Source organism: Asterias amurensis, chromosome 10 (genome assembly GCF_032118995.1).
Source record: "Asterias amurensis chromosome 10, ASM3211899v1".
In the NCBI taxonomy this organism is placed as follows: Eukaryota; Metazoa; Echinodermata; class Asteroidea; order Forcipulatida; family Asteriidae; genus Asterias; species Asterias amurensis.
The window spans coordinates 4,192,772-4,458,821 of NC_092657.1; the positions used below are offsets into that span (position 1 = coordinate 4,192,772).

The 266,050-nt window shown below is 39.8% G+C and overlaps 8 protein-coding genes, 1 non-coding gene and 5 pseudogenes across 13 annotated transcripts; 4 read left to right on the forward strand and 10 right to left on the reverse strand.

Moving 5' to 3' along the window:
* Positions 1-595: 595 nt before the first annotated feature.
* On the reverse strand, positions 596-7,144 carry LOC139943222 (uncharacterized). Of its 3 annotated transcripts, none has more exons than XM_071940033.1 (4): positions 6,936-7,144; positions 5,343-5,489; positions 3,500-3,806; positions 596-2,950 (listed from the first exon to the last, which is right to left on the reverse strand). In XM_071940033.1, exons 1-4 carry the CDS (start codon positions 7,023-7,025, stop codon positions 2,880-2,882), a joined length of 615 nt encoding a protein of 204 aa, XP_071796134.1. In that variant the 5' UTR covers positions 7,026-7,144; the 3' UTR covers positions 596-2,879. The 3 variants fall into 3 exon arrangements, with proteins under 3 accessions (XP_071796134.1, XP_071796133.1, XP_071796132.1); XM_071940032.1 differs by having other exon boundaries at positions 3,500-3,809; positions 5,343-5,486; positions 6,936-7,143; XM_071940031.1 differs by having other exon boundaries at positions 3,500-3,809; positions 6,936-7,141.
* A 4,265-nt stretch (positions 7,145-11,409) lies between these two features.
* On the reverse strand, positions 11,410-20,017 carry LOC139943306 (uncharacterized). The gene is made up of 4 exons (XM_071940127.1): positions 19,700-20,017; positions 15,946-16,143; positions 15,096-15,315; positions 11,410-12,542 (listed from the first exon to the last, which is right to left on the reverse strand). The coding sequence occupies exons 1-4, from the start codon at positions 19,784-19,786 to the stop codon at positions 12,490-12,492; spliced, it is 558 nt and encodes a 185-aa protein (XP_071796228.1). The 5' UTR covers positions 19,787-20,017; the 3' UTR covers positions 11,410-12,489.
* Positions 20,018-23,563: 3,546 nt separating this feature from the next.
* LOC139942815 (uncharacterized) lies at positions 23,564-28,961 on the reverse strand. Its single transcript, XM_071939590.1, has 4 exons — positions 28,698-28,961; positions 26,608-26,772; positions 25,497-25,734; positions 23,564-24,545 (listed from the first exon to the last, which is right to left on the reverse strand). Exons 1-4 carry the CDS (start codon positions 28,803-28,805, stop codon positions 24,502-24,504), a joined length of 555 nt encoding a protein of 184 aa, XP_071795691.1. The 5' UTR covers positions 28,806-28,961; the 3' UTR covers positions 23,564-24,501.
* A 4,522-nt stretch (positions 28,962-33,483) lies between these two features.
* LOC139942814 (MAM and LDL-receptor class A domain-containing protein 2-like) lies at positions 33,484-69,914 on the reverse strand (annotated as a pseudogene).
* A 107-nt stretch (positions 69,915-70,021) lies between these two features.
* Positions 70,022-93,551, reverse strand: LOC139942816 (uncharacterized). 2 transcript variants are annotated; one of them, XM_071939591.1, is made up of 16 exons: positions 93,454-93,551; positions 89,000-89,269; positions 88,491-88,594; positions 87,641-88,104; positions 86,800-86,987; positions 85,520-85,699; positions 84,486-84,611; positions 82,709-82,830; positions 81,961-82,220; positions 80,216-80,640; positions 79,225-79,536; positions 78,320-78,518; positions 76,524-76,851; positions 75,367-75,565; positions 73,472-73,599; positions 70,022-72,601 (listed from the first exon to the last, which is right to left on the reverse strand). In XM_071939591.1, exons 2-16 carry the CDS (start codon positions 89,253-89,255, stop codon positions 72,470-72,472), a joined length of 3,423 nt encoding a protein of 1,140 aa, XP_071795692.1. In that variant the 5' UTR covers positions 89,256-89,269; positions 93,454-93,551; the 3' UTR covers positions 70,022-72,469. The 2 variants fall into 2 exon arrangements, with proteins under 2 accessions (XP_071795692.1, XP_071795693.1); XM_071939592.1 differs by lacking the exon at positions 93,454-93,551 and adding an exon at positions 91,682-91,693.
* Trnas-aga (transfer RNA serine (anticodon AGA)) lies at positions 76,340-76,412 on the forward strand. Its single transcript has one exon. It is a non-coding gene; the product is annotated as a tRNA-Ser (tRNA).
* Positions 93,552-93,673: 122 nt separating the features above from the next.
* On the forward strand, positions 93,674-121,280 carry LOC139943116 (integrator complex subunit 11-like). 2 transcript variants are annotated; one of them, XM_071939934.1, is made up of 23 exons: positions 93,674-93,788; positions 94,997-95,008; positions 95,949-96,034; positions 98,496-98,569; positions 99,599-99,710; positions 101,242-101,301; positions 102,509-102,565; positions 103,122-103,220; positions 103,873-103,907; positions 104,962-105,042; positions 106,391-106,513; positions 107,274-107,328; positions 107,946-108,041; positions 110,011-110,041; positions 110,174-110,355; positions 111,313-111,350; positions 111,831-111,955; positions 113,693-113,803; positions 114,457-114,521; positions 114,769-114,896; positions 115,822-115,891; positions 117,142-117,195; positions 119,544-121,280. In XM_071939934.1, exons 1-23 carry the CDS (start codon positions 93,761-93,763, stop codon positions 119,610-119,612), a joined length of 1,791 nt encoding a protein of 596 aa, XP_071796035.1. In that variant the 5' UTR covers positions 93,674-93,760; the 3' UTR covers positions 119,613-121,280. The 2 variants fall into 2 exon arrangements, with proteins under 2 accessions (XP_071796035.1, XP_071796034.1); XM_071939933.1 differs by lacking the exon at positions 110,011-110,041 and having other exon boundaries at positions 110,143-110,355.
* A 1,753-nt stretch (positions 121,281-123,033) lies between these two features.
* LOC139943001 (uncharacterized) lies at positions 123,034-149,079 on the forward strand. Its single transcript, XM_071939814.1, has 15 exons — positions 123,034-123,141; positions 124,264-124,527; positions 127,317-127,451; positions 135,631-135,741; positions 136,923-137,105; positions 138,247-138,639; positions 139,694-139,807; positions 140,740-140,799; positions 140,993-141,029; positions 142,695-142,869; positions 143,241-143,290; positions 144,386-144,523; positions 145,019-145,130; positions 146,456-146,522; positions 147,759-149,079. The coding sequence occupies exons 2-15, from the start codon at positions 124,314-124,316 to the stop codon at positions 147,848-147,850; spliced, it is 1,881 nt and encodes a 626-aa protein (XP_071795915.1). The 5' UTR covers positions 123,034-123,141; positions 124,264-124,313; the 3' UTR covers positions 147,851-149,079.
* A 177-nt stretch (positions 149,080-149,256) lies between these two features.
* On the reverse strand, positions 149,257-155,531 carry LOC139943000 (uncharacterized). The gene is made up of 4 exons (XM_071939813.1): positions 153,515-155,531; positions 152,108-152,320; positions 150,817-151,029; positions 149,257-150,497 (listed from the first exon to the last, which is right to left on the reverse strand). The coding sequence occupies exons 1-4, from the start codon at positions 155,384-155,386 to the stop codon at positions 150,444-150,446; spliced, it is 2,352 nt and encodes a 783-aa protein (XP_071795914.1). The 5' UTR covers positions 155,387-155,531; the 3' UTR covers positions 149,257-150,443.
* A 3,347-nt stretch (positions 155,532-158,878) lies between these two features.
* LOC139942508 (lipoxygenase homology domain-containing protein 1-like) lies at positions 158,879-259,267 on the forward strand. The gene is made up of 48 exons (XM_071939322.1): positions 158,879-159,086; positions 167,242-167,444; positions 169,177-169,329; positions 170,329-170,501; positions 170,875-171,003; positions 171,845-172,015; positions 172,619-172,793; positions 173,721-173,919; positions 174,769-174,956; positions 175,699-175,846; positions 176,066-176,168; positions 177,568-177,703; positions 178,366-178,619; positions 179,229-179,364; positions 179,965-180,212; positions 181,216-181,351; positions 182,701-182,855; positions 184,007-184,164; positions 184,345-184,421; positions 185,316-185,509; positions 186,482-186,674; positions 188,701-188,864; positions 189,807-189,893; positions 191,099-191,414; positions 192,490-192,644; positions 193,017-193,150; positions 193,946-194,103; positions 195,037-195,141; positions 195,576-195,684; positions 197,118-197,302; positions 198,731-198,909; positions 199,429-199,545; positions 200,100-200,259; positions 201,056-201,210; positions 204,465-204,671; positions 210,412-210,553; positions 211,682-211,890; positions 212,984-213,167; positions 219,522-219,682; positions 221,974-222,060; positions 223,291-223,423; positions 223,549-223,776; positions 224,832-225,005; positions 225,486-225,624; positions 226,786-226,953; positions 229,697-229,803; positions 256,959-257,111; positions 258,026-259,267. The coding sequence occupies exons 2-48, from the start codon at positions 167,327-167,329 to the stop codon at positions 258,247-258,249; spliced, it is 7,584 nt and encodes a 2,527-aa protein (XP_071795423.1). The 5' UTR covers positions 158,879-159,086; positions 167,242-167,326; the 3' UTR covers positions 258,250-259,267.
* Positions 234,440-235,414, reverse strand: LOC139942510 (microfibril-associated glycoprotein 4 pseudogene; annotated as a pseudogene).
* LOC139943360 (microfibril-associated glycoprotein 4 pseudogene) lies at positions 237,633-238,508 on the reverse strand (annotated as a pseudogene).
* On the reverse strand, positions 248,247-249,230 carry LOC139942509 (microfibril-associated glycoprotein 4 pseudogene; annotated as a pseudogene).
* Positions 252,984-253,958, reverse strand: LOC139942511 (microfibril-associated glycoprotein 4 pseudogene; annotated as a pseudogene).
* Positions 259,268-266,050: the final 6,783 nt, after the last annotated feature.

Consider the following 266,050-nt stretch of genomic DNA (forward strand, 5'->3'; position numbering starts at 1 on the left):
TGAACAGCGCCCTCAAACAGTACACCCACTGATGTGTAAATAAGAAGTTAGTAAAATAATGGTCTGTAATGAGTATCCATGCTTGTTGCTATCAATACTAACACCCTGCACGCAAACTGGTTTTGCTTAGTCTTGTGACAACAACAGATGACTTGCGCACATTATGTTTACAAACAAGGTTACCCAACATCGAAATGCTTTAATAAAAAACATTGGAATATTTTTTCAAATTTTAAGAATTTTGTGTAAACTGTATTTAAGCATTGAAGTCACGAGGCAAAATACATCCAAAAGTGATGAGAACAGATACTTATTTAACAACTGTACTTAATATTTGTTCATAAACACCAAAACATATGTTATTGATCAAACAACAAAATAAGGCAATCAATGTGTGGTGAAGAGGTTTTCAAAGTGGTTTAATCCCAAAGAGGCCTGGTTCTTGATAATTTTACCGAGACGATGTCGAGGTAAATTACCAAGAACCAGGCCTCGGCGGGTGTAAACCACTAATTGAAAACCGATTCAACACACTTTGATTCCCATTCATAAATACTTTTTCGGGCAAAAAACATCAACACTTCTGGTCAAAAAGTAAAATAAATGCAATTTTTTTAATTTTTCAATGATTTCTTTCAACACAACACCCCTCCGGCTATGAAATGGTAAGGCCCAGTCAAGGCCCTCGGGTAAACAACTCCTTATAAGGGAATGATGTGCGCGTCGCGCGTATCGTGTGATGTGGCACAACTGTTTCAGCCGTTGCTCTCAGGGATGAAGAAACTGTCTTATAAGCACAGGGTGCAAACACGCGTGTCACGCCCATGTTCCAACACTTCTTACTGGTCATAAACAAAGGTTTATACACACCCACGTGACGCGCTCTCCACCAGTAGGAATAGCGAAACTGTCTCAGGTATTTATGAATAATATATAATAGTAGAACAGTATAATATAATAGTATAACAGTAGAATAAAATGTTGTTTAATAAACAGCAAAATATTTTATTAAAAATAAACGACAAGATAAATGTTAAAGGTTTGTTTACTTCTGGAAACGCAATAATTGCACGCGCTAACAAACTGTCCTGGTTTAGCGGCGCCAGGCGGCATTTTAGATATAAAACAACGACAGCAAAAAGGGATTTTAGAGCAAACATTTTTATTATCTAAGTTTTTTCAGAATAATAAGCAATGTTGGAGCGTGCACAATTTCTAATGAACCTATATTGCTACGTTCTAACTTCTGGATGAGTTGACCAATCAGGGCCTTGATTATTTGCACGTGAACACGTGTGAGTTTAGTAGGCGGGACTTGAATGTCTAAGAGTTCTGAAGTTTCGTGTGTTCTAACGTCTTTAAGAAATTGACCAATCACAGACGTGATTTACGTGCAAGTTATACGTGTGAGTGTATTGGGCGGGGCTTGCACTTACTTCTGGATGAAACTGACCAATCACAGCCATGGTGACGTGCACGTTAGCACACGTGATTGGAGAGGGCGGGGCTTGCATGAATAGTATTTGATTATCAAGAGCTTTATATTTCGTGCATTCTACCTGCCCAAAATAGTCCGTGTACACAGAAGCACACGATACACGTTTGATGGAACAATAATCTCAAAGCAAATTCTTTTCTTCAAAAGGTTATTCCAACATGCGGATAGGACAAGTTAAAACATTTACAAAAAGCAAAGATTTTAATACAAGCAATGTGTTGCATCCGAATAGAAACAATGAAGTCAGTTTTCAGGCACTTTATTTGTTTGCTGACTGCTTTTCAAATTTGTTTATTTGGCAATAAAATATGATTACTTTTTCGTCTAAAATTTAATTGAATACCTTTGTGGTCAATGTAATTGATTTGATCTCGTATAAATTATAATATCTATTATTTCTTGCAACAATAAGGCTATTTACAACAGTAAAAACATATCCCCGAACAACTGGAGAGCACATGTCATGAGTTTCCAATACCGGCCTCGGTCGAATCCAATGCATTTTGTTGTTCTAAATCCCCTTTCACACGAGAGCAATTTAGCTAAGGTCCCTTGCTAAATGGTAGGATGATTGTAAAAAAAAAATCCAAAATGTACACCGTGTGAAAAGACAACAAATTACTGTTTCCACTGTCCAAGTTCTCTTGCAAAAGCTTGTGAAACATTGCTAAAACCATTGCTGAGACCAATTCCGAACTGACTCCGCGGCAGTACAGTTATTACGATCCTATAAGCTAAAGTAGTAGTCCAGTCAAATTTCTATACCATCCGCCCTGGTAATAGTTATAAAGCAGGACAGTTCTTTTCAGAACTGAGAAGTCTCCCGAACCTCCGATTATCTACTCCTCGGCAGTAGAATAAAGCAAGACAGTTCCCTAAGAACAACTCTACCTGGCAAGTAGATACACACATGGTGTTACCGCAAACCAAACATACATTGCTAAAACCATGCTAAAACCATGCAAGGAACCCCAGTTAAAGGAACACGTTGCCCTGGATCGGACGAGTTGGTCTATAAAAAGCGTTTGTTACCGTTTTTAATAAAAATGCATATGGTTGGAAAGATATTTTAAAAGTAGAATACAATGATCCACACAAGTTTGCCTCGAAATTGCCAGGTTTTCCTTTTACTGTGCGAACTAACGCGGTCGGCCATTTATGGGAGTCCAAAATTTGACTCCCATAAAATGGCCGACCGTCTTAGTCTACGAGGTAAAAGGAAAACCGTGCAATTTCGAGGCATGTTTGTGTGGATCATTGTATTCTACTTATACAACATCTTTCTACCCATATGCATTTTATAAAAACCGGTTACAAACGCTTTTCAAAGACCAACTCGACCGATCCATGTGAAGAGCACTTTATCCGACAGGTTGCCACTTCAATGAACCATCCGTGGCTGAACTCTAGAAGGCGCTCTAATATGCTGGTGGAGCGGGGGAGGTGGACCTCCTAAATTACAAAAAGACACACAAAAAAAAGCCAATAATTATTAGGAGATAAATACAACTATTATTATCTTCAGTATGGGTAACTACCAGTGCTCATAGCGCTGCTTGATGGTAAGCAAAAACTGTGTGCTTACTGTAGCAGACAAATTTGCTAAGGGGCAAGCGTATTAGACAGGTTAGCAGAACAACTTGAAGACCATTGCACATTCACCGTGTTTTTGTTTGTTACGTTATTTATTTTAGCGCAGTAAGCTCCGGAAGGTCATGTTCAGCAGCGAAATGGAAATCGCACAGTAGTAAGTACAAAATCGGCCGCTAAGCAGCTCTATGAAATAAGCCACCGACTTTACTGTTAAGCAAAGATACTTGCTAAATGACTTGAAAAAAAAAAATGACAAAACAAAATGATTTCTGAAAGTTTGTATATTCTCAGCGCCTTGAGTACCTTGTTTGGTAGATACGTGCGCTATATACAAGACTTTGATATTATTATTATTATTATTATTATTATTATTATTATCATCTGGTTACAACACTGGCAACTACTCACCGTCGTGATGACCACCGTCGTGGTCACCGCCTCGTCGACCACCATCATGGTCGCCATCATGGCCGCCACTATGGCCGCCACTATGGCCGCCATCATGGCCGCCACTATGGCCGCCACTATGGCCGCCACTATGGCCGCCACTATGGCCGCCATCTTGGCCGTGGCCATCCCGATCCATATCGCCGTCTGGGTGGTGCCGACCGTCACGCTGGTCGTCGGGGCTCATGCCGAAATCGTGGTCTCCGTCAAAGCCGTCAGCCCAGTCGCTACCGTGCAACTTGTCAATTAACCCACCATCATCAATACGCTGCTGTGAAGCAAAATAATGGTAAGTTCTGTTAGTTGAGACCAACAGACCTGTTAGTTGAGACTAACAGAACTGAACTAAAAAAAATTCAAACTCTGTTCTGAAAAGGTTGCGGGTTCCAATCATAGAGCTATATGCTCTATAGTTCGAGTCAATTTGACTCCCATAAATGGCCGACCGTGTTTGTCGAAGAGGTAAAAAGAAAACCACGCAATTTCGAGTGATACTTGTGTGGATCATTATGTTCTATTTTTAAAATATCTTTCTAATCATTTGCATTTTATAACAAACGGTTACAGACGCTTTTCAAAGACCAACTCGACCGATCCAAGGCAACGTGTTTCTTTAACGACTCAACGATTCAATCAGTAGGCCCAATTTCATAAAGCTGCTTAAGCACAAAATTTTGCTTAAGCGAAAAAATCCTTGCTTTTTAATAGTAAAATCAGATTCCCTGCCAAGACTCCACTCAATTCTTAAGCTTATAGTAAACAACAGCTAAATATCAGTCACAAGCAATGTATATGCCATGAAATGTTGGCCAGTAACATGTGTAAAATAAGCAAGCTATTTTCGTGCTTAAGCAAAAATTTTCTTAAGCAGCTCTATGAAATTGGCCCCTGGTCGTCTTCAGGAGAATTCTGGACTCTTTTGCTGGATGCTGCTTATAAGTATTTGACTCAATGTTCGTCTAGTTCCTTAAAGACACTGGACACTATTGGTAATTGTCAAAGACCAGTCTCATCACTTGGTGTATCTAAACATATGCATAACATAACAAACCTGTGAAAATTTGAGCTCAATTGGTCGTCAAAGTTGCGAGATATGAATGAAATAAAAAACACCCTTGTCACACGAAGTTGTGTGCTTTCAGATGCTTGATTTCGAGACCTCAAATTCTAAATCTGAGGTCTCGAAATCAAATTCCTGGAAAATTACTTCTTTCTCGAAATCTACTTCACTTCAGAGGGAGACGTTTCTCACAATGTTTTATACTATAAACCTCTCCCCATTACTCGTTACCACGGGGGTTTCATGATGCTAGCTATTTTGAGTAATTACCAATAGTGTCCACTGCCTTTAATCACAATTCTTGATTTGTGCAATTCATTATCATAGACGTTAATGGCACTGGACACCTTTGATTGTCAAAGACCATGCAGTCTTCTCACTTGGTGTATCTCAACATTATTGTCTGCATAAAAATAACAAACCTGTGAAATTTACGAGCTCAATATTGGTCGTCGAAGTTGTGAGAGAATAATGGAGGAAAAAACAACATTGTCGCACAAGTTGTGTGCTTTCAGCTGAGGTCTCTAATTCAACTCAAGTATTTTTGTGGAAAATGACTTCGTTTCTTTCTCAAAAACTACGTTACTTCAGAGGGAGCTGTTTCTCACAATGTTTTACACTATCAACAGCTCTCCGTTGCTCGTCACCAAGTAAGTATTTACGCTAACAATAATCTTGAGTTACTACCAGTAGTGTTCCCAAAAAATATACATCTGAAATGTGATCAATGCTTCAATTACTTACCCTGGTGCCACAACCGTAACGGCGATACAAGCGAAAACCCACAAGGCAACCAAGGATTGCCAGAGTACCAACGAAACACAAGACAACCACTGAGATCTTGACTCGCCTAGTGCAGCATGATGACTTGGCTCTGGGTGGTGCCGTCTGCTGTGAAAAAAAAGACGGTGCAGTATTTTACTAAAACTGTTGGATAATAACCGTTTTCATGCAAAAATTAGCTAATGGCTTGACGTTTCGACCCTAGCAGAGTCTTTTTAGAAGTGTGTTAAATACCAAATTATAAACCAAACAGAAACACTTTTGTTCACCAGAAATTGTTTTTTTAAATATCATTTTCCTCGTTCACGGTATTGAATACGTCATACAGAAAACGGGTTCCTAGAACATTTTTAAAAATTAACAATAGGCCTAAAGATATATAAAAAATAATACAAATAAATTATTAAAAACTTTAAGGTCTATAGATAGATTTCGTTGATATCACAGAAAACCCAAACATTTGGCCATGGACACGACTCAAATTAATTTCTATATTTATTTAGTAGGTCTAGTTGAAGATTTTTAGGAATGATATTTCGGCCAGTGGAAAGAAGCAAGAAAAACATCCCACTTCAAAGCGTCCCACTTCAACTCAGAAAAGCAGATACTTGTTCCAAATTCAAAAATCATCTCAAAACATATCTATTTCGGAAACAATAGCCTCCAAACTTTTGGTTGTCTTGTGTCATTGTGTATTAGCAGAGTTCTTGTTTTTTGCACCAGGAGTGTCATCATTGACAGACGTGGCGCACTAGATTAATGTTCAACATTATTATTATTATTATTACTTATTATATTGGGAACAGGGGCTGAACTATTCATGACAGTTTTTTTCTGTGGGCAGAAAACAATCAGACTAAAGTAGGAAAAATATGGAAAAATTAAATTTAAAACAAGAAATTGTTTATAATTATACTCAAATGAGATAAACCTTTTGGTAAAAATCTGAGAAAACTGGCTGTGTAACGAAAATCCAGACTATTTGTTGTCATGGATGACCAATACACGTAGGCCTTATATATTTTATAAGGATTTATATGTACACTATTTTACTGTGGGCAGAAACCAAAATCAGAAATCAGACTAAAACAGAACAAATATCTTGCCTGTATATTAACATGTTAGTAACTTGTGTTAAAAATGGAGTAAGAAGAACAACTCGGGAGAAAATGTCCGTATCCTGTCACTTTTTATAAAAATATAAATTAGTTTCTAATTTACTCAAGAATGACGAGATATTCCTATCGGTAAAATGAGTGATGGCGGTTGCATTTGATATATATATTAGGCCTGTATACATGGTTAAGGCTTTAGGACATAATTAAACGCTGATCAAGCTATTTAATAACAATTTTCCACATAATTTCTGAGGACAGAACCAAACAAAATCAGAAACTAAAGTAGGGTGAATATTACAGCATTTTAAAAATTGCTTTAAAAATGACTTTGCAATTAAAATGGACTCGGTAAGAAATAACACCTAGCTATCTTCATAATAAAAAAAACAATAATAATATACATTATAAATCCACACTTTCACTGCTTCACACTTACCGGTAGAACAACAACAGTGCTCGGAGCTTCTGCGACCGGTTTCTGGTCTAGATGGTCCTTAGGATTATCTGATACTTTTAACTGCACCATCTTGCTTAGCTCTGATAGTCAGAGTTAGACTATTTAAACACAAGCAAGCAAGCAAGCAAAACAGAGAAGAACTGAACGATTTGAGCAGCGGTGAAGTAAAGAGACTGTATAGCGATAATATAACTGCGTGATCAGTTTATATAATATGGCATCGGCAGATCAGGGTGAATTCAATTATGGTAAATTATTATAATAATAATAGCGTGACGTCATGTACTCATTTGCATATTTCCTTTTTTAATGACAATACGTGCCGAGTGCGGCCAGGTACGTTTTCACGTGATGAGAGATGCTGTACGGATCGCTGGTTTCGTACAATAGTGTCTCACTCTTTTATAATGTAAAAAATGCATAGACTCGCTCAGTCAGTTCAGTTTAGTTAAAATAACAATAACAACACTGACGATGACTATACCGAGCAAGCTAGTCGAAACGTTGAGACCGATTCAAGAACTGACTCCGCGGCAGTGCAGTTAATTACGATCCTAAGCTAAAGTAGTAGTCCCAGCCAATTTTCTATGCTTCCCGCCCGGGTAGAAGTTAAAAAGCACAGTTCTTTTCAGAAGTCTCCCTAAGATCCGATAAATCTATTCTGCGGTAGTAGAATAAATAAAGACAGACATTTCTCTAACAACAAACTCTACCTGGCAAGTATAGATACACACATTATGTATAAGGACAAGTTTTTTGTTCAACACACACTATGCAAGTTATACAAGTGCTTTTCTATTTTTCCCCACACACTATATGCAAGTTGTAAACACATACTTCCATCAGTCACCTTATAATGTATAAAGTTTAGCTATCAATACAGGTATAGCCGATTACATGCGTGTGGATGGAGGCCCTCAAAAAGTCATTGCTTGTTTGGTAAGGACCCCGGGACAAAAACTTTAGCGAACAATGGAGTGTTTGTTAACAGGTGGGACAGAAACAACAGATGACATCATGAGAAATGTCATTCAAAGTCAGTTAACTCGGCAGTCTCCTGACGATGACTAGAGCAAGCTAGTCGAAACGTTGAGACCAATTTAAGAAATGACTCCGCGGTAGTACGGTTAATCACGATCCTATAAGCTAAAGTAGTAGTCCCAGCCTATTTCTATACCATCAACCCGGGTAATAGTTAATAAAAGCAGGACAGTTCTTTTTAGAACTGAGAAGTATCCCGAACCCCCGAACATCTATACTCCGCGGTATCAGAATAAAGCAAGACAGTTCTCTATAAGAACAAACTCTACCCCAACAAGGGGTCCTTAAATTTACGTTTGAAAGATATTACGGTTGGAGCAGTTTTACAATAAATGAATACACCATAACATAGGACTTTCTGCTTGACAGTTCTTGATAAGAAAATTTGAAAACGTTGTAGTCTTCTGTTTTTTTCCTTCTTTTAGGTGCAGTGGGCGGAGTAGTGACTTTTAAAGCCATTTATACACTTTTGGTACAAAAAAAAAAAAGTTCACAGATTTACAAATAATTTACAGGGTTTACAGATGGTAATGGTGAAAGACTTCTATTGAAAAAATATTATTCCATGAAATGCTTTACTTTTTGAGAAAACATTAAAACGTATCAATTCTCGATATCGAGAATTACAGATTTATTTTAATAAACACATGTCATGACACGGCGAAACGTGCGAAAACAAGGGTGGGTTTTCCCGTTATTTTCTCCTGACTCCGATGACCGATTGAGCCTAAATTTTCACAGGTTTGTTATTTTATATATAAGTTGTGATACACAAAGTGTTGGCCTTGGACAATACTGTTTACCGAAAGTGTCCCATGGCTTTAAAGTGAATCTGTCTTTATAATTAAGTTGGCAATAAAAAAAGTTTCACGTTATACTAGGATTCGAAACTTTGTGAGGTGGAAATATGACAATAGAGGTTTGCGGTTATATGTGAATAATAATATTCACATGGTGTTACTTAACAAACAATTCTTGTTCGAGTGTTGATTCTGGAAAGAACCAGTGGTTAAAGGCACTATTGGTAATTGTCAAACTTCACAGTTGGTGTTTCTCAACATATGCATAAAATAACAAACCTGTGAAAATTTGAGCTCAATCGGTCATCGAAGTTGCGAGATAATAATGAAAGAAAAATAACCCTTCTCACACGAAGTTGTGTGCGTTTAGATGGTTGATTTCGAGACCTCAAGTTCTAAACTTGAGGTCTCGAAATCAAATTCGTGGAAAATTACTTCTTTCTCGAAAACTATGGCACTTCAGAGGGAGCCGTTTCTCATAATGTTTTATACTATCAACCTCTCCCCATTACTTGTAATCAAGAAAGGTTTTATGATAATAATTATTTTCAGAAATTACCAATAGTGTCCACTGCCTTTAACGACTCAACGTTTTGATCAGTATGCTCTGATCGTCTTCGGGAGCATGTTGACACAAACTAATATGACCCTACCTTCCAACTAAAACTTTCATTACATGAAAATAACCTATTATTCGCCGTGCCGGTCGGTAGCAGCATAGAGTAAGGACGTCCTTACTCTATGGTAGCAGCTACCAATATAAGCGCCAACAATAACATTGTCAAAAACTAAATAGAGAATAGACAACCACAGCATAACAACATCAACAATGAAAGATTTACACAACTTGATTTGTTGCGTGCCCCAAGGTTTAGTGATTGGTCCACTCACTTTTAATGACGGAGACGGTGTTTACACAAAATCCCAGACTCTCACTGCAAGGCAAACAGTCATTGAAAATTTTCTGGTCAAATGACTTCAATTATTCCCGCTTATGAAACCTGTGTTGACAAGGGTATAAAGATAAAAATATCTTTATATAATTTGTTTACTGATTTTGAAGGTCATCTCTCTTAATATAAAAAAAAAGTGAAGAAAAAAACCCACTCGTTTTGCTCGCCATATCACTCTTGCAAAGAGCCATTGGCATAAATAAAACTCGTTTTAAAAGACGGGCACTTTCAACTCGATTTAGAGTGAAGTTCATTCCAACTTCACTCAAACAAATGGACAAAGATTTACTTTCAATCTCAAACTGACCACACCTGGACAAGAGAGTGAAATATTCAGCTTTTTACAGAATCAATTATGCTACGAAATATTCCCTTCTGAAATGAAGTCATAATTCGAGAAAATTGTGTGGAATTAAATGAACGCCAGAAATTATGTCACAAGATTTTATAAAATAAAACACAGGAAAACAGCACATTGTCTTCTAAAAATCATTTATTTATAAATCATATAATTATTTTATACACTAATTTTAGAAATTGACCTGGTTTAAACTCTTTGTAAAAAATTTCATGGCACCATTTTTGCGCTGAATATTTTTAATCAGTGGCATTGCTTTTGAACCGAGAAAGTGACGCTCATCAAGGCGCTTTAAAGATACTGGACACTATTGGTAACTGTCAAAGACTAGTCTTCTCACTTAGTGTTTCTCAGTATATACATTAAAAAAAAACTGTGAAAATTTCAGCTCAATTGGTCGTCCAGGTTGCGAGATAACTATGGAAGCAAAGAACACCCTTGTCACACGAAGTTGTGTGCTTTCAGATGCTTGATTTCGAGACCTTAAATTCTAAATCTGAGGTCTCGAAACCAAATTCGTGGAAAATTACTTCTTTCTCTCGAAAATACTCCACTTCAGAGGGAGCCGTTTCTCACAATGTTTTATAATATCATCCTCTCCCCATTACTCGTTACAAAGTAATTAAGGTTTTATGCTATTAAATATTTTGAGTAATTACCAATAGTGTCCACTGCCTTTAACATTCGGTATTTTCCGCAAGGTATGTGGGACTACGTTTGCATTATGAGACCTGATCCTTTTACGTAGCACCATGTCATGGTTTACAAGTAGCCCTATATAGGACTCTTCCTCTGTACACATTAAGAAAGTGTAAGGCCGCCATGGCTAGGTTAACAAGGTGCTTTGGCGCAATTTACAGCCAATCAAACCAGGAACACCAGGGCAAACCCCTTCTCTTTTCGACAAGTGAACCGGGTTATTTTACGTGCGTTAGACAACACACGGGACCAACGGCTTGACGTCCCCTTCGAAGGGCGAATCATTATGGTTAAGTGTCTTGCTTATAGGGATAAATGCACTGGTTTTGTTTTTACGTGTGTTACAATTCAGAAGAATTGACCAGGATTCAATACAAAATATTATTCTTGACTATATACTTTGCACTCGTTGTGCGCACCATTTCTGGTCTATTTGCTATTTATACACTTCGAAAGACATAATTAATATTACTAAGTTAATTGTCCGAATGGAGAAAAAAATACAATCTCGAGTGGACAATCTTTGCAAAGTTTAGCTCGGTTTGTCTTGTATTTTGTTTTCCCATTTGTATTAATAACACAGCTTATGTCTATTTTTCTTAGTTCAACCCAAATTAGATTAAGTCAGATTCCCTTGTGGTTTATTACTTGGTATCTTACATTTAAAACTATTAAAATGTATTTATTTATTATAGAGCATTTTTTATACATAAAATTATACGCCATTAGGCTTAGCATCGTTTAAAAAAATCTAAGAAAAGGCAGAACAAACTTTAAAAAAGAAATATTCGCTGTGCACAGACGTTGATGTGCACGACTGTTGTTTTTGGCCATTAAACAAACATTTTATTTCAGTTAAAGTCACCTGGAAATATAATTTCTTTTTTCTTCAAACATCAGATAATATGTTCCTGAACTAAAAATTTTGAGTTATTGTTTTTAACGATTTATATGTTAAAAAAAAATAAATAAGGTTGTGTGGGGGTGACTCCGTCTACCCCTTTTGTGACGTCAATCGAAGAAGACTTTTCCTCGATCGAACATCGAACACACGTACGTGCAAGTACATTCAAGTCCTAGCCGTGAGTTTGTACGTTTTGAAAAAAAGAATACACTACACATTTTGACATGAAGAGAACAGTTCTTTTCTAAAACATGACGCCATCCCAATAATTTTCCCAGGTAGTGGGGAAGTCGAATAAGGTACCTGAAAGACGTATGCAGCACTTGCCTAACGTGAAAAAAAATCAGGTATTGTTTCACTTTGAGGGCATGTGTTGAGCTTGCGCCAAGCGTCACCGTCTTGTGTTGGCGCTGCATGCGGTTCATCGCGCCTCGGTTGACGTCACGAACAGCGCCCTCTCGGGTCGGGATTTTTTTCAAATTTGTGAATAACATGGAAACTATTTTTTTTTTAACCTTAGTTAATTGTTTATTCATATTCCACTCATCAAAACACATAGTTTAGTGTCAAAAGCTTTGTTTGGACAAAATACCACTTCCAGGTGACTTTAAGATAATCCTACACGAAGAAACATACAACACTAAACAGCCGTTCGTGATTAAGTAACAAATCTTTCTTTTTTAACAGTTATCAAATCTCATATAAAAATAACATGCTACATGAAACAGCCGTTTGTGATGACGTTAATAACAAAGTACATGTAACAGTCGTTGGTATTTTATTCTACATAGTCGACTATCTGGGTTATCTCTGGCGGAACAACGATGATTCCTGGAAAAAGAAAAAAAACAAAAAACAATCAATAAATTAATTTGCTTTTTGTTGAATGATGTATTCATAAATTATTCATACGTCATAGCTAATGACCCTTGACCTGTTAAGTTTATGAAAATACATGTCCCAACATAGTGACGTCCAGTTAAAGCCATTGGACCCTTTCGGTACAGACAAAAACAAATAAAAGTTCACAGATTTACAAATAATTTACAGGGTTTACAGAAGGTAATGGTGAAAGACTTCTCTTGAAATATTACCATGAAATGCTTTAATTTTGAGAAAACAGTAAAACAGTAAAACAGAACTACGGATAGATATTAAAAAACACATGTCATGACACGGCGAAACGCGCGGAAACAAGAGTAGGTTTTCCCGTTATTTTCTCCCGACTCCGATGACCGATTGAGCCTAAATTTTCACAGGTTTGTTGTTTTATATGTAAGTTGTGATACACGAAGTGTGGGCCTTGGGCAATACTGTTTATCGGAAGTGTATAATGGCTTTAAAGCCATTATTCGGAACAGACATTTTTGTTTTATTCACACAGATTTACAAATAACTTACAGGGTTTACAGAAGGTAATGGTGAAAGACTTCTCTTGAAATATTATTCCATGAAATGCTTTACTTTTTGAGAAAACATTAAAACAATATCAATTCGCGATATCGAGAATTACAGATTTTGTTTAAACACATGTCATGACACGGCGAAACGTGCGGAAACAAATGTGGGTTTTCCCGTTATTTTCTCCCGACTCCGATGACTGGTTGAGCCTAATTTTTCACAGGTTTGTTATTTTATATTATAAGTTGTGATAGACGAAGTGTGGGCCTTGGGCAATACTGTTTACCGAAAGTGTCCAATGGCTTTAGGTGTTTTTTCCCCAATTCAATTAGGTGTATTATTTACATCTCAAACAATATGCCTAAACAACAGAAGTTGACAAGACTTAAATTTACGTGTTTACATTGTTAACAGGTTCAACGTGTGTCTTTGTCTTTGTCCAGACATGCTTCATCAAACGGAGTAAAAGTCAAACCAATTATTACTAAAGTTTTCTCGTTTATTCTGATCAAAAATTATTTTGTTATGGAAAAAATATCTTTGTTAAAAACAACAACTTAGATAAGTTCAATTACCAAATGGGAACCGTTTGTATTGCTTTGTACTATAGATGCCATGCTTTTCATAAAATTTCCTGTTTTTGTCATTTGCCAATTCTTATTTCGTATCGTTCTAAAAGATGTTGGTTTTACCAGTAGTTTGTGTAGCTTTGTACATTAAAAGTAACTTGAAAAAAAATTCCTCCGCCAATGGAAAAAAACAAATGGGGGAAAAAATATAAAAAAATGTTATGTTACTACAGATTTCGGGGCACACTGCGCAAATGACAATCCTACTGGTAATGATGAAAATCATGCCGGCAGTGGACACGTTTGATAATATTGTCAAAGACCAAGGGGCCAAATCACAAAAGCAATACAACTCATCACAAGACAAAATTGTCAGTATCGCCATAGTAATTTGTATTGTGACATCACACTTTACTTAGCAACTAAGATTGATTTGCAGTTACAATCGATCTTAGATCAGCCCCTGGACACATTAGGTGCATGTGTCAAAGACCATGCAGTCTTCTCACTTGGTGTATCTCAACATATGAATAAAATAACAAACCTGTAAAAAATTTGAGCCCAATTGGTCGTCGAAGTTGCAAGGGACTAATGAATGAAAGTTTTGAGTTCGATTTTTGTTTGTTTGGTTTTGTATTTCCAAATATCACAAATTAATAATCATAATAACAATCAAGCATTACGTTACTTCAGAGGGAGCTGTTTCTCACAATGTTTTGTTCGTTTAGCTTCCCTGGTCGACCGTGGGTGCTCACTTGGGTGAGCCCCTGACAAGAGCTAATCGAACAATCACACTCGCCCTCTCGTGGTGACGTCATGCACCTCGGGTCACCCCCAAGTGACCCACTCCACAAGCAGGGCACTGGGAGCTGACTCGGGTGAGCCCCTGGAAGGCTGTCAAAGCTATTTGAACGCATCGGGGCAGACCGGGAATGACCCAGGGAAGCTAAACGAACGCACCCAATGTGCGCTCTCAATTGCTCGTTACTAATAATTTTGTATGCTAACAATAATTTCACATGGCTTTCTTGTTTAGGAGATTCCCAGTTAAATTCGACGTACATTTGTATACGTATAAAGCCAACTTGCGGATAAGGACAGTGAACCAGTTTAACATTAAGTAGGATTTGAAACTTTGCATGGTCGAAATACGAAATGGAAAGGTTTGCGGAAAAGCTTTCTCCAGAAGAGGAAGAGAGCATAGACCTATACTGATCGAAACGTCGAGTTGAAACCAACGGTTCTCAGTGAACGATTTCCCTTGTATAGCAGTTGCTATTAAAAAAAGATGCACTTGCTACTCTATTACCATTCAGTGCCTACAAATTTGTTCACCGTCAAAATATTTTGCTATGCAAAAATGTCGTTTCATGGTGTTACCATTTCATTTCTATACAGTCTACCATTTACACACCTAAAGGTTGTCCGGGTACGTGCTCGCCGCTGGGGTCAACTTGTTGACCTCCCGCTTCATCAAGGGGGACGCCATCTTGCCATTCCCCTTCATACTCATGTCCGCCATCTTGCCACTCCCCGTTCATGATGTTTTCAATAATAGTCACGCTTGATCCAGACGAACTATAATCAGATGATTGAATGACGACGTCATCATGATTCCACACTGAGAAATCACTCTGTCAGATCAAACGAAAAAAATATAAATTAGTAATCACAGAATCACACTTTTTATACACTGAAGAATAAGTAGCCGACATCTTGGATTGAATTTCGTAAGCTTCAAAGGACCTCTCAAAAATGGGAGACTTTGGAACGCTAGGTGGCAGCAGACTTACCAGGTAAATTTCCATTGTTTACGTAGTTCTGAGCATGCGCACTTAACCGAGAACGATGGATTTTACCTGGTAAGTCTGCTGCCACCAAGCGTCCCAAAAGTCTCTCATTGGAAGGCTATTTCCTGCGCAACCTAAATGCCACACCCTTCACAAAGTGAGCTCATCCAAGCATGAATTATTTACAGACTTCTTGGTGTCATATGAAAGTCGAGTCCATAAGCTATCCATACATCTAAAACTTCCCCCAGAATCCTATACTTTTTATTCGGGGCAGCCATTTCAAAAGTGTATTTTTTGAGACACCCTGTAGTGTCCAGTGCTTGTATATATTACTCTAGTCTTGGTGCAAGACCTTTCTCGTTTCCCTTTCACGTACACCGGTGAGTCGGTGCGGGCGCTGTCGGTGAATTGGCTGCGGTGTGCGTGAAAGGGAAACGAGAAACCTCTTGCACCAAGACTAGTATTACTCACGTCATAAACGATGTCGTCAGATAAGTCGATGTAGTAAGGTTCGCACGGTCCCCAGTACGTGAGACATGAATCACGGCGGACGTAGAGGGCCAGCAGGACACAAGCGATCGTTATGGCCAACAGGACACACGTCACAGATATGCAAATGATGACACGCCTCGTGCAACATGACTTTTTGGCCGTTGGTGGCGCTGTTGACTGCGGAGATATAAAGATAAAGGGTATGATACCTTTAAGATGAATTTTATTTTAGCCATGATATGAATTCCTACTCATGAAGATGCATGGAAAATAAGCCTATAGAAGTTTCATCTTCATTAGTCGTCAAGTTTTTAAGGAAAAGAAAGGTGAAAATCACAGCGAAATTGTTTACAGGAGTCGCATAAATCCGTTGTACATGCTGAAATATAAATTTTCGTTTCACACGTAAAACTTTTGTGAAATTGTACATTTCTCAAAAACTGCAACACCTCAGCAAGTAATATTTTAAGGTAAGCTGTTTACTTTCATGATCTTCAAATGGTGTAAGTTTAATGTAAATCTGGGGACATTGTGTGTTGTGTTACAAAAAGTAGGCCTACCCAAATCATTTAGAGGTAAAAAATACGGTTTACTTGTTAAAGGAACACGTTGCCTTGGATCGGACGAGTTGGTCTATAAAAAGCGTTTGAAACCGTTTGTTATGAAATGCATATGGTTAGAAAGATGTTTTAAAAGTAGAATATAATGATCCACGCAAGTATCACTCAAAATTGCACGGTTTACTTTTTACGTCGGGAACTATCACCGTCGGCCATTTATGGGAGTCAAAATTTTGACTCCCATAAATGGCCGACCGTGTTATTGGACGAGGTAAAAAGAAAACCACGCAATTTCGAGGCATATTTGTGTAGATCATTGTAATCTACTTTTACAACATCTTTCGAACCATATGCATTTTATAACAAACGGTTACAAAACGTTTTTCAAAGACCAACTCGACCGATCCAAGGCAACGTGTTCCTTTAAACTAATGCCGATAACGTAGAGAATAATTGGATACAAACATTAGGCAGACCAACTGTCGATAAAAACTCTTCAAAACCCGAAATTTCTTCATTGTCTTCTTTAACAAAAGTTGTCTTTGACATTACCTAAAGTATACAATGCTTTTAAATATATATTTGTTTGAATAACCCCCATTTCACACGACAGTGAATTTAGAAACCACTGAGTCAACCGACTACCTTTTAGCTTTCAAGGGAGGAAAGGAAGTCAGGTTGACTCAGCGGTTTCTGTCCCTGCCGTTCACCTCCGGGACCCTAAACTTGACCCAAGTCCCAATCTCGTAAGAGTCCTTTTATTTCCAGTCACATTGCCTAACGTCGGGAAACTTGGCCGATGTGGCAGGAGATTCGGTGTCCCCCTCCCCCCCCCGTCCACTCCCATGGCGAACTATGTACAAACTTCTTCTGATAGCGCCCTCTTTTGACCCACGTTAATTTCCCATTATGGGGGACCGAATCTCCGGTGTCGCATGCAATTATGTCCTCTATGCAATACTATCCGGAGGACATTATTGCATATGCAATAATGTCCGCCGGACGGTTTTGCATACGCAATCGTGTCCGCCCGGACGCTGCTGCATAATGCAATTGTGTCCGCCCGGACATAATTTGCAAATGCAGTTGTGTCCGCCCCCGTGCAAATCCGTCCTTGCAGTAAATTATTAAACGCCCTCGGTCGACGGAACAAGTTCGCCTTTGCTTTTACAAGTGCATGTCATGAATGACATTGGAAATGTTCGGCCGTTGTGTATTCGCTGCAATCATAAAATACGTGAATATTCATGCTGCATATGCGTAGGTTCAGTGCATGCACGCTCTCTTACGCGCGCACATTGGGGGGGGGGGGGTGATACAGTCATGCACATGTCCGCCGGACGGTTTTTGCATAGCCCCGGACACAATTGCATGTGCGAAAGTGTCCGCATGCCGCAGGTTCTCGGGACCACTATAGGCTAGCTACATTTTTGTTTTCCTATTTGGCGCCGAAACCTCCCGAACGAGAACGGGACTTGAATCAAGTCTATGTGGACGACCGAAGCCTTTTGCGGCTGGACTTGTTTTTTCAGGTACCAACTGCGTGGGTTCTTTTCCCTATTATTGGGTATTTCCTGTGTGACACAAATTGTGCTTATATGCTCTATGCATATATGCAAAACTTTTTCTTGAAAATGGAGTGGAAATCTACCCTTCTTCTTGAAATAGCTCTGGGCTTGGATGCAGAGCATCCCCATGAAATCATGGTGAAACTCACGGAGGAAACGTTAAATTGCCTGTCTCCGACACCCCAAACTCTTCCTAACTTAAAGGCAGTGGACACTATTGGTAAATGTCAAAGACTAGCCTTCACAGTTGGTGTATCTCAACATATGCATAAAATAACAAACCTGTGAAAATCTGAGCTCAATCGGTCATCGAACTTGCGAGATAATAATGAAAGAAAAAAGCAACCTTGTCACACGAAGTTGTGTGCGTTTAGATGGTTGATTTCGAGACCTCAAGTTCTAAATCTGAGGTCTCGAAATCAAATTCGTGGAAAATTACTTCTTTCTCGTAAAACTATGGCACTTCAGAGGGAGCCGTTTCTCACAATGTTTTATACCGTCAACCTCTCCCCATTACTCGTCACCAAGAAAGGTTGTATGCTAATAAATATTTTGAGTAATTACCAATAGTGTCCACTGCCTTTAAATAGCTCTGGGCTTGGATGCAGAGCATCCCCATGAGATCATGGTGAAACTCACGGAGGAAACGTTAAATTGCCTGTCTTCGACACCCCAAACTCTTCCTAACTTTAGGATTATTTTAGGACTTATGACGAGTTAATTTCCGTATGTTAGGACGCATTGAACCCATCCTAACTCGAGATAGGGTTAGTCCAAACGTTTCGTGAAAACCGGCTGCTGGGTACTCTTTGGTGAAGAAGTTAATGAAGTTGCAATTCCCTTTACGGTATGGTGAAAGAGAAATTACAATTCCCGTAATGCATGGTGAAAGAAAAGTAGCTCCTCAAAATTCGGCAAAATCTTGCACTGAAATTTCAGGGTTTCACAGCAAAGATAAAAAACCAATACCTAAGTTAAGTCTAGAATATTTGTGAACACCATGCAGGAACATTTTCTAGGCCTAAATGCTAAATTAGAAACATCCATGGGCTTAGTCATATGTTTTGTATAGTTGCACCCCTCTGTGACGTCACTCACATAGAGTCTAATGCTGTCTTAGTTAAATATTGTACCTTTACTATCTCACTGTTCTTGTTAAAGGGAAGGTACACCTTTGGTAATTACTCAAAATCAATATTAACTTAAAAACTTACAAGGGTGTTTTCTCGCAACTTCGATGTCCAATTTAGCTCAAAAATGTCCAAAGGCTTGTTATTTTATGCTTATGATGGGATACATCAAGTGAGAAGACTGGTCATTGACAATTACCAAACGTGTACCTTTCCTTTAATGTTTATGTAATAGTCCAGTTTGTGTTGTTTTTCTAGGCATATCTACCACAAGCTGGGCTTAAAAGTTGTGGCTTTTCTGGTTATGTCCCCATTTCAAAGTCTCAATCAGTCTTTACCGATTTTTTTAAAACATTTTTTAGCATCCAAACAGTGTAGGCGCATATAATTATAAAACAATGTTATTTTTATTCCTCTTGGAATGGAAATAAACGTCTATAAAATAAAATGAAATACTGAGAAAAGGTGAACTCACCTGCAAGACGACAACTGTGCTATCAACGGGAGGAGGCAGTTTCAACGCCTTCTCTTTCGGATTATCTGTCACCCCTAATTGAACCATATTTCTCCCCCTAAATTTCTGTCTCTCTGCCGACGATATTTCCGGACAAATTACAAATTGGCCTCAAAATCTAACTCGATCAGCCTGGTTGCAATCGTAGTCAAGAGAAGAAACGCAACATGCAAAGGCTTTGATAAGTAGCCCAGATGTAGATGTAAACAGACAACACTGATGTTTTATACTGGTTGCAATCGACAGGCCTATGTCAAGGCTATGTGATGTACGCATTAATGAGGAGTGTGTGTTATCATAGAGATGCGACAGGAAGAAAAAATGTACGTGCGGTACGACGTTAGCCTTTTGTCAAGGCTGTGTTTGCTAGGACAGCTTCACAGAGCTGCTATGATATATCCTATGAAGCGGCTCTACGGAGTTGTAGAACCCATGAAGGCCTTGACATAAGCCTACGACGTCGACCGTGCCAGGTACGATCACATTTTTATTATTATTCATACACGGATGAGGGGTCGCGGGGTTGAGGAATAATAGACTCGCAAACGAGTCGCTTCACATCACAGTTACCCTCCGCTTCTAATTCTTCATCAAGCGTTTTAGATGCTTAAAGATATTTCTTGCAAAGTCACAGCCCAAGTTTTTGTCAGCCGAGGTTGGAAAACTAGAAAGCCATATACAAAAAAAAAAACCCAAAAAACAGAGAGCTACTGTTTCAATAAAGGCCATGGACACTATAGGTAACTACTAAAAACAATTATTAGCATAAAAGCTTACTTGAAAATGAGTAATAGGGAGAGGTGGATAGTATAAAACATTGTGAGTAAGGGCTCCATCTGAAGTAATTTTGTTTTCGAGAAAGAAGTAATTCAGTTTCCACGAATTTGATTTAGAGACCTCAAAATTAGATTTTGAGGTCTAGAAATCAAGCATCTGTGAAGCACACAATTTTGTGTGACAATAATTTTTTTCTGTCATTATTATCTCGCAATCGACGACTAATTGAGCTCAAACTTTCACAGGTTTGTTATTTTATGTATATTTTGAGATACAGCAAGTGAGAAGACTGGTGTTTGACAATTACCAATAGTGTCCACTGCCTTTAAACATAGCGTTGAATTTGTTGGAAGAAGCAAACAATCATGTGAGGTATTTTAATTAGTTGAGAGTTTGTAGAAAATGTTTAATTTTTCTTAAAAACATCTGTTAAAGCCAGTGGACACTATTGGTAATTGTCAAAGACCAGTCTCCTCACTTGCTGTATCTCAACATATGCATAAAATAACAAACCTGTGAAAATTTGAGCTCGATTGGTCGTTGGAGTTGCGAGATAACTAAGAAAGAAAAAACACCCTTGTCACATAAAGACGGTGCTTTCAGATGCTTGATTTCGAGACCTCAAATTCTAAACTTGAGGTCTCGAAATCAAATTCGTGGAAAATTACTTCTTTCTCGAAAACTACTCCACTTCAGAGGGAGCCGTTTCTCACACAATGTTTTATACTACCAATCTCTCCCCATTACTCACTACCAAGCAAGGTTTTATGCTAATAATTATTTTGAGTAATCACCAATAGTGTCCACTGCCTTTAACACCGTTGAGTATTTTACCAAAATAAGAACCTATAGTATTTATCCTAACCAGCGCGGTTTGTTTACCAACAATAGAAAGATATAAGGCCAGGTATTCAAATTAATACCAAATAAATAAACAAAGTAGATTCGCACGAACTTTGAACTTCTGCAGAAGATGCGTGCAGATTCGGAACAAACAAAAGTGAATTGTTCAAAGTGGACAAGGTCGATCTAACTATGGAAATAAAACAACAATATCATGGGTTGAACAACACACCTGCTATTCGTATCAAAAACATGTTGTTCAACCACGAGGTAGCACTGAACAGAGTTGGTAATACTGTCAAAGACCAGTGTTCTCACTTGATGTATCCAAACATATGCATAAAACAACAAACCTGTGAAAATTTGAAAAAAAAAAAAATCGAAGTTGCAAGAGAACGTTATGTGTGCTTTCAGATGCATAAAAAAAGCTTCAGCTGAAGTCTTTTAATATTTAAGAGAGATAGAAATTACCTCTCTCTCCTTCATATTATGAGCAGCTCCCCATTGCTCGTTACCAAGTAAGGTTTGTGCTAACAATTACCGTATCAAAACATCAGGCTCGATTATGCAAACAATAGACCTAAAGTATAGGCAAGCACAATTGCAAAGAAAGTTTAGTTGGCAAGACACTGCTCTAGAATTGCAAAGGTCGTGGGTTCGAATTCTACCCGAGTGATATTTTTTCGCAGAACTCGAGAAAGTATATTGATACAGTGCTAACACACATCGGTTTGGGTAAAAACCAAAATAAATATTCTTTATATCCCCGATGCAAATTTAACATCCATTAAAACGTTTATATTGTCACCAAACATCGTTTCACACAAAAGAAAAATAAATATATACACTTATACTAATAATGCAAATACATTGTATTTGACTGTTTAAAATGTCCCTTGAATACCCAATTTAATAGGCTTTAACATGAAAAATGCAGAGCCGCCAAATTTGAACTAAATAATAATGGCTTCTTCACAAGCAAAGACGTGCGGGTAATATGCTTAAAAACTCCCGTGTCAGATTTGACCCGGATTTGGGTCCCGCGGTGCCAGACCCATTTCTGGGTCTGTTTGACCCGGAATCCATGTCATTGTGACCAGAAATTTGGTTTAAAGCGGGGATTTTGACTCGGACTCTTGGACACATTGACCCGGATTCCGGGCCAAACTAACCCAGAAATGGGTCTGGCCCCCTGGGACTCAAATCCGGGTCAATTTTGACCCGGGAGTTTATTAGAGTGCAAATATTATTTTTCTGCAAACCGCAAAAGCAAAGTATAACCTTTGCTTCTGTTGAGCCGTTGATTGTTGTAATTGTATAAATATGTAGATGTATAAAATAATATGTGAATTTCTTTTTTCAAAAGGTGGTCGCGTTTTTAAGATATCGTCGAAAATCCGAATATTATATCCACGCAGGAAGACTAATCCCTGGAAGACACAATCTCAGAAACGTTCGACGATGGAATATTATTGCCATTTTTTCGTGGAACCCAGACATCACAGCCCGAAATAGTTGCACGAGACCGTGGCGTGGTGACATCATCACCCCAAAATAGATGAAGAGCCTGAACAACACTGGACATGCTTGGCTGGACGCCATATTGGGTCGCACCACCCATATAACAGAGAAATGACGTCACTGCGAATTCCACAGGTTGTGTGTGCGTGTGTGTGAAGTGTTGTTCTGGTTTTGCAGCGTCATTGCACTATATTCTATGGAGAAAAAGAAAGTTGTTTTGTTTGGGTTTTGCTGATGGCATAAAAGTTCCAGATACAAACGTGATCGACTCGCTATAAACACTACCGCTCGACTGGGAACAATGAAGGGCAACTTAAAAGTACATGTGTTGCTATAATAAAATTTAAAAAATGGTTTGTACAGTATACGTTTGGTAACTCGAACCCACTGTTTGTTTTAAGGGAGGATCGAGACCAAAATTGAAGGGGTTCCAAATCTTTCATCGATGGAGCATGCGAGTGCAAGTTTACTATTTGTTTATAGTCAATTCTTGTTATCACATCATACAAAGGTTCAAACAACACTTAACATAAAAATGAAATGACATTTGCGTGATGCTTCAATTCAACTACATGTACATTAGAACAGTTATTGATAAAAACGGACAACTGTTCAAACAGAGGGAAACTTCAAAAGTCACAACGTGGTTTGTAAATTTGTTTATTTATTAACGGCTGGTGATCTAAGATGAAAAGATAGAAAATGTACCATTATCTTTAACTGTTAAAAACAAATTGCAAAAACATTTGTTAAAGGAAAGGTACACATTACAATCGTTCTGTGGGAAATATCACATACACACGTAGGCTATGAAAATTAATATAACTAACAATTATTTTGCTTATTTATTAACAAAGCCTTCGAGAAAGACTCTGCTATGAGTCGAAATCAGGCCATTAAATTTTGTTGAATTTTTCCCTTTTTAATTGGTAAGCAATCTGCAACAGCTAATTCTACCTTCTCAATTATTTTGCTTGCAACTTTGGCACATGACCAGAACGTCTCACTGTTTGCATAATTTAATTTCAATAAGATAAAACAAACAACAATCATTTGTGAATCAGAATGCAATAATTTGTGTTGTATAAAGTGCACAAATAACTTTAAAGCCATTGGACACTTTCGGAACAGAAAAAAAAAAAAGTTCACAGATTTACAAATAACTTACAGAGTTTACAGAAGGTAATGGTGAAAGACTTCCCTCGAAATATTTAATTCCATTAAGTGCTTTACTTTTTGAGAAAACGATAAAACAATATCAATTCTCGATATCGATAATTCCGGAAACACATGTCATGACACGGCGAAACGTGCGGAAACAAGGGTGGGTTTTTCCCGTTATTTTCTCCCGACTCCGATGACCGATTGAACCTAAATTTTCACAGGTTTGTAATTTTATATATAAGTTGTGATACACGAAGTGTGGGCCTTTGGACGATACTGTTTACCGAAAGTGTCCAATGGCTTTAATTGCATCAATGCAATCTACACATTGGAACAGTATAAGAAAACAAGAGATACATCAGTCATGCAACTGCCTCAATGATATGAAAGTTTCAACAGAGGGCTCCCTTGATGTAAATAACACAGTCAGCGTCGTCGTCTTGGGTTGAATCTCGGTTTTATTGTGGGTTTTCGTGGTGTGGGAAGGGCCTGTGTGGTCCACCTGTGAAAAAAGCAAGACAAATACTTGTATAGGTAAAAGAGTTTTGAGCACTCTTGTGTAAGTAAATGGCATAGAGATATTTGAACATAAATTATAGGTTTTCCTGCCTAATTACAACAATTCATTCATTTGAACTTCCGCCAGCTCATTCAATTTCGCTTGAAAACGAATGCTCCGTTTCACCAAATAAACCGAAGTGTATAGTATCGAATGCCTAAGAAAGAAATTACAATGTCTGAAACGAATCTGAATAAGAAAACGAAATCATGTGAGTGTGCACGAAAACGATTAGGTACACACATTCAAAACGGGCTCCTATAACAAAAGAGGACAATAGAGCCCACGGTTCGGGAAAGGTCCACAGTTGGAAAACATGTACAAAACCAATGGGAGCTGTTGCACAAAGGTAGGGTATAAACAGAAGAAGGACAATCACGGATGCAGGTGTCCCAGGGAATTCTGTCCGCCGGAGATTCGGTCCCCCAATGGGAAATTAACATAGGCCGAGGAGGATGATTCAAAGGAGGGCGCTATCAGAAGAAGTTTCGTTTAGCTTCCCTGGGTCGACCCCGGTCTGCCCCAATACGTTCGAATAGCTTTGACGGGGCTCACCTGGGTTAGCCCCCAGTGCCCTGCTTGTGGTGTGGGTCACTTGGGGGTGACCTGAGGTGAATGCCGTCACCACGAGAGGGCGAGTGTGATCGTTCGGTTAGCTCTTGTCAGGGGCTCACCCGGGTGAGCACCGCGGGGTCGACCCAGGGAAGCTAAACGAACGCACCCCCAGTTTGTCATAAGTATGGGGGACCGAATCTCTCCGGGGGACGGATCTCCTGCCACACAGGCGTACTATACAAGCTTGTGTGAGTTGATAGGGTAAAATGCATGAATTTTAATGCGTATTTTGAAAGTGACATTTTGAGGGGTGAAATTGGCGGGAAAACCTATACGTACCGATTGGCCAACCGTCATGGTGATCATCTCCGCCCTCTGGCCCGCTGTGGTGGCCGCCGTGATGGCCACCATCATGGTGACCTCCATGGGGGCCGCCATGTTGGCCGCCATGTTGGCCTCCATGATGTCCGCCACTATGGCCGCCAGGGTGGTGCCCTTGCTGGTCGTCATTGTCGTAGTCGGGGAACTCTGGCGCAGACGATTCATCTGGGTACACAACATCGCCCTCTTGTGGTTTCTGGTTATAACAAAAATGGTTTTGTGTGAATTTTAGTCAGCCTTGTACAGAACGTCATAAGCTGAAATAGCGGAATCTCTGTGATTAAAGGAAGCGCAACTAGTTGCTGAAAGTTGTGAATGGGCGCATATTTCCAATGTTTGACCTTAGCGCTCGCAGCCTACACAAGGGGTCTATTGGCAATACTTTGTTTCAAGTTTTGTAAAGCATGACGCATAAACATAAGATGTAACTATAAATAGATAACAACTTGCGGGTACAACATGCTTATCTTTGACCATGTTTGCAAAGCAAAAAGCAAAGTGTTGTAAAAGCAAAAATTAATAGTAAATTTATAATTTTCAAAGTTAGTCTTTAATCACGTTAGGTCAAATTGTTGCTTTACTATTGTTTATTTTAATCAGTTTATATTATGTGTACATGTACGGGTGCATTGACTGCGAATCTCCGTACAAAATCAATGTGAGATCAAAGGTTCCTCGGGAACATCCGGTCAGGCAGGTATCTGGAATTCATTATTAACGAGCCTCAAGAGTGTGACGTCAGGTTTTCAGGCTTGGATGTGCAGTCTAACAGTGAACTGCCACAACATATAAATTTCATCTTAGAAAAAGTAATCAATGGGATACTTTGGAATGCTAGGTGGCAGCAGACTTACCAGGTAAAATGTCCATTGTTTACACAGTTCCGATCATGCGCACATTAGGTCATTGGTCAGGTCATAAAACTCTGATGAGATGCGGGTATCCGTTGTTATCGGTGTAATATATCCAGACTCAGTATTACCGAGAACAATGGATTTACCTGGTAAGTCTGCTGCCACCTAGCGTCCCAAACGTATCACATTTATATAGTGCTGCTCTAACAACTTACTGGTCCATAGAGGCAAGCGGGTTGAGCCATGAGCACCCACAGGGCAACCCCACTGACGGCCAGCGCGAGCAACACCCCCAATACGGTCAGGATGACGGCACACTTGCGACTGCAGCACCCGGTACGTTTCACCTCGACCACGGTGATTGTTGTTTCGTCTTCCAGCTGTAAAACAGAAAAGAATGAATACAACCATCAAACTCGAAATGATTCTGCTTTGAAGTAGTGTGGTAGTTGACATCGAGGCCTTTAATGTGAGACTTTGGAACGCTAGGTGGCAGCAGACTTACCAGATTAATTTCCATTGTTTACGTAGTTCTGAGCATGCGCTCATTACCGAGAACGATGGATTTTACCTGGTAAGTCTGCTGCCACCAAGCGTCCCAAAAGTCTCCCATTCAGTTTGTTTAGATGATCTTCCCGTCAAGGGAACTCGGCAAACTCCCAGAAGGGGGATATAAACACCAAGCTGGCAACAGCCATAGAGCAACAGCCAATCTCTCTATATACAAACATTGTAAAATCAAGAAATTGTGATTCAGTAGTAACTAGACGACAATACCGATACTCTAGTCATTCAGGTTTAAAGACACTGGACACTATTGGTAATTGTCAACATCCAGTCTTCTCACTTGGTGTATATCAACATATGCATAAAATAACAAACCAGTGAAAATTCGAGCTCGATTGGTCGTCGGAGTTGCAAGATAATAATGAAAGAAAAAACACCCTTGTCACACGAAGTTGTGTGCTTTTAGATGGTTGATTTCGAGACCTCAAATTCTGAATCGGAGGTCTCGAAATCAAATTCGTGGAAAATTACTTCTTTCTCGAAAACTACGTCACTTCAGAGGGAGCCGTTTCTCATAATGTTTTATACGATCAACCTCTCCCCATTACTCTTTACCAAGTAAGGTTTTATGGTAATAATTATTTTGAGTAATTACCAATTATGTGTACACTGCCTTTAATTAACGGTTAGTATTGAATGGATTCTAACCCATGGACAACCTTGTGATTACAAGTGTGATGTGCATTATAACCATTTGACCACGGTGTAACCAACACTTAGGCTAGGCCTACTCTTTAACCCATATCATACAAAAATCGAGATTCTATTTAGAATTACATGCATCAAGAAATGCATGGTTTCCCCAATCAGGGATATTTAAATGGTGTTCGTCAGAACATGGACAGATTGGTTTATCTTCAGGGATCTTTCTGCAGAATCAAGGGGAGTTGAAATGTCTACCTTTAAGTCAAGAGTGGCTTTTACATTAGCTTTGTTTTGGGCCAAACTTGGCAGTTCTGCATGGGACTACACGTCGACTACCGAAGCCATCGACTGCCTCTCGACGCATATAGTTGGTATTGTTTGTATTTATTGATTTATGATCAATAATCAATGAAACACCTTTGTACACAACAATGCCATGACTATTTCTGATACTACATCCAAATGGACTTTGAGCATACATTTGCTTTCCATACATTGTGGGTGATTTTTAGGTAGGGACTGAAGTGCCATGGGTGCACCCACAATGTTTTCAACAGGAAAGATAAAGAAGAAAATGGATCATGGGCAACACCTGGGGAAGCCCACAATGTCGCACTACTTAACAGTGTTGCTGCGTTTATGTATCTATAGACTACTGTTAAACGTTCATGTAAAGGCACCTGGACACCTTTGGCAATTGTCGAAGACCAGTCTTCTCACTTGGCGTCTGTCAACACAATAACGAATCTGTGAATATTTTGACTGAATTGCATGGTCATCGAACTTGCAAGAGATTATAAATAAAAGAAAAAAAGAAAAACAACCTCGTTGCACAATGTGTGTGCTTATGCATGATAAAAAGCTTCATGCCTGAATTGTCTTTTAACATTTGAGTGAGAAATTACCTCTTTCTCAAAAACCACGTTACTTTAGAGGAAGCCGTTTCTCACAAATGTTTTCAACCTCCCCATTGCTCGTTACTATACCAAGCAAGTTCTTATGCTAACAATGATTGTGAGTTATTATACCAATAGTGTCCAGTGACTTCAATGCTACAAATGGGCGTTAGAAACAAGTACAAAATGGCACTTACTGGTAACTCCACCATTGTGCTCTCGTCCAGCGGCCATGTCTTCTTCTGGTCTTTTAGGCCGTGTTTTTGACCGTCTGGGTCGGCGGCATATACTGCTAGCTGGACCATCGTGTCTCGGTCTAGTCTTCGTAGTACTTTCTGCTTAAAACTTCCAAACGATTTTTGAGTCTAGTACAACTCAAGTCCGGAATGTACGTGGAAATGTTTACCTGTACTGTTGTTCGACCGGCTTACAAAATAAACACATCGTATACGCGCAGTCACTGCTGCTCCTGCCTATGTTATGTAACTCGGAGCAGAGTTAAAGAGGATGTTTTTTGTTGTCCGCGGTAAAAATCAATTTATTGGAACGTCGGTTGTCGAGCTGTGTGCAGGGAGTTAAAAATGCACTCCTTTTTATTTTATGTGGCGTGTTGGCATTTAGCTTTCGAGATAGACTCTGCTTGGGTCGAAACGTCAGGCCACCAGTATATTTTTTTCATACCATTTCCTCTTGGTTGGTAAGCACTTTCCAAAAGCTTATTCTATTCCCCAATTAAGCGAGAACATGGGTTGATTTCACGAGGAGTTAGGGCTCGTCTTATCTCGAGTTAGGACGAGTAACTCGTCTTAACTTGGGACTAATGCTACAGTGCAGGATTGGGACTCGTCCTAAGTCCTAAAATTAGTCTTAAGTTAGGAAGAGTGTTGTGAAATCGACGGCTGGTAATTAAATGTATTATCTGAAAAACTTAACCGAGTTAGTGTCTGGAACAACTTCATACTCTCTGGAAAAAGACGAACTGTTAATGTTAAACTTGAAGTTTACTTTTGAAAAGTAAACGTGGGTTTTTAATGTAAAGCCACAAAGGAAACTGAATCAATTCATAGTTAAATTGAATTTCCTGTAAACTTAAAACTATTAAACATCACGGAGATTGGTGGACAAAGCCCTCAAAATAAAACACAAACTCTGCACACATATTTGTTTCAGAGTTGATCAAGAAATGGTTTCATTAAAATTAGAAAGCAGAATCAAATAAGACACAAAGAAAACAAACAATAAAGTATTATATTTTTAAGCGTCACCCTAATCATGCTATGCCCCAATACACCGATGTGTGTTAGCACTAACTCGGCACTTTCCCGAGTTCTGTGAAAAAAAAATCACAGGCATATTTCTTTAGTAGAATAAAGTTAGTATTAAAACATTGCAGTCCTGCGCTTTAACTGTCCGTCCTCAAACAAAAAGACAGCAACGCATTACAATGGTTATTTACTTTCCACAATTTGGACCAAAGGTTTGTAAACCTTTGATTGACAGAGTCGATGACGTACGCATCTTATTTGCATAATTTATAATCATATTGATCAATAAAAATCCGTGTCATGCTGTGTCCGTCGCCGGCCCTCTTGCGACAACAACGGGCGGGCCTTTAAAAACACTCAGGGGTGCACTCAGCCAAAAACATAAAGGCCCACAGCATCTAAACATTACAAAATACATGAAAAATATTGACCCAATTCACCTGACGTCATCATCAGAATAATCTTGGATGCGTCACTTTGGTGGGCAATGTCACTGTAGGCCTACGTTATTCAGTGAAGTGCGCATTTTGGAGATTCAGTGTTTACACGTTAACCTATTGACCACCAAAATGGTGAGCGTGGCAAAGTGACGTGCGTGCAAGGGGTCAATACTTAGAACTTTATAGAAGTCTCACAGCCTTATACAGTAAATGGTAATATTAATTGATTCTTGAACTTTTACCCCCCGCTCAATTTGGTACGGGAGTCCCAGACCCAGGGCCAGGGCGTGGGCCCGAGCTGTTCTCTCACCAAACTGGTGTAATTTTTCCAAAACGTCCGAGCATCAATCTTGAAAAAATGTCTCTGTACATGAAAGAAAATGTTCCAGGGCCTATGTCATCAAAAATACCTCAAGTTGGAGTCAACAGCCCCGGGTCCAAATTTGAACTTTTGTCTTGAAGACGGTGTCCATTTTCAAATGGAAACTTGGCCGCCCTAATACGTAACACTATAGTCTACGGCTGCTAGGGTAGCGCGCCTCTTCACAAACACCAATAAAACTCAAAAGTTAATCACACATTTATGTTTCAGGGCCAACAAACAATAAAACCACCCCAGGGACTAAACGTTTTATTTTCTGGCTCGAACGAAGATTACTGTGCGCAATTTTACAAACCATCCCTATAAGCACACAGACACATTTTGCTTGGCTAAAACAAGAACATTTGCGTAGAAGTAATTTTCTGCTTAGCGACTTTGACTGGGCCGTGATGTGTCAACAAACTTTGCTAAAAACGGCAATAAAATGATGTCATTGTATTTAACGGTAACCTCTCCGACTCACGTCAATATTTGCGTTTATGATCATGATACGATTATTGTAATCGGTCGTTTGATAATCCGTTTCTCAGTTGAGTGTTTATTCTGAACACCATTTGAATTTCACAAAAGGTAATCTTGTTAAAGCCATTGGACACTTTCGGAACAGAATTTCTTTTTAAAGCCATTGGACACTTTCGGAACAGAAAAAAATTAAAGTTCACAGATATAAAAATAACTTACAGTGTAGTGTTTACATAAGGTAATGGTGAAAGACTTCTTTTGAAATATTTTTCCATAAAATGCTTTACTTTTTGAGAAAACATTAAAACAATGTCGCTTCTCCATATCGAGAATTACGGATTTATTTCAAACACATGTCATGACACGGCGAAACGCGCGGAAACAAGGGTGGGTTTTCCCGTTATTTTCTCCCACCTCCGATGACCGATTGAGCCTAAATTTTTACTAGATTGTTGATTTATATATACGTTGTGATACACGAAGTGTGGGCCTTGGACAATACTGTTTACCGAAAGTGTCCAATGGCTTTAAATGTATCACTAAATCATTTAGAACCCGCAGGAACCCGCGGGACAGTGGTAGCACAGGGGTCGATTTCACAAAGGTAGTCCTAACTTAGGACTAGTCCTAAGCAATGCTAAGAGATAGGCCTGGTCCTAAGTTAGGACCAGTAACTCATCCTAACTTAAGACTGGTCCTATCTCTTAGCATTGCCTAGGACTAGTCCTAAGTTAGGACTACCTTTGTGAAATCCACCCCAGGAACTTTAAAAGGTTGGTAAGGACAAACATTTCCCAAGACCACAGATTTACATAAAACTTAAACGGTTTAATGATCAAGATAGTAGAAAACATCCCTTGATATAATTTTTATCTGAAATGTCATATTTGATGAGAAATAAATAAATAAAACTATTCCCCGTTTGGAGTTAATCGCTCAGTGAGCGTTTTATTATTTCACTCCAGAAATGTTAGTAATGTTTTACAGTGTACGGTACTTAACCATTTAAAAGTGCAAAATATAAACCTATTATAATTATTTATTATTGTATTATAATTGTTGTCGTTTCAAAATAAGCCTGTACTTAACTTTTTAAAGAAGGAAAAGTTAAAAGTCAAGTTTAGAGCTATGGTAGTTTGGTGCTTTGAACGAAGCATATCAAAGCATATTTTTATTATTATTTATAAGCATAGGCCCTGTGCGTAACTTTTGAAGAAATCACAAAATCTTTAGACGGTAAACTTAATTAAGGGAAGGTACACTATTGGTAATTGTCAAAGACCAGTGTTCTCACTTGGTGTATCTCAACATATACATAAAAAAACAAACCTGTGAAAATTTGAGCTCAATTGGTCATCGGAGTTGGGAGAAAATGATGAAAGAAAAAACTACCTTGTTGAACGAATTTGTGTGCTTTCAGTAGGAATCAAAGACTTCTAGCTAGAAGTGTTTTATTATTTTAGTGAGAAATAACCTCTATTTCATAATCTATGCTACTTCAGGCGGAGCCGTTTCGCACAATGTTTTATACTATCAACAGCTCTCCACTACTCGTTACCAAGTCAGGTTTTTAAGTTAATATTTGTTTTGAGTAAATACAAAGCGTGTACCTTCCCTTTAAGCTAACATGTACCATCCTGGTTACTGACAAAATACTGTAAAGAGGCAGAAATAAACAGATAAAAAAAAAATCCAACAAAGGTCTTGACCAAACATAACATTGCCCCCAAAACTACCAGCAAACATTAACACAAAAAGCAACACAGAAGAAGTAAAAAGCGCTGTGGTACCTCGTGTAAGAGCGTTATACAAATGTCTCTTAATATAAGTATTATCATTATTATTTATTATAAAAACAAAATACCTTCAGAAGTAAAGTTTAGCTATCTCCAGCCCCCGATGTCACGAAGCGCTGCGACACGTCGCAAGTGCAAGTTGCGACCAGTTAAACATCGTAAGTTGCGAACTCGTCGCAGCCGCGACGTGTCTTATAGGACTGCGACGCATCGCAAACCTTACGATGCGTCGCTAACCTTACGATGCGTCGCTACTTGCGATGAGTTTCGTGAAATCGGGGGCAGAGCAGTAAAGTTACATTCAAGAATAACTTAAAATAAAGTTTCCTTTTTCAAATGATATTACTTATGGTTTCCATGTTCATGGCCTGATATTCGGTGCTTAGGGGGAAAAGTAGCAACATTTTATCTAGGAAAAGCCTGACCAACATGGTGTAGGCTTTAATGTAGGCTTTAAGGCTTAAATTTTGCATTTATGCGCATTTTTCTAAAGCACTGCGCATTATAAATCCGTGTTATTATTATTGAATATTAGCAACTTATAAACAAAACCCAAACCAAAAACTTGGCCAAAACCAAGAAGCAAACATAGAAAACTAAAAAAACAAAAAACACTTCAAAGTGTTATTTTTTTTAGGGTTAGTGCTTGATGAGTAGATTTTTACCTCAGGCTGTCTCTTCTTTAAGATTGCTGAATCCCACCCCCTCGGGTGTGTACTGGATCTCACTGGGTGTGTCACCCTGTCCGTCACCCTGTATGACCAAAATAACAAAGACAGTCAACTAGGGTCAAATGCAGCATGAGCAAATACTTTGTACTTTATTATTTTTTTCCCACAGGAAATTCTATTCAAACTGAAAAGGAACGTTTTACAGAATTGGTATGAAACAAAAATTGTGAAAATCACAGATTTACATAAAACTTACACGGTCTATTGATGATGATAGTAGAAAACATCCCTTGAAATATTTCTGTCTGAAATGTCATATTTGATGAGAAATAAACAATCTTGTTTCGCGTTTGGAGTGAATCACTCAGTGAGCGTTTGATTCATTTTTGTTTTGGCATCGATGCAATGCAAAATTTGTAATCGGTTTTCCACTATTTTCTCATGACCCAGATGGTCGATCGATCTCAAATTTCTACAGGTTTGTCAGTTTATGCATATGGTGGATTACATAAAGTGCTTACACTGCCAGCAACTTATTTGCTAGCAAAACCAATTCTGTAATGTTCCTTTAACACAACTCCTCACTTTTCAGACATGCTAAAAAAGCGTCACTTTTTGTAGACTATTAAGTTAACTTGAACAAAACAATCAACAAGCAAAATGAATTCAGTAAATATTTCAAATTGAAACTGCACTTACTGGTAGGCCAGTGGATGGTCGCCCGCCGTAGATTGGGTTGTCAAGTCCTGTTGAGACCACTGGAGAATCCAAGCTATTACAACAAAACAACCAGTGGAATAAATTAATTTAGAAAATGCCAAGTCAGTGTTAGTTAAAGATGCTGGCCGATTTGACCCCAAAATTTTGATTTAAAATTCAATTGGTATTTTGATGGGGGTTGAGAAAGTTACAGGCGTTCATGTCAGCCATTGCTCGAAAAAGTCCGCCAATTATTAGTAGCAGTGAAATAAAGTGCTCAAAATTAGTTTTTTGTCGGGATCCCGACAATATATCACGTGACCAATTCTTATGTGTTTTATAAGAAACGTTTTCAATTTTTTAATGTTTGGGGCCAATAATCTGACATAGCATCTTTAACATACTTACAAACTTCAAGATAAATGAAGGCAAGTAAAGCTGCAGCAGTCAACAAATTCAGGAACACTTACTCTTTATTCGGTTGTCTGAATTTGATGAAGTACACTGCCACCGTGATGAGACCAATGGCGATGACGAGAATCAGGACAGTCAGACCAACAATCAAACCGATGCTGTTTCCTACATCTAGAAAGCGCAAATAAGGAAGAAAAAATAAAGAAATTTACATAATAATTATTTTTTAGAATAAGGGCATTGGCACACGAGGCAACTTTTGCAGGCAACTTGGAGGCAACCAACTGCAGTGCATGCTACAAGACCACTTTGGTTGCACATAGGTAATTTTTCAAACAATATCTTACGATCCACAGGAAAAATATGTGAACATTCAAATGTGAATGGATTCTGTTCTTGGAGATGCCTGGAACTGGTTGCCTGTAAATTTCCTCACCCTGATTCTCATGTCACTAAGTGACATGAGAATCAGGGTAGACAAGTCGTTAAATGCCTGTCACGGTAAGAGCGTTCCGACTCTATCCCCAATCTCCCCGCGATTTTCTCGCAAGACCGCTTGCCCAGCAGTTCGCGCAAGAGCAGTGATCTCGTGAGACTATCTCACCGTGGCAGACCATTAACAACTTGTCCACAAGTCTAGCCTCACGGAGGCATGGGTGGCTAGACCATAAAGCGCTTGCTTTTCACCCATGTTATAATACACTGGTTCGATACCCGATTTAAGCTTTCTGTGTTGTGTGTTGGTTCTCTACAATGCCACAAGGGTATGTATTTAATCCATCAATTGAAAAATCAAAATATTATTTTTTTTAAGGTTTTTTTTAAAGCCATTATACACTTTCGGTAAACAGTATTGTCCAAGTCCCACACTAAGTGTATCACAACTTATATATAAAATAACAAACCTGTGAAAATTTAGGCTCAATCGATCATCGGAGTCGGGAGAAAATAACGGGAAAACCCACTCTTGTTTCCGCGCGTTTCGCCGTGTCATGACATGTGTTTAAAATAAATCCGTAATTCTCGCTATCGAGAATTGATATTGTTTTACTGTTTTCTCAAAAAGTAAAGCATTTCATGGAACAACATTTCAAGAGAAGTCTTTCACCATTACCTTCTGTAAACCCTGTAAATTATTTGTAAATCTGTGAACTTTTTGTTGTTGTTCTGTACGGAAAGTGTATAATGGCTTTAATGACTCTATTTCAGAAAACCGGTTTGGAACATCGACGACAATGTGGGGATGATTTTACGAAGTAATCAGGTGAAGATGCAAAAAAGATAAAGTTGACTTACTTGGCTCAAAGTTTTCCTCATCAGGATTTGTGGAATTTATAGCTGTAAAAACAAATTGTAAAAAGATGTTTAAATTATGTTTACAAAAGAAGCAAAGCTTAGTTTTACAGTAATTGTTGCTACCACTTTTAATATATTAGAAAGATACAATTTCCTCAATACATGTTGACAAATCTGGGCTACTACAACTTCCTTGAAATAAAGTAAAATGCACATCTTACTAGCCCGGTGGGTACTTTATAGAAAGCTTAATCACTAGGCCTGCATATTCGTAAAATATTTTATAGTTAGCAGCCATAAAAGTGCCTGAATCTCCCTGAAATAGTGTTGTTTATAATTGAATAAAAATTACTCAGAAATTATACAAGGAGCAAATTATAACAGAAACAAAAATAATCAAAACCAGATTTAAATAGTCATGACATGAAGAAAGAGGGACTCTGTTTAAATTACAATTCATACATGTCATATAAAATTAACACAGCAGAGTGACAAAGAAAGACAAGAATAGGTAAAAGAAAGTGGCATCAAGTGAAATTAAAGAAGAAATGAAACAATCAATTAATTATCCAATCAATCAAGCAATTCATAAATGAATCAATAAATTAATAAATCAATCAATCAATAGATCAATCAATGAATAAATGATTCAACAAATGAATCAATCAATCAATCAATCAATCAAGCATACAGTAAACGAATCAATAAATTATTCAATAAATCACTCAATAAATCAATCAAACAGTCAATCAAGCAATGAAAAAACAACCAATAAACGAATCATTTAATTAATCGATCAATCAATCAATCAATCAACGCCATTTATAAAGCCGCAAACTGAAAGTTTGTTCGTGGGCGCAAGGCAGAAAAGGATCAGTTGGGCAAAGTCACGCTTCTAGGGGGTTATGATCAGGCAATGCATTCTGGAAAAGAAACAAATTATCGCTGCAAGATTGAACACTGCTGGGAACCAGGTTGAGCAAGTACCTATGATGTTTCCCTTTCAAAGACACTGGACACCTTTGGTAATTATCAAAGACCAGTTTTCTCACTTGGTGTATCTCAACATATGCATAAAATAACAAACCTAGTTGTGAAAATTTGAACTCAATTGGTCGTAGAAGTTGCGAGATAACTATGAAAGAAAAAACACCTTTTCCACACAAATTCTGAGGTTTTGAAATCAAATTCGTCGAAAATTTTGTCTTTGTCGCAAACTATGTCAATTTAGAGGGAGCCGTTTCTCACAATGTTTTTTACTTACAACCTCTCCCCATTACCTGTTACCCAGTGAGGTTTTATGCTAATAATTATTTTGAGTAATAACCAATAGTGTCCACTGCCTTTAATTGAGATGATTCACAATGAGTTTTAAATCCCTCCACAAATAAAAGAACTCTCATGAAAACTTACAGCACACAAATCCGTCTTGTCGTTCATCGTAGACGTCTGTTGGGCAATCCACGACACCATCACAAAGCCACGTCTTGGGGATGCAGATCTTATCGGCCGGGCAGAGAACTTCATCGTACCCACAGGAACCACCGACGTCAACTGGCGGGCCAGCCTCTGCAAAAACATCAATGTTCAAAGGATAACATACAAAGAAATTCGCCAGAAGAAGATCAAAGTACACTAACAGAAACATCGAGCAGACCAAGCCGGCTCTTCTCAAAGCCACCACTACTAAGAAAAGAGATTTTAGGGTGGTATGCCACTTGTCGGGGTAGCGTTAGCTGGTCACGGGTGGCTACAAGGCGATAGGAGTAGTGGGATTTTTCCCCAGCCTGTTCTTGTCTTGATGTCCTATTGTGACCCGTTGGCGTTGTTTTGGCTGGTGCATTTTTTAGTGTGCGGGTCTTTTGTATTTTGTTGCTTTGTATATCTAGTTTAACTTATTTTGTAACCTTATATAGTTTTTATATTGATTGTATATACTTGTAATTTGGCCAGTGGATGTCAAGTTTCTATGTGGACAATAAAATTATTCTATTCTATTCTATTCTATTTACCTTTCTATAACAAACAAACAATAACGTTAATTTGGTTTAAGCCTATATTTAATAAAACAAATTTAATATCAATTTGTTACCTGGATTTCCACAACCTTCCATAAATGAAACATCATCGATAGCGATATCTGCGTTTGCCGACGTGTCGACGATCGCTTGGAACACCACAGAGAAGTTCTGGTTATTAGAGACAAAGAGGCTGCCGTAGTTCCAGCTGCTTCCCTGGTTCCCTGTCGCTGTCCACATCAGGGTCATGTGACCATCGGAGGAGGAAGATTTGGTGTAGACCTGTTGGGGGGAGGGGGGGGGGTGGCAAAACAGACGGTTGATTATGTTGAAATCAACTTGAAATCAACTGCGATTGAAAACTAGGGCTCAATTTCATGGCTCTGCTTACCGTAAGCAAAGAACCAATACTTACGGAAGCAGGGAATTCTGCACTTACGTCAAGGAGTCTCCTGACGATGACTAGAGCAAGCTAGTGGAAACGTTGAGACCAATTCAAGAACTGACTCCGCGGTAGTGCACTTCATTACGATCCTATCAGCTAAAGTAGTAGTGCGGGCTTATTTCTATACCATCCGCCCAGGTAATAGTTAAAAGCTGGACAGTTATTGTCAGAACTGAGAAGTTTCCCGAACACCCGAACAATCTACTCCGCGGTAGTAGAATAAAGCAAGACAGTTCTCTAAGAACAAACTCTACCTGGCAAGTAGATACACACATGGTGTTACCGCAAACCAGCTCACCATGCAATGCCTCATATCCTATTTACGTCAAGCCTATTTCACGGGTAAGCATGGTTGTTTTTGCTTTTGCGCGTTTGACTCCACGTCACCAGGCCTTCTTTGCTCACACAGCTAGCGCAGAAATTCAGAGCTTGCCCTGCAAGCGGAGAATGGGGATCGTAAGCACAGAATTTGGTAGTAAATAGAGCCTTGACAATTTGGTCGCAATATCTCAAAACACTACATCCTTTTGGAAATGAAACTTTCACTGGTTAGTTTTATGGTGTAAACCTACATTCATAAATACACCAGACAGTTTCTCTTCTCATAAACTTTTTGTTAATGACCGGTAAAAAGTGTTAGTTCATGAGCGTGACACGCGACCTTGCACCTGTTCTTATAAGACAGTTTCTTCATTCCTATTGGTCGAGAGCAACGACTGAAACAGTTGTACTACATCACGCGATACACGCAAAGCCCTTTATAATTTACCTCGACTACGTCTCACTAAAGTATCAAGAACCAGGCCTCGTTGGGATTAAACCACTAGTTGAAAACCTCTTCACCACACATTGATTCCCTTATTTATATAGGACTAAAACAATCTAATGGTATGAAAAAACTCTTGTACCTGTAATGTGCCGACATTTGAGCCCTCCATATGGTACCAGAATCGCATCAAGCATACGTTGCTACTGGCCGGGAAGATGGGCGTGGCAACTCGGGCGAGGTCGCCTTGCCTCCGCCCTGATGCTTCGATGTATAGGAAACTCCCTGACAGGAAAACACGATTAAATTGTTGTAATAATAGCATCAGAGAAAATAATTAAACTTTGTTTCGCCATCTTATTGGGTACAGAGCCGAGTAGTTTAGAGCATCAAATTCAAGTTCTGGTGTTTAGGTTATCAGGGTGTGGTTTTGAATCCCGGTCGTTATAGTTACCTCTTGCACTGTGGTCGGTACTCGGCCCAGTGCCGATAGTTGGTGTGCTCTCTCCCTGGGACCAGTCAAAATTGTCGCTGTCGAGCTGTCTCCAGCCGCAGGAAGTTGCGAATGGGTAATCGTCGAAACGGCAGTCGGCTGGCTGGCGCTCTGCATGTAAGGGGAACCAGGGAGATAAATAGAGCTGGGTTAAATAAGTACCAGTACTAAGGCTGAAATATTAATGCACTTAAAAAGTTTAATCAATCGTACATACAATTCATAATTTACATCTTATCACAAGATGGCGTCACTCCAGAAATATTTTTGACATCAAGGCAACACAGATCAGCGAGATACATTTTGTTTGGTGAGGAAGATTTGTTTTTTCCTATGTAGAATTTAAAAAGAACTCAAATAACTGGGAATCAATAGGTTCGAAACGGAAAATATGAGGCCTACTTCACCAAAAATATTTTCAAAGGGGAAAAAAGAAAAGCTGTTGCTATCACAATATTCTTTATATCCGCCGTTCGTGCAGGCGAAACCGAAATTATAAAAAGTTTGGGCGTTTTAAATTCAAAACGCAAACAAAAAAGCAAGCAGTGAAAGAGTTAAAGGTACATATTATAGATTTGGTAAAGAAAAAACTTGTCTAAAGATCACAGATTTACATAAAACCTAACCGGTCTAATGATCATGATAGTAGAAAACATCCCTTGAAGTATTTCTGTCTGAAATGTCATGATTTTTAACTGATTAATCGTTCTCACTGTTTTCTCGTGACCCAGATGGCCGATCAATCTCAAACTTCTACAGGTTTGTCAGTTTATGTATATTGCGATTACATAAAGTGCTTACACTGCCAGCAACTGTTTTGTTAGCAAAACCAATTTGGTAATGTTCCTTTAAGTAGAAAAAAATCAGGCCAATGGGGAAAACAAAAATCTGTCGTTACCACAATTTTCTTCATCTCCACCATCCGTGCAGTCGAAACCGAAATCGCAGACCCGAGTGAGGGCGATACACTGACCGTTGCCGCATGTGAACTCAGCGTCTGAGCAAGGCCTGTCGAAATCATCTGCAAAGAAGACAAACATGTGATAAAAGTAATATAGTTGCTTCTTATGTAGCACTCATATCTGCCTCTTAGTGGTGCTCAATTAAGTATTTTCCTGAAAGGTATTGTGGAACTTAAAGGCACTGGACACTATTGGTAATTACTCAAAATAATTGTTGGCATAAAAACTTACTTGGTAACGAGCAATGGAGAGCTATTGATGGTGTAAAACCTTGTGAGAAACGGCTCCCTCTGAAGTGAAGTAGTTTTTGAGAAAGAAGTAATTTCTCACTAAAATATTTGAATTGATTTTGACACCTACATTTAAGCTCATCTGAGGTCTCGAAATCAAGCATCTGAAAGCACACAACTTGTATGACAAGGGTGTTTTTTCTTCCGTTATTCTCTCGCAGCTTCGACGACCAAGGTTTGTTATTTTATGCATATGTTGAGATACACCAAGTGAGAAGGCTAGTCTATGACAATTACCTAGAGCGTCCAGTGTTCCGGACACAAGTGTTTCGACCAAGACTTGAACCCACACTCTGATAAACAGAAATACCATTTGGACATGACAACCTATCCCTATATTAACCCCTATATTTAAATTTCCCAAAAGCCAAAATCAATTTTTCCTCACCATCTCTGCAGTTTTCTAGAGTGATGTCGTCAATGGCGATATTCCCGCTGATAACGCTACCTCTGACGGCCTCGATGACGATAGCAAAGTTATCTTGTCGACCGATGAGAAGGTCGCCGGTAAACTGCCACGCTGACCCCTGGTTGTCTGCTATGGCAAAGAGTTGTGTGACCTAGGGTTTAACAGATGTACAAATAAAAATAATGTAATAATTGAATGATCCATGAGAGCCACGGGTATGTCCAATGTTAGAAATTTGTTTGTGCCATCCAGGCCGATCCTGGGCAGCACAAACAGCCAGGGCCCAATTTCATGGCTCTGCTTACCGTAAGCACAGAATCGGCGCTTACAGAAGCAGGGAATTCTGTGCTTACGGCAAGCGTATTTCACGGGTTAGCGGCGAATTTGGGCTTCTGCGCATGCGTACTCCGCGTTACTAGGCATTCTACGCTTACAAGGCTAGCGCAGAAATTCGGCGCTTGCACAAAAGCGGGGAATCGCGATCGTAAGCGCAGAATTCTGCGGTTAGCAGATCCATGAAATTGGGCCCAGATCACTTTGTAGGCCGATGGCGTTGAAGTTGACTATAACCTATGATATGTAGGTGCAGCGCAGGCTTCCACCCTGTTTAAAGGGTTCAGATGGCTGGTTTTGTGGATTTAAGAAGTCAGCGAGAGGCACCTCAGGTCTTTGTAGAGTATGGCCAGTTAAACGAAGCAACTTCTCAGCAGGGTTGTTGTGGCAGTTGCTACAAGCGTACAAGTCTGTGTTGGACAGTCGTACTGGAAAGTGGGCACCAAGGCCTTTTTACACTACTCTATTCCCCGGGGATGGAACTCCTTGCCTGGTGCGGAAGTGTCGTGGCCGAGCGGTTAAGATCACCGAATTCAAACTCTGGTGTTTCTGATCAGAAGAGTGTGGGTTCGAATCCCCAGCCGTGACACTTGTGTCCTTAAGCAAGACACTTAACCATTGCTTCGTCCTTCGGATGGGACGTAAAGTCGTTGGTCCCATGTGTTGTGTAACGCATGTAAAAGAACCCTGTACACTTATCGAAAAGTGAAGGGGTTCGCCCCGGTGTTCCTGGCTGTGGCTGCTGTATGCGCCGTAGTACCTTGTAAACCCTTATAAGGTGCTAACTAATTGGGTCTCAAAATTCTTCACTGCAATAACCTATCGTTCTGAAAGTTTGTATATACTCAGTGCCTTGAGTACCTTGTTTGGTAGATACGTGCGCTATATAAGACTTCGATATTATTATATACTGATTATTATTATTATTATTATGTTTCCCTCCATCCTACAATATAGACTGTTTTCGAAAGGAGTATCAATTCCTACATTCAGCTCCCATGAGTTATTTTTTGTACTAAATAGGTTTTCTTTTTGTAACCCCTTACCAAGAGTGGCTTTTATTGGCCTTGTTTGGGGCAAACTTGCATACAAAAAATTTGGAGAAAAAATGCCAACCTTTCCATCCGTCCTGATGAACACCCCTAAAGAGCCAATGGTATTGCCCTCCATGTGGTACCATAACGACAGTGTGCAGGTGCCCCCAGAATGCTGGTAGGCCAACGACTGGAGGTGAGCTTTCTCCTGAGCGTCCCCGATGATATCAGATGAGCGGCTGGTATCCACATACAGGTAGTAACCTAGACAATGATAAAGCATGTGGTAACACCAAGTCAACGATGTACTCCAACAATTTCTTTTATTAGGGTCTATGTAACTTTTGTAGAACAAAAAACACAATGTCCACAGAATTACACTTAACTTACACAGTTTGAAGATAATGATAGTAGAAAGCTTCCCTGAAAATACTACGTGCTGATGTGCTGTAGTTTTTGGGAAATGAGTCAAACAATGTCATGAAAATAATTTTCGTCTCATCAGACGATTATTATTTTAATCATTTACAAATAGATTTTCATGACATTGTTTTACTCATTTCTCAAAAACTACAGCACCTTAGTAAGTAAGATTTGAAGGGAAGCTTTCCACTACCATTATCTTCAAACCCTGTAAGTTTAATGTTAATCTATTGACAATTTGAAAAAGTACCCAAATCCTTTAAATTATTGTAATATTCAGGATAAAAACGCTTGCGAACATTTTTTTAAATGACCCACAAATTTGTGAATGGAAGAAGAAACATAGTTTGAGCAGCACCAGGTGTGTTTCTTTACACACACAAATTACTTCCCCAAACTGCCACACACAACACAATGCTGACTGGGGTGCAATCCACCATTTTGTAATATTTAATATTATTTTTTCCCTGTCACTTTGTTTATTCGCTATTGCAAAAGCTATTGTTTTGTTCCGTTTTTTTGTGGGCTGTTCCTTGACAAGCCCAGCTTTTTGGAACGTGCCTCCACATTCATTCATGACTAGCAAGGTTGACTAGATGAAGACCATACAACCTTTGTTTACAAAAAGAGCGACCTTGAGCATTCTATAGGGCCTTTCTGACAGGCAAGCTACGACACTGGTCCAATGAGAAGTTCTACATTTTACATCGTAATTTCCCAAAAACTCAAGAGTTATAAGCTGAACAAGTTAATTTCCACTCAATCAGTTAGCTTCCAAAATGATAAACATTATGGAACTTCACAATGTAGTGATTAAGTGGTGGGAGTCTCATAACAGCAAGCTTGTTTGGCGGAGTTACTGGGTTAAAGCCATTATACACTTTCGGAACAGAAACAAAAATAAAAGTTCACAGATTTACAAATAACTTACAGGGTTTACAGAAGGTAATGGTAGTAGACTTCTCTTGAAATATTATTCCATGAAATGCTTTACTTTTTGAGAAAACATTAAAACAATTATCAATTCTCGACAACGAGAATTACGGATTATAGTAAACACATGTCATGACACGGCAAAACGTGCGGAAACAAAGGTGGGTTTTCCCGTTATTTTCTCCCGACTCCGATGACCGATTGAGCCTAAACTTTCACAGGTTTGTTATTTTATATATACACGTAAGTTGTGATACACGAAGTGTGGGCCTTTGGACAATACTGTTTTCCGAAAGTGTCCAGTGGCTTTAAGTGGTGGGAGTCTCGTAACAGCAAGCTTGTTTGGCGGAGACCCCCAATATTAATGTGACTGGGTTAAGAAAGACTGAGTAAGGAACAAGTATAGTTATTATTAAACAGTGTTTGAAGCTTTGCATGGTGTGGAAAATAAGAAGTAACTGTACACGGGTACAACCATGTATAAGATCTCTGTTGAGGGAGTGTCTTTATTCTCCTGAAGACAAGCAGAGTATACTGTTCAAAAAGTCCAGACCACACAGGCTCTTTTCAGAGCCAACACTCCCTCAAAAGAGATTTACACATGGTTGTAGCCTTGAACACCAAGCAGGGTGGATACGTGCGCATTACAAGTCTTTTTATTATTATTATTATTATTATTATTATTATTATTATTATTATTAAGTTTACCATTTAGTATTTATAACTACTTTGTATAGTTAGTATTATTATTATGCATTATGTATAATGTAACAATGATTGCATGAAATATTAATAATAATAATAATAATAATAATAATAATACTAATACCTAGATCTGTCTGGAGGGTGTGGTCGGTCGTGGGTCCGGTGTTCAGGTTCTCTGTCTGGTCTCCGCTGCCTCTCATCCAGTCCAGACTTTCCTTGTAGGAGTCTTTCCATCCGCAGGTATCCGTTTCAAAATCACAGCTGTTTCCTGAAGGAAGGAAATCACAAGTAAAATGTTGAATATTAATTTTGTTTTTTTTACCCATTATTTTTATTGGTTTATAAAAAGCATTCAAACATCGCAGCCAAAGGCTGAATTGTGTTTAAAACACAGAGATTAATAAAAAATAGATTATTAAAAAATTACATAAAAACATTAAAACCGATGTGTGTTAGCACTGTATACTTGGTGGTGCTTTCCCAAGCCCTGTGAAAAAAAAAAATCACAGGCATTTGACTCGGGTGGGATTCGAACCCACGACCTTTGCAATTCAAGATCAGTATTATCAAGGCCCCATTTCATGACCCTGCCTACTGTAAGCAAAGAATCGGAGCTTATAGTAGCAGGGAATTACGCGCTTATATCAAGAGTATTTCATGTGTTAGCGGGGATTTTTTGTATATGTGTCCACTTGCTGATACTACGCATTCTTCCCTTACACAGCTAGTGCAGAATTCGAAGAATGGTGATTGAATTCGCCGGTAAGCGCGAGCCATTAAGTTGAGACCACGTTACAAACAAAAGTAAATAAATAAACTGAAATATCAGTAAAATATTTACCACAGATTTCGTCGGACCTGTCCGCGCAGTCGACGACAAAGTCGCATCGGCTCAGCTCTTCATAGCACTGGTCTGTGGTGGCGCACTTCAGCCGTCCGTCCGTGCAGTACTGCCGCGTAGAGTTGTTGAAGGGGGAGTCTGCCATGACTCCGCCCCCAATGCATGAGCCGGAGAAGGAGAAATCGTCCAGTGCAATCTCGCTCTGGATGCCGTCTCCAATGACGCCCTTCACAACAATCTGAGGTGCGGAAGATCACAAAAATTATATCAAACTTTTTAATGTATCAAATAATAAACCACAAGGGAAACTGTGACTGGGTACATTTTTAACTGATTTTGGGTTGAACAAAGAAAAATTGACTAAAGAGGGATTTGAACCAACGACCTCCGGTTTAACGTGCCGGCGCTCTACCAACTAAGCTATCTAGCCCTATGTTGGTGGTCTCCCAATTTTGTCAATATCTTTGTTCGGGGGGTGCCTGTCAGAAGCCATAAACATCTACATTTTGAAACTGGTTTCACAGCCAGGGGTATATAAAATTCAAATTTACATTAAACCTATAGGACGAGATGAGCTGTGAATTTCACGGACCATGAGAAGGACAAATGAGAGTGTGATGACTGAAGAAGAAGTATAACACTCAGGCAGGCGCTCCAGAGATGTGCAAAACCAAATTTTGAATTTAGTACATGAAAAGTCAGACGTCTGAAACAGTTAGGAGTTACTGGATGCGCTAGAAGTAAAGTAAAATTTTGACTCTTGCAATCGTTCGGAACAACTCTGGAGCGCCTTTGTTTCAGACGTTGATCTTGTCATGAGCCAAACTTAATGTGTATGTTATGTTAAGTTGGTATGTCTGAAATCAAAATTTATTTGGGTGTACCTAGAGTCGCTCCTAATCTATTTGGTTCAGCGCGACTCTGGAGCGCCTGTCTGAAATCGGTGTAAGACGATAAAATGAATTACTTTCTCTCTGATGAGAAACTTACATCAAAGTCTTTTCCACGGTTCGGTATGGGTACTTCCCTGAGCTGCCAGTAGTCTCCTTGCTCGCCGGTGATTAAATCGATCAAGTTGACCTCTTCCGGTATTCGGTAAGAGGTCACCTGAATGACCTCTAGGCTCCCGATCTCTTTGCCTTTCATGTTGTACCAGAAACGGAACTAAAGAAAAAGAACAAAGTAGAATTGTTGGGATTTGAAACTTTGCATTGAAACTTTGCATTGGGGAAGTATAATCAGGTGAGGTTTGCAGTAACACCATGTAAGTGTCGTGGCCGAGCGGTTAAGAGCACCGAATTCAACCTCTGGTGTTTCTGACCCATCAGAGGGTGGGTTCGAATCCCCAGCTGTGACACTTGTGTCCTTAAGCAAGACACTTAACCATTGCTTCGTCCTTCGGATGGCACGTAAAGCCAGTGGTCCCACGTGTTGTGTAACGCATGTAAAAGAACCCAGTGCACTTATCGAAAAGAGAAGGGGTTCGTCCCGGTGTTCCTGGCTGTGGCTGCTGTATGCGCCGTAGCACCTTGTAAACCCTTATAAGGTGCTAAATAATTGGGTCTCAAAATTCATCACTGCAATAACCTGTCTTTGTGAAAGTTTGTATATACTCAGCGCCTTGAGTACCTTGTTTGGTAGATACGTGCGCTATATAAGACTTTTATGTTATTATTATGTGTAAATATCTTTGTGTTAATCATCTCCTGAAGAATGGTGGTTGATGACAACTCACTGTTTCGATTAATCTACTCTGATCGTCTTCATTTTGCTCTGATCATCTTCCATGTCTTCTCCTGAAGATGATTAGAGCAGCTCTAATCATCTTCCATGTCTTCTCCTGAAAATGATTAGAGCAGCTCTAATCATCTTCCATGTCTTCTCCTGAAAATGATTAGAGCAGCTCTAATCATCTTCCATGTCTTCTCCTGAAGATGATTAGAGCAGCTCTGATCATCTTCCATGTCTTCTCCTGAAGATGGATAGAGCAGCTCTAATCATCTTCCATGTCTTCTCCTGAAGATGATTAGAGCCGCTCTAATCATCTTCCATGTCTTCTCCGGAAGATGATTAGAGCAGCTCTAATCATCTTCCATGTCTTCTCCTGAAGATGGATAGAGCAGCTCTAATCATCTTCCATGTCTTCTCTTGAAGATGATTAGAGCAGCTCTGATCATCTTCCATGTCTTCTCCTGAAGATGGATAGAGCAGCTCTAATCATCTTCCATGTCTTCTCCTGAAGATGATTAGAGCCGCTCTAATCATCTTCCATGTCTTCTCCGGAAGATGATTAGAGCAGCTCTAATCATCTTCCATGTCTTCTCCTGAAGATGGATAGAGCAGCTCTAATCATCTTCCATGTCTTCTCCTGAAGATGATTAGAGCAGCTCTAAAGATAGCATCTTTAAGCCAAAGCCTCACCTTGCAATCTTCAGTGCTCTTTCTGCTCATGGTAGGACTGTGGATTCGAGCTCTGTCTCCAGGCTGTCTCGGACTCAATGCCTCGGTGTAGATATAGTAACCTACGTACACAGTGGGAATAGAAAAATGATAATAAATGTATTCCCCATATTCCATATGAAATTGTTCAAATGCACAGAGAAGGTATCCTATATACAATAATAATAATAATAATCATTATAATAATAATAATAATATCGAAGTCTTATATAGCGCACGTATCTACCAAAAAAGGTACTCAAGGTGCTGAGTATATACAAACTTTCAGAAAGATCGGTACATTTAGCACCTTCTACGGTGCTACGGCGCATACAGCAGCCACAGCCAGGAACACCGGGGCGATCCCCTTCTCTTTTCGAAAAGTGCACTGGGTTCTTTTACATGCGTTACACAACACATGGGACCAACGGCTTTACGTCCCATCCGAAGGACGAAACAATGGTTAAGTGTCTTGCTTAGGACACAAGTGTCACGGCTGTGGATTCGAACCCACACCAGAGTTTGAATTTGGTGTACCAGGGACCAATTTCATAGAGCTGCTTAAGCAAAACATTTGCTTAAGCACGAAAAAAGCTCGCTTATTTTTCACATGTTACTGGCAAAAATTTCATGCCATATTCATTGCTTGTGACTGGTATTTAGCTGTCGTTTTACTTAGCATAAAAATTGAGTGGAGTGTTGGCCGGTAATCTGATTTTACTAAGCAACAATTTGAGCTTAAGCAGCTCTATGAAATGTGGCCCAGATACCAGCCTTGGGTGCCTGGCAGGATCCTGCAAAATATACCTTTGACCTCTCATCCATTTGAACCTGCGACCTCCAGATTAACTTTTTTCTGGTAAGCATATTTTTGTTGTGCTTAGCTACTTTTTTTCATAGAGTTTCTAAATTGAACCAGGGCCCAATTGTTATGCTAAGTAAACAACAGCTAAATACCAAAATACCAGTCTCAAGCAATGTACATGGCATGACATTTTGGCCAGTAACATGTGTAAAATAAGCAAGCTATTTTCGCGCTTAAGCAAATTTTTTGCTTAAGCAGCTCTATGAAATTGGCCCCAAGTTTTAGACACGCAAAACCAATTTACTGTTTATATTTTACATGTGACAATAAAACATTAATAAATTTCGCGTTGACAAACAAACTCTATGGCTGCGAAACTTGGCACTTAAAATCAAGTCAAGAAAAGAAACTTGATGCATTTGACTCAAGATGCCTAAGGAAGATCTTGGGCATTAAGTGGGATGACTTCGTCCGCAACGAGGAGGTCAAAGAACGATCACAACAAACTCCAGTGTCCAATACAATCTGTGGGCGGCGCATGAACTGGCTGGGCCATTGTTCGCGGCTCCCCCCTTCGAGACTCGCCAATCAAGTCCTGCGGTGGAACCCGCCGGGAAGGAGGAGGAGAGGCCGACCTAAAATGAACTGGCACCAGACCATCCAGCAGGACCTTCATAGGGTCAATAGAGGCTGGAGTGATGTCAGGTCACTGACTGCTGACCGATCTGCCTGGAGAGTGTTGACTGCCTCATGCGTCGGACGACGCAGGAGCCCCTAAGTCTAAGGACGTAAGTAAACAAAACTTACCGTTTGCGTAATTCAGCGTTGTGTGGTCATGCAGGGGTCCCGTGCCTGGATTGATCGAGTTGCCACCTCTCAGCGTCCAATCAAAATCATCCTCGTCATCTTGGAACCAATCACAAGTGTCCAAGGAGAAGTCACAGCGAGCTGGGTAACCCTCTGGTTTCAGAAGATGAAACAACAGTTAGTTTTTAGTTCAGTTCTATTACACTTTACACTGACAAATCAATCAATCAATCAATCAATCAATCATTAAATTTATAAGGCGCTAATCCGACAGTCGTTGCTCATAGCGTCGTACAGTAGGCTTTTGAAAAAAAGATGAAACTTTAAGCAAAGTTTTGAAATAAATATATACAAATCGATAAATTAAGATACAAAGAAGCAAAGTAGATCAAAATACCAAGCCAGTGAGTGGCAAGGAGGAATAGGTGACAAGTATCACAACAAAGCTGTCTGGCCACAAAAAATATCCCCTAACACAAACCCCTCAGTACAAAACCACACACCTGTCTGTTTAAAGACACCTTACACTATTGGTAAATTGTCAAAGACCAGTCTTCTCACTTGGTGTATCCCATCATAAACATAAAATAACAAACCTGTGAAAATTTGGGCTCAATTGGTCATCGAAGTTGCAAGAAAATTATGAAAGAAAAAAAACACCCTTGTTGGACGAATTTGTGTGCTTTCAGATAGGAATAAAAGCTAGAAGTCTTTTATAATTTCAGTGAGAAATTACCTCTTTTTCAAAAACTCAGTTACTTCAGAGGGAGTCGTTTCCCACAATGTTATATACTGTCAACAGCTCTCCAATGCTCGTTACCAAGTTAGTTTTTAAGTTAATGTTTGTTTTCAGTAATTACCAAACGTGTACCTTCCCTTTAAAAACCACCCATCCCTCATAGAGAGTAAAAAAGCGAATGGGGGGGGGGGGGGGTTGAAGGCGGGCCTGACAAAATATTGTTTACTACATTGTTTTATACTGTCAACAGCTCTCCAATGCTCGTTACCGAGTCAGATTTTAAGTTAATATTTGTCTTGAGTAATTACCAAGCGTGTACCTTCCCTTTAAAAACCACCCATCCCTCACAGAGAGTAAAAAAGCAAATGGGGGGGGGGGGGGGGGGGGTTGAAGGCGGGCCTGACAAAATATTGGTTACTACAGATATTTTTTTTGGGGGGGGGGGGTGTCGGGTTTAATAAAAACCCAGAGAAATCACATCCCTCTGGTAAAGCATGCTTGACAAGCAAAAGATGTAAGTCGTAGTGGGGAAAAACCCTGCAACTTACCGCAGTGAAGTTCATCAGAGTAGTCCAAGCAATCGTTGCCATAGTCACAGACCCTGGCCGCATCGATGCAGTATGAGTTACTACATCTAAACTGGTTCTCAGTGCACGGTGGTACCGTCAAACACTGTAGAGTAAAGAATACAAATACATGATTGCTGGTGACGACCATGTTAAAGTGTTGGAGTCATGTTTGCACCGGTGTCCAATTAATAAAGGCCGAGACACACTGCAGCGATAACAACAATGATAACGATCACGACGCAAAAAGAACGCATTCTATTAAGGAAGAAAGCAGCTGAAAAGAGAAAGTCTCACATGCCTGAATATTTCACACAAAGCTTGATTGCTAATGAATATGCATGAGGCATGATGACTGTGATTTGAATACTGCATTTACACACAGCATAAATACTTATGAATATGCATGAGGTGTGATTTGAATACTCACATGGCGGTTCACAGTCGATGAAAGTGACATCATCAATTGTCATATCACCGACAAAACTGGCACCTCGCCGAGCTTGGATTATAACCTAAAAAACAAAAGTGATTTCTAATCAACGAGGATTTGACGTCAAATGGTCAGGCTAGGTATTACGAATGTTATGGGAAAAAATGGCACAGCGAGATCGTACACAACGAGGTTGGCGTATCCAGACTGGATTGCTGAATGTGGTAGTGCCGGATGGCTCACCTTAAAATTACTGACGCCACCGATGTAAACCTGTTCCTTCTTCCATTTGTTCTCGTTGGTGCCCCCGACCCGGTACCACAGCATCCTCCGATAACCGTTGGCCTCCGTGTAGACGGTCAGGACATCCAGGTCCGTCCCGAACATGTGATAGTAGAACTTCATCTGGCAGTTGCCACCGGATTGCTTGATGATCGGTGTGTTGAGCTCGGTGGTGTCAAAGATGGTGCCGGGCGAGCTGTCAACGAACATGTACCACCCTAGAAAAGATTTCAGACACACACAAGGTGAAATCTGGACTGTTTCATTTCACAAATGAAGCAAAATTTAAATTTCCCAAGGGAATATATAAACCCACAAGACCACAGGGCATTTTTCCTGGCACAGAATTCGTTTTAAAGGCAGTGGACACTATTCATTCTATTGGTAATTACTCAAAATAATTTTAGCATAAAACCTTGCTTGGTAACGAGTAATGAGGAGAGGTTGATAGTATAAAACATTGTGAGAAACGGCTCCCTCTGGTGACATAGTTTTCGAGAAAGAAGTAATTTTCCACGAATTTGATTTCGAGACCTCAGGTTTAGAATTTGAGGTCTCAAAATCAACCATCTAAAAGCACACAACTTGTGTGACAAGAGTGTTTTTTTCTTTCATTATTATCTCGCAACTTGGACGACCAATTGAGTTCAAAGAGAGAAGACTGGTCTTTGACAATTACCAATAGTGTCCAGTGTCTTTAAATTTATTACACAGTGAAGTATTATATTCAACTGTAAAACACAAAACTGCCAATTTACTGGCCTGACACTGAAGCCCTGCCACCAAATTTGATGACATCTTACAAAGGGTGCGTTCGGTTTGCTTCCCTGGGTCTACCCCGCGGTGCTCACACTTGGGTGAGCCCCTGACAAGAGCTAATTGAACAATCATGCACCTTGGGCCAGCCCCAAGTGACCCACTCCATAAGCAGGGCACTTGGGGCTGACCCGCGTGAGCCCCTGGAATGACGTCAAAGCTATTCAAACGCACCGGGGGCAGACCGGGGTCGACCCAGGGAAGCTAATCGAACGCATCTATAGATTAGTTGTCTGTAAAAACTAGGAGATCAAAATGTTGCAACTCTTACAAAAGCTGATGATGTTTAATTTTCACAACAGTTCAATTTTTGTATTGAATCCAAAACTTTACTCACCATTTGCTGTTCCAGTGCTGTGGTCTGCGTCCGGTCTCGACTCGCCCCCTTCCTGGGAGTTGGGTTGACCCCTGACCCACTCAAAAGCTGGGAGACCTCGCTTGTTATTTGAAATTTGACCTCCTCGGGATCTCGGCTCTACAAGTTGCCATCCACAGAGACCAGTTTCAAAATCACAGTCGGTGACTGAAAACAAGGAGAAATTGTTCTTTACTTTTCAAAAGACCTATACATCCATCTTGTTGGTAAGTCTCTGATAAAGAACTGTCTAAAATTTGACGAGTTCAGAACGTTGCTGTTCGCCTCATCTTGAGTGCATGTGCACCTTGTTCTCAACATATTACAGCTACCTATCGTACAAGAACTTTTTTTTATGCAAGTTGCCAGACACACAAGGCCTGAAGGCCACTTCAAGGTGTGGGCTACAATTATTTTTTTATCCAGAGGTCGTTGCCACCTACTCCTAGGGCTGAAACAGGGTTACCCCGTTTACAGTCCATACGGATGTAGGCTTGGGTATCATCAATCCGAAGCCTGGCCGGTAGAGCAGAAAGCACTACCTCACCAATTTTACGTAGCAAGTGTCACGACCGGGATTCGAACCCACACTCTGCTGATCAAACACCAGAGCTTGAATCCGGTGCCCTTAACCACTCGGCCATGACATGCCACGGCCATGACACTCCCGATCAAATTGCGTATCACATACTAAGTTAAACCCATAGAAATATATCCCGGAGAACGCTGAGCTCAGCTGCCCTCTGTGTCGTCTGTGGACGCGGCGTATCGATACCACGCGATATGTGTGTATGGCAAATGATCATTGCGTTACATGCGTGTAGGGCAAAATACTTCATGTCATTGTTTTAAAGACACTGGACACTGTTGGTAATTGTCACAGATCAGTCTTCAAAGTTGGTGTATCTCAACATATGCATGAAATAACAAACCTGTGAAAATTTGAGCTCAATCGGTCGTGGAAGTTGCAAGATAATAATGAAAGAGGTCTCAAAATCAAATTCGTGGAAAATTACTTCTTTCTCGAAAACTACATTCCTTCAGAGGGAGCCATTTCTCACATTGTTTTATACTATCAACAGCTCCCCATTACTCATTACCAAGTAGGTTTTATGCTAATAATTTTTTTTAGTAATTACCAATAGTGTCCACTGCCTTTAAAAGCTTAAAACTCGGTTTAAAAAAACAAGGTACACCAAAGGCATTCTATATAGTTTTATCTTCATATTTTCATGAATTTGATCCAATTCAAAAACAAAAAAATTCATGGGGGGGGCAGGGTTGTTGCTTTCAAACTTCACTATTAAATTTGCTGGTAAAATCTAGGTTTGGAATGTGAAAGTGTAAACTTGAGTCTAGCTTTGAAACTTGCCTTTGAAAACTTGAAACTTGGTTTGAAAAAAAAACCCAATACTCAAAAGATTCACTTACCACAACCGGCTTCGTCGGACCCGTCGGAACAATCCTTCCTGAAGTCACACACGTGCCGTCTTGAAATACACGTGTTCTCCGGAGAGCAGTAGACCTGCTGTATTGAGCAGTCTCCGGTCGTGTCAGAGGTCATAGGTTGTGCGATTGTCGTTGTCACATCATCAGCAGGACTGTTAGGAAGTTGACCTGTAAAATAAATTGTCCATGATCGTTTTTGTTTTGTTTTCCTTAAGCTATGGTATTCAGAGGGGATTGCAGTTTTTTCACTTCAATATTAAAGCTCAAACAAATCTGTCAAAATGTTGCAATATTCCTGCTGAAAATTTATATTTATGCTATACTTAAAGTATGCACTGCTAGAAATGGTTTTCTAACAACTTAAACAATCTAAATCACACTCCCTGGAGATTTTTTAAATAAAATTTCCAGGTTTGAGAAAGAAACGTTTTCTTGACTTAAGATTTGTTTTTATTTCAAGAACACCATTTTTGGCAATGTACCGGTACAACACTGTAATGTAAACAACACTGTAATGTAACTTTCCCCAAAATGTCCTCTTTTTTTTTAATGAGGAGGCAGGGCTGTTTTCATTGGAAATTTACGAGCACACCGTGGTAACAATTTAGTATAGAATAATTCAAATAGTATTTGTGTGTACCTGTGTAGACAATGCAGCCAGGGGTAAAAGAGACATCATCAATAGCAATGTCACCATTCAAACCATCCCCAATGGTGGCTTCTATAACAACCTGTAGAACAAAGCCATATTTTATTATTTTTTTAAATGTATTTTTTAAGTTAATGCTTGGTGTCCCTTTTGGGCTTTCTGGGTTTCTATTGTACTCTGCATTATGCACTTTTTCCATGTGACCCGGGCCCCCAGTGAGAACAGTTCTTTAATAACTGACGAGGCTACAACCTGGATAGCCCCGTCAGTTATCAAAGAACTGGGGCCAATTTCATAGAGCTGCTAAGCACCAAAATTTGCTTAGCATGAAATTTTTGCCTTGATAAAAACAGGATTACCAACCAATTTTCCATGTGGTTTTCAGGATAAGCAAACAACAGTGGAAAATCAGGAACAAGCAATATGCAACAAATGAATATTTGGTTAGTAATCCTGTTTTCATGAAGGAAGAAATTTCATGCTAAGCAAATTTTTGTGCTTAGCAGCTCAATGAAATTGGGCCCTGTTCTCACCAGGGGCCCTGGAGTCACATGGAAAAAGTGCATATTCAGAGTACAATAGACGATGTGACCTATGTTTACATTCAATAATTTAATAATTTATTTAATTATAATTTGTGGGAGGGGCTAATCATCCTTGCTCGCAGCTAAGAGCTGAATTGCGAAGGACGCGGCAACAACGTGTTCGAGAAGCAGGCATGCAAGGGCGCCTCTGGCTGCCAGCCACATCAACCCCTAATGACCATGCAGCACAGCCAAGATCGAAAGTGTTTGGTTTTTCTCGAGGGAGGAAAACCGGATGTTCTGGAAAACCCTCGTGGCACATCAAAGAACCAACACACAACTCAACTCACATGTGGCCCTGTCCGGGAATCAAACCGGGGTCACCTTGGTGAGAGGCGAGCGCTTTACCCACACGCCAACCGTGCCACCCACTGTTGACAAAACACTGTATATGTCAAGTTTCGACGGGCAAAAAGATGCGTAGTCATAATAAGATTGCATACACTTTTGAGCTGGCTGCCAAAACACAAACGGTTATCCATAGTGGCAGCTTGAATCATTTTTCAACTGTACTCAGTTTCCAAAATACAAATTTGGCTGTGGCATTAGTAAGGGAATAAATGAGTAGCGACGAGTTCTTAAACGGCCGCTTAAAACCGGCAGGGTCGTTGCCGTGTTGCCACGACCCTGCAAGGTTTTAAACGGCAGTTTAAGAACGAGTCATCACTACTCTTTTATTCCTATTCATAAATGCCTTTGTGGTTAAAAGGCCTAATAAACAAGACCTCTGTACAACTTATCCGTTTTCGGACATCCTTGAGCTCTGTAAGTATGTGTGTTGCACGTTTTCGGACATGCATTATCAACCGTTTAAACACCCCCACGTGACATGCTCTCCACCAATAGAAATAGCGAAAAAAATGTTTGGAGGAACTCTGAGTATGATGCGGTATAGTTAAGATTGCACTTGTGCAAATTCAATTTTCCAATAATAACCATTCTCGCAGTTTGCCTTTGCAAGTATGTTTGTCTCACCTGAAAGTTGAACGAGGTCGCCAGCGTGATCTCAGCCCTCTGCCAATAGTTTCCCTGCTCGGTGAATCGGAACCAGACTGGATTGCTGAATGTGGTGGTCCCAGCGTAGCGATTGGCATAGACGTTAAGGTAGTCCACATCCTCTCCGTACATGTGATAGAATAATCGGATCTACGCAAATAACAATAATAATAATGATAACTTGACATGTAGTGTTTGTGAAGCCAAACACTACATGTAGGTGCTTTCTCCAGAAGACGATCAGAAAATACGGATCGAAAAGTCGAGTTCAAACCAACGATTCTTTTCAGAACCACCCCAACTCATTAGAGATAGTCATTCTATTGCCTATTCTTTGTTTGTATTGTTTGCCTGGAAATAAATAAATAAATAAATAAAATAAAATAAAACGAATCAAGAACCAAACAAAATTGACAACTACTGTACCTTACATGAACCGTCCAACGCAGCCTGGAAGTTTGGACTGAGAAGTTGAGCTCTTGCTTTGAAAGTATGTGAAAACCTCCCATCCAAGAACAGAAAATGACCTACAGAAATATTTGAAAAATATTTGTAAATTGTTAATACTGTTCCAATGACGAGCACTGTAGGTGTTTCCTAAGTCTCAGACACAAGTCCCCAACAAAACAAAATAAAACAACTTCTTGTGTTCTTTGTTTCAATGCATTATGAAACTTTCATAAATTTCAAAGGCCTTGAGTACCTTGTTGGTAGATACGTGCGCTAAACAAAAAAGACTTCAATATTATATTAATATTATTATTTTGTTTGAAGATTCAGGTGGCTCTTCTCTGAGGCAGTGCGTTGGGGAATGTTTGACTCACCGAGGCTTGTGCCGTATGTGTGATCCCTAGAAGGGCCACTGTTGATGTCCTCGGTGGCACCACTCCACCGTGTCCAGTCCAGCTCATCTGTAGTTGACTCCATCCAACCGCAAAGATCGGTCTCAAAATCACAACGCTTGAAACCAGTCGCATCTGTGGAGTTGAACGATTAATATATAACTGTCACGTTGGTACATGTATGTGGAGATCGCAAAATGAGTCAAACTTATGATTTGGGGTTTGCATCAAGCGTGGCTCATGGCGTGCTGTGGCCGGGCGGTGAAAAGAACAAGTTGCCTTGGATTAGACGAGTTGGTCTATAAAAAGCGCTTGTAACAGTTTGTTATAAAATGCATATGGTTGGAAAGATGTTTTAAAAGATACTTTGAGACAAGTGACTTCTTAAAAGAATGGTCTGTTGAGCGCCCTCATTAGGGTCAAAGGAGGCAAATGATTGGACAATAGCTGTCTCTTCTTTTTTTTCTGGATGGTCAACCCATCCCATTATTTCCACACTCACCGCAGAAAAACTCCAGCTCATCTGACCTATCACCACAATCATCAGCCAAGTCACACGCATCGGTGCTAGGAATACAAGCGTCATTATCGCATAAGAGCTTTGAAGGGGGGCAGGCAATCTCGGGCAGCGGCAGCTCACAGTCAATGAAGTCCATGTCATCAATAGCGATCATTCCCTGGTACTGTTCAGACCGAGACTTGGAAAAACGAAGCTGTTGACGGGTGGGGAAAAAAAATATGTATTTATTGTGCTAAATATTTTCAAGGCATGAAACCTTTCTCAGGCATCTGAAAGCAAACAACTCTATGCAACAAGAGTGGTTTTTTTTTCTCATTATTTGTTTGCAACTTTGATGACCAATTGAGCTCAACATTTTAAAGGTTTGTTATTTTAAGCATGTTGTTGGGATACACCAAGTGAGAATATTGGTCTTTGAAAATCGGCAAACGTGTAATAATAATAATATCGAAGTCTTATATACATGTAGCGCACGTATCTACCAAACAAGGTACTCAAGGCGCTGAGTATATACAAACTTTCAGAAGAATAGGTTATTGCAGTGATGAACTTTGAGAACCAATTAGTTAGCACCTTATAGGGGTTTACAAGGTGCTACGGCTCATTAAGCAGCCACAACCAGGAACACCGGGGTTCTTTTACATGCGTTACACAACAGATGGGACCAACGGCTTTACGTCCCATCCGAAGGATGAAGCAATGGTCAAGTGTCTTGCTTAAGGACACAAGTGTCACGGCTGGGGATTCAAACCCACACTCTGCTGATCAGAAACACCTCAGTTTGAATTCGGTGATCTTAACCGCTCTGCCACGACACTTCCACAAGGGCCTGAAACAAATTTACATCACAAGGTCGAACTGCCACACTAAGGTGAGTGCTAAACTTAACTGAATTAAGTTATCATCTTTGTGCTTAATTACTTTTTGGGCTGGTAACCTTAATCTGGTAAGCAAAATTTTGTTGTGCTTAGCTACTTTTTGTGCTCAAGCAGCTCTATGAAATTGGGCCAAGAGCTCCAGTCCTAAACCACTCGCCACAACACGCATTAAGTACCGTGAATGCCTCCTACATGTTATTTCCCATCCCAATTACAGCCTGCTGCCACCATCCTCCCTCCGACAGTCTCTTTTAGTTGTGCTTAGCTACTTTTTGTGCTTAATCAGTTCTATAAAATTGGGCCCAGAGCTTGAGTCCTAAATACCTTGAATGCTTCCTGTCTTCGGCCGACCCCAACTACAGCCTGCTGCCACCATCCTCCCTACGACAGTCTCTTTTAGTTGTGCTTAGCTACTTTTTGTGCTTAATCAGCTCTATGAAATTGGGCACAGAGCTTGAGTCCTAAACCACTCGCCACAACACGCATTAAGTACCTTGAATGCCTCCTGTCTTCGGCCGATCCCAATTACAGCCTGCTGCCACCGTTCTCCCTGCAACAGGCTCTATTGTGCTTAGCGAATTTTTGTGCTTAATCAGTTCTATAAAATTGGGCCCAGAGCTTGAGTCCTAAACACCTTGAATGCTTCCTGTCTTCGGCTGATCCCAACTACAACCTGCTTCCACCATCCTCCCTACGACAGTCTCTTTTAGTTGTGCTTAGCTACTTTTTGTGCTTAATCAGCTCTATGAAATTGGGCCAAGAGCTCCAGTCCTAAACCACTCGCCACAACACGCATTAAGTACCTTGAATGCCTCCTGTCTTCGGCCGATCCCAATTACAGCCTGCTGCCACCGTTCTCCCTGCAACAGGCTCTATTGTGCTTAGTGACTTTTTGTGCTTAATGAGTTCTATGAAATTAGGCCCAGAGCTTGAGTCTTAAATACCTTGAATGCCTCCTGTCTTCGGCCGATCCCAACTACAGCCTGCTGCCACCATCCTCCCTACGACAGTCTCTTTTAGTTGTGCTTAGCTACTTTTTGTGCTTAATCAGCTCTATGAAATTGGGCCCAGAGCTTGAGTCCTAAACCACTCACCACAACATGCATTAAGTACCTTGAATGCCTCCTGTCTTCGGCCGATCCCAATTACAGCCTGCTGCCACCGTTCTCCCTGAAACAGGCTCTATTGTGCTTAGCAACTTTTTGTGCTTAATGAGTTCTATGAAATTGGGCTCAGAGCTTGAGTCCTAAATACCTTGAATGCCTCCTGTCTTCGGCCGATCCCAACTACAGCCTGCTGCCACCGTTCTCCCTGCGACAGTCTCTTCTGCCACAGCAACACCTCATCCTTCGTCACCTGGTCGTCTAGGAACAGGCTCAGCTCTCCTGGCAATGTCCCCGCCATGTAGTAGAAGAACCTGATCTTGCAGTTTGTGTCGGCACTGTAGAATATCGGCCCTGTTATTTCGGCAATCTGGGATTCGGTGATAGCCCCGTACGCTGCAATGTACATGTACTTCCCTGAAATATAAAAGGAGTAAATATAAAGTAAAAGAACAGATTTACGAACACACTCCACCAATCTCAGTTACTTTTGCGCAACGCAGAGCACGCTTAGCAAGCGGATTTTGCACCTACTGTACACTTCATTTCACAATGAGAACAACAGGTTCTGGAACACATACCTTGTAAAATCCCTTTCCGGTGTGGCGGTTTAAAACTTTCCGCCGTGTTCAGTTTTTCGAATGACAAAATACGGTAACATTACGTCATGCGATGCCTGCGCACAGCAAACGAAAGTAGTCCATTTTTAGAGCCGTACTGAGTCATCCGTGTTACTCTCCGGTAGCTGTCATGGCGGCGTCCACGAGTACAACGAGTGGCGAACGCGTGGATCGTATGAGAGATTTTGGTGTGAAGACCAAGCAAATTAAGCAGTGTGACCTGCTTAAAGTTGTACGCATGAATACGAGTAAAGATGGGGCAAGAGAATGTGACTAAACAGAAAAGAATCGTAATAGAAACAATTTGGGGTCACTGAGAGAACTACAGTAGTCGCCAGGGTACTCGCGGCGGTATTTTTGTCTGACTAAGTCACCCGGAAAGCTAAAACCAATCAAACAACGTGCTGAAATGTCCGGCTTCCCGGAAAACTGAACACGGTGGAAGACCGAAACCGCCACACCGGGAGTTACTGTGTAACCGCTTATTACAGACATTTGTCCTGCTGTTGTACAAATGGAACTACTTACGTGAATCTTTGCTGTCTTTCGTTTGTCAAGTCAGGGTTTCATTGCGGCTATATTATGTAATTTTGTTTGGGGGGGGGGGGGGGAGAAGGAGAAGAATTTACCCTGATCTGTCCCCAAAGTATGATCCTCCCTAGGTGCGGCATTGGGCGTGGCTATAGTGTCGCTCCCTGATGCTCTATGCCAATCAAAATTATCCACAATCGTCTCGGCGAAGAAACACGTGTCAGTCTCAAAGTCACAGGAGGATGCTGCAAGATGTCACAAAACAAGTAGTTATTTAAAAGCACTGGATACTATTGGTAATTGCTCAAAATAATTGTTAGCATAAAAACTTACTTGTAAGCAATCAATGTTGATAGTAAAAAACATTGTGAGAAATGGCTCCCTCTGAAGCATTAAACAAAATTTTTGAGAAAGAAGTTATTTCTCAATAAAATATTTGAATTGATTTCGAGACCTCAGAATTAGATTTTGAGGTGCCGGAATCAAGGATCTAAAAGCACATAACTTTGTGTAACAAGGGTGTTTTTTTTTCAGTTATTATCTCACAACTTCGACGACCGATTGAGTTCAAATTTGCACAGGTTTGTTATTTTATGCAAATGTTGAGCACAAAGTGAGAACAATGGTCTTTGACAATTACAGTGTCTTTAAATGAAATTAGTCATTGCAAATATTTCTTTTGTACTGTACTTACGACAAGTTTTCTCGTCCGAGGCATCAGGACAGTTGGCTGTGAAGTCGCAGATGTTATCGTTGCTGACGCAGCTCACGCCGTCGTAGCATGAGAACTGATTCCTGCGACAGTGTGACGGAATGGTCGTCCCTATAACTGATACATTTTCCATACAAAAATTAAGTGCAAAGTGTGTCTTTGGTTTTTGAAAAATTCACATTAAAAACTTGCACGAACAAGCAATACAATAATTTAAAGAAGAATACACTTAGCTGAGAAACCCGGCCTGGCCGCGGGCAGATACATGTACTGTAGGAAACAACCTCCAGTGGGGTGGTAAACAAAAACGTTAAGAGGCAAAACAAAAGACAAGAACTCTGGCAGGGAAAGCAAATAGCGACAGAAAGTGGCTGACCTTTTGGTTCTTGACAACAACAAGACCAGACACACCCTCCCCAGTAAGGATATGTATTACATTTGAATGTGGGAAACCTTCTCAATTACACACATTTTTGACACTTTCTACAAGATTACCTGGTGCTGTGGTTGTAATGACAGGGAGTGGAGTGGACGTCTTCCTGCATGCCGACGTAAACGAGACATCATCAATGGCAATGCCGCCCTCTACTGTCAGACTCATCACACCTTCAATGATGACCTGCGTGAATAAAGGAATCCATTGAACCAGACATGTTAAAGAGGTGCTCTAAGGTGGAATCAGCAGATTTCAAGTCGGCAATGGGGGGCAGAAAGGCATAGGAAACCATCGTGATTCGAGGACATTACTAGACTTACATGTAAGCAAGTAAAGCATGCAGAAACTGCATGTGAAGGGCAAAACCAAAATGAATCAGGGTAAACACCAAAATTAATATTCTTTATCCCCGATGCAAATTTAACATATCTTATAATCGTTGCGGTACCAGCTGCCAAAACATAGGATTTGAACTGCCTCTAGCTACCGGGCAACCTCGGTAGTCTAGTTGGTAAGACACTGCTCTAGAATTGCAAGGGTCGTGGGTTCCAATCCCACCTGAGTAACATGCCCGTGTTATTTTGTTCACAGGACTCGGGAAAGTACTGAGTATACAGTGCTAACACACATCGGTGTATGGGTAAACACCAAAATTAATATTCTTTATCCCCGATGCAAATTTAACATATCTTATAATCGTTGCGGTACCAGCTGCCAAAACATAGGATTTGAACTGCCTCTAGCTACCGGGCAACCTCGGTAGTCTAGTTGGTAAGACACTGCTCTAGAATTGCAAGGGTCGTGGGTTCGGATCCCACCTGAGTAACATGCCCGTGTTATTTTGTTCACAGGACTTGGGAAAGTACTGAGTATACAGTGCTAACACACATCGGTGTATGGGTAAAAACCAACATTAATATTCTTTATCCCCGATGCAAATTTGAACATCTCTTACAAAATGAATAGCTTACCATGAAGTCAACAAGGCTTGAGAGTTCTATTTCTTGGCGACTCCAGTAGTCCTGTTTTCCTTCCCTGCTCCAGATCAATGTCATGGGGCCATTGATTTCCGTCATTGTGTAAACGTTCAGAGTGCCGACAAGTTCACTACGCATATGGTAGAAAAAGCGCAACTGGAGAGAAAACAATTAAATAAAAATAGGGTGGTATAAATTGCAGTACTGTTTTTTTTACGGTAAATTTTGGTTTGTTAGAAAAGAAAATAGAGAGAAGAAATGCCGACAAATTCACCACCGGGTGGTAAAAAAATCGCAACTGGAGTGAAAAAATAAAATAAAAATAGGATGGTATAACTTGTAGAACTGTGTGAAAATAGTTTTTTAGAAGAGTCAGTTTGATAAAACCAGGAACACTGGGGCGACCCCCATGAACGAAGCAGCAATGTTGTACGAGTTTGAAAAACTTAAAAAACCATGCTACGATCCCACGGTATCAAGAACTGTTTATCAGGTACGCAGTACGGTGCCAGTACATGTAGCTATGCAGTTCGTCGTCCAACAGAGCGGGCCGGTGCTTACGTATGTAAAGTTTTTGGAACAGGCTACAATTGTTCCCGTCTTAGGATTTAGTACTGAGTGCATACTTGGTTGTGATTCAGGGGTTAAACTTACCATGCACCCATCAACTAGAAAAGCAGCTCATATTGTGAAGGAGACAAACTTGCATTACATTTTAAGTTGAAACTTTGCATACAGGCATGACAGGTAGACACTACCCAGTAGATGATACATTTTGGGGAGTGGGTCCCATTCACCCTGTTTTTGGATTGGGGTAATACTGAGAGCATACTTGATTGTGGTTCGGTGGTAAAACTTACCAAGCACCCATCTACTGCAAGAACATCTCTTAAGGTGAAAGAGGCAAGCTGGGCTTTATCTCTCGGCAGGCTGGACGAACTTGTCTTTGTGTAGAGGTAGTAACCTAGATGGCGATAAAAACCAACAAAATTAAAACTTTATTAAAAAACTATTAGCATAAAACCTTATTTGGTGACGAGTAATGGGGAGAGGTTGATGGTATAAAACAATGTGAGAAACGGCTCCCTCTAAAAAAACAGAGAAAGAAGTAATTTTCCACGAACTTGATTTCAAGACCTCAAAATTAGGTCCCGAAATCAAGCATTTGAAAGCACACAACTTCGTTTGACAAGGGTGCTTTTTCTTCCATTATTCTCTCACAACTTCGACGACCAATTGAGTTCTAATTTTCACAGGTTTGTTATTTTATGCATATGCTGAGATACAGCAAGTGAGAAGACTGGTCTTTGACAATTACCAATAGTGTCCAGTGTTTTTAACAACATCTTACCGTTGGATGAGAGAGTGGTGTGATCGGTACTTGGCCTGTCTGATCCTGTCGCCCCCTGGCCTCGAGTCCAGTCAAAATCATCATCAAGGGTCACTTGTGTCCAAATAGTGGGGCACAGATCAGATTCAAAATCACACATGGAATAGCCCCCTAAAATGAGAAAAAAAAACATTATCATTATTTCATTTGTCTCCACAAGTTTGATTAAATAACACACAAGGGAGATTTTTTTATTTTATATTTTATGCAAGTCACCAGACACACAAGGCCTGAAGGCCACTTCAAGGTGTGGGCTACAATTATCGGTTGAAAGCAGAGAAATCCGGGAACAAACCAACTTACTTGAAGTACATGTAGAAACACCCTCGTCGCTGGAATCGCAGCAGTGTTTCTGAAAGTCGTACTCTCTAGACAGTGGGATGCACTGCCCCGTGGAGCACTGCGACTCCATTGGCCCACAGACAAACTCCGGCTCATTGGGGGCCCAATCTTTCAATCGGATCACAGATGTACGATGGAGATTTGTGAGTGCAAAGCCAGTGCTTACATATATTAATCTTTGGTTCTTAAAGCCCTCCTTTAAATTGTTTTATTTTCATGATTTTAGAAATTGTATCTCAATTATTGTGTTTAGTCATTTATTTTAATTTCATTTTTTTTTGGGGGGGGGGGTGGGGGTGGGGGTTAAAAAAACTGAATTATCGGTTAAAAACAGAGATATCCGAGAACAAACCAACTTACTTGAAGTACACATAGAAACACCCTCGTCGCTGGAATCGCAGCAATCTTTTTGAAAGTCGCACTCTCTAGACAGTGGGATACACTGCCCCGTGGAGCACTGCGACTCCATTGGCCCACAGATGAATTCAGGCTCAGAAGGGGCACAATCTGCGAACCGGACATCGTCGATAGCAAAGCCCCCGTCGGACGGGTTGCTCTGCGTGTCTTGGGCAGCGATGATTATCTGTGGATGAATAATTCATAAGGATGTTTTGAATAATTCACATATTTGGATTTACCTACTTGAAATCCTTTTTCACAAAGCTTCCATAGTCAGGAAGATTGCTAATTTGATTCATCACAACATGAAAAGATGGGTTTATTTTCAGGGAAGTTTCTACATAATCAGAGATATTTGGCATGCAGCTCTGGCAAATCCGCTTTTTTTAATGAAAGTTTAAATATTGGTTTGTTTCAGGGAACTCTGGTAGATGTGTACACGATAACTTGTACGCTTATATCAGGGGGGTATTTAGAACTTCATTCAACATCATAGGGGGGAAGTTTCCACGATCAGGGAGATTTTCAGATTGGGTCATCAGAACATGGAACGATTGGTTTATTTTCAGGGAATATTTCTGCAGAATCGGGGAGAGTTGGTTGCTCTAAAATCTTTAACTGAAACTTCCTTCCTTGTCTTCTATGCAAACGAAGTGTCGTGGCCGACCGGTTAAGATCACCGAATTCAAACTCTGGTGTTTCTGATCATCAGAGTGTGGGTTTGAATCCCCAGCCGTAACATTTGTGTCCTTAAGCAAGACACTTAACCATTGCTTCGTCCTTCGGATGGGACGTAAAGCCGTTGGTCCCATGTGTTGTGTAACGCATGTAAAAAAAAACAGTGCACTTATCGAAAAGAGAAGGGGTTCACCCCGGTGTTCCTAGCTGTGGCTGCTTAATGCGCCATAGCACCTTGTAAACCCTTATAAGATGCTACATATTTGGGTCTCAAAATTCATCACTGCAATAATCTTTCTGAAAAGTTTGTATAATTATACTCAGCGCCTATGATTACTTTGTTTAGTAGATACATGTACGTGCGCTATATAAGACTTTGATATTATTACTATTAATGGGTTCTTTGCTAGTACAGTAAATAAATTTGCTTTTCTGAAGCCTTTTTGAGGTATGGTGGACACAATGCTAAGACACTATTAGGTTTGCGTAAATCTGTCTGTATACACCCAAACCACACAGTGCACTCACGTAGTGGCCGCCATACATGCCATACCTCAAAAAGGCTAATGGCTTCACCACAGGGCTGTATACACATACTTCAATTTTGAAAGGGCAAGGGCACCAAGGCATTTTCTCTTTGGTTAAGGGCACCCTGTGAAGAAACTATCAATTTCTACTGGAGCATTTCGAGTACACGAAGGCAATGACACGGAGGCATTGACCAGGGGGCATGGAAGCAATCACCTCCGTTGCCTCCTTTAAAAGGTAAAAGGTAATGAAATAAAACAAAATAAAATAATATCTTACATGTCTTATAGAAAGGTTTACGGTAACACAATGTAATGAGTATCTCTAATGAGTTGGGGTGGTTCTGAAAAGAACCGTTAGTTTCAACTCGACGCTTCGCTTAGTATGCTCTGATCGTCTTCTGGAGATCGTCTTGAGAACGTCTTCTGCTTTCTCCAGAAGACGATCAGAGCATACTGATCTAAACGTCGAGTTGAAACCAACGGTTCTTTTCATAACCACCCCAACTCATTAGAGACGGTCATTACATGGTGTTACCGCTAACCTTTCTATATCGTGTTCCCACCATGCAAAGTTTCAAATCCTACTTAAAGCAATATCTATAAAACACTATTTCCCCTCCTCACCTGGAAGTCAGTGGCACATGCGTCCACCACAAAATCCTCAAATATCCATTCATTCCTGTTGTCGATATCATCGCCGATCTTAAAAAGTTTCCGTTCTGATCCTCCAGACCGGAGAATCAGCTCGAGGTCGCCAAACTCCAGTCCGAAGATGTGATACCAGAGACTGATTGTACACGTGCGGCCACAGAGGGCAAAGGTCGGACTGATGACGCGGGCTCGTGAGTTCCGGCCGGGTGAGATGATGCCGTCCACGTATATGTAATGACCTTTCGAGAGAGAAGAGAGATTGCATTGGGTTTTGAGGTGCCATGAAGTATCAATACAATTTGTGGTAACACCATGTATAATAATGTATAAACTAACATTTTGCTTGGCAAAAATGAGGGAACGCTGCACTGTTTTTTACACGGCTGTTTTGTAAACTCTATGGCGTTTGCCAACCAACAGGGTCTGTACGCATGCGTGAATGTTGCATGTTTCATGAAAAGGGTCCATTAAGGCGTGTGGTGGCCAAGCAGGTAAAAGCACCGAACTCAAGCTCTGGTGTTTCTGATCGTCAGAGTGTGGGTTCGAGTCCCGGTCATGACACTTGTGTCCTTGACAAAGGGGTACACATGTAAATGGGTAACTGCAAAAGTAGAGGTTGATATTTTGTATGAACAAGTACAGTTACCCATTACAGGTTTTATAAAAAAATAAAAATACTTTAGCCGTAAATTACCGTACTAATAATTCGTGTTTTTATTCTTGAAAGACTCACCAGTGAAGCTATCTAGAGTGTGGTCTTCTCTTGGACCATCAAAGCCGTCTGGTTCCTGACCTCCAACGCGTAAACTCCAATCAAAATCATCTGTTGTGTCTTGGATCCAGTAGCACAGACCATTCTCAAAATTGCAAGTTTTGGCTGAAAAAAGGGCGGGAAATTTAAGATATTTATACAATGTCTGAAAATACTACCGTTGTGGTTATTTGTTTGATATTTTAATAAAAAGTTAAGGTGATCCCCTCTCAATGGCGCTTCCCCATGTGTCTCGAAAACTGGCTGTACATAGAGTTATACATAAGAACTAGCGAGCGCACTATGCATTTATATATGTTAAGATGTTGAAAACAAGTAACTGTTGGTCCTTACTAAAAATTTTGGGACAGAACTAAAAATTTTGGAACAGAATTTTTACTCACGACAATTGAACTCGTCCGAGGCATCTGGACAATCTTCGCGGAAATCGCAGAATTTTCCAGTTGCGAGGCAAGACATATCGTTGCATCTCCTTTCAGTTGGTGCACAGTCAGGAATTGGAGTAGTCACACCTTTCAAAATAAACAAAAACATTTTTTCACTTCTACAATAAAAAGTAAGCACAAACATGAAAATTACAAACTTGGAGCTACAATGTAATAGAATTTGAGGCACTGCAAGGTATGTTTAGTTTGCGGTAACACCATGTGTGTATCTACTTGTTCTAAAGAGAACTGCCGTCGATTTCACAAAACTCTTCCTAACTTAGGATTAATCTTATGACCTGCAATGTAGCATGCAGACCTTAAGATTAATCCTAAGTTAGGACAAGTTACTCGTACTAACTCGAGATAAGACGAGTCGTACTCTTTGTGAAATCGACGGCTGTCTTTCTATATTCTACTACCGCGGAGTAGACTAATCAGATGTTCGAGAGACTTCTCAGTTCTGAAATGTACTGTCCTGCTCGATGGTATAGAAAATAGACTGGACTACTACTTTAGCTTATAGGATCATAATTAACTGCACTACCGCGAAGTCACTCCTTAGGGTTACAACCAGTATCACATCTGTCAAACGATGACACTCCAAAAAACAAGACCGCCGCTAATACACAAGACAACCAAAAGTTAAAGCTAATGGTTTCCCAAACAGGTTTGTTTTGAGATGAGTTTTCAAGTAGGAATGTACATAACGTATCTGCTTTTCTGAGTTGAAGTGGGACGCTGTTCCAAGAGATGGCCGGCATGTGAAACACAGCGATCACCTCAGGAGTGCCAGGATAGTGGAACGTTCAGGAGCACAATCAGAGGCATACTGATCGAAAACTATCAGAGCATACTCACCAAAACATCGAGTTAAACCACGGTTCTTTTCAGAACCACCCCAACACATTTAGAGATAGTCATTACATGGTGTTACCACAAATTTTTCCATAGTGTATTCCCACCATGCAAAGTTTAAAATCCTACAGGAGCACATTGTTTGAGGAGCGCAGCTGTCTGGGAGGTTTGTATAAATGAATTAAGTTGCCGATGTATTCTGATGACAATGTGCATTGACCTAAATTTAATCATGGATAAAACTTTTAGCTTTCAGCTTGAAATATTTTTCAAAAAACTTACCGTCAGTTCCAGCAATGTGGAGAACCATCCAAAACAAAGTTATCCTGAAATCCATCATTCTCTCTTTTGAATATTAAACCGAGGAAAAACTCAAATCATTTTCGTGAAAACTCCGACTGCCTACACAAAAACCCAAGTTTTGCAAACGGGTTGTTGGAGCTTAGGGTGATCGTTGGGGTTGATCAAGTCGGGTACAAGGATTCTAAATCTGTCCCTGTGTGTGTGTTTTTGTTTAAGGTTATACAAGCAGTCAACGATGATTTAGCAGGGGAGGGGGATTATTCAAACTGATAGCAGTTGATAGGGGTGTAACAGCCACACTAAAATAAAATTACGTTTCTTGTGTGTAATTTGATGATTATGAAACTTTCATCTGTGTGCGTATTTTTAAAGATATGCAAACAGTCAAAAATAATCTTACAGTCATTTGCGCACATTTAAGAATATGCAAAACAGTCAAAGATGATCTTGCATGGGAGGGGGATTGCTCAATCTTGTATCATTTGAAAGGGGTGTGACAGCAACAGTAAAAAATGATTGTGTTTACTATAAATGAAAACTTATTGTATATGCTTCTCTTTATTGATAAAATAGAATTTGTAATAATTGCTGTGATTAATTTGATAATAAAATACAAATTTAAAAATAAGATCTGATTAAACTTTCACCCAGTAAAATCTGATTAAACTTTCACTCAGTTACTGCCTGTACTTAAAACATTGAACATATTTTAACTAAAACTCCGAAAGAATTCTGGGCAAGGAAAGTTTTGACTGGAAACAATTTTTTAAAGCTTAGTGGCCAATAAAACTAGAATGTCAGCAAACTATCTGCTATTATCTTGGGTATTAATAAGATAACTTTGCTATCTGAAGATAGATAGTAGGTATTCTTATTGACATTTGCAAACTAGTCTTACAAAATGAGTGGAGCAATGTGCCGTCGCCGATGTCACCAAACTCTTCCAAACTTAGGACTCATCTTAGGACAAGTTCAGTTCCATATCCGAAGACGTTAGGACGCATTGAGCCCGTTCTAAGTTAGGACGGGTTACTCGTCCTAACTCGAGAAAGGATTAATCCTAGCATTTCGTGAAATCATCTGCTGTTTCTGTTGAGCAATTTTTGATATGCTTAGCAAGTTTTTGATCTTCTTTTTTTAAGAATTTCAGGTGTTGTGTAAAGAAAATTTCTTTGCTTAGCAAAAAATTAGTGGGGCGCCAGCTGCAAAAATGTAAATTCTTTGGGTTTCTGGCTGGTAAACCATCTCTGCTAAGCAAGGTTTTTCTGTGCTTAGCAAGTTTTTGTGCTTACAGGCTTTATGAAGGTGTTTAGCAGAAAATACTGACTAAAAAAATCTTTCCCTAGCAAACAATGAGTGGGGCGCCAGTCGTCACAATGTAAACTCAATGGAATGTTGGCTGGTAACCTGTCTCTGCTAAGCAATGTATTCCAGTGCTCAGCAAGTTTTTGAGCATACAGGCTTTTTGAAATTCCAATTTCCTAAAGCTGTTTAGAAGAAAATATTGCTTACAAAGTTTTTGGGTTAGCAAAAAATGAGTGGGGCACTGGCTAGAATGTAAACTCTGTGGGTTGTTGGTTGGCAAGTTTTTTCTGTGCTAAGCAAGTGTTTGTGCTAGCAGGCTTTGGCAAATACCAATTTCATAAGGTAATTTAGCAGAATATTCTGCTTAGAAAATATCTTCGGTATGAAAAATTGAGTAGGGCACCAGTCCCACAATGATAACTCTATGGGATGATGGCTGGTAACCTGTCTCTGCTAAGCAAACTTTTTATGTGCTTAGCAACTTGTGAACTTCCAATTTCTAAAAAGAAAATACCGCTTAGAAAATTTCTTTGCTTCAGCAAAAAATTAAGTGACCAACAGTCCAAACAATTATAACTCTACAGGGTGGTGGCAAGTAACCTGTCTCTGCTAAGCAATGTTTTCCTGCTTAGTAAGTTTTTGTGCTGACAGGCTTTGGCCCTGTACTTTGTCTTTTAACTTGAGGCCTACAGTATCTGCAACGGTTTGCAAGTTACATAACTTTTATCTAGTAATTATAGATGGGTAAATATGCAGTATGTTTTTTTCTTGTATGACCTTAGAAATAATCTGTGCACCGAGTAAATAAACACATCATCGTAGTAAGGTATGTTTTTATAGTCGTAAAAAAACTGTGGAACTCGTAATAAAAATAATAATAACTAGTTCTTATATGCCTCTTACTGTTAGTTACAATAAATGTATCAATGCGCTTTACATTAGTGCTCTGGTCATTAGCAAATAACACTCCTGTACTATTTCTCAGCTCCCTGGGGTCGATTTCACAAAGAGTTAGGACTAGTCCTAACTTAGGACTAGTCCTAGGAGATACACAAATTGCATGGATAGTCCTAAGTTAGGACGAGTAACTAGTCCTAACTCGAGATAAGACTAGTCCTAAATACAAATTGCATGGATAGTCCTAAGTTAGGACGATTAACTGGTCCTACCTCGATATAAGACTAGTCCTAAATACAAATTGCATGGATAGTCCTAAGTTAGGACGAGTAACTGGTCCTACCTCGATATAAGACTAGTCCTAACTACAAATTGCATGGATAGTCCTAAGTTAGGACGAGTAACTGGTCCTACCTCGATATAAGACTAGTCCTAAATACAAATTGCATGGATAGTCCTAAGTTAGGACGAGTAACTGGTCCTACCTCGATATAAGGCTAGTCCTAACTCTTTGTGAAACCCACCCCCGGGGAGTATACAGCGAGAGAAAACAAAGATCAGCAGAGTGTGGGTTCGAGTTCCAGTCTTGACACTAGTGTCATTAAGCGAGACAATTTACCGGGACATAAAGCCGTAGGTCCTAGGAATTGTGTAAGGCACATCAATATGGGAAAAGATTCAAAAGTGGCTAGATTCTGGCAATATAAAATTTAACAATTTAAAAAAATAAAACTCTAATTTCAAATTCTCTGATTGACTTCTGTTCAACAGAAATCTATTTCCTTTTTACCGACACGAATTCTTCAGGGCTTCGTGATTGGTCGAGATGCTCCAATTAGAGTGAAGGCTGCCCAGTGCTGCGGCCTGTGATACGTCTCGTCCCGTAGCATGGAGAGCATGGCTTGACGTAGCGCCCTCGCTGGATCCCGGTGCACCTAGAAAAAGTCGGGCAAAATTGTTGCCTACTTTCTGTGCTTGACTTGGTTTCTTTTAAACCCTCTCATTAACAAGGTTTTTTTTTTTTTTACATAAAAACCAAATTGTTTTAAAAAATTCACTGGGCACCCTTTTCTATTTTAACATTTAACGAAAGTGGGCCATGCTGATATAATCTATACTTCAGGGGCCATTCAGTAAAGTCTATGTTTATTTTTTTTGGAAATTGTTTTGACCCACCCGCCCACCCACCCCAATATTTATTGAATGGCTTCATTACATAACCTATAGACTGATGACCAAAGTAATGCCTCAAATGAACCACATATTTGAGATCAAATGTCTCAAAAATCAGTAGTTTTCAACAGCTTTTCCTGGCTTAAAGGCAGTGGACACTATTGGTTACTATCAAAGACTAGCCTTCACAGTTGGTGTATCTCAACATATGCATAAAATAATTAACCTGTGAAAATTTGAGCTCAATCGGTCATCAAAGTTGCGAGATAATAATGAAAGAAGAAAACACCCTTGTCACACGAAGTTGTGTGCGTTTAGATGGTTGATTTCGAAACCTCAAGTTTTAAATCTGAGGCTCGAAATCAAATTCGTGGAAAATTACTTCTTTCTTGAAAACTACTTCACTTCAGAGTGAGCTGTTTCTCACAATGTTTTATTCCATCAACCTCTCCCCATTACTCATCACCAAGAAAGGTTTTATGATGATGATGATTTTGAGTAATTATCAATAGTGTCCACTGCCTTTAAACGAACAACTTTAACTTTGTAAGGGCTCTTGTCTTTAGTCATGGTCCCAAACTCTTCGTCTCAACTCTCTTTATCCTAAATAAGGAAATTTGCTTTCCACTTACCATAAAATCTTGATAGAAGAACTTCATGAACATTGCCGTTGCCTTGTCAAAGATCCTCCATTGTGTGACGACAACACTGGCTGCTCCGGCCACCAGGAATGAACGATACAACCCCAGAACGCCATCGCCTAAAGCACAACAACAACATAATAATAATACTTGGTTCTTGATAAAAGAACTTCATGAACATTGCCGTTGCCTTATCATAGATCTTCCATTGTGTGACGACAACACTGGCTGCTCCGGCCACCAGGAAAGAACGATACAACCCCAGAACGCCATCCCCTACAAGCACAACAACAACTTAATAATAATACTTGGTTCTTGATAAAAGAACTTCATGAACATTGCCGTTGCCTTGTCATAGATCTTCCATTGTGTGACGACAACACTAGCTGCTCCGGCCAGCAGGAAAGAACGATACAACCCCAGAACGCCATCGCCTAAAGCACATCGACAACATAATAATATTAATAAAACTTAAGATGCATTAAAACATTATTTGCACGGGTTCGAATCCCACCCGAGTAAAATGCCTTTCGATTTTGTTCAAGGAACTCGAGAAAGTGCTGAGCATACAGTGTTTATAAGACATCGGTGCAAGGGAAAAACAAGGAGCATTATTATCTAGGATTTGAGGCATTGCATGGTGAGGTATCAATGGGTGCGTTCGTTTAGCTTCCCTGGGTCGACCCCGGTCTGCCCCGATACGTTCGAATAGCTTTGACGGGCTCACCCGGGTCAGCCCCCAGTGCCCTGCTTGTGAAGTGGGTCACTTGGGGTGACCTGAGGTGCATACCGTCACCACGAGAGGGCGAGTGTGATCGTTCGATTAGCTCTTGTCAGGGGCTCACCCAAGTGAGCACTGCGGGGTACACCCATGGAAGCTAAACGAACGCACCCAATATATAATTGGTTTGCGGTAACACCATGTGTATATCTACTTCCCAGGTAGAGTTTGTTCTTTAGAGAACTGTCTTTCTTTATTCTACTACCGCGGAGTAGATTTATCGGATGTTCGGGAGACTTCTCAGTTCTGAAAAGAACTGTCCTTGCTTTCCAAATTTCCACGTGATTTTCAGGATAAGCAAACAACAGCTGAATACCAGCAACAAGCAATATGCAACAAATGGAAATTTAGTTGGTTATCCTGTTTTTATCAAGGAAGAAATTTCATGCAAAGCAAATTTTTGTCCTTAGCAGAGAGCCATGAACTTTGGGCCCAGGGCCCAATGTCATCAAGACAAAAATACTGCTTTACAAATTTCTTTGCCAAGCTAAAATTGAGTCGGGCACCAGCCACAACAATGCAAACTCAACGTATTGGGCTGGTCACCTGTCACTGCTAAAACTATTCTGTGCTAAGCGAGTTTTTGTGCTTACATGTTTTATGAAATTCGGCACTGATCAGAAACACCAAAGCTTGAGTCCGGTGCTTTAACCCACTTAGACATGTCATCTATCTACAAAATCAAACAGGAGTGGCCCAGCGGTTAAGAGCACCGAACCCACACTCTGGTGTTTCTGATCAGCAGAGTATGGGTTCGAATCCCCAGCCATGACACTTGTGTCCTTAAGCAAGACACTTAACCATTGCTTCGTCCTTCGGTTGGTCTGTAAAGTCGTTGGTCCCATGTGTTGTGTAAACGCATGTAAAAGAACCCAGTGCACTTGTCGTAAAGAGAAGGGGTTCGCCCCGGTGTTCCTGGCTGGATTGGCAGCATATTGCGCCACAGCACCTTGTAAACCATTACATGGTGCTTAAGGATTAGGTCTTATATCTCAAATTCGCCCCACTCCTTGCAGTAATAATACCTGGTGCTTTGTATCCTTTGGCAAAAGGCGCGTTATAAATACGGTTGCTATTATTGTTAATATTATGATTGAAAACTCACCTGTCACTTGACCTTTGCCCGTCTGGCAGCAGCTGAGTACAGCGACCTCAGCTTTCAGGCCATGACCTTTGACCTCCTCTGCCATCAGGAGGCCGCTACAGTTCTCATGACTGCGTGCCAAGACGAGAAATCCACGCATGCTGAAGTCACCCGTCGGAACTCTCTCGGGTCGACAAATGTCGCCTCCTTCTTTTATCATCTGTGAAAGAGAAACAATTTTGTTTTTCTTTGAGGAAACAATATATGAAGAAAAAAACCAACAGGGGCCAATTCCTTACAGCTCCTTAAAGGGTCTAAGTACTTTTTGTCATGAAAATAATTTTCATCTCAGTGATCATGAGACGAAAATTATTCTCTAAAACTACAGCACCTCAGCAAGTAATATTTCCAGGGAAGCTTTCTACTATCATCATTTTCAAACGGTGTAAGTTTAATGTAAATCTGTGGACATTGTGTTTTAAGTTACAAATAGTACACCAATCCTTTAAAGGCACTGGACACTGTTGGTAATTACTCAAAATACTTAAATTAAATAAACGAGCAATGGAGAGCTGTCGATAGTATAAAACATTGTGAGAAATGGCTCCCTCTGAAGTAACATAGTTTTTGAGAAAGAGGTAATTTCTCACTCAAATATTCAAAGACTTCACTTGAAGCCTTTTTTACATGCATCTGAAAGCACATGTTTTGCAACAAGTGTGCTTTTTCTTTCATTATTTTCTTGCAACTTCGATGACCAATTGAGCCCAAATTTTTACAGGTTCGTTATTTTATGCATGTGTTGGGATACACCAAGCGAGAATACTGGTTTTGACAAGTTACCAAACATGCCCAGTGCCTTTAACAAACCTTGGTGTATCGGTAAAAACCAATTAATATTCTTTATCCCCGATGCAAATATAACATCTCTTAGTATCGTTGCGCGGTACCCGCTGCCAAAACATAGGATTCGAACTGCCTCTAGCTACCGGCATTCTCGGTAGTCTAGTTGGTAAGACACTGCTCTAGAATTGCAAGGGTCGTGGGTTCGAATCCCACCCGAGTAACATGCCTGTGATATTTTTTTCACAGGACTCGGGAAAGTACTGAGTATACAGTGCTAACACACATCGGTGTATGGGTAAAAACCAAAATTAATAAAACCTTTGTAAGTTTACCTTTGCCAGTCCGTTGTCCTGCTCGGCATGGGTGGCAAAATGCAGCACTGTATGTTTCCCCATTTCACGTCGGACTTGATCAACGGTTGCATCCCTCCCTGTCAGGACAACTGGCTCCGCCCCTCCACTCCTCCCTGGCTCCGCCCCTCCACTGCTTCCGGGTTCCGCCCCTCCACTGCTCCCTGGCTCCGCCCCTCCACTCCTCCCTGGCTCCGCCCTTCCACTGCTCCCTGGCTCAGCCGCTCCACTGCTCCCTTGTGATGTCTCAGGTTGGAAGAACGTTTTTACCATTTGGACTTCCATCGTTGCAGCAGGAAGAGCTGGGATGCTGAAGAGAAGGAATAATCGTACTGAGTGCATTACAGGAATGCTCCATTAAGGAAAGAGGCTAAACAGAAACATCCTTTTCGTCTGGCAACTCACACCTGTCATCTCCATGTAGTAATTGCTTTTCCAAACAGTGGACTTAGTTGGATCATGCACAAACCAGTGGTGCTGCTTAAAGACACTGGACACTATTGGTAATTGTCAAAGGCCAGTCTTCCCACTTGGTGTATCTCAATATTATATGCAAAAAATAACAAACTTGTGAAAACATGAGCTAAATTTGGTCGTCAAAGTTGCGAGATAATAATGAAAGAAAAAAACACCCTTGTCACACGTAGTTATGTGCTTTCAGATGCTTGATTTTGAGACCTGAAACGCTCTGAGGTCTCGAAATCAAATACGTGGAAAATTACTCCTTTCTCGAAAAACTATGTTACTTCAGAGGGAGCCGTTTCTCACAATGTTATATACTATCAACCTCTCCCCATTACTCGTAACCAAGTAAGGTTTCATGCTAATAATAATTTTGAGTTATTACCAATAGTGTCCACTGCCTTTAAGCACCCAGGCAGATTAATTGCTCATCCATTGACCCATGTAATTCAAAGTAAACACGCTCGCTCACTGAAAACTATCTCACCTTGGCCCAGTTTCATAGAGCTGCTTAAGCACAAAATTTTGCTTAAGCAAAAAAATCCTTGCTTAGTAAAATCAGATTACCGGCCAAGACTCCATTAAATTGTTATGCTAAGTAAACAACAGCTAAATACCAGTCACAAGCAAAGTATATGGCATGAAATTTTTGCCAGTAACAAGTGAAAAATAAGCAAGCTATTATCGTGCTTAAGCAAATTTTTTGCTTAAGCAGCTCTATGAAATTGGCCCCTGTCCTGAGGCTAAGAGAACAAGGGGGCGGCACCGTGGCCTGCATGTAGCACGGCATTGCAAGTAGGACGATTGAGTTACCGGTAAGTGTACATGTATTCGTTCGTAGACTGATGTATACTTTCCAAGTTTTTGTTGGCAAGTTTGGAAATTCTTTAAAGCCATTATACACTTTCGGAACAGAAAAAAAAAAAAAAAGTTCACAGATTTACAAATAACTTACAGGGTTTACAGAAGGTGATGGTGAAAGACTTCTCCTGAAATATTATTCCATGAAATTACTTTTTGAGAAAACATTAAAACAATTATCAATTCTCGTTGTGGAGAATTTCAGATTTATTTTGAACACATGTCACTACGCGAAATGTGCGGAAACAAGGGTGGGTTTTCCTGTTATTTTCTCCCGACTCCGATGACCGATTGAGCCTAAATTTTCACAGGTTTGTTATTCTGGCCGGGAATTGAACCGAGGTCACCTTGGTTAGAGGCGAGCGCTTTACGCACAAGCAAACCGTGCCAACCATTTAAAGGGGTATTAAGTACAGTGGGTACATACTAAGAGTTGGACATAAACTCGATCTTACTTGTGATGGGGCATTGTAGGATTGCCAACTGCCAGGACACTAGGGGGTGCCACACCGGATGAAAGACGCAGCTTAGCCAACCTCTGATTGGTAAGTTTTAGGATTTTCACCGATGGCACGATGGAGATGACGTATTTCTCGATAAGGTGTCGGCGATCGGGTCCAAGTAGGGCACAGAACGGAAGATTAAACATGAAGTCTGGAGAGACAAGATGGTGAAGTCGTCTCAATAAAATTATCAAGAACCACAACCAATAATAATAATAATAATAATGAAAACTTATAATGTAAACAAATCAGAGTACTGGTGCTAAACACAAACAATAACATACACATATACAATAACCAAAATTGAAACATAAGCCTAAGCTAAGAAGAAATACAGAACATGTGGAAGAGAAATACAATACAAATGCAACATCTAAGAAAAACATTGATGAGGTGTTAAAAAAAAAATAATCCATTTACTCAAATACTTGATTGAAAAGATGTGCTTAAAGGCAGTGGACACTACTGGTAATTATTAGCATAACACATAACCCGGTAACAAGTAATGGGGAGAGGTTGATTGTTTAAAACATTGTGAGAAACAGCTCCCTTGGAAGTGACAGAGTTTTCGAGAAAGAAGTAATTTTCCACGAACTTGATTTCAAGACCTCAAGTTTAGAATTTAAGGTCTCGAAATCAAGCATCTGAAAGCACACAACTGCGTGTGACAAGGGTGTTATTCTTTCATAGTTATCTCGCAACTCCGCAACCAATCGAGCTCAAATTTTCACAGGTTTGCTATTTTATGCATATGTTAAGATACACGTTGTGAAGAGACTGGTCTTTGACAATTACCAATAGTGTCCAGTGTCTTTAAAAACGGAGAAATCATATCCCCGTAATGAGTATTAATGTACCTTGAGGAATGAAGATTACTTTAGGAACCTCCCCCGTCCCTTCCTGCCACTCCGGCAAGTACTTCTCAATCGGAGCGATGAAGATATCATAATCTGCTCTCAGCTTGTCTAGGTTTCGCTGTAGCGCAGGGTCGATCACCCGCAGCTTAGGCACCTTGGGGCCTCCGTAGACTTGGCCGACTACACCCTTTGAAGAGGAGTACTGGTGGGGAATGTCTCTGCTCACAGTATCGTCTCTGCTTACAGTATGGCCCTTTGAGGCCTCCTTACATTCTGCCTGATCCGTTGTCTCACAAACTTCCAATCCCAATCCTAATTATAAGAACAAAATTAATAAATTGGTGAAATTAATACTTTACGTTGTGTGTGCGAGGTGAACAGCCAGTGGCCCAATAATGCTTTTTAAATGCTTTGACGTTATCTGGCCAATCTTACTGACCTGCGTGACGAGTGCGACTAGTGTCTATTGTTTGCTTAGTCTCCTAGGAGACATCCCTACAAGACTTTTGCTTCAAGGACCTCAAACTTCCTTTACCTTCATCCATGCTTGACTCCTTGACTCCAAGCTCTCCAAGAGAACGACACAGGGCATTCACATGTCTGTCAAACACAAATTCTACATGACCTATTAAAGACCTAACCTTCTGGGAGACTTTCCTAACAGACATTGATTTCAAAGACCTCAAACATCTCTACCTTTATCCATGCTTGACTCCTTGACTTCAAGCTCCCCAAGGCAACAGCAGACGGCATTCACACGTCTGTTAACCACAATTTCTAACCTTCTGGAAGACTTCCCTTTATAGACTTTGGCTTCAAGGACCTAACCTCCATACCTTCATCCATGCTTGACTCCTAAACCCTCAGCTCTCCAAGGGAACGGAATAGGGCATTCACCTGCTGTCAGCCACAAATTCTCAATATCTAAGACCTTATCTTCTAGGAGACATCCCTACAAGACTTTGGTTTCAAGGACCTCAAACTTCCTTACCTTCATCCATGCTCGACTCCTTGACTCCAAGCTCTCCAAGAGAACGGCACAGGGCATTAACATGTCTGTCGACCACAAATTCCTCCTTGGATTTCTTCACCGAACTAAGCAACCTCTTCGCAAAATGAATCTCCCAACCGTTCTTCATCTTTATGGTAGCACTCCCCTCATTGGTTGAGTCAGATCCATGGTTCATACTACCAGCCTCCCCATTGGTAGATCCCGGTTTCTCCATAGCAACAACCCACGAGTACAGCCACTTCTCAATGTCTCCAGATGGAGTGAATTCGGTGACGATGGAATAAGTGACTAGGGTGGTGGCTAGTTCGGCTGCAGTTTGAGTTATTTCAGAGAGTTCTTGCTCGATGAACGTGTCCTCAAGCATAGAAGCTGTGCTGACAAACTCTGTTTTGTTGTCTACATTGCTGCGACCAAGAGTAAAAGATTGGTAACTATCAGAAAATAGTCTAGTTGGTATGACACTGCTCTAGAATTTCAAAGGTCGTGGGTTCGACTCCCATCCGAGTAAAATGCTTTAAATTTTGTTCACAGAACTCGGGAACGTACATGTACCGAGTATACAGTGCTTACACACATTGGTGTATGGGTAAAAAACAAAAACTAATATTCTTTATCCCCGATGCAAATTTCACATCAATTAAATATCAGAAAATAGTTTGAATATCAAGTTATAAACCACAAGGGAAACTGACTCGGCAACTTTTTAATACTTTTGGTTTGAACAAGGAAGGACTTAAACCGATGACCTCAAGATTAACGTACTAGCGCTCTACCAACTAAGCCCTGTATTGGTAGTCTCCCTATGAATGTGTGAGTCAATATCTCTGTTCGGGGTGCCAGTCAGAAGCCATATAGACCTTTCTTTTGTTGATAAACAAACAATTTAGTTGGCATGGTCGGCCTTGTTGGATATGGGACGCAGAAGCACTATATTTTTCCATATTCCACTCGCGCTTGTGTGATAACTTATATTATCTTCTAGTGCGAGCAAATCCTCCAATCAGGTGCTCGAACCAAAGTGTAATATCAGAAGATAACGTACTCCCAGTTTTTAAATTGCACTCTGCATATCGTGAGTGTCAATGCGTCATGCTCCGCATCGGTCAGTGCAAAATTTACATTCTAAACTTTGAACGTACTAAGCTTGGGCGATATCACAATATTATCGAATATCGCCATACAAATTTGGAAACGATTTCGATATCGCATCGGTTTGGTTTTAATCGAAATATCGATATATCGCGATATCGATTAAGTATCGCAATAAAACAATGTATTTCCTAGCTGAGACATCTTACACCCCATAGGTTTGAAGTAACACCAGAAGAATAGGTCATTATAAGTTATCACACAATCGCGACTGGAATACGGAAAAATATAGCGCTTCTGCGTCCCATATCCAACGTTGCCGAAGGTTACAGACTATTAATTTATCATACTCGTACACGCAACGGACGTCTGGGTACTGCACGCCGTGTGCCAGTCTGTCGGACTAGCGCACGGCGCCATGTGCTAGTCTTCGGACTAGCGCATGGCAAACCGACGGCCGTCGTCTAGCAAAACTAAGACATGTCGTGTGACGCGCTCTAAACCAATGAGCAGGCAGAATACTTGCAAGGGGTGTTATAAAGGTTTTTATCCCCACTCCATTCTGCCAATCTAATTGGAGGATTAGCGCGTACATGTATTAAATATTAATGTTGATGTTCAAAAAACTCATCTACCTATCAGACTCCGACTCCTCCAAATCTTGCTTCCGTTGGATCAGGTCGGCAAGCGCCCTCGCTCGGCCCTGCTCAGAGAGAGCGAACGCGGCATGAAACTTCCCCCTGCGCACAAGGATAGCCTGAAGGAGGTTGAAGGCTTCTGATTGGTTCTTTTCAAAGTTGGCGATGCGCGAGGTGTCCTCTACGCCTAACTTTGCACGGAGGCGCTCCAAGGTCACAAAGGCACTTGTGATCTGCTGCTCTGCCATCTCAAGATCCTACAAATATATACCATATATATATATAACTGTGAAGACTAGTATTTGACAATTACCAATAGTGTCCAGTGTCTTTAAACATCCAAAAAATTTAATTCAGAGATCAGTATTCTCACTTGGTGTATCCCAACATATATCCATAAAATAACAAACCTGTGAAAATTTGGACTAAATTGGTCATCGAAGTTGCAAGAGAATAATGAAAGAAAAAAAACCTTGTTGCACAAATGTGTGTGCTTACAGATGCACATTTAAAGACTTCAGCTGAAGTCTTTTATAACTTGAGCGAGAAATTACCTCTTTCTCAAAACTACACTACTTCAGCAAGAGCTGTTTCTTACAATGTTTTATACTACATGTAGCAACAGCTCTCCACTGCTCGTTAACAAGTCAGTTTGTATACTAACAATAATTTTGAGTAATTACCAAAAGTGTCCAGTGCCTTTAAAGGCATGCAAGTTTTATTATGTACCCAACCACCCACTTACCCCTTTGAATAAGTAGTCCATAGCTAGTTCCCGCTGCATGATGGCCACGCCTCCAACGTCATCTCGATCCTTAGCATTCTCAAGGTACCTTTCATGGTAGTCGATGGCTTCGTCAAACTTACCTACAAGGAGAAGAAAATCTAAAATACTTTACTTTGCAATAAGTTGAAGAGATATCTCTCATGCTCCTTGTCATAAACAGAGATTAGGAGGATGCAGCGTCAAGAGAAAGCTGAGGTCTCAAATTCAAGGCATCCAGCCTAAAACCACACAACTTGTGTGACAAGGGTGTTTTTTCTTCCATTATTCTCTCGCAACTTCGACAACCTAATTTTCAGGTTTGTTATTTTATGCACATGTTGAGATACACCAAGAGAGAAGACTGGTCTTTGACAATTACCAATAGTGTCCAGTGTCTTTAAACTATGCCCTGTAGTTGCATTTTTCAGAGTTGCTTTGCAAGCCTTTTTGGTGCAAAGAGCTCATAACCATTCAAATCTCGACGGCCCTTGTGCCAAACTGCTTGACAAATTTTTTTTAATTCTTTCGTTATTAGTCAGTGTTTCACAGAAAGATGTTCCCACCTTCAACGGCTCCAAAAACCGCTGTGCCAGACTTATCTTTAAGCTGCCCAAATTCACTCACTCATCTCCACTTCTCAAGCAATTACACTGGCATCCAGTTGCCCAACGCATTCAATTCCATACAATGGTCCACACATATAAATCCCTCAATCACTGTGCCCCGGATTATCTCTCCTCTCTCCTTTCACTCCAGACATCTTCTTACTCTCTTGGCTCTACTACTGGTAAATCCCTTTCAGTTCACAAAACCCATAAACTTGCAGGTGATAGGGCATTTTCAATTGCTGCTCCCCGACTATGGAATTCTCTACCTACCCTTACCAGAAGCTCAAACAGTGTCCCAGCCTTCAAACGTGCTCTCAAAACCCACCTTTTTGCCTCTTCGTAGCTGGTCATCTTTATCTTTGTTCTGTCTTTTTCCATCTTCTTTCCTTCTCAGCGCCTTGTATCCTTTGGCAATTTGGCGCTTTATAAATACTGTTATTATTATGTCTTTGAAGTCTCACAAGCTTTGAACTTTGCTCTTGTTTGAAGGCCTGGGCACAGCAATTTTCCTCTATGTAAGGGGCACTTCTCTGGAACATTGCAGGTGGGGCAAAGGGCACCACAGCAAAAGCATTAGACACCACGGCAATTGCTGTCTAAGTGCCTCGGGTTAATTCGAGGCTTGGGACGATTTCACAAAGAAAGTCCTAACTTAGAACTTGTACTAGGAGTAATTAAAAACTGAAATCTAGTCCTACATGTAGTTAAGACGAGTACCTCGTCCTAACTCAAGATAAGACTAGTCTGAACTCTTTGTGAAATCCACTCGTGGCATCTGACCAGCAGTTAGGCCAACAAATAATAACTGTTTGTGAGTCCACAGAGGGTCTTCAAATAGTAGGGTCAGTGGTTTGATAATTATTATTTATGGATATTGTATTTGGGAATATAAACTCTGTGGTATCGTTAAACGTCGTTGATTAATATTTAAATACTAACAACAGTTCATCTAACAAGATTTTACATTTCTTCTCGTTTCAAAATTTCTTGACCAAATAGCATTGTTTTTTGTTGAGATTTTTAATGATTTGTGATGCAAATGATGGACACGGTTGGACGAGGACCCACAACTTTTTTTATTTGGTCTTAGGGAAAATACTGAGTGTATAATATCATTAAGTCTCAATAACAAACATTACACAACGTACCCATGGCTCGGTACACCGTACCGATGTTCCCGTAGGCTATGCCCAGTCCGCGATGGTTTCCCGTTTGACTGTGGACTTCCAAGCATTCCACAAGGAGCAAGATGGCCGCCTCATTGTCCTTCAGAGCTGATGATGAAGAGAAGAACGAACACATATCAAAAATGGTTTAGATTTTCATATTGACTTCTTGAAAGTAATTATCCCTGGGGGTGCTATCTGATAGTGGCTTCCTTTACAGAGCTCAAATGTATCACTCAGTGATGCTAATGGCACTCCAACATTAAGATAATTTATCCGTTCAGTTATGTGGAGCAAAGGATCAGACCCTTTAGGTTTATGATACAAACTGCAAACAGGGGATCACCTTTTATTTATACCATGCCACTTTTGCATTTGCCAATCTCCATCATTCTTTTTTAAATTTTATGTTGGTTTAATGGTTTGCATATTTCCCTTTAATGTATGTAATCTTGATGTTTTTTACCTTATTCAATTGTATATTAGCCTTTGGCTACAAATGTTTGAATTAAATACCTTGAATTCAAAATTGAATTAAGGGGATGCAATTTTTTATTTCAAATATCAAATAATAAGCCACAAGGGAAACTGACTGAGTAGGTTTTCAAACTGACCCAGTCACGGTTTAACTTTTGTTATCTTCCAATACACGCTAATCCACCAATCAGGTGCTCGAACCGGAGTGTGATATTGAGTCATAACCTACTCCCAGTTTTTATATTGCACTCTGCGTATGGCGAGTGTCATACTTTCAGTGCAAAAAATAACATTCTAAACTTTGCGCACGCAAACCCAAAACCCAAAACATAACCTAACCGCATTGACTTAATGAGGCTGGAAGATAAATTCGTTATCAAACGCCCACTTGTGGAATACAGAAAAATATAGCGCAACTACGTCCCATATCCAAAGAGGTCCAAGGCCGAGGCCTTGTTGGATGTGAGATGCAGACGCACTATATTTTCCCGTTTTCCATGAGCGTGTGTGTGATAACTTATAATACTTAAAATTCAAACCTGTGTAGATCTTGCCGAGGCAGTTCAAGGCACGCGACTTCATCGCCAAGTATCCGATCCTGTCGGACAGCTCCAGGTGTATGGCGTGGTAGACCAAGGCCATGTCGTAGTCCGGTGGGCTCATGGAGTAATGAGTGAAGCCAATGTTGAAGCAGGATACAACTAGAGCTGCCTGGTCACCTAGGGAAGAAGAACAGGTATGATGTAAGAGGGTCGTTCGCAGTTATCAACATGTCCGATACTGTCAGTGTCAGAAAGCTCTAGCTGTACTGCATGGTAGACCAAGGCTGAGTTGTAGTCCGGTGGGCTCATGGAGTAATGAGTGAAGCCAATGTTGAAGCAGGACACAACTAAAGCTGCCTGGTCACCTATGGAAGGAGAGCAGGTATGATGTAAGAGGGTCGTACACAGTTATCAACGTATTCGATCCTGTCCGAGAGCTCCAAGTGTATGGCGTGGTAGACCAAGGCGATGTCGTAGTCCAGTGGGCTCATGGAGTAATGAGTGAAGCCAATGTTGAAGCAGGAAACCACTAGAGCTGCCTGTCATCTAGGGAAGAAGAACAAGTATGATGTAAGAGGGTCGTTCACAGTTATCAACATTTCCAATCCTGTCAGTGTCAGAAAGCTCTAGCTGTACTGCATGGTAGACCAAGGCTGAGTTGTAGTCCGGTGGGCTCATGGAGTAATGAGTGAAGCCGATGTTGAAGCAGGATACAACTAAAGCTGCCTGGTCACCTATGGAAGGAGAGCAGGTATGATGTAAGAGGGTCGTACACAGTTATCAACGTATTCGATCCTGTCCGAGAGCTCCAAGTGTATGGCGTGGTAGACCAAGGCTGAGTTGTAGTCCGGTGGGCTCATGGAGTAATGAGTAAAACCGATGTTGAAGCAGGATACAACTAGAGCTGCCTGGTCACCTAGGGAAGGAGAGCAGGTATGAACGAGAGAGCCCAACTTCATAGCGCTGCTTAACTGTAAGCAAATTTGCGTGCTTACTGTAGCAGAAAAATTTAAGCTTAAGCCTTAGCGTATTTCACAGGTAAGCAGAAAAATTGGACGGCCATTGCGTGTTTACCATGGATTTGCATTGTGACGTCATTTATTTCGTGCGGTATTAAGCACCAGAAGTGTAGCATGCCTTTTCGTGTGCTTATGGTTAGCAGCGCTAAGAAATAGAAATTGCACAGTAAGCACAAAATCGAATGTTAAGCAGCGCTATGAAATTGGGCCCAGGTATGAACGAGAGAGCATACTGATCGAAACGCTGAAATAACTTGCCTCTTTGTTTTGCAAACACAAACTGCTTTTTCTGATGGGTAAGGGCATCGGCGAACCGCCCCTCCGACCGAAAAATGGTTCCCAAGTCCCCATGGCGATCTGCCACCGCAACAGGATCTTCAAGTCGCTCGGCGATAGCGATGGCTTCTCTCAAGTACTCTTTAGCTGGTCCGAAGTCTGCTGAAGCCCTGGAATGCAATGCAACAATCATAAATTCAGGCTGGTTTTATCCCATTGGTTGAAAAATGTCATATGATGACGTTTACAACAGGGCCAAATTTTAGAGTGCTGCTAAAAGCCATTAGACACTTTCGGAACAGAAAAAAACATTAAAAGTTCACAGATTTATAAATAACTTACAGGGTTTACAGAAGGTAATGGTGAAAGACTTCCCTTGAAATACTATTCCATGAAATGCTTTACTTTTTGAGAAAACACTAAAACAATATCAATTCTCGATATCGAGAATTATGGATTTATTTTAAACACATGTCATGACACGGCGAAACGTGCCGAAACATGGGTGGCTTTTCCCGTTATTTTCTCCCGACTCCGATGACCAATTGAGCCCAAATAAGTTTGTTGTTTTATATAAGTTGTGGTACACGAAGTGCGGGCCTTTGGACAATACTGTTTACAGAAAGTGTCCAATGGCTTTAAGCAGAAAATTGTTGCTTTTAGCAATTCAAAACAAGATACCAGGTACAGATAGTACAAATGATGCTGGTGTTAGCTACTTTTTGTGTTTTAAAAGCAGCTCTATGAAATTGGTCATCTGAATTAAAATTGTGAAACATAAAAAAAGACAACCAGGTAAGATCGGTGGCTTCGACAAACTTACCTACAAGCATTTCCAAATGACTGTAACATTAGCCCCCTATTCTTGTCGCTCATATTCCGTTTCAACAGCGGCTGGAAAACCTTGGCAATAGCCTCCTTCAGATGTCCGCTCCCGAGAATCCAATCTCCGTGATGGATGGTTGCCGTGGTGATCTTGTCCACATCGCCCATCTCGACGGCCAACATCTCAGCCTCGTCAAGATACGTCTTGGCATCCTGCAAGTTGCCGAGGAAACGGTGAGCATTCCCCAAGTCCAACGCCGCCTGAAAGTGCATCTCCCTCAATGATGAATCAGAGGGCCCAGCATGGATCCCTGGGGAACCCTCCTTTGGTGTTGGCAGGTTGCTAGCACCCAATGGTGTAGACTTTGCTGCTTTATATTCTTGTTGAGCAGCCTCCAGGCCTTTGCTAAGTGGCCCAATGGACATGTAAACTTGGTACTTCAAGTGATAACACTTCACTTTCTGTCAAAAAGAGAAGATAAACGCAAAATGTTAAAGGGGGGGTACAGAACTGGGATCAACTAAGTGCGGAAAACTGCACTTACAGCCAATGCAACTATTGATAAAACATTGTGAGAAACTGCTCCCTCTACTCTCAAGTATCTTTGTGTTTAAGAAAGAGGTAATTTCTCAGTCAAATAAAAAGGCTTCATATGCATCTGAAAGCACACACTGAATGTAAATTTTTCAAAAAGGGAGTTCTTTCTTTCATTAATTTCATGAAACTTCGATGACCAATTGAGCCAAAATTTTTGCAGGTTTATTTTATGCATTCGATGGGATAGTACACCAAGTGAGAACACTGGTTTTTGACAATTACCAAACACCTCCAGTGCCTTTAAACTTACCTGCACAATAGATACCTCTGGGAAGCTGAGCGTATCTTCAAGTAATGCGGCCGCAGCAGGCAGATTGGTCAGCAGTAGAACTTGGGCCTCGGAAATCCTCTCATCTGTAAAAGACGACAGGCATTTAACATTTAGTTTTTGCCAATATGGTATAATGGCCCGATGTTTCGACCCTAGCAGAGTCTTTCTCTCACAGGCTGAATAACAACACAACACACACAAACTTGAGTTGCGATTTGGCAATCGTTAACAATCTGCTTCTGTCATTGGCCAGTGATTAAACAACGGCAAACTCAACCGAATCAGATATTGTTACGACTGCAAAAACACACCCTTGTAGCCCCCCTTTGTAACAGGAGCAACAAAGTGAAAGTAAGTGTGAGAGAGAGATTAGGCAGAAAGAACACAGAAAAAGCAAAAGTTTTGCCCTGAACTCTGAAGAAATTGGAAACCCAATTTTAGGTCTTAACTATCTTTTGCAAACAATAAAATTTATGACTATCTCTTACCGATGGTGAACAGTCTGTATTTCTCTGCCTGGTACTCTGCTAGCAGCTTTTCATGCTGGGCGTCAAAGCCCTGCAGTATCTCCTGAATCTCTCGTCTATGGTCGTTCGATAGACTTAACTTATCAATGTATTTGTACGACATCTTGGTATCCGACAAGTCTGGAACACCTGGGAGTATTGTAGTATGTCGAGCATGAATATGGACCAACGTGAACAAGAGAACCAGAGTGGCTGGTATCCTGGTCACTGGTAACATGGAATGATGATTATCTGTGTGGGTTTAATGAAGAAAAAATGAAAAATACTTCAGATGACTGAACCTAATTTCATAAAACCTGTAAGCAAAACAACTGTGGCTCTTTTATCAAACATGCAATTTCACTATGTAACCCATGGCAAAATATTTACAAAAGAGCCCAGATTAATAAAACAGCCTTACTTTAGGGACATCCTGAAGGCACAGAGTAATTGAAAATATGAGTTTTATAAATGATGGTTGAGTTTTGCAACTGATTACGACAAGCCCACTGGACACTTTTTTGCCAGGAGGGTAGTGGCGATAACGTAACCCTCCTCCTCTTCGCAGTCAGGAGGAGGGTTAAGTCTAAGCAACTATGCCAGGGGCCGGTGCTAGGTTTTGTGAAGACAGCAAATTAGTGTGGGTCCAGGGGTAACTTATAAGAGTTGCCCTTAACAAAGGGCCCCAATGGCTTTTGGCATGATCAAGTTAGTTCAAAAAGTAAATGGAAGCCACACAGTTTTGAAGCATATTAGTGTGGGTCCAGGGGTAACTTATAAGAGTTGCCCTTAACAAAGGGCCCCAATGGCTTTTGGCATGATCAAGTTAGTTCAAAAAGTAAATGGAAGCCACACAGTTTTGAAGCATATTGAATGAATAATGCGGATGGGTGGCATTTTTTACTTACACTTTGTTTTTCCACTTGTAAATAGAGGATGCCGTGTTCCTGGGCGCGCAATTTGCACCTTTCACAGTACGACTATACTCTACTACAAGAGGAATGTACTTCACCATATAGATAGATAGATAGGATCAAAATATTCTATGGACAACTTTTACAACTTGACAAGATAAGAATATGATTCACACAACAAACATTCTTCGAAATTGTATGGTTTTTCCCAAGCTCACGGTCCATCATTTTGTAGAACAAAATTTGTGATTTACGCAAAAAGTATAGTTCACAAAGTATAAGGAAAACCACACATTGTCAAAGGAGTATCATTATATATTTACTCCCAATTCGTTTGGCTATTGTCTCCACACACCCATAGTTCTAGTAGAACTATGATGAGGTTAGTTCCACCATCTCCGCTATCGTGGAGACAATAGTGGAACGAGCGTCAAGAATGACGAGTACTCCTTCTGTCAAAATTTTGACATTCTCTGTCGTGCTAGTTCGACCGAGAATGTCAAAACTTCGAAAAAAAGGAGTACAGCGCCCCAGTTACTGGGTCTAGAGTAGGAGTACATAATATTCTACCCTTTTAAAGATTATTTTTAACATTTTTCCAACAAGCAACATGTTAATTTGTGAAAGTGTCGTGGCCAAGTGGTTAAGAGCACCGAATTCAAACTCTGGTGTTTCTAATCAGCAGAGTGTGGGTTCGAATCCCCAGCCGTGACACTGTGTCCTTGAGCAAGACACTTAACCATTGCTTCGTCCTTCGGATGGGACGTAAAGCCGTTGGTCCCATGTGTTGTGTAACGCATGTAAAAGAACCCAGTGCACTATCGAAAAGAGAAGGGGTTCGCGCCGGTGTTCCTGGTTGTGGCTGCTTAATGCGCCGTAGCACGTGCCTCACCTTGTAAACCCTTATAAGGTGCTAAATAATTGGGTCTCAGAATTCATCACTGCAATAACCTATCTTTCTGATAGTTTGTATATACTCAGCGCCTTGAGTACCTTGTTTGGTAGATACGTGCGCCATACGGAAAGTTATCCTATAAGACTTCGATATCATTATCATTAATTTAATTACATAACAAACACTGAACACTATGGAAGTGAAAGTAAGGCCGTGTCCGAAACGACGACTTCGGCTACAGCTACGTCTAGATCAGCGCGTCTACCAGTGTTGAAGAATAGGCAGACGCGCGCGATCTAGCCGTAGCTGTAGCCGAAGTCGCCGTTTCGGACACGGCCTCAGTTCCATCTGATTGATTGTGAAGTGTACTGTGTTGTACTACCAAGACCCATGCAGGGAAAAGTTTCCGTATGGCGCCACCACTTTTTCATTCGAAAAAAAATAATATAGTATCTAATTTACCCGATTGATATATCCCTTTTTGTAAAAATGAGTGAAAAAGTGGTGGCACCATATGGAAAGTTATCCCCATGGGAAAAGTTTCCGTATGGCGCCACCACTTTTTCATTCGAAATAAAATAATATACATGTAGTATCTAATTTACCTGATTGATATATCCCTTTTTGTAAAAATGAGTGAAAAAGTGGTGGCGCCATACGGAAAGTTATCCGTTAACTATTTGCAAAATGTAATCATTTTAAAAAATGAGTGCAGAGCACCAGTTACTCAGCTCAACTACTAGCTCAGCTAGCTGGGTCAACTAGTGGACACCAACTTAATAGTGAGTGAGTGTTGTCGAAATTATGAATGTACTTTGAAGCATTTTGCTTTCTCCATGTTTTACTTTAGCCCACCTTGTTGAGCTGTTAATGGCTCCGCTTTTAACATCGGTCTCATCACTGTCGTGACAGTGATGAGACCGATGTTAAAAGCGGAGCCATTACAGGGGTCGAAATTGCCACTAGCCCGCTAGCCCGGGACTACCAGATTTACATCCGGGCTACTGATTTTTCCAGTTTGATAGCCCGACGGGCTAGTTGAATAATAATGCAAAAATCATCATCACAAACAATAAAGAACTATGTTATTGGTGTATTGTAAAGTTTGAGCCGTGACGCGAGACATAACGTGGCTTTTGGGCTACCAAAATCTAATCAGGGCTACTAAAAATTATTGGTCACTAGCCCTGCTGACTACAGTCATTTGACCAGTTCGGGATCATTGACCGGTTCGGGATCACTTCAACTTTGCAATAACCAAATAATTATATCACTTCTCATTATTACCAATTTCTGTTGATAAATGTGAAGATTAACACCCATTAAACCAACAAACCCCCAAAAAGGTGCCAAACATCATCAGCAAATAAATTATGGCCGTTTTCCTGAAGGTTGTCTGCGAAATTGATCATTTTTTTGTTTAAAAATGTTGGTTGAAAAACACTGGTAAAACTTCTTACCTTTAGAATTGGAGTGCCGGGGCAAAAAATATTTATGTAAAATGATAAGAATGTGTAAAAAATAATTCCTGTAAATGCTGTGCAGTCATCTTGTTTTTTTGAGGAGACGAAGTTACCAAAATCTTCTTTGGGGGGACAACTTGCCCTTGACCAGTTCAGGATCACTCAACATCTCGTTGCGTCAAATGGTGCCACACTAACTTACTAAGTAAGGTAAAATCATACCACTGCAGTAGAAAGTTTTTTTAGTTGATTTTGAGAAACATTACTTAATGTCCCACAATTGGATATTAACAAATTCTTGTAGATTTTTTTTTGTGAGAAAATTAAACTTGGAGGGGTCAATAATGCTTTTTAGGTTCGCTTCACTTCTTCATTTGCCTTTGCTGTTGTTTTGTGGTTTTGTCGCTGGGTTTTTTGCGCTGCTATTGAAGACAATTGCATGACATTCACTAAAGAAAGGAAGTCCAAGTCCATGCCAACACACCTCTGAAGTTTTGTGTCCTTGAGAGACAGTTTTATGAATGGGAGTATGGGTTTGCAATAAAGTGCACTCTACTGATTCAGAATAGATTCAACTGATCCTGAACTGGTCAAACAGGTGACGATACTTTTCTCAAAGCCCCTTCGAAAGGACTAATCTTTTTTTGTCAGTGAACACTTGGTGAGTTTTATGTCATGTTTAGGTAAACTGATAAACTTTTTTGTTTAAGAAATCAAAGAGATTGCAACAAAAAACAATGTGAATTCAAAAAGTGATCCAGAACTGGTCAAACGACTGTACCATGGAAATACACTTAATTTCGACCCCTGCATTAACAGCTCAACAAGGTGGGCTAGGTAAAGCTACACATACACGTACATGTTGACGACGCATTATGTCCCGAGACAATAGCAACCTGTAATTCCTCGAACGGTTTTGGGATTATGGCATGCAAATCGGTTAATAAAACAAGCAGTTCTCAAAAGAACATAATTATACCCAGCAAATAGATACACCTGTTTTACAGCAAACCGTTTGGCCCCATGATAGTTGATACCTCACCACCATCGTTTTTTTGTGTGGAGATTATATAGCAAAAACAAATTTAAGGCTATTTAGTAGGCCCTATAGCCAGTTTAGGCCTCATCAATTTTTTCATAAAAAGTCCCTTCTTCTATCCCTACCTTGTCGAGAGGACGCGGTTTTGATTAAAATCAAAAACTAAGAAACTTTCAGGCGGGTTTCAAGAGGGTTTCACGCAAAAGCAAAATAACTCTCTTCCACTTTAAGTGGAGTGCGCCCTCTCTAGTTCACATAAAAACTTAGATTAGACTGGTGCTTGTTTTCTTAAAGTAACACATGGCTACATCGCTTACAGAGCTCGGGAACTAGTACGTCCTGTTTTTGACGTTTTTTAGTCAAACTTTGTTTTCATTTCCGAAAGAAGCTGTAGAAAAACGCATTTTCCGAGCAGATTTGTCGTAGTTTTTCATGGCAGAGATTAAGGTAACCCCCCTGGGTAAGTAGCCATTTTTATCGTTATTTTGTGTTTCTAGTTCTGAACAAACTAAGAGGTCAACAGAGTTAGAAATACTAATAGGAGCCCGCACAATTTCGAAGTTTGTGTAGTCAACTCAATGGTAAAATGAATAAGGGCATAATAACTAAAAAAGAGAAATTGTGTTGTCGACTAGAAGTGGAAAGTTAAGTCTGTACCCACTTACATGGGTGTTTTGGACGTTCATGTTCGTACACTTAAGTTAGTAAGTACAACTAATATTTTATTTACATTGTTTCTCACAATTCAATGTTTTATATTTTTATACTAATTTATTTATCCACATTTCTCCATTTGTTGATTGCTAACATAAACAATACATTAACATTCAATTTAATAATTTTAAGTAAGTTTTGATGCTATTATTATTTTGAGCAACTTCCAATACTATTACTAGTAGGGACTGGAGAAAGTCGACTGCAAGAAATTCTTTAATACAGCTAGAAACACCAGTACGAGGGGCCACTCTCTTAAATTGTACAAGTCGACTCTCAACAAAAACATTGCGTGCAGAAGGAACTTCTTTTCACAGCGAATAATTAATGATTGGAACAGTCTCCCACACAAAGTAGTAAATGCCAAAACAGTGTCAACATTCAAGAAAGAGCTTGATGCCTATTGGAAGGAATCAATGATAGGATATGGGGTCACAAAGGCATAAGCCTAAACAATTTCTCCCATCAATCGTAAGTAAGTAAGTAAAGTAAAGTAGTATCCAGTGCCTTTAAAGCCATTGGACACTTTCGGTAAACAGAATTGTCCAAGGCCCACACTTTGTGTACCACAACTTATATATAAAATAACAAACCTGTAAAAATTTAGGCTCAATCGGTCATCGGAGTCAGGAGAAAATAACGGGAAAACCCACCCTTGTGTCCGCGCGTTTCACTGTGTCATGACATGTGTTTAAAATAAATCCGTAATTCTCGGTATCGAGAATTGATATTGTTTTAATGTTTATTTATCTCAAAAAGTAAAGCATTTCATGGAACAATGTTTCAAGAGAAGTCTTTCACCATTACCTTCTGTAAACCCTGTGAGTTATTTGTAAACCTGTGAACTTAAACAAAAAAATTCTGTACCGAAAGTGTCCAATGGCTTTAAGTAAATAAAGGCTTACATGTGGCTATAATACTTAAAGCAAATTTTTCTTTTTATTTATTCAACAGGTGCCGGACAGGGTAAGTTAATAATTTTATTTTTCTGGATAATTAATATTCTTATTAAAAATGTGCCTGACTCTAAACAAATCATCATATATATATGCAACCTAATAACCCCTTTGGTGTCTTTTGTTAGAAACCCTCTACTAAAAGTAAAATACTTCTTTCAACACGCAGTCACAGACTTACATTTTTATTTTCGTGCTAGCCAGGAGCACTGGGTCCAGCGCCAGCTCTTAATTAAGGGCCCAGACACATTTTGATTGCACACGCTTTGTGATCATGGTGATGCTCAATGTAAAAAGTGCACAACCTTTTGTTTTTTATTTTTCTTCGCACCTTGCACCGTCTACCAATGACTTCACCAACGCACCATCAAAGTTTAGGTTATTATGTGAGCTATAGGGATTATCTACTCTTGACTCAAGATGCACTCTTATGAATCCATCCACGTTTAGCGAGCTGACAGCAGGTACCGACCAATATCTGGCTGCAGCATTCGCCCCCAGACACCAACCATCAGAAATATGAGAAAGTATATATGCATGAATCAATTCTCAGATTCAAGTTAGTATGTAAGACAAAATCGTTCCACAGAATGCATGCTATAACCATCACCACCTGTATAACAAAAGCTTACGGAAAGAAATGTTCTTTTGGGGTCATTACTTTGGGTGCGTTCGATTAGCTTCCCTGGGTTGACCCTGCTGGCTTACTCGGGTGAGCCTCTGACAAGAGCTAATCGAACGATTACACTCGCCCTCTCGTGGTGACGTCATGCACCTCGGGTCACCCCCAAGTGACCCACTCCACAAGCAGGAGGCTGACCCTGGTGAGCCCCTGGAATGATGTCAAAGCTATTCGAACGCACCAGGGGCAGACCGGGGTCGACCCAAGGAAGCTAAACGAACACACCCTTTTATTAACTGTGTTCTGTGATTATTTGTCTTGGTTCTAGATGTCGGCCGCAGCTGTATCTTGGTCACCGTTGGTGGAAAGAACGTCATGCTGGATTGTGGAATGCACATGGGATTCAATGATGATGTAAGGTTTAGCCGTTTGTCGACATTCAGCATGCTCTTTTAACCCTTTCGGCCCCAACTGTGCACTATACCCTGCTTGAGGCCCAATAAGCAATTTGTAGTATGGTGGACACACTATTTGGTTTGGGTAAAAAAAATTCTGTCATGTATGTAGACACCAAAACCAACTGTCATGTCTGTAGACACCCAAACCAACTGTCATGTCTGTAGACACCCAAACCAACTGTCATGTCTGTAGACACCCAAACCAACTGTCATGTCTGTAGATACCCAAACCAACTGTCATGTCTGTAGATACCCAAACCAACTGTCATGTCTGTAGACACCCAAACCAACTGTCATGTCTGTAGATACCCAAACCAACTGTCATGTCTGTAGACACCCAAACCAACTGTCATGTCTGTAGACACCCAAACCAACTGTCATGTCTGTAGACACCCAAACCAACTGTCATGTCTGTAGATACCCAAACCAACTGTCATGTCTGTAGATACCCAAACCAACTGTCATGTCTGTAGACACCCAAACCAACTGTCATGTCTGTAGACACCCAAACCAACTGTCATGTCTGCAGATACCCAAACCAACTGTCATGTCTGCAGATACCCAAACCAACTGTCATGTCTGTAGACACCCAAACCAACTGTCATGTCTGTAGACACCCAAACCAACTGTCATGTCTGTAGACACCCAAACCAACTGTCATGTCTGTAGATACCCAAACCAACTGTCATGTCTGTAGACACCCAAACCAACTGTCATGTCTGTAGATACCCAAACCAACTGTCATGTCTGTAGACACCCAAACCAACTGTCATGTATGTAGACACCCAAACCAACTGTCATGTCTGTAGGCACCCAAACCAACTGTCATGTCTGTAGACACCCAAACCAACTGTCATGTCTGTAGACACCCAAACCAACTGTCATGTCTGTAGACACCCAAACCAACTGTCATGTCTGTAGACACCCAAACCAACTGTCATGTATGTAGACACCCAAACCAACTGTCATGTCTGTAGACACCCAAACCAACTGTCATGTCTGTAGACACCCAAACCAACTGTCATGTCTGTAGACACCCAAACCAACTGTCATGTCTGTAGACACCCAAACCAACTGTCTTGTCTGCAGACACCCAAACCAACTGTCATGTCTGTAGACACCCAAACCAACTGTCATGTCTGTAGACACCCAAACCAACTGTCATGTCTGTAGATACCCAAACCAACTGTCATGTCTGTAGACACCCAAACCAACTGTCATGTCTGTAGACACCCAAACCAACTGTCATGTCTGTAGGCACCCAAACCAACTGTCATGTCTGTAGACACCCAAACCAACTGTCATGTCTGTAGATACCCAAACCAACTGTCATGTCTGTAGATACCCAAACCAACTGTCATGTCTGTAGATACCCAAACCAACTGTCATGCCTGTAGACACCCAAACCAACTGTCATGTCTGTAGATACCCAAACCAACTGTCATGTCTGTAGACACCCAAACCAACTGTCATGTCTGTAGACACCCAAACCAACTGTCATGTATGTAGACACCCAAACCAACTATCATGTCTGTAGACACCCAAACCAACTGTCATGTCTGTAGACACCCAAACCAACTGTCATGTCTGTAGACACCCACCCTGACAACATATTATCAAAATATTAAAGAACTGAACAGCAAGCTAGCCCCCTCCAAGTACAAATCACCCCCCTACAATGTCGCCCCCTGCCAGAGTCGCCTCCTGACAAATTTTCCCCCTTAGTAAGTTTTGCCAAATCCACAAGTGACCATGCATTCTCTTTGATGCGATTTTAAAAAACATCTTGAGACAAACGTGTAAAATAAGTTAACTAACTCAGAGAGAGATGTAATAACCTCACATTAAGCTTGGGCGATATCGATTTGTTTTATTCACGATATATCGCCGACAATATATCGCGATATTCGATATAATCGTGATTAATTAAATTTGACATCATCAGTCTTCAAACTCCCAGTGAAAGTTGTAGATGAGACAGTCATAGCATAAGAGAGGTGTTCTAATGACCTATTCTTTTGGTTTCACTCCAAACCTATGGGGTGCAAGATGTCTCAGCTAACAAATACATCGCGAAATTTAATCGATATTGCGATATATCGCGATTAACGCGATATATCGCGATTAACGCGATATATCGCGATATATCGATATTTCGATTAAAACTAAATCCATCTGATATCGAAATCGTTTCCAAATTAATATCGCGATATTCGATAATATCGTGATATCGCCCAAGCTTAATCTTGAGACAAACGTGTAAAACAAGTGAACTAACTCAGAGAGATGTAACAACCTCACATTGAGACCCTCAGCAGAGTTGATCACAAATGCTTTGAGAAAGTACCCCAGGTCGGGTTTGATTGGTAAAGCCGTTTTCAATAGCTATTTGTGTAATTATTCGTTTGTACTTTCAGAGACGATTCCCTGATTTTTCCTACATCACAAGAACAGGACGTCTCACAGAACACCTTGACTGTGTTATTATAAGGTAAAATAAGAAAGACTGAAAGGTGTGTTTGTTGTTTGATCAATACATAAATGTATTAAAGATGCTATGTCAGATTTGTTGCCGATTTGACCCAAAAATTTGGATGTAAAATTCAATAGGTACTTTGATGGGGGTCGAGAAAGTTACAAGCTTTCATTTGAGCCATTGCTAGTGAAATAAAGTACTCAAAATTAGTTTTTGTCGGGATCCCGACAATATATCACGTGACCAAGTCTTATGTGTTTTATAAGAAATGTTTTAATTATTTGGTCATGTTTCCTGACCATTAAAAGTAAAAAGTTTTAAAAACAATTGTTAGAGCGGGTGATACTCTTTGAAATACCATTCACTCAAACAAATCTATTTCTTAATGTTTGGGGCCAAAAATCTGACAGCATCTTTAAGGAATTGATCACTCACTTACTTGGTCGCCCACAGGCGCGCTCAAAGGAATTGATGGGTGCACATTTTGATGAATAAATGTATTTATTCATTGATTGGTTAAAGGCAGTGGACACTATTGGTAATTGTCAAAGACTAGCCTTCACAGTTGGTGTATCTCAACAAATGCATAAAATAACAAACCTGTAAAAATTTGAGCTCAATCGGTCATCGAACTTGCGAGATGATAATGAAAGAAAAAATACCCTTGTCACACGAAGTTTTGTGGGTTTAGATAGTTGATTTCAAGACCTCAAGTTCTCGAATCAAATTTGTGGAAAATTAATTCTTTCTCGAAAACTATGGATCTTCAGAGGTAGCCGTTTCTCACGATGTTTTATACCATCAACCTCTCCCTATTACTCGTCACCAAGAAAGGTTTTACGCTAATAATTATTTTGAGTAATTACCAATAGTGTCCACTGCCTTTAATTGATGCATTAGAAAAATTTAATGTATAGATAGACCAATGTATTGACAATGATAGATCAAGGTATTGATACATCAATATTTTGATAGATCAATGTATTAATATTGATGCAATAACAGCCAATTAAACAGGTTATTTAATTTCCGTTTCTGCTCCAGTCACTTCCATCTTGACCACTGCGGTGCTCTTCCTTACATGAGTGAAATGGTTGGGTTTGATGGACCGATCTACATGACTCAACCCACCAAAGCCATATGCCCTATCCTACTGGTAAGATAATATCTAGATATCTTAAGGTTTTTGATCTTCAGGGGTTTAAAGGCAGTGGACACTATTGGTAATTGTCAAAGACTAGCCTTCACAGTTGGTGTATCTCAACAGATGCATAAAATAACAAACCTGTGGAAATTTGAGCTCAATCGGTCATTGAAGTTGCGAGATAACAATGAAAGAAAAAACACCCTTGTCACACGAAGTTGTGTGCGTTTTTTAGATGGTTGATTTCGAGACCTGAAGTTCTAAATCTGAGGTCTCGAAATCAAATTGGTGGAAAATCACTTCTTTCTCAAAAACTATGTCACTTCAGAGGGAGCCGTTTCTCACAATGTTTTATACCATCAACCTCCCCCCATTACTCCTCACCAAGTAAGGTTTTATGCTAATTATTATTTTGAGTAATTACCAATAGTGTCCACTGCCGTTAAGGTTTATGGGGGTTTTTTGGGTTTTTTTTACAAAATTGTGGTCCAATGACTGAATTGCATTTTGGATTTACAATTTTAAAAGACATTCAAAGCACACAAAATAAGATAATCAAACGTTCTACATGTTCTAAACAAAAGGTGAAAGTTTGCCAGCGGGCATCAAAACATGACTTTAAAAAAAAAAAAAAAGGGGTGTAGGGAAGGGGAGGGAGGGAGGGGTGATAATTGGGGGTGGATGTATTTATATTATATCTACGTTTCTCATGGGTTTTTAAATCTTGGGTAATACAGATTGAGAAAAATTATTTCATTTCATTTATGCTGGTTAGGAACCCCAGAAAAGAATAAAAACTGTCGTCTAGTTACTGAATCACAATTTCTTGATTTGTGTAATTCATAATCATAGACGTTAAACCAATGTTTGTAAGAGAGAGATTGGCTGTTGCCAGCTTGGTGTTTATATCCCCCTTGTGGGAGTTTGCCGAGTTCCCTTGATGGGAAGATCATCTAAACAAACAAACAAACAAACAAAAGCAAACTTTACTACTGTACTAACCAAGTACCTAATGAATGAAGTTTCAGTTATAAGATGTGGGAGGAAATTACCTAGAGAATTGTTCAAGGGAAAATCCATGCAGTCAGGTAGGGACTGAAAACCCAAAATACAATACAGTGCACCGGCCTGATTGTGGAAGGCGAGGAAAGATACCACTACGCCACTAGAGGGCGCACTGACCTATATACGCGACCCGGCATGCGCGCTTGCGGCCATATTCTAAGTTGACAAAACAGGCATCGCACAGCGTGTGTTTGTGCGGCCATTTTGTAAGTTGACAAAACAGCATCGCGTAGCGTTCAATAAACACAAACTCCAACGTGTGTTTCATATTCAACGCTCGTGTCTCCTTACGGTCCCGTCGCGTTTGTGCAAGAAGCATCACCAGTGCGCCCTCTAGTTCTTATACATGCATATAACTCTATGCACTACACCAACTTGACTGCCATAATTGAGGGTTGGGGGGTTACAAAACTGGAATCTTTTACATTTTGGTCATGCCTTGAAAATTTATTCTGCCTTTTTCAAATTTGACTTCCAGGAGGACTACCGCAAAATCACAGTGGACAGGAAAGGAGAAACAAACTTCTTCACATCAGCTGTAAGTAGCTAAGACCCTACTTTGCAGTTTTAGCGCTGGGATTTGTTGAACCTTAAGAGTCTATAATTTGTTTGTATCCTTACACAGATGTGTATTAAAGACACTTGACACTATTGGTAATTGTCAAAGACCAGTCTTCTCACTTGGTGTATCTCAAAATATGCATAAAATAACAAACCTGTGAAAATTTGAGCTCAATTGGTCAACGAAGTTGCGAGATAATAATGAAAGGAAAAATACCCTTGTCACACGAAATTGTGTGCTTTCAGATGCTTGATTTCGAAACCTCAAAATCTAATTCTGAGGTCTCAGAATAAAAATTTGTGGAAAATTACTTCTTTCTCGAAAACTATGCTTTATACTATCAACAGCTCCCCATTACTTGTTACCAAGTAAGGTTTTATGCTAACAATTATTTTGAGTAATTACCAATAGTGTCCACTGCCTTTAAGCACTGTTTTTGCTCGGTACCTTCACCGAGTTCAGGATGAAAAAAAATCCTCTGGCAACTCACTTGGACATGCTTTGAACCCACCCACGACCTTTTCATTGCTAGAGCAGATGTCTTACCACTAGACCATGCTAGCCTAGTGCTTAAAGGCAGTTTGAATCTATGTTATCAGCTGGTATCGCAGCAATTTGAAAAACCATGTTAGTTATTGCATCAAATCATTGCTTATGTACCATTTGGATTCGAACTGCCTTTAGCAGTTTTGGCAATGGGCTAGCTCGGCGGTCTAGTTGGTGAGATATCAGGGCCCAATTTCATGGCTCTGCTTACCGCCGAATTCTGCGCTTACGATCATGCTTCCCCGCTTACGTGCAAGTTTCTGTGCTAGCCTTGTAAGCGTAAAATGCCTAGTAACGTGGAGTACGCACGCGCATAAGCCAAAATTCGCTGCTAAACTGTGAAATACGCTTGCCGTAAGCACAGAATTCCCTGCTTCCGTAAGCGCCGATTCTGTGCTTACGGTAAGCAGAGGCATGAAATTGGGCCCTGCTCTTCCAATGCAATGGTCGTGGGTTTGGTTTGCCTGTTGATTTTGTTCACACAGAACTGTGGAAAGCACTGAGTATACAGTGATCAATACACATTAGTGTAATGGTAAAACAAATAATATCAAACCCTAATGCAAAACTAACATGTATTAAATTTGTGGCTGTCATTAACACATACATAAATTGCTTTATTTTGATCACTTTTCAGATGATTAAAGATTGCATGAAGAAATGTGTGGTGGTCAACCTTCACCAAACAGTTCAGGTAAGAAATCAAACAATTCATCTTTTTGGGAGTCAAAATATCTCGTTTGCATGTTTTTATGCACGATTTAGATTCCCAAAATGGCGGACATGATTGTCACATGTGAGTGCGCTGCACAATGTGCAAGGGTCTGTAGTAAGCTTGGGCGATATTGATTTATTTTATTCACGATAATCCTTAATCGCGATTAATTAAATTTGACACCATCTGCCTTCAAACTCCCAGTGAAAGTTGTAGAAGAGACAGTCATAGCATAAGAGAGGTGTTCTAATGACCTATTCTTCTGGTTTCACTCCAAACCTATGGCGTGCAAGATGTCTCGGCTAGGAAATACATCGCGATACTTAATTGATATTGCGATACTTAATCAATATCGCGATACTTAATCGATGTTGTGATACATCGATATTTCGATTAAAACCAAATCGATCCAATATCGAAATCGTTTCCAAATTAGTATTGCGATATTCGATAATATTGTGGTATCGCCTAAGCTTCTTCTCAAACCGTTTGTAATCCAATAAGATACAAATAATTCATGTTTGATTATTTCTAGGTTGATGATGAATTAGAGATCTCTGCATACTACGCCGGTCATGTCCTGGGTGCGGCCATGTTTCGTATCAAAGTCGGCTCACAATCGCTTGTCTACACAGTGAGTAAAACCTAATTCATAAATACCTCAGACAGTTTCGCTATTCCTATTGGTGGAGAGCGCGTCACGTGGTTGTGTAAAAACCTTTGCTTATGACCAGTAAAAAGTGTTGAAACATGGGCGAGCTTGCAACTGTTCTTCTTAGACAGTTTCTTCATTCCTATTGGTCAAGAGCATCACGCGATACGCGCACAGCATTCCCTTATAAGGAGTTTTTTACCCGAGGGTGGCGGTGGGGTTTACCATTTCATAGCTGGAGGGGTGTTGTGTTGAAAGAAATCATTGAACAATTATAATTTTTGCCACAATAAACCACTAGTTGAAAACCTCTTTACCACACATTGATTCCCTTATTTTATAGGGCCAGAGCTTTTGCAGCAGCAGCAGCAGCAGAATTATGGAATAGTCTTCCGGACAACACAAAACAAGCTCAAACAGTGAATTTATTTAAGACAAAGTTAAAAACCCCTTTATTTTTTCAATAGCCTTCAGTACTCTTTTCTGTATCAACTAAATTGGTTCACAAAAATGATTCATTATTACCATGACAGTTGATAAGTTTCTTGAAAATGATTCTTGTTTTGTAACTACCCTAAAATCTGTTGCTGTACTAGGCAAATTTTGTAATTAATTTGCCTTTGTTTATTTTCAGGGAGATTACAACATGACACCTGATCGACATCTTGGGTAAGTATGAATATTAATAATTATTCATTATTTTGTTATTATTACATATTTCTGATAATAGAATTAAAGGCAGTGGACACTATTGGTAATGACTCAAAATAATTATTATCATAAAACCTTACTTGGTAACGAGTGGGAAAGGTTGATAGTATAAAACATTGTGAAAAACAGCTCCCTCTGAAGTAATGTAGTTTTCGAGAAATAAGTAATTTTCCACAAATTTGTTTTGAGACCTCAGATTTAGAATTTGAGGTCTCGAAATCAACAAAATCTGACAAGGGTGTTTTTTCTTTCAATATTATCTCGCAACTTCGACGACCAATTGAGCTCAAATTTTCACAGGTTTGTTGTTTTATGCATATGTTGAGATACACCAAGTGAGAAGACTTGTCTTTGACAATTACCAATAGTGTACAATGTCTTTAAGTGTTCTGGGTTCTTTTACATGCACTACTAATCCCTGTACTTGTAACATATGGCTTAATGTCCCAATAGAAAGCCAAAGCATTTATGGTATTAAAAGTATCTTGCTCAAGGACAAAACTCTGCTGCCAGATTAGTCACCCTTACGAAAAAGTCAGAACACATAACACCCATCATTCGCTCTCTTCATTGGCTTCCAATTCACCAACGCATCCACTTCAAAATTCTTCTTCTTGTGTATAAAGCTGTTCATAGTTTGGCTCCGGTATATCTCCAAGACCTCATAGCCCTTCATTCTTCTTCACTTTCATCAGCTACTCGACGCCTTCGCTCTTCAGAAATTGCTCATTTTCAGCTTTCCCTGGGACCCCGCACCATGACACGCTGGGGATTTGGTCTTTTCAGTCATACATGTAGCTCCAACACTTTGGAACAAGCTACCCAACCACATTCAAGCAGCTCCTTCATTGGACACTTTCAAATGTCAACTTAAAACCCATCTGTTTTGTCAGTCTGGTTATAGCGCTTAGAAACATCCGTATTTAGCGCTCTATAAATGTTGTAATTATTATTATTATTTTATTAAGTGTCCTGACGGGACTAAAAAATAAGTTGTTTTTTTGGTCTGCAGAGCTGCGTGGATAGACAAGTGTCGACCGGACGTCCTAATCACAGAATCTACATACGCCACAACGATCCGAGACTCAAAAAGGTAGGGGAATGTGACACTGTTAATTGTTATGCCCTGTGGCTGGCAAAGCCATTGAAGGGGCATACTGTTTCAGATGTGCCCTACCATTGGTGTTCGTGACTGAGTAGGTATTAATATTCAGATCGGGAACCTATAACAAAATAATAATAATAATAATAATACCCGTTTTTATATAGCGCTGTTCACACCCGTAGGGCGTCCCAAAGCGCTTCACATTATTACCCCTGGTCACTGAGCCTTAATTCACTCCTTAAACCATCTCAGCTCCCTGGTGGGGAGTAGGCAGCCTGTGCAACATTAATATGCGCTACTCGGCTAAATCAATCACAAGAACCACCTCTGCCCTCACAGGTACCCATTTACCCCGTGGGTGGAGAGAAGGAATTAAAAGTGTCTTGCTCAAGGAAACTCTGCTGAACAGAAGCATCAGAGCTTTGCTGAACAGAAGCACCAGAGCTTGAGTTCGGTGCTCTTATCCGCTCGGCCACGACACCCTACAAAGTGGTGGGGAAAGGTCCACAGTTTGAAAGTGTGTACAAAACCGAAGGGAGGCTGTTGCCAAAAAGTACAAACAAAAGAGGGACGATAGACCTTTATCATGGTGCAGCCATCTTGAGTTTCTCCCATTGGTATCAATGTTACCAAACCGAGGCTGGAAGTACAAAATAGTCTGGCTCCTATTTGCAAAATGATTGTTAGCATTCAATATTGTGATTTGATACGTGGAACATGACCAGGATGGAGGCAGCATGATGAAGGTCTATAGGAAGTTCCTGATTGCAGGTGTTAACTCACTTGTGGTCGAGCGGTTAAGAGCACTGAATTCAAACTTTGGTGTTTCTGATCAGCAGAGTGTGTGTTTGAATCCCCAGCCGTGACACTTGTGTCCTTAAGCAAGACACTTAACCATTGCTTCGTCCTTCGGATGGGACGTTAAGCTGTTGGTCCCATGTGTTGTGTAACGCATGTCAAAGAACCCAGTGTACTTTTCGAAAAGAGAAGGGGTTCGCCCCGGTGTTCCTGGCTGTGGCTGCTGTATGCGCCGTAGCACCTTGTAAACCCTTATAAGGTGCTAAATAATTGGGTCTCAAAATTCATCACTGCAATTACCTATCGTTGTGAAAGTTTGTATACATGTATACTCAGCGCCTTGAGTATCTTGTTACGTAGATACGTGCGCTGTATAATACCTCGATATTATTGCATGTTTGTGTGGAAGTGTTTTGAGCTTTACATCAGAGAACTAAAGAGTTCCACGCAAGGATTTGAAACGGCCATGGCTCAATACAAGAAGCAGTATACAGTGACCTTTTTTTGTTAACTCTACAATTCTCACTTCCACCCGTAGGTGTCGAGAGCGAGATTTCCTTCAGAAGATCCACGACTGCATCCAGAAAGGTGGCAAGGTCTTGATCCCAGTCTTTGCCCTCGGCAGGGCACAGGAGCTCTGCATACTCGTTGAGACATTCTGGTGAGCTTTTAAAGGGAAGGTACATGTACACGTTTGGTAATTACTCAAAACAAATATTAACTTAAAAACTGACTTGGTAACGAGCATTGGAGAGCTGTTGATAGTATAAAACATTTTTGGAAACGACTCCCTATGAAGTAACATAGTTTTGGAGAAACAGGTAATTTCTCACTAAAATAATAAAATACTTCTAGCTAGAAGTCTTTTATTCCTATCTGAAAGCACACAAACTCGTCCAACAAGGGTGTTTTTTCTTTCATCATTTTCTCGCAACTTTGATGACCGATTGAGCCCAAATTTTCACAGGTTTGTTATTTTATGCTTATGATAGGACACCAAGTGAGAACACTGGTCTTTGACAATTACCAAACAAGTACAGTGCCTTTAAAGGCAAAATATACATTTGGTTTGTGGTACTGTCTGATTGTTATATTAATTTTTTATTTTTACCCTTACATCGATGTGTGTTAGCACTGTATACTCAGTACTTTCCTTGTGGAAAAAAAATAGGCAAATTACTCGAGTGGGATTCGAACCCATGACCCTTGCAATTCTAGAGCAGTGTCTTTCCAACTAGACTACCAAGATTGACCGGTAGCAAGAGGCAGTTCAAATCCTGTGTTTTTGCAGTGGGTACCGCAAAGATATAATAGATGTTACATTTAACATCTTTCATGTCCAATTGCTGTTGTTTTTATGTGAGTTTGCTATTTAAAAATATAATTTTTCCTGGTGTAACCTTTTTTCTTTTTGTACACAGGGATCGCATGAACCTTACAGTACCAGTTTACTTCTCACTCGGACTCACAGAAAAGGTATTCCTTACTTTATTTCTTGTTCAACGCTTTTGTTCGCCGACTGGTCGCTAGCAACCGGTTTAAATCCCTTCCAAAAATTAGTTGTGAAACGAAAAGAAAGACAGTTTTCAGAATGGAAAACAGCGTGCTATTGTGACCTTTGTTTTCTACTTTTTTTTTTTTTTTGGGGGGGGGGGGTTGCATTTGCAAAAGAAACAAGTTACAATATAATGTGTACACATGATCAATTTATCACCAAAGTAAATGGTAATGCAATGTTATCGGCCCAATGACCAGGGGCTAATTTCATAGAGCTGCTTAAGCAAAAAAATCTGCTTAAGCACGAAAATAGCTGGCTTTTTTTACACATGTTACTGGCCAAAATGTCATGTCATGTACATTGCTTGAGACTGGTATTTAGCTGTTGATTACTTAGCATAACAATTGAGTGGGGTCTTGGCCGATAATCTGACTTTACTAAGCAAGGAATTTTTTGCTTAAGCAAAAAGTTTTGCTTAAAAAGCAGCTCAATGAAATTGGGCCCAGGGCACTAGTGTTATAAGCGCATTGATACGTTATTGTAAAATGAGCTATACATGTATGAGAACTAGTTATTATTATTATTAAAATTGCAGGCCAACCACTATTACAAGCTGTTCATCATGTGGACCAATCAGAAAATACGCAAGACTTTTGTCAAGAGGAACATGTTCGACTTCAAACACATCAAGGTAAATTTGTTTCCCTCCCATTATTTTGTGTAAATTTTCAAAGAAAACAACAGTTTCTGGATGCTTCGAGATTCAAGGTCTGAAATCCTGCAATGACAATTTTTTTTTTTTACTTTTGCTTTTGTCGATGGCCTCTCCTCATTCTATTGTATTGCCCAAAGAACAAACACAAATTAAAACAAATAAATAAATAAGTTTATGTTGAAGTTCTCCTGGAAAACCAACTTTCAAACTATTATTATATCTATCTGTAATATTTTTGATGGATGAAAGTTTTTTATCGGGACAATGAATATTAACTAACTCAGTGCTTTCCCGAGATCTGTGAAAACAAATTACAGGCATTACGTGGGTGGGATTAGAACTCATGACCTTTGCAATTCTAGAGCAGTGTCATACCAACTAAGCTATCGAGATTGCCCGGTGGCTAGAGACAGTTCAAATCCTATTAGCAGCGGGTACCTCTAACAAATTGTATTTTTGGGGGTTAATTCCAGGCCTTTAATCGGGCGTACATCAACCAGGCCCCATGGTTGTCTTTGCTACACCGGGTATGCTCCACGCCAGCCCTTCGTTTAAGTTACATATATATCTCTAACCTCTTTGGTCAATTTTCTTTAACCCCAGGCCTTTGACCAGGCATACATCAACAACCCAGGCCCCGTGGTTGTCTTTGCGAAGCCGGGTATGCTCCACGCCAGCCTGTCTTTTAAATTACATGTATCTCTAACCTCTTTGGTTAATTTTTTTAACCCCAGGCCTTTGACCGGGCATACATCAACAACCCAGGCCCCATGGTTGTCTTTGCGACACCGGGTATGCTCCACGCCGCCTGTCTTTTAAATTACAAATACATGTATCTCTAACCTCTTTGGTCAATTTTCTTTAACCCCAGGCCTTTTGACCGGGCATACATCAATAACCCAGGCCCCGTGGTTGTCTTTGCGATGCCGGGTATGCTCCACGCCAGCCTGTCTTTAAAATTACATGTATCTCTAACCTCTTTGGTTAATTTTTTTAACCCCAGGCTTTTGACCGGGCATACATCAACAACCCAGGCCCCATGGTTGTCTTTGCTACACCGGGTATGCTCCACGCCAGCCTGTCTTTCAAATTACATGTATCTCTAACCTCTTTGGTCAATTTTCTTTAACCCCAGGCCTTTGACCGGGCATACATCAACAACCCAGGCCCCATGGTTGTCTTTGCTACACCGGGTATGCTCCACGCCAGCCTGTCTTTTAAATTACATGTATCTCTTACCTCTTTGGTCAATTTTCTTTAACCCCAGGCCTTTGACCGGGCATACATCAACAACCCAGGCCCCATGGTTGTCTTTGCGACACCGGGTATGCTCCACGCCGCCTGTCTTTTAAATTACAAATACATGTATCTCTAACCTCTTTGGTCAATTTTCTTTAACCCCAGGCCTTTGACCGGGCATACATCAACAACCCAGGCCCCATGGTTGTCTTTGCTACACCGGGTATGCTCCACGCCAGCCTGTCTTTTAAATTACATGTATCTCTAGCTAACCTCTTTGGTCAATTTTCTTTAACCCCAGGCCTTTGACCGGGCATACATCAACAACCCAGGCCCCATGGTTGTCTTTGCTACACCGGGTATGCTCCACGCCAGCCTGTCTTTTAAATTACATGTATCTCTTACCTCTTTGGTCAATTTTCTTTAACCCCAGGCCTTTGACCGGGCATACATCAACAACCCAGGCCCCATGGTTGTCTTTGCGACACCGGGTATGCTCCACGCCGCCTGTCTTTTAAATTACAAATACATGTATCTCTAACCTCTTTGGTCAATTTTCTTTAACCCCAGGCCTTTGACCAGGCATACATCAACAACCCAGGCCCCATGGTTGTCTTTGCTACACCGGGTATGCTCCACGCCAGCCTGTCTTTTAAATTACATGTATCTCTAGCTAACCTCTTTGGTCAATTTTCTTTAACCCCAGGCCTTTGACCGGGCATACATCAACAACCCAGGCCCCATGGTTGTCTTTGCAACACCGGGTATGCTCCACGCCGGCCTGTCTTTTAAATTACATGTATCTCTTACCTCTTTGGTCAATTTTCTTTAACCCCAGGCATTTGACCGGGCGTACATCAACAACCCAGGCCCCATGGTTGTCTTCGCAACACCGGGTATGCTCCACGCCGGCCTATCCTTACAGATCTTCCGCAACTGGGCACCGAATCCCCTCAACATGGTCATCATGCCAGGATACTGCGTCGCTGGGACCGTCGGTAGCAAGGTCCTGAGTGGGGCAAAGAAGATTGAGCTGGAAAACAGACAAGTGGTAGGTAGACTTAAGCACAAATAGCTGCTGAGCACATCAAAACTATGCTTACCAGAATTAGGTCGCCAGCCAAACTATTATTCATTGTGTACAGTCTGGGACTGGTATTCTGTTCATTTCGACTTAAAGGAACACGTTGCCTTGGATCGGACGAGTTGGTCTGTGAAAAGCGTTTGAAACCGTTTGTTATGAAATGCATATGGTTAGAGAGATGTCTTAAAAGTAGAGTATAATGATCCACACAAGTATCACTCGAAATTTCACGGTTTTCATTTTACGTCGCGAACTAACACGGTCGGCCCTTTATGGGAGTCAAATTTTTGTAAAACAAAAACCACACAATTTCGAGGCATATTTGTGTAGGCCATTGTATTCTACTTTTACAACATCTTTCTAACCATGTGCATTTTATAACAAACAGTTATACCACGCTTTTCAAAGACCAACTCGACCGATCCAAGGCAACATGTTCTTTTAAAGGTTGTGGGTACTTTTTGTAACACAAAACACTATGTCCACAGATTGACATCAAACTTACACCGTTTGAAGATAATGATGGTAGAACATAGAAAGCTTCCCTGAAAATATTACTTGCTGAGGTGCTGTAGTTTTTGAGAAATGAGTAAAACAATGTCATGTATTTCCCGCCTTCGTGCATCACCAAGCTAATCCGCCGCCCAGTACTTAAGCAGCATGCAGCATCAGAGTCCAGCATTCTCCAGAAGACGATCAGAGCATACTGATCGAAACGTCGAGTTAAACCAACGGTTTTTTTCAGAACCACCCCAACTCATTTAGAGAATAGTCATTACATGGTGTTACCGCAAACTCTTCTAAGTCATGAAAAATACGTTTTTACGTGCTAAAATAGTTTTCATAGTACATAGACCCTTTAAGCAGCTCTTTGAATCTGGGCTGGCCTTATACGTATTCTTCCCTTTCTCTCTTTGGACACAGATTGATGTCAAACTATCCGTACAGTACATGTCTTTCAGGTAAGACCATCAAGTTTTATCAACCACTTTTCACTCGACTGAATTAGGGTTAAAGAACATAATTTTTTACACAAATGTATTTGAAGCACTGTATATTTAGTGTTTTAGTGAGTTCTGTAAAAAATCCATTTCGACATTGGTGATACAATGTACAGTGTAGTGCGCATTTTAGTTTTGTACTTACACGCAATTTGAAAAAATAAATCCAGGACAGGTACTTGGACATTCATAAAATAAATAAATAATAATAATAACTCTTATATAGCGCATTTCACAATAACTGTATCAATGCGCTTTACATTAGTGCCCTGGTCATAGGGCCAATAACATACCTCAAGTGTCACGACCGGGATTCGAACCCACACTCCAGTGACTTAGCACCAGAACTTGAATTTGATGCTCTTAACCCGTCGGCCATGACACTCTACAATTGTTTTATTGTTTATTTTTGATAATCTCTACCATTTTTTTGACAAACAGCGCCCACGCCGATGCTAAGGGCATCATGCAGCTGATCCGGATGTGCGAACCCAAGAATGTACTCTTGGTTCATGGAGAAGCCAAGAAGATGGAGTTTCTCAAACAGAAGATCACTGGAGAATTCGGTAAGGAAATGACTCAACCCTCCTACTGTGTGACCTACTAATATAATCCGCTGTTGGTTGTGCTGAATTATAGATAAACCATGCCAGCCTAAAATCATGTTGGGAATGTATACACACTATAGTCAACCCTCCTACTGTGTGACCTACTAATATAATCCGCTGTTGGTTGTGCTGAATTATAGATAAACTATGCCAGCCTACAATCATGTTGGGAATGTATACACACTATAGTCAACCCTCCTACTGTGTGACCTACTAATATAATCCGCAGTTGGTTGTGCTGAATTATAGATAAACTATGCCAGCCTACAATCATGTTGGGAATGTATACACACTATAGTCAACCCTCCTACTGTGTGACCTACTAATATAATCCGCTGTTGGTTGTGCTGAATTATAGATAAACTATGCCAGCCTACAATCATGTTGGGAATGTATACACACTATAGTCAACCCTCCTACTGTGTGAGTTACTAATATAATCCGCTGTTGGTTGTGCTGAATTATAGATAATTCATGCCAGCCTACAATCATGTTGGGAATGTATACACACTATAGTCAACCCTCCTACTGTGTGACCTACTAATATAATCCGCAGTTGGTTGTGCTGAATTATAGATAAACTATGCCAGCCTACAATCATGTTGGGAATGTATACACACTATAGTCAACCCTCCTACTGTGTGACCTACTAATATAATCCGCTGTTGGTTGTGCTGAATTATAGATAAACTATGCCAGCCTACAATCATGTTGGGAATGTATACACACTATAGTCAACCCTCCTACTGTGTGAGTTACTAATATAATCCGCTGTTGGTTGTGCTGAATTATAGATAATTCATGCCAGCCTACAATCATGTTGGGAATGTATACACACTATAGTCAACCCTCCTACTGTGTGACCTACTAATATAATCCGCAGTTGGTTGTGCTGAATTATAGATAAACTATGCCAGCCTACAATCATGTTGGGAATGTATACACACTATAGTCAACCCTCCTACTGTGTGACCTACTAATATAATCCGCTGTTGGTTGTGCTGAATTATAGATAAACTATGCCAGCCTACAATCATGTTGGGAATGTATACACACTATAGTCAACCCTCCTACTGTGTGAGTTACTAATATAATCCGCTGTTGGTTGTGCTGAATTATAGATAATTCATGCCAGCCTAAAATCATGTTGGGAATGTATACACACTATAGTCAACCCTCCTACTGTGTGACCTACTAATATAATCCGCTGTTGGTTGTGCTGAATTATAGATAAACTATGCCAGCCTACAATCATGTTGGGAATGGTTTTTTTTATGCAAGTCGCCTGACACACAAGGCCTGAAGGCCACTTCAAGGTGTGGGCTGCAATTATTTTTTTCCAGAGGCCGTTGCCACCTACTCCTAGGGCTGAAACAGGGTTATCCCTGTCACAGTCCATAAGAATGTACATGTAGGCTTGGGTATCTTCAATTTGAAGCCTAGCCGGTAGAGCAGAAAGCATTACCTCCCCAATTTTACATAGCAAGTGTCACGACCGGGATTCGATCCCACACCCTGCTGATCAAACACCAGTTCTTGAATCCGGTGCTCTTAACCGCTCGGCCATGACACTGCCACATGACACTGGTTAAAACAAAGCAGTATTGTTAAGATTTATATCCATGTTAATTCTTCTATGTGTGTTATGATCCTTTTATATGGAGGCACCTTGTAAATGTTATTTGTTATGTTTAGGTGTCCAGTGTTATATGCCAGCCAATGGGGAGATTGTTACCGTAGAAACCAAAGCAAACCTACCAGCTGATGTGTCTCTCAGCTTACTGAAACGTAGCATAGCTGTAACAGGTAAATATTCTTAGATGTTTAGGAAAGTTTCTGTTACAAATACGCCAGCTTTTATGATAAAACTTTAACCAACTTTGCCCTAACCCCAGCGATCCAAGCTTCAATGCGATATGAATCTTGATGCCACAGGGCTGTTTTCGCAGCGAATGTTTCGCAGGAGTTGAGCACATTTCAACTGTTGCAAATTATTCATTGCGAATTTGTGTCGTCAATATTCGCATCGAATTCGCATTCGCAGCAGGAAGTATGAAGCGGGCTTTAGTCTTTAGACCAAGGGGAGACCCAGACCCACCACCCATTTTATCTTACAAGTAGCACACAGGAAGTTCAGGGGGCTTCATCCTCTAGACAAAGCATCCAAGGGGAGACTCGGCCCACTACCCATGTATTTGACATGTAAGACCTAGCCGTCGATTTCACAAAGAGTTAGGACTCGTCTTATCTCGAATTACGAGTAACTCGTCCTAACTTTGGATTGATCTTAAGGTCTGCATGCTACAGTGCAGGGTTGGGATTCGTCCTGAATCCTAAGATTAGTCTAAAGTTAGGAATAGTTTTGTGAAATCGACGGCTGGCCTACTATCCATCTAACTTGTGCCCCTTGAACCCAAAACGTACCTATCTTTAACTACATATGATTTTTGTTTCTCAAGGAGATGCTCTTAAAGATGTCAAGAAACCCAAGATCCTCCATGGAGCTGTTACCATCACAGGAGATGTAAGATAAGATGATCCTCCCCTTTATGTTAATTTATTCAATCCATGTCTGTCATTCATTCAAATATCGACCAATCAGAATGGAAAACTACTAATTGGGTCCCAATATGCGCAAATTTCAGCAAACCAATTTTTTAATTTTTTTTTTAACTTTTACAAAACAAATTCACCAAAATCAATAAGAAAAAGAAAAAAAGTGTTCCAAATTCACAGTAGTACTTTTTGTTTTGTTTGTTTTTTATTTATAGAAAGTCTTTTTGGAGGATCCATCCAGAACGATGCAGCAGCTTGGTATGTCTGAGCATGAAATCAGATTCACCTCAACAGTGACCATCCCCCAAATGGGAATGGAGGTGGTCCAGAAGAAACTCAAGAGGTATGTGTTAAGCACTGATCACCCCTTACTCCATGAACAGTCCATTCTAGTGCGGGGGTGAGGCCAGCTTAAAATATCAAAATACACGCCCAGTGCACTCATCAGATTCTTTGCTCAGTTTCATAGAGCAGACAATGCTGAGCAACAACTTTCTGCTAAGCACAATGGAGCAGAATAGACTGTATTGAATAACCCCTTTGTTGCTATGAAAGTCGCCATCTTGTAGGGCACACCGTATGTGCGTCCAAACGTGTACATCATCGAACCACGCAGCACGCAACATTCCCAGTTTGATTTCTACGACACATGCACGCACACACGCACGCACACGCGCACAGACGCCATGTTGTATGTAAGGCAGATATTTGAACGGTGACACCATATTCAATACGGTCTATACCAGTTACGTCAAGAAATGCAAGAAAGGAGGTTTAAAGTCAACTTGTTTATTGAAAATACATTGACAAATTTTCTTTCAATACAAATTTCAACCTTTTTTTAATGTTATTTATCAGGAAGGAATTTGCCAATATAAAATAAGATATATTTTGGAATTTAACAAAAGAAACATTTTTGAAAATTTCACCCCTGTTGGTCTGTTTTGGCTTGTTTCTCCATGCTGATATTTTTGACAAACAACTCATTTAGCTTGATTGCATCAAGTATAGTGAATGTTTTTAGATGCCCTCGTTGTGATGAAGTGCTGCAGATAAGCCGGGTTCATACTTCCTGCGAATGCGAAGCGAATGTTGACGTCAAAAATTCGCAACGAATAATTCGCAGCAGTTCAACTCACTTGCGAATATCGCTGTGAAAGGAGAGTTGTGACATCAAATTCACGTCAAATTTTGCATTCGCATGAAGTATGAACCGAGCTTTAGAACTACCACATACTATAATGATTTGTACTTCGCTGTCTGTGTAGGAGATTTCCTCAACAGAGTGTTCAGCTGACGTCAGATGGCTCCATCCTGGTGGGCTCTGCACTCGTCAAGGTGAGAGGACTCCCCTCATAAAAATCATCCCAATCAAGTACCATAGAGGGCGCTCTTTACTGAGGGTTCATGTGTGTTGTTTGTTTTGGACGCCCCTCATACAAATCTTCATAATTGTGTGTCATAGAGGGCGCTCTTTACTGAGAGTTCGTTTGTTTTGTTTGTTTTGGGTTTTTTACACACCTGCCAACTGTCAGTGTTAAAAGTTTCTTGATACGATTTGTGAAATTGAGGAAAAAAAGGGGGGGGGGAAAGAGAGCGCTATTTCATCGGCAGTTGGAGACAATTTAAAGGAACATTACAGAATTGGTTTGTCCTAACAAAACAGTTGCTGGCAGTGTTAGCACTCTATGTAGTCCACCATATGCATAAACTGACAAACCTGTAGAAGTTTGAGATCGATCGGCCATCTTGGTCACGAGAGAATAGTGAAAAACAGATTACAAATTTCGCATTGAATCGATGCCAAAATAAAAATGAATAAAACGCTCCCTGAGCGATAAACTCCAAACGCGAAGTTAGATTATTTATTTCTTATCAAATATGACATTTCAGACAGAAATATTTCAAGAGATGTTTTTCAACTATCATCATCATTAGACCATGTAAGTTTTATGTAAATCGGTGATCTTCACGATTTTTGTTTCTTACCAACTCTGTAACGTTCCTTTGAGAAAGGGGAGCAAGAGGATACAACTAATTGGGCATACTTCTAGACCACTCCTTTAATTTTCTCAACTCCCTGGGGAGTATACGTTCCCAATCTGCTTAAATCAGAGCCAAGGTTAATCCAACTGTCTCCACCCTCACATGTTCCCATTTATACACCTGGGTTAAGAGAAGCAATTATAGGGTGCGTTCGATTAGCTTCCCTGGGTCGACCTCGCTGTGTCACTCGGGTGAACCCCAGACAAGAGCTAATCGAACGACCACACTCGCCCTCTCGTGGTAACGGCATGCACCTCGGGTCACCCCCAAGTAACCCACTCCACAAGCAGGGCACTGGGGGCTGAACCGGGTGAGCCCCTGGAATGACGTCAAAGCAATTCGAACGCACTGGGGGTAGACCGGGATCAACCCAGGGAAGCTAAACGAACACACCCACTGTCGGGTGTCTTGCTCAAAGACACAAGTGTCATGACCAGGATTTGAACCCACACTCTGATGACTTGGCCACCAGAACTTGAGTGTCGGAAGCTAGACTCACTCTGCCATGATTTAAAATGTTTTACAAATATTTTTGTTCTTAGGTGTCTAGTGAGGGAGAGGATGCATTGGATCTCCTGGTCTCATGGCCATATCAGGTATGCCTTCATTTCTACTTAAAGCCATTGGACACTTTCGGTAAACAGTATTGTCCAAGGCCCCACACTTCGTGTATCACAACTTATATATAAAATAACAAACCTGTGAAAATTTAGGCTCAATCGGTCATCGTAGTCGGGAGAAAATAACGGGGAAAACCCACCCTTGTTTCCGCACGTTTCGCCGTGTCATGACATGTGTTTAAAATAAATTTGTAATTCTCGACGAGAATTGATAATTGTTTTAATGTTTTCTCGAAAAGTAAAGCATTTCATGGAATAATATTTGAAGAGAAGTCTTTCACCATTACCTTCTGTAAACTCTGTAAATTATTTGTAAATCTGTGAACTTTTTTTCTTTTTTTTCTGTGCCGAAAGTGTATAATGGCTTTAACCTAAATTTCCCCCAAATGAATTTAAGTAATAAACCACAAGGGAAAAAGACTAGGTAAATTTTAAATGATTTGGGGTTGGAATGAAGAAAAATTTACCAGAACGGGATTTGAACCAACAACCTCCGGATTAGTGCGCCAGCCATCCATTTCACCAAACTCTTCCTAACCTAGGATTAATCTTAGGACTTAGGACGAACTAAGTTCCGTATCTATAGACGTTAGGTCGCATTGAACCCATCCTAAGTTAGGACGAGTTACTCATACTAACTCGAGATAGGATTAATCCTAGCATTTCATGAAATCGGCTGCTGTGCCCTGACCAACTGATATATCCAGGCCTATGTTGGCAGTCTCCCTTATTTTTTCAATGTCTTTGTTCGGGGCTTTTCTCAAACCTCGGCTTAGGCTCCGGCTCAGGCTTTGCGTGCTGATGTCAATCAGCAATACGCGCTGAAAATGCAGGTTAAGGCAAAGGTACGTACACAGTGTGCGGAGCCTAAGCCTGAGCCGGAGCCCAAGCCGTGGTTTGAGAAAGGCCCCAGGAATCACACGTAAGTGTATGAACAACCAGGGAAATAACATTTCTCAGATAATGTATTCCTATATGGGATTGTTTTTGGGAGATACGTGCGCTATATAAGACTTTGATATTATTAATAGACCCAGTGCACTTGTCGAAAAAGAGAAGGCGTTCACCTCGGTGTTCCTGGTTTGATTGGCAGCATATTGCACCTTGTAAACCATTACTTGGTGCTAAGGGAGCGTCTCAAAAGTCGGGCACGTTCCTAGCGCAAAAGAACGTTCCTGCGGGCATATGCCCGCAGGATCGCAACATCATGACAAAGTATACGCGGAGCGTTCTAAAAGACCGGTCCTGTGGAACGGACAAAAGCGGCGGGGATACTCTTGCGATCCAAAAAGAACGTTCCTACCGTTCCGACTTTTGAGACGCTCCCTAAGTAAAAGTCTATGCTTTTGACCTGCATAGACATATTCACCCCAAATTTTCAGCAACATCTGAAAAAAAACAAATGCTACTACCTTTTTAAATGAAACTTACAAATGTTAGTTTTATTGTATACTACATTTATATTGGATTGAAATAATCGAATGGTTTCAAAAAAACAAAGATGTACTTTGCCGTTAAGTTATAATGAATGAAAGGCCTCTGAACTGTTAAAGCCATTGGACCCTTTCGGTTCAGAAAAAAAAAAAAAAAGTTCACAGATTTACAAATAACTTACAGGGTTTACAGAAGGCAATGGTGAAAGACTTCTCTTGAAATATTATTCCATGAAATGCTTTACTTTTTGAGAAAACAGCAAAACAATATAAATTTTCGTTAACGAGAATTACGGATTTATTTTAAACACATGGCATGACATGGCGAAACGCGCGAAACAAGGGTGGGTTTTTCCGTTGTTTTCTCCCGACTCCGATGACCGATTGAGCCTAAATTTTCACAGGTTTGTTATTTGATATAGAAGTTGTGGTACACAAAGTGTGGGCCTTGGACAACACTGTTTACCGAAAAGGTCCAATGGCTTTAACCGGTGTGGCGGTTTCAGTGTTCCGCCGTGTTCAGTTTTCCGGGCGACGTAGTCGGACATATCAGCACGTTGTCCGAACGGTTTTAGCATTCCGGCGTGTTCAGTTTTCTGAGTGACCTGTAACATACCTCCGCGAGTACCCTGGCGAGTACTGTAGTTCTCTCAGCAGTGACCCCAAATTGTTTATATTCAGTTCTTTTATGTGTAGTCACATAATCTCTTGCCCCATCTTTACCATGTATTCATGGGTACAACTTTAGGCAGGTCACACTCTGCTTGCATAAAAAACAACTCATACGATCACCGGGATCAGGGATAAGTTTGGAGAGCTTCTATTCAATCGGGAATTCTGATCAAACTTAATCATTTTCTTCTTTCCTTCTTGCTTGTTCCCCGACTACAGGATGAAGACCTAGGCAGCTCATTGTTCACCATCTTACAACATGGGTTTGCATCACATGTCGATACGTAACGCCTACAAATTGAAGAGTTTTTTATATTTAAACCATCATTGGAAAGATACAATCTTTCTGTTTCCATTGTTAACTTGGATATAACCATTTGCCGCTCCAGAGGTGTTAGGCATTTCAGATCTTTTAACTCCATTTTGCAGAGACTGCTTAAAAGCAACCTTTTTTATTTCCATCATTGGAACGAGCCAGTGTTTCTATTTGCAACTATTGTAAACTTGGGTAGTGAGGGTAAACATGGACAAAACTACAGTATTATAAGAAATGACCTTTCGGGGCTTGGTCGACTTAAAGACAGTGGACACTATTGGTAAATGTCAACGACTATCCTTCACTTGTGTACAAATATCTCAACATATGCATAAAATAACAAACCTGTGAAAATTTGAGCTCAATCGGTCGTCGAATTTGTGAGATAATAATGAAAGAAAAAAACACCATTGTCACACGAAGTTGTGTGCTTTCTGATGCTTGATTTTGAGACCTCAAATTCTAAACTTGAGGTCTCAAAATCAAATTCGTGGAAAATTACTTCTTTCTCGAAAACTACTCCACCTCAGAGGGAGCTGTTCCTCACAAAGTTTTATATTATCAACCTCTCCCTATTACTCATCAAAATCAAGAAAGGTTTTATGATAATATTTGTTTTTAGTAATTACCAATAGTGTCCACTGCCTTTAAGTCACCAATAGAAAAGAAGCAGGGGTACGAGTGTAAGGAAGAGGTTAAGTAGATTTAAAGGAAGGGATCGTTAGAAAAAAAGTGTTAATAGATCGTGCAAGCCTCACCTTATTGGAACATTTTTGAGACCACTCATACTGCTTAAGAAGAAACTCGCTCACTTTAACAGGTCCCAATGTTCAAACACATGTACTTGCACAGTCTATAGCCTTGCAGAGTCTATAGCCTTGCAGCTTGTCCAAAAATGTCTTAATCCTCTTAAAAAGCATGTATGCTTCAAGAAAGTTTGAAATTGTCAAAGTTTTGTCTATTTTTAAATAGCCCTATTATATACATGTACACAAAGAACGTCAAAATTCAGTTAATAATAAAAAAAAGATTAAAAAAGGAACAGCGTGCTCAGAACTACGTAAACTACAGAATATCACCATGCCCCAATTGCATGGCTCTGCTTAGAATCAGCATTTACAGAAGCAGGGAACTCCTCACTTACAAATAGTGTATTTCACAGGTTTAGCAGGGAGTTTTTGCTTGTGTGTGTGTGCGTGCTCCACTTTACTAGGTATTCGGGCACGACGGATCATCAGGACTCGTTTGAAGGGCAGTATGAGAAAGCATTCCATGTGACATTTGTTCTGACTCACCAGGAGGCAGGGACGAACGAAAGGGTCCGGGCTAGCGCAGAAATTTGGTGCTTGCACAGTAGGCGGAGAATGGTGATCGTAAGCGGAGAATTCGCCGGTAAGCAGAGCAATGAACTTGGGTCCTGGAGTGGAATTCACAAAGAGTTAAGATTAGTCTTATCTCGAGTTAGGACGAGTTACCCGTCCTAACTTAGGACTAGCTGTACATTTTTGATATATCTTAGGACTAGTCCAAAGTTAGGACTAGTCCTAACTCTTTGTGAAATCGACCCCTGGTCTGTCTGCTGCCACCTAGCATGGCTTCGTCTACAGTTATCATGGAGACAATAAATGATATAAATATGACTCATTTTGTGTATTTCCGAGTAGTTTTTTTAATTTCTTGATTTGGTTTTCTTTTGCTATCTGTGGTCACTGTTTATATCGACTAACTTTAGATAAAGTCTCACCCATATATGCCTACTCAAACATGTACATAAATTTTACAGAATAAATGGGAGCTTTAACAATAATAATAATTAGTGGCTTCTTTATAGCGGACAAATTCGTCGCTCAGAAATGCTTATGGCACTCCAACATTGGTCCTCACAGCCATTTATTTCATTCCTTAAAGCCGTTGGACACTTTCGGTAAACAGTATTGTCCAAAGGCCCACACTTCTTAAATCACAACTTGTATTTAAAATAACAAACCTGTGAAAATTTAGGCTCAATCGGTCATCAGAGTCAAGAGCAATAACGGGAAAACCCACCCTTGTTTCCGCACGTTTCGCCGTGTGATGACGTGTTTAAAATAAATCCGTAATTCTCGATATCGAGAATTGATAATTGTTTTAACGTTTTCTCAAAAAGGAAAGCATTTCATGGAATAATAGTTCAAGGGAAGTCTTTCACCATTACCTTCTGTAAACCCTGTAAGTTATTTGTAAATCTGTCCACTTTTAATTTTTGTTTTGTTCAGAAAGTGTCCAATGGCTTTAAACCATAACTCAGCTCCCTTGGGAGTATACAGCCTGCACTTTTAAAGCACTAAAGCTAAATCATTCACTAAGAACCAACTCTGTCCTCGGTCATTTACTGCTGGGTGAAGAGAAGCTATTTTCTTGCTCATGGACATGTGTCACAACCGGGAAGGGAACCCACACCCTGATGACTTAGCCAACAGAACCATGGGTTTGGTGCACCAAACTGGTTACGACACATCAAGTAGGCCTACCTGTAATACTATACCACAAGGAAATCAGACAGGAGTAAATTTAATTCAATTTTTGTGTATGAGTCCTACAAAAAGAAATAATAATATCGAAGTCTTGTACAGCGAACAGATCTACCAAACAAGGTACTCAAAGACTGAGTATATATACAAACTTTCACAATGATAGGTTATGGCAGTGATTCTGAGACCCAATTATTTAGCACCTTATCGGGTTTACAAGATGCTATGGCGCATTTTTATAAGCAGCCACAACCAGGAACACCGGGGCGAACCCCTTCTCTTTTCGATAAGTGCACTGGGTTCTTTTACATGCATTACACAACACATGGGACCAACGGCTTTATGTCCCATCCGAAGGACGAAGCAAATGGTTTTAAAAGTGTCTTGCTTAAGGACACAAGTGTCATGGCTGGGGATTCAAACCCACACTCTGCTGATCAGAAACACCAGAGTCGACTGAATTCGGTGCTCTTAACCGCTTGGCCACGACACTTACAAATTCTTGACCATATCTGACCCAAAATGATGTGAGTTTGTGATGTGATTTTTTTTCTTTAGCCAACTTCAAACCAGTGTCTTAATTCCATATTCTACCATGTCTACTTTGCTATTTTTTGTCATCATAAATTTCAGTCAGAATTTTTACTAATAATATAAGATTTTTTTCTTATGTAGGTTTTGCACAACTGTGGTTGGTTTTTGATGCATTGAAACAATTTTTGTTCACCCTAGATTTAGCAGAATCCTGGATCAGGAGGGAGTGTATACACTACACTATAAACAATGAAAACTTTCAGAATTTTTATTGACAAAATAATTTGCATAAAAATCAATCACTCAACTATCTAAGTAAGCCCTATTGAGGGCGCCCTTTAACAAACCTGTTAAAAAAAGTTTACTCGCGCGTGTTCTGTCCTTCAAGTTTCACTTGGACGACTGTCTTCTCGTTTGTCAAACTTCAAATGATTGTGAAACTGGTCAAAATAGAAAGGTAATTTATTTATTGTTACTTTCACAGTGAAGAAGTGAGGACTTCATTTTCAGTCTAATGCTTCTGCGACCGTCTACTGACTGTCGACCAACAATGTTGTTGCGGCCGGCGATTTACACTAGACTTCGCTTTGTGGAGACAACTCGACCGACGAACGTCATTGACTGAGATATAAAAATTGTTTTTGTTTGATTGCACTAAAACATACGAACATTTAACGTACACGTCGTTTGCTGTATATACAGGCTAGTTATGGTTATATTAACTTGATTAATTAAAATTAAATTTATATTTCAAATTTCAAATTAAAGTTTCATTTTTACTACATTTAATTAATAAAAAAAAAAAATAACATTACTTTATTAATATTATGGATAACTTTCCGTATGGCGCCACCACTTTTTCACTCATTTTTACAAAAAGGGATATCTCATTGAGGTAAATTAGATACTGTATTATTTCATATCAAATAAAAAAGTGGTGGCGTCGTACGGAAACTTTTCCAATATTATTATTATTTAAAGGCAGTGGACACTATTGGTAATTGTCAAAGACCAGTCTTCTCACTTGGTGTGTGTATCTCAACATATGCATAAAATAACAAACCTGTGAAACCTTGAGCTCAATCAGTCGTCGAAGTTGCGAGATAATATTTAATGAAAGAAAATAGCCCTTGTCACACGAAGTTGTGTGCGTTTAGATGGTTGATTTCGAGACCTCAAGTTCTAAACTTGACTTGAGGTCTTGAAATCAAATTCGTGGAAAATTACTTCTTTGTCGAAAACTATGGTACTTCAGAGGGAGCCATTTCTCACATTTTTTTAAACCATCAACCTCTCCCCATTACTCGTCACCAAGAAAGGTTTTATGCCAATAATTATTTTGAGTAATTACCAATAGTGTCCACTGCCTTTAATTGTGCGATCCCTTCCAGAGTCTACACAATGATTCCTGAACTTTGTCTGAAAAGTAATTTCATGACAATATATGATCAATGAAAATTATTATTCATACATATTATTCATACATATTTTTTGTGAAGTTTGACAAAATCTAATACTTTTCCTCCATGCACGACATGATGTAACTCACGGGACCTTTTGACTGCTTATAATTACACAGGTCAAATAACACCCAACGCCCAGCAGTAACACACTAGTTTGTCATCCACGATGTCCAATCCACCGAGCAATCTCTTCGGTGCCCAACCTTCCACAGGAGGAGCAGGAGGGGGCTTTTCATTTGGGAGCACCCCCGCTGCAGCCACCGGTGGTTTCTCCTTTGGAGCTACACCCACTGCTAACACTACGGCAGCGGCAGGTACCACTGCCGCTGCGGGGGCCGGTACGGGTGGATTCTCATTCGGAGGGTCATCAGGTTTTAAAGGTAAATTGAACTGGATTTAAAAAAAAATAGTATTCACTTGTATATATAATTGCTGGGATAACTTTCCATATGGCGCCACCACCTTTTCACTCATTTTTACAAAAAGGGATATCTCATTGAGGTAGATTAGATACTATATTATTTCATATCGAATGAAAAAGTGGTGGCGCCATGCTGAAACTTTTCCAATTGCTGTGGTTTCAACCATTTGTACATCCTCTGCCTTGTCAATTTGTCAAGTCATCTTTATGTTTTTAAATTATTGTATATATTGTATACTTTCTCTTAATATTTTTATATGGAGCTGGTCTGCCATGGTAATTGCCTGCAAAGGATGATTAAGTTTTTTTTTTTAAATTGAATTGAATTTAATTGAACTAAAAATGGTTTAGTGATTGAAAATGTCACCACAGCCAGAGGCCGAATGTAAGAGATTTTTTTTACAGTTAAGAAACTATAAAGCACACCAACTTTAGCTCAAAGTGATACACCAACCTGGTTTGCACTAGTTTGGTGAATGATTTGCCTTGGTCGTTGCCTTGGTGCCCCTTGAGATGTCCCAATAGAAAAAATCCTCATAGGGTGCCCTTGATTTCGAGACGTCAAATTCTAAATCTGAGGTCTCGAAATCAATTTCGAGGAAAATTTCTTCGTTCTCGAGAACTTCATCTTTTCAGAGGGAGCCATTTCTCACACTATTTTATACTATCAACCTCTCTCTCTCTATTACTCGTTACCAAGATAGGTTTTATGCTAATAATTATTTTGAGTAATTACCAATAGTGTCCACTGCCTTTAAAGGATTTTGGTACTTCTGTAACACAAAACACAATGTCCACAGAGTTACATTAAACTTACACCGTTTGAAGATAATGATAGTAGAGAGCGTACCTTAAAATGTTAGTTGCTGAGGTGCTATAGTAAAACAATGTCATGAAAATACGTTTAAACTGACAAACCTGGAGAAGTTTGAGATCGATCGGCCATCTGGGTCACAAGAGATTAGTGAAAAACTGATTACAAATTTTGCATTGCATCGATGCCAAAATAAAAATGAATAAAACGCTTACTGAGCGATAAGCTCTAAACGCGAAATTAGATTATTTATTTCTAATCAAATATGACATTTCAGAGAGAAATATTTCAAGAGACATTTTCTACAAAGCATAGCTGAAAATATGTTATCTTTCAATTTACAAAAACATTTTCCAGTTTAGAAAAATCACTTTAAACACAATTTAAATTTAATAGATGTTAAATTTGCATCGGTGATAAAGAATATTAATTTTTTTTTTTTTTTTACCCATATACACCGATGTGTGTAGCACTGTATACTCGATACTTTCCCGAGTCCTGTGAAAAACAAAATCACTGGCATTTTACTCGGGTGGGATTCCAACCCACGACCTTTGCAATTCTAGAGCAGTGTCTTACCAACTAGACCACCGAGATTGCCCGGTAGCTAGATGCAGTTCGAATTCTATGTTTTTAAATTATTTATTTCTAATCAAATATGACATTTCAGAGAGAAATATTTCAAGGGACATTTTCTACTATTATCATTTGACCGTGTAAGTTTTATGTAAATCTTCACGATTTTTGATCTTCACAATTTAATCGTTAGCTGAGCAAACTGACGTTGTACTGGATAGGCCTGGGCGAATTATTCGAATATCCGGTTAATGGCGAATAGGTTTTCCTATCCGTAACCGCGAATGCCTTTTTTTTCTTAACCGGATATCCGCATAGGGCGCGAATAGCTATTTATAAACCGGATAGTTTTGTAATTACAACCGAGTAACCGGATATTTCTTTAATATTCGAATATCCGCGGACGTCGAGCGACAACTGATATGAATGATTTGTGTGAATCCTTATGAAACTTCTATTAAGACAGCATCAAACAGCATAAATTAAGTATTAAACTATGCTCACCTCCGTGAAGAGTTAAAACAATGACATTTCTGACGTAATTTGTTCAAAGATTACAAAAGTTTTCCTTCACGTAGAGTCAATCACGATCAAAAGGAAAAGCAAATCGCCATCTTTAAATTAGATCCGGTCATTTTTATGAATGAACCGAGTGACACTGTCTTAAACTAATATCAATCCGCCCATAAGATCTCATTCACAAACGAACAGCGCCCTCTAGCGGCAAAAAAACTATTCGAATATCCGGTTAATTTCGGATAGTTGGCCAGCGGTATCCGAATAACAAAATTTCACTATTCGCCCAGCACTAGTACTGGATAATGTTGCAAGCATTAAAGTATACCTATTTTTTTGTAAAACAATTTTAAAACGTGACCAACCGTTGTTTGAAAACGTATACGAAATTAGATAGACTGACTAGTGTTGTAACTATTGAGAAATCCATTTCATTGAAACTGTCGCATAACCAACGAGGGAAATAATTTAAGTCAGAGAATAGACTCTAAAGTGTAGATTCGTGTGTACAATGTATTCGCTTTCGAATCTCAACTGTTCACTAATGTTTTTGTATTTCCCCAGGGTCGGTCCTTACATGCACATTGTACCAGACAAGGAATGTAATTGTTTACCCTTTTTTTTCCCCATATATTTTTATATAAGGTAGAAGAAAATAAAATTCAATTTTTTCCCAGCTTGGTATTGCTATATCTAACCTTTATAAGGCTACTGTACACATGTATCTTTGCTATAACTGTATAATCTGCATGGTGTGTGTGAACAAAATATTGAAGAACTGAAAGTTTTTCCCCAGGCGTTGATGTTTTAAATTGTTTTTTTTCCCCTCTTCTGTTTTCAAGCTGGTGCTCCGGCAACTACAGCAGGTATGGCAGGTGGTTTTAGCTTCGGGGGCGGGGCTCAGCCCTCGGCGACGTCCGGTTCCACGCCCGCAGCAACTACTGGATTTGGATTAGGTGCCCCTGCTAAACCCACAGGTAACTGTCTCAAATTACGGTTCATAAAACTTTTGCAGGGCTGGGCCCAATTTCATAGAGCTGCTAAGCACACAAATTTGCTTAGCATGAAATGTCTTCCTTGATACAAAACAGGATTACCAACCAAATGTCCATATGTTGTATATTGCTTGTTACTGGTATTCAGCTGTTGTTAGTTTTTCCTGAAAATCAAGTGGAAATTTGGATGGTAATCCTGTTTTTATCAAAAGAAGAAATTTCATGCTCAGCAAATTTTTGTGCTAAGCAGCTCTATGAAGTTTGGCCCAGATACTTCACGGAGGCAACAAAGGCGGTTGCCTCCATGCCCCCATGTCAATGCCTTTGTGCCCTTGAAATGCTCCGCCAGTAGAAATTTATAATTTCCTCATCGGGTGCCCTTTACCAAGGAGAAAATGCCATGATGCCCTTGCCCTTACCTGTGGAACTTAAAGCTAGGATAAACTTTGCCAGCCTGCAATATGTAATAAATGCATCAACTTGGTGCACAGTCAACCCTCCTTTCATATAGCCACTTTTTGTGCTTAAAAGCAGCTCTATGAAATGGACCGATCCATTAGGCTCCGCTCCATTGCGTATTGACCAGTCACAACGCAACGAAGGTCCGACACTAAGGTCCGACATGCGTGCGTGAATCTTGGCGCGCGCGACAGAGTTGTGCAGAAAGGCATTGGAGAGCCCCGCATGTTCTTGCTCACACGTGCAGAGTGGCGGAGCCTACTGGATCGGTCTATTGGGCCCTAGTGTCTAGATTTAGGGTTGTGGATAGCAGGCCCAACCATTCGTCTCGTACAAGCAGCTGAGGTTTCCCCAGGCATCGCTGTTATCATCATCACAGTAGATCTGTATCACCTGGTAGCTGCCAGAAGTAAAAAGGATGTAAGATTCACCGTTGCCTTGGCTCAGTGCAGCCAGCATGTGACAGAAGCTATGATATGTTGCCGTGGTGTCAAAAGATGGGGCTGGAACTGTAGCTTCAATTGTGTCTAGAGGCAAATATGTTGGAGTTTCTGCCGTAGGTGCTGAAACGGTCGAGGCGACATCGGCTGGAACTGTCCAGTTGTAGTCTACAAAGGTAGGGGCTAAAGAGGTTTCATTATCGTTGCCTGGTTCTGAAACGGTTGTGTTGACCTTGTTGGCGTCAGGAGCTGAAGGTGTTGGCGAGTCCGAGATTTCACCGCTGCCGTAGTAAGTACTTCCAGGGGTCTCCACGAAGTCAGCGGGACGTCCTTTCCTGGTGTCGCTGTTCAACTCGCATACGAAGGTGCTCAGATTGTAGTTGAACGATGCGCATTTGGAGTTCATGAAGCATTTGCGACCGCACGCCACCGTAGAGGGCACCGTCTCCCAATGAAAGATGTGGTTCCTCAAGGATCCGTTTTCAGCCAGGTGGAAGGTTTGTGTGAGCCTTCGCCTGCACTGACTGTGACAAAATTGTGGCAAAATGGTCAGAAATATCAAAGCCAGTGGTAGTGAATGCATGGTGAAGCTTGTTGGGGGCTAGGGGCTAGGGTAATTGAGCTAACGGCTTTTTCAAGCAGGTGTGTTTTGCTTCAAAACAGTAAAAATTCTGCACCTTGATGTCACAACTGTCAGTTTTCTGCTCGCTGAGGAGTGTCAGTTTTGATCTGGGGTTCCTCAAGGAGCTGTTTTCAGTCTGCTGCAAGGTTTTTTAGAACAATTGTTTGATTCTATCAAGTCCTACACAGCTTTCCAGAGACATGAGAGCTGGGGTTCCACAAGGATCCGTTTTCAGTCAGCTGGAATGTCTTGTAAAACAATTGATTGGTTCTAGTTGATCAAGTCCAATGTCAGCTCATCCCTTGATGTGAGAGCTACAAGTAGGTTTCCTCAAGGAGCTGTTTTCAGTCTGCTGCAAGGTTTTTTAGAACAATTGTTTGATTCTATCAAGTCCTACACAGCTTTCCAGAGACATGAGAGCTGGGGTTCCACAAGGATTCGTTTTCAATCTGCTGCAATGTCTCCCGGAACAGTTAATTGTTAAATCAAGTCATACACAGCTCATCCACAGACCTGAAACTAGGGTTCCACAAGGATCAGTTTTCAGTCAGCTGCAATGTCTTGTAAAACAATTGATTGGTTCTAGTTGATCAAGTCCAATGTCAGCTCATTATTTGATGTGAGAGCTACAAGTAGGGTTCCTCAAGGAGCTGTTTTCAGTCTGCTGCAAGGTTTTTTAGAACAATTGTTTGATTCTATCAAGTCCTACACAGCTTTCCAGAGACATGAGAGCTGGGGTTCCACAAGGATCCGTTTTCAATCTGCTGCAATGTCTCCCGGAACAGTTAATTGTTAAATCAAGTCATACACAGCTCATCCACAGACCTGAAACTAGGGTTCCACAAGGATCAGTTTTCAGTCAGCTGCAATGTCTTGTAAAACAATTGATTGGTTCTAGTTGATCAAGTCCAATGTCAGCTCATTATTTGATGTGAGAGCTACAAGTAGGGTTCCTCAAGGAGCTGTTTTCAGTCTGCTGCAAGGTTTTTTAGAACAATTGTTTGATTCTATCAAGTCCTACACAGCTTTCCAGAGACATGAGAGCTGGGGTTCCACAAGGATCCGTTTTCAATCTGCTGCAATGTCTCCCGGAACAGTTAATTGTTAAATCAAGTCATACACAGCTCATCCACAGACCTGAAACTAGGGTTCCACAAGGATCAGTTTTCAGTCAGCTGCAATGTCTTGTAAAACAATTGATTGGATCTAGTTGATCAAGTCCAATGTCAGCTCATCCCTTGATGTGAGAGCTACAAGTAGGGTTCCGCAAGGATCTGTTTTTATCCTTTTATTGTGTCAGTCGGTGTATATGCTCTCACTTAGACAGAGAAGCAACCATACACTATACATACACTATACATACACTAGTTTGTGCAACTACTGAGCAGCCTGGAACTTCAAGTGCAATGAAATAGCGTATCAGCCGCACGACTTCTGCCAATCCAGTCTGGCTGCAAATTGAGCGAAATCTTCCAGACTCACAACCGAAGCTGGCGAGAGTGATTATGTCTGAAAGCTTAATAACCCCTGTCAAATTGACTTTACTTAAAAGAATTGCACTAATGAACTGTCCATTACCTTCATTACATTTGGACTGCCTTTCAAGGAAAGGTACATGTTTGGTAATTGTCAAAGACCAGTGTTCTCACTTGATGTATCCCATCATAAGCATAAAATAACAAGCCTGTGAAAATTTCGGCTCAATTTATCATCGAAGTTGCGAGAACATGATGAAAGAAAAAACACCCTTGTTGGACGAATTTGTGTGCTTTCAGATAAGAATAAAAGACTTACTGAGAAATAACCTCTTTATCAAAAACAACGTTACTTCAAAGGTATTTTTTTCACAATGTTTTATACTATCAAACTCTCCCCATTACTTTTTTCACAATGTTTAATACTATCAAACTCTCCCCATTACTTGTTACCAAGTAAGGTTTTACACTAATATTTGTTTTGAGTACTTTTTGTACCTTCCCTTTTAGCACATTGTACAAGACGAGTATAATGTATGTACTGTACCAACCTTTTCTTTTAAAATATGTATTTAGTCAGTACTTACAGCAACCCTTAAAGGCAGTGGACACTATTCAGCTATTGGTAATTGTCAAAGACTAGCCTTCACAGTTGGTGTATCTCAACATGCATAAAATAACAAACCTGTGAAAATTTGAGCTCAATCGGTCGTCGAATTTGCGAGATATTAATGAAAGTAAAATCACCCTTGTCACACGAAGTTGTGTGCTTTCTGATGCTTGATTTCGAGACCTCAAATTCTAAACTTGAGGTCTCGAAATCAAATTCGTGGAAAATTACTTCTTTCTCAAAAACTACGTCACTTCAGAGGGAGCCGTTTCTCACATTGTTTTATACTATCAACCTCTCCCCATTACTCATTACCAAGTGAGGTTTTATGATGATAATTATTTTGAGTAATTACCAATAGTGTCCACTGCCTTTAAAGGAACACGTTGCCTTGGATCGGACGAGTTGGTCTATAAAAAGCGTTTGTAACCGTTTGTTATAAAATGCATGATTGGAAAGATGTTTTAAAAGTAGAATACAATGATCCACACAAATTTGCCTCCAAATTCCGTGGGTTTCCTTTTACTTTGCCAACTACACGTAACACGTTCGGCCATTTATGACTCCCATAAATGGCCAACCATGTTAGTTGACGAGGTAAAAGGAAAATGAGCAATTTCGAAGTATGTTTGTGTGGATCACTGTATTCTACTTGTACAACATCTTTCTAACAAATCTTTTCTAAAACAAACGGTTACAAACGCTTTTCAAAGACCAACTCGACTGATCCAAGGCAATGTGTTCCTTTAACTCTTTTAGTGCCGAGGCCAGCACGTATGATGTTTGTATGTTTTCCGTAAGCACCATTATCGTACTTGTGCAACTTTTTTTGTGTACTTGAAAAGTTATAATTTGTGATGCATGCAGGCATTTTGTAGTTTGCCCATAATAATAAAAACCATTAAACTGTCAATAACACCCACCGCTCTGATGGTTAATTATGAATAGAAAACGGCAATTAGCATACACTTTTGAAGGCATTTTAGCTTCAAAAATGCACAAGTAAAGGTTCTTTATGTGAGGCCTTAGCTTAAAGACACTGGACACTATTGGTAATTACTCAAAATAATTGTTAGCATAAAACCTTACTTGGTAACGAGTAATGGGAAGAGGTTGCTAGTATAAAACATAGTGAGAAGCGGCTCCCTCTGAAGTGTAGTTTTCTATGAATTTGATTTTGAGACCTCAAGTTTAGATTTTGAGGTCTCGAAATCAAGCATCTGAAAGCACACAACTTCGTGTGACAAGGGTGTTTGTTCTTTCATTCAAGGGTGTTTGTTCTTTCATTATTATCTCACAACTTCAATGACCAATTGCTCTCAAATGTTCACAGGTTTGTTATTTTATGCATATGTTGAGATACACCAAGTGAGAAGACTGGTCTTTAAGTGAGAGTTGTTGTGCAGACTCACTTAAAGATGCTATGTCAGATTTTTGGCCAATTTGACACCCTCCAAATTTTGATTTAAAAGTCAATAGGTATTTTGATGGGAGTTGAGAAAGTTACAAGCTTTCATTTGAGCCATTGTTCGAAAAAGTCCGCCAATTATTAGTAGCAGTGAAATAAAGTGCTCAAAACTAGTTTTTGTCGGGATCCCGACAATGTATCACGTGACCAATTCTTATGTGTTTTATAAGAAATGTTTGAATTTTTTGTCAAGGTTCCTGACCATTAAAAGAAATTTTTTTTAAATTTTTGTTAGAGCGGGCCAAATATCTGACATACACGTATAGCATCTTTAATACTGGTTGTCCATTAGAGAAATGTACTCTATAATTACACTGAGTCTAGCCGTGAACTCTATTGGGGAACAGACTATCCCCATGACGACAATATTAATATTATATATTAATAGCGCAATTCCAAAGAAAGATCATTGCACTTCCAACATTAATAACCTTTAGAGCCATAATCCTTCCTTCTAGGAACACGTTGCCTTGGATCGGACGAGTTGGTGTTTGAAAGCATTTTAAACCGTTTTTATGAAATGCATGGTTAGAAAGATATTTTAATACTGTATATAATCACACACATGAGTATCACTCGAAATTGCAGTTTTCCTTTTACGTCGCGAACTTACATAAGGTTTATTGTGATTCAGAAACGCAATGCATTGTGGGAAGGAATATGGGGCGGTTTCTATGCAGTTTCTACGACTTGAGCACACAACCCCTATACCTTTGTGTGGGTTCAACAGTGCCCTCTCTTGATATTTTGCTATTCGCGATAAACCTTATGGTCGGCCATTTTATGGAGTGAAAATTATGACTCCACAAAATGGCCGGCTGTGTTTCTTCGCGACGTAAAAGGAAAACCATGCAATTTTGAGGCATGTTTGTGTGTATCTTTATATTCTACTTTTAAATTATCTATCTTAACAAACGGTTTCAAACGCTTTACAAAGACCGACTCGACCGATCCAAGGCATCGTGTTCCTTTTTAAAACATGTTAAACCATCTCAGCTCCTTGGGGAGTATACAGCCACTTACAAAATGTACATGTAGCTCACTAATGCTCCATGTGTGCACTTAGCTAAATTATTCACAAGAACCATCTCTGCCTTCAAACAGGTACCCATTAATTTACCCCTGGGTGGAGAGAAGCAATTATAGTTAAGTGTCTTGCTCAGGGACACATGTGTCACGACCTTGGCCCAGTTTCATAGAATGGCTTAAGCACAAAAGTTGATTATAAGTAAAGCACAACAACATTAAATGCTTACCAGAATAAGGTTACCAGCCAAAGTACAATGTCGCATGTGTAATTTGTGACTGGTATCCTGCCCATTTCTGCGTAGCAGACAATTTTTAAGCATTATTTTCTGCCTAAGTAGCTCTATGAAATAGACTGTGCAAGTTTTGTGCGTATTTGATTACTTCCGGGACCATTGTGGTCCCAACCTTATGGAGTTTTACGTTGGGGAGATTTGGTTCGTCCATTACTTTAGTTTAATGTAGTTTATGACCATAAAAATGACATATGTTAATGAAAATGTAATACTAGTTAACATCATTATAAAAGTAAAAAAATAAATTCAACAAAATAAAGAAGAAAAACCGATATTTCAACTTGACCTCAGGTCAGGTTACTTGTAAAAAATTAAGACTTTGTACCCATCTCCGATTACAAAACTGACGCAGACGCTTGTTTTGGTCGCTCGGGATGAAAAGCCTTTTCATTGGTCCCTTAGGCTTCGGTTTCCTCTTTAAACTGCATCACGCGTTAGTCTAATGCCCTCGCAACCATCATGCGTCTGCGTATAAACCAGCTTTTAGTAGTTTCAGATTCAGGCGTAGATTTACAAAAGGGGTTTCAAAAAATTTAAGATCAAATAAACATCCTTGTCCCAGAGTTTTACTTTTGTCTATACATAGACTTTAACCGATAATTGTGTATTTTGTTTTAAAAGCTAAAACTAACAACTAATGTACATGTAAAACAAGCTCTAATGGGTATTTTTGTTGTTAAGATTCAGCAGTAAGAATAAATTAAAGCAAAGATTTAATTTCATGAAAAATCAAGTTCTTCAGTTGTCATATTTTCTCGCTTCGCTGCGCGCGAGACTTGCACAGTCTATTGGGCCCTGGGGTCAATTACACAAAGAGTTAGGACTAGTCCTACATGTAACGTAGGACTAGTCCTAGGAGATACACACATCTCATGGATAGTCCTAAGTTAGGATGAGTAACTGTCCTAACTCGAGATAAGACTAGTCCTAACTCTTTGTGAAATCCACCCCTGGGCCCACTTTCATAGAGCTGCTTAAGCGCAAAAAAAAATAACTAACCATTAACAATTTGTATGGAATAATTTGGTTTTGGGTCAAAGCTGGTGTCTAAAGAACCCACAGCATCCATAGTAATTGCAGTGGTGCCCTGAAAATTTACATTGTCATTGTACCCTGGACATTATTCAAATTTAACTCGCAAATGGCTTATTGTCACCAGGAGCACGTTTGCCACCTTCTCCTAGGGCTGAAAAGTGTTACCCCCTTCACAATCTCTAAGGATATAAGCATGGGTATCATCCACTAGGAGCCTGGCTGGTACAGCCGAATGCACTACCTTCCCAACTTTGAAATTTATATTTTTAACTTAAACAGTCAGTCAGTGTGTTTTCTTTTTTGTAAAAAGCTTCCAAGAAGATTTTGATTGATTTATACACCACTTACATGTAATAATAGCTCTTTTATTTTAATAATTATTTATCTATTGTCCAGTCTCACTCATGCATAATGTACATGTCCCTGGTGTTTGTTTGTGTTCGTTTTTTTTGTGTAAATTGTCCTTGTCTTTAGGGCAGAGGAAAAACAAGCTTTTGCTTCTTCTTTTTTCTACATGTTAACGTCAAGCTATTTTCTATTTTTTGTTCATTTAGTTTTCCTTAGTACAAGTTATTACATGTTTTCTGAACAATGTTATCACAATGTATTGATTGATGTTGATGCAAAATACAGGTTTTGGGGTTTCAGAATACAGTTTTGTGATCCCAGAGGTTGGCATGTCTGAATGTATCTGAAATGAAAATATTTTTTTTTTGGTATCATGTCATAGGTGGATTGAGTTTTGGATCACAGCCAGTTGCTGCAGTCGCACCAAACACGACTGCAGCAGCAGCACCTGCAGCTGGCTTTGGACTCGGTGCTGCCAGCAGCAAGCCAGCAGGTAAGCTCTTTATTCTGTAGTCCGTGTTTTACCAGAATAAGGTTACCAGCTTAACTACCATGTTCTTGTGTACAATTTGTGATGGGTATCCTGCTCATTTCTGCTTAGCAGACAAATGATAAGCAATATTTTCAATTCTGCTTAAAGGCACTGGACACTATAGGTAATTACTCAAGACAGTTAGCATAAAAACTTACTTGGTAACGAGCAATGGAGAGCTTATTAATTTTGATTTTTACCCATACACCGATGTGTGTTTGCACTGTATACTCAGTACTTTCCCGAGTCCTGTGAACAAAAATATCACAGGCATGTTACTCGGGTGGGATTCGAACCCATGACCCTTGCAATTCTAGAGCAGTGTCTTACCAACTAGACTACCGAGGTTGCCCGGTAGCTAGAATGGAGAGCTGTTGATAGTATGAAACAATTTCCCACTCAAAGAATTCATCTGAAAGCACACAAATTTGTGCAACCTGCCAACTTTGATGACCAATTGAACACCACTTACTGGTCTTTGATAATTACCAAACATGTCCAGTGCCTTTAAGGCAGTGGACACTATTGGTAATTACTCAAAATAATTATTAGCATAAAACCTTTCTTGGTGACAAGTAATAGGGAGAGGTTGATGGTATAAAACATTGTTAGAAACGGCTCCCTCTGAAGTGCCATAGTTTTCGAGAAAGAAGTAATTTTCCACGAATTTGATTTCGATACCTCAGATTTAGAACTTGAGGTCTCGAAATCAACCATCTAAACGCACACACCTTCGTGTGACAAGAATGTTTTTTTCTTTCATTCATATCTCGCAAGTTCTATGACCGATTGAGCTCAAATTTTCACAGGTTCATTATTGTATGCATATATATGTTGAGACCCACCAACTGTGAAGGCTAGTCTTTGACAATTATCAATAGTGTCCACTGCCTTTAAGGCCGAGTCACACTGCAGTGATAACGAAAACGATCATGACGCAAACAGAATGCATTCTATTGGTTGAATTGCACGACGCAGAATACGCACAGCCATTCAACCAATAGAATGCGTTCTCTTTGCGTCGTTATCGTTATCATTCTCAATATCGCTGCAGTGGGACCGAGCCTTTAAGATGCTCTCTGAAATTTGGTTTGAAGTTGGTTTAAAGTTTAATAAAAAATGCTTTTGCGTCTTTTGAGCAGGTCAGGGGTTCTCTTTCGGAGGTGGGGCAGCCACACCAGCATCCACCGGCGTTAGTTTTGGCGGAACAACGACACCCAGTAGTCTGGGGTTTGGAGGGACACTCGGCAGTCAAGCACAGGGTGCGGGTGGATTCAGCCTGGGCAGCATCCAACCAGGAACGGGAGGAAATGTGCTTAGTCTGAGTATGAATATATTATTGTTCGTTGTTTTTGTAATTATTTTTGGGGTTGAACAAAGAATTGACTAGAGTGGGATTCGAACCAATGACCTCCGGATTAACGTGCCGGCGCTCTACCAACTGAGCTATCTAGCCCTATATTGGCGGTGTCCCTATTTTGTCAATATCTTTGTTCGGGGGTGCCAGTCAGAAGCCATACAACCGTTAACTGCTGTGTAGCCAGGGATCCCACCCAAATTACGATACAACCTGGGAAGCGGCAGCGAGGGGATCACCTTTAAGGGGATGCGACTTTTTGTTTCAGATATCAATATACACCACAAGGGAAACTGACTGGGTAAATTTTGAAATGATTTTTGGGGTTGAACAAAGAATTGACTAAAGAGTGGGATTCGAACCAACGACCTCCGGATTAACGTTTTTTTGTAATTAATCTCAAAATTCTTTGAATGTTGCTGTTGAAAAAATCCGTCCCAGAAATTGAAACTGCATAGTCCCAGAAATTGAAACTGCATATTAGTTTGTAAATCGAGCAGCAAATGTTTTGTTTGACCAAGTGGTCTAGTTCGCCAGACCTAAGCTTTGGGCCCAATTTCATAGCACTGCTTAGGGGCCGTTTTTTTGCTTACTGTGCGATCTTCATTTCATATTGACGTATCAATACAAATACATGGTAAACACGCAATATGGCAGCCTAATTTTTCTGCTAATCTGTGAAATATGCTTGCACCTAAGCAAATTTTTCTGCTACCGTAAGAAAATTTACTTACCGTTAAGCAGCGCTATGAAATTGGGCCCTGGTGTTGTCGGCAGCAGAGTGTGGGTTCGAATCCCACTCATGACACTTTGTGTCCTTGAGCAAGGCACTTAACCACGATTGCTTCATTAAAAGTTGGGAAGGTATTACATTCTGTTCTACCAGCCAGGCTCCTAGTGGATGATACCCATGTGCGACCATTTTGTAAGTTGACAATACAGCATCGTGTTGTGTTCGATAAACATAAACTCCTACGTGTACTTAATATTTAACGCGCGTACAGAATGGCGCGCGCGTCTCCTTGCGGTCCCGTCGCGTTTGTGCAAGAAGCATCACCAGTGCGCCCTCTAGTTCTTATATATAACTCTATGTTCCTTGCACACTACAGATACCTCAGGAACCACGGCAGCAACCACCGCCAGCCTCAACCTAGGTCTGGGTGCTAAACCACTCAGCTTCGGTACTCCAGTCGCAACAGCAACGCCGACCAGCGCCACTGCTGCTGCCACGTCAGCAGGACTAGGGTTGGGTTTCGGGGCTAAGCCCGCGACGACAGCGTCCCTAGGGCTCGGTGGGGGTGCCTCCTTAGGGCTCGGTGGGGGTACCTCTCTCGGGCTCGGTGGCGGTGCCTCTCTTGGTTTCGGTGCCACACCAACAACCGCTGGGGCGACCTCCGCAGGGCAGGGGATTTCCTTCGGGGGCAAGCCGGTAACTTCAGCCGCATCTCTTGGAATGGGGACGGCTGCAAAGTCTCTCGGATTTGCCACACCAACATCAGCTGGTAAGTTTTTAAAATTTTTTGTATACAAGTAAGGGTCAATTTGTTTGTATACAACTACATTTACATAGGATTTTAAAAACAATAGATCAATTCAAAAAAACAAAGAAAGGTATACTTGTGTGTTAAAAGGCAGTGACACTATTAGTAATTACTATATTAGCATAAAACCTTGCTTGGTAACGAGTAATGGGCACCTAGTGATAGTACAAAACATTGTGAGAATCGGCTCCCTCTGAAGTGGAATACTTTTCGAGAAGGAGGTTATTTCAAGACCTCACATTTAGAATTTGAGGTCTGGAAATCAAGCATCTGAAAGCACACAACTTCGTGTGACAAGGGTGTTTTTCCTGTCATTATTTTCTCAAAACTTCGATGACCGATTGAGCTCATATTTGCACAGGTTTGTTATTTTATGCATATGTTGAGATACATGTACAGCAAGTGAGAAGACTGGTCTTTTTAAAGACAATTACCAAAAGTGTCCATTGTCTTTAAAACAACCCTTGGTATTTATCGTTAACACCCAATCCTTTTTAGAATTTTCCGTTAAAGACCTGCTTGAACGAAAATGTCAAGTCGTGAACTTTGCTGAATTCCACTTAAAATGTTTTCGATGAAATCGAGTCATATGATTATAAATAGGTTTCAGATGTGTAAAAAAACAATCATTTTGTATGCCCTTGTCCAGAGCTTTTCTGCGAGATTTGCGAAAAGCCCCGTTACGTAATCACTCTCAAAACGTCATAAGTAGATAAAGCCGCTTTGTTGCAGCGTGGATGTATAACAAAGCAAACTCCCACAAATGACGTCAGTGGCATTGTCCTTTGACGCCCGCTCTCAACGGCAGAAGTGTTTTTAGTTTTTCAAAAAACCTTTAGGTAGGGGCCTGATTTTTTACTCGATAATTACGAAAAGTTCAGAAGTGTACACATATCAAAATTACATTAAAATGGTGAACAAGTGCATTATAAACAAGTAAAAATACCATTTCCGTTGAAAACATTCCGCTCAGGTAGCTGTTTAAACATTGTGATTTTATTTTGGTCTCTTTAAGGAATGGGCTTAGGCCTGGGTGCAGCTGGGAAGACGACAGAAGGCCTCGGCACACTACTGGGTAAACCAACGACGACTGCAGCTGCCAGCGCCGCAGGGACTGGACTATCACTCAGTAAGTAGGAAACTTTTATTTAGTGGTTTAAAACTTCTAAAGCAAAAATTTGACCAGAACTTAAAGGAACATTACAGAATTGGTTTTTGCTGACGAAACAGTTGCTGGCAGTGTAAGCACTTTATGTAACCCACCATATACATAAACTGACAAGCCTGGAGAAGTTTGAGATTGATCGGTCATCTGGGTCACAAGAAAGTAGTGAAAAACTTGTTACACATTTTGCATTGCATCGATGCCAAAACAAAAATGAATAAAATGCTCAATTAGATTATTTGTTTCTCATCAAATATGACATTTCAGACAGAAATATTTCAAGGGATGTTTTCTTCTATCAGCATCATTAGACCGTGTAAGTTTTATGTAAATCTGTGATCTTCACGATTTTTGTTTCTAACCAATTCTGTAACGTTCCTTTAAAGGCTCTGTTCACCATTGGTAAATGTCAAAGACTAGTCTTCTAACTTGGTGTATCTCAACATATGCATAAAATAACGAACCTGTGGAAATTTGAGCTCGATCGGTCATCGAAGTTGCGAGATAATAATGAAAGAAAAAACACCCTTGTCAGACACACGAAGTTGTGTGCTTTCAGATGCTTGATTTCGAGACCTCAATTTCTAAATCTGAAGTCTCAAAAACAAATTCTTGGATTATTACTTCTTTCTCAAAAACTACGTTGCTTCAGAGGGAGCCGTTTCTCACAATGTTTTATACTATCAACAGCTCCCCATTACTCATTACCAAGTCAGGTTTTATGCTAATCATTATTTTGAGTAACTACCAATAGTGTCCACTGCCTTTAAAAGTACCTCACTGTGTTTTAAAAGAAAATGATGTTTCATGTTGGGTTTGAGTCTGATGAATGAATTTCTTTTGCACAATTGGCAAATTTCATTGGAATGGGTTTATCGCAATTTTTTCTTTTACAGGTATCCCATCAGCCACCAGTACAGCTGCAACAGCAAAGAGCACGACTGGCCTCTCACTCGGTAAGGCTGGTAACGTTATTTTTAGTTTGTGTAGCTTTGTACATGTACATTGAAGAAACTTGAATAAATTTCCCCCTCCAGGAAGGAAAAAAAAAAAAAATAAAAAATAATATTAATACATGTATGTAGTTGAATAGTCTTTGCACTAATGTAAACAAATTTGACCTATTCTCTCAACTTTGTCTTCTTGTAGGTGGATTGGGTGCTACTACTACAGCAGCCAAGCCAGGGTAAGTTTTCCTTTCTTAAAATTGCAAAACCAAATTTTTGCCGGAAGAATTTGTGTAAGGAGTTTTAATAGATAATGCTGTTTCAGAATGAAAAACATACATGAACTTTATAATAATAATAATAGTCGGGTTTTTATATAGCGCTTTTTACATCATGTCTCAAAGCGCTTGCACATTATTACCCCTGGTCACTGGGCCTTAAATCAGTCCTTAAACCATCTCAGCCCCCTGGGGAGTATACAGCCGGTGCTGCCAAATATGTAGCCACTAAGTTTATCAATCACAAGAACCGACTCTGCCCTCACAGGTACCCATTACTCCTGGGTGGAGAGAAGCAATTATAGTTAAGTGTCTTGCTCAAGGACACAATGGACTGATCCGGCCTGTCAATCAAACTGTGCGCGTTCACCCATTGACCAATCACAGCAATGATTGTGGTCGGACAAACTCGGTCATATGCGTGCGCGTATATTTGGCACGCGCGGCAGAATCGTGCAGAATGTCATTGGGAGTGCTTGTACATGTGTCTTGCTCACGTGCGCGGTGGGCGGAGCTTAGTGGAAAGCCGGAACGGTCCATTGTCACGACCGGGATTCGAACCCACACACTCTGCTGAACAGAAACACCAGATCTCGAGTTCGCTGCTCTTATTCGCTCGGCCACGACACCCCATAGAACTTTCACATAATATGCCATGGACAATGCTCAAAATATGGGGGCCTGGTTCGATTCTCAGCTAGGGCCTTGTGAGTAGAGTTGGGGGTTGGTTTTCTCCTATGCCATCAGGGTATTTCTCAGACCCTCTGGGTTTTCGCCTTCTGGAGAAGTAAAACACTTATTTCTGGCTAAGCTCCATTGTCTTACCACGTATTGAGCAAAGAGGTACTGTCTCACCAAAATATTTGAATCCGAGAAAGACTTCAGGCACGAAGCCCGTATCAGGCAACCGAAGGCAAACAAGTTTGTGCAACAAGGGTTTCATTCATTATTTTCTTGCAAGTTCGATGACCAATTGAGCCCAAATGTTCACAGATTTTTTTATTTTATGCTTATATATGTTGGGATATACATGTACCATGTGAGAATACTGGTCTACCAAGCTGTTACCAAACTAGTCCAGTGCCTTTAAAGGGTGGTTGCAGTGTTTTTTTAAAATAATTTAAACGACTAAACATGACTTTTTAAACCTGAAATTTTTTTTATTTTTTTTATTAAATGCGCAAGTATTTTAAAAATGGTTTTCAAGAAATTAGGGGAACCCACCCCGCCCCTAAAAGGGAGCCTTCATTTGCATAAACGTGACGTCATGTCGGTAACCCGAGCCGTCGGGCCCCCTGGCTGTGTGCATATAGAGACATAAGCACTGTGTGGCCTGGTACCTAGGCGCGTGTAGTTAGGGACCAGACTCTTTTTGCCGACGATATGTTTGAATTTCCGACGTGATGTCGATGGTAGGGGGGGCGGTAACAATCCACAAAAGGGGGGGGCATGACTTATTTGCTAATTACGCAAGTGAGATATGTCGGGGAAAAAACAAAACACATTTTATTGATGTTCAATACATATATCAGAAATAAATTACAGCAAAATTAACTGTTTTATTTGAATTCACTGCAGCATCCCTTTAAACATTCATTATTCGTATAATATGAACCTCCTACGCAGAACAACAACTGGGACTGCCGCCCCAACGACCCACGGCCCCACCATGAGCTACCATCAATTAGAGCAGAACATCAACAAGTGGACGGTACAGCTTGAAGGTCAAGAGTCCATCTTCCTCAAACAGGCAACGCAGGTCAACGCCTGGGACAGAATGCTCATGGAAAACGGAGAAACGGTAAAGGAATTTTCCATTCTTGCGAAATGTGCGAGTTTTTTCACAACAACAAACAAAAACAAACTTCTTGAAATGTCAAGGCCCAATTTCATAGTGCAGCTTAAGCAGAAAATATTATTGGTACACGTGGCATGGTAATTTGGTTGATATACATATTCTGGTTCGCATAACTTTGAATGACGTCTGTGAGCAGAGAGCCATGAAGAGCGACCTCTCTTGATTGCCTTGTTTCACCCAGCGCCCTCATTGATTTTTCCATCCGTCATCATTTGTTATAAAATTTATGAATTTTGTAATATGTTCCCTAGAACTCTGTGCAATAAATTTTGTTAATAACTTTTAAAAGTTTAAATGTTTTTTATGTTTCTCAGATCACAGTGCTGCACAGCGACCTGGAAAAAGTAAAGACAGACCAACAAAGGTGAGAATTCTTAAGCCAGGCATGCAACTCTTCCGCGTTTCCGCGGAATTCCGCGTAAAAAAAAAATGATAAGCGCTATTTTTTAAATATTTTTTTTAGCCTAACATATATCTGGCAACAACAATGTACAACGACTATAATGTAAAATGAGCCTAGTTCATGCTAGCAATGCACCTCGGAGCATAATAAACCTCAACATTTTCTAGGGTACCATTGTAGGTATCATGTCCCGTGGCGTTTCGGCTGCCTCGCTCCGCACTTGCGTTGTGCCTTTGAAAGTTTTCCTCTTTTTTTGTCAATGGGCAGTTGTATGCCTGTCCTTGCCTTCCACCTCTAGGGGTCGGTTTCACAAAGAGTTAGGACTAGTCCTAACTTAGGACTAGTCCTAGGAGATATACAAATTGCATGGATAGTCCTAAGTTAGGACGAGTAACTGGTCCTAACTCGAGATAAGACTAGTCCTAACTCTTTGTGAAACCCACCCAAGGTCCTCGACTCTCACACTCCACATGACTATATTTGGCCTTGCTAGCTATGGAGACGGAGCTTTCTCTAACATTGGATTGCACCTTGCTCTGGAATTATTTTACGCTTGACCTCAGGAATTAGAACAATCCTTCAATCTTCAAATGACGCCTCACGACTCATCTCTTACGGGTGGCATGGTTGGCTTGTGCGTAAAGCGCTCGCCTCTCACCAAGGCGACCCCGGTTCGATTCCCGGCCAGGGCTATATGTGAGTTGAGTTGTGCGTTGGTTCTCTGCTGTGCCGCAAGGGTTTTCCAGACTATCCGGTTTTCCTCTCTCGGGAAAAATCAAACACTTTTGATCTTGGCTGTGCTCCGTGGTCATAATGGGTTGATGTGGCTGGCAGCCAAAGGCGCCCTTGCATGCCTGCTTCTCGAACACGTTGTAGCCGTGTCCTTCGCAATTCAGCTTTTAGCTGCGAGTAAGGATGATTAGCCCCCCAAATTGTTATCTTCAAACAATCATTTTAAGTCTTGGACATATGTCTTTGCGAATCGCCGCCCTTGAATGGCATTTGTCATTAGATACTGTGCGCTTCATAAAGTGTTGTTTATTATTATTATTACAGACTTGAGCATGAGCTAGACTTCATCATGTCCCAGCAGAGAGAGCTTGAAGATATGCTGGTACCCCTGGAGGAGGGAGTCCGTAACCAACAGCATGGATCCGTCTACTCACAGCACGCCGACTTGGAACGAGAGAGAACGTAAGCCACTTCTTTGCGTTTAGGCTTTCATGTTTCTTAAATAAAAATAATAATGATTTGGGGTTGAACGAAGAAGAATTTACTCAAGCAGCATTTGAACCAACGACCTTCAGAGCGCGTCACGTGGGGGTGTTTAAACGGTTGATAATGACGAGTGTTTATAACCGGCTGGCTTCCGCGTGTCAGGCGCGCAATAGTATCACACGGAACGCAATTCATAGCTATTAGTAACAGCGTGTAATCTACTTCTAAGCGCGCGCATAATCTATTTCTAAGCGCGTGCGCGTACACACAACCCACGAGCAACAGACTCTTCACAAAGTTTTAGAAAAAAATATTTCAAACCTTGAATTTTCAATTAAAAGTTTTTTTTAAGAAAAGGGCATTTATGAATGGGAATAAAAGAGTAGTAACTGGTTCTTAAACGTCCGTTTAAAACCTTGCAGGGACGTTGCAGTAAGAGGGTTGACTTTTTCTTTGTTCCTTTTCTGCCAGGTATCAGCTCGCTGAGAACATAGACGGACAGCTGAAGAGGATGGTGCAAGATCTCAGAGAAATCATCGAACACCTTAACACGGCCAACGCTCCCCAAGACACCAGCGACCCTGTGAGTACACTAGCACGTCCCTGGACTCGCACTCAGACACGTTAGAGTTGGGCTCCAAAGTCAAATTAATTTTTATGATATACTCATCTAAATGCAGATAAAGTTCTCATATGAGTGGGGGAAAAAAATGCAAGTCTCTAACTGGTGTAAATTGCCATTATTTTCCATACCTGTCTAAAGCCCGGTTCATACTTCCTGCGAATGCAAATGCAAAGCGATATTGACGTGAATTTGACGTCACAACCCTCCTTTCGCAGCGATATTTGCAAGTGAGTTGAGCAAAGTTGAACAGCTGTGAATAATTCGTTGCGAATTTGTGACGTCAACATTCATATCTCATTCGCATTCACAGGAAGTATGAACCGGGCTTACTGCAGGTATAAAATTTGTCAACATTCAAAACATCCAATGGCGTCACTTTGGTCTACTATGGGTCAGCAGATTTTGGTTTATTCCAGTCTTGAAAAGAAAAAAACTAACATGAAGGAATATTTTGTTTGGTGTTTATGTCTCGTCTTAATGTGTTTGCTGGAGCAAAATGGTTTTACTTTGATGATTTATGTGATTTTAGTGAATTAAAAACAACAACATTGTATTAATTGTGTTTGCGGCCAAAATTTGCGGGTATCGGCATGCAATTCACACCTTTCCCTGCCTTTCACCTCTATGTGGATTGTGGGTTGTGGACCCTGGTTTGATTCCAGGACTTGAGCCTTGCATGTGGATTGGGTTTTGACTGCATGTGTTTTTAATAATAATAATAATAATAATAATAATAATAATAATAATAATAATAATAATAATAATAATAATAACAGTATGGATTTATAACGCGCACTTCTCCAGAAAACCGATCAAGGCGCTTACACAAAATGAAAGCATTATACAATAGAAAAACAAGAATAAACATAATTTAACTTATATATCCAATGAAAGTCTAAGTGAACAAGTGTGGTTTTAGTTCCCTCTTGAATTTGTTGAGTGATGTTGTTTTGCGAAGTGCGACAGGGAGCTTATTCCATAGGGCAGGAACAGCTTTGGCGAAAGCACGGTCTCCGTAACGAATTGTTCTAGACCTTGGCTCTACCAGCAAGTGAGATCCAGCAGGGTGCGGTTTTTTTTCCTTCTACATCTAAATCTGAACATTTCTTCTTGTTTTCTATTCATCCTGTTATTAGCGCACATTGTGCTGTTGGATTTTAATCAAATGAAATTAAATTCAATGCTGTTTTCATTGAGTATCATCGTAAGTCTAGGCTTGGCTGTTATGTCAATCTTGTTTACAATTTTTGTTTACGAAGTTTCTTTCAATGTCTTTAATGCAGATAACACAGATTGGCAAGATACTTAATGCACACATGGACTCCCTCCAGTGGATCGACCAAAACACAGGTATTTATTTGATTTTATTGTTCATTTTTCGTCCTTCGGATGGGACGTAAAGCCGTTGGTCTCGTGCGTTGTGTAATGCACGTTAAAGATCCCAGTAGCGCTAAGAGAAGGGGTTCGTCCCGGTGTTCCTGGCAGTGGCTGCTGAATGCGCCATAGCACATTGAAAACCCGGTATAAGGTGCTACATAATTGGGTCTCAGAATTCATAACTTCAATAACCTATCTTTCTGTAAAAGAAATGTATATGCTTAGCGCCTTGAGTACCTTGTTATATGTGTGCTACATGTACATAAAACTTTCGTATTATTTTAATTTTTTTTATTAAAGAATATAAATTTTGTTTGACCCCCACACCAACGTATGTAAAGTGCTGTAAACTGTACTTTCCCTCGAGTCGTTTGGGATAAAATCCAAAGGTATTTCACTCATGTGGGGATTCAAACTCATGTCTTTTACCATTCGAGAGCAGGGCCCAATTTCATAGAGCTGCTAAGCACAAAAATTTGCTTAGCATGAAATTTTTGCCTCGACAAAAACAGGATTACCTTACAAATTTCCACGTGATTTTCAGGATAAGCAAACGACAGCTGATTACTAAGTAACAGGCAATATACAGCAACTAAGAATTCGGTTGGTAATCCTGTTTTTATCAAGGAAGAAATTTGCTGCTAAGCAAATTTTTGTGCTTAGCAGCTCTATGATATTGGGCCCAGATGTCTTACCACTAAACCACTAAGCTTGCCCGGTAACTAGAGGTTTTTCAAAGCTTTATCTTAAAGGAACACGTTGCCTTGGATCAGTCGAGTTGGTCTTTGAAAAGCTTTCTGTAACTGTTTCTTATAAAATCGGTATGGTTAGAAAGATGTTGTAAAAGTAGAATACAATGATCTACACAAATATGCCTTGAAATTGCGTGGTTTTCGTTTTACCTCGTCGACAAACACGGTCGGCCATTTATAGGAGTCAAAAATTTGACTCCCATAAATGGCCGACCGTGTTAGTTCGCGACGTAAAATGAAAACCGTCCAATTTTGAGTGATACTTGTGTGGATCATGTTATATTCTAATTTTAAAACATCTTTCTAACCATATGCATTTTATAACAAACGGTTTCAAACGCTTTTCATAGACCAACTCGTCCGATCCAAGGCAACGTGTTCCTTTAATGACCGAGACTCTACCTCTAGTGATGAATATTTACTTTTACCCGGCTACTACTCTCTTTTTTCTCAACAGTTATGCTTCAACGGAAAGTTGACGAGGTCACGAAACAGAGCGAAATAGTCCGGAGGGACCAGGAGAAGAATGTCCATCTTGCGTTCGACTGACAGCGCCCTCAATGGCCAACTTTTGTAGTAAATTAATTTACGGGAATCCTGCACATATTCATCAACATACCGCACCATGTTTAGTTATGGCCTCAGGGGTCGATTTCACAAAGAGTTAGGACTAGTCCTAACTTAGGACTAGTCCTAGGAGATATACAAATTGCATGGATAGTCCTAAGTTAGGACGAGTAACTGGTCCTAACTCGAGATAAGACTACCGGTAGTCCTAACTCTTTGTGAAATCCACCCCTGGAATTCCATTTGGGTAAATTGTCTGATTTTGTGGTTATGCAGGCACGGATAACAACTGCTTTTCATTGGAACAGGCATAACAATCTTATCAGTCTAAACAGTTAGGTTTGAGTCGCCATATAGTGGAGTGTTTTGATGGATTTGGAACTGTACCCGAAATTTGGGGGAGTAATGATGGTGACTTATTAAGTACCCATTAATTGTTATTAAATTTTTCCATGTATGAAACAAGGGGACCCTCAAAAGTGCCTAGCACCGTAACTTGGCCACTTATTTCATTCTTTAAAGGCAGTGGACACTATTGGTAACTACTCAAAATAATTATTAGCATAAAACCTTTCTTGGTGACGAGTAATGGGGAGAGGTTGATGGTATAAAACATTGTGAGAAACGGCTCCCTCTGAAGTGACGTACTTTTCGAGAAAGAAGTAATTTTCCACGAATTTGATTTTGAGACCTCAGATTTAGAACTTGAGGTCTCGAAATCACCATCTAAACACGAACAACTTCGTGTGACAAGGGTGTTTTTTCTTTCATTATCTCGCAACTTTGATGACCGATTGAGCTCAAATTTTCACAGGTATGTTATTTTATGCACATGTTGAGATACACCAACTGTGAAGGCTAGTCTTTGATAATTACCAATAGTGTCCACTGTCTTTAATCTCAGCTCCCTGGGGAGTCTACAGCCTGTGCTACCAACTATGTAGCGTACCAAGCTAAATCAAATCATAAGAACCAACTCTGCACTCACAGGTACCCAATTACCTCTTAACTATAGTTACTCCTCAATGACACAAGTGTCTTGACCAGGATTCGAACCAACACCTTGATGACTCGGCAACCAGAACTTGGGTCTGATGCATGACACGCCACTATTAAAAATGCCCAAAAAAGATAAAAAAATTGACAACAAACTTTTCAAGCACATGATTGGGATTGTTTATTTTGAAATCACCTCCAACAGTTTATTTTGTTCACAGTTTGTATGCATTAAATATGTACAAATAAAATATCATTGAAAACTGAATTTTGTTTCAAATCCGATTTCTTTGTAACCAGGGAGGTTCGTCATGCTATACAAAAAATTAAACAAATCCAGTAAGCTCCGCCCACCTTAATTTATCATCCAATCACAACCAAGGTTGCACATTCAAAAATCCGAACACTTTAACAACCCAACTAATAAACCACAAGGTAAACTAACCGAGTCAACATAACTGTAATTCATTTTTTGGGTGGTGAACAATGAACAAATATTCTTCGGTCACCCAATATTTACTTTTAAATCCCAAAACCAAACATCTTTTTTAGCTGACTACTTCGTGAAGACTCCTTTGGCAGTTGATATGGTGGGCAGGGCTTAATGGATTATTTTGTTGTAATATCATTAATAAACAAAAAACTAATTAAAGCTCATGGACACTTTCGGTACAGAAAAAAAAAAAAAAAGTTCACAGATTTACAAATAACTTACAGGGTTTACAGAAGATAATGGTGAAAGACTTCTCTTGAAATATTAATCCATGAAATGCTTTACTTTTTGAGAAAACATAAAAACAATATCAATTCTCGATACGTGAATTACGGATTTATTTTAAGCACATGTCATGACACGGTGAAACGTGCGGAAACAAGTGTGGGTTTTCCCGTTATTTTCTCCCGACTCCAATGACCAACTGAGCCTAAATTTTCACAGGTTTGTTGTTTTATATACGAGTTGTGATACACGAAGTGTGGGCCTTGGACAATACTGTTTACCGAAAGTGTCCAATGGCTTTAAGTTCATTCTATTTGTGCATTGTCAATCGCTGACAGACTACGGAGATGTTTCTGTAGTCGTACTTTTATTAAACATTTAGAGACCACTCATTTCTGTATAATAATCACCATACGCCCAGACATTGCGTATCTTGTTGATTTTTTTGCCGCGCTATTTTCAGAAAAAAAAAGGCAGGAAAATTAATCGAAACAGAAGTACATGGTTTTGTTTCAGAAGTAAATGCTATATTTCTATAATTCTATAATGTCAATCCGGTTCCATACCTTTTCTTTGTCCGTCGCGTTTGAGCAAAAGTTGTTCAAATATTGCGGCCGTTTGTCGCTGGTCTGGGCATTTTGGTTCAAGCCGCTTACAGTCAGTTTGGTCTCTAAATGGATAAATAACCAATCTAAGAACGGAGGACTAGTGAGAAAGCAGATGGACTAGTTACACGGAAAGCTAACTGGTCCTACTGGCTACTGGCGAGTCACTGCTGACAAAGGTAACGACAAACCCTTCTGCACTAAGTTCTCCCTTTTTCAGGGCATTTAGGCTACTGTCCAGATGCCCGCGAACCGTTCATATGTTCTGCCACATCGTTTGGACTGGCTTTGCTGCACTGCCCGTCGGTATCTGCAAAAGAAAGAAGTCAAATATTAACACATGTATAACTAGAAAATAAGTTATTAGCTTCCCTTGGGTGAGCCCCTGACAAGAGCTAATCGAACGATCACACTCGCCCTCTCGTAGTGATGGCATGCACCTCAGGACACCCCCAAGTGATCCACTCCACAAGCAGGGCACTGGGGGCTGACTCGGGTGAGCCCCATCAAAGCTATTCGAATGTACCGGGGCAGACCAGGGTCGACCCAGGGAAGCTAAACGAACGCACCCAAATACATCGATGGCCGTGGGCCATTTCGAGGCATTGACTATGTCACCACTATTATACCTGTGCATTGTATGCCGAGTCTATTCCCCCGGATGCAGGGCCAGTAGCCGAGGTACTGCCTGCCGGCTGGACTATCTGTCTCTGTGTTACAGTCAGGGGCGGCTGGTAGTTGGACATAGTAGTGAACTGTTGCTCCTGTGCCAGGGTGGTCTGTATGGGTGTGTGGTTTGACGTCTCGATGATGACCTGGCCTACCGTTTCAATAACTGCGTCCTGTGAAAAAAGAAATGATGATTTAATTCAAAGAAAATTCATATTGGGGTAGTCAAGAAAATACATGTATCAATCATGATACAACTTGGGAATGGTTCGTCCGGAAAGTTTGCATAGCAAAACATTGAGATTGAACTTGTTTTTGTGCACACAGAATGATAGTGTTGAGTAGCAAAATCATGCAAAACAAAACGTCTACAAACAGCCAGGGTATAGACCGTATTGAATAACCCCTTTGCTGCTATGAAGTCGCCATCTTGTAGGGCAAACCGTATGCGCGTCTAAACGCGAACATCAAAGAAGCACGAAGCGTTCCCGATTTGATTTCTAAGGCACAAGAACACGCACACGCTCACAGACAAATCCCACTGGTGGAGTTCAAGTAACAGAATTTCAAAGCACCCTTTTTTGGTTTTTTTTCATTGCAAATGTCAGTGTTTGCCATAGAGTTATATATAAGAACTAGAGAGCGCACATGCCTATATACGCGCCCGGCATGCGCCCAGGCGGCCATTTTCTAAGTTGACAAAACTGGCATCTCACAGCGTGTGTTTGTGCGGCCATTTTGTAAGTTGAACAAACAGCATCGCGTGAGCGTTCAATAAAAAAAAACTCAAACGTGTTTTTCATATTCAACGCGCATGCAGAATGATGCGCTTGTCATCTTGCGGTCCCGTGGCGTTTGTGCACGAAGCATCACTCATGCACCCTCTAGTTCTTATATATAACTCTATGGTGTTTGCGGTGAACATAGATCTCAACTTTGGTTGTGTGGCATGCGTGTGTGTGCGCACAAACACAATGGTCATGGAACCCAGACTATACCAGGGCCCGTATACATGTACATGGTATAGTGCACCAAATAAACAGCACTATAAGGTTTGTGGCGAATAGCAAAATATCAAGAGAGGGCGCTGTTGAACCCACACAAAGGTATAGGTGTTGCGTGCTTGAGTCGTAGAAACTGCATAGAAACCGCCCCATATTCCTTCCCACAATGCATTGCGCTGCTGAAATTAGACAAACTAACGGCTCTTCTCAGAGCCAACTCTCCTCCCAAGAAAAGATGTCCACCTACATGTATGTACAAGTTGTCTTTATCGTGCGTCTGCATGTGGATGTTGAGGGCGCTCCGGCGCTTCGCAGCGTACTGACAGTACTTGCATTTGAATGGTCTCTCTCCGGTGTGCTTTCGGATATGGATGTCAAGCCCCTTCTTGTCCACACAGGAGAAAGTACACATTGCACACTTGAAGGGGCGGATACTTGAATGCTTTGCCATCACATGTTTCTAAATCAATGGGGGATGGGGAGGGAATAAAAATAGATTTGAAGATATTAAATTAAGGGAATGTAACAGAATTGGTAAGAAACAAAAATCGTGAAGATCACAGATTTATATAAAACTTACACAGTCTAATGATGATGATAGTAGACAACCTCCCTTGAAATATTTCTGTCTGAAATTTCATATTTTATGAGAAATAAATAACTTAATTTCCTGTTTGGATTTTATCGCTCAGTGAGCGTTTTATTCATTTTTGTTTTGGCATCGATGCAATGCAAAACTTGTAATCGGTTTTTCACTGATCTCTCTTGACCCAGATGGCCGATCTATCTCTACATACACATTTGTCAGTTTATGTATGGTGGATTACATAAAGTGCTTACAATGCCAGCAACTTGTTTGCTAGCAAAACCAATTCTGTAATGTTCCTTTTTAAGGATTGGTATAGAAGGATAAAAACAAGTTAATTTTGCAACGGGGATAAAGAATGTAATTTGTTTTTACCCTTACAGATGTGTATTACTATTAGGCACTGTGTACATGTACTCTGTACTTTCCCGAGTTCTGTGAAACAAAATCCACATGCAACTCACTTGGGTGGGATTCGAACCCACAACTTTTGGTAAGACACCTAGTGGTAAGACATCAGGGCCCAATTTCATGGCTCTGCTTACCGCAAGCACAGAATCGGCGCTTACGGAAGCAGGGAATTGTGTGCTTACTGCAAGTGTATTTCACGGGTTAGCGGCGAATTTTGGCTTCTTCACATTACTAGGTATTCTACGCTTACGAGGCTAGCGCAGAAATTCGGCGCTTGCACGTAAGCGGGGAAAAGTGTTCGTAAGCGCAGAATTTGGCAAAATCCCACCCAAATTCGAGCACTGGTGCATAAGCTTCCCATTGACTTCAAGATTTTCTAAAGAATTGAAAGTGCCCTTTGCAAAATGAGATTCACTGCCTGGGGCAACCCTACTCCCCTAAACTTCTTGCCACAGCCCCAAACCAATGCGTACTCCACCACCACAGAAAACAAAATTGATAATAACACTAATAGTAGATTGCTAATTAGACCCAGTAACTGGAGCTGTACTTCTTTTTTTTTTCGAAACTTTTGTCATTATTGCTAGTAGGACCGATAATGACAAAAATTTTGAAAAAAAGGAGTACAGCGCCCCAGTTACTGGGTCTAATTGCTACCTTGAGGGTGCTTCCATCAGAACTTGCATAGCTACAGATTTTACACTTGTACGGCTTTTCACCGGTGTGCTTGCGCATGTGGACCACAAAATTGTCTTTCTTCTTTGTGCTGTACCCGCAGTGTTCGCAGACAAGTGGGTTGAGGGCATTCTTGTGCAGCGGAGATGAGAAGTGCTTGTTGAGGCGTTCCGCGCTCACAAACTTCTTTTCGCAGAGCTTACAATAGAAGTTTGAGTCGTGCGTTGCTCTGTGGATCACCATGCGCGCTTCGTAGGAAGTATTATAATCGCAGTCGCTACACTGATAGAGTTGTTTGATGTTCATGTGTTTCTTGGATACGTGGTACTTGACACCTGCCCGCGTCGCGAGGGCCTCCCCGCAAATCTCACATAAGAACTCTCGTAAGCGTTTGTGTTTTTTGTGAATGTGGCGATCAAGGTCTGAGCGCAGTTTGTAGCGCGCCCCGCAGGTTGTACAGGAGAACTTCTTGTGTCCCCGATATGGGCGTTGACCGAAGGGCGAGGCGATGCCGAGGGATTCCCCGGTCGGGATGACGGCCTGGCTCCGACGACTCTTCCTGAATTGAATCGCGGTGGGAGGGTCGTCCCCTCGGCCGTGATGGAGGACGGTGATTGTGGTTGCTTTCGGGTTTGACTTTGACGCGGTGTTGGCAATCTCCTGAATGTCGATGTTTGACATCTGTGACAAACCGAGACTGATTTGCACTGGGGTTGGTTTCGCAACCTCCTCCTCCATCAGCCCATCGTTATCATCATCATCATCACCATCATCATCACCATGGTTACTATCAACATCATCATCAACGTCCCCATTGCTTTCTCCTCCACTGTCCCCTTTTTCATCAATTTTGAGGGTCTGGGCTAACTCTTCTTCGTCAACCGTCGTCAACCTTCCCTGCGATTGGCTCGTTTCCACTTTGAGGGTTGCCATTAGATCCTCGTCGAGTACTTTAGTGCTCACAGATTCCGGATTCGCAGCGTTGCTGTGTAGATTTTGTTTTCCAGTTTCTGCACTGAATGATGTAGTCAATCGGACAGGAATTACAAGATCAGCTGCTGAAGTCTCCCCGTCCCCCTTGTTACCTATTCCCATTAATAACTCCAAAGCGTTAACGGCCGATGCAGCGACGATAGGATGAGACTTGTTCAAATTGTCACTCTCCACCTTTGCGCTGCTATTGATTGGGGGCGACTGCTTTGCTTGATGGGTTGGAACGGTAACAATCTGCCCATCTGACCTGGTACTTGTAAGCAATTGCGGTATCACAGGCGTATCGACACTCGTTTGCATATTTATCGACATGGAAGATGTTGCTTGTGTTTCGTTTACATGAACGACTGTATTTTCTCCACTACTTTGCGTACCTCTACCAAAATTATTAGGAGTTGGGGTTGGCCTTGTCGAGGTCGTACTGGATGTTGAATCCACATGATTGCTGTCGAAATGTTTCTCCAACATGTGAGATGAAATGACCGACTTTGCCGCAGTGTGAAACCGGCAGAGTTTACAGCGATAAACCTCCACCAGAAATACATCAATGTGATCGCTGTATGTCTCAAAAAGCTTCGACTGCTGTGTTGATGGTGGCTGAGTCTTCATTGCCATGTACTTCAGCGTTTGGATGGGTACAATTGTTGACACGTTGACGGCGGACGGCCGAGCACCGGCCGTGTTCTGAGCAGCGGACAACACTCCGATCGGCATGGGGAGAACTTGAGCTGGCGACGGTAGACCGGCCTGCTGCGGCACCCGGTGGTGCTCGAACGTCGCGTGCTGTAGATTTATACCGGGTGCCGCGGTTGCACTATCGTCAGCAATATCACTGTCCAACTTGACCTGCCCTGTCGCCATCCTGCTAGAGTTGCCCTACAAATCGTCCCCGCTTTTTCAGCGAATTCACAGCAATTCCAAATTTACCGCGATTCGGTGTTTATCTTCTCAAAAACGTGAGTGTGTGTTGTTTTGAGGATTTTCAAGCAACATAAGGGGTCTTGGCTCGGATCTTGCAAAATTCAACATGGCTGCGGAGTTTCCGCGCGCGCACCAAATTATTAAGTTTGCATAATTTATTCAAAATTAACACCGAATTTTTCCTGATTGCTGCGATCGATAAAGTGTTTGTCTTTAACTTTCGAACTGTTTAATTAATGCAGAGTGCTAGCTCTCTTTTAGTTGCGATAACGTAACCCTCCTCCCGACGGCCGCCAGGAGAGCAAGGATTATGTAAATACTCAGATAGTCAAAAAAGAACCAGGAACAAAACAAAGTGTTATTATTTATTCAACCAATTTAATTATGCATACTTCCAGATGGGCTTGATGGAGAAAAAAAAGCAAATCATTTCTTTAAATTTTATTATAAGCATTTTTCTTTGATGACAAAACAAATTACTTCAATATACATCATTGAACGATCTAAGGTATCAGTCATCATCAAAACAAATCAATGCTAAAAAAATTAATTAACTAATTATTTTGAAAGCATAGTAGCCTGCGGCTGTTTACTGCGCCAATCCTTCAGTCAAGCTATGGCAAGCCACTTGGGCAAAAATTAAACCAAAAGTTTATTATTACTAAACTGCGCCAATAAAGTATCTAAACACTTACAAAAAGTCAGATTTATCGGAACCTGAATTAGTATGCCAAAGAATAATTATTCATTTCTATTCACCGTTAATTTATGCACATTTTGACACATCTTGTGTTGCGCTATGATGTTGTTTGGTAGATTTATGGACACTTGAGTGGCTTAGGTCGAATTTCAAAAGTTGCAAAAGCCCCTATTCACCCCAATTCGATCCAGAAGGGAACTCACACAAGCCTCACACACAGACAAAATCAAGACAAAAGACACAAACTCGTTTCGTTTACTTGACCATGAAATTTATGGCCGTATCTTTAACTCTAAAACTGCTGATATCCTGTCCTCAATACTTGGTGTGTCCTCCATCACTGTTAACGGCAATGAGTCGTCTTCTCATACTCCAAACGAGACATCTGATCTGTCCCTGGTCAATCCCCTGCCATTTCCTGATCAGGATGCGTCGCAATCCCTCGAGAGTGGTGTCAGGCTTGATGGACTTGTTCACTTTCTTCTGCTGCAGAAGTCACACTCGGGCGGCCACTCCTTGGCAGGTTGTCCACATTTCCCTGAGCTTGGTAGCCATTCCACCATTTTACTGACCGTCGCTGGTGACGTTCCAACTTGATGAGCTGCAGCTCGAATCGACATACCGGCTTCTATCAAACCAACGATCCGTCCTCTTTCCTGTTTGGTCAGTTGAGCCATCTTTCCTGTTATGGCCATCTTTCCTGTTATCTTGAAACACCTTTCCCTGTCTTACCATAATCAGGGATTCTGGCTCTTAACCCATTTTGTTGTATGCCACCCATCTTTGACCCCTTTGCTTGGTTACTGACAATTATTGCTGATGTTCATCGCAACCGATTTATCCAAAACGCGACAAACAAATCATTTATAAAGGGCGGGCAAAAGAAACGCTGATCTTACTCGTCACAATACAACGATTTAGCTTGAATAGGGGCTTTTGCAACTTTTGAAATTCGACCTTAAGCCACTCAAGTGCCCATAAATCCACCAAACAACATCGTAGCGCAACATAAGATGTGTCAAAATGTGCAGAAATTAACGGTGAATAGAAATTAATAATTATTTTTTGGCATACTATTTCAGGTTCCGATATATCTGACCATTTGTAAGTGTTTAGATACTTTATTGGCGCAGTTTATTTCACTAACTCATCGTACATGTACATAATAATTTTATGTGCCTTGTGTGTTATTCTATAATCTAAATTTTTTGAAGTTTTGTCTTAAAGCCATTATACACTTGCGGTAAACAGTATTGTCCAAGTCCCACACTTCGTGTATCACAACTTATATATAAAATAACAATCCTGTGGAAATTTAGCCCTCAATCCGACATCGGAGTCGGGAGAAAATAACGGGAAAACCCACTCCTGTTTTCGCGCGTTTCGCCGTGTCATGACATGTGTTTATAACAAATCCGTAATTCTCGTTAACGAGAATTTATATTGTTTTACCGTTTTCTCAAAAAGTAAAGCACTTCATGGACTAATATTTCAAGAGAAGTCTTTCACCATCACCTTCTGTAAACCCTGTAAATTATTTGTAAATCTGTGAACTTGTTTTTTTCCCTGTACCGAAAGGGTCCAATGGCTTTAAATAAATAATTAAATTAATTATGAATATAAGTATTTAGGTGCTGACTGATTTTGTTTATACATGTACTATTACCCTTTAATTATAATAATTATGTATTTTGACAAATCTTCTCATAACTACTTTTTTGTCATACTCAAGCGTGTAAAAGTCTTGTATTGTTCTCTTTCCAGCTAGTTAACAATGAAGTGTACAATAAATGGTTCATTCCTTCATATTTCAAATTATTTGAGGTTGAACAAAAAAAGAAATTTACTATAAACTTAAGAGTAGACTTGATTTCAAGTCTGAGATTGCGGTTATTTCTCTGCATCAGCCACAAAAAACGACCCCGCATATCATGCACCCCTAGGCTAATGACGGAGGTTAATCTACAAGATGGCTATCAGGTAGACTAAAACCAACGACCACAGACTCCTTGGAACCAAGTCTAACTTATGAGTTGTCCTTACCATTTTCCACAGTTATCCTTATTTTCAGCTAGATGGTGCATGGAGGTATAGTGGTTCAGCTAACTGGCCACCAAACCACTTCAAAAACCAACCTTCTTTAGAAGGACACTCATTGTTGGGTGAAGGGGTGGGGATGGGGCACAGCGGGCTGCCCCTGTCATTGCTTTCTGTAAGCTCTTTGCCCCCCCCCCCCCTCACCCACACCACACCCCTCTCTCCACTTTATCACATATTAATCCACTTCTGCTTATTGTGGCACCAAGAGAGACCCCGGCCCCCCTTAAAAGTCACATGGGCAGTGTTTTATGGTGAATGTAGACCTTTATCATGCTGCCCCCATCTTGGTCATGTTCCTCGTACCGAATAACAATAATGCAAGCTAGTAATCATCTTACAATTAGGAACCAGACTGTTTTGTTCTTCCAGCCTCGGTTTGGTAACATTGATATCATTGGGAGAAATTCAAGATGGCTGCACCGTGGTGAAGGTTTATAATGAACATACTGGTAATTTGTGTTTACTGCTAATTTACCAGTTAAAAACAAAAATTCAAACAAAACCGATACTTGTTTGGAACGTGATTTTTTGCCATATCGGTTGTCCATACCCAACAGCCACAACTGAATGGAACTGATCATGCGCACTCTCTTGGCAACGATGCAAAACAACGTCTGCTCGTGAAAAAAAAAGTCACTGCATTTTTAACGCACAACAACAAACAGTAGACATTCTTCTTGCATATAAAGTTACGTTCACAAAATATCGCCTTGCAAAACATTCGACACGTGGATTTAAGAGAACAGTTTTGGACTTCGCATTCAGGTAGTGCACTATTGGATGTTTATTTGACGAGCTACAGAAGTCTTTGAAACTCTTGCATTTGTTGGTCCGAGTTTGGTAAGCGAATATTTTCGGGTCTTCTTTAGCAAAATACAACACAATTTCTGCACACATTGCTCTTTGCTGTAGGTATGTACTGCTGTATGTAGATAGTCATTGCGTGTGTTGTACGCTAGCACATGACATTGCCTGTCGGTTGCAATTCTTGCATAGCACACATGCAATGCAATGTCAATGGGTGATGCAATTATTGCGTTTTGAGTTAGTGCAGTGGTTGGATTTGCTCAAGATATTCTTTGCATTGTTTCACATGCAATTTACGGTTATTTTTTTTTATGAAAAAAATAGTTAGGCCCTAGTAATTATGAAAAATTTTTAAATGTTAAAATAAGTAATTGAGGTGATATTTTATTTTAATTTTAAAGATAAGCCCGCCCTTAGGGCTTAGTAAGTTAGTTGGATTTTTTATTTATTCAAATCTGTTGAAAGAATTAATGAAAATTAATTAGGCCTAATTAAGTTTTTAAAATGGAATAACTAATCCGTATGGTGCCACCACCTTTGCACTCATTTTTATAAACACCTTTGTCACTTAAAGTTGTGTGCTTTCACTGTTTCAGATGCTTGATTTTGAGACCTCAGAATTAGATTTGGAAAAGTTTCCGTATGGCGCCACCACTTTTTCATTCGAAATAAAATAATATAGTATCTAATTTACCTGATTGATATATCCCTTTTTGTAAAAATGAGTGAAAAAGTGGTGGCGCCATACGGAAAGTTATCCTTAGATTTTGAGGTCCCCAAAACAAGTATCTGAAGAAAGCACACAACTTCGTGTGACAAGGGTGTTTTTCTTCCATTATTATCTAACAACTTCGACGACCAATTGAGTTCAAGTTATCACAGGTTTGTTATTTTGTGTATGTTGAGATACACTCAAGTGAGAAGACTACATGGTCTTTGAAAACTCCCAAAAAGGTGTCCAGGGGTGGACTCATCTTATACTAGCCATCTGTTTTCAATATATCCTACATGTACCTAACTCTTTGTGAAATCGACCGCAGTGCCTTTAAATCTTAAATGCAACAGCAACAGTTTGGTTGCAAGATGCATGAAAGGAGTCACCCTGCTGACAAGGCTAAAGATAACATTGCACTGTTTCACACTCAGACATATAAATTTCCAATTAAAACCATTGGACACTTTCGGTACAGAAAATAAAGTAAAAGTTCACAGATTTACAAATTACAGGGTTTACAGAAAGTAATGGTGAAAGTCACCTTTTGAAATATTATTCCATGAAACGCTTTACTTTTTGAGAAAACATTAAAACAATATCAATTCTCAATACGGATTTATTTTAAACACATGTCATGACACGACGAAACGTGTGAGAACAAGGATGGGTTTTCTTGTTATTTTCTCCCGTCTCCAATGACCGATTGAGCCTAAATTTTCACATTTTAGAATATAATTATAAGTTGTGATACACGAAGTGTGGGCCTTGGACAATACTGTTTACCGAAAGGGTCCAATGGCTTACATATAAGCCATCAGTCTTCCCATTAGTATAAAAGCATGAGCGCCTCTTTCAGTAATCTTCCCCGTTCTTTTTTATTTCCTTTCCATCAAGCCAGAAATTGATTTATGGGGGGACAGTAAAAGGCCTAAGTGGAAAGAAACTCACAATTCCTGCAACTGAGTCATTAATTTCAATCAGTAACCTTTTCCCAAAGAAAGGAAAGAAAATTGGTAAAAGTCCTATCAATCTGGCTTTTTCGTTAGAGTTGTCTGGGATGCATAAAAAGGCTGCTCCTGCAGTGTATGCCTTTTTTGACATTAGCCATATTCCCAAGAAATATAAAATCTTAAAAAAAACTAAAAAAAACTCCAGGGTTTACTCAGGCAGGTTCTACTACTGTACAGTCGGACACTTCGTACCTTTGACACTTCGTACCCTGGACACTTCGTACCTTCGGGACACTTCGTACCGTAATCAAATTGGTCACTTCGTACCGTGGGTTGGGTGCGAAGTGACCATCCGCCGAGTCACTTCGTACCTGTATTAAAATGTGTATTCCTCACTAATTTAATGTTCGTTGAGATGAAAGTTAATAATACTTAATGAAGTTGTAATTTTTGTTTGAAATTTGAGTGTCATTTTTTAATGTGAAATTAATAACTTGTATAAGTTAATTACCGCCAAGGACAACATCTTTCGCCAGAGTACGAAGTGTCCAGAGTACGAAGTGGCAAAGGTACGAAGTGTCCAGGGTACGAAGTGGCAAAGGTACAAAGTGTCCAGGGTACGAAGTGGCAAAGGTACAAAGTGTCCAGGGTACGAAGTGGCAAAGGTGCCAAGTGTCTAGGGTACGAAGTGTCCAGAGTACGAAGTGTCCAGAGTACGAAGTGGCAAAGGTACGAAGTGTCCAGGGTACGAAGTGTCAAAGGTGATAAGTGTCTAGGGTACGAAGTGGCAAAGGTACGAAGTGTCCAGAGTACGAAGTGGCAAAGGTGCGAAGTGTCCAGGGTACGAAGTGTCCAGGGTACGAAGTGGCAAAGATACGAAGTGTCCAGGGTATGAAGTGGGAAAGGTATGAAGTGTCCAGGGTACGAAGTGGCAAAGGTACGAAGTGTCCAGGGTACGAAGTGGCAAAGGTGCTAAGTGTCCAGGGTACGAAGTGGCAAAGGTACGAAGTGTCCAGAGTACGAAGTGGCAAAGGTGCGAAGTGTCCAGGGTACGAAGTGTCCAGGGTACGAAGTGGCAAAGATACGAAGTGTCCAGGGTACGAAGTGGCAAAGATACGAAGTGTCCAGGGTATGAAGTGGGAAAGGTATGAAGTGTCCAGGGTACGAAGTGGCAAAGGAACTAAGTGTCCTGTCACCGTACATGTTGATCATGTACTGATACTGAATACTGTATAGGATCTCCCCATCCAGGACAATGTACTTTGGAGAAACAGTGAAAAGAAAAATACTTGCGTAGAGTATTAATAATAATAAAATAACATTTATAAGGCGCACAGTACATGTATCTGGAATAGTTCCACTCAAAGGCACAGGAAGCTAGCAAGCAGACAAATTGAACAGATGAGTTTTGACATGTTTGAGGTTGTGTGATTATAGGCCTGTTATGTAGCTCATTGTTGTCCCCGATTCTGCAGGAAATTCCCTAAAACAATCCCATATTTCCATGTTCTGGTAAACAAATTTGAAAAACTCCCTCATTCATGTCATTATGGAAACCTCTTCACTATTATTTTAAATATATTATACATGTGCAACTGTATAATAACAATAATAATAAATGACATTTATAAAGCGTCTTATGCAACACCTCAAAGCGCTGTACTAAAAAATCAGCTACAATGTACATATTAAAGTACAAAGAGAAAACGCCCATAAAATCTTACAATTTATAAGCAGATAAGCAAAAGAATAACAATATAGGAACTTAAAAAGAGAGTGAGACGATATAAAAAAGCCTCATTTGCTTCTTTTAAAATATATTATCCGGTAAGAAATAAAATACACGACATTGTCCTTGATCGAATTATCTTCCTGGAAATTTAATACTCAATCCGTGCCAACATTAAAAGCCAAGGTTGTAACAATGCTTCAGTTTTTTTTAATGCAGAAGCGTTTGATTTGTCATACAAGCACTCCGGTGATCTCATTTATCACAACAGAATTAGGTTAACCTATTCATTCGTCAAGACTGTCAGGTTTTTTTCCTTTTTTTTGGGGGGGGGGGGTTTGCTGATGTTTAATTTTCCACATTGTATCTTTGCTTTTTTCAGAAAATAAGGTGTTCGATGATTACAGAGGCAAATGACAAAAATTAGTCTTGAAAGGCGTACAGTGTAGATAAAATAAAGAAGGGCTTTAAAATCACACTTTACCTAGTTGTAACTGCAGCCCCAAGGCAAGTGCCTGCGTTTAGCGTCGCGCCAATAAACTGACGATCTGACAAGTCCAGCAGTATGGTGTTTTTCAAATTGAATAATATTCTTCAACTCTGTACTTAATAATATTTTTGTTTAATATAGGATCTTTAATCCTTAAACAAAAATCTTCTCCGAGTCTTTATTAAAAAAGAGTATCTAGTAATGTTACTCTGCCTAGTTACTTTTTTTCTTTTTGATTCTAGTTTTGTAAAAGAAATCTGGTCTGCATGTACACTAATACAAATTTTGATTGACGATTATGTAATGTACATTCATAAATACCTAAGACAGTTTATCCATTCTGATTATTCGAGAGGGCATCCTGTGGGGTGTTTGAACGGATGTAATAACACCAGTAAAAAGTGTTGACGTGAGCTTGCACCTGTGCTTATAACATGTACGTATAAGACAGTTTCTTCATTCCTATTGGTCAAGAGCAACAGCTGGAACAGTTGTGCCACATCACGCTACGCGCGACGCGCACAGCAATCTCCCTATAAGGAGTTGTTTACCCGAGGGCCTTACCATTTCATAGCTGGAGGGGTGTTGTGTTAAAGAAATCATTGAACAATTATAATTTTTGCATTTATTTTACTTTTTGACCAAAAAGTGTTGATGTTTTTTGACCGAAAAGGTATTTATGAATGGGAATCAAACTGTGTTGAATCGGTTTTCAACTAGTGGTTTAAACCCGCCGAGGCTTGGTTCTTGATAGTTTACCTCGACTTCGTCTCGGTAAAATTATCAAGAACCAGGCCTCGGCGTGTTTAAACCACTAGTTGAAACCTCTTCACCACACATTGATTCCCTTATTGTACATGTACAAAAGCCCTACGATCTTGTGGATTTCTCCCCAAACTCATGATGAAGCCCTGTGAAGAGTTGAGATCCCCTGCATAAAAAGTAATCTTAGAAATTAATTGGGAATTTAATCCAGTTTGCCTCGATTGTTTTCAGTTCCTCATGCCTCATAAAAGTCATTTTTATACAACTTATTGCTGCTCCATGAATAACTGTCATTATTATGCAATGTTTGCTGTTGAAAAGGATCATAGAACTCAAACTGCCCAATAATTATTTATTTAATCTACATTGCATAATGTTAAATTCATCAGTTTGCAGTAACACCATACATTTGTTAAAGGAACACGTTGCCTTGGATCGGTCGAGTTGGTCTTTGAAAAGAGTTTGAAGCCTTTTGTTATAAAATGCAAAAAAAAAATAATATGATTAGAAAGATATTTTAAAAGTAGAATATAACGATCCACACAAGTATCACTCGAAATTGAGTGGTTTTCCTTTTACCTCGTCGACTAACACGGTCGGCCATTTATGGGAGTCAAATTTCTGACTCCCATAAATGACCGACCGTGTTAGTTCGCAAAGTAAAAGGAAAACCACGCAATTTCAAGGCAAATTTGTGTGGATCATTGTTTTCTACTTTTAAAACATCTTTCTAACCATATGCATTTTATAACAAACGGTTACAAACGCTTTTCAAATACCAACTCGACCGATCCAAGGCAACGTGTTCCTTTAATCTTCTTTGCTTTGTAGATTTGTTCTTTGAGAATGAACTTGTCTTGCTTTTTACTCTACTGCTGCGGCGTAGATTCCTGGAATTCAGGAGACTTCTTTTAAAAGCAGGCCAAGAATTTCATCTTTGAGAGGGCAAAGTCATTTTCATTTTGCAAAGGGCACTTCCATTGGGCACCAAGGCCAAGACAAGGGCAATCGAGGCCACGGTCTCTGTGACTTCAATTTAATCCCAGGCACGGAAAGGACTTGTGATCAATACAAAATGAAATGCACTTCTGATACCATCTCAGGCCTGATACTTCACGGAGGCAACGGAGGCGATTGCCTCCGTTGCCCCTTGCCATTGCCTTACGGTGCACTTGAAATGCTCCAGTAGAAATTTACAATTTCCTCATAGGGTGCCCTTTGCCAAAGAGAAAATGCCTTGGTGCCATCAAAAACGAAGCATACAGGCCTGCCATCTTTGTTGGAAGGGCAACGTGTACGTGTATGTAGGGGCAGTTTTTCCTAAATAAAGGGCACCTCTACGATGGAAATCTGAATCAGTACAGTGTACTACTTGAGCATTTGAAGGGGCACAAGGGGCATGCATGGAGACAATTGCCCCCATTGCCTTCAGTGAAATAAAACAGCCATGATAGCAGGCCTGTATACAAGATCTTTAATTGAGGAGACACTTTCTCTGTAAATTTCTGTGTTGTTCACATTATGCTGTCTTGGCAACAAAGAATGCATCCACACACACATCTAAAAATAACTATCACTCTCTAAGTTATGCATGAGAATAAAATTACCACTGGTAATGTGTGTGGTTTGCTCCTCATAGCACCAACACCAAGCCAATTCCCTTGACCTACTAGTTTCATTCATACAGTACTTGACGTTGGATGTGGTCAGTGCATATAATTTCCCCGCACTTGATAGGCCTACTGCCGAGCCTTTGTGTCTTCTCTCAGCTCAGCCTTGAGGGCGAGTATGCAAGCCGTGTCCTCACTGCGATCGATTTGTTTGCTTGTTGCTACGGCAACACTCCTTGTCCAGCCTACAATGACGATAAGCCATCTAGTAGTAGTAGTATGTAAATTCTCATTAAAGTGCGAATTGTAAATTGGCGAAACGAACGTGCGGTGCCGGGGGAACTGCCCTGAGCAGTGATGCCGCGATTATGAAAAGGCCGTTTCATTAAGTTAATGCCCAGTTAATGTGAAATGAAGTGTGTCAAATTGTTAGGAGTGTCACCCCCTGGTGATTAATGATGGGGTTTGTTGATTTGAGTGAAAGCCACAAAGCCTTGAGCTTAAGGGGTCAAATACAAATTATTTCAAGCATGGACGACTCAATAAAATGGAAAATTGGGCGGAATGAAAGGATTCAGCCTCGTGGAACGGGGAAAGGTCATTGAATCAGATGCATTTGGACAGTTAAAGCATGGAGGTAGAAATAGCAGTGTTGTATAATCGTATAACGCACGTAAAAGAACCCAGTGCACTCATCGAAAAGGGGTTCGCCCTGGTGGTCCTGATTTGATTGGCTGCATATTGCGCCACATGTCCAGAACTTTGTAAACCATTTAACACACGTTGCTAAGGATTTAGGTGTCATAATTCAAAAAATTATAACGTCAAAACCCAAGTTTTTGCTGAGACCAAGGCTGGAAAAACTATGGGAAGCCATAAAAGAAAAACAAAAACAGATATGTAGGCCTACATGTTTGTTTGTAACAATGTTACACTTGATTCAAATACTGTATAGTGCTGAAGTTGTTGGAAACAATTAAGCAAACAATAATGGGAGGTACTTCATCTACAATTTGAAGTTTGCAGAAAATATTGAATTTTGTTTTAAAGGCAGTGGACACTATTGGTAATTACTAAAAAATAATTATCATCATAAAACCTTTCTTGATTAAGAGTAATGGGGAGAGGTTGATGGTATAAAACATTGTGAGAAACGGCTCCCTCTGAAGTGACGTAGTTTTTGAGAAAGAAGTAATTTTCCATGAATCTGATTTCGAGACCTCAAGTTTAGAACTTGAGGTCTCGAAATCAAGCATCAGAAAGCACACAACTTCGTGTGACAAGGGTGTTTTTTCTTTCATTATTATCGCGCAACTTCGACGACCGATTGAGCTCAGATTTTCACAGGTTTGTTATTTTATGCATATGTTGAGATACACCAAGTGAGAAGACTAGTCTTTGACAATAACCAATAGTGTCCACTGTCTTTAAATAACATCTGATAATTGAGTGTTACTCACAACTCAGTTTGTTATCAACAATGGAAGATCTACACATGGTACATGTACATAATAATTGTGAATTTGGACATCAAGCTTTTACAGACAAACAAGCCTCAAACATCTGCTGTACACTTAACACAGGTACTGTATGACACACACAGCAAAGTATTGCAACTTTTGTAAATTTAACAATATTGGTGAAACTGCCAAAAAGAAGAAGTATTTGGTCAAAGATTGTCTGACTTTCTTGGAAGTCTTGATCCCCACGACGATAGTCTCTGAGGGAGAGAATAAATTCCAAAAATTGACGTAGTATTACATGGTGTGAAGGGCTTGGTACAGGTTCTGGTTCGCTCTAACCAAATTTGTCTTTTTTTCCAATCCAAAATTAGTTAAAAGGTTACCCTGTCAGTTTCCCTTTTTGTTTGTTACTTGATCAGTTGATACGTACTAACAAAAAAAATATCCTTTTTTGTGTACTTTCCAGCCCCCCAGATATGAAATGGGTGCAGTGATTGACGACAGCGCCCCCTTCGTGACCTCAAGGTGAAAAAGAGTGACCCCCAATTGCGATGATGAACTCAGTTGCAGTATGGGATACCTTCTCCAGTGGGACCTCTGGAGCGAGGCCCATGCGGAGCATGGACCCGAGACCCCCGTATGCAGTGGACAGGCCTAGACCACAGTCAGGTAAGACTCAACAAGAACAAAACATGGGTTTTGAGTCCATTGCATATTGGGCTGAATATCTCAGACTGTAGAGCGCTGGCACAATAGCGGTAGAACCAATTCTGACGAAACAGTGACGAAATAGGGAGGCGCCAATATTGAAAAACGGCTTTACATATCATGTACCTAGTTGTAAACACTTGAATATTATACATTGTATGGTTTCAACTCTTGAAACTGTGAAATGGCTCTGACAGTTGTCTGGAGCTTGCCGAACACACTGCCATCTGTCAACATTCTTCAAAACCTTTTTAATGAATTGACTGATCCATTAAGCTTCACCCTCTTATTGCATTGACCAATCACATCATCAGGTTCAAATATCAGAAACAATGGAGTCACACTTACATGACTTATGAACAGGATTGTCTTTAAAGGCAAAGTGTACCTTTGTTTTTTAAAGCCATTATACACTTTCGGTAAACAGTATTGTCCAAGTCCCACACTTCGTGTATCACAACTTATATATAAAACAACAAACCTGTGAATATTTAGGCTCAATCGGTCATCGGAGTCGGGAGAAAATAACGAGAAAACCCACTCTTGTTTCCGCGCGTTTTGCCGTGTCATGACATGTGTTTAAAATAAATCCGTAATTCTCGCTAACGAGAATTTATATTGTTTTACCGTTTTCTCAAAAAGTAAAGCATTTCATGGACTAATATTTCAAGAGAAGTCTTTCAACATTACCTTCTGTAAACCCTGTGAATTATTTGTAAATCTGTGAACTTTCTGTACCGAAAGGGTCCAATGGCTTTAAACCGTTCAGTTGTTTTGATCCAACGTATAACATAAACCATCAAATTAACTTTGAAACTTCATTTCAAAAGGTTGTAGCGTTTTTGAGTTATTGCTGAAAATCTGGAGCAGTAATGTCCACACAGGAAAAATAATCCCCAGTTTACACAATCTGAATAACAGTTCATGCGGAAACCCTGTCTCTTAAAGCACAATCCTTTGAAGGGAATTGTTGTCAAAATGTTATGATTATCAACAGCTGTGACAGTGCTTCTTACCAAGTGTAGGTTTTCATAGTCATAAATTTTTTCCAGAGAAATTACCAAAAGTACCCCTTGAAGCCAAATTCCACGGTTGCTCACATTAAACTGAATGATTGATACACGGGGTACAATTTCTTAGATGATTTTCCTCTTCAAAATTTAATTGCCATCTGTTCATATCAATAACCAGTCAAACAGACACCAGATCTCATTAGTTTGAGGCCAAAGCAAAATAAGTAAAAAAACTGTAAAATTAGTCTACTACATGTATGCGTTTAATGCACACATGATATTTTTTCCAACTTTAATGTTTGTAATTTTCAAGGGGGAAAAATGCTGTGCCCCTTCAAGAAAAAAGTTCAAGGCCTACGATTCGTCGATTAAAATGCGCATGAGACTATAACTTACTGATTGACTCTCAAAATGGCCCAACTAATAGTTGTGAGGATAATAATATTAATAATAATAGACCGTTTTTATATAGCGCTTTTCATGCCCGAGGGGTGTCTCAAAGCGCTTCCGACATTATTACCCCTGGTCACTGGGCCTTAAATCATTCCTTAAACCATCTCAGCTCCCTGGTGGGGAGGATGACACTAGGTGAAGTTGGTCAATTAAAAAAATGAGTACAGACACAAAATTCACTTTTTGTCTAATTATTTGAAACTTTTCGTACAACTCTCTACTTGCAGCACCGATGCGCAAGCCTACATCGCCCGGTAAGGCGCTGTGGCGAGACTCCAGAGCAGACACAAGCCCCCATGTGCAGCATCGGTTTGCCACATCGCTCAGAAGCAGCAGTGCAAACCGAGACAGCTACGTCAGTAAACGGGCCCCATATGCTGGTGAGTTGCTTTTAAAACCTATAGATGTAAGCCCAAGCAGATGTTCCAATTTTAAAAATTTCCCCTCCCAAATTCTAAAAATGAAGCTCCTCCCCCGACTAGCATGGGACAACTTTTTTTTTATATTTTTATTTTGAAACTGTTGACATAAATTTTTCTCCACATTTTGAGGTTGAACAAAGAAAAATTTACCAGAGCAGGAGTTGAACCTGCCGGCTCCTTATTAGGTTGACAGCGCTTTGTAAGCTCTAAGCTGGCCGTCTCCCTATTTGTTTCAATATCTTGGTTCAGTGGTTCCACTTCGTCAACATAACAATGAGGTCACCCAAAGAACATGTCCGCCCCCCATCAACCAACTAATTCAACGCCGCCGCTCTGCCTTCTTCGGTCATGTCGCTCGCCTAGCTGACAACATCCCAGCTAAAAAATCTCTAACTAAGCATCACCATCAAGTCCAGGGGAGGCCTAGCACCAGCTCCTGGCTGGAAGAGACCTAGAGGCCGCCCTCGATCATCCTGGGCCCAACAACTTGGCCGGCCTAGCGAAATCGTCCACATGTGGCGCGAGGCTAGAGGCATGGACACAGGAGATCGGCGCGACGGATCCTTGCGGTCTCTGAGGTTGATTGATTGATTGGTTCGAGGGTACCAGTTAGAAGCCTTACATGTACAACCTGTGGCTGCATTATTAGAACTTAGTCGGTAGAGCGCCGACATATTACAGGTTTCTGACAAAATATTGACAAAATAGGGAGTGATCTAATATTGGGTTGAATAGCTCAGTTGGTAGAGCACTCACACATTAAAAATCCAAGTCCCGCTTTAGTAAATTTGTCTTCATTTAACCCCCCATTATTTAAAAATTTACCCAGTCAGTTTCCCTTGTGGTTTACTACTTGAATTCTGTTTTCCATATACACTGCCCCACAACCCTATGCAGAAGCAAATCCAAAAGATATCTGATGTGTTGATTTTCGTCCCTCTTTCTCTTTTTCTCTAGCCAAACGGCTCCACGCCCTCAATGTAGAAAGACAAATGATGACTGGCACGTACCCCCGCGTGGAGAATGGAAAGACGTTAGCATACCCAGAGTACGATCCATTCGGGGATCCGCATCTGACGGATTATTACGCGAGGAAGTTTGGCGTTGGCATACCAAAACCACCGTCTGGGGTAAGTTTTTGAAGTTCAAAAGTTTTGTAGTGTTTAGAAATACTGGGTGCGTTCGATTAGCTTCCCTGGGTCGACCGTGGGTGCTCACTTGGGTGAGCCCATGACAAGAGCTAATCGAACAATCACACTCGCCCTCTCGTGGTGACGTCATGCACCTCGGGTCACCCCCAAGTGACCCACTCCACAAGCAGGGCACTGGGGGCTGACTCGGGTGAGCCCCTGGAAGGCTGTCAAAGCTATTCGAATGCACCTGGGGCAGACCGGGGTCGACCCAGGGAAGCTAAACGAACGCTTCCAACAAGTGAAATAAAAAGACTCCATCCCCTTAAAATGATGTTTCTTGGCTGACATTTCTGTATTTATTTTATCTCAGGCGAAGAGGAGGCCGGCTAGCGCAAATGGCAGGACCAGCATCAGCCGTACTGTTACCCGGTTCTCAGAAGTTATGTACAGGGTAACAGTCAAGACGGGGGACAAGAAGAACTGCGGGACCAGTGCTAATGTAGGTGGTTTTGTACTAATACTGACTTCAACTAGTGGGCTCCAATAGACCAATAGACCCTTCCTATGAAATATGCTAATTACATTTATGCATGCGTACAGACCCTACTGGTTGGCAAATGCCATAGAGTTGTGCACTAAGCAGACGCGCAATCGCGTCTGCGTCACGCTGCCATTAGCCGTGTACAAAACAGCGCAATATTCCCAATGTTAGTGCAAGTAAATGTTAATGCATCGGGGTAAAGAATATAAATTGGTTTAGATTATTACTTCTGTTAGATCATTGTGGTGCCCGCTGCTAAAATGTTAGTGCACACGCGCTATGGGAAGGGTCTATTAAGAATGCGATAGTGAAGTTAATAACGAGAAGTCCCCTCGATCCACTAAGCGAAAGTAGTAGTCTCGGCCAATTTCCTACCTTCCTCCATGTCCTCCCAGGAATTGATTAATAAGCAGGCAGTTCTTTTCAGAACTGAGAAGTCTCCCGATTCCCGAAAATCTACTTTGCGGCAGTAGAATACCTCAAGACAAGTTCTCAACAGAACATAATCTACCCAGCAAGAAGATATGCACATGGTGTTACTGTTGTGATATGGGAATACTTTATCCTGCCCTTGTATATATTGTACATCATCGTCTTATCAGTATTCTTATAAAGTATGAGAGAATAAAGACCTTGGTTAGGAGCTAGGAAAGCAACCATCGTAATTACTTCCTAGATTCATATCACTTCATGGTGGCAGCGGTGGGATATGAAGTGATATGATTGCAAAAAGAGTCAAGGGTACAAATATACCGAAACCTCTGAAAAAAATAACAACCATTGGTCCTTTTCGTTCCAGGTGTTCATCCAGCTGAAAGGTGCCAAGGGCAAATCTGCCAAACGGAAACTAACCAAAAAATCCACCAAGACGGAGTCGGGGTTCGTCAAGACCAAGTACAGCCGCAACACCACCAAGATCTTCAAGGTCAAGATGCAGGACGTTGGGGAGCTGCAAACACTCACAGTTGAGGTATGATCAAACTTTCTCTTAACACCGTCTGAATGGTTAAATTAAGTCAAGGTACTATGTAGCTTGAAATTTGGCTTAAAACAGAATAGAAGTTAAAGTAAATGGTAATAATGCATCGGGGGTTAAGAATATAAACTGGTTTAGATTTTTACTTCTGTTAGATCGTTGTGGTACCGGCTGCTAAAGATTTGAACTGCCCCTAGCCATCGAGCTAGCTCGGTGGTCTTGTGGTAAGACACTTGCTCTAGCGATGCAAAGGTGGCGGGTTCGTATCCCACATCCAGAGTGATTTGCATGTGGTATTTGTTCACAGAACTCACACATCGTTCACACATAGGTGTTATGGTCAAAAGCAAACTGTACCCTCTGAAGGGTTGAATTGAGTCAAGTTAGCTTGAAATCTGGCTTAAGACAGTTTGAGAAACAATGAAGACATTAATTTTTCTACCAGCGTTTTTTTAAAATCAGTTAATCAAGTCATCACTGAGGGAGGTCCTGTTTTCAAAGCATGCGCTTAACACGTTTCAGAGCATGTACATTGTAAATATACTTGTAATCAAAGAGAATCAACCGAAAACATCTCACAATTTCTTTGCCAAACAGCATGATGGTTTGGAGAAAACAGACAGTTGGTTCCTGGAGGATATAGAGGTCGTGAATCTAGCCACTAAGACCACGTACCTGTTCCACTGCGGCCAGTGGCTGTCACTGTTTGAGAATGACTGCCAGCTCAGGAGAGTACTGAAGGCGTTGGATCCAAAGAAACACGGCAAAACAGGTAAACAAGAGGGCTACTTAAAGGCACAGGGGTGGATTTCACAAAGGTAGTCCTAACTTAGGACTAGTCCTAGGCAATGCTATGAGATAGGACCAGTCCTAAGTTAGGATGAGTTACTGGTCCTAACTTAGGACCAGTCCTATCTCTTAGCATTGCCTAGGACTAGTCCTAAGTTAGGACTACCTTTGTGAAATCCACCCCTGGACATGTTTGGTTATTGTCAAAGGGCCCAATTTCATGGCTCTGCTTACCGCCGAATTCTTCGCTTACGATCACGATTCCCCGCTTACGTGCAAGCGCTGAAATTTCTGCGCTAGCCTTGTAAGCATGCGCGGAAGCCAAAATTTGCCCCTAACCCGTGAAATACGCTTGCCGTTAGCACATAACTCCCTGATTCCGTAAGCGCCGATTCTGTGCTTATGGTAAGCAGAGCCATGAAATTGGGCCCAGTATTTTTACTTTGTGTATCCCAAAATGCTTTTGGAAATAACAAACTGAAAAATGCGAGGTCTATTGGTCATCAAAGTTGCAAGAGAACAATAATTTTTAAAAAATGGCCTTGTGCATAACTTGTGCAAAATAAAAGGCTTCAGGCCTGAAGTCTTTTATTATTTGAGTGAGAAATTACCTCTTTAAAATTATGTTGCTTCAGAGGGAGCAATGTTTTATACTATCAACAGCTCTACATTTGCTTGTTACCAAGTCAGTTTTTATGCTAACAATTATTTTGAGAAGTTACCAATAGTGTCATGAGTGTCCATTGCCTTTGAAACATTTAATTTGTGATTTGAATCAAATCTAGACAGTGGTTATAATTTTATTTGTTAGTTAAACCGAATCAAGGCAGTGATTGTGATTTGATTTGTGATTTCAATCAACTCAAGGCAGCGCATGTAAACTTCACGCACATACTCGTTTCTTTTTCAGTATACGAAGTCGTAACGATCACCGGTGACGTCAAGGGTGCAGGAAGTGATTCCAACGTGTACGTCACTCTTTTCGGCATGCGGGGGACCAGTAAGAAGATGCCGCTGAAACCCCGGGCCGGCGTCAATCCCTTTGAGAGAGGCAACAGCGACATCTTCACCTTTAAGTGCAATAATGTAGGACCACTTAGGAAAATCAGGTAAATTATTTTTTCCTGAAGAAAAGCAGAGTATACTGTTCGAAATGTCAAGATCACGCTGGCTCTTTTCAGCGCCAACACTCCTCCCAAAGAGATTTTACACATGGTTGTACATGTAACCGCAAGTTTTCTATTTGTAGCTACTTCATATCAGGTAAACTATTAGCGAGGTGACAATATTTGAAATTTGAATTTGCGATCAACCCTCGGATATTTTGCACTATTAGTCATGTGATTTCTCAGGAATTTTCCTAAATTTCAGGATTTTCTCCAAACTTTCTTAAAGCCATTGGACACTTTCGGTACAGAAAAAAAAAAAAAGTTCACAGATTTACAAATAATTCACAGGGTTTACAGAAGGTTATGGTGAAAGACTTCTCTTGAAATATTATTCCATGAAATGCTTTGCTTTTTGAGAAAACATTAAAACAATATCAATTCTCGATAGCGAGAATTACAAATTTATTTTAAACACATGTCATGACACCGCGCAACGTGCAGAAACAAGAGCGGGTTTTCCTGTTATTTTCTCCCGACTCCGATGACCGATTGAGCCTAAATTTTCACAGGTTTGTTATTTTATATATAAGTTGCGATACACGAAGTGTGGGACTTGGACAATACTGTTTACCAAAGGTGTCCAATGGCTTTAACCTTTACATTGTCTTGAAAGAAGATCATCAAAGGGAGAATGAAGTAGTCCACTTTGTGTCAAAACCTGTAGTTTTTTCTTTCTACTGATGCACAGACTCTGTAAACCTCATGAATTATAACACCTGAGAGGTTTGGGTTCTAGTGCAAGCCATTGTTTTCAGGAAATTTAATTTTTGTCCACCCTCATCTTTGCAGGATAGAGCATGACAATACAGGCTTTGGTCCAGGCTGGTTCTTAGACCGGGTGGTCGTGACCGACCACAACAACCCCAAGAAAGGGAAGTACTATTTCCCGTGCGGAGAGTGGCTCGCTAAGGGGGAAGGAGACGGACGGATCTGCCGAGATCTCATCGGGAGTCGAGATCCTCTAGCTGTTAGGAAATGTAAGATCAAATTACATGTACTGTATGTATTGATATGATTCACCAAAACCTTGTTCCAAGTGGTGTAGATTTTAAAGGAACACGTTGCCTTGGATCGGACGAGTTGGTCTTCGAAAAGCGTTTGTAACTGTTTTGTATAAAAATGCATATGGTTGGAAAGATGTTTAAAAAATAGAATACAATGATCCACACAAATTTGCCTTGGAATTGCGTGGTTTTCCTTTTACTGTGCGAACTTACACGGTCGGCCATTTATGGGCAATGGGAGTCAAAAATTTGACTCCCATAAATGGCCGACCGTGTAATTTGACAAGGTAAAAGGAAAACCGTGCAATTTCGAGGCATGTTTGTGTGGATCATTGTATTCTACTTTTACAACATCTTTCTACCCATATGCATTTTATAAAAAACGGTTACAAACGCTTTTCAAAGACCAACTCGACCGATATAAGGCAACGTGTTCCTTTAAGATCTAGTATTCCTGCTGGCTTGTTGTCGTGGCTAAGTGGATAAGAGCACCGGACTCAAGCTCAGTCAGGAACGACTCTGGAGCGCCTTGGTTTCAGACGTCGATCTTGTCTTGAGCCTAGCCAATGTAAATGTAATGTAAAGTTTGCCTCTCTAAAACCAAAATTTATTTGGGTTGACCAAGAGTTGCTCCTATTTGGCTCAGTGCGACTCTGACGCGCCTGTCAGGAACAGGTGTAATAGTTTTTGTCTGATTTCTTCTTCCGTCCCACAGCTCACAAGTACAAAGTTCATGTTTTTACGGGTAATAAACGCGGTGCTGGGACCGACGCCAACGTCTTCGTCACGATGTTCGGGGAGTCGGGGGAGGATTCCGGAGAGAGGAAATTGACGAACTCCAAGAACAACTTTGAGAGGGGAAGGTAAGTGAAGAGTCGCCCCACTACTGCTGCACTGCTAACATTTAAAATATGTAAATATTCTCAATTCTGGTTGCATTGTTGAATTATGAATAAGTTATTTGTTGAAACGAATTCGTTGGCTCAAATCCTGCTCAAGTCAAGTTGTCTTTGTTTAACCGCAAATCAAAATAAACAAACAAAAACAAAAATAAACTTTTCTTCTTTGTTTACCCCTGCCAGAGAGGACGTCTTCGTCATCGACACACCAGCCCTGGGCCCCTTGGAGAAGATCCGAGTTGGTCATGACAACTCAGGACCAGGACCCGCTTGGTTCCTGGAAAAGGTCAGTGACTCAAATAAGTTGATGTCTTTTCTAGAAGTTGCATTTCGTCACATCAGTGCAAAAATCCTGACGAATCCTGAAGATGACTAGAGCAAGCTAGTCGAATCATTGAGCCCAATTAAAAAACTGACTTCGCGGTAGTGCAGTTAATTACGATCCTATAAGCTAAAGTAGTAGTCCCGCCAAATTTCTATACCTTCCGCCCGGGTAGTAGTTAAAAAGCAGGACAGTTCTTTTCAGAACTGAGAAGTCTCCCGAACATCTGATTAGTCTACTCCGCGGTAGTAGAATAAACAAAGACAGTTCTCTAATGAACAAACTCTACCTGGCAAGTACATGTAGATACACTCACGGTGTTACCGCAAACAAAATATATATTGATACCTCACCATGCAATGCCTCAAATCCTGTATGCAAAAATCTTGTAACTCGATCTTGCACCAAAATGCTTTTCACTGGACCAGAACATGTGTTAAGGCTGAGTCACACTGCAGCGATAACGAAAACGATAGAGATCACGACGCAAAGATGACGCATTCTATTGGTTGAATGAGCGTGTGCGTATTCTGCGTGGAGCAATTCAACAAATAGAATGTGTTCTCTTTGCATCGTGATCGTTATCGTTTTTGTTATCGCTGCAGTGTGACTCGGCCTTCACTCGACCAGGGTCACAACAAGCAACAAACATCTAGACAGTGTAGCAAATACATTTTTTTTAAATTTCTAGTGAAGCACATAGTCTGCAAATCTCATGAACTGTGGGAGGTTCTGGGTCTAGGAATCAGGGGGAACCCATGCTCACAAGTCACTTTAACCCTTTTCTCACTAATCTATTCCCCAGGAATAGGTTGCCTCCAGGAATGGCCGGCCTTTTCACACTATGATCTCTTTACCCCCGGTATGCATCAGCAATAGACCCTTCCCATGAAATATGTAAATTGCACATAGCGCGTGCGCACTAACATTTTGGTTGGCAAAATGAGGGAACATCGCGCTGTTTTGTACACGGCTAATGGGTGCGTGACGCAGACGCGATTAGGCGTCTGCTCAGTGCACAACTCTATGGCGTTTGCCAACCAACAGGGTCCGTACGCATGCGTGAATGTAATTAGCGTATTTCATGGGAAGGGTCCATTGGGCATACCCTGGAGAAAAGCCACCCCCTGCTCTGGAGTAGGGGTAAACGGTAAAACCCTGGGTTAATTTTGAAATGTGCAACCGAAACCTTGTGTAATAGGGACACAGTTTGATAGTACGCCTGGGTAACCATGGGGGGAAAACAAATCCGGGACTCTCCCCGGGGCTGTAATCCACAGGGAAAAAATTTTTGATGAGTTTCAATATTCGGCATCTCTCGTCCCTGAATGATGCAGTTATTTTCTCTTTCCCATCATTTAAGGTCATTATTGATGATATTGAGTTGGGTGCAACGTACGAGTTTTCCTGCAAACGGTGGCTCGCTAAGAATGAGGATGACGGTCTGATCACACGGGAGCTCTACTGTGGAGATAAAGCTGGCAAGGGGGCTTCAAAAGGTAAAAACTAGGACAATTGTTGGTAATTTTTTCAAAGTTACATCTGCGCCATAGAAATAGAACCCGGAGAACGCTGAGCTTGGCCGCCTTCTGTATCGTCTGTGGATGCGGCGAATCGATCACGCGCGCTACGCAACAGAGCATCACGTGACACACGTGTATGGCAAAATGGCAAGCTGGCATCGCACATAAACCGTTTCTAGTTTTCTCATTGGTCAATATGACAGTTACTGAATGGCAAATAATATTTTGCCGTACACGCGTTTAAAAAATGGCGTACGCGCGTCCATAAAAAGGGTCTCACAACCAAACCGCACGCACAGTGACACACTCAGCGTTCTCCGGGTTATATTTCTATGATCTGCGCACACTTGTGCCACCATACATGCCATACACAACCTGTGCAAGCAAAGCTTATGGAACTCCCTGATTATAGAAACTAGTTCCCTTTTATGTTGAGTTTCTAAATATCTCCCTGATTGTTGAGCACCATCTCTGTGAAAGCAAGATGTAAATGTTAGCAGTTCTGCTGGTGCAGGATTAAAATAATTGGCCAAATCTCTGGCTAACGTATCAAAAAAATGTTGCCGGTATCTTTCACGATAGTGTTTGAAGAACATGGATGAAGTCCGACTGTTTCTGTTTTTTCCTTCTAAATTCAGGAATACCCTATGAGGTCCGCATAACCACCAGCGACAAAAGAGGCGCGGCGACCGACGCCCGCGTCTACATCGTCATGTATGGCGGGAAGAAGGGCGAGGAGACCAGCGGGAAGATCTGGCTGGACGAGGGGAAGTTTGGACGCGGACGCACGGACGTCTGCAACGTGGAGATTGGAACCATGTTGAGTCCGCTGTCGAGGATTGATATCGGTCATGATAACGCTGGGGCTGGTGCGGGATGGCACTTGGACAAGGTCAGTCATACTAAGCATTGTACTAAGCAAAATCCACAGGCATAATACTTGAGTGGGATTCGAACCAACAACTCCCCTCAATGTTAGTCGCCAATCTCGCTAAAATTTATTCACTTACTTAACAACATTTTTGCAGCACCCTTTACTCTTTCACAAAATTATTGTAAGGTTACATGGTGTTTGAGGCACTGCATGGTGAGGTATCAATATCTTTTTGGTTTGCAGTAACACGATGTGTGTATCGACCTGCTGGGTGGACTATGTTCTTTTGAGAACTAGGGAGACTACTCAGTTCTGAAATTAGGAGATAAAACTCACTTCCCGGTAGTGAAGTTTATAGCGAGAAGTCCCCTAGATCTACTATAGCTAAAGAGCATGTAGTAGTCCTGGACAATTTTCTACCTTCCGCCCGTGTATGTAGTAGTTGATAAGTCTCCAAAATTCGAAAAATCTTCTCTGCAAATTCTCAAAAAAAAAATAATCTACTTGGCAAGTAAATACACACATGGTGTTACCGCAAACCAAATATACATTGTAAGATTATTCTGAGTTGCTTGACAAAGAGATTTACTCGCTAGCTTTAAATTACTTTTACTTTCTCATTTGCAGGTTGTGATTGACTGCCCGGTAGCCGGCATTGAGCAGACGTTTCTTTGTAATGAGTGGCTGGCTGATGACGAGGGAGACAAAAGAATCGAGAGGACGCTGATGGAGTCCAAATCCATGAGGAAAACAAAGAAACAAAGTGAGTATCAATCACGTTAGGACAGGTGTTGGTCTTGAGCCATGGCCGTTTTCGTCATAAACCAAGACCGATAGTTGACCCTAGTTTGCTAAAGTTTCAGACTTACCTCCATATACCGAATACAATGATAGACAATGGTGGCAGCCTATCTATCTATCGTAATCCTCGTTTGTACATAAAAAGGAAGAAGAGCTGGAATCATGGTTAATAGACCGTATTGAATATGGCGTCACCGTTCAAAAAGCTGCCCTACAACATGGCGTCTTTGAGCATGTGCATGTGTGTGTGTGCATACGTGTGCCATAGAAATCAAACCGGGAATGCTGCGTGCTGGGTGCTTCACTGATGTTTGCGTTCAGACACGCATATGGTTTGCCCTACAAGATGGCGACTTTCATAGCAACAAAGGGGTTATTCATTATGCTCTATACAATAACCCCCCCAGAAAAAGGAAGATTTGAAGCATGAATTCCAGTACCTTTTATACGTGGGAGCAAGATGATTGCTTGACCGTGCACTTTACACAATGGATTTTTGTTGTACAATTCATTTTTGTTTTGTGCTGAGCACACCTAATGGTCTGTTGTATCATTTTCTCAGGGGAAGTGTGGAATGTAACGGTCACCACAAGCGACGTATCCAGTGCGGGGACGGACGCCAACGTTTTCTTCTGTCTCTATGGCGATGAGGGCAAGTCGGACGACATCAAACTGGAGAATAAAAGCGACAACTTTGAGAAAGGAGAGCAGGATACCTTCAAGATTGAGATGGTGCCCGTCGGGAAACCGTACAAGATGAGAGTTTGGCACGATAACAAGGGCATGGCCGCAGGATGGCATCTGGAAAAGGTACTAGTTGTACAGTTTAGTAGACTGGTCCCCTGTCTTTATCCGTCTTTAAACAGGCCTAATGATTTCAATGGATACAATGGTTGATAAACGTGCAATGATGTAGCCTTTCCATATCTCTACTGTGGAGTGTTTATTATAATTTCATTTAGTTCACTACAACTTTATTGTTTGATGCCTTGCATCAGAGAATGAATGAGCAAGAACAGGTAGAAAAATAACCATAGAGTTTCACGATTTCAGCAAAATATAAAAACAGTTATGTTTGTCCCTTTTGTGTATAAATTCAAGGAGAAATGTTGGAATCCACCTTATTTTCTAAAAATATGGGATGTTCTGTGATGGTCATACCAATTCCAAGAAGGACTGACTTATCGTCATGATCGTTAGATCCTGGGTTCACAGAAAGCTTGATTTAAGGCCCGGTCACACAGGCCTCTATAATGTAAGCGAGAACGTTAAAAATGCACGCCCTCGATTGGTTGAATAAGCTTGGGCCTATTCTGCGTGGAGCAATTCAACCAGTAGAATGCGTTCTCTTTGCATCGTGATCATTATCGTTTTCGTTATCGCTGCAGTGTGACTCTGCCTTCATTCATGTGTGGGTGGTCAAGACAAACTAACCATTGTTTTTGCCCTTGAAGATTCCTTGTTAAAATTGAGGTTCAAGTACTGTACCATTTGGTTATCCCTTCGATATTGAGATACAGAGAATATCCACCAAGAAGGCCTTTACCTTCCCTTGCAACCGCTGTTGGCTAAGAATGATATTGAATGGGCAAACAGTAGGAGGGTTGACTATTGTCTGTGATCATCTATCATTTCTATATCATTTGGTTGTCCCTTCTAGATTGAGATACAGAGAATTATCCACCAAGAAGGCGTACACCTTCCCTTGCAATCGCTGTTGGCTAAGGATGATATTGAATGGGCAAACAGTAGGAGGGTTGACTATTGTCTGTGATTATCTATCATTACTATATCATTTGGTTGTCCCTTCTAGATTGAGATCCAGAGAATATCCACCAAGAAGGCGTACACCTTCCCCTGCAATCGTTGGCTGGCTAAGGATGAAGACGATGGGGAGATTGTCAGAGAGATGCCAGCTACAGGAGACAGCATTAAGAAACCACTACCTTGTAAGTCATTAATAAACTCTGCTGCCGGACGTTTCACCCAAGCCCATTTTCATAAAGCTGTTTAGCAGAAGATTCTGCCCATCAAATTCCTTTGTTAAGCAATATTTGAGTGCTAAGCAAGAGTTTTCTGTGCTTGGCCTTTTTTTTTTTTAGCTAAGCAAATTAAAGTTATTCTCACCAGAATAAGGTTACCAGCTAAAATGCAGTGACTCGTGTAACACCTGTGACTGATATCTCCCTAATTTTTGACTGACTGAAAATTGCTTAGCACTACACTCCTGCTTGAAGGCAAAGCAAACCTTTGTTTTAAGTGTAAATGTATAATAAAACTAATGTATGAAAATTTCATTTCAAAAGGTGGTCATGTTTTTGAGATATTGCAGAGAATCAGGATTTAATTTGCCCAGGCAGGAAGAATAATCACTAATAGGAGCACACAATCTTACAATAACATTTCTCAGATTTTTTTATTTTATATAATTATATACACATATTTACCACTTTTATGGTCCAGTAACCCATCCTTTCATACTAAACATCCTTTGTCCTCGCCACTTCACTCCTATTGGTTCATAGCCATCAATATTGTTTCTAAAATAGAAACTTTGATTGGCTGTTATTTTCACGCTTCTTTCTGGATCCTTCCCTTAATCCCTTTCCCCTCTCTTTTTCTATAAATGGATATGTATTTGTTTGTACTTGTTTTATGCCTCTGAAGAAGGTCCGGTTTGGATCGAAAGCTAAGGCCACCTACCCTATTCGTTATTATATACACATATACACATAACTTTGAAGTGTGATGTTTCTCAAAATGTGTTTTACTGTCAAAAGCTACTGTGGGCTTCCTACCAAAGCTGTTATTGTCGTTAATTTTAGAACTGATTACCAAATGTATATTCCTTCCCTGTAAGCGTCTCTATGAAATGGGCCCATTTAAGCTGGTGTGCACAAAAACACTGGTTTAAAGCATCAGTCAAAAACAATGAAAACTTATTAGCAATTTCAACTGGGCCCAATTTCATGGCTCTACTTACCGCCAAATCCTGCGCTTACGATCGCGATTCCCCGCTTACGTGCAAGCGCCGAACTTCTGCGCTAGCCTTGTAAGCGTAGAATGCCTAGTAACGTGAAGTACGCACACGCAGAAGCCCAAATTCGCCGCTAACCCGTGAAATACGCTTGCCGTAAGCACAGAATTCCCTGCTTCCGTAAGCGCCGATTCTGTGCTTACGGTAAGCAGGGCCATAAAATTGGGCCCTGGTGACCACTTTATAGTCTGACTAACTCTGTATAAAGTTTGAGATTGACCCAACTAACCCTTCTTGTTTATTTTTTTTGGGAACCTTCAGTGGTGAAGTACAAGGTTGGCGTTTACACATCAGACAAGTTTGGTGCTGGAACCGATGCCAATGTATTCTGCAACATCTTTGGTGAGATGGGCGACACTGGAGAAAGACCTCTCTCGAAGTCTGCCAACAACAGGAATAAATTTGAAAGGAAAAATGTAAGTATTATAATTTATTCTGATTCCGCAGTGATGAGAGGTTTTTTTTACATGATATTGATGAAAGTTTTAGGTGGTCCTTAAGCCAGACACTTAACCATAAGCTTCGTCCTTTGGATGGAGCGTAAAGCCGTTGGTCCCATGTGTTGTGTAAACGCATGTAAAAGAACCCAGTTCACTGATCGTAAAGAGAAGGGGTTTGCCCCGGTGTTCCTGGCTGGATTGGCAGCATATTGCGCCACAGCACCTAGTAAACCATTACATACTGTGCTTAAGGATTAGGTCTTATTACTCAAACTTTGTCGCACTCCTTGCAGTAATAATACCTGCAGCCGATTTCACGAAACGCGAGGATTAATCCTAACTCGAGTTAGGACGAGTAATCCGTTCTAACTTTGGATGGGTTCAATGCTTCCTACGTATTTGGATACGGAACTGAACCCGTCCTAAGTCCTAAGATTGATCCTAAGTTAGGAAGAGTTTGGTGAAATCGACAGCTGGCGCTTTGTATCCTTTGGCAAAAGGCGCGTTACAAATACGGTTATTATTATTATTATTAAGGGAATAAAAGGGTAGCGATGAGTTCTTCAACGTACGTTTAAAGCTGGCAGGGTCGGTGGCCGGCAACTACCTTGCAAGGTTTTAAACGGACGTTTAAGAACGAGTCACTACTCTTTTATTCCCATTCATAAATGCCCTTTAGTTAAAAACGTAAACAAATACAGTTTATAGACACTTTAACAATTTAAAAAAAAAATTCTCAAAAACTTTGTGAAGAATCTGTTTGAGGCGCGTGGGTTGTGTGCACGCACGCGCGCTAAGATTATGCGCTGATAACAATGATTTGCGCGTTCCGCGTGATAATCTTGCGCGCCCAACACGCGGAAGCCAGCTCAGTGTGCATAAACAGAGCTCCAGTGTGCATTAACAAAAGGTTTATGCACACCCACGTGACGCGCTCTCCACCAATAGGAGTAGAGAAACTGTCTGGGGTATTTATGAATGGTTGTTCAGATGAATATGAATCTTCCCTTATGATGTTGTTTGTACTGGCACAACAAAATATCATCTTCCAAAAAGTAATGACATGCTCGCTGTTTTGGTCAAAGTATTGTTGTATAAAGTATCTTTGTTTTTAATGTTGTACCCAGGTTGATGAGTTCATCGTAGAAGCTGTTTCACTACGTGCCTTAAAGAAGATTCGCATCGGCCACGATGGAACTGGTGCTGGAGCAGGGTGGATGCTGGATAAGGTGGTCATTAGTCAGGAAGGCAAAGCAGAGTCCGAAGTTGTTTTCCCTTGCAAGAGGTAAATAACAACAACAACAAGTTGTGTTTTTGAATTGTTCTTGAATGAGCACTTTGGAAAGCCCTTCAGGTTTTCTACAATCATTGAAAACAGTGAAGAAAATAACAAAAAATTAAGCCTGCCGGAATCTTTTTACAAACCTCAGATTTTTTTCCCCGGATTCTGTCTCATTTTTACCAGGTGGTTGGATCGAGATGAAGATGATGGGCAGATTGTCCGAGAACTGGTCCCGGAAGGAAATTCACAACTTCTATCAAGTAAGTTCCCTGGTATCCGTCGCCTGTTTCTGCTCATCTTCGATCACTGCACATGGAAGCAAGCAAAACAGACTGTTTGATCTTGGCCTAATTTCATTTACCCTGTCATGCAAATAAAACCTGCTAAGCACAGAAAAATCTTGCTTAGCAGAATCATGTTATCAGCCGACATTCCACAGAGTTTACATTATATTAATTTTGGTTTTTACCCATACACCGATGTGTGTTAGCACTGTATGCTCAGTGCAAACAAATATCACAGGCTTATTACTCGGGTGGGATTCGAACCGACGACCCTTGCAATTCTAGAGCAGTGTCTTACCAACTAGACTACCAGATTTCCCGGTAGCTAGAGGCAGTTCGAATCCTATGTTTGGCAGCGGGTACCACAACGATATAATAGATGTTAAATTTGCATCGAGGAGTTTACATTTTTGCGACTGGTATGTACTTAGTGATGTGATTTCTCCGGGTTTAATTGGAAATCCGTAATTTTTTAAACCCAACCCCAAAAAATATATGTACATAATTTGATAAATAATTTTGTACTTTTTCATTTTTTTAAATTCATAAGAAAATGAAGATAAACCATATAACACCCTAGATTGCAGAATAGGGCTCTCCAAACCAAAGATAAATGTGTATGAGCAGGCTTCGCACTTGGAGGCGTTCGCGTTTGCAAGCTTGCACCTTTTGTTCTTGCAAGCTTTACGCTCATAGTTCAGGTCTTTTTTTTTTTCAGCCTGTCACATCCCTGGGTATCCCACTCTTGTTTTGCTTAGCAAAGAAATTTGCTAAGCAGTATTTGAATTGTGAATACATGTCAATGATACCTGATGGTTGATTGATTGATGGATAGTCCGTAATATTTGTCTGAAATTTATTTTCTTGTAGCGACCTCTTACCATGTATCCGTCAAAACTGGCGACGAGCGGGCGGCCGGCACTGACGCCAATGTCTATGTGAAACTCTTTGGGGAGGATGGGGACACCGGTATGATACCACTCAAGCAGTCGGAGAACACCAAGAACAAGTTTGAGAAAGGACGGACGGACAAGTTCACTCTGGAGGCGGTGGATATTGGAAAGGTACGGGTAGAACCCAGGAGTGGGGTTTAAGGGGGACCGTTTGGCGTAAAGGAACACTATTGGGCGTATAGGGACCCAATGGGATGATGGCATCCCACTGGGAATGTTATTTAGCACCTTATATTGGTTCACAAGGTGCTACGGTGCATACAGCAGCCACAGCCAGGAACACCGGGGCGAACCCCCTTCTCTTTTCGAAAAGTGCACTGGGTTCTTTTACATGCGTTACACAACACATGGGACCAACGGCTTTACGTCCCATCCGAAGGACGAAGCAATGGTTAAGTGTCTTGCTTAAGGACACAAGTGTCACGGCTGGGGATTCGAACCCCCACTCTGCTGGTGTGTAGGGACCCCATTGTGAGAACACTATTGGGAATATAGGGACCCCATTGGGGCACATGGTTCCCTATTGGGCGCATATGGACCATAGTTGGTGTATGGTGACAGCCCTTCGGACCTACATGTACATGTAAGAGTACAAGTACTTCACACCAAAAAAAGCCTTCAAAATGTGGTATGAAAATATTTGTGGTGTTTTGACCAGAAATACTACCAATTGGAACCAGGTTACATTTTCAGTCAAGTATTAAGTGTGACTTCCAGTGCAAGTATTTTATTTATTCCACTGACCAATTCAAAAGACTTCTGAAAACACATCTCTTCCCTGTTTAAGCTTTTCTCTTTTTCTCATGCTTTTCAAACATTGTGTATAAGTAGCTTTTTCGATAAGTTTTTGTTGTTTTATTGTGCATTTTCAGTTTTTGTAAGCGCTGTGGTATAGTTTTCTATGGAGAGCGTTTCTAAATACCTGTTATTATTATTGTTATTATAAGGTGTTTTGCTAACCAAGTATTAGTATGAGTACCATCAAAAAAGTACTTGAATAACACTTGATTACCAGTACCAAGTCTACAACACTGAAAAGTTTGCCAAGCAAAGACCTTTCTTTTGATATTGTTACATATACAGCTTGAGTACTTGAGAATTGGCCATGATGGTTCTGGGCCCGGAGCGGGCTGGTTCCTAGACTCCATTGAGGTGGATATCCCTTCTAGAGGACTGACCTACATGTTTGCTGCTCATAGGTGGCTGGCTGAAGATGAGGAAGATGGAGAGTTAGAAGTTGAGCTTTATCCAACGGACACCAAGAAGAGTAAAGCACGTAAGTAATTGTGTAACATTTAGAAAAGAGGTGTCGCATAAAAACTCATTGCTTACAAATAAAACTCAAGTGTAGATGCTCCTTTTTGTGCTACATGTATGTTAAAGGCAGCGGACACTATTGGTAACTACTCAAAATATTTATTAGCATAAAACCTCACTTGGTAATGAGTAATGGGGAGAGGTTGGTAGTATAAAACATTGTGAGAAACGGCTCCCTCTGAAGTAACTTGGTTTTCGAGAAAGAAGTCATTTTCCACGAATTTGATTTCGAGACCTCAGAATAAGATGAGGTATCGAAATCAACTTGCATCTGAATACACACAACTTTGTGTGACAAGGATGTTTTTTTCTTTCAAAGTTATCTCGCAACTTCGACGACCAATTGAGCTCAAATTTTCACAGGTTCGTTATTGCATGCATATGTTGAGATACAGCAAGTGAGAAGACTGGTCTTTGACAATTACCAATAGTGTCCACTGCCTTTAATATCACACAAGTTCGAGTTGAATACGTAAGTGCTTCTGCGTCCAATATCTAACGTGGTAGAGGGTCGAGTTGGATTTGGGATGCAGCAAGCTCTGTTTTCCATAATCCACAAGTGCCATATAAGTGTTGAGCACCGCGCAAAATTTGCTGCGGTGTCTTCAGTGCATAGATTATGCACAAAAAGACACAACCGCAGTTGTTAGTTTTTTCAATAGAGGGCGCTACCAATTTTGTTTTGACGGATTGGTTTATAATGACGAGTTTATCTTCAAGTGCAGGTTAACGCAGTACGCTTTGTTGGAACAGCGTTACGTTTTAAGTAAACTCGGCTGATAACATCGTAATACGCTGAGTGAGAGGAGTGAAGGTCTTTATCACGCGTCTTGTTGATGATAAAGCTATTTATCTACTGGGCCCAATTTCATAGAGCTGCTTAAGCACAAAATTCTGCTTAAGCAAAATAATGAAATTTTTGCCAGTAACATGTGTAAAATAAGGGAGCTATTTTCGTGCTTAAGCAAATTTTTTGCTTAAGCAGCTCTATGAAATTGGCCCCAGGGCCCAATTTCATAGAGCTGCTTAAGCAAAAAATTCTCCTTAAGCAAAAAAAACCAATGCTTAGTAAAAACCAGAATACCGGCTAAGACTCCACTCAATTGTTATGCTAAGTAAACAACAGCTAAATACCAGTCACAAGCAATGTATATGGCATGAAATTTTTGCCAGTAACATGTGAAAAATAAGCGAGCTATTTTCGTGCTTAAGCAAATTTTTTGCTTAAGCAGCTCTATGAAATTGGCCCCAGGGCCCAATTTCATAGAGCTGCTTAAGCAAAAAATTCTGCTTAAGCAAAAAAAACCAATGCTTAGTAAAAACCAGAATACCGGCTAAGACTCCACTCAATTGTTATGCTAAGTAAACAACAGCTAAATACCAGTCACAAGCAATGTATATGGCATGAAATTTTTGCCAGTAACATGTGAAAAATAAGCGAGCTATTTTCGTGCTTAAGCAAATTTTTTGCTTAAGCAGCTCTATGAAATTGGCCCCTGGTGTCTCAAAACCTTTTTTTTCTGAGAGTCCTCGGCTTCACACACAGAATGAATAGATGAAATGAAATTAAAGGAACACGTTGCCTTGGATCGGTCGAGTTGGTCTTTGAAAATCGTTCTTTACCCGTTTGTTGTAAAATGTATATGGTTAGAAAGATGTTGTAAAAGTAGAATACAATGATCTACACAAATATGCCTCGAAATTGCGTGGTTTTCTTTTTACCCTGTCGACTAACACGGTCGGCCATTTATGGGAGTCAAAATTTTGACTCCCAGAAATGGCCGACCGTGATAGTTCGCGACGTAAAAGGAAAACTGTGCAGTTTCGAGGGATACTTGTGTGGATCATTATATTCTACTTTTAAAACGTCTTTCTAACCATATGCATTTCATAACAAACGGTTTCAAACGCTTTTAATAGACCAACTCGTCCGATCCAAGGCAATGTGTTCCTTTAAATAACCGTTTCCTCCCTCGTCTTGTTAGGTATTCCGTATGAGGTGACAATCTCAACTGGTACCTGCTCATCAGCCGGCACTGACGCAAACATCTTTCTACGTATCTATGGGGAGGAAGGAGCCAAGACGGAAGAGTTTCAGTTACGTAATCGCACCGATAACTTTGAGAAGGGCGCCGTTGAAAAGTTCAAGGTACATGGCTTTTGGGTTTTACAGAATTTTTGATTTATTGTTTGATGTTTTGGTGTTGCTGTTTTTTATTCAATGAATGAACACATTTTGTAGTGTGTTGCTATTGCTGTCTTTAATTTAAGAAAATAACACATTCTGTGGTGTATGTGATATCGATTTCTGTAAATCAGTGACAGAATGCATTCTGTGGAGTTTTTTATAACTTAAGTTTAAAGGAAAAAATAATTCTGTGGTGTTTTTGATAGAATTGATTTAAGTTAAAAGGAAAAAAAATCATTCTATGGAGTTTTTAAGAGTGTTGTTTTAAATTCAAAGGAAAAACTCATTCTGTGGTGTTTTTCTTATTTTGATTTTTATTTCATTCTGTGATGTTTTTGATTTGTCTTAAATTCAAAAGTATAATGCATTATGTGTGGTGTTTTTTGTACCATTTTCTTTAGTTCAAAGATAGAACACAAACGGTTGGAATGGAATTCGATTGTTCCTGATATCATGCCATTGTTTTAGGCAACTTGAGCCTTGTCAAGCATTCTGATTTTTCTACGCAGCCAATTGATTCACTGGCCAATCATGCCAGGAATTTGATAAAACTGTTGTTGAAACCTCTGTGTTTTGTACTTTATTTGCCCACCATTGTATGTCGGAGAGGATTGTCATCATATTTTGTATTTTTTATCATTTTTCAGGCTTAGAATCTAGTTTTGCCTACCATATTATGTCTAACTTAGTTGTTTACAACAGGTCTGATTCTTCCTACTTTAGTCTGATTTCCGATTTGTTTGGAAAGATCAGACTGAAATGCCTACACCATGAGTTTATGTAGGCAAGCCCTTGTGCTCAATAAAATATTTCTACTCTTTTCTACAGACTAAAAAGAAAATATCATGCCTGTTACAAAGACAACACAAAGATTTTATGATGTTTTCTTCCCGTCTTCATTAGATTGAAGCAGAGGATGTCGGTCCAGTCAGTAAGATCCGCATCGGACACGACGGCACAGGACGCTTCGCTGGCTGGTTCTTAGACAGAGTGAGTTGCCTTTCTGTAAAAAGACAGTAGAGGGCGCTGTTTTCGTATGGTAGTGGAGAATAATGCATAAGCCCTAAAAACCACTAACTTATGACGGCTTAAAAAAAGGCTTTTAAAATTTCCAAAATGAACTAAAAAGTTCTTTATTGAATACAATGTAGTTGGATGTTTCTGAGACAGAGCGAGTCATCCTTTCTGTAAAGGAACAGTAGATGGCGCTATTTTCTTCAACTGTTAAAAGCCTTAAAAGGTTCACAACTGAAATGAAAAGTTGTATATTCAGCAATTGTCTTTTTCTGAGACAGAGTCAGTCATCCATTCCGTGCAGGAAAGATGTATGGTGTGGGAGAATATTCCATTGATGTTAAACACTTATGGCAACTCATTTCAATGATCAAAACTGAAATGAAAAGTTGCATACTGAATAGTTAGCGGGTTCTTAAGACATTGTGGGTCATCCATTCCTTGCAGGAAAGTAGAGGCGCTGTTTAAGTGTTGTGGTGGAGAATAATCCATGGCAAGAGTCTTGGGTAGACAAGGGGGGTAGTTCATGAGACAGGAACTCAAAATACAAAAAGTAATTAATTAATGAATGAAACATGAATGGTCAAAAAAAAGAGTTGACGATCGGAAGTGTCGTGGCCGAGCGGTTAAGAGCACCGAATTCAAACTCTGGTGTTTCTGATCAGCAGAGTGTGGGTTCGAATCCCCAGCCGTAACACTTGTGTCCTTAAGCAAGACACATAACCTCTGCTTCGTCCTTCGGATGGGACGTAAAGCCGTTGGTCCCATGTGTTGTGTACTGCATGTAAAAGAACCCAGTGCACTTATCAAAAAGAGAAGGGGTTCGCCCCGATGTTCCTGGCTGTGGCTGCTGTATGCGCCGTAGCACCTTATAAACCCTTATAAGGTGCAAAATAATTGGGTCTCAGAATTCATCACTGCAATAACCTCTCTTTCTGAAAGTTTGTATATACTCAGCGCCTTGAGTACCTTGTTTGGTAGATACGTGCGCTATATAAGACTTCGATATTATTATTATTATTATGTTAATTAGTGAGCTTTTAGTGAAACGCTATAAATATCTTTCTGCTGTTTCTAAAAGTCTCTCGTCTTCTTTTTCCTATACTTGTGAATCTAGTGCATCATTTTCACATTCAGCTTCTGCTGTTCCTAAGAGTCTCTCGTCTTCTTTTCATCCCAAGGTCCAACTTGAAAGATTTCCACCGAAGAGTCGTCTGAAAAGACGGAAGTCAAAGTCCAAGAAATCTCGGAGCGAAGAAGACGACGACGATCAAGATGCTGACAACAGATCCCTCAAGAGACGGAAGTCTAAATTGAAACACCGATCACGGAGCGACGACGACGAACGAGACGAGGCTGAGGAAGCACCGGAGCTGACCAAGTATCTGTTCGTCTGCAATCGTTGGCTGGCGCGGAGCGAGGACGACGGACAGATCGTCAGGGAGTTGGTACCGACGGACGAAGCTGGAAACGTCTTAAAGAAGAACTCTCTGAAGAGTAAGTTTAGATGATAGAAATACAGCACAGAGGTTTATAATAATAGTGGGTTCTTATATCATCGCTTCACAGACGCCTACGGGCATATCAAGGTACTCAAACTATGTTTTTGAAGTATGAAACCTATAGACCTTATGCATTGATGTCATCCAGCCGCTGTCTTAGAGGGCGCTTTTTTTTTCCTCTTGGTAGGGGCGCCTTACTGATCATGACATCATGTGCATAAGGTCTATTCCTTAAAGGCAGTGGACACTATTGGTAATTACTCAAAATAATTGTTGTCATAAAACCTCACTTGGTAATGAGTAATGGGGAGAGGTTGATAGTACAAAACATTGTGAGAAACGGCTCCCTCTGAAGTGACGTAGTTTTCGAGAAAGAAGTAATTTTCCACGAATTTGATTTCGAGACCACAAGGGTGTTTTTTTCTTTCATTATTATCTCGCAACTTCGATGACCGATTGAGCTCAAATTTTCACAGTTTTGTTGTTTTATGCATATGTTGAGATACACCAAGTGAGAAGACCGGTCTTTGACAACTACCAATAGTGTCCACTGTCTTTAAGGGGAGCACCATGTGATGTGGCGCAATACTGTAGTCATTCAAACCACCGAGTGAGAGATTTGAGCTCTGCATAAGAAGCCACAATAGACTGTGCATGTCTTTTGTTTATTTGAACATTGGGACTTAAAGCACTTAAGTTTATTTCCTTCATAAGACTGGCACAGTATATTATTGTCCAGCTTTCAATTTTTGTTCTTTAAAGGGCACAGCAATTTTACTCTGGTAATGGGCGCTTTTATGAGGAATATTTTTATGGGTATTGGAACCTTGCAGAGGGCACCACAGCAAAAGCACAGGGCACCACGGCATTGCTTTGGGTGCTTCGAGTTATTTTGAGACATGTATTGTAAATTTTTGGTTTTACCCATACACAGATGTGTGTTAGCAGTGTATACTCAGTACTTTCCAGAGTCCTGTGAAAAAATATCACAGGCATATTACTGGGGTGGAATTCCTGTGTTGTTGTTATTAAAACATTAAGTCCACTTCCTTTTCTTCTTTTTTGCACAGTGGGTGAGTACACAGTCCACATCTACACCGGGGACGTATTTCAAGCGGGAACCGACGCTAATGTCTTTATCAATGTGTACGGAGAGAAGGGGGATACCGGTGAACGCAGGATGAAAGATTCAGAGACAAATATGAACAAGTTTGAACGGAACCAGGTAATGTATACCAGTTAAAAAGGGTTTGGGTACTTTTTGTACGACACAAAACACAACAATCCACAGATTTACATTAAACGTACACATTTGTAGATACTGGTAGTAGAAAGCTTCCTTTAACATCTTACTTGCTGAGGTGCTGTAGTTTTTGAGAAATGCGTATAAAAACAATTTCACATAAATAATTTTCGTCTCATGAGACAAAAATTATTTTAGTATTCACAACGGATATTGACCCCTTGCACACGCGCCATACGCGGTGACAGTGCCACGCTCACCATTTTGGTGGTCAATAGGTTTACGTGTAAACGTTGCGTTGCCTAAAATGCAGACTTCACTAACTTATGGATTTTCTTATGTTATTGTTTTCAGGAGGATATTTTCAAAATGGAGGCTGGCGATCTCGGCGGATTGAAGAAACTCAAGATCAGACACGACAACTCGGGGCCGGGGGCAAACTGGTTCCTTGACAGGGTAGAGGTTGAGGATAAGATGCATAATCGCAGGTTAGTAGCCACAGAGCTTAGATGTGTGAAGATCACGGGGACGAGGGAGAAACTTGTTACTGGGGTTGAGGTTGTGTATGGTTGTATAACTGTGCACAGAACTAAAATGTATACACTTTGTAGTGATTGTAGGATAAGGCTTTGTTGCGCAGAGCAAATCAGGGTGTCGGTAGAAAAACTTTGTTTCTTGATTTTGCAACTATCGTTTCTCGAGCGAAAAATGCTCCATCCAAAAACGTCATATCTCAGGGCATGCTTGTTTGTGTGTACATCTGGGCTATTATATAAGCGAATTTCAAACCCGCACGTAAAGTGAATAAGGGAATAAAAGGGTAGTGACGAGTTCTTAAACTGCCGTTTAGAACCGGCAGGGTCATTGCCGTGCGATAAAGGCCCAATGCCTGTTTGGTTAAAAGGCGTAATAAAGTAAGAAACTCTGTAAAACTTATCCGTTTTCCGACGTCCTTGAGCTCTGTACGTGCATTTTATGCCTGAGACAGTTTTTGGATTTTCATTCGTGTGTGTAGTAGTATGCATCTAAAGGTATCCGAAAAACAACCGGTTATAAACAGAGCTCCAGCTTTTCATTATCAACTGTTTAAACACCCCCACGTGACGCCCTCTCCACCAATAGGAATAGCGAAACTGTCTGACGTATTTATTAGATGGTATTAAATTTAGGAGATACAACATTCTGGACATGACAAAATTGTGCTTTCTTCAAGTTTGCAATGTGACCTTGTCTCAAAAATGATTTTTTTTTATGCTGACACTACAATTTCCTTTCCATTTCAGGTATTATTTCCCTTGTCAACGTTGGTTAGCAACCGGCAAAGATGATGGGCAGATCTCTCGTGACCTGATCCCAGTAGAGAAAGAGGTCATCGAGAGGTCGTTGTCAAGGCGGAAGTCTTCAACGTCGTTACGAGAGGAGATTGCCCTTGAAGCAAAAGGTGAGGATTTTTGTCTTTGAAAGGAGATATGGAGGATCTTAAATAAGGGAATAAAAGGGTAGCGACGGGTTCTTACACAGCCGTGTAAAGCCAGCAGGGTCGAATTGCTGTGTGATAAAGGCCCGAGCCGAGGGCAACCACCCTGCAAGGTTTAAAACGGATGTTTAAGAACGAGTCACTACTCTTTTATTCCCATTTATAAATGCCCTTTTGTTAAAAAACGTTACAAAAATACAATTACAGACACTTTGACAGTTGAAAATTCAAGATAAAAAAAAAAATCAAAAACTTTGTGAAGAGTCTGTTGCGCATCCTTTGCAATTCAGCTCTGTGCGCGTCCTTTGCAATTCAGCTCTTAGCTGCGAGTAAGGATGATTAGCCCCCCAACTTATTTTTTATTATTTATATCTTGTATTTTCAGTAGATTTGTTCTTCAGGACTGATTTTAATTCCATTGCTGAAGAGTAGTTTACAGATTTTGGGAGACAAATTACATTCTGGGCCCAATTTCATAGCTCTGCTTAAGCAGAAAATATTGCTTAAAAGCATAATATTATTGATGATAACTAGAGCAAGCTAGTCGAAACGTTGAGACCAATTCAGAACGGCAGTACAGTTAATTATGATCCTATAAGCTAAAGTAGTAGTCCAGTCTAATTTCTATACCATCCACCCTGGTAATCGTTAAAAAGCAGGACAGTTCTTTTCAGAACTGAGAAGTCTCCCGCACCTCCGTTTATCTACTCCGCGGCAGTAGAATAAAGCAAGACAGTTCCCTAAGAACAACTCTACCTGGCAAGTAGATACACACATGTTGTTACCGCAAACCAAATATACATTGATACCTCACCATGCAATGCCTCAAATCCTATATAATATTGTTGTGCTTAGCTACTTTTTTGCTCAAGATATTTCGATTTTGATTCTCCATAGCTTCCATGGAAACGTATCATGTGTTCGTAACGACGTCTGATGTTCGTGGAGCGGGAACAGACGCTAATGTCTACATCGTCTTATTTGGTGAAAATGACGACACAGGTAAGATTTCTCTTCAGTAATCTCTCAAAATTATTGTATTCGAGCTGGTTTGGGTTTCCATATTTGTTTCAGGTTGAGTGCCATTTCCAGTTCCAGTTCTTTTTGGTATCTTTTGGAAATTATCAAAATTGAGCCAGTTTGGGTTCTGGTTCTGGTTCCAGTTCATACTCTGCTTCCAGTTTTGGTGCCACTTCCAGCTCTTCTCTGTATCCTTTGGAATTAATTGAAATTTAGCCTTTTTCTGTTTCGGTTCTTGTTCCGGTTCCAGTTCTGGTTCACGTCGCAGTTCCTGTTCTTTTCTGTACCCTTTGGAAATTATCAAAATTGAGCCGTTTTTTTTTTCAGTTCTGGTTCTGGTTTGGGTTGCAGTCAGGGACAACTCTGTCGTTACGTCGTTGTCCAGTAAAATTTGTTTTTTATTTTTCATCGTATAGGTCAACATTTTCTAAAGGCCTCCAAGACAAACAGAGACAAGTTCGAGAGAGGAAAAACGGACGAATTTATCATCGAAGCGGTTGACATCGGAGAAATACAAAAAATCAAGTAAATATGTTTTAAATTTTTTTATGTGGATCAAATTGTTGTGTCAGAGCAAAGCGTTGTTACAAATCAGTTTGAAATGTTGAAACTTTAAATCTTACTTAAAGACACTGGACACTATTGGTAATTGTCAAAGACCAGTCTTCTCACTTGCTGAATCTCAACATATGCATAAAATTACAAACCTGTGAAAATTTAAGCTCAATCGGTCGTCGCAGTTGCGAGATAATAATGAAAGAAAAAACGCGTTCAGATGCTTGATTTCGAGACCTCAAATTCTAAATCTGAGGTCTCGAAATCAACCTCATGGAAAATTACTTCTTTCTCGAAAACTATGGCACTTCAGAGGTAGCCGTTTCTCACAATGTTTTATACCATCAACCTCTCCCCATTACTCGTCACCAAGAAAGGTTTTATGCTAACAATTATTTTGAGTAATTACCAATAGTGTCCACTGCCTTTAAAATAGCTTTGATGTTCACACAGAACAAATACGTGCAGAGATGAAACATTTTTGCACAGAGCATTTTTGTGCACGATATACATTTTTGCCAAAAATGAGATACAAAGGTTTTGCACTGATGCGACGAAATGAAAGATGTCAAGCCCATGCCTGGACTCACGGTGTTGCCCAGGTCTTGACCTTGATTCCTTCTCATAAGGCCACTTGAAGGTGTGGGCTACAATTATTTTATTCCAGAGGCCGTTGCCACCTCTTCCTAGTGCTGAAACAGGGTTACCCCCTTTACAGTCCTTATGGATGTAGGCTTGGGTATCATCAATCCGAAGCCTGGCTGGTAGACTGGTAGAGCAGAAAGCACTACCTTCCCAATTTTACGTAGCAAGTGTCACCACCGGGACTCGAACCCACACTCTTCTGATCAAACACTAGAGATTGAATCCGGTGCTCTTAACCGCTCGGCCATGACACGCCACAAAGGTTTCCTAGTGGAAGTACATTACGCTTTGCACAATAATAGTGGCACTGCCCTCTGTGTGATGAAAATCCAGGCTTGTAAGCCTGGTTAAAGGATTTGGGTACTTTTTCAAAATGTCCATAGATCTACATTAAACTTACAGGGTTTGAAGATAATGATAGTGGAAAGCTTCCCTTCAAATATTACTTCCTGAGGTGCTGTAGTTTTTGAGAAATGAGTAAAACAATGTCATGAAAATACGTTTGTAAATGATTAAAATAATTTTCGTCTCATGAGACGAAAATTATTTTCATGACATTGTTTTACTCATTTCCCAAAAACTACAGCACCTCAGCCTGTAATATTTTCAGGGAAGCTTTCTACTATCATTATCTTCAAACTGTGTAAGTTTAGTGTAAATCTGTGGACATTGTGTTTTTTGTCCTACAAAAGTTACATAGACCCTTTAATACACTAAGTTTGAACTACAACTATATTTCTTTTTCTGTTTTTGAAAAGAATCGGTCACGACAACAAGGGAGGCTTCGCCGGCTGGAAGTTGGACAAGGTTGAGATTGACGCTCCCTCCCTCGGCAAAAAGTGGTTCTTCCCCTGCGGTCGCTGGCTCGACAAAGGTGAAGACGACGGGCAGATTGAGCGGATCTTGCACCCAGTGGAGACCCGGACGGAAGAGTACCAGAAACGTAAGTACTACATTTTTATTCTTCCTCATCCCGTCCATTTTGAGGTGGTTTTGTTTTTTTATTTCTAGAACCTGCTTGGCTTTGCTTGGAAGGTTTCCCAACCGAACTGACACATAAATTGTTGTGTTGGTCTCTAAAACCGGTTCCAGAGCTGCCGACATTTGCAATCAGGGAGATTTCTGTTCAGAGAGGGACTAAGGGCACTGGAATACTTGCTCCAAATCATAGTTTCCATAATCTGGAATATTATCTAAACTGTTCATCAGTACATGGAAAGATTAGTTTATTATCAGGAAACTTTTTTCATAATCATAGAGAGTTCGCAGCTCGGCGTGTACCCATGTACTCCAGGGTAAAGGGAAGCAATTATTGGGTGCGATCGATTAGCATCCCTGGGTCTACCCCATGGTGGTCACTCGGGTGAGCCCCTGACAAGAGCTAAATGAACGATCACTCACCGATCTCGTAATGACGTCATGCACCTTAGGCCAGCCCCCAAGTGACCCACTCCACAAGCAGGGCACTGGGGGCTGACCTGGGTGAGCCCCTGGAATGACGTCAGAGCTAATCGAATGCACCGGGGGAAGACTGGGGTCGACCCAGGGAAGCTAAATGTACGCACCCAAAGTGAACTTTGTCAGGGTGCAATTCCTGTTTGGTTTGCTTTGTACAAAAATGGAATACTCCAGATTTCAGATTATTGTCCACAACAATGCAGAGTCCAGCATTCTCCTGAAGACGATCAGAGCATACTGATCAAAGAAGCACAACCACATCACCCCCATTCTACAAGAACTCCACTGGTTTCCTGTTAATGCTCGCATACAGTACAAAGTCCTGCTCACCACATTCAATGCTGATCATGGTCTATCCCCTCATTACATTCCCGAACTGATAGCTATACACCCCAACAAGGTCATTCAGATCCTCTTCACAGCTTCTCCTTCAAGTTCCCCCATACAGAACAAAAACGTACGGTAAAAGAGCCTTTGCTTTCAGCGCACCCACCCTTTGGAACTCTCTTCCTGCTACTCTCCGTTCCCAGACAAACCCGGACCTCTTCAAATCACATCTCAAAACCCACCTGTTCACTCAATCTTTTTTTTGTAATCTTATACTGTTTAGTTTATGTGTTGCTTTCTCTTGTATAAATTTGTTAATTTGTTTTGTAAAGCGCATTGAGAGTACTTGCAGTACTGGATTGCGCTATATAAGTATATCTTGTTATTATTATTATTATTATTATTATTATTATTATTATTATTATTATTATACTGATCGAAAAGTTGAGTTGTCGAACCACCGGTTCTTTTCAGAATCAAAGCTACCCAAAAGAGATGTTCACATAGTGTTACTGCAAACCTCACCCAATCACAACTCATTATGCATTCAGTATTTGTGTATTATTGTTTTCAAAATTGATCGCAGATGTGCCTTATGAGTTTACGGTGTACACCAGTGACGTCTCCGGTGCTGGAACGGACGCTGATGTCTTTGTCACGCTGTACGGCCAGGACATCGTAACGAGTCAGAAGAGTCTGTGCGACAACAAGAAACAACGCAAGGAATCGTTCGAGAGGAATCAAACCGATAAATTTGTCGTTGAGGTACGGATTTTTACGAGAAAATAAGATATACGAGAAAACTTGTGCTCATTGTCTGTGAGTGCACAACCTTGGTATGGTTGAAAATATAAATGAGCACATAACTAACATGGTACACACTTATTTTGAGTAAAAAAAATTATTGTGTCACTTGCTAGTTTACAAAGTTGCGTGAGAAATCATATATGCATTAAACAACAAACCTGTGAAAATTTTGGCTTATTATGTTGAGTCAGGAAAAACTGCAAAATTTTCAGCATGCAAGCACAAGGCACAGTGTCCTTAATTTTGGATGTAAGGACCAAAATCAGGTGTGTGTTTTGTAAGTTTTTTTTGTTAGGTTTTCAGAATATTTTTCTTTAAAAACTTACTTCATTTCAGCATTTTCGGAGGGAAATATTTCAAAGGAAAAAAATGGTTCGTGTATGAACTTCATACTCAGTAAGCTTTCATACTAAAACAGACTGTTTTTTATCCATACCAATTCTCTATAATTTCTTTAATGTTGTCTTGTATTTGCAGCTTGAAGATGTTGGTGAAACTATCGAGAAACTCCGGGTCGGTCATGACAACTCTGGTTTCGGTGCAGCTTGGCATCTAAACAAGGTGGAAGTGAGACGCCTGCTGGAAAACACAAAGGTACATCTAGAAATCTTATCAAAGTGCTCTGGAAACGAAACGAACCTAGAGCACAAATACTCACCTATACGATGTGCGATAACATTATTACTATTGTTAGTATTGGTTGGTTAAAAATTCAAACATCGCAGCCCAAGAGCTGATTAAGGGGCCCTAGGTATCCACCCACTGTTCCCATTCTTTAACACACTAATGTCCTCTCGCAGGAACCCGACCCCCCCCCCCCCCTAAAATCTTCAAACAAATTCCTGAGATTCCTTGCAAACAATGAAGACGCGGAGTAGGGGGTACCATCATGCCCTCGTGTACTCGTTGCGACAAATCCAGGGTTAAAATTTATATTGGCTCCTGACAGGCACTCGACCAAAAATATTGACACAATAGGGAAACTGCCATCATAGGAGTAAGTAGCTCAGTTAGTTCAAGTCCGCTCTAGTTTACCATAAATTATTTTAAAATTTACCCAGTCAGTTTTCCCTTGAGGTTTATTACTTGATATTATTATCTTTTCGAGAATTGATCACTGATCTTTTTTTTTTTTTTTTTAAATGAAGGGTTCCAGGACGTACGTCTTTCCCTGCAATCGTTGGTTCTCACGGAAGGAGGAGGATGGGGAGATCGTACGAGAGCTTGTCCCGGCGCAGATTACCGAAGAGAAAGTCCGGAAAGACGGCAGCATGAAGAAGAAAGAGGTGAAACAAGACACGCTGACTGGTAAGTACAAACAAAATCTCCAGGGCCCTTTTGTTAAAAAAACGTTAGAAAATACAATTATAGACACTTTAACATTTGAAAATTCGAGGTTAGAAATATTTTTTTCACAAACTTTGTGAAGAATCTCTTTGATGCACCTGGGTTGTGTGTACGCGCGCGCGCTCTTAGATTGCGCGCTGTTACTATAGCTATGAATTGCGTTCCGCGTGATAATCTTGCGCGTCCGACACGCGAAAGCCAGCTTGTCATAAATGGCTCTAGCTGGTCATTATCAAAGGTTTGAACACCCCCACGTGACTAGCTCTCCACCAATAGGAGTAGAGAAACTGTCTGTGGTATTTATTATTTTTGGTTTTTACCCATACACCGATGTGTGCTAGCACTGTATACTCAGTACTTTCCCGAGTCCTGTGAAAAAATATCACAGGCATATTACTCGGATGTTGAAAAGGATTAACAGTCTTTTAATTGAGTGGTCATTGTATGCTGTATGCTGTATAGAGACAAAGTGTGTTCATTGAACTTTGTAAGTTACACAAATATGTGTACTTTCAGATGCCTAATAAAAGGCTTCAGGCCTGAATTAATTTTAAAATACTTATTTGATTGAGAAACAACCTCTTTCTCAAAATCTACGTTACTTCAGAGGGAGTCGCTGCTCACAATGATTTATACTACATCAACAGCTCTCCATTGCTCGTTACCAAGTAAGTTTTTAACCAAACAATTATTTTGAGTAATTACCAATAGTGGCCACTGCCTTTGACTTGATTCAAAATATACTTCCTGTCCACAGTCAAGAAATATGCGATCAACATCTACACCGGGGACGTCTTCAGGGCGGGGACTGATGCCAACGTGTTCTGCACTCTCTTTGGGGAGACGAGCGACAGTGGGGAGAGACAACTTCGCAACTCGGAGACCTACACGGACAAGTTTGAACGAGGCCATGTGAGTAGAGAATTATTCGTAATATTTTCGGTAACGAAACCAAGGATATCTTGCAAGCTGTAGGATACCCGTTAAACAAGGGTGCTGCCCCCTCCCCCCCCCCCACAAAAAAAAGGTTAATTCCTACTCTTACATGGTAAGTGTTCTGGGTTCTGTAACGTGCACTATCAGTGCTGGTTTATGGAACTTACAGCCTAATGTCCCATTGGAAGGACAAAACAATTATAAAATTAAACAATGGTAAAGTATCTTGCTCAAAGACACAAGTGCCACGCCTGAGACTCGAAACCATACTCTGCTGATCAGAAACACAATTGCTGATCAGAAACACCAGAGTCCAATGCTCCTAACTGCTTGGCCGTGATCATCATCATCACGTTTCGGCAAAGACTTGCGTCTGTGTCGCCTTATCCTCAAATTGTAATGTGGGCGCACTCCTGGAGTCGCTGCCATCACCTGGTCCAAGGTTGTAGCTACCACGGTCGGAGCCGGTCGGTAATCACCAGCCCCAGCTTTTGCCGACCGGGATCCAACAAAAAATATCAAACTCCGACCGGCATAAATTTAGGTAAAACTGTTTTAAATGCCATTGAAATAAGTGAAAAATAAAGAAAACAATCCTGTAAAACTCCTAATTAGGTGTGTATTTTATTTCTGTAAAAACAATCAAAACAATTTTCTCTCCAAAACCGTGATGTTCTCCGTGATTGTTGCTTAAAAATAAGCCGCTTGAATGCTGCGAGTTCATGGAGTACTAAAAAAAGCACGCACAATCTCCGGCGTGCGTATAGTATCCATGATGCACAAAACCACATGGTAATACTCACACGGTCGCCCACTGGTTCATGCAGCGTGCACAGCACATAACACACACAGTCCGAAGTCCATCTTAACCAAGATTCCGCACGCTGTAATTGGCCATTGATGGCTTTTAATAAATCCATATTCATGATCTTCTTGGCTAGCCTTCTTCACAACACACGCTCACGAATGGAGTAAAGAATTGGCGAACGTTGTGCATCACGCCTGCAGACTGTATGCACAATGCACAGCCTTGGAGGAGTTCTAGTAACATGGACAACTTCTGCCAACAGAGGGCGTTGCGGGCCAAAGTTCATTGAATTATTTCTCAATGTGTGTTGTTGACCGATCGTTGATTCACGAAGATTTTGTTGCAAACGGAGATCAGAACATGTTCAAAACAAACAATTCTCAAACAACAAGTTCATTCAAATGGTTGTTGATAATTTAGGGCATAAATTAAGAGATAAAGTCGTCCAATTTTAGGGACTTCACTTCCGTGTTTTTTTAAATATTTTTTTTTTGTTTCAATTTTTTTTTGTACCATACATGCAGCAGGCTAGTGAAAAAAACCTGCGGGCGATCAAGAATTTTGGTTGACTCGCCCTGCGGGCGGTTGAAAACAAAGTTATTCTGATGGGCGGACCATGTTGGTGGAGTCGTTGAAGTTGCATTAAATTTTTATTTAGAATTTTATTTAGATGATTTTCCTGTCTATTAATACTTGTTGGAAAAAAAATGAAAAGACAAGAATCAATTTTTGAGTTTATTGAATGCACTTCGTTGAGAAATTGTCAATGAATACAACTCAGTGAAACATGGCTTTTCTATTTTACTAATGTGCTCCTTTTTGAAATGGAATAGTCTAGATTTTGCAGCAGTGATCGGACATGCGTCCCGTCATCCTGTGTTTCCGAACTTGTCTCTCCACTCTGCATTGCCTTCTGATGAATATATGCAACTGCAAGCTTTTCAATTGATAAATTCAACACTCAAAAATTCTGCCTAGTAGTCTACCTACCCTATTTTGAGATGGGATTTAAATCGTAAACAGAATATTAATTTTATTTATTTTACCCTAACATTTTACTTTAAAACTTAATAAGTATTTATTTTCTATGGCTCCCTGGACATGTTTTTTCCTTTGACAATGGCTATGTCAAGGCACAAATAGGCAAGAGAGAGCCTGGGGAACCCATCAAAGCTTAACAAAACCTAAAAATCTTGAGCTTCCAAAGATGCTGCCCCTGTTGATCCCACCGGGTTGTGAGGCGCTACGCTGCCCCTACATGTACACCCACCCTCTTGACTATGCTCTCGACAAAATTAGCCGGCATCCAATTTGCCCTAGCTACAACCTTGACCTGGTCGACTCTTTCAATCGCTGCTCTTCTCAGCTCTCCTACGCTTCTACCACTCCACTTTGTGTCGTTGTCTATCCAGGGGTGGATTTCACAAAGAGTTAGGACTAGTCTTATCTCGAGTTAGGACCAGTTACTCGTCCTAACTTAGGACTATCCATGCAATTTGCATATCTCCTAAGTTAGGACTGGTCCTAACTCTTTGTGAAATCGACCCCAGCGCAACTTAGGGCGACCTCTGCCATGACTTGTACCCATAGGCAGACCATCTGTAAACTGCACCGGGTAGGCCTCCCTGTCTCATTACATGGGGACACCACTTTGGTGTACCACTTTGGCCGTGCCATGATACTGTAAAATCCTTTTGACTGAGTGAAGAATTTTTACTCAAAGGCCCTCTTCAAACAAATATTCTGGGAAAATCAGATAAATATCTTTAAGATCTTGTGTTGTTGACCAATTTCATAAAGCCGTTTAGCAGAAAATACTACCCAGCATAAAATTATTGGGCACCAGTTGCAACAATGTAAAGTTTATGGTAACCAGTTTATGTTAAAGCCATTGGACCCTTTCGGTAACAAGTGTTGTCCAAGGCCCACACTTTGTGTACCACAACTTCTATATCAAATAACAAACCTGTGAAAATTTAGGCTCAATCGGTCATCGGAGTCGGGAGAAAACAACGGAAAAACCCACCCTTGTTTCCGCGCGTTTCGCCGTGTCGTGACATGTGTTTAAAATAAATCCATAATTCTCGTTAACGAGAATTTATATTGTTTTACTGTTTTCTCAAAAAGTAAAGCATTTCATGGACTAATATTTCAAGAGAAGTCTTTCACCATTGCCTTCTGTAAACCCTGTAAGTTATTTGTAAATCTGTGAACTTTTTTTTTTTTTTCTGAACCGAAAGGGTCCAATGGCTTTTAGCAAGATTTTTCTGTGCTTAGCAAGTTTTTATGCTTACAGGCTTTATGACATTGTGCCCAGGATACTTAACAATAACAAACAATTAAACTCCTAAGGAGTTGAGATGAGATCAGTTTTAATAATTATTATGAGTATGTCATATCTACTCTTTTTCAACAACCTCAGTGTGACAAATTCACCATCGAGGCGGCAGACCTCGGCAAGCCATTCAAGCTGAAGATCCACCATGACAACACTGGCTTCTCGGCTGCATGGTTCCTTGACAGGGTTGAGGTGATCGAAGACGACGGTGAGAAGTACGTCTTTCACTGTGAGAGGTGGCTCGGAAAGAACAAAGATGATGGTAAACTGGAGAGGACACTGTATGCTAAGGTGGGTGTTTAGGAGTTAGGGTAAGGGTTAGGGTTAAGGTTGGGGTAAGGGTCAATTATGGGGTAAGGGTTCGGAAAGAACAAAGATGATGGTAAACTGGAGAGGACACTGTATGCTAAGGTGGGTGTTTAGGAGTTAGAGTTAGAGTAAGGGTTAGGGTTAAGGTTAAAGGCAGTGGACACTATTGGTAATTACTCAAAATAATTATCAGCATAAAACCTTTCTTGGTAATGAGTAATGGGGAGAGGTTGATAGTATAACAAATTGTGATAAACGGCTCCCTCTGAAGTGATTTAGTTTTTGAGGAAAGAAGTAATTTTCCACAATTTTGATTTCGAGACCTCAAGTTTAGAATTTGAGGTCTTCAAATCAAGCATCTGATAGCACACAACTTCGTGTGACAAGGGTGTTCTTTCATAGTTATCTCGCAACTCCAACGACCAATCGAGCTCAAAGGTTTGTTATTTTATGCATATGTTGAGATACACCAAGTGAGAAGAGTGGATTCTGACAATTACCAATAGTGTCCAGTGGGGTAAGGGTTAAGGTTAAGGTTGGGGTAAAGGTTCGGAAAGAACAAAGATGATTGTAAACTGGAGAGGACACTGTGTGCTAAGGTGGGTGTTTAGGGTTAGGATTAGGGTTCGTGTGTCACTGCGATTATGTCTGGAAAGTACAGTTTAAGTAAAAGATGCCGGCTTTGAGAATGATTGGTTGCAGCAGACGATCTGTATCACTATAAAATTTCTTGTAGAGCAGCGGTCAAACTTTTAGGCTGGTGACACTCGCAATACACACTGTGCAATAAAAAAAGAGGAAGTAGTATAGGTTTTTATACCACCCTCCAGTTTGAGCATCTGATTGGTGGAATAGCGCGTGCTGGAAGATAAATATTTATACATGTTTCCTTTGTTGTGGGGTTGCAATGTTTTAACAGTATTGAGTTTGGATGTTTTTGCACTAAGTTTCTCTTTATACAATGTGTAACAAAATTTGAGTAATGATGCTTTACACACTCAATGGGAGACTTTGAGGCACTAGGTGGCAGCAGACTTACCAGGTAAATTTCCATTGATTACAATATACGTAGTTCTGAGCATGCGCATATTATCGAGAACAATGGATTTCACCTGGTAAGTCTGCTGCCACCAAGCCTCCTGAAAGTCTCCCATTGTGCGAGTTTCAATATTTTAACAGTATCGCGGTGTAACGTCTTTGCACTAGAGTATCACGATGTAACGTCTTTGCACTAGAGTCTCTCTAACCACAATTTTTATACCAAAATCTAGTTACGATACTTTTTGCACTGACCTGTTGCTCTCAACTGATTGTTTGTAGTCACTGCATCTGATAATTTCTTCTTTTCTGCTTTTTATGCCTCTGTTTTCCTTCTTCTTACGCTGCCTCGATCATTTCCGCCATTGATGGTACATGTACTTCCTCTTTTTCAATGTATCTATTTGTCATTCATTTACATCCTTCTAATAAAAGTCAACCCTCGTTATAAAAAGTACTGTTAGGCCACATAAAAAAAGTAAATTGTTGATTGCCCCGCCCGACCGTTCAAAACCCCCCAACCCCATTTATTTATTTTTATTCTATTTTTTTCTTCCCCTTCCCATTTCTGGATATCTCTTTTTACTTTGACTGCCCAGATTTTTCAGCTGATATTTTCCAAATGTACAGGTTTGAAAAGATGTTTAAAGAAGGTTTTTATTTATGTTGGCAAAGCAAGAACAATTCTTAAAATATTTACTTGGGGTACACTGTGCTTAGTTGTTTGAGAAAGTTTACAGAAAAACCTCATCACACAGAAAATGTCATCTAGGAGTTAAATTTGTTTGACAAAACTATTGAAAACATCAAAAACACACAAACCCTCTGTTTTATAGTGATTGTGATGATTTCTTTATTCTTGATTTCATATTTGGCATGTCAACAAAACTTAAAAAAAACAAAAAAAAACTCCCTCCCTCCCCCATCCGCAAAAAAAAAAGGACGATCAACAATTTGTTTTGTGTCCAGAAACCACGGATGTACCCTCCCTTTAAAATGATTGATACGATTCTTAAAAACAACAGGATTGGAATGAATGTACCCTTCCAAAAACCAATGCTTTACCACCCCATGCTAAATGAATGTACATGTACTCTTCCACAAACCACTGATATACATTATACTACATGTATCCCCTTATAATTTGTTTCTTGAAAACTAGAGAATAGGAATGAATGCACTCTTCCCAAAACCTATAATTTACCATGCCTTTATGTTTTTTGAAAAACTAGAGGATTTAAATGAATGTACCCTTACAAGAACCAATGATGAGCCATCCCTTACCAATGATGAGCCATCCCTTACCAATGATGAGCCATCCCTTACCAATGATGTACCATCCCTTTTTGCTAACAATTAGAGGATTGAAATGAATACACTCTTCCAAGAACCAATGATCAGCCATCCCTTACCAATGATGTACCATCCCTTTTTGCTAACAATTAGAGGATTGAAATGAATGTACATGTACTCTTCCAAGAACCAATGATCAGCCATCCCTTACCAATGATGTACCATCCCTTTTTGCTAACAATTAGAGGATTGAAATGAATACACTCTTCCAAGAACCAATGATCAGCCATCCCTTACCAATGATGTACCATCCCCTTTTGCTAACAATTAGAGGATTGAAATGAATGTACATGTACTCTTCCAAGAACCAATGATCAGCCATCCCTTACCAATGATGTACCATCCCTTTTTGCTAACAATTAGAGGATTGAAATGAATGTACATGTACTCTTCCAAGAACCAATGATCAGCCATCCCTTACCAATGATGTACCATCCCTTTTTGCTAACAATTAGAGGATTGAAATGAATGTACATGTACTCTTCCAAGAACCAATGATCAGCCATCCCTTACCAATGATGTACCATCCCTTTTTGCTAACAATTAGAGGATTGAAATGAATGTACATGTACTCTTCCAAGAACCAATGATGAGCCATCCCTTACCAGTGATGTACCATCCCTTTTTGCTATAAACAATTAGAGGATTGAAATGAATGTACATGTACTCTTCCAAGAACCAATGATGAGCCATCCCTTACCAATGATGTACCATCCCTTTTTGCTAACAATTAGAGGATTGAAATGAATGTACATGTACTCTTCCAAGAACCAATGATGAGCCATCCCTTACCAATGATGTACCATCCCTTTTTGTTAACAATTAGAGGATTGAAATGAATGTACATGTACTCTTCCAAGAACCAATGATGAGCCATCCCTTACCAATGATGTACCATCCCTTTTTGCTAACAATTAGAGGATTGAAATGAATGTACATGTACTCTTCCAAGAACTAATGATGAGCCATCCCTTACCAATGATGTACCATCCCTTTTTGCTAACAATTAGAGGATTGAAATGAATGTACATGTACTCTTTCAAGAACCAATGATCAGCCATCCCTTACCAATGATGTACCATCCCTTTTTGCTAACAATTAGAGGATTGAAATGAATGTACATGTACTCTTCCAAGAACCAATGATGAGCCATCCCTTACCAATGATGTACCATCCCTTTTTGTTAACAATTAGAGGATTGAATTGAATGTACATTTACTCTTCCAAGAACCAATGATGAGCCATCCCTTACCAATGATGTACATGTACCATCCCTTTTTGCTAACAATTAGAGGATTGAATTGAATGTACATGTACTCTTCCAAGAACCAATGATGAGCCATCCCTTACCAATGATGTACCATCCCTTTTTGCTAATAATTAGAGGATTGAAATGAATGTACATGTACTCTTCCAAGAACCAATGATGAGCCATCCCTTACCAATGATGTACCATCCCTTTTTGCTAACAATTAGAGGATTGAAATGAATGTACATGTACTCTTCCAAGAACCAATGATGAGCCATCCCTTACCAATGATGTACCATCCCTTTTTGCTAATAATTAGAGGATTGAAATGAATGTGTTCTCCCACAAGTCAATGATGCACCATTCCTTTATAATTTGCATCGTAACAACAAGGGGATTTTAGTGAGTGTACTCTTTTCCAAGCCAATGATGTACTGCCCCAGGAACACTTTGTATCCCCTTTTAATTGTTCATATTGTTTTATCCTGACCATAACACCATCCTCCATTGTCAACATTTTCATCTTTCCCATCAACATCATCAGGTAGGGTCATTATCAGTGCATTTCTGTGGTTACTCACAACACACTCATGGCTATTCGCATTCACAATGCATCCATTAAAGCCATTATACACTTTCGGAACAGAAAAAAAAGAAAAAAGTTCACAGATTTACAAATAACTTACAGGGTTTAGAGAAGGTAATGGTAAAAGACTTCTCTTGAAATATTATTCCATGAAATGCTTTACTTTTTGAGAAAACATTAAAACAATTATCAATTCTCGACTACGAGAATTACGGATTTATAGTAAACACATGTCATGACACGGCGAAACGTGTGAAAACAAGGTAGGGTTTTCCCGCTATTTTCTCCCGACTCCGATGACCGATTGAGCCTAAATTTTTACAGGTTTGTTATTTTATATATAAGTTGTGATACACGAAGTGTGGGCCTTGGATAATACTGTTTACCGAAAGTGTATAATGGCTTTAATAACAATACGTGTACATTCATTGTCACTTATGATACGTCCATGGTCACTCACGATACATTAATGGTTACTCATGAATCATCCATGGTTACTCACATTACACCCATGGTTACTCATCCAATACATCCATGTTTACTCATGTAACATGGTTACTCACGATACATCCTCATTACACCCATGGTTACTCACATTGCAGTCATGGTTTATCACATTACACACATGGGAATACTCATCTTACGCTTTGTACTCCTATAACTGAATGTGTGAGTAACATGAGTAGCCACACATGTATCATGGAACCATGGTTGTGATGTGAGTAATCAGGTAACGTGGATGTAATGTTGATTAATGTGAGTAAATTTGGTTGTAATAGCATGGGTGTATTTTGAGTCACCATGAATTCGACATGTAATCGTGGATGTTCTTTGAGTGAACTAGTTGTAATGTGAGTAACATGAATGTAATGTGAGTAGCATTTGATGTAATATGCAAAAACCTAGGTGTAACATGAGTCACCATGGATGTGTCATGTAACAATGGACAATCTATGAATAGCCTATGATGTATTGTAAGGAACCATGGTTATAATGGAAGTTCTCTGAGAACCTAAAATGCAATGCAAGTAACACGGATGTACATGTAACATGAGTCTATTGAACTGCCCACCAACATCCCATCTTTCCAATCATATTTAGACTGCGACAACATTAAGACTACACCCTCCACTGCTTCTTCCATGACAATATTCTTGCATGGTTCTTGCAATATTCTTACACACCGCGCAATTCTTTGAAAAATCTATCACCCTCATCTATCCACCATCTTGCTTCTTACTCCTAAACTCACCCAAATCTTCTCTAAATTTAAAACTCCCAAACAAATTTAATTTTGATAGATGGAACATTGCAGCCGAATAAAGAATATTTATTTTGGTCTTACCTATATTGTGTTAGCACTATTATACTCAGTACTTTCCCTAGCTCTGTGACAACAAATTACAGGCATATTACTCCAGGTGGGATTCGAACCTACGACCTGTGCAATTCTAGCGCATTGTCTGACCAAATTTTATTTGATAATTCATTTGCAGGGTTATGAAGGAGACATGTCCAGCACCAGCACCCTTCACCGGAGCAAATCGTCCGGCTCTCTCAAGTCCGTCCGATCGGACAGCCCTGGACCACTAACCAGGAGGAAATCCCTACTAGAAATGCCAGAATTTGAAGGCCCAAGTGAGTATTAAGGACTTATAATCAGCTTAGTTCTTATTGTTGTAGTCAAGTACTAAAACTGCCAGAATTTGAAGGCCCAAGTGAGTATTTAGGACTTATAATCAGCTTAGTCCCTGTTATTGTAGTCAAGTACTTTCTCTCAAGTCCGTCCGATCAGACAGTCCCAAACCACTAACCAGGAGAAAATTTCTACTAGAAATGCCAGAATTTGATGGCCCAAGTGAGTATTTAGGAATCGTTCTCATAATCAGCTTAATACATAATTCCTGTTATGTACTTTTCGAGTCCTATGGGGGAAAATCTACATGATTTTTAAACTTGTACTCAAGTACTTCTGTGTTGCTTTATAGTACTCTGCGGTACTTGGTACTGGGTACTTGCGTGAGTTTCAAACTAGTTCTCAGTTTACTAATGGGTCACTTTAGATCTTGGCAGAACTCTACCCCGGCTACTTAGGTGGGTTTTGATCCAAGATCTAAGCTTGGGCGATATCACGATATTATCGAATATCGCGATATTAATTTGGACACGATTTCGATATCGGATGAATTTGGTTTTAATCGATATATCGCGATATATCGCGATAATCGCGATAATTGCGATATATCGATTAAATATCGCGATGTATTTGCTAGCTGATACCCCATAGGTTTGGAGTAAAACCAGAAGAATAGGTCATTAGAACACCTCTCTTATACTAGGACTGTCTCTTGGAGTTTTAAGACTGATGATGTCAAATTTCATTAATCGCGATTATATCGAATATCGCGATATATTGTCGGCGATATATCGTGAATAAAATAAATCGATATCGCCCAAGCTTACTAAGATCTGGATCCCACTTTCTGATTTTCTTTGTCAGTATTGACTCTCACTGATGGTTGTTGTATGTTAACCCGGGGGTATAAATGGGTACCTGCGAGGGTAGAGGTTGATATTGTTTATGAAAAGGCCACTAGCGCCACAGCTGCCCATACTCCCAGGGAGCTGAGAAAGATGACAGGAATGTTATTAACCCAATGACCAGGGCACTAATGTAAAGCGCATTGAGATGTAATTAATGTGAAATGTGCTATATAAGAACTAGTTATTACTGTTAAGCTGTTTACTATTCTTTCCCTTCTGCAGCAATCCCTTACACTATCAGAGTAACCACCGGCAAGGAGCCCGATATGGGCACCGAAGCCAATATCTTCATCATCATCAGCGGCCCTAAGAAGAAGCACACCACAGGGAAGCTACCGCTGAAGATGGTGAACAAGACCCGACTTGAGCCAAGCTCCATCGAGACGTTCTCCCTGGAAGCCCCGGATGTGACCGAGATCAAGAAGATTGAGGTAGGTGACGTGGCTGAGCAGATAAGAGCACTCAAGCTCTAGTGTGTTTGATCAGCAGAGTAAAAGTAATAATAATAATGATAATGGCTTCTTATATAGCGCTCAGGTCTGTCACGCTGTTACGCTCATGGCGCTTCAACATTATCATCCCTGGTCACATGGGCCCTTAAATCATTCATTCCTTAAATTTTTCTATATTTTTATGTTCACTCCTTCTGCAGCAATCCCTTACACAATCAGAGTGACCACCGGCAAGGAGCCCGATATGGGCACCTAAGCCAATATCTTCATCTTCATCAGTGGTTACTCATTATAAATGGTTACTGAACCCTGTTAACCTGTTTACTATTCTTTCCCTTCTGCAGCAATCCCTTACACTATCAGAGTAACCACCGGCAAGGAGCCCGATATGGGCACCGAAGCCAATATCTTCATCTTCATCAGTGGTTACTCACCATACATGTACATCCATAGTTACTCACCATACATGGTTACTCACAATATTGTTACTCACCATACATGATTACTCACGATGAAAAACTGTAGCCTGAAGGCCTTCAATTCCAACATCAACAAAAATATACTACAAATCTATAGCCGTTGTGTCCTGCGTCCTTCGGATGGGATGTAAAGCCGTTTGTCCCATGTGTTGTGTAATGCTTGTATAAAGAACCCAGTGCCTTACCAAAAAGTATAGCTTTAAGTGCATTGATGCGTTATTGTAAAATGAGCCATATAACAAATAGTTAATATTATTATTATCATTATTCATTCATTCATTCATTCATTCATGCACGTTTATTTCCATATCACAGAAAGACAAAAATACAAAAGTGCATGCAGGAAATAGACAATTATATTGAGTAAACTATCAAAAGAGGCAGACAAAATGGCTATATAATAAACCAGAACTTAAAGAGGAAGTGATATGGGGGCAAATCCTGAAATGCAGAGCTTGAGGAGAGATGACATTCAGGACAGAAAGACAGACAAACGAGTGGACTACCAAATTGAGCAAAAAATAAATAAATGATTGTGTAGAGCAGGGGTTGGTAAAAAAAGAAAAGGTTTAATAATGTACACTATATTCCAGGTTGGCCACGACGGTGTCACACCTCAAGAGGGTTGGTTCCTGGAGGACGTCGAGGTGGACATGCCGACCCTCGGCAAACACTACTCCTTCCCCTGCAAGAGGTGGCTGTCTAAGGACAAAGACGACGGTCACATCTCAAGAGTTCTAGTTATTGATGACGCTCAGAGCGCAACCTATAAACCAAGTAAGTACATGTTGGTTTGTAAGCTTTGATGCTTAGCGTTGGCCCAATGACCCTGCTTAGCAACTGTCACTGGCTAGTACCCTCAACTTTGATGCTTAGCGTCGGACCATTGAAGCTGCTTACAATGGCCCAACTTCATTGCTCTGCTTACCACCGAATTCTGTGCTTTTGTTCATCATTCACCAATTACTTAAAAGCGCCGAACTTCTGCGCTAGTTGTCTAAGCGATGAATGCCTAGTAACATAGAACTTTTCGCAAATACCCATAGCGCAAGCGCACTCATGTACTGTTAAGTGAGGTGCATGCTGGTCTAGCTACCGATCAAAGTAAATCACTGGCTAGACCAGCATGCAACTCATTCCGCGCCTAATGCGCGCACCAAGTATTTCTGCTAAATTCCCTGCTAACCCTTGAAATCGCTTGACGTAAGCCCAGAATTCCCTGCTTCTGCAAGCGCCGATTCTTAGGCTACGGTAAGCAGAGCCATGAAATGGGGCCCTGGTGGCATGGGTGGCTAGCACCTTTCACCAATGCGGCCCTGGTTCAATACCCAGCTAATGCCATATGCGAGTAGAGTTGTGCATTGGTTCTCTTAGATGCCACAAGGATTTTTATCTCCCGCCCTCCGGTTTTCGCCCCTTTTGTGCTATGTTGGTCGATGCGGCTGGCTGCCTAAACGCACCATGTAAAAATGTCATATCTCACACAAAAATTGCGTGCAAAAGCATTGTATCCCGGCCTATACTTGTTTTGTATACGTACAGCTGGACTGTTTTAAGCAATTTCAAACTTGTGCATAGAATAAATGCTATTTTAGGAGATAATAATATCGAAGTCTTATATATAGCGCATGTATCTACCAAACAAGGTACTCAAGGTGCTGAGTAGAAACAAACTTACAGAAAGATAGGTTTTTGCGGTGATGAATTCTGAGACCCAATTATGTTGCACCGTATAAGGGTTTACAAGGTGCTACGGCGCATACAGCAGCCACAGCCAGGAACACCGGGGCGAACCCCTTCTCTTTTCGATAAGTGCACTGGGTTCTTTTACATGCGTTACACAACACATGGGACCAATGGCTTTATGTCCCATCCCAAGGAAGGAGCAATGGTTAAGTGTCCTGCTTAAGGACACAAGTGTCACGGTTCGGGATTCGAACCCACACTCTGCTGATCAGAGTTTGAATTAGGTGCTCTTAACTGCTCGGCCACGACACTTCCACAGATACAACATTTTTGCACTGAAACAGCGAGATACAATGTTTTTGCACAAACACACTCATAAAGTCTTGTGTGCTTACTGCTTTTAGCTGGTTTAACCACTTTTGTATTCAAATCCCGAGCTCCCATGTTGTATGTTAATGTAACAACTAACGTTGCTTTTCTCCTCGAACCCTTCATCTTCAACTGTGTCGGTTTTTATAACACCCCCTGAAGGAAATGGATTCATCCGTTATAAGCCCCACTCCTTAATTAACCATAACTTCGACTGCACACCCAAACATCTGACTTTTTAAAAATCAATTTAAACGGTTGTATGGCCTCTGACTGGCGCCCCGAACAAAGATATTGACAAAATAGGGACGCCACCAACATAGGGCTAGATATCTCAGTTGGTAGTTTGCCGGCACGTTAATCCGGATGTCGTTGGTTCAAGTCCCACTCTAGTCAATTCTTTGTGCAACCCCAAAAATCTTTTTAAAAATCACTCACAAAATGTAAACAGGCTGCTGCCGTTAGAAAAAGGTTAAGAAAAGGCTCATGATACTTTTTTATTAAAAGGGCGAGGCAGTTTTCGTTTTTGTAAGGGCATCATGCTTTTTTTTTTATCTTAACTAAAAGGGCACCCTAATGAGTGAACTGTAAATGAGTACTTTTTTCAAAGGGCACCAAGGCAAAGACCAGGGCATGGAGGCAATTGATGCTATTGCTTCCCTGAATGATCAGGCCTGTACATGTACATTGCCTGCAGCTATTAGTTAAAGACACTGGACACCATTGGTAACTGGCAAAGACTAAGTCTATCACAAAATATCCATAAATAACAAACCTGTGAAAATTTGAGCTCAATTGGTCGTCGAAGTTGCGAGATAATAATGAAAAAACAAAAACACCCTTGTCACATAAAGTTGTGCGCTTTCCGATGTTTGATTTTGAGACCTCAAATTCTAAATCTGAGGTCTCGAAACCAAATTCGAGGAAAATTGCTTAAAGGCAGTGGACACTATTGGTAATTGTCAAAGACTAGCCTTCACAGTTGGTGTATCTCAACATATGCATAAAATAACTAATCTGTGAAAATTTGAGCTTAATCGGTCATCAAAGTTGCGAGATAATAATGAAAGAAGAAAACACCCTTGTCACACAAAGTTGTGCGCTTTCCGATGTTTGATTTTGAGACCTCAAATTCTAAATCTGAGGTCTCGAAATCAAATTCGTGGAAAATTGCTTAATTCTCGAAAACTATAATACTTCAGAGGGAGCCGTTTATCACAATGTTTTTTACTATCAACCTCTCCCCATTACTCGTTACCAGGAAAGGTTTTATGATAATAATTATTTTGAGTAATGACCAATAGTGTCCACTGCCGTGAAGGTCACTTTGGATCTGCCGATTATTTCCATCTTGCTCTGCTATCTCTCTGTATTTTCTCAACCTTTCATCCTTTCTCTTGTGCTGATGTTGTTTTTACATCAGAACGCTTCTTTTTCACGGCGGACAGCCCAACTATAGCTGCTCTAATAAGCAGCCTCCATTTCAGGAACCGAAGTGAGTGATCTTGCCTGCTTTCACACTGGCCACGGAATGTCAAGGGATGTGTGTTATTTTACCCAACCGTGTTGTTTTCATCCCTTTTCCCACCCACACCTGTTCTTTCCGAAATCTTTCAGAGTACCTTTGTGTTTCAACTAACTTACTCTTTTACATCAGTTCGTGTGTTTCCTTTTGTTTTATCCTTTCCCCCAAGTTAGACTGAACCTTCCCTACCACTTCACTCTCATATCTTTTAAAGGGAAGGTACACGTTTGGTAATTGTCAAAGACCAGTCTTCTCACTTGGTGTTTCCCCAACATAAGCATAAAATAACAAGCTTGTAAAAATTTTAGCTCAATTGGTCATCGAAGTTGTGAGAAAATTATGAGAGAAAAAAACACCCTTGTTGGACGAATTTGTGTGCTTTCAGATAGGAATAAAAGACTTCTAGCTAGAAGTACATGTATTTTATTATTTTAGTGAGAAATTACCTCTTTCTCAAAATCTATGCTACTTCAGAGGGAGTCGTTTTCCACAATGTTTTTATAATATCAACAGCTTTCCAATGCTCGTTACCAAGTCAGTTTTTAAGTTAATATTTGTTTTGAGTAATTACCAATCGTGTACCTTCCCTTAAAAAGGTATTAATACAGTTTCTCTAATGATTAAAAACATCAGTTTTTAATTCAAGTCTGAAAGCTTACTGATTATGAAGTTCATACTAGAACCATTTTCTCTGTGAAATATTTCCCTCTGAGAAAAAAAATCATATTTGAGAAATTTGTATCTGAAATCTAAGATGTGAGATGCTTCCAACCCCTCTGTTCTGAGAAAAAAAATCATATTTGAGAAATTTGTATCTGAAATCTAAGATGTGAGATGCTTCCAACCCCTCTGTTCTGAGAAAAAAAATCATATTTGAGAAATTTGTATCTGAAATCTAAGATGTGAGATGCTTCCAACCCCTCTGTTCTGAGAAAAAAAATCATATTTGAGAAATTTGTATCTGAAATCTAAGATGTGAGATGCTTCCAACCCCTCTGTTCTGAGAAAAAAAATCATATTTGAGAAATTTGTATCTGAAATCTAAGATGTGAGATGCTTCCAACCCCTCTGTTCTGAGAAAAAAAATCATATTTGAGAAATTTGTATCTGAAATCTAAGATGTGAGATGCTTCCAACCCCCCAGAGTTAGGCTCAGCCTTCCTCACCCCTCTGTTCACTCCCATTTCTTGTTAAGTTAATCTTCTTCGTTCCCACAAACCTTTTGGGTCTCCAATACCCCCACCCTAACGTCTTTCTACTTCTGCTCTTTGTTCCTACTGTATTCTGATCTATACATAATCCTTGTCTGTTCCTCTCATCCTTCGTTCTTTGTTTCTCCTCGTCACCCTCTTTCCCCCTCTTCCCTTTCTCTTTGCTTCCAACCCCCAGAATTAAGCTATCCCTTCTCTCCCATTTCTTATTAACTTTGTTGTCTATGTTCCAACCAACCTTCTGGGTCTCCGAGACACGTCTTTTTGCTTCTGCTCTTTGTTTCAAACTTTCTCACTCTGATCTTTACATCATCCTTTCTGTTACCGTACCTTCTTTGTTTCTCCACCCAAGATCCCCTCTTCCCCCCCCCTTTTTACTTCCAACCCACCCCACCCCCTGGCACCAATCGACCAACCCCAAACCAAGACTGCCAGCATGATTGATAGTAGCAGACTTTATCGAACTCACTGTGCATAAGCCACACCTGGTGCATCTATGTGTGTTGCAGATTGTTTATAGTATTGCCACAATAGCGAACATTCTCTTGATATCATGTGCACTTTAGACTGTTTGTTTGGTTCCCTGTGGGCCACTTGGCAACCGTTGTGTAGATATTCAAGGGAACCAGACTGTTTTTGCAACCTCTCTTTTATTGTTAAACCTTAGCATGGGTAGGAAACGGCATGATAAAGATGTATTTGAATAGTGTAAAGCAAAATGTTGTTTAAGATTTTTCTGACCCCCCACCCCAACACTTAAATATTAACATCCTTTCCAAAACCCCACAAATTCCAAAATCTTTCAACAATTGGAATACAATATATACAAGATGCAAAAAGCATGCAACAATTGTTTTGTTATACCTTTGTTAGCTGTTTCGTAGCGAAGCGCAGCGAAACAGCTCTTGTTTTTGTAAAAGTTTTTTTTATTATTGTTTTTTTTTTTTTATTTGTCTGATTCAGTGCTCGCAATTTTTTGCATAGTTCCCAAAAAGCAATTGCAATGAAACTTTCAGGGATTGAAGGTTATGGTGTAATAATGATCCTAAAGCAAGGATGTCATGATGACGTCATCAGCGGTCACGTGACGTCATCTTAAAGGTGTTTTATGTTAAATGTTTGAAAATCTCTATCAAATCAGCCACAAGAGACCGTAGGTTTCTGTTTGCGGGATTGGGGAGGGATAAATTAGGTCTTTATTTTGTTTCGTGTGCGTGACCTCACATGACCTCTACTTCCGGACGAAACCGGAAGTGGCCCTCTAATTCAAAATTGGCAAAAGATATGAAGTTGCTTTTAACGATGTTAGTGCCTGGCAAGAGTGGGCAGTTCAAAAAAATACCAATGACGTCAAAAAATGCAACAGCGCCCTCTAGCGGCAGGTTGAAAACTCGTCAAAATGGACTTTTTGAAGATGTCTGTGGTGAAGTTTTTTGTAATCGCTTTAAATTTTACACACACGTTTACTGTTGGGCGGGCATCATATTTGTGAAGTTTCAGACCAATGGCGTCTTGGGGGGTCACGTGACGCGGTCTTAAAGGTGCACTATTTGAACTAATATAACTCTTGAAGTAATAATGCGATCATGTTGAAACTTAGTAGGTTGTTAGATATTGGTAAGTTCTTGTGAATTTTGAAATGACGTCATGATGACGTCATCACGTGATTTTTTATGATTTGTTCAATTTTTGCACCTTTAACACATAAATTGCTATCTGAACATGGTATAATCCAAATAATTTTTTTATTTATGCCACATTGGGCAATTTCCTTTGAATACCCAACATATTTAAAACTCAGTTGAGAAACTTGAAAATTTTATTGACGAAACAGCTCTGCATTTGTGCACAAATGCAATTTAGCTCTAGTTTAATTGTTATTCCTCTTCTTGAAGTTATGTTGTCATTGTCAAACATTATTACGACGGTTTATTCATTGTTTAATAAGCAGATGAACAAGAAACAATTCCCTTGAACCCGCGGTTGTTTCGAAAACCGCGCTGGAAATCGACCAACGCTGGGAACGATCAAGGTGATGTACACCGGTGTACATCACTTTTCATGTTACCCGGCCCGTCGAGCCATGTAACATGCGTTTTTGTTGCGCGTCACATGATTGGTTCTTGACCAATCAAACTTCACAGTTTGTTACCGCAGTATAACAATCACAGATGATACATATGACATGATCAGACTTTTGGCAGGTAACTCTGGTACACACAATTTATTCTGCTAACCATCATTAGTCTGGTAAGCATAATTTATTCTTCTAGCTTCTTTTGAGCTCTTTGAAACTGGGCCCCTATTCCAAATTCACAGTTTTATTTATTTTTTGAACAGAAATTCCGTATGAGGTGACAGTCTTCACCGGTGATGTTCAGAATGCTGGAACTGACGCTGCAATCACGCTAAGCGTATTCGGAACGAACGGCTACACACCGGATATGATCCTGGATAAAAAAGAAGAACGTTTTGAGAGAGGAAAAGAGGACCTCATTAAGGTAGGAAACAAAGATTTTTGTTAGTGTGGCCATCTTCTCTTTTTTCCCCGAACTTTTCCCATTAAAGGCAGTGGACACTATTGGTAATCACTCAAAATAATTATCATCATAAAACCTTTCTTGATTACGAGTAATGGGGTGAGGTTGATAAAACAGCTCCTTCTGAAGTGACGTAGTTTTTGAGAAAGGAGTAATTTTTTCACGAATTTGATTTCGAGACCTCAAGTTTAGAATTTGAGCACACAACTTCGTGTGACAAGGTTTTTTCTTCTTTCATTATTATCTCACAAACTCGACGACCGATTGAGCTCAAATTTTCACAGGTTTGTTATTCTATATATATGTTGAGATACACCAAGTGAGAAGACTGGTCTTTGACAATTACCAGTAGTGTACAGTGTCTTTAAAGTCACCTGGAAATATAAATTTTTTTCTTTCAAACGTAAGAGTACAGGTATATGCTTACGAACAATAAAACAATTTTTTTAGTAATTGTTTGTCACGATTTATATGTTTAAAAAATATATAAAGTTGTTTGGGGGCTGACTCCGCCTACCCCTTTTGTGACGTCAATCGAGGCAGACTTTGCCTGCAATGCGTATAGTAAACACACGTGCAAAGTACATGTACGTCCAAGTCGTAAGTTGGTACATTTCAAAAAGTGTTTTTCTGCATTCAGCAGCAATACACCTGGTCGGCATTGCCGGAAAAAAAAAAAAAAAATCTTTTTTGAAACGTACAAACTCACGACTTGGTCCGTACATGTACTTTGCAATTGTGTTTACTCTACGCATTACAGGCAAAGTCTGCCTTGATTTACGTCACAAACGGCGCCCTCTCGGGTCGGGGTCTACTCTTAAATTTGTAAATAACATAAGAACTGATTTTTTTAAAACCTTAGTTAACTGTTTGTTAACATTCAACTCATCAAAACACATATATTAGTGACAAAAGCTTTATTTTGAAAAAATACCACTTCCAGGTGACTTTAAGCAACCAACATATTGTTTACTTTTATACCCCAGAAAAAATGTATTCAAGATGCAAACAAAACGTGGCCATTTTTGTATGTGTTTTTTGTACCAATGTGTACAGTTGAGCGTATGCAGCAGAGCCCAATTTCATAAAGCATTTAAACACAAAAATTTGCTTAGCATGAAATTTCTTCCTTAATAAAAACAGGTTTACCAACCAAATTCCAACATGATTTTCAGGATAAGCAGACAACAGCCGAATGCCGGTAACAAGCAATACGCAACAAATTAAAATTTGGTTGGTTATCTTGTTTTTATCAAGAAAGAAATTTCATGCTAAGCAAATTTTTGTGCTTAAAGGCTTTATGAAATTGGGCCCTGGGTGCTGTTGAAAATCTAGCTATCTAACGACCTGAACTGTAACATCTGGAAGATTCCGGTCTTGAATAAAGAAAACAAAGACCCACAAGCAATTTTTAAAGGATTCGGGTACTTTTTCAAAATGTCCACAGATTTACATTAAACTTACAGGGTTTGAAGATATGATAGTGGAAAGCTTCCCTTCAAATATTAATAACTGAGGTTGTGTAGTTTTTTTAGAAATGAGTAAAACAAGTCACATAATAATTGTCGTCTCAGGAAGACGAAAATCATTTTAGCATGAAAAATCCCATTATCCAGTTATGATATTATACCAAAACCATAGCATAACTAGTTAATACGTACATGTTAAAACTGAGACGAAAATTATTTATTTTACTAATTTCTCAAAAACTACAGCACCTCAGTAAGTAAAATTCCAAGGGAAGCTTTCTACTATCCTAATCTTCAAACTGTGTAAGTTTAAAGGCGGTAGACACTTTTGGTAATTGTCAAAGCCTAGCCTTTACAGTTGGTGTATCTCAACATATGCATAAAATAACAAACCTGTGAAAATTTAAGCTCAATCGGTCATCCAACTTGCGAGATAATAATGAAAGAAAAAAACACCCTTGTCACACGAAGTTGTGTGCGTTTAGATGGTTGATTTCGAGACCTCAAGTTCTAAATCTGAGGTCTCGAAATCAAATTCATTGAAAATTACTTCTTTATCGAAAACTATGACACTTCAGAGGGAGCCGTTTCTCACAATGTTTTATACTATCAACCTCTCCCCATTACTCGTTACCAAGAAAGGTTTTATGCTAATAATTATTTTGAGTAATTACCAATAGTGTCCACTGCCTTTAAAGGAATTTTTACATTCGCACAATCTATCTCTCTGATTTTCAAACAAAGAAACTGACTGTGCCTCTTATTTATTTTTCTTGTACACAGATGGAGCTTGATGATATTGCTCCCCTCAAGAAGATCCGAATCGGCCACAGCGGCAAAGGCAGCCGCCCAGACTGGTACCTGGATAAGGTGAGGATTAGAGGGTTGACATGATGGCAATCTGACAAAATGTCTGACATGTTTGTAAGTGTCGCGGTCGAGCGGTTAAGAGCACCAAATTCAAACTCTGGTGTTTCTGATCAGCATAGTGTGGGTTCGAATCCCCAGCCGCGACACTTGTGTCCTTAAGCAAGACACTTAACCATTGATCCTTCCGGATGGAACGTAAAGCCGTTGGTCCCATGTGTTGTGTAGCGCATGTAAAAGAACCCAGTGCACTTATTTAAAAGAGAATGGCTTAGCACCGGTGTTCCTGGCTGTGGCTGCTGTATGCGCTGTAGCACCTTGTAATCCCTTATAAGGTGCTAACTAATTGGGTCTCAACATTCATCACTGCAATAACCTATCTTTCTGAAAGTTTGTATCTCAGCGCCTTGAGTACCTTGTTTGGTAGATGCGTGCGCTATATAAGACTTCGATACTATTGTATTATATTATTATTAAGGCCTGAAGGCCAACTCAAGGTGTGGGCTACAATTATTTTTTCCGTAGGCTGAAACAGGGTTACCCCTTTTACAGTCCATACGGATGTAGTCTTGGGTAACATCGGTCCGAAGCCTGGCCGGTAGATAAGACCTTTAAAGGAGTTGATACAACCCACCTCTAAAAGCAACTAGAAACTACGGCGCAACAAAAGTGACAGAACGCCTATTGAAACTGTGCAGGACAAATCGCGTATACCCCCGGAAATGATAAACATACTCTTGAGCGCGCCCTCACGCAGCCAAAAATACGGCGCATTCCATCTTGCGTTTATGATTTCATCATCCTACAGTAAACTAGATTCCCCACTAGATTCATTGGTACTTGAAAGAGCAGACATGGTTCTTGCGATGGATTTAGCTTAGTGCGCTAAATACTTGGCAGCACTGGGGTCGATTTCACAAAGAGTTAGGACTAGTCCTAACTTAGTACTAGTCCTAAGAGATATCAAAAACGTACAGCTAGTCCTAAGTTAGGACGAGTAACTCTTCCTAACTCAAGATAAGACTAGTCCTAACTCAAGATAAGACTAGTCCTAACTCTTTGTGAAATCCACCCCAGGCTGTGTACTCCCCAGGGAGCTCAGTTGACTCAAGAAATGAAATAAATTGACCGCGTTAACAATCTTCAAGCACCACGAGAAATTGTGTGACATTACCTTTCGTTGACAATCATGTCAGTGGTTCTTGAGCAGTTGACCTTTTCTTTATCCAACAGGTCCATATGAGGAACATGGAGACGGGAGACCTGACTGTCTTCAAGTGTGGTGAGTGGCTGTCCAAGACACAGAGTGACAAGAAGATCATCCGAGAACTGCCGGCCTTCGTCAAAGGAAAAGCGCAGATCCAAAGTAAGATGGTCATTACGTGAATCACCCATTAAAAGCCAGCCTGAGTTTGCCTCTGTAAACTTGGCTCCCCCCCCCCAAAAAAAAGGTTCAAAATTATTATATATGTGTCTATTTTCTCTCATTAGACACCAACTACAAGGTGACGGTGAAAACCAGCGACATCCGCGGAAGCGGGACTGACGCAAACGTCTCGCTTGTCATCTTTGGCGAGAACGGCAGCTCGGAAGAGCTCAAGCTGAAAGAATCGCAGACGCACCGCGACAAGTTTGAGAGGAATCAGACGGACATCTTCACCTACTCGCTCCTGAGTCTCGGACAGCTGACCAAGGCAAGGATTTGGCACGACAACAAAGGTACTGGGCAATCTCGATGGTCTAGTTGGTATCTGCTTTAAAAAAAGGTTGTGGGTTCAAACCCCACCCAAGTAATACAATGCCTGTGTTTCTTTTCCACAGAGCTCAGGAAAGTACTGAGTATACAGTGCTTACACACATCGGTGTATATGGGTAAAACCAAAGTTTATATTCTTTATCCCCGATGCATATTTAACATCTTTGAAACAAAGGTGCTTCAACTTTTTCAGTGCTTGCTTTTTGTTTGCGTTTTGAACCTAGCCAAGCTTTTTTGAAAGGGATGCTGCAGTGAATTCAAATAAAACAGTTAATTTTGCTGTCATTTACTTCTGAAATATGTTTTGAACATCAAAAAATGTGTTTTCTTTATTCCCGATATATCTAACTTGTGTACTTAGCGAATAAGTTTTGTGGATTGTAACCGCCCCCCCCCCCCCTACCATCGACGTCATGTCGGGAATACAAACAAAATCATCGTCAAAAAAAAGTCTGGTCCCTAACTACACAAGCCTAGGTACCAGGCCACACTGCACACGTGTGTACATGTACTATGCGCACGGACGTACATCTCGGGTTACCGACATGACGTCACGTTTATGCAAATGAAGGCTCCCTTTTAGGGGCGGGGCAGGTTCACCTAATCTCTTTAAATCCGTTTTTTAAAATACTTGCACATTTAATAAAAAATAATAAAAAAATATGTTAGGTTTAAAAAGTCCTGTTTAATCGTTTTAATTAATAAAAAAAGCATTGCAGCCACCCTTTAAGGTTTTTAGAAATTCTGCACAGAAAAGTTAGTAAGTCTTTCTCATCAAACTAAAATGTATCTTGCTGATTGGTGTCGCCTTGGTTCATCCCAAAGTTAATAATATTTCTTGCCTGATAATGCCCTCTCAGGATAACATATATAATATGGGTAATACATATACGACAGCACTGATGTACATTTTCACACAAAAAATGAAATTGAAGAAATTAAAAATTGGGTTGTAATCTTCACGATTTTTGTTTCTTACCAATTCTGTAACATTCCTTTAATATCATCATAATTTCAGGACTGAAAGCGGGCTGGCATCTAGAGTACCTTGAGATCATTGACGAGACGGCGAACAAGACGTTTATGTTCCACTGCAACCGCTGGCTGGCCAGAGACGAGGACGACAAGCAGATAATGAGAGAGCTGACATGTGACTCTCTCAACACGCCTAGAGACGATAAAGAGAAGATTAGTAAGTATCAATGAACCCAGCCTCGCTACACTGTAAAGTCTGTTTGGAAACCTAGCCAAGATGGTGTCAGAATTATTTTTACTTTTTAGTACCCTCAAATCCGTTTAAAGGCAGTGGACACTATTGGTAATTACTCAAAATAATTATTAGCACAAAACCTTTATTGGTGACGAGTAATGGGGAGAGGTTGATGGGAACGGCTCCCTCTGAAGCGCCATACATGTAGTTTTCGAGAAAGGGGTAATTTTCCACAAATTTGATTTCGAGACGTCAAGTTTAGAACTTGGGGTCTCGAAATCAAGCATGCATGTTTTTTATTTCATTCATATCTCGCAACTTCGACGACCAATTGAGCTGAAATTTTCACAGTTTTGTTATTTTATGCATATGTTGAGATACACCAAGTGAGAAGACTAGTCTTTGACAATTACCAATAGTGTCCACTGTCTTTAAACCAATGTGCTTGTGTTTCCATTGCAGCTTACGAGATCTCCGTCACGACGACCGATAAACGAGATGCGGGTACGACCCAGAATGCCTGGCTCTCCTTAGAGGGCGACCTTCGCAGCTCCAAGGAGTTCGTCATGGAGAACAGCGTCAAGAAGAAAATCCTCAGAAAGTAAGATTTATAACCAAATGTGACCCACTCTGTGAAAATGAGTCAGATGTCGCCCAATGCAATATTAAGTTATGGACAGTTTAATGTGGAAAATGTGAAAAAAGAAAAGGAAAAAAAAATCGTTTTCTTTTTTTCTTTTAAAGATCTTTAGTTGCATGGTTAACCTTTAGAACTCTTACTTTTAGGCAATAAAGCTATGAATACAACAATTGTTGTGATCATACTTATGTCTAATTCGTATCCTTTTGCACACAATGGTAGTTTAAAATATCATTTTACTTGTACTTCGTTTTTCACAAAAATGGTGTAGTGGCTAATTTCAAACGGGAGTAACTCAGCAACGCGATACACCCCAAAGCTTAGACACATACCAAATTACTGCTGCTGATGTGTTCTTTCCAGCCATGCATATAACTCAATTCTTGAAATTGCCTACATCTGACTCATTTTCACAGAGCGGGTCACAAATGTCTAGGGTGGATTTCACAATGAGTTATTAGAGTAGTCTTAATATCTCGTGTAAGGTTGAATTACATCCGTTTGAGACAGGCGTTCCAGAGTTGCGCACACCAAATTCTAAATTAAGTACATGAAAAGTTCAACGTCTGAAACAGCTAGGAGCGACTGGTTGTGCTAGAAGTCCAAAGATCCACTTGTTTTTTATGCTTAGATGCACCAAGTGAGAAGACTGGTCTTTGACAATTACCAAATGTGTTTAATGCCTTTAAAGGCAGTGGACACTATTGATAATTACTCAAAATATTTATTAGCACCAAACCTTACCTGGTAACGAGTAATGGGGAGAGGTTGATGGTATAAAACACTGAGAAACGGCTCCCTCTGAAGTAACATAGTTTTTCGAGAAAGAAGTAATTTTCCACGAATTTGACCTCGGTATTAGATGAGGTCTCGAAATCAAGTTGCATCTGAGAGCACACAACTTCGTGTGACGAGGTTGTTTTTTCTTTCATTATTATCTCGCAACTTCGACGACCAATTGAGCTCAAATTTTCACAGGTTTGTTGTTTTATGTATATGTTGAGATACACCAAGTGAGAAGACTGGTCTTTGATAATTACCAATAGTGTCCACTGTCTTTAAGTGCCTAATCTTGCCACTCCTGTTTTGTAATTTTGTTGACAACTGATATTTTGTCCACAGGGGCGATACAGACACTTTCAAGTTTACAACTCGCAACGTCGGACAGATCGACAGTATTCTGCTGGGACACAGGGAGCGGAGCGACGGTCCCAAACCCAAGGGATCGGGGCGAGAGGTCGACTGGCACTGCCATGAGGTCATTGTCATGGATACGTCAACAGGATCAAAGTAAGTGTAATAACTGCAAGAGCGCCCTAAGTCTTACTCGGGCCTTTTGCCTTTCGCTCCTCTTTTTAAATCTTCCTGACCACCACACTTAGGACTAAAGAACCCAAGACTTTTTTACATCGTAGCTTGAATTTCATTTTTTTCAAATCCAACCTCAACACCCATCTATCTCAAATTGCATTCTCTCATTCTTTGGTCATTTTTTTTTTGTTGTACCAAGTGCATCAAGATTCCGTCCAGTTATGTTTTGTACTATTTAAGATGCTTTTATTCATTGAATTGTTATTGGGTCAGACACAACTTTCTTATTTCGGTAACTTTCTTATTTCGGTAACTTTCTTATTTCGGTATTTCTCTCTCTCTGTAATGTCCCAGCTTGTTCTTTGGATGAAAGTTTTTAGCTTTTATCGTATATTCTGCATTTGCTATTATAGGGCCTACTGTGAATAGTGTGTTTTATTCTGTGGCTTGTTCATTTTCAAATGTTTTGCTGTTGTCGTTTTTCTTTGCTTGTGTTCCCAAATTCATTCCATATTTTGTATGAAGTACTTCTTGCTTATATATTATTTGTAGCTAAAATCTTTCAGCTACTGTGATATATTTTACATTTGCTATTATAGGGCCTACTTGAAATACTGTGTTTTATTATATGGATTGTTCTTTTCCAGACATTCTTGTTTTTATATTGCTTGTAGCTGAAAATGTTCAGCTACTGTCACATATTTCCTATATGTACATGTACATGTACTATGTGATACTGTGTTTTATTCTGTGGCCCGTTCATTTACAAATAATTTGTTATTGTCGTTTTTCTTTGTTTGTATACCTAACCTTATTCCATATTTTGTACTTAGTACTTCTTACTTTATATTGTTTGTGTGTTTGGTGTCATGGCCGAGTGGTTTAGAGCATCAAATTCAAGTTCTGGTGGCTAAGTCATCAGAGTGTGGGTTCGAATCACGGTCGTGACACTTGTGTCCGTGAGCAAGATACTTTACTATAATTGCTTCTCTTCACCCAGGGGTATAAATGGGTACCTGCGAGGGTAGAGGTTGATTGTGTATGAAAAAACTGCAGTTCTTAAGTATCTTGTCAAGAACTTGCTTAAATTCATATGATAATGTCATTACGTGTATTGATTTGTTCACTTTATGAATTCTTTCTTTGTATTATATATTTCTGTATTGTTGCTTGTTGAATTTTGTGTCATGAACCTTGTACACAAGGTACATGTAGATGGTGTGTTATTTATGCCTATTATTAACATGATTATTATTATTATACCGCCATTTTGGTTGTTGTTTAGGAAATTTGAAACTCTACTTTTGATTGCTTTTCTTATTGCTTTCCCCTATTATGGTTATTTTGTTTTTCCTGTCCAATTATTACTATTATTTTTTAGAGTAGTTTAACCTTTTAGGCCTATCAACTGTAACTAAATCAGTATTTAATTTTTAAAAATTATTTCTAAGATTTGTTGACCTACAGTATATTAAAGAACAATTCTTGTACTAAAGTACAATTTTTTAAACTCTACTTTTTATTGCTTTTCTTTTTTTCCCCTATTATTATTATTATTATTATTATTATTATTATTATTATTATTATTGTTGTTATTGTTATTGTTATTGTTATTGTTATTGTTATTGTTATTGTTATTGTTATTGTTATTGTTATTGTTATTGTTATTGTTATTGTTATTGTTATTGTTATTGTTATTGTTATTGTTATTGTTATTGTTATTGTTATTGTTATTGTTATTGTTATTGTTATTGTTATTGTTATTGTTATTGTTATTGTTATTGTTATTGTTATTGTTATTGTTATTGTTATTGTTATTGTTATTGTTATTGTTATTGTTATTGTTATTGTTTTATTGTTATTGTTATTGTTATTGTTATTGTTATTGTTATTGTTATTGTTATTGTTATTGTTATTGTTATTGTTATTGTTATTGTTATTGTTATTGTTATTATTTATTTATTTATTTATTTTTTTGTTCCTGTCCAATTATTGCTTTCATCTTTTGGAGCAGTTTATTCCTTTAGGCCTATCACTTGGTAATTAAATCAGTATTTTATTTTAAAAAAAATATTTTTAAGGTTCGTTGACAATAAATTGATGAACAATTCTTGTACTTACATGTAGGATTTAAAATACTGGGAGTATGACTTGGTGGGGTTTGCGGTAGCACCATGTTTAATTTGTAATATTTTTTGAGTGAGTAGTGTCAGTTCTGAAAAGAATCAGTGGTCGACAACTCAATTTTTCCAATCAATATGAGTTTAGTTGAGTAGACACTTGACACTATTGGTAATTGTCAAAGACCAATCTTCTCACTTGGTGTATCTCAACATACGCATAAAATAACGAACCTGTGAAAATTTGAGCTCAATTGGTCGTCCAAGTTGCGAGAGAATAATGAAAGAAAAAACACCTTCGTCACACAAAGTTTTGTGCTTTCAGATCTCAAAATCAAATTCATTGAAAATTACTTCTTTCTCGAAAACTACGTCAATTCATAGGGAGCCGTTTCTCACAATGTTTTGTACTATCAACCTCTCCCCATTACTCGTTAACAAGTCAGGTTTAATGCTAATAATCATATTGAGTAATTACCAATAGTGTCCATGTGCCTTAAACCACTGGTTCTTTTTAGAACCACCGCTACTCAAATTATGGTGTTACCGGAAACCTCACCTCATTCTTGTACTGAAATCTGTTGTTCGCTTCTTCTCTCCAGGTTCACCTTCCCCTGCAAGGGGTGGGTCCCTCTGGGCTTCGGCAAGGACAGCGCGATGAGACTCAACTGCAAGAAGGTTGACGAGGGCAAGATGGTCACGGCAAGAAGTAAGTCTAAATTCGTTTCATTTTTAAATTTTAAAAATTCCATTCAATCATTGAGACATTGGGTACCAATTTCAAAACTCACTCCCTGGTAGTGCAGTTAAAATACGATCCTATAAGCTAAAGTAGTAGTCCCCGCCAAATTTCTATACCTTCTGCCTGGGTAGTATTTAAAAAGCAGGACAGCTCTTTTCAGAATTGAGAAGTCTTCCCGAACAATCTGTAAATCTAACTCCACAATATTGTGGAGTAGAATATATTGCAAGACAGTTCTCTAAAGAACAAACTCTAATGCAAGTAGATACACACATGGCGTTACCGCAAACCAAATATTTATCTGTTCAATCAATCGTAACATTTATATATGACGCTGTATTGAAACGTTCATTGCTTATGGCGCCATACAGTGACCTCTTGTAAACAGGGCCCAATTTCATAGAGATGCTAAGCACAAAATTTTGCTAAGCATGAAATTTCTTCCTTGATAAAAAGAGGTTTACCAACCAAATTTCCATTTGTTGCAATTGCTTGATACTGGTATTCAGCGGTTGTTTGCTTATCCTGAAAATTACAGGGAAGTTTGGTTGGTAACCATGTTTTCATCAAGGAAGAAATTTCATGCTAAGCTAATTTTTGTGCTTAGCAGCTCTATGAAATTGGGCCCAGGTGAGATTTGAGTGAGGTGTTAAGAGTCTGTATTGTAGGTGATTGTCTGATGCTGTATGTAAGGAAGATTGTTCCATATCCTAGTGGCCGCGACAGAAATAGATCAGTCACCCCAACTGTACAAAAATTAGAGCCATTTTGTCTCCTGAGAATTGATCCAGCCTCCTCCATCTGTCTCCATATCACAGTAAACCTGTAACCCATCAGTCAGACTTGATGGGAAGATTGTGTATAAACCATTGATGAATAACCAGCTTAATAGCTACATGTAGTAGGGTCATAGAGTGGAAAGTTCTCCAAAATTTAGAGCCATCTTGTCTCCTCTGGAACACGATCCAGCCTCCTCCATCTGTCTCCATATCACAGTAAACCTGTAACCCATTAGTCCGTGTAGGAAAGATGGTGTATAAACCATTGATGCGGTAACCAGCTTAATAGCTAGTAGGGTCATAGAATGGAAAGTTCTCCAAAATTTAGAGCCATCTTGTCTCCTCTGGAACACGATCCAGCCTCCTCCATCTGTCTCCATATCACAATAAACCTGTAACCCGTCAGTCAGACTTGTAGGAAAGATGGTGTATAAACCATTGATGCGGTAACCAGCTTAATAGCTAGTAGGGTCATAGAGTGGAAAGTTCTCCAAAATTTAGAGCTGTCTTGTCTCCTCTGGAACTTGGTCCAGCCTCCTCCATCTGTCTCCATATCACAGTAAACCTGTAACCCATTAGTAAGACTTGTAGGAAAGATGGTACATAAACCATTGATGAATAACCAGCTTAAAGGCAGTGGACACTATTGGTAATTACTCAAAATATTTATTATCATAACACCTCACTTGGTAAAGAGTAATGGGGAGAGGTTGATAGTATAAAACATTGTGAGAAACGGCTCCCTCTGAAGTGACGTAGTTTTCAAGAAAGAAGTAATTGTCCACGAATTTGATTTCGAGACCTCAGGTTTAGAATTTGAGTTCTTGAAATCAAGCATCTAAAAGCACACAACTTTGTGTGACAAGGGTGTTTTTTCTTTCATAGTTATCTCGCAACTTCAACGACTGATTGAGCTCAAATTTTCACAGGTTTGTTATTTTATGCATATGTTGAAATACACCAACTGTGAAGACTAGTCTGTGGCAATTACCAATGGTGTCCACAGCCTTTAATAGCTAGTAGGGTCATAGAGTGGAAAGTTCTCAAAGATTTTAAGCCATTTTGTCAATATCTTTGTTCGGAGATCCAGTCAAAAGCCATAAAACCGTTAACTGCTGTGTAGCCAGGGACCACACCCAAATTACGACACAACCTGGGAAGTGGCAGGCAGGGGTGGGATCACCTAAAGGGGATGCAACTTTTTGTTTCAGATATCAATATAAACCTCGGGGAAAACTGACTGGGTAGGAACAAAGAACAGTACAAAAAATTAATAATATAGAAATCTTTGCTTTTGAAACTCTTTCTTTATTAATATTTACCTTCAAATACTCCTTCCTTTACAATTTCGTATAAGCAAAAAAATTGTATTGACCCATTTCACCTGACGTCATCATCAGAATAATCTTGGATGCGCCATTTTGGTGGTCAATGTCAACGTGTGTTATTCAGTGAAGTGCGCATCTTATGGTGACGCGGCGTTTACACGTAAACCTATTGACCACCAACATGGTGAGCGTGGCATCAGTCGCCGCGTGTGACGCTCGTGCAAGGGGTCAATACACATGAAATTCTTCAAACTACTAGACAGTTGGAGACTTTGTGACACAAGGTGGCAGCAGATTAGCCCTGTAAATCCAACTTTCATGGAAATAATGAGCAAGTTTGATCAATGACTATAGTTAACCATAGTTCGACTAACTCTAATCGAACGCGCAATAGTCAACGATAGTTGGACCAGTCTAGTCGAGGCTAGTTGAAGCTGGATCGAGGTTGGTCGCATCGTTGGTTACCAATAGGAATTAGGCATGTCACATTGTGCTGCAGGCAGAGAGGACCAGTTACTATTTCACACACGGTCTTTAGACAACGACTAGAGTCGTTTGCACTTTTATTTCAGCGCGCACGCGCTTCATATGTCACAAACTAACCACTAGTATAGATTTAAAAAGTATAACTTCAAATTCATGAAAATTAAACCGAAAATGAAACCCAAATTAGCCTTAAAATGGCAAAAAGTTGCAATGTACATCTTAATTTTTACAATCATTTCTAAAATGGGTTAAAATGATTTCTAAAATCATTTCTAAATGAGTTAAAACTACTTTGAAATCAGTAATTATATTCAAGTTTAAACACATTTTTTTGTCTTCTTCTTTTTTTCTCTTTTTTTTTAAAGTTAACTTTAAAAATTGACTAAGTAAAGCAGTGCAAAACCAACTGCCATCGCTTAAAATGATCTGCATTCTAAAGAATTTAACCATTTTCCTTTCACAAGACCCCGTGATGCTATTTGGAAAAAGTAAACTTCACTGCTTACTAGGTGCTGCGTAATCTTACATCATAATATAATAATATATAATATAATAATAATAATTAAGACTTATAAAGCCGTTTTACAGAGATACAATGCGCTGGTATAGATAAAGCTACGAAAAAGCCAGTTTATGGGCGAGAAGAGAACAAATTCGGATTTAATTTACACTTGAAAGTCTGCAATGAGTTGATGTTGCGAATGTGATTGGTAGGGGGAGATCCAACATCGGGGACCAGCAACTGAGAAGGACCGGACCCTGCCCTTTTGTAAGCGCGAGGGATTGTTAGATTCTGGATGGAGCGGAGGCCACTCCGGCCAGCTGGGCCCAATTTCATAGAGCTGCTTAAGCAACAAATTGTGCTTAAGCAAAAAAATACTTGCTTATTAAAATCAGATTACCGCTCTATTATTATTCTAAGTTAACAACAGCTAAATACCAGTCACAAGCAATGTATATGCCGTGCAATTTTGGCCAGTAACATGTGTAAAACAAGCGAGCTATTTTCGTGCTTAAGCAAATTATTTGCTTAAGCAGCTCTATGAAATTGGCCCCTGGTTTGTTGAGGTTGAGAGACTCTGTGATGAACTCTGGAAGTACGTCAGAGAGCGGCTTTGTGCATGTTCTCTGATGTTCAACCATGTGACAAATTGTGAGGTGTTTGAAGAGCTAAATGGAAGCTAATTTTGCAGCTCAATTTTGTCCAATCTATAGACGATGTGACCTATGTTTACATTCAAACAGCCCTCTGTTGACAAAACACTGTATACATCATGTTTCGCTGGGCAAAAAGACATGTAGTCATGGTAAGATTGCATATACTTTCTAGCTGACTGCCAAAAGAAAAAGGTTTTGCCCGGCGGTATGCGCGCGAATCATGTTGGTTTTCGTGTGATTTAACACAACAATGAAGAAAAAAAGTCCTTGAATAGTAACTTAATACTGAATAATTATTTCATTTATACAGATAGATAAGTTTGTTTTCTTGACATCATCAGAGTTACAAATAAATAAAAAGTTAAAATGAAAAGATTAAAAACCTCATGACAGCTTGCGTAAAACTCTCTTTGTTCTGTAGATTTAAACAGAGCAAGCATTCTATAATTTCTCATTCCTTACCTGTGATACTTTTTTAGCCTTGTGATTACAAATCTTTTTTTGTTAGTTTATCTTTTCATGTTGAATTTATAGGAGTTTGTTTTTGTTGTACTATTCGATAACCTTTTTTTCTTCCTTTTACAAACATTGATGATGTTAAACGTGATTAAAAATCCTACCGTTGATGTGTACTTAATCTCTGTTCATATGGAGAGTCTCGGGGCATTTCTTACAGCCAAGAAAATAACCTTTCCAGTTCAACAAGTCAATCAATTCATGTCCCCAAAACCTTTGGTAAGAGTTTGAGTTTAAGTTACTTGCCATATTTTCATGCTGCATTTCTTGAGGGACTAATAATCCCCAATCCAGCCATTCCATTTTATTCCCTGTCCCTGGTCAATGGGTTGATAGTTACAAAACTTGCCGTATTTTCATGCTGCATTTCTTCAGGGAGTAGAAATATCCTTTCCAGCTGCGCCATTGTATTCCCTGTGAATGTGTCTCCTCTCCCTGTGGATAGTATTTACCGTTCAGATGAGCTCTAAGGCAAGCCTTATACCACCAGGCACCTTCATATCGCTCGGCACAATTGTAATCAGACCTTGCATCATTATCGTGATCCATCGTTGAGAATGATTTGCCATTATGAACTGCCATTGAATCACCTGCTGGACTCTGAGCATCATATGAACCAACCTGGAGAGTGTAGTTGTCACCTGTAACAGCAAACTCACCATAAGAAGCCCAAGATGTGTTGGACTCCCAATCTTCAATACCTACTCTGAGTTGCCATTGACCTGACCCAGTAAGGTCACGCAGGATGTCATTCCCCAACCAGAACTCATTCTGCAGATCACCAAACCCGGATTGGTATTCAGTCCAGTTACGGTAAAAGTCAACAGAGCCATCTTGTCTCCTCTGGAACACGATCCAGCCTCCTCCATCTGTCTCCATATCACAGTAAACCTGTAACCCATCAGACCAACTTGGTGGAAAGATGGCGTATAAACCATTGCTGCGGTAACCAGCTTGATACAACTCCAGACAACTACTAGTGCCGGGCAGTGAAAATGACATAGTGTCCAAGTTGTCATAGTAGGCACTCCCTTGAAACTCAACAAAGTCATCAGGGCTGTGAGCTCTGCTGGCATTATTCAACTCACAACTACCTCTTGTGATGTGATAGTTGAATGATGCACACTGTGGATCCATAGAGCAGTCTCGCCCACATATCACAGGAGAAGATACAGTCTTCCACTGAAACACATGATTCAGTAAGGCTCGTTTTTCAGCCAAGTAGAAATCCTTAGTAACTTTTTGCAGAGTCTCACTCTGACAGGATTGTACCATGAAAGTCAGAAATAGGGATGCGACGATAATTATCATGATGAAGCTGTAGTTTAAGACTGTTAAATGCATTTAAATCGTAACAAATCCTGAAGTGAACTGTACTTCAAGAACGAAAACTACAAAAGTTAGATTTCAGTCAGCTTTATACTCTGTGCCTGCAGTATCTTGATGTCCTTTCATCCGTTGTTTCTTTTACTGAAATGATGAGGATCAGTGGAGTTTGGTTATTTTGGATTTCAGTCAACCCTATACTCTCTGCCGGCAGTATCTTGACGTCCTTTCATCCGTTGTTTCTTTTACTGAAATGATGAGGATCAATGGAGTTTGGTTGTTTTGGATTTCAGTCAACCTTAAGACTCTCTGCCTGTAGTATCTTGACGTCCTTTCATCCGTTGTTTCTTAATACTGAAATGATGAGGATCAGTGAAGTTTGGTTATTTTGGATTTCAGTCAACCCTATACTCTCTGCCTACAGTATTTTGACGTCCTTTTATCGGTTGTTTCTTTACTGAAGTGATGAGGATCAGTGGAGTTTGGTTATTTTGAAGGTACAGTGAAGTGTAGTGCGTCAGTGCTGTTACTAATGGTAACTGAAGGGTAACCCATGGTAACTAGTAAACAACAATACTTTGTAACATTTGATTGGTCCTTTCAGGCAATGTCATGAATATTTTTTTTAGCGTTCGCTGGCAAGTCTATTTCTTGACCAAAATGGACTTGACCTCCTGTGCAACACGTTTATCCTGAATGTAATGTAATTAATTGTTGAGTGACAACCAAATAGCACTAATAACGTCTTAATTAGTTGAGGCCTAGCAGAGGGCGTGCTCCTTCCAAGCTAACCTTGATTACACCATCATATTAGGCAATGTCATGAATATTCATGAGCATTCTCCGGCAAGTCTATCTAGACCAAACTAAACTTGACTTTCTGTACAACACGTTTCCCCCTTTATGTAATATAATTACTTGTTGAGTGACAACCAAATTGTACAATTAAGGTTTTTAATTGATAAGGAGTTGCAGAGAAGGGCGTGCTCTTACATGTACCATACTTTTTTAAACCTTGATGACATCATCATAGAAGGCAATGTCATGAATATTCATGAGCATTCTCAAGTCTTTATCTAGACCAAATTAGACTTGAACTTTTGTGCAACACTTTTCCTCCTTGAAGTAATATAATTAGTTGTTGATTGACAACCAAATTGCACAATTAAGGTTTTTAATTGATAAGGAGTTGCAGAGAAGGCATGCTCCTACCAAGCTATCGTTGATTACATCATCATATTAGGCAATGTCATGAGTATTCTCTGGCAAGTCTTTATCAATATGAAGTTAGACCGTGGCTGTTCTTCGTCTTTTTTCTTCCTTATAAAGTGCAGCCTTCAAATGGTTGAAGATGTATTGTACTAAACGCTGGAAATCGACCAATGGTGGGAACGATCAAGGTAATGTTCAAAACTCATGTTACCGCTGCGCTGTTCAGACATGCTACATGCGTTTTGTTGCACGTCGCGTGATTGGTTCTCGACCAATTAAGTTTCACAGTTTGTCACCGAGGTATGAAAAAACCTTCATGTTGTCCTAGGGCAACCTTGGCTAAGTTTCCCATGGGTTCGTGACCAGTTGTAGGGGTGCTTATAGTGATCTGATTTGTTCCCAATCGTTTGAGGTGACCAAACCACTGCAGTTTGCGTTTTCTGCAATCTGAATGTTTCATAGTTGGCCAATAATTTCATGATGATTCCTGTTCATCGATCCCATCAGTCCATCCAACCTATTCGTTCTGATGAGGTCTGTGATGTGGAAAGCTAAAACCATTTTCTCACCCATTTTTGTGGGTGCTTTTGTCTTAGTTGGGTGGCATCCAGTTAAAGTGGGTGGGTTTTAGGTGAAACGATACCCCACAGTTCTGCAGCCAATTTCACGCAATGATGTACATACAGCCGGCCACAAATGATATATGATACTCCTGATGTTGCCTTTAAAGCCTTTGCAATGTCTCTGCGATCAATGCTTACAGCATCAAGACTCTCTTATAGAGTCGTTTCCATCGTAGAGTTGGGTTAAATATGTACTGGATCTTTTGAAATCGGAACCAAGGAATTCGGGTTTTCGGTTCTACAGAAGAGTGGACCCGCAGTTCTCAAATTAGAAGCAGGTAGAATCATGTAACCGGAAGAACCGCCCAAACTTAGTACACGTATTTGTGAATTTTTGCTTTATAATGTGTTACAACTCGACTGTGAGGTTAAGTTACTTGGCGTATTTTCATGCTGCATTTCTTAAGGGAGTAGTATTGGTTTTTCCATAGATGCCATTGTATTCCCTGTCCTAGACTAACATCTGCATGTGGGTAGTATTTACCATTAAGATGAGCCCATAAGCATGCGTTAAACCACCAGCCGCCACGATAAACCTGTGCACAATTACTTGAGTGTGAATCATCATCCTGGTCCTTTGTTGTGAATGGGTATCCATTATGATATGTCATTGAATCACCTGCTGTACTCTGAGCATCATACGAACCAACATGGAGAGTGTACTTGTTACCTGTAACACTGAACTCACCATAAGAAGCCCAAGATGTGTTGGACCTCCAATCTTCCATATCTACTCTGAGTTGCCATTGTCCTGATCCAGTAAGGTCACGCAGGATATAATTCCCCAACCAGAACTCATTCTGTAGATCACCAAACCCAGATTGATATTCAGCCCAGTTACGGTAAAAGTCAACTGAGCCATCTTGTCTCCTCTGAAACACGATCCAGCCTCCTCCATCTGTCTCCATATCACAGTAAACCTGTAACCCATCAGTCAGACTTGGTGGAAAGATTGTGTACACACCATTGATGCGGTAACCAGCTTGATACAACTCCATACAACTGCTGTATCTTGTAGTGCTGGGCAGTGAAAATGAAAAAGTGTCCAAGTTGTCATCATAGTAGGCAGTCCCTTGAATCACAACAAAGTCATCAGGGCTGTGAGCTCTGCTGGCATTATTCAACTCACAACTATCTCTTATGATGTGATAGTTGAATGATGCACACTGTGGATCCATAGAGCAGTTTCACCCACAGATTACAGGAGAAGATACAGTCTTCTCCTTAAACACATGATTCAGTATTCAAATTAGACATGATTCAAATTAGACAATGTCATGAATATTCATGAGCATTCTCTTGCAAGTCTATATCTAGACCAAACTAAACTTGACCTTCTGTGCAACACGTTTGCCCAATGTGTAATGTAATTAATTCCAATAAATTGTACAATTAAGGTCTTTTAATTACTTTGGGAGTTGCAACGTCATGAATATTCATGATGAGCGCTCTCTGTCAAAGATAAACTTGACTTTCTGTACAACACGTTTCCCCTTGAATGTAATGTAATTAACTGATGAGTGACAACCAACTTGCACAATTAAGGTATTTAATTAAGTAGTTGCAGAGAAGGACAAGCTCCTACCACGCTAACTTGATTACTGTCTTAACTTCAGCGCCTAAAGTTCTTAGACGTTTACGAAGACTTGCCTTAAATTGTTGTTGACTACATAGATGTCCTTGAACAAGACACCTAACGTTAATTGCTTCTCTCCACCCAGGGGTAAATAGGTACCTGTGAAAGCAGAGATGGTTCTTGTGATTGATTTAGCCGAGTAGCGCATATTAATGCTGCACAGGCTGTATACTCCCCAGGGAGCTGAAATGGTTTAAAGACACTGGACACTATTGGTAATTGTCAAAGACCAGTCTTCGCACTTGGTTTATCTCAGCATGCATAAAATTACAAACCTGTGAAAATTTTGAGCTCAGTTGGTCGTCAAAGTTGTAAGATAATAATGAAAGAACAAACACCCCTGTCACCCGAAGTTGTGTGCTTTCAGATGCTTGATTTCGAGACCTCAAATTCTAAATCTGTGGTCTCAAAATCAAATTGGTGGAAAATTACTTCTTTCTCGAAAACTAGATTACTTCAAGTACAAACTAGACATTAATAACAAGAAAAGAGCCTTCTTTGTTTTTCCAGACACTTTCTTTATTAATTTCACTTTCAAACTCTTTCCTTTTACAATTTAGTGAAAGCAAATGTTTTGTGTGTACATACAGTATGCGGCTCTTCAAAATGTTAGTGAACCTTATGACACTAGGTGGCAGCAGAGTTACCAGTTGAATCCATTGTTTATGGAAATAGTGCACTAACTTAAAGACACAGCAGCCGATTTCCAAAGCGCTAGGATTAATCCTAACTCGAGTTAGGTCGAGTAAAACCCGTTCTTACTTAGGATGGGTTCAATGCATCCTACCTATTTGGATATGGAACTGAACCAGTCCTGAGTCATAAGATGAACCCTAAGTTAGGAAGAGTTTTGTGAAATCGTCGGCTGGACACTATTGGTAATTGTCAAAGACCAGTCCTCTCACTCGGTGTATCTCAAAATAATGCATAAAATAAACCTATGAAAATTAGAACTCAATTGGTCTTCGAAGTTGCGAGGTAATAATAGAAGAAAAAACCTATGTCGCACAAGTTGTGTGCTTTAAGATGCTTGAATTCAAGACCTCAGCTTTTCATAGAATTTTCTCTCAATTTTTTTCACACAATTAAGAAGAAAAAAAATGTCATTGAGTATTAATTGAATACTGTTTTTTTTTCTTTTTCTTTTTTTCCAGAAATTCAAGTTTGTTTTCTTGACATAATTTTGTTAACATAATTTGTTTTCTTTTTCTTGACATTATCTACAAAGTTACAAATAAATAAAATAGTTCGATTGAAAAGATTAAAAACAAATGCATAACTTCTAAGCGTAAAACTGTCTTTGCTCTGGCGATTAAAACAGAACAAGCAATCTTTAATTTCTCATTCCTTTTAAGAGACACGTTCAGCCTATGCCTATTACTTCACAGTGAATTTAAAATGAAATTTTAAACTATATTTTTTTATACATAAATTTCTTTCTTTTTTTTGCTTTCATCTAAGTTATAAATAACTACACATTTTTCAAATGAAAAGATTAAAAACAAATAATCCATAACTTCTTGCTTAAAACTCTCGTTGCTCTGGCGATTTCTAATTCCTTTTTAGGAGCTAATTCAGCCTATATTTCACAGTGAATTTAAAATGAAATTTTAAACTATATTTTTATATACATAAATTTCTTTCTTTTTGTTGCTTTCATCTAAGTTAAAAATAACTACACATTTTTCAAATGAAAAGATTAAAAACTTATCCATCACTTCTCGTGTAAAACTCTCGTTGCTCTGGCGATTTTAAACAGAACAAGCAATCTTTAATTTCTCATACCTTTTTTAAGAGACACGTTCAGCCTATGCCTATTAACTTCACCGTAATTTAAAGAATAACATTTTAAACTATATTTTTGTATACATCAATTTCCTTTTTTTTTTGCTTTTTCATCTAAGTTATAAGAGTCAGTTCAGGTAAATAGTTGACATAGTTGCTCACGGTCAAAAAATGAATTTTTTTTATACTTTGTGGGTGGAAGGGCCTTGGGGTGCAAGTAAACAAAATTGCATTTTCAATTCTATATATAGCCCGTTGCCATGGTTACGGCTCATTTTATTTTTTTTGCCATTTTAGGTCGATTTTGGGGTCTGAAAAACTGGTTTTTAGCTCATATTTACAACTCCACCCCACCAAAATGCAATATTAATTCAAAAAACCTTTTATATCACTACAAAGTATCATCCTTGGCCTTCCTTGAGAAAAAAAATTATTGCTTTAAATATCACCCTTGTGCTATTTTTGCACCATGCATTACAGTATGTTTTTAGAACTTGCAAAATCGACATTTTTACCCTATTTTTGGACCCCAAAATGTCAACTTGCCAGGGGTCTCAGAAAATTTTCCTTTCGTCTGTGATTAGGGCCAACATTGGTCTTTCCATATCTGGTGTCAAAAACTTGGGCAATTGTATCCTGTTGGGCCAGTACTGCCTCAAAACTAGACTTTTTTCCCCAAAACATGAAAAATGCCTTTTTAAGGGTCTTTCCACATAATATCGACATACGTGTCCATGGTAAAAGAAAAGGAATATTTTTTTTTTATACTTTGTGGATGGTAGGGACTTGGGGTGCAAATAAACAACATTAACATTTCAAATCATAATATAACACGTTGCCATGGTAACAGTTCATTTGTGTTTAGGCCACTTTGGGCCGATATTGGGGAATGAAAAACTGTTTTTTTAAGTTAATATTTACAACTCCACCCCACCAAAAAACAAAAATATTTCATAAAACCTTTTACATCACTACAAAGTATCATCCTTGGCTTTACTTGAGACAAAAAATATTGCTATAAATTTCACCCTTGTGCTATTTTAAGAACGTGCATTACAGTATGTTTTTAGAGCTTGCAAATTCAACATTTTTACCATATTTTTTGCCCTCAAAATTCCATTTTTTCAGGGGTCTCAGAATATTTTCCTTTCGGTTTTGATCAGGGCCATAATTTGTCTTTTTATTTCTGGTAAGAAAGACTCGGGCAATTGTATCCTGATGTAACAGAACTGTCTCAAAAATAGACCCTTTTCCCCGAAAACATAGAGAAATGCATTTTGAAATATTTGCTTCATTTTGAATTTATAACATGAAAAAGTTAGCTATAATTCCATCAATCTGACAGCTTTTTATAAGCACTTTGTAGGTTTAGTGCATTACCAAACATTGATCAGGACTTGTTGATGACCTAAATCTTATAATTTGCCCCACCCCGGCCCTGGCCCAATCATATTTCTTGACATTGCATAAAATAAAATAACAGTTTTGCGAACAGCGCCTTTTTTTTTGAAAGTCACATTTTTTAATTCCCCTTGCACATCAAGAAAGTTTGTACTGTCTTTAATGTTTTGTTGGTTCTCGGAATATTTCCCTTTTTGTTTTGATTGGGCTATCATTATGGTTTGCATGTCTACTGGGGAGAAACACTTTGGTTTATTGTATCCTGTTGTGACACTTCTGCCTCAAAAATGGTAATTTTTCCAAAAACAATTAAAAATGCATTTTGAAGTTATCCCTTAGTTTGAATTGATAAAAAACAAAAACAAGCATGCTTGTTAAAAGAATATGGCACTGTTTCCATGCTCTTTAAGCCACTGAGTTCTTGTTTTGTCATAACTACTTTACCTAGTTGTACAGGTATGATTCACATTGCAAGAAGAGAAGTAGTGCGGTGAGCAATCTTTACTGTCCTTGTCTTTACATGGCCTTATAACAGTCTTCTTGGTCCCCTGCCCGCTACCGAACTAAACATTTTCATCCCATTCAGAACAAAGAGGCTCTAAAAGTGAGCAAGTACTGTATCCAAAGTATCTAACCATTTAGCCGCTGTACCGCCCAGCCGCATTATAGCGATACACTGTATGCGGTATGAGGAAACCTCGCTAGCTTGTGTTTGTAGAAAAAAAGGAACATCAAAAGAAAACTCGATAGTCATTAGTAGGTCTACGCATTTGTTAATATATCTAGTTGTTATAGATCGTTATTAATTCTCCCTTCACAGTTGACTTGTCAAAGCTAATGATGATGAAATAATTTAGCTCTTACGAAAAATAAAACGCTCATCAGTAAACAGGAAACTGTTCATCATTTATGATGATATTGTCGAAAATAACGCCTTCGCATTTAATCAGTATGAGCATTGAGCCAGACAAAAGCCTTGAAAAGCTATTGTGTTCATTTTATCCGTGCACAAAAGTATTCGCCATAAAAATTACCGTAGCCGTTTAACGAGAGGCATTTATTGTTCCCATGAGAACTTTTATACAAATATTACCGAAAGGGTAAAAAATTGTGCATACACATTAAGCCTTGGCTATCTTTTAAAATTTGAACTATGATTCCAGTAATTTACTGCAAGACTCTTGAGAAATTGGATTTCAGCAAACTCGGGCGGTGCAGGGACTAAAGGGCTAAATGGCCATTCACCTGCTTTGGCCTTTTGTAAGCAGTTCCCCCATCTATGGTGGGGTTCCTTTCAATTGTACTGTTGCAAACAATAAAAGAGTTGGTTTATTTAACGTGATAAACAACTCAATGTGATAAACAACTCAACGTTCTCAGAGACATATATAATAATTATGAATTAGTAAGATAGTGAATGGAAAAAATATCAAACTAGCCTGAATAGACTTTTGTCACTGCAAATGCATCTTACTTATTTATGTTCAGCAGGTGCAAGTTTTTACAACTTCTTTCAATGTTGTTTCATTAAAGGAACACGTTGCCTTGGATCGGTCGAGTTGGTATTTCAAAAGCGTTTGTAAACGTTTATTAAAAAATGCATATGATTAGAAAGATATTTTAAAAGTAGAATATAATGATCCATACAAGTATCACTCAAAAACATCTTTCTAACCATGCATTTTAAAACAAACCGTTACAAACGCATTTCAAAGACCAACTTAACCGATCCCAGGCAACGTGTTCCTTTTAAATAATCTCTTACGCTCATCTTGCAAATCGTTAGTATCATTGTTTTTAATAAGATCTTGGCAAACTTTTCCAACACTTTTAAGCGGGCTTTTTAATTTCCCACGTTTGTGTTGGACATGATTGGATGCTCCAAACCATCTGCCGCAAACACAGAAACTACATTGTTTATGATCTCTATCTCTAAGAAAAGTTTTACATTTGGTAGCAGGCAGGGACCAAGGAGAGTAGGCCCTGTATTAAAGACAACTTGTAAAGAATGCTCATCGCACTCTACTTGCAATGGGAATCATACCTGTACAATAGGTAAAGTAGCCAAATCAAGAACTCTCAGTGGCAAAGCATTGGTTTCGGTTTGGTTGGATACCATTATGTTTAAATAAAAACTTTGTATTCATTACTCAAAGGGCATGGAAACAGTGCCAGATTTTTAACAAGCATGCATTGTTTTGGGAAAATTACTATACTTAAGGCATGATCAGTCACAACAGGATACAATAAACACAGTGTTTCTACCCAGAAGACATGAAAACACCAATAACAACCGAAAGGGAACACTTTCACAAAAAGAGACGCTATTCACAAAACATTGTTTTATGCAATGTCAAGAAATATGAATGGGGCTGGGCCGGGCAAATTGTAAAATTAAGGTCATCAACAGTTCCTGATCAATGTTGGGTAATCCACTAGTGCTAAGGAAAAGCTGCAAGATTGATAGAATTATAACTTTTTAATGTTAGAAATTCAATATGAAGAAAAAACAATTCAAAATGCATTTTTCTGTTTGAGGAAAAAAGTCTATTTTTGAGACAGTACTGTTAACATCAGGATACACTTGCCAAGTTTTTCTTACCAGAAATAAAAAAGACAAATTTTTGCCCTGATCAAAACCGAAAGGAAAATATTCTGAGACCCCTGAAAAAAATGAAATTTCGAGGGCAAAAAATATGGTAAAAATGTTGATTTTGCAAGTTCTAAAAACATACTCTAATGCACGTTCTAAAAATAGCACAAGGGTGAAATTTATAGTAATATTTTTTGTCTCAAGTAAAGCCAAGGATGATACTTTGTAGTGATGTAAAAGGTTTTATGAAATAATTTTGTTTTTTGGTGGGGTGGAGTTGTAAATATTAACTAAAAAAAAACAGTTTTTCATTCCCCAATATCGGCCCAAAGTGGCCTAAACACACATGAACTTTTACCATGGCAACGTGTTATATTATGATTTGAAATGTAAATGTTGTTTATTTGGACCCCAAGTCCCTACCATCCTACCATCCACAAAAAAATGAAAAATATTCTTCTTTTTTTTACCGTGGACACGTATTTCGATATTATGTGAAAAGACCCTCTAGAAGGCATTTTTCATGTTTTGGGGAAAAAAGTCTAGTTTTGAGGCAGTACTGTCACAACAGGATACAATTGCCCAAGTTTTTGACACCAGATATTGAAAGACCACTGTTGGCCCTAATCACAGCCGAAAGGGAAACTTTCTGTGACCCCTGGCAAGTTGACATTTTGGGGTCCAAAAATAGGGTAAAAATGTTGATTTTGCAAGTTCTAAAAACATACTGTAATGCATAATGCAAAAATAGCACAAGGGTGTTATTTAAAGCAATAACAAATTTTCTCAAGGAAGGCCAAGGATGATACTTTGTAGTGATATAAAAGGTTTTTTGAAATAATGTTGCATTTTGGTTGGGTGGAGTTGTAAATATGAGCTAAAAACCAGTTTTTCAGACCCCAAAATCGGCCTAAAATGGCCAAAAAACAAAATGAGCCGTAACCATGGCAACGGGCTATATATAGAATTGAAAATGCAATTTTGTTTACTCGCACCCCAAGGCCCTTCAACCCACAAAGTATAAAAAAAATTCATTTTTTGACCGTGAGCAAGTATGTCAACTATTTACCTGAACTGACTCATAAATAACTACACATTTTTCAAATGAAAAGATTAAAAACAAATTATCCATAACTTCTTGCTTAAAACTCTCGTTGCTCTTGCGATTTCTCATTCCTTTTTAGGAGCTAATTCAGCCTATATTTCACAGTGAATTTAAAATGAAATTTTAAACTATATTTTTGTATACATAAATTTCTTTCTTTTTTTGCTTTCATCTAAGTTATAAATAACTACACATTTTTCAAATAAAAAGATTAAAAACAAATTATCCATAACTTCTTACTTAAAACTCTTGTTGCTCTGGCGATTTTTTATTCCTTTTTAGGAGCTAATTCAGCCTATATTTCACAGTGAATTTAAAATGAAATTTTAAACTATATTTTTTTATACATAAATTTCTTTCTTTTTTTGCTTTCATCTAAGTTATAAATAACTACACATTTTTCAAATGAAAAGATTAAAAACAAATTATCCATAACTTCTTGCTTAAAACTCTCGTTGCTCTGGCGATTTTTCATTCCTTTTTAGGAGCTAATTCAGCCTATATTTCACAGTGAATTTAAAATGAAATATTAAACTATATTTTTGTATACATCAATTTTCCTTTTATTTTGCTTTCATCTAGGTTATAAATAACTACACATTTTTCAAATGAAAAGATTAAAAACTTATCCATAACTTCTTGCGTAAAACTCTCTTTGCTCTGTTGATTGAACAAGCAATCTTTAATTTCTCATTCCTTTTTAGGAGACAGCCTCAGCCTATGCCCTTTACTTCACAGTGATCAGCTCCATTTAAACACGTTTTTTTTTAAAGGCAGTGGACACTATTGGTAATTACTCAAAATAATAATTAGCATAAAACCTTACTTGGTAAAGGAGTAATGGGGAGAGGTTGATAGTATAAAACATTGTGAGAAACGGCTCCCTCTATCAACCTCTCCCCATTACTCATAATCAAGAAAGGTTTTTTGGTTAATAATTATATTTGGTTTGCGGTAACACCTTGTGTGTATCTACTTGCCTGCTCGAGTTTATTCTTAGAGAAGGTGTCTTTCTTTAATTCTACTACCGTGAAAGGTTTTATGATAATAATTTGTTTTGAGTATAATTACCAACATAACCACTGCCTTTAAAGGAACATTACGGAATTGGTTTTGCTAGCAAAAAACTTGCTGGCAGTGCAAGCACTTTATGTAATCCACTATATACGTAAACTGAATAACCCTTAAAAGTTTGAGATCATTTGGCCATCTGGGTCACGAGTGGAGGGTGAAAAACAGATTACGAATAATGCATGACAGCGATGCCAAAACAAAATTGAATATAACGCGCGATAAACTCAAAACGCGAAAATAGTATATTTATTGTTCATCAAATATGAAATTTCAGACAGAAATATTTCAAGGGATGTTTTCTACTATCATCATCATTAGACCATATAAGTTTTACGTAAATCTGTGATCTTCACGAAGTTTTGTTTCGTACCAGTTCTGTAACATTCTATAACATTCTGTAACATTCTGTAACATTCTGTAACAATTCTGTAACATGTCTTAATATTCTTTATCCCCGATGCAAATTTACTATATATTATATTGTTGTGGTACCCGCTGCCAAAACATAGGATTCGAACTGCCTCTAGCTGCCGGGCAACCTTAGTAGTCTAGTTGGTAAGACACTGCTCTAGAATTGCAAGGGTTGTGGGTTCGAGTCCCACCCGAGTAACATGCCTGGGATATTTTTTCACAGGACTCGGGAAAGTACTGAGTATACAGTGCTAACACACATCGGTGTATGGGTAAAAACCAAAATTAATATTCTTTATCCCGATGCAAATTTAACATCTATTATATCGGTGCGGTACCCGCTGCCAAAACATAGGATTCGAACTGCCTCTAGCTACCGGGCAACCTTGGTAGTCTAGTTGGTAAGACACTGCTCTAGAATTGCAAGGGTTGTGGGTTCGAGTCCCACCCGAGTAACATGCCTGGGATATTTTTTCACAGGACTCGGGAAAGTACTGAGTATACAGTGCTAAGACACATCGGTGTATGGGTAAAAACCACAATTAATATTCTTTATCCCGATGCAAATTTAACATCTATTATTTGGTGCGGTACCCGCTGCCAAAACATAGGATTCGAACTGCCTCTAGCTACCGGGCAACCTTGGTAGTCTAGTTGGTAAGACACTGCTCTAGAATTGCAAGGGTTGTGGGTTCCAGTCCCACCCGAGTAACATGCCTGGGATATTTTTTCACAGAACTGGGGAAAGTACTGAGTATACAACGTTTATACCCAATTATAATACAAATGTCAGTTTTTGTTAACACCCAAAGATCCTTTAAAAGGGGTCTGATTGGTACTTTTTGTCTGACACAAAACACAAAAAGTCCCGCTGATTTACATGAAACCTCCACGGTTTAAAGATAGTAGATATACAATGCTAAGACACATCGGTGTATGGTTAAAAACCAAAATTAATACAATTCTGTAACCTTCCTTTAAACAACTTGCCGTATTTTCATGCTGCATTTTTTTAGGGAGTTTAGTAGTCCGCCTCCCCAGACCCCCCAGTGTATTCCTGTTGCACGTTCAACTTCTCCCTGCGGCAAGTATTTACCATTAAGATGAGCCCAAAAGCATTTCTTAAACCACCAGCCGCCCGGAAAAAGCTGTGCACAATTTCTCAGGTGTGAATCATTGTCCTGATCTTTTGTTGTGAATGGATTCCCTCTATGCTTTGTAAATGGATCACCTGCTGTGCTCTGAGCATCATATGAACCAACCTGGAGAGTGTACTTGTCACCTGTAACAGCAAACTCACCATAAGAAGCCCAAGCTGTATTGGACTGCCAATCTTCAATATCTACTCTGAGTTGCCATTGACCTGATCCAGTAAGGTCACGCAGGATATCATTCCCCAACCAGAACTCATTCTGTAGATCACCAAAACCAGATTGGTATTCAGCCCAGGTACGGTCAAAGTTAACAGAGCCATCTTGCCTCCTCTGAAACACGATCCAGCCTCCTCCATCTGTCTCCATATCACAGTAAACCTGTAACCCATCAGTCTGTGTAGGAAAGATGGTGTAAACACCATTGATGCGGTAACCAGCTTGGTACAACTCCAGACAACTGCTGTAACTTGTAGTGGAGGTGGGTAGTGAAAATGACAAAGTGTCCAAGTTGTCATCATAGTAGGCACTCCCTTGAATTGCAACAAAGTCATCAGGGCTGTGAGCTCTGCTGGCATTATTCAACACACAAATACCTCTTATGATGTGATAGTTGAATGATGCACACTGTGGATCCATAGAGCAGTCTCTTCCACAGATCACAGGAGAAGATACAGTCTTCCACTCAATCACATGATTCAGTAAGGCTCGGTTTTCAGCCAAGTAGAAATCCTTAGTTATTTTAGGAGTCTCACTCTGACAGGTTTGTGCCATGAAAGTCAAAAACAGGGATGTGATGATAACTATCATAATGAAGTTGGAGTTTAAGTCTTTTTAATGCATATTATAAAACAGAATCGAAGAGTTAGTTTTCAGTCGACTTTCTACTCAGCCTGCTATGTCTTAACTAAGTCCTTCCGTACGTTTTCTTTTACTGAAGTGATGAGGATCAGTGGAGTTTTTTTGTTGGAATGTACAGTGTACGTCAATGTTGTCACAAATGGTAACTTAAGGGTACTCATGGTAACATGTAAATAAATAAATTGTGGGGAGTAAAATTTGTCCTGTGTTCAGCTATATTAATCACTTTAACAATCTCCGGCAATTAATTAAAATTGGTCTCTGGCATCTAATTAAACTAACGAGAGACAAGCAATTAGCAAATCGACTGATGACATCTGCATTAAAGGGAAGGTACATGTGTGGTAATTACTCAAAACAAATGCTAACTTAAAAACTGACTTGGTATCAGGCATTAGAGAGCTGTTGATAGTATACAACATTGTGAGAAACGACTCCCTCTGAAGTATTGTAGTTTTTGAGAAAGAGGTAATTTCTTCCTATCTGAAAGCACACAAAGTCCAACAAGGGTGTTTCTTCTTTCATCATTTTCTCGCAAATTCGATGACCAATTGAGCCCAAATTTTCACAGGTTTGTTATTTTATGGTTATGATTGGACACACCAAGTGAGAACACTGGTCTTTGACGATTACCAAACATGTACAGTGCCTTTAAAGGCACAGACATGTTTAAATCAAATATCTCAACATGCATAAAATAACAACCCTTGACCCAATTGGTCATCGAAGTTCCGAGAGAATAATGGAAGAAAAAATACCCTCACCCTCACAAGTTGTGTGCTTTGAGATACCTTGAATTCAAGACCTCAGCTGAGGTGTCAATTCAATTCAAATCTTTTAGTGAGAAATTACTTCTTTCTTGAAAACTACATATGTACTTCAGGATCCGTTTCTCAAAATGTTTTATACTATCAACAGCTCTCCATTGCTCTAACCAAGTAAGGTTTTATGCTAATAATTATTTTGAGTAATTACCAATAGTGTCCACTGCCTTTAACCATTGGAATATTGGTAACGCTTGATGGACTTTGTATTCCTCATTACCGGAAAGCTCAATTAAAGAAAGAGGAGCTTTTAATTTGACAATCTGTTTATCTCCATTTAAATCCTTTTTCAAATAGCGCACTTAATTGGGTTGTGAACAAACCAGTTGTGTTGCAGACTACCCCAGGCAGATTAACTGCACCCCCATCCATTAAATTTAATGACTCAAACAATTCAAAGTATACATCCATTGATGAATAGGATGTATTACGGGTGCGTTCGTTTAGCTTCCCTGGGTCTAACCTCGCTATTCCTATTGGTGGAGAGTGCGTCACGTGGGTGTGTATAAACCTTTGTTTATGACCGGTAAAAAGTGTTAATTCATGGGCGTGACACGCGACCTTGCACCTGTTCTTTTAAGGCAGTTTCTTCATTCCTATTGGTCGACAGCAATGGCTGAAACAGTTGTGGCACATTACGCGTGACGCGCGACGCGCACAGCATTCCCTTATAAGGAGTTGTTTACCCGAGGGCGGCGGAGGGCTTTACCATTTCATAGCCGGAGGGGTGTTGTGTTGAAACAAATCATTGAACAATTAAAAATTTTGCATTTATTTTACTTTTTGACCTAAAAGTGATGATGTGATATACTCTTCTTCATTTACCGTTTGTGGTGTTTACATGGAAATATCATAGCATATTTTAACATTTTTTGCGACTTTCCTGTCACTAGTGGTGGTTCAAAATTTGGGTATTAGCACACGAGGGTGGTTGGTATTCAATTGAGTTTTTCGATTTGGTGGGCGAAAGTGTAAAAAAAAATTATCAGGTCTCAAAAAAGTTGTTTTTCTTTATTATATCCATACGACATACGACACCATATTTGAGTGAAGAACCAAGTGTGCACGTGCAAACTCACAGACGCCAGGTCGCCCATTGTTTGTATAAGGTATGTGGGTGATTACAAGGTGTCGTTAAACGACCGCGGTATCACAGTTTCGGCTTTTGAAGTCCTTTCGTTCGGGCTTCTTCTCTTCATCCCTCCATGGTATACCTAAGCTATTAGGTCCCTACAGCAAACACTAATCCTTCACTCCTTTGTGGGCTACTTAAAGTCACTGGACACTATTGTTAATTGTCAAAGACCAGTCTTCTCACCTGGTGGATCTCAAAATATGCATAAAATAACAAACCTGTGAAAATTTGAGCTCAATTGGTTGTCGAAGTTGCGAGATAATAATGAAAGAAAAAAACACCTTGTCACATGAAGTTGTGTGCTTTCAGATACTTGATTTCGAGACCTCTAAATCTGAGGTCTCGAAATCAAATTCGTGGAAAATTACTTCTTTCTGGAAATTTACAACACTTAAGAGGGAGCTGTTTCTCACAATGTTTTATACTATCAACCTCTCCCCATTACTCGTAATCAAGAAAGAATTTTTGGTAATAATTATATTTGGTTTGCGGTAACACCATGTGTGTATCTACTTGCCAGCTCGAGTTTATTCTTAGAGAAGGTGTCTTTCTTTAATTCTACTACCGTGAAAGGTTTTATGATAATAATTTGTTTTGAGTATAATTACCAACAATGTCCACTGCCTTTAAAGGAACATTACAGAATTGGTTTTGCTAGCAAAAAACTTGCTGGCAGTGCAAGCACTTTATGTAATCCACTATATACGTAAACTGAATAACCCTTAAAAGTTTGAGATCATTTGGCCATCTGGGTCACGAGTGGAGGGTGAAAAACAGATTACGAATAATGCATGACAGCGATGCCAAAACAAAATTGAATATAACGCGCGATAAACTCAAAATGCGAAATTAGATTATTTATTGTTCATCAAATATGAAATTTCAGACAGAAATATTTCAAGGGATGTTTTCTACTATCATCATCATTAGACCATATAAGTTTTACGTAAATCTGTGACCTTCACGAAGTTTTGTTTCGTACCAGTTCTGTAACATTCTATAACGTTCTGTAACATTCTGTAACATTCTGTAACAATTCTGTAACATGTCTAAATATTCTTTATCCCCGATGCAAATTTAACATCTATTATATCGGTGCGGTACCCGCTGCCAAAACATAGGATTCGAACTGCCTCTAGCTGCCGGGCAACCTTAGTAGTCTAGTTGGTAAAACACTGCTCTAGAATTGCAAGGGTTGTGGGTTCGAGTCCCACCCGAGTAACATGCCTGGGATATTTTTTCACAGGACTCGGGAAAGTACTGAGTATACAGTGCTAAGACACATCGGTGTATGGGTAAAAACCACAATTAATATTCTTTATCCCGATGCAAATTTAACATCTATTATTTGGTGCGGTACCCGCTGCCAAAACATAGGATTCGAACTGCCTCTAGCTACCGGGCAACCTTGGTAGTCTAGTTGGTAAGACACTGCTCTAGAATTGCAAGGGTTGTGGGTTCGAGTCCCACCCGAGTAACATGCCTGGGATATTTTTTCACAGAACTCGGGAAAGTACTGAGTATACAACGTTTATACCCAATTATAATGCAAATGTCGGTTTTTGTTAACACCCAAAGATCCTTTAAAAGGGGTCTGATTGGTACTTTTTGTCTGACACAAAACACAAAAAGTCCTGCTGATTTACATGAAACCTCCACGGTTTAAAGATAGTAGATATACAATGCTAAGACACATCGGTGTATGGGTAAAAACCAAAATTAATACAATTCTGTAACCTTCCTTTAAACAACTTGCCGTATTTTCATGCTGCATTTTTTTAGGGAGTTTAGTAGTCCGCCTCCCCAGACCCCCCAGTGTATTCCTGTTGCACGTTCAACTTCTCCCTGCGGCAAGTATTTACCATTAAGATGAGCCCAAAAGCATTCCTTAAACCACCAGCCGCCCGGAAAAAGCTGTGCACAATTTCTCGGGTATGAATCATTGTCCTGATCTTTTGTTGTGAATGGATTCCCTCTATGCGAGGTAAATGAATCACCTGCTGTACTCTGAGCATCATATGAACCAACATGGAGAGTGTACTTGTCACCTGTAACAGCAAACTCACCATAAGAAGCCCAAGCTGTATTGGACTGCCAATCTTCAATATCTACTCTGAGTTGCCATTGACCTGATCCAGTAAGGTCACGCAGGATATCATTCCCCAACCAGAACTCATTCTGTAGATCACCAAAACCAGATTGGTATTTAGCCCAGGTACGGTCAAAGTTAACAGAGCCATCTTGTCTCCTCTGGAACACGATCCAGCCTCCTCCATCTGTCTCCATATCACAGTAAACCTGTAACCCATCAGTCAGACTTGTAGGAAAGATTGTGTACACACCATTGATGCGATAACCAGCTTGATACAACTCCAAACAACTGCTAGTGCTGGGTAGTGAAAGTGACAAAGTGTCCAAGTTGTCATCATAGTAGGCACTACCCTGAATCTCAACAAAGTCATCAGGGCTGTGAGCTCTGCTGCCATTATTCATCACACAAATACCTCTTATGATGTGATAGTTGAATGATGCACACTGTGGATCCATAGAGCAGTCTCGCCCACAGATCACAGGAGAAGATACAGTCTTCCACTCAATCACATGATTCAGTAAGGCTCGGTTTTCAGCCAAGTAGAAATCCTTAGTTATTTTACGAGTCTCACTCTGACAGGTTTGTGCCATGAAAGTCAAAAACAGGGATGTGATGATAACTATCATAATGAAGTTGGAGTTTAAGTCTTTTTAATGCATATTATAAAACAGAATCGAAGAGTTAGTTTTCAGTCGACTTTCTACTCAGCCTGCTATGTCTTAACTAAGTCCTTCCGTACGTTTTCTTTTACTGAAGTGATGAGGATCAGTGGAGTTTTTTTGTTGGAATGTACAGTGTACGTCAATGTTGTCACAAATGGTAACTTAAGGGTACTCATGGTAACATGTAAATAAATAAATTGTGGGGAGTAAAATTTGTCCTGTGTTAAGCTATATTAATCACTTTAACAATCTCCGGCAATTAATTAAAATTGGTCTCTGGCATCTAATTAAACTAACGAGAGACAAGCAATTAGCAAATCGACTGATGACATCTGCATTAAAGGGAAGGTACATGTGTGGTAATTACTCAAAACAAATGCTTACTTAAAAACTGACTTGGTATCAGGCATTAGAGAGCTGTTGATAGTATACAACATTGTGAGAAACGGCTCCCTCTGAAGTATTGTAGTTTTTGAGAAAGAGGTAATTTCTTCCTATCTGAAAGCACACAAAGTCCAACAAGGGTGTTTCTTCTTACATCATTTTCTCGCAAATTCGATGACCAATTGAGCCCAAATTTTCACAGGTTTGTTATTTTATGGTTATGATTGGACACACCAAGTGAGAACACTGGTCTTTGACGATTACCAAACATGTACAGTGCCTTTAAAGGCACAGACATGTTTAAATCAAATACCACTTGGTGTATCTCAACATGCATAAAATAACAACCCTTGACCCAATTGGTCATCGAAGTTCCGAGAGAATAATGAAAGAAAAAATACCCTCACCCTCACAAGTTGTGTGCTTTGAGATACCTTGAGTTCAAGACCTCAGCTGAGGTCTCGATTCAATTCAAATCTTTTAGTGAGAAATTACTTCTTTCTCGAAAACTACATATGTACTTCAGGATCCGTTTCTCAAAATGTTTTGTACTATCAACAGGGCCCAATTTCATAGAGCTGCTAAGCACCAAAATTTGCTTAGCATGAAATTTCTTCCTTCATAAAGACAGGATTATCAACTAAATTTCCATGTGTTGCATATTGCTTGTTACTGGTATTCAGCTGTTGTTTGCTTATCCTGAAAATCACGTTGAAATTTGGCTGGTTATCCTGTTTTTATTAAGGAAGAAATTTCATGCTTAGCAAATTTTTGTGCTTAGCAGCTCTATGAAATTGGGCCCAGCTCTCCATTGCTCGTTACCAAGTAAGGTTTTATGCTAATAATTATTTTGAGTAATTACCAATAGTGTCCAGTGCCTTTAACCATTGGAATATTGGTAACGCTTGATGGACTTTGTATTCCTCAATACCGGAAAGCTCAATTAAAGAAAGAGGAGCTTTTAATTTGACAATCTGTTTATCTCCATTTAATTTCTTTTTCAAATAGCGGACTTAATTGGATCGTGAACAAACCAGGGCCAAATTTCATAGAGCTGCTAAGCACAAAAATTTGCTTAGCATGAAATTTTTTCCTTTGATAAAAATAAAATTACCAACCAAATTTCCATATGTTGCATTTTGCTTGTTATACTGGTATTCAGCTGTTGTTTGCTTATCCTGAAAATCAGGTGGAAATTTGGTTGGTAATCCGGTTGTTATTTCATGTTAAGCAAATTTTTGTGCTTAGCAGCTCTAAGAAATTGGCGCCAGTTAGGTTGCAGAATAACCAAGGCTGATTAATTGCACATCCATTAAATTTAATGACTCAATCAATTCAAAGTATACATCCGTTGATAAAAAGGATGTGTTATATAGTGTCTGAGTTTTTGTTTCTGAAACTCAGAAAATCATCAACAAAATTTGGATCTTTCCCTAAGTGTAAAGACATTGGACACTATTTGAGCTCAATTGGTTGCCGAAGTTGAGAGATAATAATGAAATAAAAAAACACCCTTGTTGGACGAATTTGTGTGCTTTTAGATAGGAATAAAAGACTTCTGGCTAGAAGTCTTTTATTTTTCTAAGTGAGAAATTACCTCTTTCTCAAAATCTATGCTACTTTAGAGGGAGCAATTTCTCACAATGTTTTATACTATCAACAGCTCTCCAATGTTCATTTCCATGTCAGTTTTTAAGTTAATATTTGTTTTGAGTAATTACCAAACGTGTACCTTCCCTTAAAGCCATTGGACCCTTTCGGTAAACAGTGTTGTCCAAGGCCCACACTTTGTGTACCACAACTTCTATATCAAATAACAAACCTGTGAAAATTTAGGCTCAATCGGTCATCGGAGTCGGGAGAAAACAACGCCAAAAACCCACCCTTGTTTCCGCGTGTTTCGTCGTGTCATGACATGTGTTTAGAATAAATCCGTAATTCTCGTTAACGAGAATTTATTTACTTTTGCTGTTTTCTCAAAAAGTAAAGCATTTCATGGAATAATATTTCAAGAAAAGTCTTTCACCATTGCCTTCTGTAAACCCTGTAAGTAATTTGTAAATCTGTGAACTTTTATTTTTTTTTCTGAACCGAAAGGGTCCAATGGCTTTAAGCAAGGCACTTCCCTTTAGACAATTTTAGCGGGATTTACAGCGAATTCAACTTGGATCTCGCTGGGAATCCTGCCGGGAGGGCTATATAAGAAACCACTATTTATTTGTTTATAAACAGCAAACTATATTTGGTTTGCGGTAACACCATGTGTGTATCTACTTGCCAGCTCGAGTTTATTCTTAGAAAAGGTGTCTTTCTTTAATTCTACTACCGTGGAGTAGATTTATCGGGTTGACGATGGTCAGTTCTGAAAAGAACTGTCCTGCTTTTTAACTACTACCCGGGCAGATGGTATAGTAAATTTGCCGAGACTACTACTTTAGCTTATTGGATCGTAATTAACTGCACTACCGCGGAGTCAGTTCTGGAATTGGTCTCAACGTTTAGACTAGCTTGCTCTAGTCATCGTCTGGAAACTATCTTTACATGGTGTTCATTTTCTTATTTCTGTTTGCTTGTTTACAGGTCTAGCACCGGTAAAATATGAGGTTGTCGTGGTAACAGCCAATGAGAAGGGAGCAGGGACCGACGCCAACGTCAGCATTATTATTTACGGATCGAACGGGGACTCTGGGAAACATCCTCTCAAACAAAGATTCAGAGATCTCTTCGAGAAAGGTACACGCAAAATGTTATTAAAGATATTGAACAAGATTGGTTTAAAGGCAGTGGACACTATTGGTAATTGTCAAATACTAGCCTTCACAGTTGGTGTATCTCAACAGATGCATAAAATAACAAACCTGTGAAAATTTGAGCTCAAGCGGTCATCGAACTTGTGAGATAATAATGAAAGAAGAAAACACCCTTGTCACACGAAGTTGTGTGCGTTTAGATGGTTGATTTCGAGACCTCAAGTTCTAAATCTGAGGTCTCGAAATCAAATTCGTTAAAAATTACTTCTTTCTCGAAAACTATGGCACTTCAGAGGTAGCCGTTTCTCACAATGTATTGTACTATCAACCTCTCCCCATTACTCGTAATCAAGAAAGGATTTATGATGATAATTATTTTGAGTAATTACCAATAATGTCCACTGCCTTTAAGAGATGTTAAATTTGCATCGGGGATAAAGAATATTAAATTTTGGTTTTTACCCATACACCGATGTGTGTTAGCACTGTAATACTCAGTACTTTCCCCGAGTCCTGTGAAAAAAATGTCACCTGCATATTTACTCGAATGGGATTCGCTGCCAAAACATAGGATTCAAACTGCCTCCAGCTGCCGGGCAATCTCGATAGTCTAGTTGGTAAGACACTGCTCTAGAATTGCAAGGGTCGTGGGTTCGAATCCCACCCCAGTAAATATGCAGGTGATATTTTTTTCACAGGACTCGGGGAAAGTACTGAGTATACAGTGCTTACACACATTGGTGGATGGGTAAAAACCAAAATTAATATAACATTGTTATTGTCATTATATTGTGTAATTACTTACTATGATTATGTAACAGTGCATGAAAACCCTGTGTACAGGTTTTTTAAGCCCCATATAAATGCAAGCTACTATTTTTAATATTATATCTATAGGTCAAACGGACAAATTCACCCTGGAAGTTCTGGACCTCGGCGATTTGGTGAAGCTATACGTAGAGCACGACAACAAGGGATTCAACGCCGGCTGGCTCTGCGACCATGTGACCATCACCAATCTGGCAACCGGCAAACAGACACTCTTCCCATGTGGGAAATGGCTTGACAAGGGCAAAGGAGACGGGGAACTATACAAAGAGCTCTATCCAGCCAAAGAATAACAAAAATAATACGTCGAAAATGTGAGGGCGCTGTTTTTGTTTGGTGAAATCGTCAACCTGGCGACCGGCAAGCAGAGGCTCTTCCCATGTGGGTAATGGCTTGACAAGGGCAAAGGAGATGGGGAACTATACAAAGAGCTCTATCTGGCCAAAGAATAAATAAAATAATGCGATGTCTATGTGGGGGCACTGTTTGGTTTGGTGAAATCGCCAACCTGGCGACCGGCAAGCAGCCCTGTGGGAAAGGGCTTGACAAGGGCAAAGGAGACGGGGAACTATACAAAGAGCTCTATCCAGCCAAAGAAAAAGAAATAATGCGTTGTCAATTTGAGGGCGCTGTTTTTGTTTGGTGAAATCGCCAATCGACGACAGGCAAGCAGACGCTCTTTCCCTGTGGAAAAGGGCTTGACGAGGGCAAAGGAGATGGGGAACTATACAAAAGCTCTATCCAGCCAAAGAATAAGAAATAATGCGTTGTCAATTTGGGGGCACTGTTTGGTTTGCGCAAAATTTTGTCAACCCTTTGTCTACATTGTGTCTTCGACTTTGGTTTGATTACGGGAACTCTGCAAAGAACTCTTACCAGCCAAAGAATAAGAAGTATTGCGTTGTCAGTGTGAGGGTACGGACGAAAGCTTTTTTAACCCTTTTTCACAGCGTCTCTTACGTGAGCTACGAAATTGTAAAAAAAATCGCAACCAAATGTTTTTGTGGTTGGAATAAGTGCCGATTTGTGCCAATACTTCTTCTACAGCAAAAAATAGCTAGCAAAGTATCATGATTTTGGGTAATTCCATGATGTCAAATGTTTAACTCAGTGTGTTGTGGCCGAGTGGTCTGACATTGAACTTAAATTCTGGTGGATTTGTCATTGAAGTGTAGGGTCGAATCCCAGTCTTTGTGTTTGTGTCTATGATTGAGACATTTACTGGTAGCGTTAATTCATGCTTCTTATTACCCGGGTGTAAATGCGTACCTGCAAGGGTACTCATATACACAAGTGTCATAATAATAATAATAATAATAATAATAATAATAATAATAATAATAATAATAATAATAATAATAATAATAATAATAATAATAATAATAATAATAATAATAATAATAATAATAATAATAATAATAATAATAATAATAATAATAATAATAATAATAATAATAATAATAATAATAATAATAATAATAATAATAATAATAATAATAATAATAATAATAATAACAATAATAATAATAATAATAATAATAATAATAATAATATCATCATATCATACTCAAGTCGCTGAGTATATAATCAAACTTTCAGAAAGATTTGGTTATTGCAGTGATGAATTCTGAGACCCATTTATTTAGCACCTTATACGGATTTTACAAGGTGCTACACTGTACGACGCATTCAGCAGGAACACCTGGGCAAACCCCTTCCCCCTTCTCTTTTCGATAAGTGTACTGGGTTCTTTTACATATGTAACACAACACATGGGACCAACGGCTTTAAGACCCATCTGAGGACGAAGCAATGGTTATGTGTCTTGCTTAAGGACACAAGTGTCACGGTTGGGGATTTGAACCCACAGAGTTTGAATTCTGTGCTCTAAACTGCTCGGCCACGACACTTTCACGATGGGGATTCGAACTCACATTCCGATGACTTAAAATACCAGAAGGTTTATTCGATGCTCTAAAGCACTCGGCTAGGACTCCCTTTGTGATGAGCACTGATTGCAATATAATTATGTGCAAGAAAATTTATTGGGTTTTGCAAGATATAACTCAGCTGTCAGATTGGGGCGCGGTTTATTTTTGTACAAAGAGTCTAAAATTATTTATACGCAATCAATGGAATAATTACAGTTTGTTGCGAAAGGTATACATGTATATTTGTGAATTTTGTCATTTCAAGCAGATTGTAGAGTCAGGAATTCTTAAAATTTTGATTGTGATGAATCATAAAAAAACCTCAGGGAAGAAGTTTTTGTACTCCTCGATGAAAAAACCCTCCCCCTTCTCTCCGTTCGGAAAAAAAAGTATTATTTTTGTGTATGTCCAAAGTTTAGTGTTAGATTAAAGGAACATTACAGAATTGGTTTTGCTTGCAAAAATGTTGCTGGCAGTGTAAGCACTTTATGTAATCCACCATCAACTGACAAACCTGTAGAAGTTTGAGATCAATCAGCCACATGGGTCACGAGAGAATAGTGAAAAACCGAACAAGTGTTCCAAAATTAATCAAACGCTCCCTGAGCGATAAACTCCAAACGCGAAATTAGACTATTTGTTTCTCATCAAATATGGAATTTCAGACAGAAATATTTCAAGGGATGTTTTCAACTATCATTATCATTAGACCGTGTAAGTTTGATGTAAATCTGTGATCTTCACGATTTCTGTTTCTTACCAATTCTGTAACGTTCCTTTAAAGAAAGGCTTGTTGTCCATTCTAAAACGACAGTTTTAGCAAAGTGATCGATAGTGCCCTTGTAGAGTGCTTGTGCTTGAGCAACAAATTATTCCAGTCTTCAAGTTTCCAAATTGTTATATTTGATAAGAGTACTTTCATTCCAATCCAAACAAAAACATATCATAAAAGGATTGAAAATCTTTGGGTTTTTTGGGAAGAGTAGCATTTCCCAATCGTATAGTTTTCTAAAAAATATCATAAAGAGATGGTTCATCATTGTTTTTCGGAAGAGGACATTCATTCCAATGAATTTATTTATGATTATAGGTTTTCAAATCTTCTCTTTTCAAGGGTCTATATTGTGCCTTCATCAAGCGCAAACAAATTCTTGTAATTCCTCTTGAGGCGTTGCAAACATTCTCTCATCTGTCCCACAATTTATTAGGGAGATGATATCCCAGGTTTAAAGTGTTTGTTTTTAGTTGGGGTTTTTTAATTATTTTAAAATGATGTGAAAATAATGCTCTAATGGCACTTGATCAAAACAACATTCCTGAAGTTATTTTGAAAATTGATCACAAAAGTATTTTGTATTTTGTAAACTTTAATTCATACGGATTATTTTACCGAGGCTCTTGCAATTTGCATGCTTTTGATATTTCTTGTGTAAACTACTCGAGGACTTAGATTACACTTGTTATAAAGTACTTTTCTTGTGTGTATTTCTTTCTAAGCCCTACCATTTGAGGCACATTGGTTCATAAGTAAACCAGAAAGTCTCAATACATTTGATTAACTAACATAAGATTCAATTTAGTCTTAATATACGGTAACAATCCTTTAAAAAAACATTGCAATAACCTCCATCACTGATGTCAAACACATTAAAGGAACGCTTCATCGAACAATTTCTGATTTTTGCCACAAAAACTCTGAAAGTATACGGTTCTTAATTGGGTCATTAAACTTACTGGATGTGCGGTTATTCTGCTTGGGGCAGTCAGCAGCCCTACTGGTTTGTGCATGCTCCAAAGTCGACTGTTTGAAAGGAAATTACATAGAGATAACAGGTGTGAGTTGCCGGAAGGAAAAGATGTTTTATTCAGGCTTTTTTTTTAAAATGGAGCTTTCCTGTTATGCCTTTACGTGCCGTGCACAATTTTCAGCCAATGGTAGGTCTTCAATTTGACCTCAGTGAGGACGCTGTTTCTGGCTTGTGGGGTCATCCATGTGCAAGAGGTCTAAAACATGGGGGTCATAAAGACGCAAGTCACCTCTGATGAGGTGCTCTTGTCACGTTCAGCCTTTTTAAGGCCTTTTTTACAAAATCTTTTTTTTATTTATTAGCCTCCCCATAAGTTGAATCTTGACATTCCGACCCGCAATCATGGAAAAGATGAGATTGCTTAAGTACCAGAGGTTTCAGTTGACCCGTTTTATTAAAATGACCGATATCTTTTTAATGCAAGAATTACATATCGAGGTGATTTTTATTGTGTATATTTTTGAATAAATGAAAATTGTACATGTGTAGCTATATAGCCTCATATTTTGAGGTCAGTACCTGTTTGCTGTAGATAACTTTGCCTGGGGTATAGTAAGCCTTGACCACTGTGTAGTCGGAAAGCATTTTCAGGCTTTAACTTTTTTTATCACAAAGATATTTAGGTAAAAATCGTGTTCAGCCTTGTATGTATAACCATTTTTGTAAAGAAGATAATGCATCGTATTTGTACATTTGTTTTGTGGAGGCCTATATGTAAATTTTGTATTGGACAGAAGGAGGTTTATATGTTTAAATTTAGTCGGTTAATTCTGCTTTGTTATAATTTTATGCTCAAGTTAATGAGTAGAAGTCAGGGTATCCTGCTGTTTTATGTACAGCTTTGTTTGAAGAGGCTTTTTTTAAGAACAAAGCTTTTATGATGTGGATTATATCCATGAGCTCTCCATGCATGGGCTCCAGAGGGCGCTCTAACGCACCAGTGAGTGTACTATGTGTATCTGCAAACTCTCAAGTTGTTTCTGAATCGCTGACTTCGGCTCCAGCTACGGCTAGAATGTGCTCTTTCTGCCTGTTCCTTTACACTGGCAGATGCACTGATCTAGCCGAAGTCGACGTTTCGGACACGACCTTACCTGAAGAGAAAAACAAGTAATGTAGTTTCTTGTAGCCAAATATAAATGTAAACAGAACAGTACAATAAATCTGAGTGCAAATCCAACAGGGCGCGCTTTGACCTTTGTGTGTGTTTTAAAGTTGGCAGTGTCATAAAGTAACACTTGGTGTTAAGGGAAGGGCTTGCCCCAGTGTTTCTGGCATGGTCTGTTAGCACATATGCGCCATCTTACCTTCTACTCCTTTTAAGGCGCTGCTTAATTGCTTCGTCTCATTAAGGTAATCTTATTCACCAGATCGACTCGCGATACTCTCGCAAGACTGCTTGCCCCGCGAGACTACTCACAAGAGCAGTGATCTAGCGAAGCGCCGCCACAACTCGACTATCTCACCCCACAACTCTATCGGCAGACCATTAACGACTTGTCAACAAGTCTAACCAGGTATCCGCATTACGAGTATCGCAACCAAGACTCAATAACTACATTATACCTCCATTTCAGCGAGTCTTATACAGTGACATTGCTTTGGTCATTAGACTTGGTGAAATTAGCAGTTATAAACTGCCTGCGCAGTCAGCAGCACTTCTGGCTTGTTCATTAATCAAAATAAATCCACTGTTTGGACAAGGAATTACATTGAGATAACAGGTGTGAGTTGGTATAGATGAAAGGATGTATTATTTTGGCCTCTGTCTTGAACAAAGCATTTCTGTAGCCGCCAGCAGTGTTTTTATGTCAATGACACATTACAAATGTAAATTTTTGTCTTGATATATTTGCATATCAATTAAAGGAACCCCGTTGCCTTGGATCAGTCGAGTTGGTCTTTGAAAAGCATTTGTAACCAATTGTTATAAAATGCATACGATTAGAAAGATATTTAAAAAGTAGAATATAATGATCCACACAAACTTTCCCCGAAATTGCGTGGTTGTCCTTTTACTTTGCAAACTAGGTAAAAGGAAAGCCACGCAATTTCGCGTCATACTTTAAGATATAAATGCATCTTAACGTGATCTTTATAGCAACTTAAGTAACAGCCGAGAATAAAACGGCCTCTAAATAAAGTGAGTCTTCCACCACAGTTTTGGAGAGCTGCCCTGCAGTTTATTAACAAGAAAACACATTTCAAATGCAAAATCAGCTTCAAATTCCACCACAAATTTAAATGTTCAGATGCCTGAAAACTAATTATCACAAATCTCATTTCAAATTCGTTTGAGTTCATAGTATGAAGAAAAATATATATGTATATTTAACAGTTGGCAAAAAAATGTTTAACGTTCATTATCCCTGATGCAAATTTATCACCTATTAAATTAATTTTACATTGAATTATATTTTTGAAAAACAAATTAAGAATTTACAAATGGATTAGATATCTACTAAATGTGTAGAAGCATAATTGATTACAATTTTGTCAAAACAAAAAGGCTATACCATAAACTAAATACGAGTACTTTAAGTGAATGAAACTCAAAAATAAGAACAAAATACTTAAACTGAAATAAACTAAATACTAATACCAATACTAAACTTTTAGAATATCATAAATTGGGCCCAATTTCATGGCTCTGCCTACTGAAGCAAAGAACCAGAAGCAGGGAATTCGGCGCTTACTCCATGCGTGTTTCAGCAGGGAACTTTGGCTTGTTTGGTAGCGTACTCCTCATTTATAGGCATTCTACGCTTACACAGCTAGCACACAAATTCGATGCTTACCGTGTAAGTGTAGAATGCTGATTGTTAGCGCAGAATTCGGCGGTTAGCAGAGCCGTGAAATTGGGCCCAGATGGAATCAAGTAGGTCAGAAGCTAATAAGCTGTAGGTCAAATCAAAGTTGTGTCCGAAAATATTAACTTTTAGGCACTAGACACCTTTGTTAATTGTCAAAGACCAGGGGCCAATTTCATAGAGCTGCTTAAGCAAAAAAATTGGTTAAGCACGAAAATAGCTTGCTTATTTTACACATGTTACTGGCCAAAATGTCATGCCATATACATTGCTTGTGACTTGTATTGGGCTATTTTACTTGGCATAACAATTGAGCTGAGCCTTGGCCGGTATTCTGATTTTACTAAGCATGGATTATTTTGCTTAAGCAGAATTTTGTGCTTAAGCAGCTCTATACTTGTTACCAAGTAAAGTTTTTACTCTTCACTCAAAACAGTTGTTTTGAGTAATTACCAATAGTGTCCGGTGCCTTTAATCGGGAATGCTAGTGAAAGTTTCATTCCAAAAGTGGTAGCGTTTTGAGATTCACCTGAAAATCTTGAGCGATTATGTCTAAATAGGAAGAATAATCCACAATTGGAACACACAATCTAACAACATTTCTCAGATTAAAATATTGTTGAATCCCTTTCTGTAAAACAACATTCCAAAGGGAAATGGCTCTCCAAATGTTATACACTATATCAACAGCAACATTGCTTGTAAACTAAAGTGAATTTGTATGGTCATTCATTTTACGTGTAGTTACCAAAGGCTATAATCTTAAAGGAGCACGTTGCCTTGGATCGGTCGAGTTGGTCTTTGAAAAGCGTTTGAAACCGTTTTTTTTTATGCATATGGGTAGAAAGATGTTGTAAAACTAGAATACAATGATTCACACAAACATGCCTCGAAAGTGCATGGTTTTCCTTTTACCTGGTCGACTAACACGGTCGGCCATTTATGGGAATCAAATTGTTGACTCCTATAATTGGCCGACCGTGTTAGTTCGCACAGTAGAAGGAAAACCACGCAATTTCGAGGCAAACTTGTGTGGTTCATTGTATTCTACTTTTAAAACATCTCTCCAACCATATGCATTTCATAACAAACGGTTACAAACGCTTTTTATAGACCAACTCATCCGATCCAAGGCAGCGTGTTCCTTTAACACTTTGTAAAGTCAAGTTCATATACATGTATTGCTAATAAACACAACGTTAAAATACCAATTTAACCAAAATACAATGAAAACATACTTTGCTTTATATAATAAAGGTAAAAAAATGCTTTGCTTATTACAGCATTAATATCATTAATATCATTAACACAAAATCACTGTGTCTTCAGAAAGATTTATTTTGTAACCGTCATTTTCTATACAAACAATTTGGCAGTGCAGACTCTTTATCTTTCACCAGCGTCACACACGGCTACTGTCTGCTACACTCGCCATTTTGGAAGTCAAATAGCACCCAAAAAATTAGATCACAAAAAATGCATTGCCTAAAATGGGCACAGCACTTTATAACACTTCTGGGCGTAGACTCCCAAAATGACAAAGGT

What these genes read in the sequence shown, in the direction of transcription:
- LOC139943222 (XM_071940031.1), bottom strand. Translation starts at nt 7,025, where the DNA reads ATGGTGCAGTTAAAAGTATCAGATAATCCTAAGGACCATCTAGACCAG. An exon ending in GCACTGTTGTTGTTCTACCG is followed by an intron (nt 5,490 to 6,935) that starts GTAAGTGTGAAG and finishes TTTTTTTCACAG; the next exon opens with CAGACGGCACCACCCAGAGC. An exon ending in CGACGGTGGTCATCACGACG is followed by an intron (nt 2,951 to 3,499) that starts GTGAGTAGTTGC and finishes TTTGTAATTTAG; the next exon opens with GAGGTCCACCTCCCCCGCTC.
- LOC139943306 (XM_071940127.1), bottom strand. Translation starts at nt 19,786, where the DNA reads ATGGTTCAATTAGGGGTGACAGATAATCCGAAAGAGAAGGCGTTGAAA. An exon ending in GCACAGTTGTCGTCTTGCAG is followed by an intron (nt 16,144 to 19,699) that starts GTGAGTTCACCT and finishes ATATCTCCGCAG; the next exon opens with TCAACAGCGCCACCAACGGC. An exon ending in CTGACGACATCGTTTATGAC is followed by an intron (nt 15,316 to 15,945) that starts GTGAGTAATACT and finishes TTGATCTGACAG; the next exon opens with AGTGATTTCTCAGTGTGGAA.
- LOC139942815 (XM_071939590.1), bottom strand. Translation starts at nt 28,805, where the DNA reads ATGGTCCAGCTAGCAGTATATGCCGCCGACCCAGACGGTCAAAAACAC. An exon ending in GCACAATGGTGGAGTTACCA is followed by an intron (nt 26,773 to 28,697) that starts GTAAGTGCCATT and finishes TCTGTTTTACAG; the next exon opens with CTGGAAGACGAAACAACAAT. An exon ending in CCGCTTGCCTCTATGGACCA is followed by an intron (nt 25,735 to 26,607) that starts GTAAGTTGTTAG and finishes TGTTATAACCAG; the next exon opens with AAACCACAAGAGGGCGATGT.
- LOC139942816 (XM_071939591.1), bottom strand. Translation starts at nt 89,255, where the DNA reads ATGTTACCAGTGACCAGGATACCAGCCACTCTGGTTCTCTTGTTCACG. An exon ending in AGTAATCTTCATTCCTCAAG is followed by an intron (nt 78,519 to 79,224) that starts GTACATTAATAC and finishes TTGTCTCTCCAG; the next exon opens with ACTTCATGTTTAATCTTCCG. An exon ending in TCTTCTATCAAGATTTTATG is followed by an intron (nt 72,602 to 73,471) that starts GTAAGTGGAAAG and finishes GACTTTTTCTAG; the next exon opens with GTGCACCGGGATCCAGCGAG.
- LOC139943116 (XM_071939934.1), top strand. Translation starts at nt 93,761, where the DNA reads ATGGCAGAGATTAAGGTAACCCCCCTGG. An exon ending in ATACTCGTTGAGACATTCTG is followed by an intron (nt 106,514 to 107,273) that starts GTGAGCTTTTAA and finishes TTTTGTACACAG; the next exon opens with GGATCGCATGAACCTTACAG. An exon ending in AGCTGGAAAACAGACAAGTG is followed by an intron (nt 110,356 to 111,312) that starts GTAGGTAGACTT and finishes CTTTGGACACAG; the next exon opens with ATTGATGTCAAACTATCCGT.
- LOC139943001 (XM_071939814.1), top strand. Translation starts at nt 124,314, where the DNA reads ATGTCCAATCCACCGAGCAATCTCTTCGGTGCCCAACCTTCCACAGGA. An exon ending in CACGACTGGCCTCTCACTCG is followed by an intron (nt 140,800 to 140,992) that starts GTAAGGCTGGTA and finishes GTCTTCTTGTAG; the next exon opens with GTGGATTGGGTGCTACTACT. An exon ending in GTGGATCGACCAAAACACAG is followed by an intron (nt 146,523 to 147,758) that starts GTATTTATTTGA and finishes TTTTCTCAACAG; the next exon opens with TTATGCTTCAACGGAAAGTT.
- LOC139943000 (XM_071939813.1), bottom strand. Translation starts at nt 155,386, where the DNA reads ATGGCGACAGGGCAGGTCAAGTTGGACAGTGATATTGCTGACGATAGT. An exon ending in CTGATGGAAGCACCCTCAAG is followed by an intron (nt 152,321 to 153,514) that starts GTAGCAATTAGA and finishes CCATTGATTTAG; the next exon opens with AAACATGTGATGGCAAAGCA. An exon ending in ACTCGGCATACAATGCACAG is followed by an intron (nt 150,498 to 150,816) that starts GTATAATAGTGG and finishes TTTCTTTTGCAG; the next exon opens with ATACCGACGGGCAGTGCAGC.
- LOC139942508 (XM_071939322.1), top strand. Translation starts at nt 167,327, where the DNA reads ATGATGAACTCAGTTGCAGTATGGGATACCTTCTCCAGTGGGACCTCT. An exon ending in AAAGAAACACGGCAAAACAG is followed by an intron (nt 172,794 to 173,720) that starts GTAAACAAGAGG and finishes TTTCTTTTTCAG; the next exon opens with TATACGAAGTCGTAACGATC. An exon ending in CCGATAAATTTGTCGTTGAG is followed by an intron (nt 198,910 to 199,428) that starts GTACGGATTTTT and finishes TTGTATTTGCAG; the next exon opens with CTTGAAGATGTTGGTGAAAC.